This window comes from Solea senegalensis, linkage group LG2 (genome assembly GCF_019176455.1).
Source record: "Solea senegalensis isolate Sse05_10M linkage group LG2, IFAPA_SoseM_1, whole genome shotgun sequence".
Classification (NCBI taxonomy): Eukaryota; Metazoa; Chordata; class Actinopteri; order Pleuronectiformes; family Soleidae; genus Solea; species Solea senegalensis.
The window spans coordinates 26,083,639-26,329,102 of record NC_058022.1 but is presented as its reverse complement, the minus strand read 5'-3'; the positions used below and the strand labels follow the sequence as shown (position 1 = coordinate 26,329,102).

Here is a 245,464-nt window from a genome sequence, read left to right as displayed (position 1 = left end):
ATTCGTGCTGCTTTACAGATTACATTAATAAATAAAATGATGATTGATAATTACAGGAGTTTATAAAAGTGCTGAGCTGTATTGACTGAGTTAATGTGTTTTTCCAACTATTCATCTCCTTTAAGAATATGAACTTTGTTCTACAGATAATTAAAGCTGTAATAGGCAGGACTGCTCAAAAAGAATTGTTGATTGTTGAGTCTCCAGGTGATTAAATACCAATGTGTCTGTGATGGAGGCTCTCTGTTCAGATTGTTTTTTATTTTTACTCTATTATTTGTACTTCTTTTTTTAATGGAAATTGGATTTTCATTTGCATATTATAATATAAAGCATGTTGTGATTTTGTTTCTGTGAAAGGCTATATAAAGTACTTCTTGACTTACTTACAGATGCTGTAATGGCAACCTTTCCACCAAAGGGGCATGTGTGTACAGCTACTTAGTAAATCAGCCAGTAGTTAGAATGGGTTGTCTTCTTTATTCTGATGTTTTCTAACCTTTAATCTGCATGCCAACGTGTCATTTGACAAGACACTTAACCCCATATTGCTCCTTGGCAGCTGTGCCACTAGTGCTAATATATAAAATATTGCTGCTTTTAAAGTACCGGAAACATAAAGTGCCAGTCATGACTTTAAAGGAACTACAAGGCTCTGCTTTACTTGTAATTTCACTGCAGCCAAAGACCAAGCAAGATTAGTGGAAATTAGCATTATGATGCAAAAACAACCCATGACAGCAACAAACTTTCACTCCAGTCCACCAGGGGGCGGTGATATAGAAAGCTACACAGTTAAAACAATCTTTATATTAGAAATGGCCTTAGAAAATAATCTAAAGCTGTTAGAGACAGGGAGATTATCACTATATGATGAACCAACATCTGCCTTTTTGCCTTTCCTCCACTGTTGAGATAAATATTTTGATTGGTGCAGCTTTTAAGAAGCAGGGGATTGAGGATTTTCACATATGACTTCATCATTAAAGCAGCTTTGGTGAGGAACAATCACTGATGGGGATGAAGTATGGAGCAGCACACATCATATTCATTCTCTGCTGTGGAAGGTGTCTACACTTTTTCTTGTGCCTGGAATTGTTTTGACCTGTAATCCCCAAGATTATAGTGGCTAAACTGCCCGCTGTGTGTTTTCATGCTCTTTATCAACTCCTGGTATGCTAGGCTAAGAGGACGGGCGGCCTCTGGATGCCCTTAACCTGACATTCAGGGATCACAAGGGAAGCTGTGTCTCTGTGTGTGTCTGTGTGTGTACGTGCGTGCGTGTGCATGTGTGTGTGTGTGTGCAAGCACAGGCACCACCAATGCCCTTGAGGCAGAAACCAGCTCCTAGGAGGTAACAGTGGGTCAGAGGGCACAGCAATTAGGTGGCAGTTGGAACCATTAATGAGCCGATATAACACTTACACTATTATTGATATAGACTGTGGACTATAGGTTAGAAATAACCTCTGGACAACTTTTTGTCCACATCACATTTATATTATGCTGACAAATAATTGCTTCTCGAGTTTTAGGTCTCTTTTAAGTAATGCAAAAACTGGACATAAAAATTACACTTGGGGTGTAAACAATGTTGACTATTAATATCGTAATATATACTGTTTTAATTTTTAATGCAGTATAAATATGTATATATTCACCAGGGGTTGTAAGATAATAAATAAAAGTTCATGACATCATATTGTATCAATTATTTGATACTCTGTATCAATATAGAAATATTATTATTATTATTGTGTGTTGTGTTGTTAAAGGCTATCGGCGATTTGAGTCTCTCGCCCTCCATCCACACCTCTCACAAAGAAAACTGTATATTTATTCTATTTTTTTCCTTAAATAGACTATTTTTGGGGACAACCTATTGCCCTGTTTATAGTATATATCGCAAAATATTGTATGGTCACCCCTGTATTCAACCCTGTATATTATGTAACACACATAATAATGGATGAAAATAATAAATAAAAATCAGTGAACCTCAAATACGATGCCTTGCGTTGAGAAAGGCTCCATCAACTCTTTGCCCCTTCTTCAGGCAACATGTCTCCTGAATTCACATTAGGATTTTTTTTCCCCCTCCTTTTTTCCAAGTTTCAGGAGGTTTCACCTGTGAGCCGAGCCCACCTTGAGTAGTTTGATTCGCCTCTCTGTGCCTCCAAGCCAGGCTGTGAACTTTCAAAGTCTGTGAGTAAAGCTGCAGTGAAAACTCAGAGAGGGGGAATTTAAAGCCTGCAAGCTCAGGAGCTCTGTGGTTGAAAGGGAGCGGCTCTTTTAGCCAGGGATATTTAGAAACCACAGAAAGACGGGGTAGTAATGGGGATAGAAAACCCCACCTATGTGAGGAAAGGAAGGACTACTATGATAGCTCAGAGTGGTTGCACAACAGTGACATGCACTGTTATTGGGGAACCCAGTCTCTTCATTGAAACATCATCAAACCCAACCGTGTGTGTGGTCGCTGAGGTGAAATTACGTGGGCGACGCACCACCTTCAACTCCACAGTTGGACGATAAGGCTCTTCCTGCTGTTTCTGCACCTCTCGAACCCACAAGTGAGGGATAAGCGAGAACACGGCAGCGCTCCTCAGGAGTAACAGAGGCCATTTTGTCAAGTCGCTGAGTGACTGACAGGAGCTGACGATAAAGGGAGAGGGGAGCGGCGTTGAAGGATAGTGGCCTCGGTGATGGAGTGCTCATGGGGAAGAGTAGCTATTGAATCCTCTTTTTAATCTGTCTGTCAAGGTTATTGAAAGTGCTGTCTTCGTTATTACATGCCAGCCTTGGACTTGGAGGGGCCATAAGTATGAGGACACACCCTGTTCTGTTGGGCAGATAAACAAGCTGTAAGCAAATGCAAAGGAAAACTAGACAGATGTACAACACAAATATGCTTTGAACCGGAGGGGAGTTTGACATTGTCAAAGTTGTAATAAAATATGCTAAAACGAGCCTGAATGGAAGCAATAAAAGGGAAGATCAAAGGTATTGAATCTTTAAATGTTTAGAGGTGGATGGACCATTGATCCCATCCAGCCATGGTTTTCACATGATGAGGATTTTTGGTGCCCTCTTCATTTTTGCCCTCAGACAAACTGCGTCTGCCCCTGCTGCTGTTCCAGCTCCGGTTAGACCGAGGGGGCTCCACTCCAAACTGGACCCCTTTTTTTTCAATCGATGCTCATCAACGGGTCTGGCAATAACTTGTCAATGGGATTCTCATTAGGATTCAAGTATGCTTTTGAATAATATTGTATAGCACTGAATCACACTGACAGATGACTGGGTGAGTGGCAGTTGAGAGCTTGTCCTGAAGTGAGTTTTAATCAAAAGAGGGGACAGTGGTTGACAGAAATTGATGTGTCCGTATCAAGCCACTGATAGGGCACGATCCTTTTGTAGGATAATCTTTAGGAGTTAATCACATTATATGGAGGTTTACATAATGTGTCTTGTTTTTTCCCCTTATTCCAGAACAAAGCATATGTTGTACATGAAGCGCAAAAGCAAAACATTGTGATTATTTCTGAGACTGATTTTGACACACCCTTACTACTCACATGATGTGTGAGGCAATTAAGTGGATAAATTATAAACGCCAAAAGAATCAGGTCAAAGGAAAAACAATATAAATCAGCATCAGCTATGTACAGTATATATATGTATGTATATATGCATATATATATATATATATACATACATATATATATATATATATATATATATATATATGTATATATATATATACATATAATATCTTCTGTATATACATATATATGTAATATATATATCCTGGAAATGCTGGAAATGCTTTAATATGATAAGTCAATTATAAAGTAGATACAGAAAGCACTGTTAGTAGAGTGGTGGTGGGACATGATCCTCAGTGCTGTGAGTGCTGTTAGCCACGTTAACCTGCCAACAGCCAACGGAAGGAGGAGTCTCAACGGACTCTGGGAAAGCTGAGCTAGCACTGTCGCTACAGTGAGCCATTCATCTGCTAGAATGTTTACTGTTGGCTGCACATTGAAAATGCTTGAACAAACTGACTTTGCATACACAAAGACATATTTCAGTGGAAAACGATGATTGAAAATAATACCTGTTGTTAGCCTTTATTTCTTTTCATTTGGGTTATTCTACTGAGACTTGTTAAGCTTTAAGATCCATTTATACAAAATGTTCTTCTATCTAAACATTATCTACGCCACTGCCCTGTATACCTCTGTGCGTTTTTTGCATTGGTATGGACATTTACGCAATACCTCCTGTTGAGGGCAGTGCCGAGTAACATGCTGATATGGATCAAGGAAAGCAGTAAATACTCACATGTAAGAAGCTGAAAAATCTGAAAACTTGTTTTAATCCTTTAAAAACAAAAACCTCAAGCCGATTAATCGATGATCAAAATAGTTGTTGAATAATTTAGTAAGCGATGAATAATGGATTAATTCAGCCCCACTTGACATAAAACAAATCCTGCGTGCAGCGCAGGAATGTCCCTGGGCAAGACAAGATCTAAACACTGCTACACTGATAAACAGAGAGAGTCGTGTGAAGCTGATAAGACTTAATCAGCATTGTGTGAACCCATTCAACGATGGTTTGAATGTAATGAATATTCATTTGTATTTGACAATATTGCACACAACAGTTTTAAATATGGAAAATGAAAAGTATCTGATTAAATCATGAATAGATCATAACATTTTACAGATTATAAAAACAAACAGCAAGGTGATATGCAAGCTTTACTTTGTCTTTCATGTAGTCATTCACACTGACAGTGTCACCAAACCCTATTCTGAGTCTGTTGCTGGCCAATCAAAACCACGCGTTATGCAATATTTGCACATTATATGTAAGTATGTAGTTCCTCCCTAAACAGAAGGACATTATAAGGCATTTAATGGGGACTTTTCAAAGATGGAGTAACATATATTCAGTCCAGTAGTGAGTATTTCCAAAACTGAGGTAAAATAAACTGCAGTATCTGTCATGGTATTAAAGGTACAGGTCACCCAGTGCAACAGAGTGGCTCCTTGTGTTTCAATAGTGGTTGGGTCTTAGGTCTAGTGTTGACAACTAGCAAAATATACATCTACGTGTAGTGTTTTAAAATGATGAGTCGATATGGTGTCGGATGTCGGAAGTGGAAAGCAAACAATCACCCAAGCTACGTGAACTGCTTGACCAATCAAATGGAACTAAATGTAATTAAGATCTACTCAAGGTTAATTTGGTCAGTAATGGTATTATGTATGTATGGAATAGCTTTTTTTTCTAAATACCAGTCCATTAAATCTGTGTTATTAAACGATGATACTGATGAAGCATATACACATTAAAAGTAATTAGTGTGTTTTTCTCGAAAGAAAGTTGAGATGAAGGGTTGGATTTTAATGTTCAGTATCACTGACTGTTTCCTCATTTGTTCAGTCAGCTTCATTAGTATTATTATTATTTTCATAATTTGTTTTCCTCACATTTGTGTACTTTGGTGATTGGTCAGCGTCCACTTATTTTAGCGCCATTGAATTTACGAATAAAAGACTCGAGCGTTGGTAAGCAAGGATTGCTACTTGAAAACTGGAACCGCGCCAGGAGAAATAACCTTCCATTCTTGTATTCATTTCATTTGAAAACTTGGTCACAGATTGCCCTTAAAGAGAATAATTTTCATATGCCAGAGCATTGCTTTGTTATCCCACGCAAGGCTAGCTTCAATCAACAAAGTGGTCTGAAATTACCAAATAATCCATCAAGAGCCACTGCTTTTCAGAGAACTCTACCTTGTATCAAAGGCTTACCTTGCCTTGTATTCAAATTTCCCTGCATTATTTGGCCATTCATTTCTTCAGATATAAAGTCTCTAAAAGATATATTCTAGTGGAGCAAAATCACTTATTTACTCATGAGAAGCCAATAATTTGTGCTGTCCCTGAACCATCAATGGCTATTAAAGTCTATGAAAGGCATAACAAAAGTATATAAATACACTCTTGGTCTATTCATCTCTTTCAGCTTGTCCTGTATTCATATTATATATTTATCTGCTGTTGACTGTTTAGCGTTTGAAAGAAGAAAATGCAATTTCACACTTTGCAGTGGCCACAACTCTCTCCGTGTTTACATGCATGCATTCGTGTGCGTGTATACGAGCGCATGCATGGCGATATTTGTTTAAGAGAGAGAGTGTTGTGACCATAACATTATCAGCTACAGTTTACACCCCAGTAGCAATTAAAATGTCTGCTCGCGCCTGTGTGTGTGAACATGTATGTATGGTAGATGTGCACTGGTGTGTGTTTGTGTGTGCGCGGAGTCACAACATATGCTGGAGTCAGGGGAGAACAGTTTTCCCCAGAGAGCATTCCACACAGCCCTCCAGTCAGTGTCTCAAATTAGAGAGAGCAGCAACATAGCTGTGGCTCATCCACTTTAATAGCATTTTAACTGTTATTGGAGCTCTTATATATGAGCATTCAGTGATGCTGGTCATGCCGACGTGCCTATGAAAAGGACAGTGCCACAATAGCCTCCAACTGAACTGTGACAGGCCAATTAATGAGCCTTCATTGAGAAACAGTCATTACATAGGTCACCTAAGAAGTGTAATTAGAATGCATTGTAGATTCTTATTTTTATTAGGAGCGTTAAATTGAAAGAGGGCGCACAATCAATGGCACGTTGTTATGACGATGTAGGTTGATGGATTTGGGTGGGAAAAAAAAAAAATAAGGTGACTGTTTATGGTCGCGATGCATAAACTACGGCTCAGGCGCAAGAGTGTATTTTGCTACCACACACACACACACACACACATAAATGTCGCCCATGAGGCTTGATAGATGTGTCACAGTGGGGATGTGAATGGAGCCAATTACATTTATAATGTCAAACGTGGTGCAGAAATTAGCTTCAGTATTATTATGTGAGAGCTAATTGCAAGAAAATGCTAAAATGATTTAAATCACCAGGGCTATTTCGAGACATTAAGACATTTTGAAGATAGCTGCAGCACTAACAATTTGCGCCACCCATTTTATAATTACATTTAATAGGTTGCCTTATCAGCGCTCTAAAAGTGGATTTCGGATTATCGCAGGCCGGACCACACTAACAGAACCAAATTGTATTTTTTTGTAGTGATGAGTGTTGGCCATTCTGCTCATAGGAGAAGAGAGGAGATAATATTCCAGGGGTTAAACTCATGGATTGCCTCTTTAAAAGGTACAATGAGGCAGAATGCTACTGGCGGGGCCACGCTTTGTATTTTCAAGACGGCAGTATGGAAGGTCTACTATTGGCATTCACCACCACTTAACAACCCACCGCAATAGATTTCCTACAATATGCAAAGACACATACAGAGCATGTTGCCAAACCGTCCTCAGAATTGACCCCATCCAGCAGCACTGACCTCACCATTGTTGGCGTTCTCAGCATTCAGATTGCATGCTAATAAGGCCAGCCAATGGAGGGTAGGGGAGCCGGAGACATTCTTTATTAAGTGTACGCAACACTTGAGTTGCTGCCGCTTATTAACGCTCAGGGTACAACAGCTCAGCGGTGCGATGAATGTTGGTTTAAGCGTCACAGAATGTAAGTATTGCCCATAAAGGAAGACTGAAAAAGGTCAAAGGTATTAAATGCAGTGTTTAGGACAATCTTGATTCTTTTCTTTTGCTTAACATAAATGTTTTCCCACCAAATGCATTTCACTCACTATAGATTCATTTGAAGGACACTCACACAAGTAACACCAAGCAATTTATTATTGAATACCTGGGCAAGTCCTGGCTCCAAACTGTATGTGTCACAAGTACTCTGAACTATGACTCAGAGTCACAAAAAGAGCTACAGGTGAAAAAGAATCACCGTTACAGAAGCTGATGAATGAAGGAGACATGATCATTAAAGTGTGGGATTGTGCGTGTACATCTGAAAAGAAGCCGGAAAGGAGGGAGATGTGCATTCTGTGAGCGTAGGCCGTCAAGAGCTTTGAGCGCAGCACGTGGAAGCCCTATCCACAGGTGTACAATCAACAACATGAGCAATGAGCTCTTTATCCTAAGACCACATCATCTGTGGGGCAGCCATGCAGACCCAGAGTGCCACACGGAGCTTAGCAGCAGATTATGGTCTGAGTCTTACGAAGGAGGAAAATGTATCATTCAAAAAGCAGCATTTCCTATTGGTGAATGATGACTACACCATGCCTTAACCTCCGGTTATTCAATGATTCATACTTTTACCTCCAGCTGATGTGTGTGTGTGTGTTTTTTTTGTCACTTTATGGCAGAATGTGTCACCAACTCCATGGGTTAAAGTCTCTGCCTCATAATACACAGATGTGTTTTATCTGCAAGGCAAGGTTTTCTGTTGAAAACAATAATTCAAGCCTCCAGTGAATTCTTTGTTTCATAATGGAGGAAAATGTTATTTTTTAAAAAAAAAAAAAAACTAAAATAATATATAGTGTTTAGAATTAATTTCCAGAACATTATGAAACCAACCTTAGGGGTCATTCAACTTAGTGTTTCGGTGGAAGAGGGTAGCAGGGAACTGTGCGGTGAAAGCCAGAGCCGGTGATGAGTTGGCCTTGATTTGAGAGTGCTGGTAATCAAGCTCTGTGTGCAGTTAATTCTATGTTCCATTATGTGCTTACATGCATAGGCACACAGCAAAAATGATTGTGCTCTCTGTCTCTTTCTCACTCACACACACAAACACACACAAACACACACACACACACAGGTTTGGGCCACTATCCTTTAAAGGACTCAGCATTCATTTGGTCAGCCTAAACAAAGCATTATCTTTAACCTTGACCATAAGCAGTTAACCCTAGCCTTAACCTAAACACAATTCAAATCTTACCTCAGCTCCTCAGAAATGAGGTTCTGCATCATTAGGACCAGGTTTTGGTCTCCATAAGGTCTACCGGTCCTGACAAGGTCAGTGTTTATGCCAGGAAAAAGTCCTATAAGGTGGTGACAATATAAAAAATACAAGACACACACACACCAAACAGACAGAGCTCTATATGTGAAGCATCTCTGTCTCTCTGCTTCACTGTGAGTCATTAGCCATTCCAGACGCAGGGTGATCAGCAGAGCCAGCCTGGCCTGAGACAATTAGAGACCCCAGAGGTGGCTGCACATCACAATGAGCCCTGCGGCCATGATTAAAACATCAGCCACTCACTATGCAACACTGACGGGAGCAGAGAGAAAAGGGGGGAAAGAGATCACAAAAAAAGATGAAGGGATTGAGAGTTTAGTTCTATCAGCTCCCTATGTTCCTGATTAAAGGAGGGGTTTGTTCATCATTTTATGAGCTGGAAAAAGTCATCAAATGGGGGGGATGGGCTTCGAGTATTCTTTATTGAACATCCGTAGTGCTTTTTCTTTTTTTCTTCTTTTTTTTACCACCACACACACAGCATTCAAATGCTGGGTGTGGTTCATTTAAACGTCCCATATTATTTCACCTGAAGCGATAGTGAAGTCATTGCTAATTTCCACATAAAAAAAAAAAAAACGCTCAAAGCAGCAGACGCTCTTGTGTAAGACTACAGCGGGCAGTGGATTACACCTCCTCTGCAATGTTGCGTTCTCCTTTTGACATTTGTGACTTTGATATGAATCTCAGCAAAGGCAGATTTAGATAACAAATCCCTCAAGTCCTTCAATGAGCCAAGGTGCATACTATTCAAAAACGCTTACAGGGACAGTCATACTGGAGCGGCACTTGAAATAGGACCTGAGCTTTGAAGTAACAAAAAACATAGTTACAAAAGCAAGTCAAACTATATTTAATGCAAGTCACTGAAGATCTCAGGTCCCTTTTAAAGGCCCACATGAGTGTGGCCTTTAGACTTGCGGCTGATTCACGGTCATTAATCTAAAAGCCTGAGTTTTGCATTTTATGTCACTCATCTATCATAATTCAAAATAAAAAGCCAAAGGCTGGGGTTATTGAGATTATTTCTGCTGAAGTGTGACTAATGTAAACATTTCAACAGAAAAGTAAGCGTAAGATTTCCAAGTTAGTCTGAAGAAATGGCTGTAAAACACAATTCCAACTACAGAGACAAGGGGGAACGGAAAACAAACCTGGCATGTTGTCACAACCACTGCTTCATATTACTTAGTAATTATAACAGTGATTTGGTCCAGCAGAGCTGTAATTTATTGCGGTGTCCTTTGTTTGTTTAATTTCCTTAATGAAGAACACATGATGCAAATAAAGTGCATTAAACCATTAGTCACTGCTCCTCTTCATTTGGCTACAGGATACTAGCACGTTTGGCTTGAAAATCATGTTTAAAAGACACTTCAACAATTAAACACTGCATTTCAATTAAGTCTGGGTGTCTGTGAGAAAATAATGAAAACTGGATGCAACACTTTATAGGATGTTTTGGACCCTCCTTGAATGCTGAGTCAAGTCTGAGATGGAGGCTTTCTACTTGGAATTAAGTAGATTTTTATTACAGTGATATTATGTACATGAATTATTTAATGTTGATTATGCGGTTGTAGTAACAAAACAATTGTTTAGTTTGACATTTGATAACTAAATCCCACATCAGACACTGAATTCTAATAGTGTTGCTCAAACATGCATAATGCTCCAACAAGAAACTCCTGAATTTCAACCTCTGACTGCACATGATTAAAGCAGCTGGAGCTCACACTTATAATACCCGGTCCTGTCAGGGAAAGGAAAAAAAACAACCAATTCACTGCTATTCCCACTGTGATCTGGCCTCGTATCCCCCCAGTCCTGCCTGGGCCAACCCTCATCTCCCCCCTGACTCGTCCTCCGACTGCTCCGTGTCCCCTCAAGTGCCTCACTGTCCTCTGATCTGGAGAGACACCACCACTTACCCAAGGTAGCAGTCCTCCCAGAGAAGGTTGAGACCATCCCTGAGTCCCCGTGGTGTGCAACCCCTGTGTCCCTCTGTTCTTATGGTTCAGTCACCACTGAGCAAAGCCACATGGGAGCTCCACTCCGGCGCCTGCATGACCCACAGTGGTCCCAAAGAAACTCCCTGCACACCCACTCTGCAGTTTTAGGTTCTTTTGTGGCACCATACACTGTATATCAACACGGACATAGTCTTCTTTTTTGAAAAGAGACGCTCAGCAAGTAAGAAGGAAGTAGCAGTTAGTCACTAGGGGGCGACTCCACTTGCTGCAAAACTCAATTTTAGGTCTGTTGGAAGAAAAAAAAGGCGATTTTTCTTAAATTTTGTACATTATTGTGCCATTTTGAAGAAGCTAGTCTGAAATATTAAATAGTAATAAATAGTAAGTAAGTAAATATTTCTCAGACATCTAATGGCTTCACTTTTCAATACACCAAAGCAAGAAAGACAAATAAGTGACACATAATTAAACAAAAGTTTGCTGGTTTACCCTGAATGAAAGGGGGAAATAACGCTTGTCGAATGTAATATTGAATCTAATGTGTCTGAGCTGTGGCTGCTGACGCTGTCTCGTTGCATTTGAGATGTTGCCGCATCTCTTCCCGTCCTGACACATGCTATAACGGCTAATTAAATGTGATAGCTGGTATTATTCAATTCGGAAACAGTCGTACCTCAAAGACCAAAGAAAATTACAAAATTGATTTGATGACAGCTAAATTGCAAGAGAAGGCCTTGATTTAACCAGCAAATGTAAATGAGTCCAATTTAGAGTCGTGTAATGCGGCCCGTAGAACGCGGCAGAGAATGATCAGGCTGGCCAGTCACAGATATTAAAATGAATTATATCTAATCGGAATTTTAGTCACGCTACATTAACGAATAGAAAGTTATTAACATTTCAAGAGCGCAGGGGAGGGGAAAAAAAAGCTTTTGCCTGCAAAATTAACAGTGGCTGATCTGACCTGTGAGCTTGCAGATGTGAACACTGTAATGACAGCATAATGGCATATTTACATTTAAAACCACACCGGCTAATATTCTGATCCAGAATTAGACATTAAGTCAAGGAATATTTGGTTCTGAGCATTTCTCTGATTTCCGCAGTCGCAGTCTAACTTTTCATTTCCTTCACTATTTCCACCTAATGTACTTGTTTTAACTTCCCCCTACTTGTCACTACTGTCTTTGGTGTGGTTGTAGTACAGTATGTCTTTAATCTCGCATGTTACCGTAAAGTGCCAACTCCCACAGCCTCCCTGTTGTTTCATCTCGATTTATTTCCTTCATCTGTTCATTAGTATATATCTATAGAAATATTGTGCCTCCACCTGTGTTTTGTCTTTGTCTCCGTCTCTCATGACGTGCCCAGCCTAACATTAGGCTAGAAGGCCACTCGTGACAGCTATTTCATCTCGGATGACAGAGTTTTGTATTGTAAGTGTTTTACTTTTATTTTAATTTTCTTTGCTCACCAATACCACTTCAATCTCCTTAGCGACTTCAAATCATCCGCAAGTTCAAGGGCTGCAGAGAACACAGAAGTACGCTCAAAGATGCTGCTTTTGAGAGTTTTGATACCTGCCAGGTTCTGCTAATTTTCAAAGTACAGTGAGTCTCCATCATGAAACAGCGTCCAACAGTCAGCCAAGGACAGCGAAGCATTCAAAGACGTTTCATCACTTATCACATACCAACTGAGCCATTAGTATTCACAACTTATTTAAAGTTTCATGGACATCACACAAGATGATTGGGATGAACTCAAAGCGTAGTCAATCCTTAATAAAGGCGTCAAGAATTTTTCAAAGTTTGTTTTCATGACCGGGGGTTATTCAAATTCAGTACTTCACTAGGTGAGGAGAACAGTTTATATGCACACAATGTGATTATGTGTCTTTAGCTCTCTCTCTCCGTGTGAGTGTGTGTGTGTGTGCGTTTGAGTGTTTTGTCTACGTGTGTTATTGTTTTTGGGTTTCGCCGGAGTTGGGCTGACCTCTGGCTCCACACGTTCAGCGCCAGACATCACTGCGCCTCTCCAGCTCTCCTCATTTCCACTCCTCCGCTTGTCTGCAACGCTCTGTTCATCCGCAGCAAGCAATGAAATTTTTACATGGGACAGGCTGCCTTTTTTATAATTTAGTGCAGAACGGGGAGAAGCAGGAACTGATAGCTTGTTACATACATACATACATATATATATATATATATATATATATATATATATATATATATATATATATATACACAAATATATATATATATATATATATATACACATACACACACAAATATATATATATATACATAAATTCAGATCTGAGGAGAGCTTAGTTAGCGTGTGTGTGTGTCAGCATCAAACTATAAAATGTTCCCTTTTGCAAAATGGTATTTGAGGTAAACATGAAGACAGTTCCTTTAAGGTTGACACGCTTAGCTTTTGACATTCAAATGGTGCGTGTGTTTCAGTGTGTGTGTGTGTGTGTGAACAAAAAAAAACAACAACAACAAAGAAGGTCTTGGGCTCCGACATCCAGCGTACAGACCTTCCTCTCAGCCCGCCATCTGCTCTCCAGGTCATCAGACCTCCCTCCCATCGCTGCAAGCTTCGTAACTGTTTCACTATGCACTGCACTATGTCTGCAGCGCTGAAAGACCCAGCTCTGATTTTCTGCTCACAAAACTTTCCCCTAACAGTCCAAAACACTAAATGTAGTGAAGGAAATTCTATCCTCCGCCTTTTTTCAAACTCTTACATGCACAAACACTGACCTTGGAAGGAAGAATTTGATAGTTCCTATTTTTCACCCAAAACGATAGAAACTGAATTCCCCTCCTACCACTACATCTTCCCCCGTCTCTCTAACTGGAAACACTGGACATGAAATTACATTCATTCTGTCCTGGCGTACGATTAATTACAAAAACAGTCAGTTCCGATTGGAAATGCCTTACTTTTGCACAACATCACACCTCTCAGTATCTCTTCATCCATATCATTTCTCACTTTCAGATGATGCACTAACATGCAGGTTGAGTGAGGGTCAACACACGGCCTGGACACATCACTCTGTCAGGTTCTGCCATGGACCTCGGTGCACTGAAGAAAACCACACTTGCATAAAAAAAGAAGAAGCTGTAAGGCATTATTGTTGTGCCTCACTCCCCAGTGAGCGATTTGAGATTTGGAACAGAGAGAATTATTATATTCTGAGGAGAAATTCTGTTCATTGATTTTGTGGCAACCCTGTGCCAGTTTGAGCATCGTGTACAGAGAATGTTGAGCGTGCACGGACCAACGGAAAGAGACCGAGTGAGTTTGTCTGAGATGGCTTAAGCAAGAGTTTGTGGAAGTTAAATGAGTACAATTGTGTGGGAGGGTGATTATGGTAAGTTAATATGGATTGTGTTACAGAGCACTGAATTGATTTTTGTTGTCTTAAACAAAAATTATATAATTTCCCTGAATGACATCAGGACAAAGACCTCCAATTACTCTCTTTATAAATGCAACACATAAAGCTCATTAGAATGCCATTATTTTTGCAGAAAGTAGTCATGAGCCAAATGCTTTGCCAAGCTGAAAATATCTGCTGCGAGTGCAGCTAAAGCTTAAAGATATGAAATCACTTTGGATGCTTGACTCCCATCTTTATAAGAATAAACCCTATATTGTAAATAAAAAGTGACCATATCTGAGGTTTTACAGAAACAGAGCTGACAACTGAATAAAACCCAGCACCTCACTGATGTATTTGTGATGTATCACAACACAAAAACGTGGCTGTGAGTCTATTTCTGGCTGCAGTGTTCCAGGATTTGTCAGCTCTGTTGCTCAGGTGATAAATGCACAGACAGAAAAGCACAGCTTGTGTCAAATGATTTGCTATTTTGTTCGCAAAGTCTACAGCCTGCAACGAAAAAAAGCTCCACGCAACTGCCTCCATGACTCAGAATATCCAAGCTTCCACATGAGATGTGAGGAGTCGAAATGTATTTAAGGACATCCTGCAGTCGATAAGAAAAACGAAACTGAGCAATTTAATTGTTTTCTTGATGCTCACAGCTGAAGGCGGCACAGAAAACTCACCAATAATATCCTTTTTTATCGCCTTGCTGAGTTTAACATCATAGGCTGGATGTCAAAATTGACAAGTCTTCCAGTTTGAAAAGTGAAGCCCAGGAGGTGGGATGGAAGTTGCAGTTGGCCACCAGGGGGCGACTCTGCTGGATGCTAAAATAACATAGTTTGGATGGAAGTCTTAGGGGGAGAGGGGGGAAGCTATTTCTCACTTGATTTGTCACGTCAGTAAATAGGGTTGCAAAAAAAAAAAAATGTCGAAGGTGTGAATTTCCAGTTGCAAACACAAGAGGAATTAGTTTCGCGTTCCCTTATGATTTACAACCCATGTACAACATAGCATGTAGCATGTTGTAGTTACTGTATATGATTAGACTCCCTGTAATGGTGGGATGAAAGTGTGCAGAGAAAAAGAGCATGCGCATGTGTGTTTTACGTGTGTGAACATGCGTACCTGTGTGCACACTGGAGACCGAGGTGAGCCGCAGAGCACATATGCTGTACAGCATATATATATATGTATATATATATATATATATATATATATATATATACATATACATACATATATACATATACATACATATATATATATATACACGTGTGTGTGTGTGTGAGCTTGTGTGTTTATGTGTTGTGGTGTCCAAACGGAGGTGTCTGGTCTGCAGCTACATCCGTTACCATCCTGTGCAAAAAAAAATGAACAGTTTGTCTCCCCCACCACTTTACAAATGAAATCAGTGCTGTGAGGCGGTGGATTAATATCATAAGGAAGGCCAGAGTGGGCCATTAGAGCGGTGTAATGTTGCTCCCGGGCCTTGTGATGGATGGGCATCGGCGCTACGGCCCTATTTGCACACAGTCACCTCTGTGGTGGTCGCCATTAGCAGGACATGGGAGGTAAGGACTAAAGGATAGTGCTAAGGTGCTTGGACCATGGTTTTATTAGAGAGGTGTCAGTGTGTATTTTGTTGTACCTGCACATGAGAGTAAATGAGTGTGTGTGGCATGTGCTTTCTGCAATTATGAGTGTGTGTGTGTGTGTGTGTGTGATTTCTGTGCGCGCATGCTCCGACTCCTCAGCAGACAGATGTTGCGCTCCCCACCCTCCACTCTATCTAACATGTCTGTCTCTCTCAGTGGACGGCGGTAGTAGGCAGCAAACGCACTCAGTGTAATTAAGACAAATTAGCCCGGGTGGCAGCTTGTGATAGCAGCAACATATGTTGGGAGGTTTGTGTACAGAGGAATACAATCAAAATCATCATTAGCAAATCACTTATCACAAACACAATCACACTTTCACTGTTGGAGCTCTTGTGGATTAATATCAGTCCTTGAGTCCTGAGTACATTATTTATCTCATTCCCTCTTCCTTTCATTGTGTTGGTTTTTGTCGTTGTTGGTTTTTTGCCATTTGTTCCTTCTCTCTTTGTTTTTCTTGGCTTTTTTTTTTAAGTTTCCTTCCATCTCTGCGCCTCGCTGCACCGCTCTCCGTGCCAACAGATTTGTGGGTGCTTCATTTCAGAGGCAGACAAAAGGGGCTTCATGATCTTTGTTGGCTGAATTGACAAATGCCACAATACTGTATCGAGAGCTTAACTATGATGCATCGTTATATGTATGGCTTACAATTTATCTGCATCGTTTGGTCTATAAAATGTGTAATTTTTTTTTTTCCCTAAACCTTAAAATGATGACGTTCTCTAATATCTTTTTTGTCCACAAACCAAAAGATTTAAGAGAAGATTTAAACTCAGAGAGCTTGTTATCAAAATAATGAGAAATATAGTGGTCCTATTGGCTGTTTCACTGGTCCATTCAGTGTTCAGATTGCAACTCCAGCACTGGCAACAACTGCCTATTCTGCAAGAAAGCTTAAAAAAAAAAAAAAATAAATAAATAAAAAAATCAGGCAATAAAATACACGTCAGTATCAGCAGAGAACTTCAGAGATGGAGTGATTGCCTCGGGTCAACTGTCACATATGAAACAAGTGCGTCTGTTCATGCTCATCTGATGAGGGGCTCAGGACAGAGACGTGGAATCCCAAAACAAAAGTCTTAGAAATGAGATGCCCTCATCTTTGGTCATGGTATCAGCTGTTGCTGTTCTACATTAAAACTAAGTTGGTTGAAAACTTTGTCTCTGGTTGATATTAATGTTTCCAAAAGGCAAATTTCAATTGAAAACCTAGTGAAAGTCATTGAATATGCACATGAATCAACCTAATTTCCACATTGGTACGAGACAAAAAGGATGCTTTGATTTCTCTGAATTTATTTTTCTCATTCACTCCCCCGATCACTTCCTCTTTTTTTTTTGCTCTTGTCGTTTTTTAATACTCTTTCTCTCTTTGTTTCCTTCGTCATGTTCCCTCCCCTTCCTTTCCATCTCTCTGTCTTGCTCTGTCGCTCTCCATGTCATTTCTCTTCTCCTCACTTTTCTCTCCATCTCCCTCAACATTTCAAAAGAATGAATTACTTTGGGCTGTCACTTGGCCCTGGCCAAGAATTCATTTTTGTGGGTCAAGTGTTTCAAACTGTCATCTTTGACAGGAACCATCTCATACAGTAACTACACGGATGGACCTTGACTTGAAGTGCTTTCGGGTTTTTTTTCCTCTCCTCTCTTCATATGCATGCTAAAAAGATCTCAGGCTATTGTTGGTACAAAAAGGAGAAAGGATGGAGAGATGGGAGAGATAGAGAGAGATGGAGAGCCATAGCCATGAAAAGGGTGGCAATACAGAGATCAATACTGGATTAATTCAACTCAACCACATACAAAGTTATATGAGGAGGGAAAATATCAAGCGCTCGAGTCTGGCACTGAAACGCTCCAGGGAGAAGACAAAAGAAGTCACTTGACACAACAGCAGTGCTGCAACATTCAGCTATGCCAAGGTTTTAACACAACTGATTCATTAAAGCAAAGGATAGTGCATTAAAAAATAGTCACTCAGTGCTTGTGATGAGGTAAAGTGAAAAAAAACAGGCAGTGTGTGTGTCTGTGTGTGTGTGTGTGTGTAGGGAACAGCAGGGCTTCAATGGCACTGGACTTGAGCAGACAATCTATTTACAGTGTGCTCAAGGGAGCTTATAAACAAATGTTGAGTAATTTCAGCCAGGAGTAATTACCCTTGCCGTTGACAAGGAGAGTGTGTTAGCACTCCCCTTCACCCTCGGCCCTGTCCAGAAGGCTTCCAGCTTGTGTGCAAACACACATAATCATGCACACGTGCGCATGCCGTGGACGTACACATCCACACAGAGGAGCGCGTCCTCACGTATGTGCAATTTTGTCACATTTATGCCACACATTTCCAAGTGAGTTACACTTACAATACTCTGCTACCAGTGAGGTTTGTTCAAGGAGAAGGGTTCATGTTCAGGTAACAAAAACGCAATTGTCGGTAAAAATTCAGGTGATCAGAAACGTATTGAAGTATGCATTTAAATAATATATTGAACGTGAAATGAAAAATGTGTCTAAGGATTTATGTGATGGGTAAAGGTGGATTAACTGATCATTTTCATACAGCAAAATTATTATTACTAAAATGATTTTCTTTTTCTTTTTTTTGTCTGGCTCAAGGAAGGCTCCAATCACTGTGCATAACTCTTCAAAAGTTCAGAAGCTCTGGGCAATTGTGAATGACTCAAACCCAAAGTTGCTGCGTAAAATAGACACAAACCATCTGTCAGAGCTGCTTTGATTATTTGGGCTCACAGATATTTGGTGGTCAGCTTCAGAATGCCATGGTAACCATTCTACCTTATAGCAGACTACAGCATCACATAGGACATAATCACCCTCCTAGAATACGTACAGACTCATTGACATCTCAAAAAAAAAGATACTGTGATGATTAAAGGCTATTTAAATTATACATTTTAATGGTGTAAATGTGGATTTCCTGCATTTGTGGGATTAAAACTCTTCTCCCTTTCATTTAAATTGATTACCAATACCTTGAAAAGCATGTTGCCTTTGAGGAAAAGTAAAAGACGGGGGGGGGGTTTGTGTGAGCCATGAACAACTCCCTGCCCTTCATTAGGATTCTATGAGCACAGTCATCAGGCCAACAGATCCTGCTATCGAATAAAAAGACCCCAAGCAATCAAAGTCACATTCATTGCTCTATTGTTTTACATTTTAATCATTTGCAAGACTTAATTACAGGATTGAAATGTAACTAACGAACAAGCAAATTAATTTTCACCTCAACCTTTGAAAGGCAGGCAGGCCAGATACAGGCTTTATCCCATCTGATCGATTATGATCTCTTGGCTCAAACCGAATAGATTCCCATGCAAATTTAGCTGGATCAATGCACGTTCCTGTGCAATCAATCAAACAGCTTTTCCAGACCTTCCAGAGACAATTGTATGATTAAGAGATGAGATGATACCGACTGGAGAAATAACACCGGATCAGAATAGATTATATTGGATCAAAACAAAGGAGGCTTGAGCAGGAAACTATGTGTTAGAATAAAAGAAACGGCATCTCAAGACAGAGACACGAGTGTGAGAGCAAAGCTACTTCTCAGCACTTTAAATTCCAAATAATGGAGCTTTAAAAGCCACAGCTGAGGCCTTTTTTCTCCCCCGTCCCTGTCTCTGTTCTGCCTGCCTTTGATTCCCAGTGAGCAGCGAGGGGAAGGATGTGAGGGAGGTGACCGCGTCCCTTGGCAACTGGGAGTCACATGTATTTTGGTGTCGAAACTATTAAATAGCAAAAGGGAGGTGTTGTGTGGGACATGCCAGTGCTTTCTGATATAGGGACAAGTCTGTATTTCTCTGCCATCAAAGTGCAGGACACATTTTCTCAAAATGAACTGTATCAGCGTATGTTTTAAACTTGCCTTTTTGCCTAAGAATATGATAAGACACCACACCAATTCATGCACTGTTTGCACGGTTTGAGATACACACTCTTGACTGGACATTAAGATTTAAAAGGCAAATATGCAAATCCATCAAAAACCATAAATTGCAACTGTTTCCTTCATGAAAGAGAGGAACTACAAAATCAATTTGCTGATTTCATTCATGCTCATTAATGCGTTATTTGAAATAAAATTTGATGGTGCTACATTTAGTGAAAAACTACAATAGGCGAGTATGAATGGATACTTACATAAAACAATTTGTGAACAGCCATTTTAAAGCCTTCAGTTTTACAATTTAACCTGCGTCATAATGTTTTTGGTAACCAGAAGAGGCTATTTTTGGATCTTGGATGAGAGGGTAAGAAGGGGGAAAAGTGAAGGGCAGTCACACTATAACCACACCCCAAAACATACCTTACTATATCCTCTATTTCAATCTAAATTGGACCAAAATATTGACATCATATTTTGGTTTAAGAGGACGGTGAATGGTTTTTGTTCTCCACCAGTTCCAAAGTAAAAATATCAGAGTCAGAGTTAGAATTATCTGCAGTGTTCACCAGAAAGTCACTGTAGTGATAAACAAATCCCATTTTTAACATTTCCAATGTCAAACTCCTGTGTTCCACAAAATGAACATCATTTCTGTTCCTCCTGCACTCAAACACTGTACATGATTCTATACAATATACAATGTACTCTCCTTTGTCCTTTTTTTGACTAACTTATTTTCCCCAGCTGATATGATATGCTGGGAGGGTAGTGGGCTATGCTAAGTGCCATTGTGTTGCTTTGGCTGCTGACTGCAGGAAGTTGTGCTTGGCGTGAGGCCCAGAGCAAGGTGAGGACAAACACTCACTGACACCCACAATTGTACAGACGTGTATCTGCTACATATACACATCAGTATATTGTGTGTGTGTGTGTGTGTGCTGTGGACAAGTGTGGGCATGTGTTTAGGTGTGTGTGGAGGTCTACCTTTCATCCATGCTGAGGTGTGGAAAGGATTCATTTTGCACAAGCTCCTTAATTCTACTTCTCTCCTTCCTTAATTCATTTGTGCTCCAGATTCACTTGGCTGCTGGGATAACCTGCGAATGATAATGAAGAGAAAAAAGATAGAATGAGGCAGAAAGAGGAAGGGGGGGGGGCATGAAAACATCATAGCACACAGCTCCTTCGCCCAGCTTCTCTTTGAATGTGTTCAGGATGGATTTAGGGCTTTTCAGCGAGTCTTTTAAGAGAAGATGGATCTTATTAGAGCTGATTGCTAGTCATGGGCTGTTCCTGACGCAGGAACCAACCTCACTAAACCTTTTCAAGGATGCACAGGGACTGTAGCATGGATAGGGTTGGAGTTTTATTCCCTTTTATCAAAGAAAAAAATCCAGTATTGACTCTGCTCATCAAACCCGAATCATTCAAATGGCCTTATTCCCTCTAATGTACTATTTTAGATTTATTTGAAGGGATTTTCATTTATACATCTAGTAAAGTAACCAATTAATATACTCAGTCTCCACAAAGATCATATATGACAGCAACTACTTAACCACTGAGGCTAGGAAGCGTGTGTTATGGCAAATAAATACAAGGAACAGTAATTGTAGAAGACTGCTTTAATTAAATCTGTGATCTGTGGCATAAAAACATCTATTTACCAGCTACATGTACAAACACTCATCTTCCATAATGCTACATACACCAGTTAGCCATAGCAGTAAAACCAGTAGAATGTTGACATGCAGATTTTTTGAATACTCAGCTGTCTGCTCAGCTTTTAAATTAAATTGAAATACTTAATTAGCCTTTAATTTGTTAGTTTATGTTTGGACACCAGTGCATTCTGAAAATAAACACTGACTATGATGACTCTATGATGAGTTCAGGTAATTTAGTTAAACAACATGGGACAGTAAGGCTTACAGTGGACTGGGGCAGGAAATCAGGCAGTGAATGGGAAGCCAGGGAGAGTCCAACCACAAATGTGGGGGGGGGGGAGAAAAAAGAACAAGAAACTCAGAAAGACAGAACCTGGGAAGGAAATCACTGCGGTACAAATACACTGAAGCCTGATTAGCTAACAAGACACAGACGCAACACAATCATACAAAGGATGCAATGCTGAAATAGGAAAACAAGACACTGTGCGTACATATTGTACACACAATGAACGTCATTGAGATGAATAGAGTAACTTTAAATAGGTTTTGCCAAAAAAAGAGCCATTTATGTGTCATTGCTATTGCTACATATTCACCGATCTTGAAGAACATCCTCAGACGTTATTCCTTTACTTTCCAGCACTACATACAACTGTGCCATGGCATTTTGACAGCAAGTAAAGCTCAGGTGTACATAATCAAGTTAATGATGGCTGAGTTCCATTTAGCTCTTTCAGTTTCAGAGTATGCTGGTTCACTGTCACACTGTCATCATTAATATAATCACTAACACCTGTGCTTGTCAAAATGGCTGCTGTGGAATATGCTAGGATATGCTTCTTTTTTTTTTTTTTAGACCATGTGACATGTAACATTTGTATATTATATACAGAAGTTTTGACAAATTGTTTCAAAGGTGTCAGAGCAACATTAAAGCGATAGAGTTAACAAATCACACACGTGTGTGTGTAAGATGTCCGCTAAGCAGCAGGCTTTTGACAGTTTGACCACACGTCACACAAAATGTACAAAAGAAACATGATCCTGGAGACTTTTATTCATCATTTTAACAATAAACCATTCTTTTCTATCATAATGTGATGCCACATCACCTTGAATTTCCTGGCTGAGCCTAATTGAGCTGTATTCATGTGTTGGTTAAATAAATGTTCAGAATGGGTTCAATTACTTCTCTGTAACTAATTGATCTTGCCTGAAACAATGGCACCAATTGAGTAGTCCCAGCAGGACACGGGTCTCCCCTCCAGGAGACCAAAGGCAAATGCTGCTGCTAATTGAAATTATTTCGATTAATATGGAGCTTAATCGAGGCTAACTATGCAGCATCACAGTGGGTCATGCAGTCAGAGCGGTTGTTTTTTTTTCCCTGTTCTCTTATGTCTCCTTTTTTGTTTTGACACAGAACCTCAGTGTTTTGACAATCTCGCCCTCTTCAATACACAAAGCAACAACTCATCCTGCGGAGAAGAACGAGCAGACACTGGGGGAAAAAAAGGAGCTTGGAGCGCTGGCGATCGATAAACAGAGTCGTAGCTGTGATTTATTTACCGCTGTGTGTTATGTAGAGGCAAGAGGCGGGAGAAGAAAAGCCTTCTGATATGGCCACAGGCAGCCGACATAATGGGGCCCTCTCAATCTTCAGTGAGTGGCTCGTTGGATTGTCAGGCAGGTTTCCGCCGCTGTTCAAAGGCGCGATCCGATCAAACCCGGGAGACGCAGGTGACCAGACAGATGATTACTCACTGTAAACGATCCAGGAGGTTGAAAAAGACAAATAACTACAGCAGATATTGATGACTCAATGGACTTGGTGACAGACGATTCCATTTGTGTCTAGATGAAGTGTTGACTGTCTTCGGTCAAATACAATAAAGGGCTCTTATTGAGCATAAAAACCATGTTTAATGTCATTAAATCCAACTTGAGCTCCTCCACCACCTAGAAGCTTACACATATTATCTGGCAGCCTTCTACAGTACCAACATGTGAGAAAGGAGCCATGGAGACAGTGGGGGATGGGGATGTGAGTTGTGTTGTTGTTGGAGGTGGTGGTGCTGAGGAGGGGAGGAGGTGGCGGAAAGGCATGGATGAACATGTGGAGATGCTGAGAAAAAAAAAAAAAAGTCGGAGGCAATCATTTCTGGCAGAGAGGTGGTGGTCAGTTTGAGCATTGTTTTTTTTCTATATTTTCTTTTTGTAATTTCAGACAGTTTGGACGTGGCCAATAACAGTGCACAGACTGCTGATGTCATCACATTTTGACAAACTTCTCAATCTAGAGTGACCTTCGTGGTGCTCTCTTTCTCTCCCTCTCTCTCTCTCTCGTTCCCTCTCTCTCTGTTTCCCTGCATCTACTATCCTCCCACCTTATCTCTGAGCAGAAGCTGCCAGTAGCAGCTGATGTTAGGATTTATTACAGGGATTTGATGATGAGATCCAGGAGTACCATATACATAATGGCCAGCTTTTATACAGTAATATGGGCTGTGAAACAAAAACAAATGTATTTTAAGAATGAAGGTGGAAATCAGTCCTAAGTCCAGTAAAGAGTTACATTTACCAGTAAACTGCTTGTACTTTTTATAACACTGTGAAATATTATCTTTCAATACACTTATTTGACAAACTCCACTTACTAGATGGATCTTTTATTGCTCAATAAGCCACAAGTCACGTCATAATAATTCACATGTGTACATTTATATGAAAAAACACATGTCTGAGTGCAACCAATTTACTTCATCACTGCTCTTTCTATATAATCAAATCATTGTGTTTCCCTGGGATCGGAAGATAATTTCTGATTCTGATGCATATTAGTTATTTGTATACATCAAGCAGCTGTGTGCCTGAGCGTTCATGCACTTTTGGCCTTGAAGCCAAGTTGTGGCTTGTGAAATGATGCAGTCCACTAAAGTAATTTAATAATAATTAAAACAGAAAAATAAGTAAACTTGACCTTTAAATGGTGTTGTCAAAAATACAACAGAATGTCTTCAAGCAAATGTGGCTTTAAATTACACATGGGACATTATTAAAATAATAAATGTAGACAGCACTTTTAACATAGCACAATAAATGTTATCCGTTAACAATTACACTCCTTAATACTCATATTGGTAATTTAACATGTAATGCACATGAAAAGAGTGACAATTACCTACAACTGCACCTGCACAGTAGTGCTGCTAGCAACATGCTATGCTAAGTAGAAGTTCACTTCCACTACAACTTAATTCCAATGTCAAACTTATTGCAACAGCTAATATCTTCTACTCTGCAGGTTTGTATAACATTTAAAATACAAATACATTATTAACCATGCGTAAACCTATGTTCTTACCTGTAAAAGGGGTGATAGAAAAAAAAGACACGCACACGATGTGACTCTGATTGATCCACTATGACAACAGACGAGCAGAAGCCACACCCCCACACGCAGGCTGAACCAGACATCAATAGTTGAAAACCGATCTGTATTTAAACCATACTAGTTTCCAAAACTAACAGGAACAAAAGAAATCACATCAAAATCGCAAAGTGAATTCTCCAAAACATTATAGAACACATTTTAAACACAGTTGAGCTATTTGATAATTATCTGAACCGCTTCTTCATGGCAGGCTATAGTAATGGATCACTGATGATCTCAATCTGCAAATTATAATCACTCTTCATCTTGTATTATGTCCTTAAGAAATTATAATAATTATATTATAAATTTGTATTATTATTTATTATATTTTTTATTATAATTAAATTATTAATACTAATGTATGTTTATATAAAAAAAAAAGTACTCAAGGCAAGGGCCATTCTGTACAGAGGCTGCCATATTTCTATTACAGCCTGGATGGACAAGAAACACAAGGAGACCTGACACGTGAAAGTTACTGTAGTTCCTTGACGTGCATGGGAAAGGCAGGGCAGAGGTGTCCTTTGTTACCATCTGCAGTCTCAACATTATTACACACTTTACCTTAAAATATCAGTGCATGTTAGTGAGCAGTGTTTTAGAAAAGCACCTTTGCAAATATTTCCGATGTATGAACATGTAAACCAGCATCGGCAACCTGTGGATGAACCCAGGGCCAAAACTCAACCCATCAGTCAGGGCCTGTCATCTCCAACCTCCTAACCCCTCCCTTCGGTCTTGCAGCAAGTCTCTCCCCTTTCCATTCCACTCCTGTTCCCATCCTCCCCCTCTGCTGGAGGCCTTGGCCCTGGGGCCCACCTGACTGACAGCTGTTGATTTGGATCTCTCCATCACACGCCAGATAAAAGAGGGATTCAGGACTTATTCGTGCTTCTCCCAGCGCTCCATTCCTCCCACCAATCCCTGCCGCAAACGCAATTCCCGGCCACTGAACTTCAACAGGGCCTCCTAATGAAGTCATTCCCAGCACACATGATTGGGTGAGATTGCAACAACCACCTTACCACCACCACCATCTCCGCTGCTGCTGCTACAATCCCCTCTCTCCCTGCCCAGGTCTCCCATCCCCCAACTCCATTGAGTGTACTCATGTGGAAACAGCAAGTGGTTGTGTGCATTTTCTGTGTGCATTGACTCCCACCCTCCCTGCGTGTGTGGGTGTGTGTGTGTTTGTTCAATTGCGACACGTGTGATATGCGTGTGCGTGTGTGTGTGTGTGTGTGTGTGTGTGTTCTTAACTAAGCCAACACTGCCTGACTGGCTACTAATTGGATGTCTCCATCTGCAGTTTTACACTACAGTATGTGGCATTATAGCAGAGAGAAAATCACACAGGAAACTTCACCTCCAACACGTTCGCAGCGTGGAGAAAATAGAACAAGTGCAGCATCGAGGGATTTTCCTCATAGTGAAGTCAAAAAATATCACATGACGATCAGATGACGCTGTCAGAGCAGTGTGTGCTGTGATCAAATCAATCAGAGAGGCAGATATCTTCATTTCAACCTGTCCATCACTGTCTAAAAAGATGAAAGACTTTGATCTGAGTAATGATCTGAGAAAAACGATCGACAGCTAATGAATCTCTCTTAACGTCACCCACAAAAAACACGTCTCCCCGGTTTAAAAAAAGAGATTGGTCCCTTGCACAGCCTAATGCACATCACAGTCCCTGATAGTTCACTCAGCGACACCTCCTCAGGAGAAATCCTCCAGAGACAACCTTGCTGGCTGTCAGTCGGTCGGTCTGCCACTCAGCGCTAACACGACAGCCCGTTCCCAAGTGCCCGGGAACACTACACAAGCACCGCCAATTTGACAACACACACACACAAAAAGGCAAGAGAGTGTTTCTGAAGGTACTCGTCTGGGCTTGTTTTAATTTTTCAGCCAAGGGGAGGTGGGCACTGGAGTGAGGATGACTCCCTGTTAGTGACAGGGCTGTGCGATCAAATGGATCTGAGTTTTGGCGGCGCTGAATTTTGATGATGGCTCAGTAGCCTTGCGAAAGAAACACTGGACTGATAAGAGCCAGCTGTTGAACTTGAATAACTATCTGATCTCAAATATTTACTCATACCTCGCAAAATAAGACAGACATGCCCAAATAAATGACTGTGCTATTGTGTGACACCTTTCTCTCTTCCTTTACGGCCATGCACTACGTTTTCAGTTTGATTTTTTTTGTGTGTGAAATCCCAGTTTATTCCTGTTGTAATTTAGAGTCTTTGATATGTGTCAATTAATAAGCTCAGAAACGCATAATTTGCATGACAATAAATGCAAAGCATTATCAATATGCCAACATCATGCATTATTAAAGATGAACACCATTAACATAATAATATATTAGCATAATCAAGAGTTCCATTTGCATGGGTGATGTTCTCGTGAACCATGCGGGAACTCCAGACATCAGCAAAAGGTGAAGCCAATTCAGTGTGACGTCCTCATCTCGAGCCAGTTTGGAACCGAGTGTGAAAAACTCACAAGAACAGGTCGCACTGAGCAGTGTTATTTTTAATTTAATGGACGGGGTGCTGACATAGTGGTAATACGATGTATTATTGTTTAAAGTACAACAGTAAAGACAGTATAGATAAAACATGGTTCCACCTAATGCAGCTCCAAGACAGGTTACTGAATACCAGCACAAACATGTTTCAGTGTACTTACTGTGTACAGAAACTGAATAAGGTGATTTACAATCAGTATGTGCATCCATCTTAATTTTCAATTCCATATGACTGTTAAATGAATATGCTGTGATCACCTGTTAAAGCTAGTTGACACTGTGTTGTTTTGATGTACACAGACCTGCACTGCTTTAAGTAAAACAAAAAAAAGAAAGAAAGAAGAAATTGCTTAACCCTTGGAACACAGAGCATTTAGGCTGCATTTTTCCTTTACTATGTTAAAACGTATAAACAGAGGCTATAAGAATGTGCAATATAGTGTCTTATATCCTTTTTTTAAGTTCAAAGTTCACTTGGCTCGTCTATTTTGTGACTCCTGTGCAATTTCAAAAAACCAAAAACAACTATAAATACATATTTATATAGAAATTAATCATAACTTTGACTCAAAAACACAAAAAATGCGTTCCGTAAAGCCTGAAGATGTGACCTATAAACACACCGCCTGGATGTCCATGTAAGGAGTTGTGTATTATTCCCACGGGTTAGTTCTGCGTGATCGCTAAGTGTTAAGTATTGTTAAGTAACAATTTTCGGCTAATATTAGTTAATGCTAGTGAATATTTTTGTGGTAGTTATCTTAATTGACTTCATGGCCTTTGTCAACATGAGCGACTGATACAATATTAGCCACATCCATACATTTAAGACCAGGTATTGGTCTCCATGGGAATTGAGAACTAATGGACCTGACAAGGCACCAGTAAAACACACCATGTCAGTATTAAGGATAAATAAAAAAAACTAAATCATAATAATGAAAGTATACATTTATGCAAGCAGACTTATGGGTCGTATTTGATTTCTGCCAAAAAAACAACAACTTCCTGTATTGTTGCCCTCCCTGGACACATGTCAACAATGTGATTGGAAATAGACAATGATTGATTTTACTTGTACGTTACAATACATGCTTATCACTTTTGGATTTTTAGCATGAAATCAGAAAGGTATTAGTTTTCGAGTTCTATTCAAAGTGAAGCAATGTGCCCCTGATAAAACAAAGCAAAGGCACTTAGCATGTGTTCTCCTAGTTAAGATTCCCTCTCAGCAGTAATACAATGTTTCTGAGTGTCTGCTGGAAAACAAGTGGAAGGTCAAGAACACGAACAATGGATGTTGATTCCAATTATGTGTGAAGCATTGAACAAGATGCGCTAATGATGGCGTTGTCGGGAGGGAAAAAAGGTGTTTATGTGCTACTCTCCCAAAGCCCGTGGAACAGTTTATTAAGCAAAGGCTTTATTTCCATAAAGGCTGATAAGACTTCAAATGATTCTCTGAAAAACAGTCCTGGCATCAGCACAGCAAAGAAGCGTGTGTATTTATCTCTCCCGACGCTGGGAGACAATCAAGACAAAGATGATAGCACATTTTGAAATGCAGCACAGAGACATAATGAGATTGCAGCTACTTCAGGAACAAAACCAGACAAAATGCTTTTTTTTCCCATAAATGGCTCCTTGTTTTATTCACTCACACCAAAAAAAAAGGCCATCATTTTCAATTAATGAAGCAGGGAATTGAGTCCGAGGTCCTGCGGGATATGGATTAACCATGATGGCTTGAGGGCCCAATCTCACACTGAGTCTGTGCTGTGGTCTGCGTGCAGGAATTTCTCATTCAAGGCCTCGACCAGCCCCCTCCACCGTTCACCGCCGCCTCCTACAATTCATCCATCTATTCCTCATCCGAAGGTGAGTTGCTTTAGTGCAGGCCGCTATTAGTGGTGGGGGAGATAAAACTGTAAGTGTTGCTCCCAATTAGTGCATCAGTGACCGCTTTGTGCCTCTTCCACGGCGAGGCCTGCGAGGAGGGAGGGAGGGAGGGAGGGGGGGAGGAGGGGCTGCGCCGGGTGAAAGATTGGAGGAGGGATGACAGGAAAGGAGAGAATGGCATGGAGATGGCTTTGAGAAGGAATAAAAGAAGGGATTGCTGGATGAAAAGATGAAACAAGAAAAGTGAGTTGTGATGAAAAATTGAAATGGGGGTTGTTTAAAGAACAGCTTAAACATTCATTTTGAGTGGCGAGACAGCTCCTATTAACATTTAACAGCGTTTGTGCAACTTGGTGTGGAGGTTAGGATGCAAATGAGGAGGAATTAAAACTGGCCAGAGGTTTGTCATTGATGGATTGCAGTCTGGCGGTACTCACCACTTCCTAGTGTCCATCACAGACGATTACTGTATAATTAAACCTTATTTCTGGACTCTCTGGTGCATAATTACTTGTGTGGGAATGTAACCATCATCTAAAAGCTCCGGCAAAATGCTTTAGCATTTAGTCTGGCAGACTGCAGTCATTTCACAGTCCGGTGATAGATAGTGCCACATGATGATCGGCAAAAGAACAGTCACTTTTAATAAGAGGTGGAAAAAAAATATTAGGTGACAGTGTGCTGATTATAGGAAAATTAGGCTTTCAAGTGGTAAAGTCCTTTGTGTTATTTGCATAATTTATTCCAGCTTTACCCCCTCTTCGACCACCTTTGCTTTTTTTTGCGAGCTGTGGGCAATTTCCTCTCATATTTGAATAGATTGCACATTTAAGACTACTTCAGGAAAAAAAAAATTATCACTTAGCATATTTTAATTGTCGTGCAAAAGAGTGAGCAGAGGTGTGAGGCAAAGCTTATGGAAGGAGAGCCCTTTAAAGTGAAGGGGACACAGCAGTGTTGTGGCAGATAACCCCGAGGTTCACCATTGCCTTGTACACACCTTTTCACACAAGCATTCAAACGATTGAATTGGTAATAAACAGGATTTTTACCGAGAATCACAATTTAGATTAAAACTTGCCGCTCACTTTATCAACGATATGTTTTCCACATCATTTAAACAAAGACCAGGTACAGTGTTTTTGTTGGTAGGCTATTTACACAAGGGTTTGACTCTGCAATATTCGTGAACATTAAAGTAAGAGAAGTGGAGCAAAAATACTCCCAATATGTTCACGAAAGCTGTAACAGAATCTGTTAAGCAGCGTTTCTTTTGACAGTAAATTATAAATAATTTCAGATCATAACTACAGCATGAGTGGAAAAATAAAGCGAGCGGCAGCGCTACGATGGACACTAACCCGCTGTGAAGTGTTGGAGTTTTCACAGATAATTATAGAGGCTATGCAACAGCTTCCCACACCTCACCACCAGATACTGTACTGGATATAATGATAGCTTGGAATTGTAGCGGGCAAATGCACATCAATTTCATTAAGCGTACTCACATAATCCAAATTCTTTGTGATGGAGAGAGATAATTAATGCTTTAATGTTTTGGTCTTGCCACTCTTACCACAGCAAGAGAAATGAATTGTTACATTTTAATGAGAGAAGCGACAGCGCAGGCTTCCTGCGCAACACGGATGATTTTATAATTGCACACAAGGGTGACTAACTCAAGGCTCATTAAAGCGATTTTTCAGCTGGGCTGTTTTTTTTGGGGGGGGGCAGGAAAATACATTTATTTTCCTGTTTAACTGATAAATAAAGTCTGTTATTAATCGTTTTTTTTTTTAATGTAAACGTGTGCCTTAATGCGACCGACATAAAAAAAAAATGAGATGCACAAGATGAAATTTCCCAAGAAAACGTCTTTAATGAATCGTTCGTTGCTGCTTGTACCTCAGATTACATGAAAATACATTTAAGTCGACTGCAAGTATGGCAACATATTCACACATATAAACAAGTGGTGCATTTGTATTGTATGTATAGGTATGTACAACAGAAACACGTTACACTCTGGTTTAAAGTTGTGCAAGTGTGTTATATATACTAACAATTTATAAAATTCAACACACTAAATAAGAAAAAAAAAAAGAAAGAAGAGTGTGCCCACGTATATACACATTCACACACGCACGACAACAGTAGTTCACGAAATATTAAAGCAAATGTATTGGATTATACATCTCCAGGTCACCTTCAAGATGACCTCAACTTTTTTTCTTCCTCACATCATCACTTTGTCTTTGTGACATCAGGATGTGTGTGTTTATGTGTATCTGTGTGTGTGTGTGTGTTTTGCCTATAGACACACAGTAACACGCGCTCATGCACACGAGACTATGCTGCAGCCTGTGGTTGCACCATCAGCTAAATGTTTATAAGTACAGTCGTCTGAGGTAGACTGCGCAAAACTTTATGGTGTTATTCTCTCCCCTTTCTTTTACCCCCACCCTCCCAATGTATTTTTTTTATTTTTTTTATTTTACAAATGTCTGACATTTGGAAAAGATGTAAATCAAATACCACGCGTGTTTTGTAGCCATGAGGTAGAAATGCTGCAAAGAACTCTAGCGTCCACATGGGGAAAGGTTTACCGAACAAAACAAAAGAAAGAAAAAAAAAAACAACAAAGGCTAGATTGTTACAACCACGTAGAAGAAAGACTTAAAAGAAGGAGCACAAAACATGACAGACAAGCGTAGCATTGGCCAGTGTGTTTGGTGTGGTATTGATGTGGAGAGCAGGGTGTGAGAGAGAATGTGTGTGCTGATGTTGTGTGCTCTGAAGTGCATTAGTCAGTTTTTCTGTCTGAAGGGACTCTCTCTCTCTCTCTCTCTCTCTCCAGAGGATTTGCTGACAGAAGGAATTCTAGTACAGATTGTTTTGAGGGTGGTTTTCTGACGGACCACTCTGCTTTCCCCATTGTGCTGCCGCCACATTGCCTGGCTGTCTTTCCTTTCCGTCAGTTTTGCTGATGCTCAGCAGAACCTCCTTCCACCACCCACCTACACACACATACTGTACGCAACTCTTGTGTGGACATCATCATCATTATTATTATTGTTATTATTCAAAAAGCGAGCATGTACAATAAAAACGTTGAAACTGCGTCAGATAAACAAAATCTCCTTCCAAAGAAAGCAAGTGCTGTCAAGTGAGACATTACAAGAAAAACAATATCACACACAAACAAATTATTTAGTGCACGTATGATAAATACCTCCATGGGGACAAAATACATTCCAATGCAATACAATGGGTGACAGCGTGGGCCAAACTTCCCAACTCATGTTACAAAGCCTTCCAGTAAAATAGAAAAGTCAAATGCACCTAATATAGATTATGTGCTTCATGACGTCTGTGTAAATATGGAAAAAAAAAAGAAAAAAATCACTGACAATTAAGTTACAGGTCTACCCTAAAAATGAACGGTGCTATATGTTTTTGATAAACTTTGGATAACTTTTCTTTTAAAACCCATTTTCAGATGTGGCCTGATTAAAACCATTGTGGTAACTGGGTATAAATCCCTTGGATGGACAATCACATGGTACAGATAATAGTATAATAATAACATAATGACTGTGATACAGAAATGATGGTCAGCGAAAATTGCTATTATCAAACAAACCTCCGGCAAAAACAGCAATTAAAGCTTGATTTAGTATTTTCCACACTTGTAAAATGATAGACATCGAAGGCATGTACTGGATGAATGTCTGATTTAAATTACAGGAGTGGTGTCCTTTTCAATAGCTTATCCAATTCAAGTGCAGCAAATCAGCATCAAGGCAACTGTGCAATACCCATACTGCCATATGAATCCAAATTAAATTCCACTTCTGGAATAAACTCTGTTTGTTGTGTAGTTGAACACAACACATTGTGATTATTGTATCTAATACAGCATTTCTGACTGAAATCCACTGTGATAAACCTGACAAAATGATATCAAGACACATTTTTAATTCCAGACCCACACACAGTAAATTGTGCTTGATATTACTGTGATTGATTTGAATAGCTTGACATTTTAGGGACTATTCCTTGACTATTTACCTTCTTGCTGAATGAAAGATTGATGAGAAGGTGGATGCCACTCTGATAGATATGTCCTTTCAATATCTATGTAAGGTTTCAACCACAAGTATTTAACTTGTTATTTGTACTCTTCAGTTTTGGTTAAGATATAAAAAAAAAACCATAAAACATGACTGTCAGAGATGCCAGTAAGTAGAATTTGTAAAGCCAGTTTTCTTTTTTTCATGGTGTTTTCAAATGGGACTTGTGAAATCATGTTCACGACATCGGAATTTAAGACCAAGACATGTTTGATGTTCAAATAGTTAGGGTTATGAGAAGACTGTTGCTAAGCAACAGCAACATAGACATAGTAAAAAAAACAAGTCATGTAAGTAATGAAGACGGAAGAAAGATTGGTCAATGGGGAAAACAAATTCGACAATGCCAAACATTAAATGACTGAAATGAACAATTCAGAAAACATGCAACTGAGGGGATGCTCTTCTTGTAAACATTGTAAACCCTATCCCATTTGAAAGCACCATTAAGATGAGCTAACTGGCTGCTAGCGCTAACTGCGTATTTAGTGTGCAGACACAAAGGTTGTCTCTCATGTAACACTAGATAAGAGAGCAAACATTTTTCTAAAACTATTCCTTTAATTAATCTGGGTTTTAATCTGTTTTGAGCATCAAGTTTACCAACATGACTTTAGCAAAACAATTTGAGGTCTTTTGCGCAGAAGTTAGCCAACTAATGGAACCGCCAGGAAGCATAACCATATAACCTAGATTCCATAATATAAACATTGTTGATTATATTTGTTTGAATAAATATACAACTCCCAACACCCCCAAAACCTGCCCTTCTCACAAAACCCCCAACAAAGCTGGTCAACACTGTTTAAACGTTTTAAGAGCAAACAAAACAAGGTTCAGCACGGGTCGACAAAAAAACAAAACAAAACCAGGTGACAAAAACACCTGCTGGGAGGAAAAAAGTAAAGAAATAAGGTTTTGTATTCTCACTATGGATGATATCGCATCAATCCAGAACATGTCTAGTACATTCATTGTCATCTCTTTGCTATTCATCCTAGCCAGCTGAGGTACACCTAACGCTGCTTTGCTAGACATAAACTGCCAAACCACCTCGGATTCCTCTCTCAGATCTTAGTGCTTTTCGTCAAGATATCTTCAGGTACTGTACAATTCACAAACGCTTTCCTGAGTTTTGTTTGTTACGTTTGTTTGTTTTGCAGACAAAGGATCAGGAGAGATGAGCGTAAGTACGAGCCCAGGCTACTGTCGCTCTGATGCATTACTGCTTTTTTTTTAGCAAGACAATTAATGATGACGATTGACCACCCGGAATGGCGACCGTCAATCTCTGTTGTTCAGACTCGTTGCTGAAGTTTTAAAGCTCTTAATTATCAACAGCTCATGCTATGAATGTAGATTGTGAGGCAAATAACAAAAAAAAAAAAAGGAAAAGGAAAGCACCGCTTCAGGCACTTGGATAGCCAAACAAACAAAATCCCAATGAACAAGAAAATAACGATATATACACAGACACTGGGGCATCTTTTGTATGGAGCCAACTTGCTGGCAATGTGTAAACAATGCCTCCCTTTCTGGTGTGTCAAGCATTCAAATTAAACCTCTTGCTCATTAATCCCAAAACTGCCAGTTGTCTCATCAAACCAAGTCTCTTGGAGCATCTCGGCACTGCTTGTGAGAACTCGGTGGACTTGTGTTGGCCTTCTTGCATGCCTTTCCCTCCAGCACAATGCTTCTGCCCTGAGGAAGGAATTGTGGATGTCTAGTTTTCTCAAGGGCGGATTCTGTCTTCACTGGCTGCAGCCAAACATTTTGTTCCACTCAGTGTATGTGTCAATCTCTTTCTGCGATATACTGGGCTGGAATTTACAAAAGACACTCTCAAAGTCCTGGTAAGTGAGAGGTCTGATCTGTCCCCTGGGCATCATACCTGTCATGTCCATGCCCTGTGCAGAGATGTGTAACAGACCCACGAGGGCCTCCTGGCAGAGTCTGGTCAGATCCAGTCCAGAGAAACCCTCTGTACGCTGGACCAGCAGTGCCAGCTCCTCTTCGCTCAAGCAGTATTTGTGTTGAGATTGGGCCAAGAGCTGGTTCACGATGAAGTGTCTGGCTGCACTATCTGGCAGGGGCACAAGGACCCTCCGAGCAAAATACCTGCGCAGGCCTTCATCCATGTCCTGCGGTCTGCTTGTTGAGCAAACCACCAACACTTGGTTGCCTCCATCTTCGCCAGAGCCCATGAGAAGGGAGTCCAACTGGGCGAGTAGCTCTCCTTTCAGTCGATTGATAGGACTTTCTTCACTGAGGTGAGCAGACAACAGCATGTCAACCTCACTAATGAACAGTACTGAGGGCTGCCGGCAGCGGGCCACCAGGAAGGATGCTCTGATAATTTTCTCACCCTCGGCCAGCCACTTGGTGGCCAATGTGGAACCACTGAGCTGCAGAAATGGTGCCCCCAGCTGGCTGGCCAGGCAGCGACCCAGCAACGTCCTGCCACTGCCCCGAGGGCCAAACAGCAACACGCAACGTGGGGTTGGTCCTAAACTGCTGAACATGTCCGGGCGAAGGATGGGCCACAGAATCTCCTCCTTCAGGGTTGCCTTGGCCATTTCAAGACCTGCAATATCACTCCAATCCACTGGGGGGCCCTGTTGAACAATTTCAGAGGTAACCATGTCCAGAAGGTGAGGGTCGCTTGTTTTTAGCTGCTCTTCTGCAGGTCGGGAGGACGTGGATGAGTTGGTTCCAGGTGCGGAGTGGGAGAGGTGGAGACGGTGATCATCAGCATTTTGCTCACTAAGGGAGGGAGAAGTAAAGTTGGCAAGGGAGTCTGCTGAGCGGGAACCCCCTAAGGTGGAGGTGACAAAGGCTGGTGGAGTGAGTGGTCCACCTGTTGTCTGGCTGCTGTACTTCCTCTGTTGCTGCTCTGAAGCCATTGTGGTCTGTTTTTGAGGATTAAAGGGTAAAGATGACTTTTCAGCACTTCTATCAAAGCCAACACCACCGGCGCTGTTAGAACCCCCGTTTGCACTGGTGCTGTCTGCTATCCTGTACATGGGGCTCTCAGCTGAGCTTCGAGCCTGACCATAGGCAAAGTTACCATAAGAGGAGTCTATCTCTCCTTGGCCTGTCATGTAGAAGGCTTTCCTCTTCAGTGAGTTGGAGGAGCTACCATTGAGAGGGGTTGGGGCAATTGGGGTTAGATTGTGGCTCTGGTATGGGTATCCAGGTAAAGCAGAGGAGGGAGGAAGTGGTGTAGGTGCAGCAATGCCTGAGGGCAGGTATGAGGACGGAGGGGGTGCTCCCCCAGGGCTGTATCCAGGCCCGACTGAGCTCTGAGCTGGGTAGCCTGCTGGGGGGTAATTATAACTAGACAAGTTAGGTGAGCCTCCATTGTAAGCTGGGACTAATGTGGGGTGGGAAGGTGGTGGAGGAGGTGGCTGTAGGAGTCCAGAACTGTGTAGTGGAGAGGGAAGAGCAGGGGTAGGGGCAGACTGGGAGCTGTAACTACTGTGTAAGTAGGAGCCACTGTACGGCGGGCCATATTCCTGAGAGGGAGGCATGGACGAGGAATGCAGGGCAGTGGCAGTGTGGCTCCCACAGCTGCTGGAGTAGCTGGGCTCACTCAGGGTGCTGGAGGCGAGGCCAGGGGAGCTGCACATGCCAGACACCACCTCTGAAGCTGCTGCTACCCCTCCTTTTCTGACTGAAACCCCCTCTGGGATGCAGCTCATTGGGTAAACACCATCCTGCCATGGCTCTGATTCACCTTTACGCCCGTTCATCACTCCGGGGGCCTCGGCATAAGAGCCAGGCATCTCGAGAATACCAGAATACTTCTCCGCATACTTCTTGAGCAGGTTGGAGGCGGTGAGGGCTGAAATGTCATCGTTTGCCCAGGCATACTGGTAGGTGGTGGAGCGCTGCAGGTGGCCAGGTACCGCCCTGTAGGCCTCAGCCTTGTGTGCTGGTGAGCGTGTGGTGGAGGAAATGTCGAAATGTTGTTCGGCCCACTGGCTGTGCTCGGGGGTCCACTGCATCTTTAAGCCTGTGAGAACAAAAGCCAGAGACATGTTAATACTTTAATACTAAGAAAAAAATAAATAAATAATCATAGGAACAATAATTATATGACAGCACCTCCAAATTGGCTGTGATGGAGGTTGATCATTAAATGTGATGTTCATCTCGGGACTTGATTGGTGTGATATTTTAATATTGTAGCTGGGAATGCTAAGTCAGTTTGTCCAACTATTGCTTGTCTCTTGGTTATCTTTCTATCCATCTATCGATCGATCTATATAATTTTAACATGTGATACTTGTGTCAGTTTATTTAATTCAGAAAGAGAAGAGAATGTGCATTGGCAGGTATAATGCAGTAGAGAGGGAAGGTGTGACGGCTGGTTACTGCAGTCTGATGCACCCTGGCCAGACCAATAAGACAGAGGCATTGAGGGTCAGTCTATAATCCCCGGCTCATCTGAGGTGGCTGGAGATGGGTTTGAAAATGCACCTCGCCATATGCCACAAAGCAACACACCCACACACAGGCTTGCACACACACACACACTTGCACATCCACCCCCCATCTGCTCACGGTGCTTTCATCATACATACACACACTCAGAAAACACACAAACCCCTACTCAGACACACAGGAGTTAAAAAAAAAAACTATCTATGCCTGCACTCGAGCGTGATGACGAGCACACGCGCACACACACACCAGCTCACATCCACTGACCCAGACGGACAAACACAGGCACGCACACAGGAGCTGCAGCGAGCTATGAATTACAACACATTGTGTCTCAAGCTTAGTTCCTGTCTGCACAGCTCCACCTTGACCTCCTCTCTCTACCATTCTCTTTACCTTTCTGTCTGCATCTCTTCTTCATGCCTCCCCGCTGCCTTGTCTTCCCTCCCATTGCCTCCTCTTTGCTTTTTTTGGTCATCCATTTTCCACCTCCCCTCCTGCTAGATCCTTCTTTATTTCTCCTCACCCCCCCTTTTATTTTTACTCCATCCCTTTCGACATATATCTCTTCTTTTCATTCCCTTTCTGTGCTTTCTTTGCAGCCACCCCTCTTTTTATTTACTCCCTCTGTGCTTGCTTCACCTCCTCCCCTCCCTCCCTCCTTTCTTGCTCCATCTCATCTCAGACACACTCACCTGGCTCTCCCCTTTATTGCCTCAGGAGGCTGGAGAGCCACTGTTTCCTTTAATCCCAGCCAATGCCATCTGCAAACACTGACAGTCACACAGCGACTCCATCGTTGTCTCACTATCAAAGCTGTGGTATCAAAGCTATCAAAGGCTGGACGGGGCGTAATCACAGCAGCTGCACGGCACATTGAACCCCATTTGATTTGACTTAGTGCACACAAATAAAGGATAATATCGGTGTCATTTAGGCTGCTTCCTCCGACTTATTGACTGGCAGTGGATGCATGTAGAGATCCACAGTTGGGGGTCTAGTGAGCAATGCCTCCTTCAGATTATGTGTGCTTTGGTGTTGGTGCGAGTAATGCAGGCCTGCACAAAACATCCATTCATGGAACAGCAAATCCATTTACGCTCCTGGAAACACAGACATGCACAAAAAAATAAAAGCACAAACACACACACGTTCACACTGTCTTGCTCCCTTTTCCAAGGCCCTGTGTTTGTTTGGTAACAGCACGGAGAGGGAGAGGGGAATCCCCAGACTCCTATTTCCTCTCTGATTCTCCTCTCCAGCCATCTCTCGGCAGACGCCAGTGGCTAATTAGCAGAATGGCGATCTGCTAATTGTGTTAATTTACAACATTTTAGCCGAGGGGAGTCTAGCAGGGGCTGGCACGCCTGTCACCCTCCCAGTGTTGCGAGCAGGGGACGCCTCAGACAAAGAGCTGAGTGGAGGGAAGTTTTGCATTAGCTGGGAGGCTGCTTTAAAATTGAGAATATATTGTGGGGGAATAAAAGGGCAGTATTTCAAGGAGAAAACCACAAAGTCAGTAAAAGGTTACAAAAGAAGAGAAAACGAGGCTTTGGGCCAAATACAGATTCCACAAAAAAAAACTCTCCAAAGCAGCAAGATTTATAGGACGGCATATTGTTGGGAGGTGCACAAACACAATACAGTCACGTAATATTAGTAACAAATTGGAGATAAGCTGACATTTATTTAGACCTTAGGTTTAGTTTCTTATCATCATTTTAAAAGAAATTATGTAGGTATTCGTAATACAATATAAAGGAATTATAAAAAAAAATATTTTTGTATAAACAGGGGTCTGTGTGGTTGTTTGCCATCACAACTCAGTTCTTCATCTGTTGTATACTGTCCTTTTGATGTGAACAATGGTGCTTTGATATTGCACATGAAACCTCTATTATTTCTAAATCAGCTCTTCAACTTCACTCGATCATATAGACCTAAGTAAAGCACCTGGGTAAAGGGACGACACAAAGCCACAGACCAAAGCTGTGGCCAAAGCTCTCATCTGGATTCATTCATGTCTTCAGCGGACACCTCCTCCACCTTCTCACGTCTCAATCCAGAGCTCTTTTAGCAGTTTCTTGTCTTGAAGGTTTACGGGTCGCACTGAGTCATTTAGAAAAGGGGCGATGCGTAATCTTTCCATTCACTAACCTAATTATTGACCCCCACCAGCAATCAGGGAATTAAAACAATGTGTCAAGCACTTGACCTTCTCCAATACTGATATTATCATAAAAAGCCATTTTTATAGTGCGGACTCTGCTGTCTGATGGACAGAAGTGGAATTTTACAGGACCAGGATGCTAAAATAATGTAAAAAATTACTTATTTCATGACCTGAACTGGGATACCTTGACAAAGAGAGTCATCATAAATCTCAGCCACCAATCAATTAAGTGATTTAGCAATGACCCTGCATCCCAGTGACTTAATTGTCCAGTATTTTACTACCATACAATATTATAATACTAGAGATTATGGGACATCTCCAGTATTATAATATTGCTTTGTTCAAGAGACTTTCCAATACTTCTAGAACTTCAAAAAAAATAAGGTCAAATACAAAGGGAAAATATTGCTTCAGTATTTTTGCTTGGTATATTGTAATATGTGGTAAACTGTAACGTGTCGATTGTATTTGTGACATTTTGACAATAAAGGTTTCTATATAAGGCAGACATTTTATGATGCATCAGGTTAAAGAATCACTTATGTTAATGACAATGACATTTCTCATGGGTGGAACAATGAGCTGAATAAAGGTGTCGAATTAAATGTGAGACAAATGTAAAAACGTGAACCTTTATGGAGGTTGCTGTCATCGATAGAGAATGGTATTAATAGTGGCCGGTCTTGATAAATGTGTGTCACAATCAATTAAATGCACAGTGGGTCTCCATGTGTCAGAATATACAGTAAATCATTTGAGAGGGCTTTGTCACTGAATCACTGTTTTTTTTAACACATATTGATACATTGTATAATAACACAAATACAATGATTTGTGAGACTATAAAGAAGCTGCTGGATGAACCTCAAACTCGTGAAATGAGGTTGATTCCAAGACAAATATGAGTTGATTTAACACATACAAAAGGCTGCTGGCGAGGGATAAAGAGACATAATCAAGAGAATAATCATGGACAAGAACAGAGACCAAGCCTTGCGAATAACACGCACTTTCCTGCCATAGTTTGACACTCCATCAAACTCTATATGTCCTCTATTTTAAGAAACATGAATCTTTCTAATTCCATCATTAATAAAGATAACATATATAAAAGAGTGTGTCAGCCTCCATCAGGGCTTTCATCTCTTCCATAATGAGGTTAATGCAGAGACGCAGTGATTACCACTGCAATGCAAATGAAGGCCAAATGATAACTTGCACTATTTAAATAAGGTAATAGCGATTACTCCACGTTATTCAAATGAGGACAGATGCTTTGAACTGAATGCTTTGAACTTGCTGCTCCTGTTCCAGAACATATGGAGGAGGACTGACTTTGGGATCATCCTGGCTGGAAACTTTAATTTAGTGTGATGTAAACCACGAACAATGAGCAAAGTCACTTCATGTGGTGGTGCAGATGTGCAGTTAACAGGTGGAAATATCAATGTATCTTGATGTACAATGTCTGAAATGCCTTAAAAGTCCCTGAAAAGTCCCTGAAAAGTCCCTGAAAGGTCCTTGAGTTTATTGAAAAAGAGAAAGAAAAATTTACTTGATCACTCTATTCTTATTTTGATGTTAATAAAATAATCAATGGCTTCAATGCCAGCTATTCATTCAAATACATTTCAGGCCATTTTCCTTTTTGAACTACTGTATGAAAAACAAAATCTACACAAGTGTGTTTTGGTTGCAAAAGCCTTTTTCACTGGGTTACAGGATATTGTGCACGATGACAACACATTTAAAAGCTGTACAAAATTCCCTTAAGATGAGGTGAATATTTTTCTACCATTTCAATTTCTTTATAACATCTTGCTGAATGTTATATGTTATGGTATGTACTATATATTTATTTATTATTTTGTACAAAAACAGCTTTGCAAAAACCATAATCACTTTAGAACATTTTTTAATACAAATATTAATTGGTAAAAAGCTGCATGCAGCATTGCCACCTCACAGCTGCCTCCCTGCCAGCAGGTGGCCATAATCATGCCCTCAGTTTACATGTGCGGACGTGTTCTGGCTGGGTCTCTTATCTCACGCGTGAAATTTTGTGCAAGCACACACCCTTTGTCTTGGGCTGTGTCATGTTTCCACCAAGTTTCGTGAAATTTGGTGCAGATTTCAGCTTTGTCCTACTGGATTTCACCTTTCGGAGCGCCACTGAGCCATTTTGTACCACTTTTACACTTCAAAATAAATCACTAGGACTGTAATTGGTGTGCTAGACACCTTTTTTTTAAGTCAATTATATGCAACATTAACAATTTTCCCCATTGACAATTATACTGATAATGGAAATTCACCACGATCAAATGATTGTGACTGGTCCCTTGTGACGGCACGCTTAGTCTCAGCGGCTCTGATCAACCCTTTCCATCTGACCTTGCAATTTCGTTGTGTAATGACAATAAAGATCCTATATGTATATATGTATTTTTATTAGGATGTGTGATAAAAGTCATATATCATCCAATTCCCTGGCAGCAAGGCAGCAGGATGTTTGATTTTTTTTTTTTGCTATGTCCACAGTGGGGTTTAAGGCCTGGGGGAAATTTGCAGAGGCATTTGATGGACTCAGGCAGTAAAGTGTGTGACTGCACTGGAAGACAGTGGAAGAGGGATCATGAAACAACATTCAACAAAAATCTGCTCCGCTTTCTGAAGTGTTAAGTCTGCCAGCAGCACTTTGTTTTCTGTTTTTTTTTTTCTCTCCTTCAGCATAAAGAAGTGTAATCATTCTCATTACACTCGACGTCCATCTGCATCAACAGAGCTGCCTGTTACTGAGTGTGTGTATGTGCGGTAAACAGCTCTTTAGAGAGAGCTAATGAGCTCTTTTAAGTCTGTCCGCTGTGTGATTCTGCAAGCGGGGTGTCAGAGCAAACTGCCCATTTTGGTAACGTCATAATTAAGCTGTGTGAGTGTGGGGAAGAGATGCCGGCTCACATGTTGATGCTGACATGTAAAACACACACACACACACAATCTGAGATGAGACGTACAAACGTGCGTGCGGCCTGTTTTTTCTTTCCAATATAAACAGACACTTTAGCCCTTCAGAAACAAACTACCATGTCGATTTCATTTAAAAAAAATAATAATAATGATTTCCAGTCTCTTCATAAGAGGACGGACTTGCATGACAAGCGATAACTTCATCAAGACAGACCTGTTTTCAAACACCACCGGGGAAATCTAATCAGCCAGTTATTCAAATCCTTATCAAATACACCAGAGGGCATCTTTTAAACCCTGAATTGCTGCATGCGTGTGTGTGTGCATGGAAAGCCTAAATACGCCCATGTGTATGCAGCCATTGTTTTATTGGGTGTGTGAATTCTCATGCACGCAGGCCTTGTGTGTGTTTAACAACCTCTGGACCACCTTGTTAATGAGTCCAGCACACTGTGACTAAGCCACAGGCTACGCTGTATTGGCACACAACCTACAGTAGAGTGTCAAATAATGTGATTAGGTCCTCCAAAAGGCAATTAATTATGAAATTAGTCATGAGCTGGTGTCACATGCACACACGCATAACACATACATGTATGCACACACACATGACACAGGCTCTGTAACATGTCCCCTTTACCTATTTAAGTCCATAGAAATCTGAATTTTTATACAAAGTAACACATCGTTGCATTTTGCCCCCCTTTTAAAGACGTCGTCAGCTTTACTGTCTTTGTCTTTTATAATTTTCGGCAAACACTAACGTACAGGGACAACAAAACAATAATTGACATGATCCCATGCTGCTACGTCTTTCATAAAAGGCCCTTTGCGCAGCAGCCATTTTGACGGGTCACAGTCGGAAAAACACAGGTGTAATTAATGAAGGCTGAGTCCCATTTAGTTTCCTCGGTTTCCTGTTCTGAACAGTGCCATCGTTAGTGCGACCACTAACACTTTTGGAATGCTAACGTGTCAAAGTGGCTGCTGTGTACAAAGGCCATTCTTTTGATTCAGAGACCCGTAGTGGTAGAATTTACATACGCTGCCTTTAAAGCAACAAGTGACAAAGGCTAAGAATTAAAAATAAATTGCTGTTCACTTGAAGACATTGTGATTTGAATCAAAACTACATCAAAAATAAATAAAAAGACAAATGTGTTTCAACAGGTGAATTAAATTTCTCTTTCACCCCGTGTCACAAGCAGCAAAACTGTCCACCACAGCACCACTCTCCCTCTGAAAACTTCCAACAAGCCCAAATCCACGTCTTTGAAGCCTTCAATTCAGTCGCAGCTTACCATTACAAGGACTCGCCTGTCGACAAAAACAACAACAACAACAACAACAGATAAGGGAGTAAACAGAGGGAGTTCAAAGTCTAGACGGCGAGCAGTGACCGGGAGAGATGAGCTGTCACTAACTCAAAGACAGTCAGGAGGAGGGAGGGAGGGTGCTGTAAAAAATGACAGCTCAGAGCTGTGAAATAAAGATATTTGACAAATGACAGCGTCTTTAAGAAAAAAAAAAAAAAAATCAAATATTCATTGTAATCTGTGATCTCTGACCTTGTGACAAGTTTCCGCAGCTACCGCCATCAAACTTTGAAATCTGTGCGGAGCAGATTTGGAGTAAAAACAACCAAGACACTTGGCTTGGAGAAACTGGCTTCATCGTGGAACAGAAATATTCAGGCTTTTTTTTAAATATTAGGCTATATTTAATGATGAATCTAAATTTAGCACACAGAAGGAGCCATACTTAACCGTGATAAATCTCCTGCTACATTCCAGAGGCATATCATGGTCACCCCAGCGCAGCAGTATCACATCTTCTTTAGAGCTGTATAAATTGACACTGTCTAAATTTCCTTTTACTAGACAGACTATTGAATGGGTGGGTTAAATGGGTAGGGCGCAGTTAAACAAATGCTCCGGATCAAGGAAATTGTGCGTGGCTTCTTTTGTCATTCAGAGAGGAAATTGAGAGATATTCGGCGGGGGCTCGGCGCTGCTAACACACGGCATTCATCTATAATGCACTCGGCCTGTCCGTCAGCTACTCCATTTCCTGTGACTAGCGCAGCGTGCCTAATCACCCGGCTCGACGCGGGGTTCCTTCCTCAAAGACAGCCCAGCATACACACAGCAATGCACACACACACACACAGAGGCAAGATACATACAGGATACACCAACTTGGACAGAAGCATCAGACCTGCTGAGGCAAACAGATTATTCTTATCTGGTGAACAAAACATCTGTACAGGCTCTGAGCACCACTGTGCTCCAACAGTGTCACAACCCTCACAGCATCTGCACATCTCTTTCATCAATTTGAAAGGAAAACCTTTCACGGGCGGACAAAGATCCACGTACACACAACCGGGGGGGGGTTGAGTCATGTGTGATCAGCTGATTTTAGAATACATTACACAATGAAGCTACTGTGGTTTTTGCACTTGTGTAATTGTTTATTATTTTAATTATCATCATAATAATAATTATTGTTTAAAAAAAATGTTGTGCATCGGCTGCACTCAAATCTCTGGTAAACTGGTATTTTATTTCTAACCTATAAATGATGTAAAAGCAATTAAATAACTTCATGAAACACATCATAATGCATATATATATAAAATTTATATAAATATCAAAATTGTTAAATAGGATAAAGGAGATATGGCTAGAAGCCAGCACCCAAACTCTGATATCTAACGCAACTGCTACCACAGCAAATATTCAAAAACACTGACACTGAATACAGTCAAATCTCAAATTTCCTCTTTTAAAAATATCACAAACAAGCCCCCAAATGTTACTTCACTCTAAAGTCCAGGAGAGGTGCGGAGTTATCATGTGGGAGTGGATGCACTTGTGGAAAATCAGCATTGGTGGGTCCCCAATGCACACACACACACACACACACACACACACAGAAATGTCACCAATATCACCTAGCACGTAAAAATAGTGTAGGTAAATGTCCTGAAGCCCAATCTGTCACTGTTAGCAGTACATGTGTGCAAAAAGCCTAACTCAGTAACAAGGAAAACGCCTTGTTAGACTCACATCCTTCAGTATGAGTTTACGTGAAGACAAACTGCCTGCAGTCTTTGTCTGGTGACAGCAGAAACAGTCATATTCACACTCAGGCGGCTGCTGCTGCAGGATCTTTCAGCGCGCCCTGGAGGTTAACTTGGGGCCACACACTATCAATACTCCTCTGACGCCCAGATCCATACCTGTGAACCACAACCACTTTGTTTACCTGTGTGCTCAGTAATTAAAATAGATTTCTGAGAGGGGGCCTAATCCTTTTAGAAATGACATTGATCCGGCAACCAGTGCAAGAGAACTGTGGTGAAATTCAGTTTTTTTTTCCCCCACCCCTCCCTGACACTCTTTCAACACAAGCCGCATCGACGCCACTTCCCCCCTCGATTGAAACTTTGCAAAGTCCTCGACATGAAGGACGTCATTTAGGGGGAGGTGAGGAGGAGGGCGCGCAGTAGCGAGGTGGCAGGTGGAGATAATAGAAAGGAAGCCTCTAACCCCGACTAAAGCTGTCCGTCTTCGTAAATAAAATGAGATAATTATTGAGTGAGCAACATTATACGACAACGACGCACTCTTTCTTCTGCCCCCCTCCTGCAGGCGCAGTTGTAAATCTCAACAAACACGGTGCTTTTGGACATTAAGTGCTCACTAAGCACAGTGGATGCATCATATTTCAAGAGCAGGCGTTGTGTGGGTGAGGAGCTGGGGAAAATGGAGTGTAATGGTTATCCATTATCTTATACGGCCACGGCGGCGATGATCATTTTCAAGTGACTCATTTCTGGAAGTACCTATCTATTGGCCACTTCGAGAGAAGACTTTGATGGCTAATCCAAAACAACTATTCAGAGGTCATTTACTGTGGCGGCACGGAGACACTCTGCACAAGAGAACGCTCCAGCCTCACTCATTATTCAAATACAAACCTCAGGACGATCCACATCACAAACAGCCACGCTGCAGAGTGGGCGATTACCTACACGGCAAACTCTGGTCCAGAGTGGAAATATTAACAATGCATCAGAAGATAAATATATCACAATCCACGTAAGAGTTTGACAGCTCACAAGAGACATTTGTCACGGGAATAAATAGTAATATACTGGAGTTTCTGAATACATCAACAAATACCACTTGTTGAAAGAAAAGCTCAGCAGCCAATAATTTACATTGAACTTTGATTTTATTCAGTCATATGACTTTATTCAGCCAGGATGAATGTATTTTTAGAAGAGTAGGTGGCATGTTTGTTTGTGTGTGGTCTCGGCTCCACATGAATGCTTACTTAACACCACACTGATTTCCCCTCAGCAGTTAGACAAAAACCAGCCGATGCTCAATGATGCAGCACCGTGTTTGTTGCCGCCAGGCGCTCTGTTTGTGTGTGTGTGTGTGTGTGTGTGTGTTACCACTGGCACACAGACAGCGCAGCAGTGACTGCTGAAGTGTCACCATCTGTGGGCGCATCTACTGTCTGTCTGTCTGCACCAGGCTCTGTTTGCAGATCCTGTATGGGTTTACAGTGTGTGTGTGTGTGAGTAATTGTATTTGTTACCTCTTTAGGACCTTTTCTGGCATAAATGCTGACCTTATCGGGACCAGTATTCCTCATGGAGACCAAAACCTGGTCCTACTGACGCACAACCTCATTTCTGAGGAACTGTTTAAGTTAAGGGTAAAGATTTTAATTGTGCTTAGGTTAAGGTGAAGGGTCAGGCATTAACTCTTTATGGATGAAGGGAATGCAATGCAGGGTCCCAAGAAGAATAGATGTGTGTGTGTGTTTGTTTCATTACCAGGGTTACTATTTAAAAAAATACGGATTTTAAAGCATGTACAACTCTTAAAAAATATATTTTTTTGCACTTGGCAAGCAACTAGGATTAGACATTAGTGCACGCCGTGAGTGGCACACATGCAGGTTGCGTGTGTGTGTGTGTGCGTGTGGATTACTGAAGAAGCCCTGGCTGGGATAACCTCTACCCCCAGCCTGTGAACTTGCAGCACCCTTTATGGTGCATGTTTGAAGTGTCAAATCCTGCACACTTCATATAGATTCTGGAAAGATCTGCCAACAGTTGCCTTCTTCCCCACTGTGTCCCAGAAAAAGGGAAAATAAAAGGGAAGCAGAATGAGTCGCTTTCAAAAAAAAAAAGTGCCTTTCTAGTCACTCGCTTTTATGTGCATTTTCAATTTGTGCATACCAACACCTGCATGTAAATGCTGAAAATTAATAAATCAAAGCACAAGAAGGCTTTTATGCTTGGCCGAGGTAGGAATAAAGAGTAAATATACTGTAGCTATACTGATGCTTTAATGCATAAACAAACATAAATGCCTGATTTCCATGACATTTGAGTGCTCCTTCACCCACATCGTCTCAATTTTCTATGCAATTGTTTGCCTAGGAGATATTCACGTAACAGTAAGTTATTTATTTTATGGATATGCCTATATATTTAGTTAGCTTAGCACAAAACCTGGAGAGTAACTCAACTATTGATAAAAGCTAAATTATTTGGGGGAAACATCTAAATTGTGATGTATACATTTTTTTAATTAATTTAATTTACATTAAAAATTATAAAATTATTTATTAATAAGAATGGAAGATAGAAAGAACGACAAAGAGGATATCAAACAGGATGTGTAAGAGGTGAATGGGAAGTCCACTAAGTTAAGAGTGAACTGCAAAGAGCTGCATGTCATGCTCTTATACACAGCTGCTTTACTTCCATTTGAACCTGCATGTAGCGTAAAATCTGAGGTGTGCACGCATGCACATTCCAGCAGGTGCACGCGGACATGCGTAAGGCGGAGAAGCCTGCTGCACGTGCGTCTGTAAATCCACTGTGGAACTCGCATTATGCAGGAATTCACACAGGTTGTCTAAACAGTCAAACAGTGGATCAATACACCCATCGATCGGTGGCATTGAGACTGAACTGGTCGTGTCGAGGGGGCAAGAGATTCTCACTAGAGCTCTGTGCAAGCTGTTGGTGGTAGAGCATACACAGTGCTCACATACACACATACTGTGTAAGTGTATATATCTATGTATATACAGTATATATATATATATTTATATATATATGTATATGTGTATATATACATATAAGCAGGGACATACATTTGTGCTGCTTTCTTTCTCCACTTATATCTGCCTCTATCAACTTGAACAGAAACACTGGGTTACATGTGGGAAAAAAAGAACAAAAAAAACACCACCAAACCAGCATTCATCTCACAGGAGCAGATTCAGGTCCTGTCTCTGCAAGTGAGAGCAGTCTGCCAGCAGTTTGTCTCAAAGTGAGGGCATCCAGTCAGCTTCAGCCGCTGCATATCAAGCTGGCCGCCGCCGCCGATGCGTCTCCTTGCGCTCAACTGACACAGTCGATAGCCCTGCATTATTCATAGGGACGGAAGAGATGGCCTCTCGCTGAGGGCTGGATTTCAACAGTCCCTCTCTTTACTGGGGCTGGCAGACGCGTGACACCTTCAACAACTGTTTATCGTCAGCAAAAAAATGACAACGTGAGGCACGAGGAGAAGGGCAGGTAACTTGAAAGGGCAGGCTCCACGGGTGGGGGTGGGGGATTAAACTTGCAAACAAATCCGAAGACAAATTTGCAGGTTTTAAATGAGACCGCATGTTTGACAGTTTGTAGACAAACTCCCTGTCACAGACAAGTAAACAGCGGTAAAAACAATATTAAACACATATTATGACTCTCTTGTCAGCTCCTCTTGTTTTCTATCAAGTCAATAAACACGGATCACAAAGTTAACATGACAACCTGATGCGTGTCTTTGCACTAATAAAAGCAAATCATAATTTTAAATGTGGCTCATCCGTGTTGGCTGATTTCCATTACACAGACTTATGACATCAATTAGTTAAAGTGCGTCCATTCAAAATAGAAAAAGAAAGAAAGAAAGAAAACAGGCAGTTATTTTGGAGTAAATCAAACAAGACGCAGAGAGAACCAGAGGCAATACAACACGTCAGGCTGCTTGATATCAGATCTCAGAGGAGAAATTTGATGGGCACCGATGAGCAGAAGGCATCTCAGGAGAATTGGACAGAGGAGAGATTTAATGTGATCATAGGGGACGCTCATCTTTCAGGGAACGGGGTAATAATGAGCAATCAATAACGTCCTTAACAGAGTTAGAGCGAGTGGCTGACAGCAGATGTAAGGCTGCGGCTAACAGGCTACGTCTGATCTCACATTACCACCTTGGATGAGGCTTTAACACACATGTACTCACACACACACAGAGAGTACGCACACACACACAAACGCCAGCATATGGACCAACACACACCGACATATGGACACACACTTGCTCTCGGTCTTTTGGCTTTCTGTGTGCCTGTTTTTCTCCATCACACACACACACACACACACACACACACACACACTCCTCAGGTGACATCCACCAGTGTTGTGTCATCGTCTATCGATCAATAGCTGTAATCACATTCACGGGCGATGAACATGGTAGGACGCTCGGCGCCGTGTGAACACAACCTTCTCACTTTATCAAGCGGCTACTGATTTCACAGGTTTGAATGACAACCACAGCTGACAGATTTAATCAGATCTGCTTGCGAGAGCATAAATAAACACACTCTTTACATGACTGAGGGCCCGAGAAGAATCTGCAAAAGTTTTGTATCGTATCCGCTTTTTTCCCACATAACTAACATTTTTGGAAGCCCTGAAACGCAACCCTAGATTTTTCCTCTATACAACCAATATGCAACCTTGGTAAAAATGTCATTATTTTATCGTAGCCCTAGTTTGGGAGTTCTTAAAGCTTGTTCTTGAAACATCATTTGGGCAGGACTGTTCTTCTTGTGTGGTGTCTGACAACTCTCATGTGATTGGCCAGAAATTTGATGTGGGTGTGCTTAATGCGGAAATGTTGTCATTCACAGGGAGTTCTGCACTTGAGCTTCTCGTGAAGTATGAAATGTCCTGGCCAGAACTATCTTTGTTATTGTTCCTGTCACCTTGAGAAAAAGAACAAAATTCTCTGTTCTTGCTGAGTATGTATTGGCCTTTATACACATGCTCCATGTCTTCTTGTCCATTTAAGGCGTATTTATGTGGCACTGTAACATACCACATACAGGCCTGGCATATATACTACAACATTTGGAGTCATTTTGGCGAAGTTTGTTTGTATGAAAACCTTTTAAGAACAAAGAAAACAAAGTCCCTAAAATTGAGGTGTCAAACTTACAATCAATTTCCTGTGGCCCGCCACTTAATATCAAGTTATAATTACTTATTTATGTGTTTTTTTTGTTAATGGATTCATTTTGCATCATAAATATGTTTATATTGTTATCTTCTTATCCTTCCAAACATTTTTTTGAAATTCTGTGAAACATCATTATAAATCATTATTTCTATATAGCACATAATCGCCCACCCCGACTGAACAGCAGTTGTTTTTTCTCAAAAAGTTGCACTTTTTCTCCACTTGACCGGCTCCCTACTGACCAAACTAGACACTCAATGGCTCAGAGCAGTAATGTCTGTGTTCTCTGCCTGTCTGCTTGTTATGGTTTAGAATCCCATGGGTCTGTGTATAACATTATGACTATGAATAATTGGGCCGCTATGTATCTTTAACATCATGGATTGAAAAGGGAAGAAAGGATAATGCCCATGTTAAAGCTCCCATTTAAAGGATTTTTATCGCCAGTAATAACTAAACTAAATAAACTCTTTCTCAGACAATTCATAAATACAGAAAATTTAAATACCCACAAATGAGACAAAAAGAAGGAAGCACTTCAGGTGCTAATCAGAGTTTCGCTTTATCCCCCAGGATCCACTCCTGGGCAGCGAGTAAACATTATTTCATGTTCTCACCAGTGAATTTAATCCATAACACTATTGGATGTCCTAAAGTTTTAACTAGGGATGAGCTGATACTGGTCAAAATCACTGGATCGGATATCGGACAGATAAAAAATTCAAAAATCCTACATATTGCATACATCACTATGCACAGACTGTAAAAATGTAAATAAAAATCAGGAATAGCATTTTAGCTGTGTCATCTTGTGGGCAGTTTATTTCCTCTATATGGGAGAATAATATTTGCTATACAGTTAGATAATTATATAATTGAAAAAGTGATTGTATCAGACTGATATTTTTAAAAGATACCTGCATCAGACACGTAAAAGTGGTATCGTGCCATCCCTAGTTTTAAACACGTCTTGCACAAATGATCCTTTTCATTGTCTTTTTGATACCAGTAGACATAACCTCCACTCATCATCTACACCAGCATTTTTGCTTTTTAAGCGTAATCTATCACATCCTCAATGCGCCTACTGTGAGGAGCAAAAAGAAAGTGCTGTCTTCACCGCTCTGCATTTCCCCTCCAGTTCAGTCTGATCTAGAGTGAGAGGAAACCATGACCTTGGTAACAGTGTGGATGCATGTGTTTGGTTGCGTGTTGGCAGCTTCATCATCTGCTTTCACATATTTTTCCGGGCAGCATTTCTCACAGCAGTAGCAGCAGTTCGAAAGTCTTGTTTTCACTCTCCCACTAAATAAATAATTACAGCTTTATTAGTGTGGGCCGTAGCTCTAGGCCAGAGGGAAACACAGCATCTGTACTCGTTTGTCACCTGGAAAAAAAAAAAAGCAGAAGACAAAAAGATAGACAAGTTTTAGGAAGAACATTTCCTATTGAGGCAAACGGGACTCTTTGCTTGTTTCCCTCTCTGAGTCCACACAGTTTGAGAGAAAACTAGCTGTGATTGGTCCACAACATGATAAATACGAGCAGGATGAGCACAGGCAGGCAGAAAGAGAGACGAGCGAAACGGATGCAACGCAGCGGGGAGAAAAGGGCGTGAAGTATTTAGTGTTGTGATAAGGAGCGACTGGGCTGTTGTGCTGGGAGGAGAATGTCATTCCACCATGGAGAGTCCCAGGAGGGAGATGAGTCAAGGCTGAGGCAGTACTGCGGCCAAAATAACGGCCTGGGATCAAGGCCTTGATATTTTTATAATGGAAACTTGTGGAAACTTTTGTTTTTAATAGTAAGTCCTTGCCTCAACAAAACATTCCTTCATGCTGAGCTATGGTTTCCTCACTTTCTCATCTCCTCATTTGTTTCCTTTGCTTCAATAGTCATAAATTATGGTAATTGTATGTATTTTTAGTTACATTACTTTGGATTAAAAGTGCTACACAAATAAACACTCACTGATTGACTGACTACAGTCGCACTTTTAGTTATATACCTTGAAAAAAAAAAACATTCTATAGAACACATATGCAATACTCCATATAGACTCCTATGGAGCACCTTACACTTTTAATTCATCAAAACTTTATAAATCTCTTTACAAAAACCTCGTTCCCTGCTCCTCGGCCCTGGAGTGACTGACAAACTGACAGTAAATCTACCTACATTCCTGTTTTGTAAGCAATACCATGCTATTGCAGATGCTCCAGCCCTTGTCAACAACTTGTTCCAACACCTGACCACATGCGTCCGAGGGCTTCAGTGTCTCCTAGCAACAGTGAAACGTTACGGCGCTGTGAGCAAGTCTGAGACCACAGCACAGATTTCTACACCGTGTCATGTCTAATGGCTTGCTGTCCAGCTGAAATGCTGTCATTTTAAGTTTTATTACTTCCTATACACCAGGGGAAGATTGTGTGCTTATTCTGCACACGTTGGCCACAGATTACTCTGTGGGTATCTGAGCTGACGCCACCTCCCTGGGCTTAATCATGGATTTAACAGTGCCACTCATCAGGTTGTTAGTTGCGCTGCAGCTCTCAGACGTGGCTACGGGCCTCTTATCTTATCAGTCAATCGGCAGCGGCACGCAGGAAATGAGACACACAACACTGATACTGCCAACAACATTCATCTGTCAAGATACACTGGCTCAATTACCATACTGTAGCGCAAAACAAGATGCACAGCACTGCGGAGAAGTGGATAAATGACACGTTACAGGAACAAAGTCATTAGCTGCGTCCATATAGGGAATCCAAAAGCTTGGCGGAAAGATGTTTCTTTTTTTTTTTTTTGGCATATCCGTGTGGGAAAAATATGGAAGTGGGAAACTTCTTGCTGCTCAGACATGAATCTGCCTTTTCCTAACCATGAGTGTGTGTGTGTGTGTGTTTGCTTTTGATGCAGCCCCTTGAATTACTGCACATGTTTGCTGCTTGGGTGGAGGGTGTATATGAAGAGGACGGAGACAGAAACAGTATGAGAAACAGATTCACGGAGAGAGAAACAAAAGACTACGACAAACACATAGGGCGAGAGAAACAGAGAGAGGAAAAGAGAGAGATAAGGCTGCTGTATGCTGTGTGTGTGTGTGTGTGTGTGTGCGGACTGCATCTCAAGGGATCACTTACTCAGTATAGACACAGTACTGGAGGACAGAGCACAACAAGGGTTCATTGGCCAAAATCTCTCCTCTTTACACACACATACACAGAAACAATCCCTCCAAGCAATATTCCTGTAAGCACCCGTCCACTGAGGATAACCGCATTGACTGAAGAGGAAGGAGTGGAAGAGTCTGATAGAATGAGGGGAGGAAGGAGAAAATAAAACGGAGGGATCAGGATGAAGCAGGAGGAGGAGGAGGAGTGTCCACCTGGCTGGTGTCCAGGGGAATTAAACAGTCTGTTTACCATCTCAGTGCCTCAGGAGCGCCATGTTAGCCTAATGGCACGGACATGAAGCCAATTGATTTGTGGACCAATAGACTTGTCCCACTGCACGGGCAGATTACCTAGATCAGTGGCTCCGCATCAAGTAGACACCGCTTCTCGTTCGCGCCCCACAGGCAGCGGAATGTAAACAGGATTTAATGTGTGTCCGCGGGTGTGTGGGCAAGCATGCACACATACATGTATATAATGGAACAAGTGGGCTGATTTCTGCCTGTTTGAGTTACTTAACATATTCTTGCTGTCAGGTGAGATCTTTGTTGGGAGTCATTTATCCTGTAAAGATCATCATCACCTCTGAGGGGCTGTCTCTGTATGTCTATGAGGGGGCGGGAGGCTTGGATTTACTGTGCAATTGCAAGGTATATTGCATGAAAAGTGCTATAATAATTAAGTATGAATATGAATTCAAATGTGGACACAATGTGCCTGATTTTATCTTTTATTTTGTTTTACATCCATGCAACTTCATTTTCATTCGAAAACAATGTTGTTAGAAAACAGTCCATATCCACATCAGCATTTCAACTTTCACTGTCATTTAGGTAGAAATTGAAAGGGAAATTAAGTTTAACAGAGCTTTATGTTCGCAGTTGATAACTGAGTTGTGGCTGGAGATGGAGGAAGTAAATGCAGGTGACTGTTTTCAAAAGAGTAAAGGGCAGCCCTGAAGTTTTCAAACTAATGGGTAGTGTGGACCGCAAGTGTATCCGGAAGAGAATGTATACATTATTCAATGAAAAATGTAGTTGTATGGATGTAGACTTTGCAATACCATGCGTAGATAGATTGCTGATTTGTAGAGACGTGTTTTGGATTTGAGTAAGGGAATAAACTGCTGCCACTTCAGGCTCATTTAAGCGCAGGTTTTGTCTGCTTGGTAACGACTGGCGGGACGGAAGTCATGTCCAAGTTTTTGGCCGCTAAATGTGAACAGGCCCTTAACGATCCCATAATATCTACAACAATGCACTCGCATGTGGTGTGTAATCTCCAGGAGAAAGCGCTTTCTCACCTTCTGGTTCCTTCCTCTGCCCCCTTTATGAGACGGCTTAAAACTTTCCTCTCTGATTACGCTTATAGTTACGGCCGGTTCAAACTCGCCTTGAACCATCCCCGAGTTATTATGCTCTGGGCCCGGTTTGCTGCAGGACTTCCCATGGTGCACTGAGCTCCGCTCGCCTCTCCATCTGTACGTTGTCTGTCCATCTGTCTGTTCATATCCCATTAATACATGTTACTTCGCAATCCACTCCTTTAGTTCTGTGCTTTCTTGTCTTTTTCCATCCCGTTAAGTTCTGGCTGTATTTTTAGAGTCTGGATGAGTCACCATGACAGATACAGATATTATTATTATTATTAGTTTTTTGTGTATGGGAATTGCATTCTTCCTCTCGCTCTCTATCTCTTTCTCTCTCCATCAGCCCACCCTGTCACTAAGTGCTTGCTCATGGTGCAATGTTGAGTCTCTGTAAATACTATTGAAAATACTACAGTCTGCCCTGACATACGTTCGCTTATGATTTGGTGCTATATAAATAAAATGGATTTGACTTATATTTGACAGTCAGCTTTGGGTGGACTCGTAATGTTACAGTAGGATCGCCGTACTTACAAACTGAAAGAAATATAGAAAAATTGATCAAGGACAAATACTATTTGATAGAAATATTACATTAGATATGCCTTTACTAAAAATAATCACAATTTTGAATGTTTTCATATTAAAGCTACAAGGTTTTGTCCATCTCAGAGACCGATTTGAGCTTTAAAAGTGTAAAAACTAAAAGATTAGTTTCCTTTGTTGCTAAAAAGGAGACAAGAAATATAAAGACGCCTAACAATACATAAAGTCTTACAGCATTATATCTATATAGAAGCATTGTCCAGTGCAGTTGGTGCCATACATTTACAGTATAAATAGTGCGTATTATCCCTGCATTTGAAAAAAAAGAGGCTTTCTGAAGGACAATGAAAGACCACACACACTTGATACAATAGTTGCCCACATGTACAGCCGTGGAGTGAGAATAATTCCACATTTTCCACACTTTTCACTCATGTCAGTGTCCCAGTTGATAAGCATGAAAATCCATTTATCTACAAAGGAACTGTACGCTCCATATTGGACAATGTCTCTTTCATGGTCCCTTGCCGGTCCTTTCCCCCTGTCCACAAAGCCACCCGACTGACTCCAGCACGTCTGTAATGGGCCACATTCATTTGATATCGACACATCAAGGAGAGAGATTGCCGTGCATCAGGAGAGACGCGGAGCTGCTTCACACAAACAGCAATATGCTCTGAATATAAGAGAACAATGGATACAAGGCAGACGCAGTTAGCCCCCCCAAAACAAGAAAAACCTCCAATGGACGAAGTGAAGGCCTCGATATATACAGTAAACCTTTCATGACAGGAAAAATGACAAGGTTGTTATCATAAAAGAACGACAAATGTGGGTTTTCTATGGCAGATGCTGATCTTTTTCTTGTCTTTTCTTTTTGTTTTATTTTTTGGATGATTTTTTTTTGTCGGGGAAAAAAGCAATAACTCAATAATAATATATATATTTCATTTTCCTTCAGGTTCAGTCCACAGGATATAATGTTACTGCACAAACACTTTTTCTGGACATTGGTTTCTTTAACTTTCACTCATTTTATAGGGATAAAATATTACATAATGCCATGACTTAAATTAACTATTGCATTTTGAGTCTGCACTGCAAAACTAAACTTAGTCAAATTCCATTTTAAGTGAAAAAGTAAAGGTTTTGTGACTAAGTAGGATTCATACAGTCTTTGAAATCAAAAATATGACTATACCTTATTAATTATTACTAATTAATAATTACTATACCTAATTAATTCTATAATGATCAATTAATTAAACACAATGGCAAATAAGCTTCTGATTAATTGGCCCAACCTTTTAATTGGTCTACCTCTGATTATCATTCAGTCTCTCCCTCCTTTTCAGTGATGTTGTGTGAGCAGGAGAACGCCTCACAGATGGAGATCCAGAATTAGGCCTCGGAGGATGAGGTGGAGGAGTCGTCAGATTACAAATCTGAAGGTGGGGAAGGAGGAGGATTACACATGCGGACCTGGTTGTAGCCCGAATCATGCAGCTCACAGCTCGGCTGACTGTGTTGTCAAATTTAGTCCAATGGATTACGCAGTGGTCAGAGCACTGATACACTGCACTGAGGGAAATGTTTCAAAGAAAAACAGCTCTCCTGGATATTGTTATCAAAACACACTTCCACCACTGAGAGGGTCAATGTTATTCATTGCTCATCTAATCCATATTTGTGTAAATGAGGTGCACAGAGCTTTACAACACAAAAACCTTTGAGACACAGTGGTATTAACAGAGATGCTACGTCTTAACCACCCTCTGGCTAATGCAGCTAATGAATGAGAAAGTGCTAGCAGGCTAACGGCTCTAATTCTCCTTCACAGGCTATCATGTTGCAGCCCGGAGACAGATCAATACCATTTGCTCAACACACAGGAGGCCTGGGAATCTATAAAAGGGCTTTTATTGAGTAATTAAACACCCATTACTGTCCCTCGCAGCCAAACAATAAATTTGATCAGCCTCTCAGGCACAGATCCAGCCGTGATTAATACTCAGTGCATGCATGACATAAAAGACCACAATGACATTTTACTAAGTCCTGTCTTAGGCCCTTTGACAGCGCAGGGGACAAATGTGAAGGTACGTATATAGTAGCTTCTTCAAGGTTGTTTAGAGTGGATGGACATTAACAGAGCTCAGTGTGCAGAGAATGGGATTCTGGGAAACCTCAGAAACAGCACAATATTAGCCTCGGGCCAGTTTAAGATGAAATCCCACCAAGTACCTGCTGTCCTGAGACTGCCATGTCAAACAACACATCCTGCTTTACGTTAAAGACACAAAGTCTAATGGCAATGATGAGCTTAGTCTGTAACCCTAATAGGCTGAAAGAACAGTAAAGACACTACCACTACCTGTCACTAATATCATTCGTAATGAAATAGAATTAAATCAGTGAAATGCATTGGTAACAGTTCAGGGTAGTGTAGCTTCTAATTTATAATAACAAAAAAAAAAACATCATCATCACCCCAAAAAAGTTGCAAATCAGTCGACATTTATATAATTATCAAACTGAAGAGGGTTTTGCTCAGTTGCAACCAGTTAATTGTGGTTTTCAAACTTCTCTATTTACAAAAAAGTACATGAGAAAATGTGTGGAAATATTCACAGCAAGGAAATGGCTCAAAGTGTGTTTGCATAAACCCGTGTGTTTGTTAAATAAACACCATATACTAAATGTACTGTATGACATACAAACACTTTAACTTTGCATCACTATTCCACTCTTGCAAATATAATATCTGACTGACACCTTCATAGAAAATAACATGAGCATTGACAAATGCCTCAATCCTTTAACAACTACACTTCATCATGCCACACTTGTACTCGTTGTTCCTTTACTATTCACCCTTTTCAGAAAAGCTGAATACCCCCCACACCTCCCACCCCAACCCAATTTCCCAGTGTCCTTTTCTACACTTGCACAATTCAGAAACCTGCTACAATCCCATCCTTGTTGGGGAATATTTAGCGTTGTTGAGCCAACAATATGGCATCTGGGTGATTCTGCTAAATATGAATGGCCCATTCACGGGGCTCAATGGAGTCGCTTGGCAATGGCCCTCCTTCCCCTCCTTTCTCCATGCTCAAAACAATATTCAGCGCAGCAGTCTTGGCACTTTTCCCTGAAATCAACAAAAGAGGAACTCGAAGCTGTCCCTAAAACCCTCACAGCATTAAGCCTCTGTGAGATGCAAGTACTTGGCACAAGCAAAGCGATTTTACGACAATGGGCAAATCATACAGTGCTTTGTGAGATTTAGGGGATACAATAGCACTCCGTTTCCAAAGCACACATTAGTAAGCATGTCATCGGGACCCCCTGGGGGATTTGAGCAGCCTAGAGGATTGTGCGGTGAAGAGGATAAATATATGTTACTGGGCAAGAAGATGGAGCGCTGCCAATGCCTCCCTCCTTCACACAGCAGCACACTGTGGATCATGAGTGTGTGGAATGCATTAATAGAATAATCTTCTGAACACACAAACTAACCCACAAACTGAACCCATTTGGCTTGTTAAGCATATACATTGCAGTGCATCCAAAATCAATTTACAACCATTTAACAGAGCTCAAGGGGCGCTGATGAGGGGAGACAAAAAAATGAGCTCCTGCCATGAAAGTAAAACAATAATAACAACAACAAAAAAAAAAACAAAAAAATAACAAACAACACTTGTTATAAATGTGCGGCGCTTGCAGCCATGCTGACCTCTGAGTGCTAAACAAAACAACAACGGACAAGCAGACACCCACTCAAAAGTCAATACCATGCGTGCCTCCTCTTCCTCTTGTATGGTTAATGCATGATGCCAGGTAGGGGAGACAGACGGAGAGTAGGATCTCATTATACGCCGCATGCTATCATTAGTTATCTACCACATGTGTCCATCCTGCCAAGCCAACGGACTTGTACAAGCAACATCCTAACGCTTCCTGCCTGCTTCCACTGAGGAAAGTTGGCCAACATACACACACATACACACAGACACACACAAGCGCGCGCTGTAACATAAGCAGACATAATCACAGCTCGTCGTACTCCTCTGCTCCTGAGACACTTCTCTCAGTTCTAAATGATCGTAAAACTGTCTCCGCGTTTAAGACTGTTGCAGTTTTCCGACACTGGATTGGACAAACATCAATAATTGTGGTCGGAAAATAACAATTATTTTAGCCGCAGCTTCAATTCACGGTTTGTTACAGCAAGTGTGTGCGCAGAATGTAGGCCGTCACATGTGTCACTGAAACGCAGTTCAAAGTTGACGCACAATAGGCAATAACAACAATAATGTAATATAATTTCCGCCGATATCAGTATAACAAAGGTTCTGCATGCATTGTGCAAACACACTTGGAGACAGAACAGATAATTGCTGTGAATGTTTTGCCTCTGATCTGCAGAAGGTTTCTGTGTTTAATAAGTCGTTTTCTGCCTTTTCAGAAGCTTAAAACCACCGCTAACTGCTTTCTTCTACTTTCTTTAAGGAGCAAAACTCCATCTCCAATTATCTGAGATCTTATCATAAGTGTTATCAATGTACACTTGATTCAAAATGTTTTCCTGTCACCCAGCCCTTATTAATAGCACAGTTATTTTATTTATTATTGACTTATTCATGAATTTGAGAAGGGACAAACTGTAAAGTGACAGGTGCTAAAGTGCGCATTGTGTTGCACAAAGATTTTTAAACAGTTTTGAATCATTATTGTACTTAAATTAGTATGGAACTGCACATGCATACATTGCCAGAATTCACCACTATGAATTAAACAATAATGAATTCATTGTAAAAAAAACAAATAAACCAACAACAAACGCACAAATGCTATGCAATCATGTAATAAACGGCAACAAATAATTAGCTGTAGTCTCTTAATCGATGCTGTAAGGTTTGAAGCTGTTGAGCAACAGCAGGTGTTTTTTGGTTTTTTTTTTTTTCTCTTGCTTTCAGTTTGTGTCCGTCTCCCAGAGGCCACAGGCGGCTTCAGTGATGCTGTGCCACACGCCCAGCCACTCAACAGCCTTTGTGTCCATCCTCTGGCAGCTTGCCAGACAAACACACACACACACCCACACACGCACACGCACACACACACACACACATATACAAACACACAAAGTCTGCCTCATACCCAATGAGCCATTGTTCATTAACGCGCACGCACACCTTTGCGGTCTTGCAGACACAGAAGTGTCCCCGACTTACTCGTCCAAAGATGCCTCACTAATCAAGACATTCAACCTCAGCTGCAGACGGGAGGTGGAGGTGGAGGTGGTGGGACTAGAGGGAGGGGGCAGAGGTAGAGGGTGGTTTGAGGTGGGGTGGAGTGGGACCAGCAGCAGCAGACGCAGCAGACGGCCACAAAATCAGATCATCCAGCCAGAGCCGGCATGAGAGAGAAGAGCAGCGGCAACAGCAAGAGAAAGAGAGATTACGTTAGATCCTTCCTGTCTTAAACCTGTCATTTTCTTTATCCCCTGTAAAAAGAAAAACGGCCTCTTGTTGTCCATAATCTTTCATCACCCGGCCAAATGAGTGTTGATCTCCTCCACACATCAACGCACAATTTAACTGAAGACTTCCAGGGCAATAACCTAATTAAAGAAAGTGTCGTCTCATTTGAAAATGGTTAAGCAAATGTCAACTCGGGTCTAATTTGTGTGGAATTTTTCCAAAAAAAATTTATGTTGTTTTTTTTTTTTTTTTAAATAACTCCTTGGCATATTGAACACTTCAACACACTGACTGTTTTAATATGTGCCAGAGAATCCGGGCCATGGCCGGTGGAGATCGCCGCCAAAAACTAAACGGAGACGAGCAAGGTCTACTTAAAATTCAAGGAAATGGGGCAGTGGCTCGCTAAGGAGGTTAAGAGAATGAGGAGAGAAAAACTGCAGCTTTGATTTGATTAAAACCTACGACAATGATGCAAAAACTTCACACATTTTGAAAGAGATTTCATAGTTAAGTGTGATGGAGGAGTTTTGGCTTAGAAGGTTTGATCTAGTCTAGACCTGAGGTTAACCAGGAGCATCTTATTTTAATTCCCTAATTTCTTTTAATCTAAAGTCAATGCATTTAAAATGAATCTTCTTAGATTTATTTTTCAGTTGATTAACAATCATGTCTTGACAACTGGTCACAGTAAACACAGTCGAACAGCTTGTTTCATTTAAAAGGACTGTGCGGATAAAAGAGCAGAGTGTGTGTAAAAAATATAATGTGAGAATGCTCTGAGTTTTGTACAGTTTGTACAGTTTTTAATGTTTATTTTACACCGACATTGCACTGGTACTGTTCAACAGAGTGTGAATGCACAATGGCAATAAAAGTATTTTCCTCTGAGGTATGACAGGTAACTAAATAGTTAGCTGTGAGTCAGTCTGGTGTGGATCCTTCTCACCTTAACTACACCCATCAGAGTTTGACTAGATAATAACCAGTCAGCACTGGGAGCAGCAGCTGAATGGATATACCATATTATGTTTGAGGAAAGACGCTCAATGGTAACAACAAAAAAAAAATACAGCAACTGTCAGTCACAAAACCCCCCGAAACCCTGTTTAAAAGAAGAAATGGAGCCAGTGTGCCAGTGTAAAAGGAGAGGAGGGGGAGAGAAGGATGAGGAGGAGGACTGAGTGGATCATGGTGTCAAGGATTTGAGGAATTGGCGTCCGCACATCTACGGAGAAATGCGTCTCGGGCAGCGGCGCAACCGACAGCTGCCTGCCGTCTCTGGGAGAGGAACTTAGATCTGCGAGGAGGGGCTGTCAGCGAGCGTGCTGGGAAACACACAAAAGACTACACAACATTTAGCTGACACACACACACAAACAGCACCAGCACTGTCTACTGGGACAGAGAGAGAAAAAGAGAGAGAGATGGAGGGGAAATAAGTGGACAAAGAGTGAAATAGATGAGCGAGCAAGGAGACAAGACAGGCTGACGCACTGTCGAGCAAACGTGGAGGAAAGAAGTGCTGGTGATGTGGAGGGAGGGAGGGAGGGAGGGAGGAGGGAGGGAAGAAGGAGAAATAGAGAGAGTGAAACAGACAGACAGGTCCGAGAGGGATTTGTTCTATTTGCATGCGCCAGGCTCCCATGGGGTCCAGCTCCGCCCGGCAAGCCGAGAGCACAAAAGATAACACTTAACATATTTGCTAAAAGATGACAACCCAGCCTGGATCTCGTTTGAAGAGGCCCTTTGTCAGGACAAGCAGACAGGAGAAATCCACTGATATGGACGTGGCAGAGAGACACCGACACATCGTTCTCTCTCACACACTCTCTCGCTGTGTGTGTCTAAAAAGCACAATATTTCCACACGTCGCTTTACATCTGGCAGAAGTCCCACGGGGCGGGCCGGGGATTGCACACCGGTGGCTCCGGGACGGTAAAACAGCTTTTAATGGTAAACATTACAGACTGATAGAAAGTGTCAGGATAATTTATTTATATGGTCCCGCAGGGAGTCGCTCCACCAGCCTTGGAGCACACCAGCTCTCTCTATTCATTTGAGGGAAAAGTCCATATTTAGATAAATAAAGGAAGAGTAAAGGGGTGCCTATGTGTAAAGCACTTTTTCTTCTCTTCCTATTATCCGTCCTCTCTCTCTCTCTCTTTTTTCCGCTGTCCCTATTAGCTGTATCGGGGGGCTGCCAGAGATGTGAGGCGATACGTTATGTGTATAATGAGGGGGATTATTGCTACTGTCACTGCAACACGTGCAGACAGAGGAGGCACAGGGACGGATCTTAAGCCGAGGACTGTAGCAAACAAATAGACTTAGAGGACTAAACAAACCGCTGAGTATCTACATTATTTACATTGCACACAACACCACACGTGCAATGTTATGCCTCTATCTCTCACTTGAACGCACACACTTGTCATGCTAAACTGGAAAGCTAATTCATTCTCTCTCTTTTTTTCTAGTAAAACAAAAGCAAACAAACTTATAAAACACTCATTTGTTCAAATTCTGCAAAATACAAATCACACAGAAATCAATGAATTGTTTGAAAATTTCAATCAGACTTTGAGTCAGAAAAAAAAATCAAATGTGGAATTCTATGTGCTTTATATTTAAATAAATAAAAACACACATGTGAGGCCAGTGTGATATGAAGTCCTCGCGACACAATTTACATCACAGCTGGAGATTGAGATATCAACACACACACACACACACACACACACACGCTCACACACACCTGTACATACATGTACAAGAGAGTAAATGTAGATGCTGGACTCACACACACACAAATTTACACACGAGTGCACGAGCAGCACAGGACATGGAGCTAATAACTGTGTGTGTGTGTGTGCGGCAGAGAGTCAAAAAATCAATAGTTAAAGGTTGAGTCCTCACTAATAACTGCTACGGAAACATAGAACATGCAGTTGTGACACCTGAGCCTCGGTGTGTGTGTGTGTGTGTGCGTGTAGCCTACAGCCGCGCTCGTGAATGTGCTCATTTGTTAGAAAACCAATCCTCTGCACCTGTAACAGGTCAGGATGGCTGTTTTCATTTCCGACTATGTGAACGGGAAAGGACGTTCTCCTGAAACTACAAACTCACACGGATCATTTAGTAAAACACACCTGAGGTATAATTCCACGGCAGGTTGTGTTCACGTTGTGTCTTTAAAGCTGCCTTTGTTACGACACAATAGACTCATATGATCATAATAATTAATTTCAGTTAAATATAAACATATTCAAGAAATAAGATTAAACAAAATTAATTTGATAAATATGAATTTTGATTTTAAAATAATGGAGGCCTTGTTCACTGGGACTCCCCGTCCACAAATATTTGCAATATTATGCATCAAACTAAAAGCTGCACTCTTTAAAAAGTTAAATTACAACTCATCAGGTATTTAGTTTTTTATACACAACAGCATTTCAATTAAAGCTGCATGTGAAGCCAAATCAAATATATAACACATTATATATTGTTAACAAGTGTGACTTGTGTGTTTACCGTGGCTGCATTAGTGTGACACAAGCACGAAGTACAAAGTTGAAAAATAAACAAAAACCTAACATAATTCTCTGCAATTATCCTGCAGGATAATGTCAATTCTTAACACCTGAATGGTGTTTTTCTGCAGATAAATACACAAGTATTCCTCCAGCTCCAAAAGCTCATCAGGGCATCATCTTTTTTTTCACAATACATGAGAGTAAAATTTGATGGGAAAAAATGACCTACCATAGACGCTGCTGCTGCTGCTGATCATGTCGTGCTGGAAGAGGGAGAAGAAGAGGAGATGAGAGCATTGGAATTAATTTTGTGGAGAGAAAAAACCAAACCAAAAAAACAAAAAACTGATTCTCCTTTGAATAAAAAGAGAAATAATCTTTTACATTACAAAACACTTTCTACTGTTATTCTACAATTGTCTTTTCTCTCTTTGCTTTCTGGGGTCCTTGCACTGCTCGGATTTCAAGTCGTGTGAAAGGTGGGCAACTCAATAGGAGAGGCGTCTATAACCTACATGCATCTCATTAGAAAGTGGAGAACGGGATGACAGGCAGTGGTTAGAGGAAGGAGGGAGGGAGGGAGGGAGGGGGAGAGGTGAAGAGGGGGATACAGAGCAAAAAAAGAAATAAATCAACTTGCGCATGATTGTCCTGATGGAGAGTAGAGTTAATCTACATTTTCCTCAAAAAAAATAATCCAGATTATTCTTACTCGGTGTTTATTTTCAAATAACCAGAGTGCTGTTTGATAAACAGACATGCTGTGACACTGTATCCGCTCGCGCACAGCAGGGCAACTTGTTGTAACCGTATCGCAGCAAAAGAGGCAGCAGCAGCCTGAGAAAAGGCTGTGTGCGCGCAAGTTGTGTAATTCTCCCTCTCGACACTAATAATAATGAGAGCTACACACACACACACACACACACAGTGGACCCACAGCGCAGCTCTGCGTGTCCGCTCCTCTGCGTTTACAACCGTGGCGCAGGTGCGCTCCTTAAAACAATCACATTACAGGACGCAAATAAAACAAACTCGCAGGTGAATTCATGCACAGTTTGCAATTAAGGAAACTTGTAAAAAATAAAAAAAATAAAGAACCGAAGTGCACATGCATTCATCCGGGAGAGTCTCGCCTCCTGCAGACGCGCTGTCTGCTCTGACCACTGTGCTGTCTAACTGCAGACGCAGCAGATCCACGGACCATCCGTCCTCCACTCCGAGTCCTCACCTGTTTTTCTGGCGACGAGTCGGAGTCTCGCGTGGCGCGTTAGGGTCGCATGGATCCCGGGTCTGAAGTGCTGCAGGAGAACTGGGCACCGAGGTTAAACCGGACTGCGTGCGAGCTGAAACCATCCCAAGTTAACGCAGGAAACACTGACCACAGCTACTGCCATGTTGGAATTTCACCAGCCCCGAACAGCTGCTTCTCAGACTGACCAGTGCGCACCCCACTGCGCATGCGTGTAATGGAAAAAAAAGAGGGTGAGAGGAAGGGAAAAAAATCCCTCAATTCCAATTATTCCCAAAAGCGTATTATATTATGGAGAAGTGCGCAAATAGAGTCGGAATGGAGAAAGAGTGTGGAAGGAGGAGAAATTAACAAAACATAACTGATAATCCATTCATTTTTATATGAATTAAGGAATTGAAAGTACTTTCTTAAATCCAAATTCATTATCAGTTTATTCAATGCAGACTCCACTCATTAAAGCTGAAAACAACGTGTTTTATACACAGAAAAGTCAGGCGATCCATGTTATCATGTGACAATTAAAAGCACTCACATAAAGTTTATCAAGATAAGTTTCTGTTATAATAATGCTTTCCAGCTCGCCAACGTACAGTCCTAGTGATTTATTCTCAAGTGCAACAAGGTGGTAGACAGTATTGTTCCTGTCATTCCACAAGCTCACACTTTAGGATTTAATTGAAAAGGTACAGTGTCTAAGAATTAGTGACATCTAGTGGTGAGACTGTAGATTGTGATAAATGTCGGATTCCTCCACTCACTCCACTATTTCCCACAAGCCACAGGAAACTACAGTTGGGATGTTCAGTACTGAATTCAAACCATCGACCAGTCATTGACATTTGGGGTCAATATATTGCGGTCCACCCTACCTCACCCCACTTGTGTGGCTGCAGTTTGGACACCCACTGACATAGAAGAGGACGTGGGACCAAGTCTATTCACCCGCCTCCCCGTCTGCCCGGAAAATGTGGCTGCAAAGCACACGCCGCGTATCTCCCAGTGATAATTATAGCAGCGATATGGAATTAGCAATTGAAGCCCTAATTAGAATAAAAATGTCCCAGTTAGCATGTTATCAAAGCATCAGTGGGGGAAAGCAGGTCTGAGCAAGACATCAAAGATCACTTCATTGTTGCTAATCTGACACACACACACACAGAGAGAGAGAGAGAGAGAGAGAGAGAGAGAGAGAGAGAGAGACTACAAGTTGATGCTGGAAATATTCCTTAATATAGTCAAACATAACCTGAGGTGTGTGTGAAATGTAAATGAAAAGAAGAAGAATGCTATTTGAAAGGAGGAAAGGTAAATTCTCTCTCTCTCTCTCTCTCTCTCTCACACACACATACACACACACACACACAAAGGGTCAGCTGTGCAGCCAGCACAGTCTGCACACACTAACATGCTGTCCTTGAATCACCACCAGTGAGCAGCATATGCAGAGACTGTTTCCTTCCTCCACCTGCTCGTCTTCCCAGTCTTTGTTTACCGGCTGCAGCACATTATATACACACACGCACACACACACACACACACACACACACACACACACACACACACACACACACTTGTGCAGGCCCGAGCTACAACTTCCCTTGAATTGTCTGTAATCAATTGACTAAACAAAAATGTTTTAATTAATTTATTTGTTGTATTATTTTTTACTTATTTTATAATTCCATTGACTCACTAAATTTGTCAAGCCTGCAGTGTGCAAGGCAATCAAGGATTTGTCCGCATAATTAAAATGGACTGAAAACTCAAATAATTGCTGTGTGTGGTCGCTTTATGACGGATCATCGTCTTTGTTATGCAGCACTAATTATTAGTTAGTGATTATAAACTCCATAAATGCTCGTCTTTAATGTTTAAGTGAGGAAAACAGGGCTTTGTCTGATATAATGGTGTGCACTTACATTACCCAGCGTTGCTTTTTCCTCCTCTCTCATTTACATACTAACGGCAAAGGTATAATTCAAGTGTGTTGAATATGCAGTGTTTCTATAAAAGGCCTCGCACACTGGTATGGAGAATCTTGTGTATAGAACACTTTCAGATTTAATTCTATCACACATTTTCTGATTTGTGATTGCCACAGAAACTGTGTGTGTGTGTGTGTGTGTGTGTGTGTGGTAAAGAAGATTTAACGGTAACATAAATCTAAATAGATTTTAACTCATTAGCCATTGGAGAGGTAATGATGTAAGTCTGCCACTAATGAGCTTAAGCTCTTAATTGAATAGGAGGGGGGTAGAGGAATGCACACACACACACACACATATGCACACTACACACCATGGACACCCACACACAACCCTCAGTTCACAAAAGGATGTTCACACAAAGACGCACACACCTACAAACACAATCCCGCCTCCTGTGTTGTTGTGGGGAGTGTTTTTTTTTTCTTCCCGTCTCTCTTTGGGGTCATTGTGGGGGTGGGGGAGTCGAAGTCACATAACCAGCTAAATTTCGACTCCACTGCCTGCAAAGTTCAGCGTCGGCCTCCGTCACTTCAACACTGCTCTTGTTTTCAAGCATTCATTTCCCTTCAATGCACACATTCAAAATAAACAGAAACAATTAAATGAATTAAAATAAAAGGAAACGTGATTCTGTGTTCTCGAACATGTGACACACACACATGAATAAAAATGTGTTTTTTGAAACAATAAGCGCTTAATCAAAGGGCCCCTTGAACGTCTACACTAATCAAACCGCCTTGTCCATACTTTACAGTATGAGGGGGAAATATGCGACAAAGCCCACTGCTTTGAAGTCACCTCTTCCAGACACATTTCATACTTTTATTCATCTCTTCCTAATAATTATCAGCACTTAACCGGCCATGTCTGTGTAGACGTGAAAATGTCAAAATCAATTTGAGCAAAGACGAGCGCTTATATGATAAAATGTCCACATTTTACAGCCTGTGCGATACATTTAGAATAGGCCACATTCCCTGGGTAATACGCGCTGTGGAAATGATAATATCCAATGTCTTACAGTGTCTTCTATCAAGTGATACAAACAAAAACCCACCAGTGAATAGGGGGACAATCTCAAAGCAGGTGGGAATCCAGTGGGAAGAGGATTAGATTAACGTCCCCATGTTGCTTTAGATCAGACCTAAGAGTGTTGGGACCTATTTTAAATTCTGAAAATCCTCTATGCCCTAAATTATTTATTATGTTGTTCATAAACAAAGGCCAAAAACAACATTTTAAAATCTGCAAATCTGTGATGAATTAATTTTTCTTCCAGGAAAATGTACCTTACCTTGAAAAAAGTGAAATTCATATAACTAATAGTTGGAGCTTTGCCGACTTTTTATCTGTTTTTAAGGAGTTTATTCAAGATTTACTTGTATTTTGTGAAGGTTGTTTTTTCTAAGGAGGATACAAAACCATACATGACCATCAATGATTTGTAAAAATCTGTCAATGTGAATGTCACAATTTGCAAATGAACCATTTTTAATACTTAATGGTTATTAGAAGCTTAATGACGGGGCCACACGATTAGTGTAGTGGTTAGCTCTCTTGCCTTTGCAGCAAGAAAAAGACCCAGGTTCAAGCCCTGGTTGGAACAAGGGCCTTTGCGTGGGTTTTCTCCAGAATGAGTCTTCATTGCTATTGAGCATAAGTTTCTAAATTTGGCAATAAAGATTATGTGATTTACTATAAGCTCCACTGGGTTTGAGTGCAACACAGCCAATGCCATACACACATACCTGAGAGCATAAAGAACTTACACACATACAATCACAATAACTCACTCACTCTGTTACTGTCTCTTGCTCTCTCCCTCATTCTCCCTGACACACACACACACACACACACACACACACACACACATATATAGTGAGTGCCTGGCCAGCTTGCCTCTGAGCCCCACACTCTCACGCAGGCACTCATGCGGCTCAGCGGCTGTGACTTTGACAAATAACCAGGAAGTCCTGGTGTTGGCTTAAAAACTCCAACTTGTTCAGTTGCAATTCTGCATTTGTCCTGCTTTAATGGCTGTGGAAGTGGCTTTGGAGGTAATCTGTCAGTGATTGATTAGAGCCCGGGCCAAATCCCCTTCGCTGAACGCATTGGTAGGCTGCAGGCCCGTCTGCTGCTGTGTGAGCCACAGAGAGGCACAGAGATAGTGGAAGACACAGATCACTGTAACAGACTTATTCCATGTGGTTGTACACGTATATAGGCCTCCACAAACACAAGAGCTTGTCCATGTCTATTACAAATAAATGGATATATAATGGATCAATTACAAATAAAAGAATCCAGCTTGTACTGGTCATGTTTTTGACTTTCATTGTCTCATCAGGCCCTTTAGCTGTTTTCAGACATGAACCAGGACACTGTCTGGAATGCTGGGAAGACACATTTGTCCCAGATTGCTGTATATACCATTAACTCAAGAAAACATTATCGTGCTAACAACAGTAGGAGAACTTCAGAACAGACAGGTGAGGGCTAGCGCCACGCACAAGACAGGACACTTGCCCACTCGGGTAGATTTCTCTGCTTTGTTCACACATGAGCTCACTCAGACATTATCCAGAACTTTGACTTTACTTTGACTCTACTGAGCAGTAGTAAGAGTAGTGAGTAGTGAGATTTAAAGGCCATGTGAGGTCATTTCTTGTTTAGCAGACTTCTGAAAAAGCAGTTCTATTACAGTTGGTTATAGTTGGTTCCAGTGTGACAGCTAGTATCATCCAATTTTAGTGGTGGCTGGTGACATTTTATTTTGGGGGAGCGCAATAACCAAGTCAGTTTTTCACATGGGCTGTGGTTGTGGTTGATCATGCCTGATACCATTATTTTAAAAGATTCTCTTAAATGAAACTAAAAATACAGGACAAAAAGTTTTTGTCCTGTATTTTCAGGCATTTGAATTTTGCCTTCTCTATCACTGCATTGTTCGCATAGCATGTTCCATATGTATCCTTGTCTGTTTGTGTATATTATTATTATTAGTGTTCAGAGAAATGTTTTAAGTCTGTATTACCTGTATGAATCCATGCTTGTTTGGTGTCCACCATCTGAAAGAGGAGGCAGGTAAAACAAAACATGGCACTGGTCTGAGTGCAACCAGTTAGCCAGTCCTTCTTCTCAAACCAGCTCCTGTCTTTCGTTAGCTGTTTTATGGCGACGTTCGGCTGGTCGGGTCCGAGTTATAGAAGCCGAAGCTTTCCTTCTATGAAACGACTTATTTTGCAGCGAGAGAACGTTGTTTGTACTTCTTTTTCCATGATGAAATCGGCAATTAAGCGCTGGTAAAGTTAGCACAACTTACAGAGAAGCGAGCGGAGGCATTTCCGTTTCCGCCGGCACTGGCGGAAACGGAAACTCAGGATGCTGAACGTCACAACGATATTCAGGCTGCTGATTGGACAATATTATTAAGACTTTGACTGCAAAATAAACAATTTTTTCTCGTGTGGCTCAAGAAGGGCAGTGCACTGTCGTCAACTATGGGCCAGCTGCCCCTGCCAATTTGTAGGTAATATTTTTTTTAATTATTTTATTAATCCCCTTAGGGAAATTATTCCTCTGCATTTGACCCATCCTAGAATTAGGAGCAGTGGGCTGCCACACTGAGTAGCACCCAGGGAGCATTGGGGGTTGGGTACCTTGCTCAGGGGTACCCCATTTGAACCGACGACCCTCCGGTTACAAGCCAAGTTCCCTTTCCACTTGGTCATGGGCTGCCCAACATAGACCAACAGATGGATTGCATTTAGGTCAAGATTTAAGCATGTATGTTTTAAGGAGTGGAGTGGCTGAGTGGTTAAGACTGGTACCCTGTGTGTGAAAGACATTATGGTTGCAAGTTTGACTCCACCCTTGGCTGAATGTACTCAATTCCAATGTAAGTTTCTTTGGATGAAAGTGTCTGGTAAATGTAATGTAATTTTAAATAGCATGCATACAATTGTTGGGATTCCTTTAGCAAACATTTTCTTTCTCAGAAAAGGCCTTTGTTTATCTATTCAAAGATAATAGGTATTACAAACACAGCAGTTTATTGTCAGAAACATTAACTCTTGCCACAGACGTTACACACCGAATGTGAAAACAAAGGTCCCTGTATTTTGAGAAACAATGGTTTAGTTCGTCAGTGTCACATTATGAATTATAATGAACTGTAGTGTCTCTGTGCCACACGGTTGGTGTAGTGGTTAGCACTCTTGCCTTTGCAGCAAGAAGACCTGGTCGGACCAAGGGTCTTTCTGCATGGAGTATGCATGCTCTATCCGTGAGTGCGTGGGGTTTCTTCCCACAGTTCCAAAGACATGCAGATTTGGGGATTAGGCAAATTGGACACTCTAAATCAGACGAGTCAAATGTACGGCCCGTGGGCCAGAACTGGCCAACCAGAAGGCCCAATCAGGCCCACAAGATGAATTAAAAAGTAGTAAACTACTGTTGTAGATACCTGTGATCTGTAAGTTGCAATGCACATGTGTAAATGGTGAACTTAAGCATAACGTTTTCAGGTTTTTCATTATGTTTTGTGAAAGGATTCATTAAAACAAAGGGGAAAACATTGGAGTTCTTGTTGTTTATAGGTTATTATGCTATTATTTTACTCGTCCGGCCAACTTGAGATCAGACTGCTCTGTATGTGGCCCCTGACTTACAATGAGTGTGACCCCCCTGCTCTAAAATGACCCTAGGTGTGACAGTGGCATGTGGAGGATAAAGCGGTACAAGATGGATGTATGGATGTAGTGTCTCTGCACTGTAAAACTGTTCTAGTTCTATAGGACATATATCAGAACCTGCAGTGTCTCACTGCAGCTAAAATCCATATTACCCTTTATTTTACAAAAAAAAAGGTGTTAATGGCTGTGCACATTTAATCAATGCTTGTATTTCACATGCTGTAAATGAATTAGTCCACTGATGATTACATTTCCAATGATGTAATCACTTTTATGCAGCATGGGTCTATGATGACTACATTTGAATTCACTTGTAGAATAAATGAAGCTGGTAGTTGTGTTTTCATGAACACAAGTGACTAATAACTAATCAAAGGACACCTGAACAGCAAAGCAATTAATGCAATTCAATGTAAATGTGCGTACAAGTGGACACTTGTGTGCAATGTTCATGCTGCAAAGTTGTCAAGACTGACCATGAAAATGAAAGTAATTGGTGCTAAACAGTGTTTACAATGTTCCGCAGAATTACTGTCCCTGGTATAATCAGTCAACTCATTTCAGACGCACTAAAAATGTTCCATTTCTCTTTCGTCTCCTTTGTAATCAAAGCTGAACATATCCTTTTGCCAAACATGTGGAGGCTCTGACCATGAAAATGTTCAGCATGAATCTTAATATTGCTTAAGTGATAATTATTCTGCTCGCCTCAAACCTGACTAACAAAATGGAATTCAATCAGAGCCGGCACATAATGACAGTCATTATGAAAATAATGAATAAAAAAGTAATAATGACATCCCTATCTGAATTCAGACCTCTTTTTCTCACACATCTCCATGGTGATCAGGTTTTTTTTTTTTATTTATTTATTTATTTTTTTCTAACCCTACATTCTGGTTGGCCCATGGCCGCTTCAGTCACACTGTTTATGGTAAACCAGGCGTTGTGTGTGCTAGCACTGTGCTTGGACTCATTTAATTAACCACTTGAGAGGTGTAGCCGAGTCTGCGGCAGTCCACCGTTGTCTCCTGCAGTGGTGAGTGCAGGGTTATTGTTGCTGACCAGTCCATCTCTCAGCGGCTCCCTGCATCTCTCGCTGCTGCTTCTTTGAAATGAGACGAATCTCACTCTGGACAAAAACATGCCTTTCAGCGACTAATGTGAATCAACGCCCGAAAATCAAGAACGGCATAATTATGAGGAAAACATCTCACCGGGGTTGTGGAGGAGCAGATTACACATGCTGAGATTAAATGATAAATCACTGGCTGCTCTGCTCCATTAAAGCCTCCGAGTCAAATGCAATAAACTGCAATGAAAAATGCCTATTTAACTTTACATTATGCCAATGTAAATCATTACAACTAGATTTTAAATGACTAATTATTCACAAAGTAAAGTCTGCTTTCGCTGCGATTATGGCAGTTATTTCGAAGTGTGTGATTTCACCTGGATGAAGCATGAAAGGTGATTTCTGTGTGTGCTGTAGTTTGTTTCGTGTGGGCATTTCTTTCTAAGCTCCCCACTCGGCAGAAGTGTGTGCGCTGGACCATGTCCTTGAGGTTTACTCTTTTGATTCAATAGCGCTCCACATGGATGGACTCAATCAGATACCTCAAACCCAGTGAAGGGTGATGTTCAATGGAGCTGAAGTTACACTACAGCAGCAGCTCCTTAGAGAAAAGACAGCCATGGCTCTCAGATTATGTTTACATGGAAAGACACTCATTTTTCAGCTTTTGTAAACCAGCGACAACCTGATTGTATGTACTGTATGTAAACAAAGTCCCCCAGACTTGTTGATAGGAGGCAAAATGGTTAAATTGTTCAATTGTACAGAAACATTTCATGTTTGGGATCAAGTAGTGTTTTGTGCTCGTCTGTAGAATCAAGGTTCAAAATAAGACACAAACTTTTCTACTATTAAATGAAATCCACTTTTATGCAAATTATTCAAATGTATAAGTCAAACAGTAGATGCGCATCGGATGTATCACATCATTACGACTGCATATAGCTTTAAAAAACAGGATCTGATGGCTGTCAGAGAGTACAGCTGCAGTAATCTGTACACATCGTTCCAGGATGCTGTCCTGTCTCTGCTGGCAATCACAAGCACTTCCTGAACAATAACTGTGAAGGTCTGGCCAAAGAACTTGAAATGGCCAATAGGTTTCTGGCTGTAGAAGCCATTACTCCTTGAATACCTTGAGGATAATGAAACTGGGACAGGGGAGAGAAGAGATGGGGAAAGTGTGCGGTTGGGGTGCAATGAGCCATCGCAAATTTCTGTTTGAACCCATAACACTGTGGCCATGTGACAAATGATAGCAAACACAGAGCCCGAGCCACTCGTAGAAGATTACAGTCAGCTGAGTTTCAACTAAAACCCAACAAAGGTGCTTTTTCGCTCCCTTTTCTTCTAGATTCACACTTTAGCTGTTCATGTTACGCTTATTTAACGCACGGCCGCTGACAGGCACCTATTTGTATTTTTGCAACAACCTTTGTGTTCAAGTAATATGAAGGGGACTGTTTGATATTTTTGGGAAATGTGCTTATTTGTCTATTAATAACAATTAGCATGAAGGGAAATGTTTAAAATTAGATGGTTAGCAGGGGGGAACAGGTTACCATTGCTTACAATGTACATATTAATAGATGCTGCGGCAGTAATGGGAATTTAAGGGATGAACCAAGCTCCTACTGTATGTTCCTAGTGTCCTATGTTACAGCGGCTTTACGTCTCAGGGTCCTGTGTTCTAAGGGTTCTATGTTCCCAGAACCCTATGCTATGACAGGCCTATGTTTGCTAACGCATTATACCTCAAAATGTCGAATTATCCTTCAGGGAACTTATTACATGCTTGGAGTTTTAAATCACCAAATGTCAAGTGTTAGTTTTCCTTATAAGCATAGGGATTTAGGGGATGAGGATGTGGCTCTAAGGAAAAGCTAGACCTGTGCACTGTAAGATTCACTCGAAGAGTAAGTATAAGGAAAGTCACAAGAGGCTTTTTCATTGTCAGGGTAAGTAATCTCTCACTAAATATGGCTTAAAAGTTTCTGTCATACCATATCACAGTAAAAATCCATTTTCTCTGAACAAGCAAATACATTTTCTTGCACTTTCAGCATGAAGGGCTACCCAGACAATTTCTGATGTGAGTCACATGTCAGCTTCTACCAGCTCGATCTCAGAAATGAACATTGGCTGGGAACAGGACTTCCTGATTGGTCATTTTGAAGCAAGAGAAGTGCGTCTGCATGTCCTGACCTCTGCCCGTTGTTTCTTCATACTCTGCTGTATAACAAGACCATCACACAGCAACGGCGGGAGACAGGTCTCAGCTGCTCGCACTCTTATCAGAATGGGCTGTGCGGAGTGAGACGCCTCAAGGAAGTATCAGTAAACAACGCTATAGGGTTCCAGTTGCTATACGCTCAGACGCTCATGCAAAATTCAGCACTTTGTAGACTGAGATGGAGCCAAGGCAGAAAGCAGGGGTTATGTTTTAACTGGTGAACCTTCAGAAGCTCCACTATTTCCCCTCTAATTCTGAAGGAAATGTTTGCAAATACGACCTGAGTTTGCAAAACAGCAATATTAATTTGCCACATTTACGCACAAAGACGTTTAAACAGCTGTTGCGATTGCGGAGCTCCAGCTCCAACCAGTTATCTCTAAAACACTGTCTTCCTCTGGAGTCCTTTAATGGTGCGATCGCCCTTAACTCCGCTGTAAATCTCTCCCCAACAGCTTATGGTTCAAATTAATGGCCCTGCCATAAGTGTTTGAATTTCATGAATTGTAATAATACTTACATCACAAGACACATGAAGTCATGTCTCCCGCTCTACAGTGGAGATATGATACATTTTAGAGGGACGCACAAAGTGGTCCCCTGGTAGGGTAGTGATGTATTCTAATAGACTGTGCTGGCCAACCCCCGGGTGCAGATATTCATGATTCATATTTGAAGGCAGCAGAACATTTAAATGGGACATTAAGTGGCGAAGAAGATTAAAACACTGTTGGCTTTGTGGAATATCTGGGACGTTCGCCTGTTGAGTATTATGCCTTTTATTTCCTTCTTTTTTTTTTTGCCCCTGTAGACTATAATAAATCTGAAAGAGATTTAAATTAGCATCTCCCTTTATGTATGGAAATATACATTAGAATTATAATACAAATGTTCTTTTGCAGATGTTTTGTGATTATGGCATGATTCACAGCTGAAAAAAAACAACAATTCTTTAGAACAGTGTTTCCCAAACTTACTCTATGAGGACCCACGTTTTAAAGATGGCAAACTATTGTGACCTAAATAAAAATACAAATAATTATCGTGACGAGGGCACATTTGTGCATGATGTAGTAACTCATTTACAGCCATGTTAGTAAATAAAATTGTGACATTATAAAGCAACATTTTATTGCAGTAACTGCATTGCTAGATCTTTAACGACTCAACTTTGGCATTATGGCAATTTGTACGGTGCCGATAAAATTAGAAGACAGACAGATGCATCCTTGTCTGTCATTAGCTCTATCTATAGCCATTATTATTATTATTATACTGTAGGTGCATGTTGTGTGTCTGTAAGAGTGTGTGTGTGTATGTGATGGAGCAGGAGGACAGGCTTGATGATCGCATGTCTCCCGGTGGCTGCGTGGAGCCAGCCAGCCGTAGCAGGACTGCCATAACCACCGGTTGAGCTCTGTCAGGGAGATGACCCGCTCCCTATTCAACAAGACCTGCCACCCTGACAGACATACAGACCGACGGGCAGACAGACATACAGTGTGACAGACAGAGAGACAAAAGACACAGCATTTGAATATTTTAACTCCCGGCTGATTCTGTTAACTCACTGCCTCTCACCGAACTGCTGAAAACAGGAAAAAGCCGTAGGTGTAATTGGACTGCAGCAGCACAGGTCAGGAGTCAATGATCTTATTTGAGGGCTAACACCATTTAAGACTAATTTGAGACTATGTGTTATTGTGCCTTTAACTAAGTTTCTAACCTGATCTGTACAGAGGTTCACTGTGCTTTTAAAAAGAGACCCGGTGCCCTGCAAAAGGCCATCTAATGGTTTTTCAAACCCACAGTATTACTTTAATGTACCGTAGATCAAAGGATAAGGGGGAGAAAAAAAATATGTGCGCTGAGATGATTTTAGTTTTTCCTTTATAAGAAGTCCATTTGGCTTCTCACTGTCATAAATAATTATACTGCAGATCAAAGTTGTAGCTTTACAAAAGATTAAAAGGCACTTCAGTAAAAATCAAAGCACATCTATTGTGCATTTTAGCTCGAACATGCTGTATTTTAAATTATTGGGATTGATGACTGTGTTGTGTCCAAATAAGGCATGCGCAAAAATGTCAAACAAACCTATTTTGTCATTACATTTGAAACTGTGGATCTTTAATGTGAATTCTCAGCGTTTCCATCGACATATTTTATGCACATTTTGGATTTCGCTCATACAAAAACCTGAATGGAAACGACAGAAAGTCATTTTAAAAAAAGGGAACGTTTTTTTTATCCTTGATGGAGGTGTAAAAGTGAATCGATAAATACAACTGAATAAAAGCAGACGTGACTGATTTCCACATTTCACTGCACTGGAAATAACAGCAGGAGCGGCAAACCCGACACTGCAGGCAAAAGGAGGAATGTGTGGACTGATGAGGAGACGGCAACACTTTTCAACTTAGTGTAAGAAGCAAACATTTCTATAATAATTAACTAAAGCAGCAATGAAATTCCACCATATATCAGATGCTACTGGCGATCTTTATTGTTATCCCTCTGTGGTGACTTCTTCTTAGTCTAACTTTAAGGGATTTTGCCTAATCTTTTTTTGCGGTACACTGTAATGGAACCCTAGCTCATGTTAACTGGGATTCTCATTAAAGACCAGGCGCTCCCGTGTATGTTCACGTTGTTGTGTATCCTGACACTGTTGCTTCAGTGTAACTGTAGTGAAACTGTGTGCATGAGTGAGTTCGTTTTTGTCATCGGTGTTTGTGTGTAACTAGCGAGGTCAGGACCCCGGCTGGAGGCCCGTCCCTGGAGAGCTCGCCTCCAGCGTGGCCAGCTAATACTACAAACAATTAAAAACCACTGCTGCCTACCCCCAGGGCGCCGGGCTTTATCCCGCTCAGGTTGGCGAGATCGCTGCTTTGCGCCGCACAAGACTCCAAACTAAACCGTCAGTATCTGGTCTATAACGATGCCGGGCGAACACTGAAGATGGAGAGGCAGAATCGATATGGCTACAGCCTGTGGACCAGTGTGGAGACAGAGGCCTATTATTAGGACGTCCTTTCTTTACCACCTGAGCCACTTACACACTTATGGTAGTCACACACACTCAAACACACAAACACACACACTGTACATTTATCGCTTTCTTGGTCAAAAGAGCTTGCATTTGAGAAAGAATAATGCTTTGGGGTGTGTTATTTATTTTAATCTCCAGAGTTATTACTGCAGACAAGCCTCATTTTCTAGCAGCACTCCCAAATATCTACAGTGCTAAATGCAACACAGTCTTCCAGTTTGCAGGTAAGAAGTAAGAATAAACTGTATAATGCAAATAATACATTGCAAATATAATTATAATTTGAATGGAAGTCTGTGGGAATTGTAATAAAATATGTAATAAATTATGCCATGTCCACCATTATTGTGTGAACTTTATGGCAACACGTAGAACAACAGTGTCTGAGAGCTCTGTTTGAGTCATATAAAGGTAATTTGATTGGCTAACGCCTGTGTTGGTATATTTGCATATTGGTCGACACTCACAACGATGCTGGGGAAGATGGACAATTCTAAACTTTTGCCCACAATGCAATTTGCCAACACTTGACACTGATTTGTTCAAAGTGAATGCATTCTGGTTGACACCGCCACAACATACGTTTTTGATGAGACTGGGTTGCAAACATGCTCCCTCCCTCTCTCTCTCTCCCTCTGCTGCTTTGAATTCACTTGAATAGAAACAAGACTGCTGCAAAATTAATCACAACTCTGAGAACCAACAAATAATTCACACTCATGGTCCCATCTGATGCAATGATGTATCGTGGGTGCGCTACAGAGCGGGCCCTCGTCTTCAGGGCAACGTCGGGATTTGCATTTCATAGTGGACGCAGTTAGCGTACCAGTCGGCCGGTAAAGATAACCAGTCAGCCAACCAGTTATCTCCCTGGGCATATGCTGTGTCCACTGCTCCAGAGCCACACTGTCAAAGCCATTGTGAATCCTAATGATCACAGTGCATCCTATCCACTCAACACACACACACACACACACGCACACACACAGGCACACGCTAACCTACACACACTCCCCAGTCTTCGCTCCAGGGGTCCTGACAAAACAGGAGACGGCGGGGACTTGTCAGAAGACAGCGCTGCCGGTGCTCTCCACCTGCTCACTGATTCTTACGCCTGGAGGAGCCTGAAGGCACTGCCATCACACACCCTCCCTGTCCATGCATGGCGCACACTCACACACACACACACACACAAATCAATAGACACACACATGCCCACACACTTGCGGACACACATAGATGCACAGGGCGCATATACGCGCCGGTCTTCCTCGTCTCCTTCCTACTTACCTCCCACCTCTTTTCTTCTTAGCACCCTTTCCCTCCATATCCTGTGCCCCCGCCTCACCTCACCCTCTTCCAAGCGCTGAGCGTATGAAAAACAAAATACACACACACACAGCCTCACCTGTCAGGTAACATCAGAGAAGGGGAGAGTTGAAGAGACGTGACAGCATGCTGAAGGAATGGTGTGCCAGGGACACAGACCTCACCCCGTTCAACTCTGCTGTGCTGAAACACAACAAGCTCCAGCCTCTCACCTTTGTAAAGGATCAGGTATGTTTGAGTGGAGAGTGCTGGAGAAGCTCCAACAGTCAGAGCAGGGGAGACATGCTGAGGAGAGGAACTAATATATCAGAGAACAGAGACGGAGTTCTGATAATCAATAAGGCACCGGGAGGAAGTTGGAGAGGAGGAAACAAAGACAGAAAGAAGGAAAAGGAAGCACAGGGTAGGGAGGGCCAGCACACGCAGCCCAAAGGCCTTTTCGGTATCCATCAAATTCAACAAGTTGGCCTGAGAGCTTGCAGCTGCTGTATGTGGTGAACCATTTACACAGCGAGGTCCAGCATGTCAGGAGCAACAGCAGCAGCAGCCTGGCAGACACTCTGCTATGAAGGAAAATATCCACTATGAAAAAAGTCAAAAGATTGTTATAAATCCACTTTCTTACTTTACTTTTTCACTTTGGTCAATTTCTGGTATGCCTTTATTTTATTTTTTAGACAGGAAAAGGTGCCAAATAGGAGACATGCCGTTACATTGAGCCATCAGAAGCAAAGAGCAAAGGACTATTTAAAGTGTCCGTTGTCATCATTATGGTACAGATACAGCTGACCCTGTTTACTGACTGCTTTATTTAAAGGTCGAGGGTGTGAGAATTTGTGACATCTAATGTTTAATGGACATGAACTACAGTGGCCTTCACATACCAGAAAGGATCCCAATGCAAACTCTGGCTGGTTTGGTTTGGAAAACCGTAATCTTCTAAAATCAATTTTTTATTTCAAAGTGACTATAAATTTACACACACACACACACACACACATTATTTCTGCCAGTAAACCCTCTTAAATGTCACACACTGGACTTAATAAGTTCCCCAGTGACATAAAGTATATTAAGGGATATTACAATGCCTAGACATTCATAAACATGACTAAAGTTGTAATATTGACATAAATGTACTCCAGATACAAAAGCTCAGGCATCACACACCAGCGTTCCAATTTTTTTTTTTTTCTACTCCCAGAAACGGGCCAATCAGAGTGAAGCAAGCTGTCTGGGATGGAGGAAGGAGAGGGCGGTCTTCAAGAGCCTTGAGCTAATAGTGCCCGTTTCACTCAGAGGTTGAGCTTGAGAGGTTGCATAACAGGCTTGAAATAAATAACGACTTCTTAAAAAAAAGAAAGAAAGAAAAGTGATTCATGCAAAGTTACGGTCGTGGAGACTTCGAATAAAAACATATTGAGCTGGAAATGAGCACAGAGATCCCCTCTAAGATGTAAAATCTAAACACAGCAGAGAATAACTAAATTCTGTAAAAAAAAAAAAAAGAAATATGGCAAAGATAACAAATTACACACAACTCTCAGCCATTGGAATGCTCAGTCGTGAAAATGAAATCAAAGTTAAAATCACATTAAAGACTCCACACGGAATGTTAAATAAGATAAGAGTCGCAGACCTGTCAATAGTAACAGTAAAAGACTTGTCATTGACCCTGCGTCAGGCTGGTGACATGCAGGGATTTTCCTGCCTCCTGCAGAAAATATGCTGACACAGACCTCAGCCTCCTGTGATCCTAGAATACACGCAGTATCTACTGACGAGTCAACTTTTCCTTAGCTCCTGAATGTTACATGCAAACAGTGTACAGTCGTCAGTACAAAATAATGTGACATGCAAAACTCAATGTATTCAAGCCAGGAGAATGAATTAGTAATATGTGTGCATGTCCTGGCCTTGGGAAAACATCCCCGCTTTATAATTAAGCCACTGGCAGTCTCCAGCGAACCTTAGCGCAAACCTCTGCGTCTCCCCCACTGGTTCGAGGGGAATGTTAAAAGCGTTGCAACTAATTGGTTCCCCTGCCTCCTGTTTGTCATGAGAATGACACAACAATCAACTGCCTCCATCAAGTGCTCCGGAATTGGGAAGGGAAACAACAGCCCGGTTGTGTCGCGTCACACCGAATGGAGTGGCTGTCAGTCGAGGCATTAGTGAAGACTGATGTCACGCATTAGTCGCGTCCGTCCGTCGTCCGCCGCTGTGTGTTTGAGCCACAGCAGCCAAACTTGTCCAATTATCATGAAGCAAAATTGATCCTAACTTCTTTGTTTACACTCCCTGCGAGGAATTAACTTCTCACACTCGGCGAATGCCTCCATTGTCTAATCTCATTATATCATTTACTTTAAGGGAGCCCTCCAGCATATATATTCAAGAACAGCTCTCCAATGCAGATTTGAGAGGCTATTTGCAAGTCAGAGAAAGCTACTCCAGCAATAACGACCACGCTCTAGTGTTAGTTATCCTCAGTATCCACAAGAGCCATTTTCATGACAGGGTGGTGAATGATTTTCTCTTCATCAGGAAGAAGAGGATCTTCTAAAAACAGTCTCTTTTTTTCCCCCCCCCCCTGCATCTTCCACGTGCACCCACCCATCCACCTCGAGAGATGGTGCTGGCTGAAGAGCCCTCTTAATGCTCTCAAAACTTACATCATGCATTGTTTCACTGCCCGCTGTGTTTTGCAGGCTCTTGGCCCATTCGGGTGCTGGATTGAGTGTGTGTAGGTTAGTGGGTGGGAAACAGAAGTGGGTTCTCTGCAAGGGGCACTGGATGCAGAAATTCCTAATAGGACGTAATTGAAAATCAGCACTTAGAAGCCGCTGGCTGGTGTTTTCCTGATGTGCCGTGAAGTGCCACTGCAATCATGTGCTACACGCTGCTGTGCTCAACATGCAAGTCCAAGGGCCGGGGCATCGTATGTATTTCAATAGATATTCGTCATACAGTATGTGGGATTTCTCTTGCAGGCTGAACTTTGTGTCGCTGTTGGATAGAGCGCAGCAGCCTTGAGAAGTTTTACTGAAATGTGACAAATTTCAATGAGCAGGCTGGGTGATGTGAAGTGGATGGCTCACTGAAAGAGCCTCAGCCTTAGTATTCCTGATCTTTCTCTATCTGTCTTTCTCCCACTGCTTGTGTCCGCCACTCTCGGAACAAACTCTTCTTTGTTGCCTTTGGATACTTCCCACCCTCGGATAGATTTGACCAATTGTTATTAAAGTGTTTAGCAGATGCTTCATGCGAGACGAGTCCTTGTTCCATTTAATACAATTTGAAAGGCAAAGAATAAACCCTTAAGAATATATTGAGCATGAGGTATGATCACCTCACTGAAGGACATGCCGACGGGAGAATGGAGACATGGTCAGAGAATTGTGCAGAGTGGCAAAATAACACTGCTATTTGCTTCCATTGTGTTGTTCGAGGATACAAAATCTATTTTTACAGGGAGGACGTAGCCTTGGCAATGGAAACAACTTGATTAAAGAAGAGGAAACCAAACAGAGAGTAAAAGACATAGACAGGAGCGGCACAGGCAGAGGTTACATGATCCAGTTCTGATAATCCACACATTTAAATGGTTCGACGGCAACAGAGCTGAAATTCTATAGCTGCCCGCCGCACTCAATCAGCCACAATATCTTGCCCCAGCACACAGAAGCTGTTCCGGAGCCGCTTAGCACCAGGATAATGATCAGATTAAAAGCTTTCGACTGGTGAGGCTTGGACTAACGCCAGGTGATGGGAGCAATTTGCTGCCCAATCAACACAGGACACAGGAGGGAGAAGTGCTCCATTGGCTCCCGACGACAGCGGGGAGGGGTTGTGAGGGCGAGGAGAGACGGTTGGAAGCCTCCAACCTCAAAAAGCAGCTGGTGATTCAACAGTTCCTCATGTCAGATTCCATTACACACCCTTCCTCCTTTCTCCCTCCCCCATCTGTCTGTCCTTCTCTCCACCTACAGATCATTTATCCGTCCACATCTTATCTTCTCCTTCTACTCAAGTTCTTTTCTCGTCTTCGCCACTATTACTCACCAAAAATGACACGCTCAGCAGAAGGCCAAGGTTTTCGCTGATTATTTCTGTGACTACATGTATACTACGCCTGTCGTCCACTCTGCTACTGGCCTTTTCGAGCTCTTTAAAACCAATGACCCACATTCACTTCCTGATTGGTTCCGATCAGCCAAGATTGGACTACACTAAACTAAAAGTAAGAATGCAGATTATCTCTGAAACACAGATTACATTAAAATTGAAATTAAAATGTAGTTGTATGTAGCCTGTATTTGGTTTCAGCCATACACACACACACACACACACAAACAAGCCAGGGAAGCACTCTCAGAGATGGAGGGAGATGCCTTTGTCAGGGAGAGAAAGACATGAGTGGGCCAGCATGCTAATCATCGATCGGATGATTAAGGCAGATGAGGAGGGCTTTTTCCCTCAGTGAAAGATCTGATTGTCGGTTTCCTCCAGCCTGGTGTCCAGGGAGCACGCCGGCGGCAGAGGCTCAGGATCAATACACTCAATCGCAGCTGAGAGGGGCAGCGTCAGTCACGCTGTGCCAGACTATTAGAGCCAAGTAGGCAAACAGTGAATAACTCCATGCTTCCCTATACTCCCACCTCATACCACAGGGGGAAGCGAGGAACTGGCCAGGCTGGCTGGAGGGAATGTGTGTCTGTGGTAAGTGTGTGCACTTGTCACACCTGCCTCTGGTTTGGTTAAAGGAGTAGTTTGACAGCTTGTGGATTATCCCTCCTCACTTACTTGCTGAAGATTTAATTCTGCATGCACCCCTTTTTAGGTTTTATAAAAAAAAGAATAGATTAAAACGTGCATTTCAGCTCCATATCTGAAGTAATCTGCATCCACGTTACCATGGAAACTTAAAGTATATGTGATGTGATTGAGTATATCAGTGCCCTGCGTTGTAGTCCACTTCCTGCATTTGGCTCACCACAAACGAAACAGACTTTCAGAGCAAACAAACTAGGATTGGAACTGGAAAGGCTAGGAAAAGAAAATACTGCTAATGAGACTTTTTCTTTCCTATACTTAACCTTACCACCATGCTCCCTCTTTATTCTCAAGTCCAAAAGAACATAACATAACAAAAGAACATAACAAATCAGTGTGATCTTTGTTAAAGTCAGAAAACCACACGTGCAGCCATCAACGACGCTCATGTTCATCTCTTTCCTTGAACATCATGTGCATGGACGGTAAAAACACATCCTGTGTCCCTATTGACAACGTCAACCAATGCGGCAGGGTTGGAAAAAGACCTGTTAGCAACGTAAGAAAGGAGAAAAGGGAGGATGCCACTTCTCAGACAGCTGTGTCCCTGACAGACAATAGATGGCCCAGGTCCATCCATATCTATCTATCTATCTATCTATCTATCTATCTATCTATCTATCTATCTATCTATCTCTCTCTCTCTCTCTCTCTATCTAACTATCTAGCTACCTATCTCTCTCTCTCTCTCTCTCTCTCTCTATCTATCTATCTATCTATCTGTATCTCCAATCAACCAATACCTACCTACACTGAAAAAAGAAAACAATGGACGTTTTATAATATAATATATTATTATTATAATGGTAAACATAATAATAATAATGATACTTTTAAGTTATATGAAATCATCTCCATATCACTTGGCACCAACTTGAATGAATTTGTGTTACCAATTGAAATATTTATTTTTTACTCTTTTGTTACCTACTGCTCTATTTTCTCATCTATTCACCAGCTTTTTTTTTTTTTTTATTATTATTTTAGAAATTCACTATGATCTCTTCAGTGGAGCCTGCTTTTGAATAGAGTGTTTGCAGCGTTCTTCTCTAATCTACACCTTTGAAAAAAAATCCAAAAAAAAAAAAAATCACAGGCAACCTTGTCAGGCAGCAGCGTGGAGATGCAAAGAGAAATTGGAGGAACGGCCTTGCTACAGGACCATTCTGAATATGTTAACAGCGCTGCTTCCCTTGAACTGTCACAACTTAAAAATCCGCCGTGTTAAGAGCTTCACATGCAGGCAGCCATGAATATCTGCACATATCCAAAGACTTGGCCACAGAGGCTCTTAAAAAGCACTTGTTGTAATACATGACCAATTTCCCAGCAGCAAGTGTAGGAGAGCATTAACATCTCCTCAGCCTGGTTCGGTTTTAATGCGATGGAGATGTTATTAGAGCCATCACAGGCCCAAATGAATGACCAGTGGAAGCACCGCAGCAGGAGAGAGAGAGAGAGAGAGCAGGAGAGGGGGGGGACACACACTGACCTTCGCCTTACCAAGGACAAGGACACTTGTGCTCATAAAAAGGGGAGGTCCGATTGTTCACACCAGCCATGTCTTCCATGTTCATCCTAACGCCCAGTGAAATGGCTTGTACGTATGTCCCAGAATTTTCTGGATCTGTAGATCGTGAAGTGCCGCCGAGTTTCCGATGATGTTGTATTCCTGCCGTCTCCGGCACTAATCTATGATAATCTATGTGGATTCTGGGCGCCATGAAAACAGAAGGTATCGGTATCTCTCAGAGAATACTCGACACGTCACCTCATTACCTTGCATTATATCAGTCCGCCTGTCTCAAGCATAACGTTACAGAACAAGGCGCTCCAGATTACGTAGTCCTCGATATTCAGGAATATACAGAATGTAATATTTCTATAATTGTAGACCATACGTGACACTGTTTCAGTTTACAATCACCTAGTCGGTGTGAAACTAATTCAGCACTCACATATTCAATGACCAGTGACATTTGACAAATTTGTTTGCATTCCACTGGCTACAATTTGCTGCCCCGCACTGTCGCGGTGAACCGTCCTCACTGTGACAAGAGCTGCTCTCGTCTTTTAACACTTCCGCTCCTGCTCCCTGCGCCTTTGAAGTATAATTATTTCCCTGTAATTAGAAGCGAATCATGCTTAGTAAACACAAAAACACGCTCTCTTCAGATTAATAAGTCGGGGAGTCGCTTTGAATGGGCTTTTGGCTCCGCTCCAGCTCAGGCATGACTCTCATTGTGCGGCGGCTCCCCGCCCTGATGATGAACTGACCACTGACTAGCACTTGCAGAGGGGGAGAGTGAGGATACAGCGGAGAAGAAACACAAGCCTATTGTTCCAACACAAAACATGTTGTTCTTTGTCGTCCGCCATTAATAATACATCGCCCCCCCCAAAAAAAAATCTGTAGGTCAAATCCAGCAGAATTAGGCATGAAGGCACCGAACAGAACATGTGACATAACTTTTTTTGTGTGCGGTGAGACTTCACGTCTGTGCCACATTTAGGATCTTTGATGATGATTTTTTTGATTTGAAGGTAATTCTTGTTTAAAAATTAGAAAACAGAACAGGCCTTTGGTGCAATTTGTTTTAAAATACGTATTCGGTAAAAAAAAAAAAAGTCAGTCAGCTGCGTGATTTACCGAATCTCAACAGCGTCTCATTTCACATCAAATCATTTGAAGATGAATTAAGATTACAAGAAATCCACAACCTTTTCCTAACACTATCAAACCGAAAAAGATAAAACACTCTAATATTTACTCGCCAGTTTCAGCAGCAGGGGTGGTATGGGGGTGTCGCTCGCCCGGCAACTAATTACTTAAGCAGTTGTCAAAGGTTTGAAGCTCGCTCTTGAATTCCAATGAACACTGTCCATGGACAGCGGTGGTTTTGCATATATTATGAATATTTCAGCTTCTCCCAGTAACCTTGGTGTCGTTTGGCAGATAGGGGCTGGCAGAGAGCCATTTAAAAGCTTCTCTGTTGCAGAAGGGAGGAGACAGGGTATTAAGCTTTATCTATACTTGACATTTCCAAGCATTTGTAATTAATTCATATAGAAAAATCCAACCCCCCCCCACCCCCACTTCCCTTGCCCCCCACTTTCTCTTAATGACCGGCTCTGAAAAGTCCATCGCAAAAAGGTAACCACAATTGTTTCTGCGAAAGGACACGAGGCGCGAACCAAAGTGTCGCCTCGCTGAAACTCACAAAACCAAAACGCACGGAGAGACTTCCACACATGGCGCCACATCACGAGGTGTTCTGGTGCTACCGTTTGCGTATGCTGTTCAGGATTCAAGGTGTGAGCTGCGGCGCTGCCGGGCCCCCGAATACAATCACTGAGGTTTGAGACTCGGGATGTGAATAAAGATGCACATGTTAATGTTAAAGAAAGTGAAATGTGAGCAGCGCAGCCAGATGGACAAAACTATAGACTGTCTGCATGTCACAACTAGCTGGCCGGCAGCCAAACACACAGGTGTGTGTTTGTGTGTGTGTGTGTCGGTAAGTGAGTCTGTGTGTATAATCTCTTATTCATGTGACACAAAGACTCCAGCCTCTATACTATTTGTACAATCCTCAGCAACTGTAGGGGCACATTATGAATTGGTTCTACTTTTCCTCCGCTACGGCACACTTTTATTTAATATTCTTTCTTTTTGTATTGATTGAAAAAGAAAACGGCGACAAAAAGACTCTTTGGAGCGCTGAACAATTTTCCCCTTCTGTCTTTCTCGGCCTCCACTCCAAAAGCTTCCATTCATGTCAAACCAGCAGATGTTTAAGTCAGGAGCTAAATTACAGTGAACGCCCGTAGGTCAGAAACACGCTTCTAAAGTTGCTTTGTACTGACTTACATTTGTAGAAATGAAGTGTGTGATACCTTTGTAATTTAATCAGAAGAAACATTCACGATTTACACTGAACCCGATGATGCCCAACTTACATAACAGCAAAAGGGCTGCAGTTGTGTCTTTGCTCTAAATTCTTTACCACAACTTTAAATAAGCCTATGGGATTCAGATCCACAACTGCTCGGACACAATGAGTAGATGAAACACAAAAAACTGTAGTGTACGTTTAAACCACATTGGCGATTCAATAACTACCATTTCCTGCATTTCCCTTGATAGTGGGTTAGCTTTTCAGTCAATCTGATACTCAGCCTCTTTGCTCGAGGTGATGTCAATCCACTGAGATGACCACGCAAGTGTAAAGACTTCAATCTGCCTCATCTAATGCCAAAACCATCCACACTATTGTGAGAGAGAGTGAGGGGTGTGGGGGTAGAGAGAGACAGTGTGTGTGTGTGTGTGTGTGTGTGTGACTGTGCAAGAGCTTGCCAACTGGGATTAGGGGAATGTGAATCAGTGAGGGACCACCGCGGTGGTATCCAGTCGTTTTGAGAGTGTGCCCCCCCACCCAGCCCCACACCACCTTCCAACTCACACACACGTGCACATGTACACCACGGAGCCCCCACCCCCCGCGCTCTCTTTCACAACCCTACACCCGCCCAGCCCCCGACACCCCCCCACCCTTGTCCCTTGTTTCTGCCTCAAGCTTTATCACTTCCTAGTTTACTTCTGCCTGAGCGCGGAGCAGCTCTCTCTCCAATTTAGTGAGTGGCAGGGAAGATCTGGACTGACACTGCACTGATTCACTGAAGTGTGTGTGTGTGTGTGTGTGGAAGACAAATGGCAAAGAGAGAGGGAAACAAAACACAGTTAATAAAATTAAAGTTGTATGAGTTGCAGACATGGTCGGTGTTGACATAAACATGTTTGCCGGTGGACTCTGGGGAAAAAAGAAGAGGGTCAATAAATAAAGTCCATGCCAACTATGAAACTATGTGCAACAAACTCAACTTTGCATCACTTTGTAAACTGCTCACTCTCTGGCACCAAAGTCCATCCATCCATCCATCCTCTACCGCTTTATCCTCCACAGCAGGGTCACGGGGGAGATGTGCCAATCTCAGCTGACATCGGGCGATAAACAAACAACCACCCACTCTCAAAAACACACCTATGGTCAATTTAGACGATCCAATTTACCTAATCCCCAAATTGCATGTTTTTGGACTGTGGGAGGAAGCTGGAGCACCCGGAGAAAACCCCATACACACACATGGGGAGAACATGCAAACTCCCTTGTTCTGAATGCTGGGTTTTGGTGCAGGGGGGATTTGACAGTACTGTTACTGCTAACTGTGCGTCAGCGCCTCCACCTCAAACCGCACTTGAAAAAAGACTGAACTATCATTTAAGTGTGAATATGTGTGTCTGGTGGTGGTGGTGGTGGTGGGGGGGGACGACGACGACAGTGTCTTGATTTCACCTCTGTCATCTTTCCAAAATAATCGGCAACTGCTGCCACATGACCTGTGTGTGTCGTTCCTGATTAATAACCAATTCATGTGTGAGAACAAGCAGACAAAGAGAGGCTTTAAAGGAAAGGGCCCCATCATATCCTCCATCAGCCGCGATGTCATATCTCTAAAACCCTCTCTTTTTATAGTGCAGACTGCTGTTTGCACAGGGGCTGCTTCGGTGTAAAGCGCCTATGTGTGAAAAGCTATAGCTCTCTATGAGAAGGCCAGCGCTGAGTCTTCAGGGTGCCATCCTGTGGCAACATCAGAAGAAATGTCAAAGATTTTGAAGGCTTGGTTAAATACGACTGGATTTCTTTGCCTTAAACCTTCAATGACATTTTTGGCTGTCGGAAAGGTCAGCATGCAGCTCCTGTGAAATGCTGAGCTCTTTTGGGGTGAACTTCAATACAGGATAATAAATCCCTCTCTCTTTTTTTTCCCCTTCCTTATTTTCGGCACCGGCTACATCACAATAGCCCGTCAACAAGTAGGAAAACATAAGATTTGATGAATATATCTGTGTGCTGCGTCTCGTGTGATAAATCTCTCCATCCTGAAGCGATTCTATTTATTTCTTGCTGACTTTCAACATACAACTCTATAAAATATCTGCAAGCTCGTTAAAAAAAAAAGTTAAAGCTATGTTTCAAAATGAATTTCATTTAAACACAGAGTAATATGAATGCGCCTCACCTTGGAGGGTAAGCGCGGTGTTCCTTTATCAAACTCGACACTTCATTTGTTATGAAATTTGTCTGGCTTGTGCCAAAAAAATTACGAGTTTTAGAATTCATTTTCAGGTGAATTTGCTAAGAGTTTGTGTATTAACATTCCACCCACAGAATTTGCAGTTTGGTATCCTTCACAATCATAATAAAAGAAAAGATGTCAGTCTTGGCCAGAGGCTGCGGGCAAGCTTTTGTAAGCTCATTCAATTAAATAAATGTGACAGCATACTCATGAGTAATGCATATGAAAATGTCTTATGTAGGTGGGTGGGGGAAAAAAAAAATCAGAAATAGAGGCAAATACAAAAAGTGAAACTAAGAGTGAAACATGGAGTTTCTGAGTTGTTATGGAAGTTTAAGCAGGAGCTCCAGGTGGAGGCGAAACACAAATACACTGGAAGAAGCTGTTGCCAGCTAGTGGATTGGCGGTGCAATTGCAAAGCTACTATATTTCCCGTAATAATCCCTTTGCTGTCACGAGATAACTAGGCTAGTTGTCTTGTGATAATGAGGTAAATGAATGTGTTATCTTTGGATTATAATAATTAGCACTGCCACTTGTAAACAGGTCCTATCCAGCACATCTGTGTGTTCATAATCAGGCTCAATACATTGACCGCAAGACCTGATATAAATAACATGCATAAAATGAAGTTATAATTCATTTACAGTACCAATATCTGCTTTACCTAATCCAATTAATATTAGGTATTTCAGAAATTGCTGTAAAATAGTCTTAAATGTTATATTATGCACAACTGTGCACTATTCCAGTGAATAAGGTTGAGATATTTTGCTATTTGTATAGAGTGGGTATAGAAAAGGTTTGGGGAAAACTGGCTTATAAGGTAAATCCAGTAAAAGGAACTCTAATTCATATAATCTCCACTTGTGCGTGAAAGAATACTGGTGAAAGAGCAGCGCGGAGACACCTTTACACAAAGATGTAATTAAAATATTGATCACAGTAACTGGTATTGGTTTTCAGTCACTTTTCATTAGCTGCTGTTGTTTTCACTGTGGTGACCCGAGTCACTTTCACTGAAAAAGAACATTACCGCTGTATTGTGATCGGTCAGTACAGTGCACCGGCATTATGTGGAAGCATAATTATAACAGTGAAAGAAGAATGTGCCACAGAACACAAGTCATTAAAACATTAAGCCACGACTTACCCTCATATGTCACAGTGTACTTGAACGGCCCTGCTGTAAGTTTACCCCTTGCTTTACCAGAGGGTTTTGCACTCCTCCATCCACAGTGATGCACAATTACTCCCTCAATATGATGCCACACAAAGACGATTTGGAGAGATGGAGAATCTGATGAAAAGCATTGAACAGGAATTAAATCATGTTTTCCACACCATAGGTTCAGAAAATGGTGCTTGAGACACTGGAGAGCCCAGCGGCAGATTCCAATCTGTGAGCTGAAATTGGAAATGAACAGCAGTCCCGTCTCCATTCTGACAGCCTTGTGTCAATAAAAGTCAGTCTCCCTCCATTGCTTCACCATCACTGACCACAAAAGAGACTTTTGTCAGTTGCAGTCAGAGCCGCAGACAGCTAATATCGCACTAATATGCAGAAAAGGGTGATTGCCCTGATAACAATGCGAGATTTTAACCGTTAATGTTGGCACACACACATAGAAAAGGTAAACATTAACCATTTTAACATTTAAAGCATCCACCTGTGCCCATAAGTGCCATATTATACGGCGGTGATTTGGTCGTTTGCTGCTTCCACAGTGAACAGCACACGCCAGCGCCCTGTGCAGAGAAGATCATATAATGTGATTTATAGTTCTGGAGTGAATTATGGAAACACTGACCTTCCTTTTACATCCCATCAAACAGATAACTGGCCAGTAAGTTGCTGTTATGATAGGAAGAGGGGGGAAGAGCTCCGTCATGCCTGTTTACATGTTCTGTTGCAGGCGAACGGTAAAAAAGGACGAGATTCATATCGGACGTTGCCTTTGATGAATGAATGAAGGTCTGGTTGTTGGCAGTGGAGTTGAAACTCCCCGCTTCGGCCTTGGTCGCATGAGACGCCATTAATGGTCATATCTACTGTTTTCCTTTTCCAGCAAAATGTCATGACAACACCATCGTCAAGATTTTTTTTTTTTAGGCTCCTTCATCTACCCCACCTTTGTTTGCACTTTCTATTTGCATATCAAAGAAATCCCACCGGGACCTGCTTTGCATATTTACATCTGATTAGTAACTTTAAATGAACATGTCAAAAATGGTCGAGTTTTCCTTTTAGAATGTGCGAGGACTACCTCGCTTGTATAATTAGTGCCAGCACATGTAACATAACCAAAAACACAAAACAAGCTGATTTCAAACGGCACAAGAGGCACCTTTTATACTACCTTTCATGAGGCGTACTCAAATATTCTTGTCTGACCTTGGACCTCAGAGCCTGCTAAATGATAAATCCCTTGGAATGATAAAGACAAAGAAAAAAAAGAAAAAGAAACGTGCTGTATGTTTGTGGTAATATTTCTTTGCAATGACATTAGGTCTCGTAAATTCCATCAGTTTGCTTCTGATGAGAATATTTTTAGATGTACGGAGGAAGAGTTTGAAAAGAGAACGGCTGGGTTCAAGGTCACTGAGTTCCGTGACAAAAACAATCTGTCTGCTTACCGTCATACAGTTCAAAGTCGCAATAGGGTAAAGTGATATTCTGTCTTCTTACCTGACAGCAGCGTATGTCTCAATGCTGACATGTTATTCCTCTCATTCCAGAGAGCACAAGTGAGATCTAAAACCAAATTTAAACATTTTCTCTTTTTTGTGTGTGTTTTGTTTTGTCACATGTGGGAGGGACAGACTCGAGGGCCCGTGCCTTCTTATTTCCACCAAGTTGAAACTTGACATGTTTGACAATCTCTATCTATGCGGGGCCCCTCCTGGGAATTTTCTAAAACAGTCGGTACTTTTACACGATATCTGGAAAGCAACGAAATATTGCGTTAGTCTGACTGAAACTGTACATTTATAACATGCAAGTCTGACTGAATTGGTACTAAATTGAACCCACACACACACACAGGTAATGCAATTGGGAGTTGAATTACAACTGTATGTATTTGTTTAGTCGGTCCAGAGTCGGACTCGAGCTAGCCTGGGGGCTCTGCGCAGGCACCCCAGATCCCACACACTGTGTGTTTTCCAAAGTTTGCCCCTGGTGGGCCCTAAAGGCACTGCCGTTTATTGTCTCGCCCCTAATGAATACACATGAAACAATCAAAAACGATATATGTATTTTTACACGTAGATGAATCCAAAGTTTAGAATTGTTGTTATTTCCAGATATGTTCTGCCTGTGAAATAAATTATATTTATAGAAATACTGGCTCCATTCGTCTTGTGTGATGATCAGGGACGTGATTTAAAGAAGAATTTTCTGAATTTGAATTGGACCAGGGCATTCTTAAGACCGGGAATGGCCGCTGTAGAAGGATGCTAAAAAATGAACTAACTATGTGATTATTAATTGGAGTCTATTTTGATTCAGTATTCCACACTGCATATCGTCACAGGTCCTCAGTGGGATTGTGTCTGCATATAGCAATGTGTTTGGGGCAAAGTCTGGAAGGCTGTGCCGTTTGGAGTGCAGCTCGCTACCCGCACATCGGCATACCAATGAGCGGGGTTAAAAAGGCACGGCTCCTCGCGGAGACACCGTTCCTCCAGCAGACCCAATCCGCCGAGTCTCCGCGGACCTATTTCCAAAAGCTGCTCCTAATGTGGGCCTGTGTCAATCACCCCCACCAACACCCCATCCGCCCCCCCACCCCCCAGTCCATATGAAATAGTCATACATTAGGAACCAGGGGACAGAACCTCGCTGTCTATGAGTCCTCATGTATTCTAATCCTATTCAAAAGCGATGGGTAGTTAAGCGAAAGACAGTTGCCGGTTGCTACATTTGGGTCTTCAAAGAGTTGAGCCTCGACACGCGAGCATCTGTCTGTCTTTTGTCTCTGTGCGTTTGTTTATGAAGAGTCACACTGTGCAGGCAAGGAGAGGCTTTCACAGAGGAAGTGTTGTTCTGTCAGCAGGTGGACGGGGGGCTAGATATTGGATCTTGCCGTGACATGTTTATGTGACAACATCTCTTGACAGCTTTGACACTCCATAGACAAACAGCTTCAAAAGAGCTGGCTGTATACCCAGTCAAAAAAAAATAAAAAAAATGCAGGGATACCTTTTTGCTGCCAAATGTACCCTAAGTTGATGGACTAAATGTTTGTATTTTGCAGACATGAGGAAAAACTAGATTTGCATGGTTGCGAAATATTGGTTGTAAGTGTAAAATGAAAATCAATACATTTAAAGAGACGTGTTTTTGTCTGTCCCTCCACACTAACGACATGAGGGACTGGGTGAAAATGAAGCAGAAATTGACGGTCTATCAACCCATCAACTATTTTCTAAAGACAACAAGGTGAGCCGATAAGACTGTTGGTCTTTTCCGGGGACCCGTTCATATAACTGCAAAGAAAAGTAAAGACGATGTTCTATTCAGATTTATTGCCGCCGGGAGACTCATAACTCTACAGCTAAGGCATTATCCCGCTGTAAGGAGTCGTACTGTGGTGCCATGGAGGCGGCCGGCACCGTGTTCCTCCATGATCAAGGATCCAATCTCCACTGGGGTCAGAGTACATCGAGCTTCCATGCCTGGTCCAATAGCACCATGCTTTCCTGAGTGCAGCCCATGCTGGGCCGGAGGTATAGTGGCATGTCCACAGGACATGAGAACGGATGAGTAAACCACAGGGATCTGAGTGGATTTACTCTCCTGCCAGCATCCTTTTTGGTCAACAGTGGGACTATTGTATTGGCTTGATATGTTTTAAGCAATAGGGGAAACAAAAAAGACAGAAAAATGATGATGCTCAAAGATGGAAGGGGAACAAGGACAGGTCTTTTTTTTTTTTTCAAAAAAAGTGGTTTATCACAAAGAAGCGAATAAGCCAAGATAGAAAAAAAAGAACCGAAGGCCATGAAACTAAAACTTTAAAGTATAGTTTTGGGCTCGCTCTTACCGATGTACATCTAATCTCCTGAACTAATTGGAAATATATGAAAAGAAGTTGATAACCCAATTAATTGTGAACATAGACAGCTATGCAGAGAATGTGGATTTCTTTTAAAAAGATTAATTTATGAAGTGTTGAAGGCTATTCCTTAGTGAATATCATTCTCCGCTGAAAATTACCAGAACATGTGGATAAAATGTATTAATTTGTTCACATGTATTGTTCCCACCTGAAATTAAGTTTTAGAGCACTGACAATGAAAATAATGCATCGCATTGGCGTTAATTTATCGCGTCACCTTGTGACAAATCTGCCTCTATACCAGAAGCTTTGAGAATTGATTTGTTGGATAAAGAGGAAGGGTCACGGGAAGACGGTAAAATGTTTTCTTTGAAGGCGCCGCTTTGAAAAGTTGCTTCTTTATGATGCACAAACCTGAGAAACAGTTGCTTCAGCGGTAATGAACAGTTTAGATGCCTGTTTGTGCCCGCTGCTACTGCATATCACGGCATACAGAGAAGAAGCATGCAGCTCTGACTACCTCACCTTTATGTGCTTATTGAGACGCCGTTTATTACCAATTCAGTGGTTCAACTTTACTTTACTGTCAAAAAAGCCTTAAACTGCACATAGTGAGAATAGTTTGTAAAGTAATATCTGATATGATCCGTAAATCTGAAATTTCAGCTATTTTTATTTAGAAAACATATAGAAGCAGGGACATTTTAACTGAGTCCATGTTGCACAATAGTTTGTAAACACTCAGGTGGTATGAACAACTTTGATAAGTGATGTCATGTTATTGGACACAAACAAATGGTACTAAAGCATTTATTGTCAGACAAGGTTTCCTCATTTTTTTCATTATTCTAAGATGTGTTGCTTTCGCAGGAGGTTTTAAAATATTTCATTTTTTTCATTCAGAATTTCACTTCATATTCCTCAAAATCTCCGTAAATTTAGCACATTCTTAAAGAAACCAGTTACATATAAACACTTGACTATCACATGACTGAGCCACAAGTCCTTTTTCACACAGACCACAGTTGCTATATAGCATGAAGGCCAGTGAAGGAATTTATCATTACTGTGTGAAGCCTGACAGTATGTGTGCTTTTAAAATTAATGACAGAAGCACTCTGACTTTTAGTCCGTCTAAAATTTTCATTAAATTTCATTATTCATCTGTCTCTGTGGCCCTGAATTAATAAAGTCCAGGTATCATATCATGAATTCATATTACATTTGAGATGGACAGTCCGTCTCACCCTTCACAATATAACAAAAACATACAATTAAAACTAAGTCCAAAGCTGTTTCTTCAGGACAAAACTTACTTTAGTCATTGCCTTGGAAACAGATTGTGAAGACAAAGGAGACAGGGCTGCTGCCACACACACACACACACACACACAGTGTTTTGTAGACGGTGAAACCAGTTGTTCTAACATATATCATTACATATCAACTGCATGAAAAAAACATCTCTTTTTACAGACACTGACAAATACATGTATCATTCATGTGCTATAACAAATCACTTTGTAAACCACTCAAGGAGAGAGAGAGTTTGTCAGCTGTGACTCAGCTAAATTGTTGATTTAGGGTCTTTTGGTGTTGAAGATAGAGCACTTTGACAAACATACTCTTTAGAAGTAGATTTTACTCGATAAGATAAGTGTCTAAAATCTAGTTTTCCTTCCTTCCCTGTTGGCATCCATGTTTTCAGCGAGAGCGAGAGCCCAGGTCTCAGGCTGGTTCATGGAAACGACTTCAAGATTAGTTAAGCTGATAATCGTTTTAAGCTTTTTTTTTAAGTGTGCGTATTCTTAAAGGGCTTTCAAATGTTTCTCTCTGCTTTATAGCACACTGAAGACATCACACACAATTTGTGCTGAGGTCCATATACAGTACCGCTCAGTGTAATTGCCAGCAGGGAAGAGCAGAATCTGAATCTGGCATATTCCTGCTGTGTAGGGTTCATGTTTGTTTACCCCGCGTGCGATGGCGTTCAGGTTACAGCTACCTCGAGGCCCTTGAAAGAACTAGAGCTAGAAGGCAGCGTGAACACCTGTTAATAGCACTGGCCTTTACTTTGAAAATCTCTTTAAAGTAAGAATCTCTACCATAGCAACATTCCTCTCCATAGAAGCACTACCTTTCAGTGCAGCTCTCTCAGGCTGTGAACTTCCCACCTCAACCTCATTGTAGCAGAGACGCACGTTGAAATTAAATAATATAGACATGTTGCGTGTTTGTGTGTATGCAACACAGCGCAACAATTCACAAGCTAAGGAATGCAACATGCTGATAGCTTCTGAAAAAGGCAGGAAGGAGGGATATAGAGACTATTAGCTCAGATTGAATTTAAGGCAAAAATCAGGAAACATCTCCTCAGACTTCAGGTGAGAAAAGTCATTAACTACATTCAAAGAAAGTCTTTTATCTTTTCCCCCTGGTAGTAAACTGCTTTAGTGCTCCCGCTGGCCCCACAATGGATTCCTGCCAAATCTTTCCTTCCCATGTCTCCTTTACGGTTTCTGGTTTTAAAGGTGCAGTGTGTTAGAATTAAGGATATCTAATGTGAGACTTCAAATAGTAAAAAATGCACATACTAGTACATATTAATAGAGTGCAAAAAACTAATGAAATTTAAGTTATTATACGTATCACAATCTTTTCTTTATATTGAAGTCAGAATTCTGTAAAATTAAAACATGCATTTACTAGATTATTTGCTGCAAAAGGAAACTGGGTTAGGATTAGGTGTAAAAGGAAATGCTGTGGTGTCCAAATGTGATTCTGTACAATACTGATCACATCTTTAGGATTTAACACTTGTTTTAATTGCAGATTGAAATTCCCTTATTATTATACTTACTATTCTATTAAAAGTGCAACTATATTTAAGTGTGTGTTCATTTCAAATGAAAACTTGTTTCATAATTTGTGGAATTATGTTTTCTAAGAGTTATGCGTGTTGCCGAGGAAAGAACCACATGCTCCATAAAGATGATGGAGACAAATGTGGCTAATTGTCACATAACCTCAAATTGGGGGCAAGACAGTGCCTAAATAATGGCGGCTAATTGGCCTCATATTGTGCTCGTATGATGGGTTTGAAATGAATGAGTCAGGATCCATTCTGGCGTAATGTGAAAGCCGCGACACTGGTTCACACCGCAGACATTCAAGGTCGAGGTTCTCCAAATGAAGGGGGTGACGGAGGAGTGAAGAGATTTAAAGTAAAGGAGCTGAGTCAATGGGTGGCCCGGGGGTGCAGATTTGATTCCATATACATGTAGCCTTGAATGTCTTTTTTTTTCTGCATTGAAAGCCTTTTTCCCTCAAAAATATATTCATTTTTGTCACCCACTTTAATGACACAACCAACCTGGAGAAATTGCAGTCGCAAATTATTCATTGTAATCCTCCATATGAGGGGACTAATGCCTCTAATTGGGCTTTTATGACTTACAAACTGTATCTTCCTCCCTTTTTAAATTTTTTTTTCCCCCTCTGGCGTTTGTTTTTCTTCCTTCCCGCCATGGTGTGGAGTGACATTGAGCCTCTCCCTGTCGGGGTGCTCTCTTGTCTCACTCCAGTGCACATTTTTGCTGTCCCCTCTCCTCCCCCAGACAATGAGCTTTTGACTGAATACATTATCCGAGCTGTTGTTCTGTTTGTTGTTGTTTTAGCATCCAAGAAAAGACATGAATTATTAATGACGACAGACAAAAAAGAAAGAGGAGAATATAAAAACTACTTTTTTTTTGTTGGGGGACGGGGGGAGGGGGGGTGCTGTCAGGTGCTGCGGCTCCATCAAGAGGCCTGTGACTAAGACCATTAAATGTAACACTTTATAAGACAGCCTGGGATTTAGAGTGTAAATATCACTGGATGCATCATATACCAATAAAAGGTTTACCAGTTACTACTGGTGGAGAACAACAACACTACAAGAGTGTCACAGCTGACAAAATGGAAATATTTTGTAAAATGCTTCCTCCTGTGTAAGTAAATGCAACAGTCCACACACCGTCTAACTGTACAGTCAACAAAAGATGTCTGTGATCCACTTCAATATGTCAGATTATTACGTGGCTTAACAACATAGCATGGCAGAGTCTACAATCTGTACTTCACCTGTGTGAAGCGGTTTGTCTTTGTTCACTCATGGGTTCACCTCAAAACCAAGGCAGGGATTCAGATTTGCAGGAACCACGTGTAAAACTCTTCAATTTTAAGGATTTAGCAACAGTGTACAACATGGAAAAAATGCTTCTCGCTACACTACAGTGACAATGAATCTCACCTACAGCAGTAAAGTTCTTCACCCTTACTACATCAAGTTTTTTTTTTTTTTTAATTAAGTGCAGTTGCAGAATAATACCTAGGAAATTAGAGGGTATATTCATTACATATATGGAGCACATGGTGTTGCTCTATTGGTTCAAATCATTTCTCAACCATGTCTTCTTCATGATTAAAAAGAAAGGATATACTTTCTGACCACACGTGAAAGCACAATCAATTTCTATTAATTAGTGCAAATGAACTAGTTTGAAACAGTGGCAGCCTCAGTATGAACCAATTTCTTATCTCCTTCAACCATAAACTAACTACAAACAATATGCTGTACTGTAGTTTAAGCTTCTACGGACAAAAACATTTAAAATCCATGAAAAAACACAAACGTCAACGCAATTATTTGCCCCAATATACGAGTGACTTTGGTTCAGAACCATGGACAGCACTATTTTGTGTATGTGCATTGTATGTGCATGCAGACAGTAGAAGCAGATTGATATGAACTCTCATCTTAGATCACTTAAATTAATATTAATATTAATAGTTGCTCAATACATCAGCTCCCCAAAATGTGTTGCTATCCTGCACTGCTCTGTATATCCCATACATTTAGGATTTAAAGCATATGATCTGTTCTGTTTCTTTTTCCTCTGAAATCCCCAATTATTCAACATATTCATGTTTCATTCAATTTACCTCCATTTGAAAACCAGCACTTTCTTCAAATGCCTGAGCCACACTTTGAAATTAAACTATAATTAGTGTGCTGTGTTGTGAAGTGTCACCGCAGTAAATATGAGTTTAGCTGGATAAAGTAGAGATGAACTTTGAGCGTGGCCAGAGTTTAACATTCAGAAAATATGGGGTGCAAATTAGTCCCGCTATCTTGGGAGTGAAAAATAAATCCACTAAATAACAAGTAAATAGTAATTTATCATACAATGTAATTACAGACAAAACAATAAAAGAAGCTGCAACAACTGAAAAAAAATCATCGTTGACTGTGGGTTTAATTATCATAGTTAAAGACAATGCATTTGTAAGGCCGATGGTGATATCACTGCTGTGAAGCAGGGATCATGGTGCCCCCTCTTGGTCAAAGACTTGCACTGCACTGTCATTCAAAGCTTCATTTGAAGCCTCCCAGAGTTCTCAGAGAGATTACTTCCCCACCGCTGCGATCATTACAGTGATTAGATATGAGCATCTGAGTCAGAAATAAACAAGGGTCAGCACATGTGCTGTTCTGCATCACACTGCTCATTTGCTCTGTGGTATAGAATCCTATACATGAAGCGGAGGTTTTGATCAAACCGACAGGCAGCAGTGACAAATTAAGTGCAGTGATTGTGTCAGTTTGTCATTGCATTGAATCAAATATGTCGACAATTCATCACAGAGAAAACCAGCCACCCTCTCAGGACTCAGTGATGAGGCATGAATGAAGAAAAATGACAGAGAGATGGGGTACGTCCACAATCTGTCACAGAGCAACACAGGCGGTGTTTCACCAAACTAAACACTGCTTCTGCTTTTCTTCCCAGCTGCTGATTCCACACTGAATGCTCATTATCATTCACTGTCCTGTGAATGATCACCTCAAAGGCTTCAGCATAAAACTGCAGCATGTAAGTTTAGAAACGATCAAATGGGACTGAAGGGACAGGTGGGGACAAGAAGTCAACAACTGGGTTTTCTGAGCAGTAGAAATGTAAATCCACTTCCTGTGTGCAGACACAGCTATCACTGAGAAATGCAGAGAAAGACGTGTGACAGGCAAACTTCTCTCGATTTACATATTTATGGTTAAAACGATCTGCATGGGAGGGTTTTGTCGCCTATTGATTGGCATTCAGAGCAGCCACTTGTGCTGAATGGAGTGTACAGCTAATGACAAAGCATGATGACACACCTAAACATAGAAGACAGCCTAATCTCTATTGTGGAGGACGTCTCGCCAAGGCTATAACTGTAGTGACGGCTTAAGAGGAAGCTGGGAGTGATGTTTCTGAGGGAGGACATTTCCGGAGGGAGGCTGTATAAAGCATGTTTGAACTCATGTGGCGCTGCTGAGGAGGTCGACACTGAAGAAACGCAGACTCATCTCCACACTTGATGTTGTGGAGTTGACGCATCTGAATATCAGAAAATAAATGGCATACAGCGCTTTGATTGAATGCAACTTAGGATACTTGCCCAAGGATGAGTCATCATAAATCTCAATGCGGATTCAACCGTTAATAACAACCTCTAAATTCTGACAAAAACAAAACACTGGAAAAACTGCCCTTTTATATTATTAGGTTGTATAGGGTCGCATTTCAAGCAACACATACAGGATTAAAGCACTAAACTGTTTGATGTCTTGGGGGGTTTAATCAGCATCGGGTAAACTGATTTGACAATGGACAATTGACAATAGAATTTTGTTTGTATTTAAAAGTTTGAAGATTTGAACACTGTGCAGCTCGTGTTTAGTTATCTATTTTTTCTCCAGCTGTTTGTATTTTTAGCACCTCTTTAAATCCTTCTTCCCTAAACCCGAGGAGAGGGGGACCTTCCCGTTTGGAGTTTAAAGGATCAAAGAGGAGGTAAATATCATTTCCATAACATTTGAACCAGTTAACCACAGCACAATGCAGAGAAACACCACTGTAAGCGCCTGACAATGCCAATGAGGCAGGAACTCTGTGATTTGCCTCTCTGCCAAAGAGGATGGAAACGAGTGCAAACATAGTGGAGGTGAGAGGTCAACTGTGCTCTCCCTGCATCACTTTCCAAGAAGCCCCTCAAGCAGTGGGGATGTTTTAGGCAGCCGTGCCTCACTTTGGGGAGGGTGGTGGTGGTGGAGCGGGAGGCCTGATGGATGCCATTCCCAAGGTGAGTGGAAAGAATAGCATTAAGCCGCACCACACTGCTCGGGGGAGGACTACATTGCTTTTGGTGATTCATCTATTGATTATTTCTGGCCAAGCATGGAGGTGCCATGTAAACACACATATATTAGCAGCGTTCTGCTCTGCAATGCACATGTGCACCTCTAACACACATGCAGACACAGAGGACTGCAACGAAGCACGCCTCAGGCCTGCACTTACTGTTTTATAATCAGATTCTAACTTCTGCCAGCTCGTGGGCATCTTCACACCACAAGGCAGATCTTTCTGATGGATAAATAAATAGAGATGAATGAAGAGATGAAGGAATAAATAAATGATTAATGCATATTACCACTATTTGTGTGGGCCAGCTATTGTGTTATTGATTTGAGTGTGTGTAGGCTTCAGTATGTGGGCCAAAGTCACATTGTTATTCGGTGGTGTACAAAATGAGAAAATGTGTTTTTAGCAGAGCACTAAACAGTAAATGAGATATCTAAACACTAATAATATCCACTGATACATTTTGTTAAAGGATAGCTTGTTTTTTTTTTCCTTATAAAGTGGAGATACTTGTAGACAAGACAACCTTAATGATTTACTGTGAACAAGGAAAGCAAAACAATGAATCAAGGCCAAAATGAAACACAAATGTATGTTTCCACCGCTTTAAGACCATGCAGTCCCTTGGCACTCAATTTCATAAACATATTCCTACATGTATCACCACAACAGCACCAAAGCAGTGTTTAAACATGGAAGAATAGCTGGTAAACTGCTGAAAAAACTCCACACTTAGAATGTTATTGATTTTTTTTACTGGGCAACAACACATTCTCTCTGCTGTCCACTTTCACAGCAAAACAGTGTGTAAATCATGTTATGGTTCTCCCAATTCACTGAAGGCTGCAACACGGAAAGTACCTCACACAATCCCACTTCAATTTATTTAAATGTTTAATCATCCAAAAAGGTTTTTACAAATGTTTGGACTACTACTCGGCTTCCCACTGAACCTCGAGGGTTCCACATGTCTGGATCAAACTTCCAGAGAAGTGCAAGACTGCTGCGATTCTAAGTTCTTTGAATTCAAATCCTTTTTTATCAATCAGTCAGTGAAATTTAATTTCTATAGTCCATGTTCAACGGTCATAATTACCCTCATGTATGTAAGTGTAAGGAAAAACTACAAAATAAAAGCAGTTCCGCAGTTTTTTTTAAATGCATTGCACTGTTATTTGTATTATTGTTTTGTTTATTTGTTTTATCACTTTCTTTATTTCTATAGTCTCCTTTCTTTGTATTGTCCCGCATAGTTTTGTTATTGCCCTGCTGTTAAAATGTGATCTAAATAAACCTGCTTTGCCTCAGTGACCCTGAACTGTGGTTCAAATTCTTGGCATCAAATGACAAAAAAAAAAGAGCAAACATGACTCATATTTGGTAGTTTTCTGGTGATGATCAAAAGAGTGAGTAATCTGTTGGAAATATACATACAGTGAAGGAGGGAAGATGGTGTCACTCGATCTGTTAACAGAAGTGCAGAGCTCTGGAAAATGACAACGTTCTGCTGAAGTGAAGTGAAGTGAGCTGCATAGTCGGGGGAAAAAAACATTTTCTTATGAATACATATTAACTCATGAAATTAGTCCAGGTTTATGCAACGGATACATTTTGATATTTGTGTATATGTATGAGATTGAATATACACATACATATATATGTATATATATATATATACACACATATATACACACACACATATATGTATGTATGTATACATATATATATATATATATATATATATATATATATATATATATATATATATATACACACACATATATATGTATAAAATTGCATTACAAACACTTTACATTTTCAGATATGAACAAAACAAAAATACAGACGGTGTAGTTGTTGACAGTGTGTGTTTGTTCAGGTGTGGGATTCACTGAGCGATCACTCATTCACGCCACGGCCTCCTCATTAATTTGAACCAGAACGAGGCTCATCATGTGACTCATGTCCGCCAGGTTTTCAAACACCCTGTTTGTTCGTGTCACTCTTGCACCTTGTCTCCTGAGACGATGGATCAACAAACCCTCTTTGTGTCTGACGCCTGTTATTGTTCAAAAGGTCTGTTGGCACGGGGAGTATTTAAGCCCACGTTCTGGATCATAAATGTACATGACAGAGTAGCATTTCGTGTTACACTGCATTATAAATCCAGCTTTCTTGTGTCTGCATAATCATGAACGCTGCTGCTCAGGTTGAAATCCAACCTTTCACTGCTCAAAAGGATAATGCCAGAGTTGTCACTTTCATTGGATATCATTGCTTTAGGCAGGAAAAGAGTGTCACTCTCTAACATGTGTGCGTTGCTCTTTCCACAGACTTTTTTGAAACATTAGATGTGCCTCTCCCTTAGGGGCGGTAATGGCATTCTCCATGACAACGGCGGTGTCACACGGCTGTGCCCTTGAGGGCCGGGTGCACCCTCTGGGGGGAGCGCCGCAGAAACACGACAGGGTCAACGGTCACCTCCCATCATCCACCAGCAACTCGTCCTCCTCTCTCGCTTGCTCACTCCCTCTCTGCCTCCCTATCCCTCTCAGGTGAAGCAAGGAATGTTAGAGACAGAGTGAGAGAGTCTTGAAGCGAGCCCACTCAGTCCAGGCCTGGCAAACAAGGAGCTTTAGCCACAGGCAGTTCTGGCTAGGTCTCTACTTCACATCGTTCCTTGCTGTTCCTCCAAGGCCATGGCTGGATCAATACATATAGTAGATTCTTTTGGCACCCAAGTATAGCTATGCAGTATTGCCCTGAGGTGTGGGTCCATTAAAGACATTACAGTGTGTGCATGTGAGCAAAGTGGACTGAGTTTATTCAGGAAGGTGTTGAAGTGCTTGGCATAAAACTGTTGCTTCCAACAAGGATTTTGTTTTTATATATTTATACAAGTATATTATATTTTTAGGAAATGAAGGAAATTCTAATGTTGCCATTTTTTTATTACATTATTGGTGAAATGTCCATCAAATGGTCAGAGATTCTTCATAGAGACGGCATTCAGGAAAATCAATAAAAAAAAAACACCTTTTTTTAAATGTGTTAAATGCAGTGTCTAATAATTTAATGTATGGCTCAAAATGTCTGATATTATTTATTTTTAAACAATATTAAGTTTGTCACTAAAGATACATCGACCAGAATTTGGACTTCACAAAAAAAATCCTCATTTAAAAACAATGCTCTTCTGCCACCTGGTGACCAAAACGCAAAATAGTCTCAAAATAGACTTGACTTAAACTACAGTACATTCTTCATGTGTGGAAGCATAAAAAATAAATACTACATCCTGAGGGGAAAAAAATAAACGTCTGCACAAACACAGAAAAAGCCAATAATGGCAATTACATCATTGCTTTTGTTTTCCACGCATGAAAAAAGCAGCTCTGCCGTCAGAGCTGTGTCCGCCTTGGCACATCTTGAAGGAATGTTTAAAAGGAAATAAAGAAAAAAAACAGGACACACTCAGTTCAACAACGCGTGTCCTGTACATTTGGCCATCTCCACAACAGAAAAGGTTTATGTTCAACCTGTGAACAGTACGTCCAAAATAAAACAATTACAAATCTGTGTCTTGGGACAAAAATTAAAAGCATGGAAAAGTCTGTGTCCTTGTAAGAAAATGGGTGAAGTCGTTCTTACTTCTTAAATCTTTGGAAGGTCAGTTGCTGATTGTGGCGTAATTGGTCAGCTGGGAATCCTTCACTTTAAGATGTGTGAAGAAGCCCGTCAGGCACCTGCAGCAGAGGAGAGTCAGAATACAAATATATTTGTCACATCGTTCCTCCACAGGCAAGATTTACAAGGACTATGACACCGTCATGGTCAGTCAGACATCGGACATTCATAAGCACTTCGCTCTGTATTTAATCTACAACTGAAAATACTTCCATAATCAGTGTGATGCATACAAGTGACCTGTGCTGTGTGCTCCCTGTACTGAGAAACAGCCATAACCGAAGATGACACGTAGACTCTTTATAAAAAGGCTCATGTTACGTGGAGACTTTCCAATGGAAACCCCTCAGTATAAATTGGCATTTTTATGCAGGAGAGTTTGCATTATTTGGGTTAATCCAAACCAAATATTGCACACTAAAGTAAAAAAAAAATATTTCACCTCACTATGGAAGCAGCAGCGGGTCAACAACTCCTTTGTGCCTCGACACAAAAATGCTGATTTTCTCAATAGACGTTGGTGTCACAACGGAGAAAATGGTGAACATATTTTCAGTGGGTAAAGCTTACAAGAATTTTTATAAGGTCAACCTTTCTTTAAGTGGCTAATAGCTTGGTTTTTTTTCTGTCATCCCCAGTCAGTCATGTTTGTGCTGAACTTGCATCTGCCCACTTCCAGGAAGCAGCTGAGCACAGTCCCTTAAAAACACTGACTATTTATGTACCTCATACAACTCCACTATGAAAATCTCAAACTATCCCTATGATCTCTATTAAGAGAATATTTCATTTTAGTGCAAGTAGTTTTTCAATGTTCACATCCTCCTTGAAAGCTTTGACTGGTGTAACTTGTGTAGGATGTGTGAGCCCCACTATGATTAGGCCTTCACACTTACCAAACTGATATGTAGACCTTGGTGCTGAGGGAAGTGTACTGTGTGGATCAGCGGGGGCTGGTGGGTCCACAGCTTTCCCATGACTCAGGAGGCGAGACCTTTGCACAGCTAATGCCACCGCCTGTGCAAATCTGGACGAAGCTGTGCTCCACTTGGCCATGGGCCGTGGTGCCGCTGACGGCTGCTTACACAGGGCTGAGTTGGACTCATCTTGATCATCCTCACTGAATGCATCATTGTAGGTAGGACTTGAAGGTTGGGGAGAATGCAGCAGAGAAGTGGAGCTATCTTCTTGCTCTTCTGTGACTTCATTAAAGAAGACAGGTGGAGGAGGGGGAGGGAACGCGTCGTCCTCCAATTCGTCTTCTTGCACCACTTCCTTCACTATTGGCTCATCAGTAGGAGAGCCCCTCTGGTCCACTTCTGTGCCTTCAGACCACCTACTGGGGCTTTGGAGGCTCTCACACTGATCTTCTGAGTTGATGTGACCATAACAGGCGAGTTTCTCATCACTGCAGCCCGACTGTTCAGCTACTGTCTCATCTTCTTCAACTTTCTGTTCTTTACCGTTTCCTACGACCTCAGAAAGAGGTGTCAATGTACGATCCTGACTGTCCAAACCATGTGGAGGTGGTGGGGACTCTGACCTGTTAGAAGTCTGGATTTCCTGACCAGAGAGTTCCTCAGTAACTAGAGGTGTTTCAGTATCTGATCTATGAGAAGAACATAAATCTTCCACAGGCCTTGTTTGACTATTCTCAACCTCAGGAGGAGCTTCACAACCAGGGTTATTTTCTACCATTACCTGACATTTTTCAGAAGCACTCAGAGTATGTTCTGGTTCATCAAACTTCTGTTTGTTTAAGGGAACCACTTTGAAAGTGGTCATCCCCCTCCTCTGTAGAGGATCCTCCCACTCTGGCTCAGTAGGGAGCTTAGATGTAAGAACTGACTCTAGTTCAGAGAAGAAAAGCCCATTATCTGGACATTTCTGAGTCACGGACATAAAGGAGGAGGCGGTGTATAATTTTGGGAGGGTGGCAGCATTCCTGAAACGCTTGACCAGTGTTCCCTTGGAAACAGAGGACGTCAGGACTTTGGCAAGAGCACAACGGGCATCAGCGAAGTCTCTCCCGCGAAATGAAGGCAGGTGTGGGTCGAATGATGGACGTGAGAAGTATGACGATGAAAAGGTTTGAGATGAATTTGGTGATGAAGATGAGGAGACTGAATGATTTATGGAGTCTGACTCATCACTTTCTCTCTGTTCCTCCAAAGTGTTCAGAGTGTCTACAGTCCCTAGAGAGACAGGAAAGACTTAGCAATGCAAATTAAGGCTCTGCAAAATAAACACATAAAATGCATCTTTTATTTATTTATTTATTTTACTCTTTAAAAAAAACAAAAAACAATACTATGTTCAATATCCTGAACATAAAACAAAGAGCTATATTAAGATTTGTTTTAGTCAAAAGTATAAAATATTTATGATTAGTAGAAGAAATATATAGAAAACAAACTCATTATAACAATATACATGATGTGTTATTATATAATATAAACATGGTTATTTAAAAAACACATTATCATTTTACAAGTGTGTCTGGAAAAACCAAAACTACTCATAAAAGACAAATGAGAGGATTCATTTATCAAAGTGATATTGATGTGGCTTCTTGTTTGAATTTAAGGCCTGGCAATTATTCAACAAATTACTTAAATGAAAAGAGTAATAGACTAAAAGGATTTGACACACAAAAGGAAATAAAAAGAATATTACAGAACTTCCACGAAAAGTAACAGGAAGAATAAGAGGACGAATGAGTGGCAATTGAACGAAGCACACAGTGACACATCCATGAAAGCCACTAAGATGGGAAGGAGCAGGAGGAGAACGGAGAGGAGGAATAGGATGATGGAAGGAGGAGAGGAAAAGGAGACAGCAGCAGCAGCAGGAGGAGGAGGAGCAGGAGCTCTCAATCACCTCCATCAGGGAACACAGAGTCTGTAAGCAGGGAGGAGAGAAAGCTTAGCTTTAGGGCAGTGATCCTTGTGTTTCAGGCATCCCTTCACAGTTATGACCCTGTACCTCTTTTAAATAACGTCTCACACTAAAGCGAACAGTGGCCAATCAGAGCAAAACTCTCACCGTCACAGTCTCACACGGAAGTTTGATTGTGAACTTTCACACACCCAGATTATACTTGTGTAGGAGGACAAGGAGTGAGTTTTAATGATCATCGACTCGTGGCTGGGAGTTGTTTATTCAGTCCGGACTTAACCACCTACTCAGCAGTATGTTTCGCTATCACAGCTAAAATAAAAACGAGGGAGGGACCCAAGACACCAACACTGTGGAAGGCAATTTAGTCTGATAATTACAACATGGTCTGAAAAGACAAGTCTACTATTTCAGTTAAAAGCTACGCCGGCCATTTGCAAAACCATGTATTCCTCACATAATTACAGTTACTCTAATAACGGAGTCACCGTTGTCCATTCAAGTGTGCGAGAGCGGATCAGTATAAAGGAACCGTGCACAGAGAGAACCTGAATCCAGGCGATAAAAGAATGTAAGTCAAATTATTACAGGGAATGAAAGCTAGGACAATGGAGGATTTATCTTGGAACACGCTTAGGCCAATGTGCTCTATGGACAGGCTCTTTGGGTCAATTTAATTGCTCGGAATAGAGTTAAATGGTTTTCACTGATAAAAGCTGTGTTTTGAATTGGACTTAAAAAAAACACTTCAATTTGATGCTGTTCACTTTGACATTTTAATCTTGATTCAACTTCAATCTTGACCCCATGTAGAAGCTGGAGGGATTAGACTGATATAAGAATTGACCCATTTGTGTTCCACTGAAATACTGTAAGAGGTCACTAGGGCTCATTCTACTGGCATATGATCTCTGCTGCTATTGTAAATATATTATATCATAACACTGCCTTACCACTAGATGGCAAAATAAACAGAGTTTATCAGGATGTGCAAAATAAAATACTCAATATGGGTTCTACATTGTGAGACATACCCCTGTACCATTGTGCTTTTACTAATATATTTCACTCCATGATCAACTTGATCATAGCAAATTTCCATTTTCCAGATAATGATGAATTGGGGAAAATCAAATTCACTTTTTGAGTGTTGCGGGGGCCATTGGAGCCAATCCTAGCCAATACATATTTCAGTCATGATAATTATGACATGCACCAAATGTGATCTAATAACCCTTTTGTTTTCATCAATTCTCTTGCAAAAATATTTTACCTTTAATCTGCGTGTCCTCCAGCAGCTCCTGGGGTGAGTTTGCACATGGAGGGGGTGGTGCTCTCCTCTTAGTAGTTCTTAGGGTTGATTCTGCAGATCTCTACGGAGAAACAATGACAATCCTGGAGGTGACGCATATTTCTTTCCCCAATTCATCCCACCATCTCCATTCTACAAATGTATATTAAAGAAATCTTAGTTCCAACATGAAGATAATAGCTGCTCCAGAGATTTTCCTGCCAGCTCCCTAATATAATCTAGGGTGAATATTCAAGCTACCAAGTGAGCTCATGTCTCACAGAGATAATGTCCCACTGCATCTGTCACACCTGAATGTGACACTCTGCAGATGTTACCTTTAGGGTTGACCTGTTACCTGTGGCCCTCTAAGATGATAGGTGCTGAGGTTGTTGGGGACACTCTGTGATGCACCCATGGGCGGCTGGGGGGCTCGCCTCTTCTTGGGCATATCTGGTGGCGGGGTTATAGGAGAGGCGACATCCTGGCCCTTCACACCGACAACCATTGGTTTGTCAAGTCCAGGAGACGCAGGGACACTCACTGCTCTTTCCTACAAAGATAAGACTTTACGTGTGTCTGCAGTGTTTGGTGAGAGAGAGTTGTAGGGAGATTAAAACTCAAATATATCCACTGTAAACAAAAGCCATACCAATTCAGGTTTTTTCTTCTTTCTTCTAAATAAGCTGAGGAATCCTGCATTCTCCTTCTGTTTGTTCTCCTTATTTGGCAGATCTCCTTCATGCACAAAACATGATCAATCAATGGCATACAGTACATGAGAATAATAACAATACTGAGAATACTGGATGAATGTGTGTTTTGTGTTACCTGACTGTGCAGGTGGTGAGATGACCTCTGTTGGTGTGAAAATGACACGTATGTAAGTATGTATGCCACAGGTCATTGCAAACAACATTTTATGGGTAGTCTGCAGGAGGAGGAGGAAACTACAGTAGCCCTAATAGGTCAATACCTTGGCAACCAGACAAAAAACACACACAAATAATTTAGGAAAATACAGACACACTGCACATTCTTATGACCGCTTTTAACACATGCCACAACAAAATACATAGCAAAAACACCATCAAAGGATTAGCATGCAGACTGCGGTTAAGTTAAGGTTAAGGGTTAGGCGCAGACTGGCTATGGTGACTGTTAAGGCTTTATATATCGTGTGTAAGTAAAGTTTTACACTTGTTTGTTTTCTCATTGCATGGGTTTTAGTTTTGTTTTTCCAGAAACAAAACCAACTCTAGCTAGAAAACATAACTCAAACTTAAAATAATGGAGCATAACAATAACTGTGTTTTAAAAAAAGTAAGAACTTGAGTATATTTAAACACTCCATGTTTTCTATTTGGGAGGATTAAAAATCTTTTGGTACAGAAGCTCTGACATACCTGCTTCAGTTGTTTTAGGTTCATGCTGACCGTGCACACACTTCTTACGAGCTGTATTTTTGGCAAACACTTCTCTCAGCCCGTGTTCATTCAAGGACTTGGTCAGATCCAGAGGCTCTTCAGACTGAGAGTTTCTTAATAACACAGTTGTGTCTACTTCAAACTCGCACTTGTCACACACCACTGGCAGCAGCATCTCAAGAGGCACTCTGGGATTGACTCGCACCACGGCCTTGTGAGACTTCTTGTAGTTGATCAACAGGCGAACTGTGGCCTGCAGAAAAAAAATGTTCCATTTATTTCATGCAACTGTGGAATGAGACTTCACTTTTAATACACCAGAAAAAAAAAATATTGATTCCCAATAGTTATGGCTCACATAAGCTGTGGAACTGGCCTCCGGACAAAACAAAGGCCAGAAGTAAGCAAGTGATGGATTGATCATTGAGACATTAGGTGCTTGTTTTATTTCATTTTAATTTCTTGCAGCACTGTCTGCTCAGTTTTCACCTCCGGCATGTACGGCCTCCTGATCTTTTCCTCCACTCCTTTGGGCTTTAGCACAATCTTCTCTGCCTCAAGAGAGCCAATAGGAGAGTTGGGTTTGAAGCCAATGTTGTTCTTGTTGGGCGAGAGAACCTCGACAGTGTAGTCCGATGGATTCAGATGGTAACTCGCACAAAGGGTCACCAGTAAGTCCATCACTGGTTTACTAGAAAGAGAAAAAAGAAATAAGAGAAGAAATAACAGCAAATTATTTAAATCCTAATATCTTGTAACTTTATTAAAACTTTATTAAAACAGATTATGCTATTTGCCTTAGATCAGTGGTTCTTAAAATGGTATAAATAGGACAGGCAAAGTCACCTACGGACTTTTCACAGGAGCCAGATTCATTCCCAATAATATAATTTGCTCTCTAATCATCCTCTTCCTCACTTATACTTCAGACATTGGCATAACATAATTAGATTAAGATGGAGCAAGAGATAAGGAGACTCTAATTATTATTTAATTAAACATTATTTGGTTATTTCGGAGGATTTTCTACACATATTCCTCAGCTCCACTCCAATCACATACCCTGGTATACACAGTAAAACAGTATTTATGAATTTCCTCCAAGTACCACAAGGGGAAGCTCACGTACTACTGGTGGTACATATACCACAATTTGAGAACCATAGCCTTAAACAATGCATGGGTTTGTATGCGAAATCTAAAACTTTTCATAAAGCTTGTGTTCAAGTACATTCTTGTAAATACATCAGCTATGTCCTTTATAAGCTCCAACACATCCTTCAAGTCATGTCAAAATGTATGTATGTATAATGGCACTGCTAAATAAAAACAGTCAACCAAAGTGTTAAAGAGGATTAAAATACAAAAAAAATGTATTACAATTTTTCAGAACAAAGACAAAGATAAACATTTAGAAAATCAAAACATGGCACATTAGCAGATGAAATCAAGGGCTTCAAAGTCAAGTCCCCAAATAAGGAAAGTTCTGTTTCCGTGTAGATAAAGCCTGAGGTTAATGTGACATTTTTTTCCAATTGCCAGAAAAGGAATAAAAACAATTAATTTTCATTAACTTTATTTTTATTTCATCATGAGTGGGTCACTGTAACTTTATGTCTTACCTTCCATGCACAGTGGCATTCTTCTCTATTCCTCCCGGCAGAACCACAGAAAAGGAGTGGTCTCTCTCTAGTGGGTTCCCCTGTTCATCCATCTCAAGGGAAGTCCGTGGTCGCCCAAGATCTGATGCTGACCAGTGTCACAAAAACCTACAAAGAGATAAAGATCACATACTGTATAATCACAGATGTCCAAAGCTGAGGAAATGTTGCTGTGTCCCCAACTTCAGACAGATGTGAGCTTTATAAGACATAATTGCAATCACTGCATGTCTTTAAGCTGATCTCTGCAAATACACATTCATTTATATCATTCACCATTAAGCTGCAGCTTCAGGTTATTCTCATTAATAGTCAATCTGCTGAAGAATTTGATACAAAATGTCAGAAAATGGTGTTAAAGAAGATAAGATTTACTGATCCTGATCCTGCACTGGGGGACTTCACTTGTTACAGCAGCAAAAACTTACAGTAGGTAAACAATGATAAGAGCAAAGAGAAATGGACAATAATATCCATAACTTAGTTGCACAGATTCATTTAAAGTCAGACGACCAATTAACTCGACTAATTTTTGCCCTTTTTTGAAATGATCAGCATTCAAACCTCTACACCAGGGGTGTCAAACTCATTTCTGTTCAGGGGCCACATACAGACAATTTGATCTCAAGGGGGCCGGACCAGTAAAAATAGTAAAATAATAGAATAATAACCTATGAACAACAAGAACTCCTTGGTTTTTTCTCATTTGTTTTACATTTAATGAAGGATAATTTTACAAAACATGACATATTTAGCATAAACATATTTCTTGAGAAATATAAGTGCTATTTCAACAATATCATGCCTAAATTTACTATTTACACAGCACACTGGATCTATAAAGGCACAAACATTTGGTCACGGGTATCTGGAGCATTTGACATTACGTTTAGATTAGTGTGAAATTTTAACAAATTCATCCTGTGGGCTGGATTGGACCCTATGGCGGGCCGGTTCTGGCCCCCAGGCCGTATGTTTGACACCCCTGCTCTACACTGTGTGGTTGAGGGAAAAACATATTTCCTACATCTGACATGAAATCAGATTTTTTTTTTATCACAAATGACATTAATAAATGATCATATACGTTAATATTTCATCTATAGCTCACATATTCACATTGTTAAATGTGCTTTACTTGGATGGCTTTAGTATGTGTTCATTTGTAGTTCAGTGTTTTTATCACATGCTGTTAGTGCTGGTGCCCGACGGAACGCTGCTTTCTTTCAGTTCAAGACTACAATGTCAACTCATAAAATAAAGAGATTAAACAAAAGATAATAAAAAGGTAAATAAAAGGTATTACCTGAAAAGCGAGTTCCTCGAACGAGTAACACGTGACCATCCTAATTAACAACAGCCCCAGCTGTAAACAATAAAGTGCCCAGATTGACGTTGAAAAAACAAATATCTACCCTTTTCCACAGAAAACTACGACGCAAATTCGCTACAATGACAACAACACTGTCAAAACCGAGGGACACTTACCTTATCTCATCAATTATCTCGTTAACTGCTCTCTCTGTCCTCACCTAGAACTTTTTGTTGTTCTTTTCCATCGCTCAGGAGCAGCTGCCGGACTCGGGAGCGTGCCAACTACACAGCTGTGCGTGCGTGCGCGTTCATGTGCGTATGCAAGTGCACGTGTGCCAAGAGATTAGTTCCCAAGTTATAGTTCGAATATGTTTTAAATCATGTATTCTATATTTCTAAATATGTATTTATTGTTTGTCTTATGCATTATTGCATCTTCATATTTATTGAATGTATTTATAAAGTTCAAATGTATCTTATTATATTATGTTATAATGTTATATTGAGGCCACACAAGTCAAACAAATGCTGCATGTCTGATCCATGCTGTAAATCCACGCAGGACAGGATCCATTCAGTTCCTGTTTATCCTCAGCCATGTTGTTAGTAATGCTGAGTTCCAAATAAGCTTACACTCTTCCTCGAGTCACAGGGATTAATGCTTTAAAAGGCTGCAGCTCTCCATGCTCTCAGATACGTAAACACGTTAGGGATTTTATGAGTATGGCTTATAGTATCCACCTGTTTACTGTTATATAGTGAGCGACACTTACCTGTATCCATAAGTCCTTCCCATTCTCCTTTAGCTCTCTCTTCTCCTCTGTTAGTATTGTTGGTGCTGAAAGGACAGAGTTTCTCTCTCTCTCTCTCTGTCTTCAAATCCCCTGTTCAACAGAGTGACCACACCTACAGGCCCAGCCCAGTCATGTGACATCACTTTGCATGTCTGTGTTTGCCTGTGCTGTGTGTGTGTGAATGTACAGTATGCTTTGTGGGTGGTGGTGGTGGAGAGGAGGAGTGACATGAACATTGTTGTAACCTGATGAAGCTGTTTTTTACGGTTTACATTTGTGAAAAGGCCTTTCATCCACATAAGCCTATCTGACTCAATTACTACAGATCAACAACACTGTACAGTATGCGGGCGTACCAAACAGTGCTGTGTTTTTTTACTTTATCCCCTTTAGAAAATCCATCAATAGATCATTTTTTGTTAAAAGGGTGCTTCAGATCTGTCAAATCTCTCCTGACAGAATTCAGAATGGTCAGAACTGACCTTTCACTTCAGCATGAGGCTGTTTGTGCGCCAACAGAAAGTCACACTCCCTTCCTCACACTGTCTTCCCTGTGTCACTATTTGTCTTCCCGTCGTCTTGTGTAACAAGTTCATGTCAGTGCTCGCAGTGCTCTCTCCCTCTAACTGAGGCAACTTGAGGGACGAGTGTGGACTAAAAACTAACATTAATTCAAATAGCTAAATGTCTCCTTCTTTGAAATGCATTGTCGAGGTTGCTTGAAGTTTCTTGCACATGTGTCCTTGGATATCAAAATGTTAGATGTACTTATTTGCTGTAATTATTTAATCCAGAACTAGTATCCTTTAAGTACAGAGGGGTGTTACACATGCAGTACCTGTGTTTCCATGTTAATGTGCTGGCATTAAGGTTTACAGCTCTGTAGATTTGTAAGATTACTTTTGTGTAACATGCAAACTCCCACCACTCCCTTCTATTTTTACATGACAGGATTTATTTACAGGACTTTGATTCGGAGAAGGACTTCCTGGCTTTTACGTGTCAAGATAATCTGCCATGAACTCCCTCACTGTCACAATGTTTTCAATGAGTCACAGGAAGCTAAAATAATGTCAACCAGAAGACATTGACGGCTGCAGTGTCACACAAAGCTCTTGATTTGTCCACATAATATACAGTAGGTGAGCCGTAACAGGCAGATAAGTGGGAGTTTTAATCAAATGAAGAGAAGGGAACACATGTCCACACCCCAGCTGTAATCTTGTAATCTCATTGTGAAGTCTGTCAGTGGAGGCTGAGTGGGCCTCTGCAGTAGCTGGTTACAGTAAACACAGCACTGTGTGGCTGTCAAGGTTAATGAACTTCTTTAGATGACGGGAACCCTGTTAGTCACACCATCCATTCTTTTACACCGCATCATCACTTATTTTGTGAAATGGAGAAGGGCCAGGGAGCACACATCCATTTTTTTTATGTAATAACAATAATAATAATAAGGAAAACAAACAAATAAATACAACTGTTTCATAAATGCAGTGATCATGTATCCTTTATCTGTAATATTGTTCCATAGAAAACACCTTATTCACCTTTCGTTTACATAATGTTACTGTTTTTTCACCAATTTTAATTCTCTGGGTTCTGTTATTCTGTTCACAACATGGATGACTATGGGTCCAATTTTAATTTAATTTAATTTCATTTAATTTCATTTTATTTCATTTAATTTCATTTAATTTGTATTTTAGGTTAGCTACACCCATCCTCCCAGTAATCTTTTTGTTCATGACATAACCATAATATATATAAAGGTTCTCCTCAGTACCCACATCCTCCCCAACATAAACATGTATATTGTACATTGCACTGAACTCCACTGTCAGATAAACCGGTAGAAGGTGTGGTGGTTGCGTGAATCTGATTTTCCTGTCAAAGGAAATCAAAAATGGTAACAGTGTGATTTCATTTCCCAGTGTTATCCTGTCCTCAACATTCATGTGTAGATTCTATTCTTAATTGATTACGTAAACTCGGGAAGTTTTGTTTTCCAAATATATGATAACAAGCATTCCACAGGAGCTAATCTGGGTCTTCCTTTGCAGCAAGATATACAGGCTAATTCTGGTATAGTCTGAACTAGGCTCCCAAATTCATCACCGTGCTGCTAATGAAACATGAAGCAAAGTCACAGAGAGCTGCCAAGGACAACTGTGAACTCACTCTGGGATAATGTGCTGTATATAACTAAGGAAACACCATTTACTGTTTATGGAAACACATTTATTTTTTATGTGTATTTCCTCAAATGTTATATAATGACTGTTAATTTGCATTGTTTAATTCTTTAATGCATACTTGTATTAAATCTCTGCATTTATGGCGGCTGTTAAACAAACAGGTTAGTGAAAGGCACTCAAATTGCATTGACCTACAAACACACAACACATGAAATGTCTCCTCGTCTATGCACAAAATAACTAAAGAATACACTTCAGACACTATAAATCAACTTTTACCCCTGGAACACTATTGAGAAAAAGATTTTTACTCATAATAGATCTAATATTATCATCTGTGATTTGAAATATACATATTTTTCTCCTTACAAGAAAGACAGCTAATGCTTTGATCAGATACTCTCGATGGTCTGGATTGGTCAGCTTGTTGATAAAGGATGATTTAAAGGGATTGTTAGAAAGACCCTTTAAATGGCTGGATGATGCAGTGACAAATGTATAGTGATGATGGAAAGATTAATCAAAAATGTACCCCTTACCCTAACCTTAATCATAACAACTAAATGTCTAACCCTAACAATCCCCCCAGCAGTGTTTTCCAATCCTTGTCCTCTGGGACCCCTGCATGTTTTAGATGTTGCCCTGCTACAAAACACCTGATTCAAATGAATAGGTCGTTATCAGGCTTTTGCAGCGTTCGATGGAACTGCCTGCACCAATGACGTGCCTGCCTCTGCTAACTGTGAACCATTTTCCTTTTTTACCCACCCCTTCAAATCAGATAAATATGCAAATTATAAAATATATCATGCTTTTGAAAATATTAGTAGCTGAACAAGAAGGGAACCAACTTTTTGACGTTAAAACAACAATAAAATACACAGAAATAGAAAATTAAGATGACTGAAGTATGCACACTATTCAAACAAATCTACTTAATATGCACAAGTATTATGTGTTGTTGTGTAATTTATGGATCTATGGGTTGAGTGTAACTTCGCCATGTGTCCAGCAGGTGGCATCATTTCACAAAAAACTCCTCCTAAATACACACGTGCACATGAGCATGCAATGTGAACCTGCTCCCACCTCTATATTAACATGACAAAAAATAAAAAAAATTATAAAAAAATATATAAAAGTTTGCACCTTTTTGAGGCAGTATATTGTTGTAATTTGACTATATATGCTCTGTTAAAGTTTGCACATTTGACAAAAATAGTCTTGATTATTATTTTAAATGCAGTAAGGTCATTTAACTTTAGTTTTTTCTAAAAAATGACAAAATGATTTATATAATATGAATTGTATCCCCTTAATTAAATAGTTCACACTTGTTGTCTAGAGGAAACCACTGAACCACTGTATTATTGATAGTGGCTTGCACAGATTTTGAAAGGCAGGGGCAAAAATTAAAAGGGTACCCACTGCCAGGCCCCAGTAGTTCACTTAAGGCCAAAGGCCCCAGGTCCCACTGGGGATTTGATTTCATATGGACCTCCACACATTATTGTTTCAAGTTTTGTAACAATGTTTGTCACCTTTAGAAGTGTTGTGTCTTTGAAGATATGCAAGAAAGCCTTCATGTTAGGGATGCACAATATTGGACTATTTGCAGATATCCAATGTGCCGATCTATCGGGAGTGCTTGGGACGAAAACCAATAACAATATATATGTACAGTATATCCTTTTGCCCAACTGCAGGGGTTATCTAGTTTCTTCTGTAGTAAATATTAACATCATATTGTTTCCCACTCATGTCACAGTTGATATGGATATAGAATATCTTTATTGTGCAAAATAAAATAAGCATATAAAAAAGAATAGCTGTAGGGGCAAAAATGTGGCAGCTATTTCACCATACTATTTCTTTGGCGGGTATATTTCAGTGTTCAACATTTTCAATGCTCTCCACGTGACGGACAGAATGTAACTGTGTGCTTTCTGCAGATGTAATTCTTGCATTTCACACAAGAGGTACTTGTTTTACTGTCACCTCGGGTGGGACAGACCTGGCATCTTTTCCGTTTCTTTACACCCGTGTCCACTGGATCCATTGCAGATTGGTTGGATGACATGACCTGGACCTTTTCAATGACAGATGCAGCTGCTGGGGGTCGAGCTGGCCTGGCTCGCCTCTGGATCTTGGGAGTGCTTTGCCGAGTTCTTCCAGGAAAATCCGACGTCGGTACAACTTGCCGGCATTCCATTGCTGGTTGATTTCAGTCCACAGGACATAGGCATTGTGAACAGACACATCAACAGTGTTGTAGAAAATCAGTCTTGCGCTGGCAGCTGTATGTTGCTGTGACTTTGTCCAGATTGTCAACTCCTCCTTTGGTGGAGTTGTAGTCCAGGATCATTTGGCTTCAATTTCTAATACAAGCCTCCCCTCCAAGTAATTTTCTCTATTGGTGGGAAATCTTGTAGGACCGGGAGTCATTTTGATGACATTGGAAGATGACAGTCTACCTCGGCTTTGGTGTGGTGATGTTGACAATTTTATATTACCATCTTTAGATGCCCATGTCCCCTCTGTGGAGGATGATTGCTGCATTCCTTGGCTTTCATCCGATGGAGACACAACGGCAGGCTCATCCTCTGAATCCTCCTCATCGTCGGAAAATTGACAATCTGGATCATCAATTACATTGTCCTCGGTCTCTGAAATCTCTTCCTCTGCATCACTATCCCAGTTTAGTCTTCGACAAGGGCAAGGGAGAGAAAGTCCCTCCTCGACACACACCTGGGTCTCTGGCAGTCAAAATAAAGTACATCAAAGAGGCATGTTTGTTTTGGATTTGTACAGAAATGACCCGCAACATCATCTTTGTATGTATGTACTCTGCACATACATTCCACTACACATCACACTGTCCAGCTTTTACACACCAGTTCATGACCCTAGATGAGGAGAAGTCACAAAATTTCATGGAGGAAAAGAAAGGATAACCCGTACTTTTGGTCAACACCGAACGGAAACCGAAATGGGTCAAATTGACCCTTAACATAATACAAGGATTAAAGTCAGTATCTGCCGATATTGTGCTGATTATATCATCCCTACTTGATATGTTATTGATTATTGATATCCCAATGAGCCCTTTGATAGACTGGTGAACTGTCCAGGGTGTACCTCGCCTATCGCCAGCTGAATTTGGCAATGTGGTAGAAGATGGATGGATGGATGGATGGAGACTGATTATTGATGTACTAGAATTATTATGGTTTTTTTTAAATAAAACCCAAACAAGTGCAGTATTTAAATATTGGATGCTATTTTCTACCATGTGACATGTATCTGCCAAACTGGTAATATTAAGTATATGTATACATGAAATATTTAATCAAGGCAAATTAAATATATGTGTGTGTAAATTCCCCAGTTGAGGGACCAATGCAGAATGATCTAATATGGGAGACAGCAACAACAGGTTGCTGTCTCCCTTTAACCCCTGTGACTTTGGCATTATCTGGCAGCATCAGCATCAGCAGCAACATCAGTGTACATCCAGGCCATGTTGTCACAGAGTCACAGACAGTCACCGCTTTAAGAACATTATTCATTTTTTTCCCCCAGCCTGTGATGCCTAACGAACCGGAAGCGCGGATTGATTTCTCCACCGCAAGCAACAGCGACTGATAGAGAGGAGAGAAGGAAAGAAGAAGAAGAAGAAAAGCAATAAATGAAAACAAAAGCAGCGCTTATAGAAAAATTATCCCCCGACGAGGCAAACATAGGCAGCTGACGTGATTTGCGATCAAATCAAGGATTATTCTCCACGAAATGGGATCTACCTTCAAGGTCCCCACCTGCTGGGCACCGTAATGGTGGTGAGTATCCAGATCTGTGGAGAAGCTTCTCTCAGCCTTTTTAACGTGACTATCTGAATATATTAATATGTAGGTGTTGGCTGAGGCAAACAACTATGGCGCTTTGGAGATAATTGACGCAATTATCCCGCAATTGATTTTTGCTACCATAGCTATTATTATACATATATTTAATTTGATATTCCTCCGCTCATCGCGACAAAAGTGTAACATCCCAATATTCACTGTTCGACATTTTGTTTTAACTAAGTGTACGGTGTAACGTAACACATTGGTATTGTTGTACTACATTTGTACACAATGTCTGAGTACGTGCTTGTTTTTTCCCTTTAAAAAACACACACATGAACACCCGTGTCGTCGTGACAAATTAAAAAAACACGTTTAAAATGTTAGCATATCTTCTCCGTAACCGGAGAGGAGAAGGGTTAGCTACACGATACAAATTCGGTTTGAAACGCAAATTATTCCTTATTTAAAGTGTGCGGTGCTTAAAAGAATGACTCGACACAAATGCACTTCATGAATAAATCACCGGCTGAAGTGACAAGAGGGAAAAAACAAAGGTCTACTTCTATTTTTGGTGAAGCAGTTGCTGCCTGTGTAGGTGACTGATTAGAAGCATCTGGTGAGGGGAACGCCCAGACTCAATGAGCCCCTGTCACAGCTTTAACCAATACACCTTTCTGATTTTCATATTTTGTTCCTCATTGTGGCTCTCACAAGGTTCAGTATTTTCATTTTATGGAAGAAAGCGGGGAAAAACAGCTGGTTGTATTTGCTCGCAGCTATTTGAGCCACAGTCCAGGGAGGGTGGCTCTCCGCCCGGGCACCAGGTGATTGGGCCCCGCTGATATGTGGATGTGGATGAGTGTCTCCTGTTGGAGGTTATTCGGTCGTGTATGTGTGCGTACGTGCCGTCGCCACCCTGCTTAGTGTTTGCTCCCGAGGGTCGTGCTGCTTCTGGCGTGTCTGGAGGAGGATATTTGCAGGGAACAAGGTCTCGTCTGTGGTAAATGTAACGCAAAGTGTCTGTTTCTGGATATGACGCGGAAACATCATCATCATGGCGACAGCAGCTCCGGCCACATCGGCTCGGTTTGAAACCGCGACAATCCAGGTATCGTCTTCGGTCCCGGTTCTTTCACCTTTTTATAATTTAATGTCAGTCTTTTATCTGCAAAATAATCAGACTACTGTCTGTTATAGCGCTTTATTTTCAGGCAGATGGTGAACAAGTGCTTCAACTTCGCAATCAACTCGCTACAGAGGTCGTTTGTGTTATAATTGCAGCTAAACAACTGCTAAAACATTTATCATATTTTTTCCTGTCACATTGGTCTCCATTTGTTGACTGAGGCGGTGCATGTTGTCGAGCTCAGTTTTAAGCACCATGGACAGCAACATGGGACTGTCCTCACCGTGATAGCTGACGTCCATGGGAAATCTGAGCAGCTGAGATTTAACTGAGCAAAAAAAGCTTATCAGAGAGAAGACACACCGTTTTGTCCTCGAGGTTTTGTTTGTTTCCCTGAAGCAGCTGCTCTGAAACATCTGTCTATGGAAGCAGTGAGATAGTGTTTCACTTCAGGGAACTTAAAGGAGCCATTACTGTTGTGGAGATGAGAACTTGTTTGGCTTTTAGACTATAATCACATATTCACATAAATGTTTAATAGTTTATTGTCATTGTAACTGGTCCTCTGTGCCGTATTTGTCACATTTTAATGGGTTTATTTCTAGGTGAAACTGAATCAAAGCTTCACTCATCTGTATAGACTTTTTAGTTCAGCCTTTTGACATTTACTATTTCTTTGAGCCACGGTGGTGCATAATTTTTAAATATGTGAGCAATTGCAGGGTGCTACAGACACCAGCTTTTTCCGTCTTTCTCAGCATTAATCTATTTGTCGGGACACAAGGAGCAAAATGTGTTTCTGAAACAAACTACAGAACCAAGTTTTAATGGCAAAACAGTGTCAATCTTTCATTTCGGTGCTAGTTTAGACATGAAAACAATATGAATCTATCATTCAATTGCTAACTAGATACTAGATTGAGAGATTGATGACATAGAGGTTCCATGTCCATCAGAGGGGTTACTCTTTTGTGATCATTACAATGAAGATTGAGAAGGATAACTCGCAATGTTCCAAATGTTTTAGATTCATAGCAATACTTTGATTGTGCAGAAAATGCTTGAAAACCACAGATAAACCCTTGAAATGTTGATCTGTTTTGGGTGTGTAGAGATACTGCTCATTGTCTGTGGTGTCTCTTGAATCGGATCACTAATTAATACCATGATTCATGACTGCAGAAAAGTGTGCTTCTCTCAAGTGTTTTCCTTTCAGTCGCATTATATGTGACTCCAGGCATGACCATGCTGACAGTGGAGCTCAGAGGTGGGTCCCGATGTTAGACCTATGGGGGTGGAGGTTTGATAGGGCTTTCACAACCCCCACCATGCAGTACCTCTTGCTAGCAAAGCTGTCAGGCTCACAACACAGGTTTGGAACACAGATTGATGTGTTTTACATTCTTATGTGTGATTATTCTACATATTTCTATGACCCATGAACCTCAAAAGCAGCAATCGAAGCGAAAATAAAAAAAATAAAAAGTTGATCTCCAATGGACTCTAAACACTAGATTGACATTTTGAGAAATATGCTTAATTACCTTCTTGCTGAGACTTACACAAAGATGACTGATGCCACTCTCATTACTTTGTTGAGTATAAAACCAGAGCCTGTAGGCAGTTTGCATTGATTAGAGTAAAGACAGTAACTGGAGGAGATGGCTGGCCTGATTGAGTGAGGGTAACACAATAAGACAAGTAATGTTTCCAGTCTCAATGCTTAGCACACAAGTTGTTGGCAACATGTTTATATTTGCATCACAGTAGAGAAGATCATTCCAGATCAGTGGAATCTAGGAGGCTTTTTCTGTTCACAGCCTGCTTTACATCAGCAGTTGAAGTTGTGTGGTGGCACTGTTGGACCTGTGGATCATACCTAAGCAGTACCATGCTTTGTGCTATTCACGGTGTTTCTGAACCTGCTCTTGATTTGCTTGTTACTCAGGCTAGACATAGATTGTCTCTACCTCTGGCTTTTAAAATGGAAAAAAGTATATTGTTGAGACAGCCTGTTTTTCTCCATCTCCATTTGTGAAAAAAAGCTAAAATGTGGACTATATAAAGGAGACTTTTTGAGATTCTGCCAGAGGGGCGGCTCCTGTTTTCTGGGTTGCTACAATGTCCCAGGAGGAACAATCTGGCCCCCCGTGAGACTGCAGAGAAGGAGAGGCACCAAGGATTTGGTGATAATGGCTCACCAGGGTTTTTGGGGAAGATCTTGTTTGTGTGCCTTCCAGCTATTTCCTGTGAGAACAAGGTCTACCTCTGGGTGTGTAGAGTAGTACAAGAGATGGTTGACAGGAGTGAATCTGTTATTGCTGATGATGGGCACAGGGTAACAACAAAAACAACTAGTGTTTCAATAACACTTCATTAAATAGTTTTTCTAATTCAAGATCACCCACTAATTATGTGTGCACTAAGTAAATCTTCCTTCTGTTTGAAACAATATGCAGCAATAGACTACAAGAAAGGAATAAATAAATGTGCCTGTCTTTGAGATGTTGTCCATCTCTGTTGTTGCTGGCTTTTTCCCTATGAATCAGCTTGAAGGCGTGTCGTCGATGTCAGACACCATATTTACCGTCTCTCTAAAGCCACCACCCTCACTGCCCACAGGCCAGCATGATGCTTTTTTTTTTTTTTTCTTAACATTGAACAGTCTTCAGTGTGACGTTTCAGACGCAAAAATATAGCCTGTCAGTATATCAGCTTTTTGATTTGTCCACACTGTGACTGTGATGTGAATCCTAGTCATCACTCATTGGTTATGAAACATCAGAGGCCAGCTGGAAACGTCACACTATTGTGTTATATTGAACTGCACTCAAATTGGTATTAGTCACTCCATGAACCATTTGCATGCGAACTGTGCAGTCTTTTATGTGTGTTTCTCCTCAAGCCTTTCAAAGGCAGCTCTCTTTTACCGTCTTACTGTCTTTCTGCTTGTGTGATAAGGCTCCTGAATGAAAAAAATGCCATTGTCATACGAGAAAGTCGTTGGTCCTGGTCGTTTATGGGTCTCACATTTGTACCTGTTTTTGTAAACATGATAGGAGTTTATGTCATTCTATTGTCTGATTAAGTGCTGTTTATGTAAACATGTCAATGGTAAATGGACAAGGTCCTGGACCTGAGAACATTGCTCCAACAGGTCAGACTGAAAGGTTGCTGCGGCATGTTAAAAGCAGATATATTACATTTCTTAGCTAAGTTTAATACATTTATTGTAAATGTGATTTTAAAATGAGATTCCTTTTATGTCAGTTAAATAGATTGTTTCCATCCGTTTTGCATTGGTTTGGATCACTGTAATCATGAAAGCAGCATGGGCGCAAACAGTCATTCTGTTTGTGGACCCTTTTCAGAATGTATGCATTAGGCTGTGGAATTCAATTTTTTTATCAATGAGAAAGTTAATTAAAAAGTGTGATGCAATGGGGGGCCGGGCTCTTGCATGCCCATCAAAGTCATTGATTATTGCTTCAGTGACCTCTTTTCATTTCTGTGCTGTTTTGCACCAGTGATCCCACTTCCTGTCATGCATAAGTTCTTATTTACAGAAAGGACAGCCTCAATTATAACAGCTTGATGAAATAAACAAATTGTAATTTGTAATCATACTGTGCAGCCAGGAGTTTCTCTTCTGTCTATTTTTCACAGGGAAAATGTATCATTTCCGGTTACAGCCCTAGTTTGTAAAAATCACTTTTAATTCTGTCTCAAACTACATATTTTTGTGAAGTTACACAACTTGGCTCGTAAAATAAAGCAATTAAGCATGTTTCTCAAGTTGCATCTTTCTCTCTTACAGCTAGAAAGACATTACATCTCTACTTGAGTAATGACACACTGTTATTATTGTATATTTATCATGCTTCTAGCCTGGTCCAGGAAGATAAGTTGACTTCCAAAGGTGAACGTAGCCAGTATTTCCAGAAGCCTGTCCCTGACCCCTGGCCCTTTCACTTTTGTCACCACAGCTCTCTGCCACAGCTGAGCCCTTTGCTACCCTCTGAAGAAGCAGGATGACAAAATGGCACAGCTGCTTGTACCGCCCGGACCTGACAGCTTCCACCCCTTCGTCCCCGAGTCACTGGCCGCCATCGAAAGGTGCATCGCCGAGGAGGAGGCCCGGAGACCACGGTCGGAGCGTCGCAGCGACAGCGATGATGAAAATGGGCCGAAGCCCAACAGTGACCTTGAGGCGGGGAAATCTCTGCCCTTCATTTATGGGGACATCCCTCCCAAACTGGTGTCCACCCCTCTGGAGGACTTGGACACCTTCTACAGCAGTCAGAAGGTCAGTTCCAGAGCTAATATTGAAGGAATTGTTTCCTACAGATTAACATGTGGATGAAAATCTTTAGGATAATGTTCCTGACTGTGCTTTCCTTAGCACTATTTTATCATATATTGTATTGTTTTGTATAGGGTGTTGTTTATATTTGCAGGAATCTGGCTAAATGATACGTATTGTATCATATATGTAGGTGTGACAATCAACTTTTTATGATATACTGTATTAGGATACTACAAGCAAGGCAATGTTATTATTATTATTATTATTGTTATTATTATTATTATTATTCATAATAATAATAATAATAAATATATATATATTACATATTGATACAGCACTTCAAGGAATCAGTATCAGTTTTTTTTTCACCCTATAATGTATCTATAATGTATATTCTTATTTAGCTTTCAATTAACATGTCAGCTGTAGAGCCTAGTTTTATATTTTCATTTATTTTGTTTGTAGCTTTTACGCTAAGCTAACTAACTGCTTAATCCACTTCCATAACTTGAGGACTTAGCACGGCAGCGGTTAAGATGTAGAACCAAATTTAACATGAATGTGCTGAGCAAAGTCAAAGCCTTTAAAGCATTGAAAGCCATATGAGGTGCTAAATGCTAAAAAGCTAGTCTGTTTTGCCATTTGACCAACAGTTTAAACACGGACTCATCCGGCTCACAGCTTAGTCTTCTTTTCACTTGTGCATGTGTGATAATAATCATAGCAGCAGCCTTGATGAATAGAAGAGCAGATGTGTAATTTGTACAAAAAGCTTCTCCAGCAGTTTTTTTAGATTTCCACTGGATGCTGCATCACTTTTATCTAATAAAATCATGTAACTAGGGACAACAGGATGTTTTGTATGAAAGATTTTAATTGTTTTTGTCTTGTTTCTCTTTCAGACCTTCATAGTATTGAATCGCGGGAAGACAATCTTCCGTTTCAATGCCACCCCTGCCTTGTACATCTTAAACCCCTTCAACCCCCTAAGAAGAATAGCTATCAGAGTTTTAGTACACTCATATCCTTTCAGAGTTTTCTATGGTTGCAGCTTGATTTGGATTAATGGGTTTAATCAGACAAAAGAAGGATGTAAATGAGCTGCTTTTGAAGACTAAATGCAATGACTGCTTTAGACATTAATCAGGCTTTACATCAGTTTCAAAAGATGCAGGATTTTCTTTTATTAAGGTGTCAGATTTGATGATCTATGAATGGTTCATGTCATGTCTATGTTTTAGGATTTATGCCAAGAAACTTCATTTGAGTTTGAATACATTCCTTAACCTATATTTTACGATGTTCAGCATGTTGATCATGTTCACCATCCTGACCAACTGTGCTTTCATGACCCTAAGTAATCCCCCAGAATGGGCCAAGAATGTAGAGTAAGTTGTCTTTTGTTTATTTTCTCTCATTTCTGTTAAGAAAAATGATTGTTCTTTGATTACACGGTACATTAGATTAAGGGTTAGGGTTACTCAGTCAAATGATCATTAAAATACTGTTCATTGGAAGTGAAACCCCAATGAATATCCAATGTTGTTTGGTTTTCAGGTACTAATGTTTGCTATGTATCGCAGTATTTATAAATTCAATTTTAAAGTCGGAGTAAAATTGTATGGTAAAATACAAAAGACTAAATTGATAAATATTGTACATTTTGTCACTTGCACAGCACCAATGGCATGACATCTCTAAGAATCCACATTTATCCAGAAATAACATGCATCATTCCATAAATAAAACGGCGTGTGACAATGTGACAAGCACTCAGAGGGTCGTAGTATAACTAATGATGACAAATAGATGACAAAGAAGGATACTCGGTGTTGTGCTGGATGTGGCTAAGTGCACCACCAGTGTTGCCAAGCAACATATTCTTGCATTCCATTATGGAGTAATACATAATCTAGTATAGTTCTGGAACCACAAGTTGATACCAAGACGAAAATCTTATGCAAGTACAGATGATATATATTGGTGCAGTCAAGCAAACTGAAGCACAGAGCAGCTGCCTGACGTAGAGTACTGTACACTGCAGTATTTTCAGAAGATAATGTAATAATCACAAACCTCATTGAGAAAATCTATGACGAATTTGATTCGAGAAAGCGGGAATCAGGATGAGTTGAAGATGCAATACTGCACTATGAACGGTAAATGTGCCACTTTGCCTCTGAGCAACAGTGTGTTTTAATTTCCTTTCTTCCTGTGTTTACCAGATACACATTCACAGGGATCTATACCTTCGAGTCCCTTATAAAAATCCTGGCAAGGGGCTTCTGTGTGGGGAAGTTCACTTTCCTCCGGGACCCATGGAACTGGCTGGATTTCAGTGTTATCCTCATGGCGTAAGTATTATGACAAGCATAGTTAGGATCATCTCAACATGATGTGGCGTAGATTAACAGGCCAAATGCTTTTTATGCTAATCAGCCGGGCAGCTCATTAAATTGCAGTAAACGTGAGAATTTCAGACCGATGAGAGTCCGTAGCTTATTAATGATTATTGGCGCATGTTTTGAGAGCATGGCCAGAAAGTACAACTCATCTCTGCAGTGGATGTGAGTGTCTACAACATGAAATATGTTGGCCCAGATTTGTTCTATGCCTCAGTGACTCAGGCTTTTGTCTTGAAACGAAATATAGCCTTCAGCAGGAAGGTGCACAGTGAATTTGAGTTGAGTTTGTGATCACAGTGTTATATTACTCAGTGATCGCACACAATGTCAAAATGATGCTATTGTAATGTGACTGATGATGCTTTTGTGAGAGGTGGTTTTATTTCTCAGATGTTTGTGTGTGCGCGCGTTTAATGGCTCTGTGCCTGTGCAATTCTGTGTAGTAACTGTGCATTTGATCCTGCAGGTATATAACAGAGTTTGTAAACCTAGGCAATGTTTCAGCTCTGCGCACATTCAGAGTATTGCGAGCTTTGAAAACTATCTCAGTTATACCAGGTAAGGCCGCCTGCGCCTGCTGCCAGCACTCCTGCCATGTGTCCTCTGTGCGTGACCGTTTGCCGTTCCTTCCTCTGCCCCTTCCTCCCACCCCCACCCCTCCCACCACCCTTTTGTCTTGTCACGCCATGTGTGTGGGTGCCTGTTTGGTGTGTGTGTGTGTGTGTGTGTGTATGTATGTATGTATGCGTGTGTGTATCCTGCACCCTTCCAAAAATTCCCTGCTACCCAATACCCCACCCTGCCCCACCTCTTCCCCTCCCTTCCCTTACAGATATGTCACAGAGTTTGTGGACCTGGGCAATGTCTCAGCACTACGAACCTTCAGGGTTCTACGAGCCCTGAAAACTATTTCAGTCATCCCAGGTGAGAGAGCCATCGAGGTCCATAGGGTTAATGAAATGCTAACGGCTAACTGGCATTTCGCTAACATCCAAGCCAACCCCTTTGCCCCCCCAGCTCATCTCACTTTAGCTAAGCCTATGACACCAGTCGCCGTTCCTCATGCTGCCTTCGTCCCAAAGCCAGTAAAAGCTGGAATCTGGCTCCAATCTGCACAGATTGACAGGATTCTTAGCTTTTAGACACATCCTTTAAGGCAGAATTCTTTATGGCTGAAATCTATTCTTGCCTTGGGAGCCTCACGCGTAGATTTTGTGCACTATTTCTTTTTCCTTTTTGCATGAGACATTGCAAAAGCAGATTTTCTGGTGGCAAGCACTTGTGTGTGTAGGGTTCCTCCTCTCTGTGTTTTCCTGTGCATGACTTGTTCAATGTTGTGTGTTTCTTTGGAGAAATTGTGATATGGTCAGTGGGGGCTGTAATGTGGCACACACTAACACCATTGACATCACAAACTAACATAAGGTCACAGGTAAACCATTCAGGCAAACTCTCACTGGCTCTTTGTGTGAAGACAATTTTGGTCGTTCAACAAACATTTTCAGTGCAGCTGTTTAGACGTAGTTCAAACATGTAAATCAAAGTCTAGTACAAGCACAACAAGTCTTCTTCTTCCCTTAAAACAATTATATTTGTGTTTACCGTATATTTGCTGTATTCATGAAGATGGAAGAAGGTCCAGTATTTTGTTAGAAATCACGTCATAATTGGGTATAGAGCTAAAAAAATTTTCAAGCAACATTATTCTGAATGTAAAAGGTAATCGTTTCTTACAGAGAATGCAATGAGATTGTTACCACTTATGACTGTGAAATAAATCACTTAAAGTAAGCAGGTGTTTAACTGAGCCTTGCAAAAAGGCTTGGTTTGTGTGAATATTTTCAAACAACACTTTTCACGAAGCAAGCAACACTTTTTAAGAAGAACACAAAAATAAACCACAGAATCAAAATACAATCATTGCAAACAAAGATGGTATTTTCAAACAAATCAAATACAATATTATTTAATGATTAAATCAATATTTTATTTGCAATTTGGTGCATTAACCCTAACCCCTAACCCTTTTGTGGTTCATTTTTGTTTTCTCAATTCATAAAGTGTTGTTGGCTTCTTAAAATATGTTGTTTGAAAATATTGACACAAATGTAATTCCATATAGGTGCAGTGCTTTGATTGCTCTTCAAGACCAAAAAGACACCATAACCACAGCAAAGACCACAACTAACTGACCCACCATGAAACAGCAGCTCTTTCTAAACAAATCTAACATAATCTGCTTCTGGCTTATCTCCTCATATACTGTAAACATTCAGTAGGAAAGCCAGAATGTACATTTCCAAAAATGTTCCTCTGATAAGCTGTTGCTTCTGTCAACAAGTACCACTCTAGTGAAAATGGTCAGCACTTTAAAAACTTTTTTTTCAGTGCTATATACAGACTTATCCTGAGAAAGCATTTCCTCTCTCTGGTGTGGATTTCCTGTTTCCTCATGCGTCTGCATGAGAAAAATATGAGATCAGAAAATTCAGTGGTCAGGGGAATAGCAGGACTTTGTTTCCCACTGCACTTGACACTCTGGTTTATAGTTGTGTGCCAGCATGCGTAACATTAGGATGTGTCACGTTGTGTTGCTCTTTGCAACTGCACTAAAAGAGAGCTCAGTTTAACAGTTTCACAGTTATAACAGTTGGACAATTGGACATTAACACGCAAAGACATTCGAATAATTTCCCCTAAGACCACTACTGGCAGTGCCCATAGCACAATAATGGGCCTGTGATTTGTAAATCTCTCTCGTGGTTTCTCCATGACTAGCAGGATCTGCATCATCCTGGTTCCTGTATGACAGAAAGCAGTTCATACATGAGCCTCCATTGCAGATCCCCACGGCTGCTTGCTACTATTAGCTCACTAGCCTCTTCTTTGCGCTTGTGGCTGTAATAAAGAGAAACTAATGAGTCTGTGTTGTCCCACTCCCGACCCTTGCCCTTTCTATCTTTTAGGCTTGAAGACTATTGTTGGTGCCCTGATCCAGTCGGTAAAAAAGCTGTCGGACGTGATGATCCTCACTGTGTTCTGCCTCAGCGTCTTTGCCCTCATTGGCCTGCAGCTCTTCATGGGCAACCTGAGGCAGAAGTGCGTGCGCATGCCCGTTGGCAATGCCACCAACGGCAGCAACATCACCGGCAATGACACCATGCTTTTCAGCAACACCTCGATCGATATCAACACCACGTTTGTGCAGAACCCCGCGGAGAACCCCTTCAACTGGACAGAGTACATGAGTGATGAGAGTAAGCCAAGTGTGAAACTGTTGTTACACGTCTGCCAGGCCCACATAGGGGTAACTGGTGTCAAGTTAGCATCCTCCCCAGATGGCCTGAGTCACACACTAGCTACTGTGTATACAGAGATAGGTCAGGATGGTGGTGGTTGTGTAGGGGAGGTCGGGCGTGATAGGGAGTGACAGCAATGGCTGGGAGCCGGTGCTGCGCTCTCTTAACGAGGGCTGGTGGGGGAATGCGACAAATGCGGCGTATAATCGCCTCAACAATAAAACCCTCTACTTTCACCCCTCTGCATCCTTCATCATTCTCCCATAGCTCATCTGTGTGGCAGGAGCAGCCGTAAGTGGTTGAGAAGCGTGAGTCACGGACCCCCAGCAGGATATAGAGGAGACGTGCATTAGCTACATGACAAGCTGATGCCAGACAGAGAGGGAGAGAGAGAGAGACAAAGTGGTTAAACTTGCTCAGATGTGATAATTCCTGACATCATAACAGTTTCTGTGACTGAATTAGTCATTCAACAAGTTATATGATATTCCTGAGAAGGTAAAGACGCTGTGAGCGAGAATCAGTGACATATAAGGGTGAGGCTGCGGATTGTGACTCCACTCACAGCACCCTTTTCAACACATGTGAGTGCTGTGAAGGAACTACAGTGGCATTTGCGTCACAGAAAAGATGACATTGTTCTCTGTTTGCTTGATGCATATGGAATGCACATTATTTAAAGGGATTAATGACACACACTGGACCCATAACTGGCCACTTGTAACACTCACACAATAAACTAATGCTGTTGACTTTAAATCAAAGAATGAATCAGGACTTTCCTTTATACTTCACCCAATGAAAATTGTACATGGCACAATAAGCATTTTGTCTTTCTTTTCTCTCCTGTTTTGTTCATAATGCACTGCTTCACTCCTGTGATGAGGCTCTGACGTGCTGTCCCACTGTCTCCTCTCTTTTCTAGATAATTACTATTACCTCCCTGGCCGTAGAGATGCTCTGCTCTGTGGGAATGGCAGTGGCGCTGGGTAAGACTTGACATGTTTTATTTATATGGCCAATTAGATGCACCACAAAGCTGAGCATAGACTATTGGTGTTGACACTCACCACCGCACTGAGGCTTAGCAGGAAAACAAAGTGGTTAACTGTGGCTGCATCTCATTTAACATGTCTTGGCAAAATGTGTTGGCCTAAACAGGCTGTATTATATACTAAAACAGATATCAATCAAGACAGTTGGACTCATGGGAATTATCCTGCATGGTTCTAATGGCATCAGGTCACAATTAACTCTGACAGAGGAAACCCCCTTTTGTTTTGTCCTTACAAACTGACTAACTGAATTGTCACATTTATTTTATTTTAATAGTATATCTTCCAGTCACCAGTGTCGCCGCTCCAGTTGGAGCAGATCTGTGCTACATTACATACATAGCATGTCTAGCTTGACACTTTTCTGTGTTCTTATTATGTTTTCTGTCACTTGGTGCTACAACACTATATAAGGTTACCTCAGTGCAAGTTTCTTCGTTCTCTTCACGTGCCTCCTTCTACAGTCCCAAGTCCTTGAATGACCTTCAGATCAAACCTGAAATTCTTGTTCTTTTAAACACTTTTAGATGAGGAATAAAGGAAGGAGCTGTCACCTCCTAAGTGTTCACAAGCCATGTTGGCAGGAAAAGCTCCTAAAAAATGAATGGCACCAGAGCCGGTTTCAAGCTTAAGAGTCCACTCAGCACTTTAAAACCACAGAGTCTGACCAATGTATCACAGAACAGGTTGAATATACAGTATCTGACCCTTACAATACATCAGTACACATCATAGTAAAGGCATGTACAAACAGAGAAACTTAGAGAGACATACAGTAAAGTGGTGTGTTTTATTTTTGATGATTGTGTGTGGGTAAAAATAGTGTCCATGCTAACACAAATGTACACTCGTGTGTCCTGACAGGTTCTGTCCAGAAGGCTTTATATGTTTGAAAGCTGGTCGCAATCCAGATTATGGCTACACAAGCTTTGACACCTTCAGCTGGGCCTTTCTCTCCCTGTTCCGACTCATGACCCAGGACTACTGGGAAAATCTCTACCAGCAGGTGGGCAGGCCTCTTCATAGAGTCAAATTTCACAATAAAAGTCTTCATTCAAAAAGCCTTTTTTTAGACAAATTCCTAACACCAACCCTTCTCTCCTGTCCTTTCTGGACCATCAGACTTTACGTGCTGCTGGGAAACCTTACATGATCTTCTTCGTGCTGGTGATCTTCCTGGGCTCCTTTTACTTGGTCAACCTGATCTTGGCTGTGGTGGCCATGGCTTATGACGAGCAGAACCAGGCGACCATCGAGGAGGCTCAGCAGAAGGAGGAGGAGTTTCAGGCCATGCTGGAGCAGCTGAAGAGGCAGCAGGAGGAGGCACAGGCAGGAGCTTTTATTTTTGTGTCCTTTTTAAATCAAGTTACAACAAAGGTACAGGTTACGTTACATAGGAGTGGCTATCTCAGATTTCAGAAAGTGATTTTATTGAGGATTGGTTTACAGGGAAGTTGATTCAGACTGAGGACAGCAATGTTTGACCCTGCTAAAGAGAGAGGAGAGACTACACAACACATGAGTTTCTCGACATGTAACTAGGGAGTCTGTTGATTTTTAGGATTAGGCTTGAGCAGCGTTACCCAGACAACTAGACAATTCAATTCTCTGGATGACTGCTGCACTTGTGGGGGGAGTTTTTTTGTTGACTTAAAAATATATATATATATATCAAACATTACCAGATGTACACAGAGTACAAGTGAAATGTCAATGGATGATATTGTCACTGGCACTATTGTAAAATTAAAGGTTTATTTAGAAGCTCAACTTTGAGGAATAGTAATGTTACTAGACAGCCAGCCAGTTATTTTGAAGCATATGACAACAAAGCCACTCAGTCTATTTCTGTCTTGCTACACATGAAACACATGGATGAGTGCAACAAGTTCACATTCATGAGACTCCGTCTGACAAATATAAGGAATCAGAAATTATAGTCATATTAATGTTGATTGAGAAACAGTCTCAGAAAGCATTGTGTCACAGTTTCTCAAATGTGTATATATATATATATATTATCTACATTATCAACATTATCTAGTTAGAAATATACAGTATATCAAATCTTGGATTAATGATGGTCAAAAAATTATTCTAAATACCTATTTTAAGCTACTCTAAAATCATTTGATCATGTGGAACAGAATAGGTGGGATGGTTGAAAGGGTACATGACACAATGAGCTGGGAACTGATAATGGCATGTGGAAAATATGAGAAACATTCCCAAATATAACATTTTAACATTTTTATAAATGTATAAGCACCTTCACCTCATGAATATAATGCATCTTCTCTGTAGAACTAAAAACAGTATGCATGTGATATTTAATCTCAGCCTCTAATTTGATCAGTGATCATAGGAGTGTAATTACCTGCTTGTTTTGTTTATTCATTTAGCTATTTGTTTTTCCTGTTGCAGTTTTGTTTACCTGTTGACCTGTAGATGAAATTCATTGTTCAGTGTTTCTGAATGTCTGATGTCTGGATATTCCGGACACATTGATATTCAGAAATCAGGCGTCCATTTTTAGAAGGTGTCTGAGGCTTATTTGGCTCTTCATGCTGCTGCTGCTGCTCTCAGCTGCCAGGCTTTCTCCTCCGCTCCATTCCGCAGGAGCCTTTGAGACAGGCACTGGTCGCCATGACAACTGTGTTTGTGCTCCCATTGGCTGGCAGGTTGCCGCAGCAGCAGCCACGGAGAGCGGAGAGTACAGCGGGAGAGGGGGCCCCACCTCCGAGTCCTCCTCAGGGACTTCTAAGCTGAGCTCAAAAAGTGCCAAGGAGCGACGCAACAGGCGGAAGAAGAGGAAGCAGCGGGAGGAGGAAGAAGAGAGGGAAGGGCGGAAGTTCCACAAGTCTGAGTCTGAGGACAGCATCAAAAGATCCAGCTTCCGCTTTTCTATTGATGCCAATCGGCTCTCTTATGAGAAGAGATGTTCCTCCCCCAACCAGGTGAACACTTGAGTGACTCAGCAGATTCACGGATAATTGATTATATAGATATAGTTTTCAGACCCGTATTAATTTGACTTTTTTATATTAAAAAAAGTGTCAGATATGTCACAGGGTACTGTCCAAAAAACAAATTTGAATAGTTGCATTCTTGTAGCCCAAACGTTGGGTTTCCACAAGCATAGTAATTGGTACCTGGTACTTTTTTAGTACCTGCTCTGGACGAGGTTCCAAGTGAGCGTCTATGCATGCGTCACCTGACTGCCGGCCACCGATTGGTCAGAGTGCCGTCACGAGCAAGATGCCCGACACAAGAATCAAGGCGAACAATGCCGAACTGTAGATCACTTAAAAAGTCTTTACAATCCTAAAAACGATCTCCAACAATTACCAGGGAAATGTCTAAAATCTCAATATTTAACAGAGGAGCCTGGTGAAATTAGCTGCTGATCGCAAACCCAAGTATTTTAATTAACTGATTCTAATGATTCAGTCACACTGAAAACAAGTGCTTTACAAGTCACTAGTCACTCGTTTGTGTGTGTTGCGTGTAAAACAAAGTCACAGCAGTTTCATGCAGCCGTGAAGTGATGACTCCGCCCACGTTGAGTACAGTATTTTGTAGTGGAAAAGCAACCTAAAGCTGCTGAGCTGGGATTATAGGTGGAAAAGGGACTGGAGTTTATGCCCAAATGTCTGTTCAAACCAACTCACCCCTCACATCGACAACACATTACGTTTCCTCTTTTCCATCTCTTCATTCTTTCCTCTGCCTCTGTCTTCACTTCTTGCTGGAACACACCCAACACTGGCTGACCCCAGGTTTATACTGTACCTCCCTCCATTATCTAACCAAATGTTCCCCCTATTCCTTTTTTCTCTCTCTGAATCAGTCTCTCCTCAGTATTCGTGGATCCCTGCTTTCACCTCGGAGGAACAGCCGAGCGAGCCTGTTCAGCTTCCGCGGCCGGGCGCGCGACATGGGCTCCGAGAACGACTTCGCTGACGATGAGCACAGCACCTTCGAGGAGAATGACAGTCGCAGAGGCTCTCTGTTCCTGCCACGGCGCCTGGAGCGCCGCTGCAGCGCCGTCAGTCAGACGAGCCTCGGGGCGCCGCGGGTTATGTTGCCTGCCAATGGCAAAATGCACTGCGCTGTAGACTGCAACGGTGTTGTGTCACTGGTCGGTGGAACGTCTGTAACAACCTCCCCTGTAGGTCTCCTGCTGCCTGAGGTGACTTCATTATTTCATGCTTTATTTTCTCATTGACTCACCTCAAGTTTATGTCCCAACATTCCTTTAGTTGACATCACCTGTGTTTTTTCATACTACAGACATTAGTAAAAGAACTATTGAGGGCTCATAAAATGAAAATACTTGTAGGTGAAGTATATGTGTGTAAGGCCAGAATTCATATTCATATTCATATGGGTGGTGGACGCACACCTCTCTCTCTGCTTGGTTTGTTTAAATATAATATAATTATCTATCTGATATTAAAAATCTTTTTTTTCTAGGGTACAACTACAGATACAGAGCTGAAAAAACGTCGGGCAGGCTTTCGCAAGCCGTCCATGGACTATCTTGAAGAGCCCGGACCCCGACAGAGAGCCATGAGTGTGGCCAGTATCCTCACCAACACGATGGAAGGTCTGGACCAAATCATATCATTTTGGCACCTGAATATGTCATTTACGTTTTTTTTAATCTGAAGAGAATTTATCCGGAGCATCGTAACAGATTGTGTTCTTTTTCCAGAGCTGGAAGAGTCAAGACAGAAGTGCCCCCCCTGCTGGTATAGATTTGCCAACACCTGTCTGATCTGGGATTGTTGTCCGGCGTGGCTGAAAATCAAGGATGTCGTTAACATGGTGGTGATGGACCCGTTTGTGGATCTGGCGATCACAATTTGCATCGTCCTCAACACCCTCTTCATGGCCTTGGAGCATTACCCCATGACCGATGAGTTTGACACTGTCCTCTCAGTTGGAAACCTGGCAAGTATTGTGTGATTTGCTTCCAAATACTGACTGGACATGGACAGTAATTGAAAAATATTACTCAGATTACTCTATAACTCAGATTTGTGTGTGAAACCTAACTTTTGCCCCACACCCCCTCCCACCATCACACCATCATTAGGTGTTTACAGGCATCTTCACAGCAGAGATGTGTTTCAAGATCATCGCCTTGGATCCCTACTACTACTTCCAGGAGGGCTGGAACATCTTTGACGGCATCATCGTTAGTCTCAGTCTAATGGAACTTGGCTTGGCCAACGTCGAGGGCCTGTCTGTGCTTAGGTCCTTTAGATTGGTAAGAGTGCTGTCAGAGGAAAAAACTATGATCACATGATGTGTCAACTTTTTAGATGAGAAAAGTTAAAGATAAACTTCTACTGCTGGGTTAAGGCCGATTACGTGCATGTTATTAATGAGGTGATGATGTAATGAGAGCATTGTGTGCCAGGTATGAAAGGCCCCAGAGGTGTGAAGCCTTTGGGACAAAGTGTGTTTTGTTCTGCTCATCTACTAAGCTTTTTATCTGCTGCTGTACAGCGAGACTGTTCAAGGTTACAACAGTGAAATAAAAAAAGTAGGCTGGCTATTATGCTTTTAGATAAGATGTTTTATAACTTTATAACTGTAACAAAAATGAGCAGGTGAGTTGGCTGAATTTAAAATGGAACATGGGAGCAGAAGGAAACAGAAACCTTAGTTCTGTGCATGCACCTCCAAAGCTCCACAGCTTGTTGTTTCACTGGAAGTTACTGTATGTGCTGGAATTATTTCTCTCTGGATGCAGTGACTTCTTCAAATCTGTATCAAACTTATCTAGGCTTTCAGCCCTACAGCTAAGCTCAGCGAAATGTCTACCCCCCTCAATCGTTTCAAAATGCATTATTTGAACCACACTGTTACATATGTAAAAAGGCCCATTCTCAAACACATGTAACAACCTTTTCATTCTTCTTTCAAAAACAGCTTCGAGTGTTCAAACTGGCCAAGTCATGGCCTACTTTAAACATGCTGATCAAGATCATTGGTAACTCTGTGGGTGCTCTGGGGAACCTCACTCTGGTGCTGGCCATCATTGTCTTCATCTTCGCTGTGGTGGGCATGCAGCTGTTTGGCAAGAGCTACAAGGAGTGTGTGTGTAAGATCTCTGAGGACTGCGAGCTGCCACGCTGGCACATGCACGATTTCTTCCACTCCTTCCTCATCGTGTTCCGGGTGCTGTGTGGGGAGTGGATCGAGACCATGTGGGACTGCATGGAGGTGGCGGGACAGAGCATGTGCCTAATAGTCTTCATGATGGTCATGGTCATCGGAAACCTTGTGGTATGATGTCATTTTTCTTTTTTTCCCATAATAGTGAGAATATTGTAAATGGGAGTGGTTTGATGAGGTACAGTGGAATGCTCTGTGTTCACCCCTAGTGCCTAGGAGTTACCATGATCCCGGCAGACATTTGGTTACTGAATACATGGTTGGCAGCAGGGAAAAACAGATTTAAACTACTCTAAAACAAAAGGTCTACAATATGTTCTCCACATTATGTGACCTTTAGACAGTCATCTTTAGCTGGAAATAGGAATTTATAAACAGCTTACTCTACCACACCAAAGTCTATAGAGAAATTCAGCATTTTTAGCTTCTTCTGCTGCCTCATGTGGCAAGTTTGTCACTAAGTTTGTCAACTAACTCATTGTGTCTGCCAAGATGAAATCATTAATTATCTGGATTTTGGTGCAGGACAAGAGCAGTTTACAACGTCACTTAAAATGTATTAGTCTTCAGTGAGAGCAAGTGTTTTGCTCCAATGTGAGTCAATCGAATCACAATGCTTATAGTGATGTCGGCGTTGATAGTATTTATGTATATCAGTCCCTTATACAACCTTAACTAGCACTTTAAGACTTGGACAATAGTATAGTAATCATTTGTCAATTTCAATTGAGTGATAAAGTCAAACTGAATTCTGATTTTCTGTTTCTTCCCAGGTACTTAACCTCTTCCTGGCTCTCCTCCTGAGCTCGTTCAGTGCTGACAACCTGGCGGCAACTGACGACGACAGCGAGATGAACAACCTGCAGATTGCAGTGGGACGCATCCAGCGGGGTATCGCCTTCGTCAAGTCCACAGTGCGCCAGTTCCTGCGCAGCCTCTGCTTTGGCGGGGCAAGTAAGGCAACCGGCCTGGCAGAGGAGAGCAAACCCTTGGATGAGTTACACAGCAACGGCAAGGGCAACTGCATCTCCAATCACACTACAGTGGAGATCACCAAAGAACCAAGTCGGGGGTACATAACAGAGGGCAATGGACGGCCCGGAGGGGGGCTGGTGGTAGGAGTCAGAGCTGGTGGGGACACTACAGTGAAATATCCCATAGAGGAATGTGACTACATGTCATTCATTCATAACCCCAGCCTGACAGTCACAGTGCCTATTGCTGTGGGCGAGTCCGACTTTGAGAACCTCAACACGGAGGACTTCAGCAGCGATTCGTCAGACGTGGAGGGCAGCAAAGAGGTAAGAGGAGTGATTGACTGGTGTGTCTGTCAGGCTGTAGGAAACCTAGGAGTCGAGCAATGCTTTTGTTTGATTAGTTCCTTCTCAACATATTATGTGCAATAGTTAAGTGTCTGACTGAAGTCAGTTGCATAGATTTGCATAGAGAAGACAAGCAGTTTGAAAATAACCTGCTGACTCATTTGTACATGCATCATGCTGTGCAGCTGAGGGAATCTTCTGGATTTCTAAAGGCCTTTGGCAGGAGAACAAGCAACAGCCATGACAAATAATGACTAATTTGCTTTTGACCCTTGTATCAGGTTCACTTTATTCACGTGCCTGTTAGAGTGTGTACTGTATGTATGTGTGGTCAGTGTTATGTGATTGATTTGCGAGCAAATGCAGACTGTTTTGATTTATTGTTGAATGCATTAGAACGAGATAAATGAGGCAGGAAAGATCTAATCCTGCTCTATAACACTGCCAAATGTGAATCTAAATTAAATATTCCACAATTAGAAAAAAGAACTCCCCCACTGGCACATACTATAATTTTCACATCGTAATTTTGTAGTTAACTGTCTGTGGCCTCAGAGCAAATGGCAGGTGTGTTGTTGTGTGTTGCCACTGCTGACAGAGCATCGGGCCTGTGTTCCCTGGGGATGTCAGCCTGTCACTGTGGGTGTGGTGCCAATTCCCTGTGATTCAAAACAACTCTGGAGACTATTTCTAGCCATGGCGCCACATGCTACACATTTAGATCAGGCAATGCTCACTCACATTAACTGTGAACTAGGGCTGCACGATATTAAGAGAACATGGCATGTGGTGTCAAATATTGCAAATATATACATATGATTAATACCGTAGTATACAATCCTAAATTACTTTCTCCTTTAGGTTTGTTGCTGACATAGACCCAGCACACGTAGACACTGAAAACACCAACAACATGCATTATTTTGGTTTTACTGGGGAAAAAAAGCACCCCATACAACCAAAATTGTTGAAATAAATAAATAAATAAAACTGTTGTTGCAATTGTTTAACCATTTCCTATTTATGTGGTTGTTGAGTGTTCTTGGGAGAAAATGATAAATTAAGACAAAATGATTATGGTAAGGTTGTAGCACAAGAAACAATCAGCATTTATTAAAGTTCAAGCAATCTTTGTGATGATGATGGATCGTTTGTGCTATGCATAAGGAACATCTTGATATTGTGATGACTAATAATTTGATATATTGTGCAGCCCTATGCTAAACTTCACACCCTGTAACCGGGGGCAGCTCAGGTTTGTTCATTAAGTCAAATTACAAACAGTGAATATTATTTGCATATAGAGTAACCCAGTAAACATTTGGTATGTGCCTGCTGTATTAGAATGTGAGTGTTACATGTCATTTGCCAGTATAAAATGAGCATTCCATTTGTTTGTACTGCAACTGCGGTGGAACATGCGTGGAAGGAAATGTGCGTTGTTGTTGTTGTTGTTGTCTTTTGCCCTTACGGTCGAGCGGTGAAAGCAGACTTGAGGTTGTATGCTGGCTTTTGGTGTCTCTGACTTACTTTTGTTTAACCCCCCATTTGTTATTGCAGCTGTGTCACAGACGCTCTCAAGGTTTTCAGTGAGAGGAGAATTGTAAGACCACTTTATTGTACCATAGCACTAACCATGAGGACTGCCTATGCCATTTACAGACAAACAACATATGTTTTCCCATACCTTCAATGGATTGCCCATTTTCGTTCTTTGCCTGGTCTGCCCTCCGTCCCCCCAAACCCACCCTTTTGCTTTATTACCTCATACCCACCCACCACCCCCACCCCCACCTCCATACAGCAGCTCACGCAATGCTGTAAGTTTTCCCTTTACCCCCCCTTCCCCCTTCATCATTTTATCTCCAAGCATCAGGCTGTATTGCAGTTACAAACCATTAGGAATGAGCAACATCACCCTTTTTCATTGATATATGAACTCATCTAACTTTGATTTTGATTTCATTGCTTGGTTTTGACTTGTTTTTTTTTTTTTGGGACTTGAGTGCCATCCAACGCTCTGAGCTTGAGAATGAAGGAAGAGAGGAGGTGGAGGAGGACATGAGGGGAAAAAAAGCAACTAATTGGAGGAATGAAATTTGCCGTAGTTTTGACAAAATTCATTTGTGTGGTTCACAGCCCATGCATACACCCATGAAAAACCTGTACGTACTTGTTGTTTCTGTGATACTCAGATAATTGTGGAATGATGAAAGATTTGTTACAGAATTCTTTTTAAGGGAAATCATTTTTGAAATTCAAATGAATCAGTGCAGATTTAGATAACACATGGCATTTACTGATACTGAATCCTCCTCAAATATAGGATTAGTTCTACAATTACACATACACACTATTTTGGATTATTTCATCATTTAATGCCTGTGTTATCCACTTCAGTTTGACTGCAACCAGCTTAACACATAATTAGAACCAACAGAATATCCCTAATACTGATAAAAATCCTGTTAAGATTAAAAGCCTCATATAATCGTCCATGTCCAGAAGAGGTAAAATGGGTCTCTTGCTGCAGGTGAGAAAGAGGTGGGAAACACCCTTCCAAAAAACGATGCACTTGCGAGCAGCATGCTTCCATCATTCCCACGCCGTATTAGCTGGGTCCCACGGCAATCAGGGCTGCTGCACTGTCTAGGATGACATGTTCCAATCCTTCCCACATGAGGCTTCGTAACACCACGTTTGCAGACAGGAAGCCTCACCAACACCAAAATGTCTCGCACCGTGCAGATGATGTCGTAACGCACATTACTGCAAAAACAAACATGGGTTTAAGGGCTTCAGAGGAGCGGAGAGATAGAGAGAGAGAGGGAAGACAGAGCTTTATGAAGTGCATAACAGCAGCAACACTTGTCCTTACATGTGTTTTGCAAATCACTGAGCAGAAGGATGAAGATCTCTGAGTGCCACACTTAGTCCTGTATGTTTTCTAGGTATGCATGGGTGCCAATTTAGTATGTCTTTCAAATGGGATGAAAAAAAAACCAACAACACTAGACCGCATGCTGTCTTATAAACAGTGCACAGTACTGGTTTTTGCTGGTAAGCTAATGTGGTTATCCGTCTACTTCAACACAAACAGAGGGAGCTTGTACACTGCTTTCAAGGAATGGAAATATTGTGTTTTCATGTCACTGAGGAAAATGTTTAGCACTCATTGCATGGATGGACTCTAGCTCTGAGGGTGGGAGACCTTGTCAATACATTTAAGTGTTTTATTAAGGGGATAATATTTGGAGAAAAAACAACAACATTTGTGTGGATCATTTGTCAGTGGACATGAAAATACCGAACCACATGTTCTGCTTGGTACTATTTCAGGCTTGGATTGATAATGCACCAGAATACTGCATGCACTCGTCCTCAATCTGAGGTCACATCAAATGTACCCACAGTGCATGTCCATGATGTTAAGCTCCCCATGCCCTGTGTTGCCACATAATTCAATTTGAGCCTTCAAATAGACCTAATATTAAAGCCTGTAGGTACATTTGATTAATGCTGCATGTGATGATGATGATGATTCAGTGACAGTGACTTTAAGAGCCCAACTCTGTGAGCTATTACAGTGCCTAGTCTCCACACTAAGGTATACAGTTGTGGCACTGAAGTACATGAGAATGGAGAATGACAATCATAACCAGCTCAGAAGGTTGGCTCATGTAACCACTGCATTTCTGTTGTTAAACACTGCCGAGTAACTTTGTGCTCTTGTCTTCTTCCTCGCCTGTGCAGAAGCTCGATGTAGAGCCCAAGCATCTGAGCTCGTCGGAGGGCAGCACAGTCGATATTCGCCCCCCAGGAGACGGGGTCGACTCGGTGGAGCTGGAGCCAGAAGAGTCTCTGGACCCGGAGGCCTGCTTCACAGAGGGTGAGAGAGATGTGACAAGTGGGAAAGGAGGATCATGGGTAGAAAGAAAGAGGGAGGTGGGAGAGGGAATTCTTCAGAAGCACATTTCAATTTCTCCGACTAAATCCCTGTAACTGCTAAGCTCAGCACCTGTGTGTTACACTCCCTGTTGAATGACAGTGAATACAAATGTCTGTGGATGTAACCTGACATTTTATCTGACACATATCTTGTACAGTTCTGAATCTGTGAAACTCTTGAGTCATTCATGAATGTGGATTGAAGACCTTTTGTGCCAAGGATGTGTAGCATTTGCCTTATGTACTAATGTTTTTTCTACTCTACTATATGTTTGGCATTTCTTTGTATTATAACTATTTAAATGCGTTGGAAAAGGCTCAGATAAAGTTGCAGTCTCCAATACTCTCACCATGCTCTCCAGTCTGGTGCTGCCCACCTGTTTTTATGTGCATTTTCAATTTGTGTATAAACATAATTAAAGCCTGGGTCTGTGTAGAGGCAGGCTACACTTATGAACAATGCAACCAATACATCCCACCCCCTCCTGTCAACCTTCTAGTCAAAGCTCTGCTCCCGAAACACTGAAAGACCTCATTTGTAGTGGAGTGTTACATTTTCACTGCACTTATTCTGCCATTTTTTGTTAACTTGTTTCATTCCACTTCTGGCTATAATCTCTGCTCTAGCAGTTTATACCTCTTATACCTAGCTTTTTGTGAAGGCGCTCACGTGGTCTGAGTGTAAAGACTTATTGAATGCTATTTAAGAGGATAAATACAAAGTATTAGAAATGAATAATAGATATAAGTCTTTGTGCTTGGCTGAGGTGGAAAAGTTGAATGGAATAAGGCAACAAAGAGCCGTGGAAACAGATGCTGATAAATCATGACATACAAACAACATGATGGGTTAATGACTTAACTCTTACTGCTCTGAGATGTTTTAATGGCACCTGGCTAGATAATGAGCCCTGCAATTGAAAACACTCAGTGTGGACTCTCCCTGTGTCTCACTTGTCTCTCCTCTCATGTATCTGGCGGCTGCAGGCTGTGTGCGCAGGTTCCAGTGTTGCCAGATCAACGAGGAGGGCAGCCATTATAAGAGCTGGTGGACACTCAGGAAGACCTGCTTTATCATAGTGGAGCACAACTGGTTTGAGTCCTTCATCATATTCATGATCCTGCTCAGCAGCGGCGCGCTGGTAAGTTGAGGATTTTGGGTGGATGTGACTCAAAATATCCCAAATGAATTTCTTCATATTATAGATGTGGGAGATGAAATGTAAAGTTCACTGTGCTCTCAGAACATTTTTAGCCTCCTGAACTTTATTAGTCTCAACAAGCTCAAGCTGGTCTCAGGGATTCACTCCACGAACTTTGTTTTTCATGCACAAGCATAGATGGGTGACACCCATGTCATGTGTGCTTTTGCAGAATTCTCTTATTCAGACCTTTTCGTTTGTAACCATTGTAACCCTTCTCTCAAAAGGCGTTTGAGGACATTTACATTGAGCAGCGGAGAACCATCAAAACCATGCTGGAGTATGCCGATAAGGTCTTTACCTACATCTTCATTCTGGAGATGCTGCTCAAGTGGGTGGCGTACGGCTTTGTCAAGTACTTTACCAACGCCTGGTGCTGGCTCGACTTCCTCATCGTGGACGTATGTATATTAGTACATACGTTTTGATGTCAGTGTGACTTTGTAGGGAAATAAAGGTTAAGGAAGCAGCCATTCGTAAGTCCAGTCAATGAATTGTCATTAATTCAAACATAATTTAAAGCCTTTCGGGTTTGTAACCATTTAATCCTTCTTCGAACTGAAATTTAAAGATGTTTTCCTGCAGACACTTAAGCTTATCTCCTTAGCTTATTTTCTGCTTAGCACACAGTTGCACTGTTACTTGAGCAGGTTAGATAATACAAACACATCTCTGTGATGTGCATTACAGCTCAACGGCAGCACCCAGAAAAGAAACACGAGCTGAATCACCACCTCTCTGAAAAAAAGGGAACATCTCACACCTCACAGGCAGAACAGATTACAGGGATAGTGTATGCGATTACATTAGTTTCAACCAGACCTGGTACCTGAATGCATTAGGTTAGGTTTAACTACAATATAGTAGAAAATATAAACACATATGATGATATACAATTATAACAATAAATCTCTATTATCTCAATCATATCCTGAATTCTAATCCACCGTCTCTGGACCCTTTTTTGTTTTTTCATCCTTCACCCTTTCACCTCGCTCGTCTCTGACGTTATCTTCTCTCAGGTTTCCCTGGTCAGCCTGGTAGCCAATGCTCTGGGCTACTCTGAGCTTAGCGCTATCAAATCTCTGAGGACACTCCGAGCCCTCCGGCCCCTGAGGGCCCTGTCTCGGTTTGAGGGCATGAGGGTAAGGATGTGAGAAGGAATGGAGACAAGAAAAAAAAGCCCCACTTATAATAATTATTGTTTATGGGTGAGCTGAAAGTGTAATTCTTGGATTGTGTTCTCTCATAATTGCTGCTTGCCTTTGGTTGATGAGAATGTTCTGTTAAAGTACACAAGTGTAAGTGTAGTAGAACTAAGTCGACACTAATGTTTATAACCTGGATCTGTGCAAAGCAAAATATAAAATGTGAGTTCTGGTGTCATTTATTTAATCAATCTCTTGGAAAGACAACCAATAATTATATTTTAACAGTATAACATTTCATTTAGCTCCTTTCAGCTTGCCCATAATTATGGTTTACATTACTTTTATATTTAAATATACAGAGACAATTGTCTGGCCTAAGCCACACTGGATGTGAGTATCAAAAAAATGTCTTACATATCTTTAAGCACAGATTCATTGTCTATGTCTGTACCTTTTGAGAGTAATAGCACTGAAATGTCTCCGTTCAATTCAAACGCTACACATGCATCCAGGTTGGCTCAGGCCTCCGTGTCTGCTTCGCCTCTGAAAAGCTTCTCAGTATGTTTCGTAAAATGCACATTGTGCATAACGTCGGTGTCAGAAGGGCATTTACATGGTTTTAGCTGCTTTTGGGGTTCTGAGTCGTAGACTGCATGCCATTTACAACTCCTGTTAAGTAATCTTTTCCTTGCATTTCAGCACTGTACTTGTTCTATCTGCATGACTCGCTTCACACTGTGTCAATAGATGACTGTATAGTATATAGCTGTTCTCGGGCATTGTTTTCTGACATTGCTTGTGTGGTGCCTTTGACCTGTAATTGTTTTCTTTGTTGTTTGTCTTTTTTTCATTTACAGTCAAACAAAATGTTGTGACTTCATCCCGCCTCTCTAAGGTTTTTTTCTGTTTTGCTTTTTTACCTATCAAATATTACTCTTCTCATCTCTCCGCCTTCTTCTTTCCAACTGTGATGTGGTTAAATTCTCTCTGTAGACATGCATGACGATGAGAGCTTCACGTGTGCACACATATTAAACAGCTTTGAATGATGTAAGAACACTGTAAGTTGTTAAATCAGTGTTGCTCTCGCTCTTAAGCCACCAATCAAATCACTTGTCCTATTTAAGAGCAGTTAAGTGATTAGATGATTGTAATAGCCACTAATAGCCCCAAATTTAAACCGCCTGAGTTGCTAAGTTTGTTCATGTGCTTCAACCTCTCCAGGTTGTAGTGAACGCGCTGCTGGGGGCCATTCCCTCCATCATGAACGTGCTGCTGGTCTGCCTCATCTTCTGGCTCATCTTCAGCATCATGGGCGTCAACTTGTTTGCGGGGAAGTACTACTACTGCGTCAACACCACCAACGACGAGGTCTTCCCCATCAGCATCGTCAACAACAAGACCGACTGCCTGAACTTGGTTAACGACAGCGCCCGCTGGAAGAATGTCAAAATCAACTTCGACAACGTCGGGGCCGGCTATCTGGCTCTGTTGCAAGTGGTGAGTTTAAACTGTGTGGCATGAAGACAAAAGCAAGAACATCATACAGTATATGTATATATATATATATATATATATATATATATATATATATATATGTGTATTTACAGAGTTACTATTGTCAAGAAAAGATCTACAAAAGCAATGGAATTTGAAAATTGCATTTTCCAGCCCTATTAAGGGAATGATGTCTGTCCATCATAATATTATTGTATTACAGGTGCATAACATGTATGGTCATGAAACTGCGTCAGAGTTCTGTAAATAGCATCGTCATAGAAATGTATTGGTAAAATGTGTATCGACCATATAATGCCTCTCAGTTGGTAGGACTGCCTTTACCTTTGATTTCAAATGGTATAATATGTTACATTTGATGCACTTTTTTACGTTTTGACACATCAAAAATGTGATTTTTTATTCAATTAAAAGGCTTAGGTTTGTTATATTTTGTTGTCAAAAACAGACATGAGAATATGAGGCACACCCACTGTTACTCTATGAGCCACATTCAGCTAGAGCTAAACAATAAGACATTATAGTATGTCACAGCCCTGCTTTCATTAGAAATAAATAAAAACTCAGGTGATTTTTGACTCTTATTACCCAAATTGAAAATAAAATCAGTTGGAGTTATTAATATCACTGAAATAAATAATATTAAAAAGTACTTTGGAAAACAAATTACAGAGGTTTGACGTCATAATGTAATATTGAGACGCCAATGGTGACCTCAAGAGTGTGTTTTTTTTCCGTCTGCTCTTAGGCAACATTTAAAGGTTGGATGGACATAATGTACGCGGCTGTGGACTCTCGACAAGTAAGTCTCAGTGTTTTTATCAGGGTTCATGATCCGTTGTAAATTAGTTTAACTTCTTTTTTCCTACGTCAGTGGATTGAAAGATACACAATATGTAAACTCTCTTGTTCCAGTTGGAATCCCAGCCCAAATATGAAGAGAACTTGTACATGTACCTCTACTTTGTCATCTTCATCATCTTTGGCTCCTTCTTCACCCTCAACCTGTTCATTGGTGTCATCATCGACAACTTCAACCAGCAGAAGAAAAAGATAAGTTGCATTTAGTAACTCTCAGCTACCTACTCTACCTTTGGCATGTATGTACAAACCTCTTTACTTGTTGGTTTGGATCTATGCATCTGAGATAATTACCCCTCTGAGTTTAATTGCACGTGGCATCTCCAGACACAGATGACCTTAAATTGAATATCAGTAATGTTTGATGTTTAGTTCCATTCATATCTGTTGGCACAGATTTCCCATTATGGAGCCAAATGATAAAAAACATCGCACACTTTAGAGTTTAAGTCTTTCCTCTTTGTTCAGCCAGCTGATTAGATTTGTATTTGTTTTATTTCATTCAAAATGCACTTTATACAAGAATGAAACCAGGACACAACAAAGTTTTGCCATGGACTTTTATGCTATGATTCGACACTAATCTTTAAATGAATTCGATGTATTGGACTATTGATTATTGTTAGTTAGTGGAGTTCTCGCAGTAGCTCTGGCCATTGTAGATGCCAAAATATTTCACAGTAAAGATTAAATCACTTGCAAGACAAAAAAAACCCAACATGTCAGGCCATATTTAGTGCCACAGCTGTGTTAAAGAAAGAACTGAGCTACAGAATAATGATTATGTGAAGCACGGTGAGGTCCTGCCGCTGCCAAGGACTACTGAGGGGGCATGAGTCACTGTGAAACACCCTGCTTGCATATATACACACACACAAACACACGCACACACACACATACACACACACAGAGGTTTGTATAGCTATTCTTCTTAAGACACTGCTTTGACTTTTATTCTTCTAAGCGTTATCCCTAACCTTAACCCTGACCAGTTAATGCTTAATCCTAACTTTATCCTAAGCACAATTCAAATCTTAGCTCTAAACTTAATCAGCTCTTCAGAAATTAGGTACTGCCTCATTAAGACCAAGTTTTGGTTGACCTGATTTGAATGAAACGGATACAGAAAGTCCCTCAGATTGCATGTTGTTTACATCTTTCTGGAACAGCCACTCCACAAAAAAATGATAATATACTGTATATGGTTTTTGATGACTTACTATCAAACACTATCACTCTGTAGTTGTCCATACACTAGGTGTTTACTGGGTTGTCCACATTGCTTTTTAAATTGTTCCTAGTACACGGTTATAACCAAATGTTTCCGTGCCCCCTTTACTTTGGAGGTCAGGACATCTTCATGACAGAAGAGCAGAAGAAATACTACAACGCCATGAAGAAGTTGGGTTCCAAGAAACCACAGAAGCCCATACCTCGGCCCGCAGTAAGACCCTACCGACCCATCTTCTGCCATATTATCATTTCTCACTCATGGGAAAGTGGAGGTGTACGATATCACACTATTCCTTTCTCTCCTTTTCCCTTCAGAATGCGTTTCAAGGCTGCGTGTTTGACTGCATCACAAAGCAGGCCTTTGACATTGTGATCATGATCCTCATCTGCCTTAACATGGTGACCATGATGGTGGAGACGGACGATCAGACCAATGAGATGGACAATATCCTCTTTTGGATTAACCTTGTCTTCATCGTGCTCTTCACTGGAGAGTGTGTGCTGAAGATGATCTCCCTGCGTCATTATTACTTCACCATTGGCTGGAATATATTTGACTTTGTGGTGGTGATTCTGTCCATTGTAGGTACGGAGACAGCCTGTTCTATTGTTCTATTGTTTGTGTTTTGTTTGTTATTTTGCTGTTGGTTCATGTTCCCATCGCTCTTGCTGACTTCATTTTGACATATTTGTATTATATTTAGTATTCGGTTAGGCTCGATTGGTCTGTTTAGCACTTTGAAAACATCTGTTAAGAAAAGTGCGATACATATAAAGTAGATCGGTATTGTAATTATTACATGAATGTAGTTGCAGTGAAACTGTGCTTAATGTGATGTTTTTTCTTTTGCGTCCCCAGGTATGTTTTTATCTGATGTTATTGAGAGATACTTTGTGTCCCCGACACTGTTCCGAGTGATCCGTCTGGCCAGAATTGGCCGAATCCTCCGTCTCATCAAAGGTGCCAAAGGAATCCGGACGCTTCTCTTTGCCTTGATGATGTCACTCCCCGCCCTCTTCAACATTGGCCTCCTCCTCTTCCTGGTCATGTTCATCTATGCCATCTTCGGCATGTCCAACTTTGCCTACATCAAACGCGAGGCGGGAATCGACGACATGTTCAATTTCGAGACCTTTGGGAACAGTATGCTCTGTTTGTTTCAGATTACCACCTCAGGTGGGTGGGACGGACTGTTGGCGCCCATTCTGAACAAGCGGGAGCCTGACTGTGACAGCCAGATGGAGCATCCGGGCAACTCCTACAAAGGCAACTGTGGCAACCCCTCAGTGGGCATCTTCTTCTTTGTCAGCTACATCATCATCTGCTTCCTCATCGTGGTCAACATGTACATCGCCGTCATCCTGGAGAACTTCAGTGTGGCGACAGAGGAGAGTGCCGAGCCGCTGAGTGAGGACGACTTCGAGATGTTCTATGAAGTGTGGGAACGATTCGATCCAGACGCAACTCAGTTCATGGAGTACAGTAAGCTCTCCGACTTTGCAGATGCCCTCGATCCGCCATTGCGCATGCCCAAGCCTAACATGATCCAGCTCATCTCCATGGACTTGCCGATGGTGAGTGGCGAGCGCATCCACTGCCTCGACATCCTGTTTGCCTTCACCAAGCGAGTGTTGGGCGAAGGCGGCGAGATGGACGTGTTGCGCGGACAGATGGAGGAGCGCTTCATGGCCTCCAACCCCTCGAAGGTGTCTTACGAGCCCATCACCACCACCCTCCGCCGCAAACAAGAGGACATGTCGGCCGTGATCATTCAGAGAGCCTTCCGACGCTACATGATCCGTCAGGCCATGAAGAAGTCCTCCATTCTCTACAAGGAGAAGATGAAGGAGGGCATCCGTGACCCGGACAAGGACGTGATGGTCATCAGCAAGTTCCACGAGAACTCCACCTCGGAAAAAACGGACATGACGCCGTCCACCGCCTCCCCACCCTCCTACAACAGTGTGACGAAATCAGACAAGGACAAATATGAGAAAGAGAACAGGGACAAGGAAAACAAAGGGAAAGACTTGAAAGACAGAAAGAAATAGACTTTTTAAAGAAGGAACAAATCATAAGATGCATTAGAGACATGAGAGAAATTTGTTTACAGCTTCTAACATGGGTGGGTGTGGGTGTAGATACGGTAGATGTGTGCTTGTGTGTTGATTGTTCAGCGTTGAGAAATTCTGTGCCTGGTTGGCCTAACATTGGCGTGTGGTTATGTCACTGATGAATACACGGGGTGGGGGGGGGTGATCCAGCAGACACTGCCAGAGACTGAGTGGAACAGGGAAAAAGCCTCTCTGCAAAACGCTTGTGATTTTCCTAATGGTTGTTGTTACTATCTGACACACTTGAGTGTACTGTTGTCTGTAGCTAGTGCTGCTGCTACTACTATAAATCCAGTGTCTTGAACTCAAAAATCGATGTAATCACTTAAAAAACTGCATTTCTTTTCCTGTTCCGTTTCTTTCTTCTTTTTTCTTTTTTTTTCCAATGAAACGGAATGTTTTCTACTTTTGTGCGTCATTATCGCGAGAATGTGTCCACAGCTCTCACTGTATTACTGTATATCACCCAGGGCAAAGTCAATGCTGGAGAACCGCCGCAACCATCAGAAAGTGGTGGCGTGCACGGTCAGTACCAGAATGCTCTGAGGTCAACAACAAGCATCCCACTGATTTACAATGGACACATCCATTGTGTTAGTTGACGTGCCATCAGTGATTGTTCACATGTGTATTGTACTTCTCTCTGGACTGCCCTCTCACTATGTCTATAGAAAACGTCTCCAAATCCAGAGAAGTTGAATGTATGCAAGCTGAAGGAATCGGACACATTTAAAGGAAGTGTTTTGATTTTTAAAGGAATAAATTTTTTCGTTTTGTTTTTGCTTTCTTGCAGAGAACGAGATGATTAGATGTATATCAGTCTCACGTCTGGAACGTTAAATGTGAAGCTAAATTGCTAAATTCCCCCAATGCTCCCCGGGCGCCACTCAGTGTGGCAGCCCACTGCTCCTAATTCTAGGATGGGTCAAAATGCAGAGGAATACTTTCCCTAAGGGGATTAATAAAAACTAACTAAATTCAGAGGACATGAGCACAGCTGAGTGGTTCCAGGGAAACAGCCAGTATGTATAACTCCATCACTAAACAGTCCAGCTACTATCACTCATTAATATATATATTATATTTAGTTTGATTAACCCAAACTCAGTGGTCTAGTCCAGTGTTTCCTTGCTAGTTGTTACCAATATAAACTCTTTTATATTGGTAATTTTCTTATTGAACGTACTATATATATATACGTATATATAACGAAGATACATTGAATCTTGAATTTAGCACTTTGCAGATTTCCATAATGTCTTCACAACTCAGAAAAATGTTGAAAATCAGTCTAGCAGATTTCAGGAAAGTTAGAACAAAAAGCCCAGCTTTCTTGATTTAGTGAAACAAATGAGATTTTTAAGCTTTAAAAGTATCTCTGTCTTCTGGTTGCAGCTCCACGGTTATCAAACATACAAACATGAGACTGGTTCAATCTTCTCATCTGTTAAAGGTGATCGTTCACTTATTTTGAAGTGTGGTTGTATGAAGTGTTGTACTGACACACTGACTTATCAACTCCATACAGAAAAGCTGTGCTTTTTACATGAAACAGATCCACTGCTGTCTGCATCAGTACGTATCAGTATGTGTTATTTTGTGATTCTGGTGTTTGAAATCAGATTTAATTGACACAAACTTGCCAAACAAGGGAAGCAGTCGAGCAGTCGCTCCTGTGTCCCTGGGAGCTGAAAAACCACAGATTTTCTCGAAGGACTTTGGTGCAGAAGAGTGAGCAGTCTCTGACCTGAAAAGGCTAACCCTAATGGAGTCAATACCTTGTACGTCCACACTTCAGAAACTCTGAACTATCCCTTTAAGATGACGCGCACATGTGACCATGTCATCCGCTGTCTTGTTGTCTTTTCTAACGCGTCCGTTGTCCCTCCCTGTTGTCCTCCACCCCGTCTCCTCCTCTTCCTCCTCCTCCTCCCAGAGCTCGTGTAGAGAAAATATCTTAAGTAATAAAGTGTACTATAAGGAAAATGTTTCAAACTACTCTTAAAGTAGAACCCGACAATATGCTGTATTACATTTACAGGTTGTAATACGACACTTGTTTGTATGAGATTTATGTCGTTCTTGGTTTTCAATTGAGAAGCGAGTGGCTTTAATGTAGTGGTCTGGTTTGTAAATAATAATAATAATAATAATAATAATATAGCTATTTGGGCCCACAGTATGCATCACACTTACATTTACGTAAGAGCACTTTTTATCCCCACTGCTATGTAATACCCCGTGTGTACATGTAAGTGTGTTTGGAAGACAAGGCCTGAGTGTGTGTGTTTGTCTAGTGTGTGTAGGAAAGGGAGACTAAGAATGTAAGCATCTCTCTTTATGTGATTGAGTGAGTGTGTGTGTGTGTGTTTTTGTGTGTTAGTGGGTCTGCCGGTTGTTTCTGTTTTACTTGTATAAAGAAAAAAAAACATTCTTACTGTAGATACTGTATGAGTCCATTTTTCCGGTCTTGGGGTTTAATTCCCATTTTGTTTTTTGTTTTTCTTCTGCACTGTAACACACAATGAAACACACATATGGTTCCCATATCTGTATATACAAACCATGAGGCAATCAGTAGGCATCTCTCATTGCGCTTGTAGTGTTTTAGTGAACTGCATGCAGGAAGTGACTACTGTCCGCTGATATGGTAACATCATTTTCAAGCCAAAAGAATAAAGGACATATTTTTTTGTAAATGCTGGTTTATTTTCTGTTTCATTTCAAGTTTTTTCTTTTGGTTTGTTTTTAGTTTGCCAATTTGTTGAATGACCACAGTCGCCTCCGCTCGTTTCTCTGTCGCCTGAACCTGATGTGTGATTGCTTGAACCTGGCCAATCAAGTACATGTTCCATCTAACTGTGTATCAATTTGCAAAATGTGACAAGTGACTCTTTCTTTTTTTTTTTCTTCTTCTTTTGTTATAACCAAAGATGTGGCAAGAAAACGGAAAATCTAGATTTCCAAAATAAAACCGATTTTGGGAAGGGTACCTGGCATGCAGGAGGCATTTATTTTTCTCTCTAAATGGGATCAATGACATCCTGTTCTATTGAAGAAGACCTCAAACTAGCAATCGAGACCGTTATCTCCTCAGGAAGATGTTTAACTGTTGGCATAAATCAAGTAGGAAGTGGGAGTTCTTTTTACAACCAGTGGAGTCCACTGTTAACATATGGTTTCTGAGTGTGAGGTGATTGCTCAGTATATTCACTGAGATGTGTATTAGATATACGCCCACGTCTTTTAATAATCATTTTTTTCATTTTTATAATTGAAAACAACATCTGTACTTTCCTCTATTTACAACAGATATATTGACATCATTAAAGATCACTGTGTGTGACATTTAGGAGGGTTTATTTGCTAAATGTGTCTATACTTGTCATAAGCATGTTAATATAAGTGTGTAATAGCACCTAAATAAGATCTTAAAAGAAGCTTTTTATTACGTATATGATTCAAGGGCCTCGTTGTATGCGTGCTGTCATGTTTCTGCAGCAGCTGGAACGGACACAAGCCTTTCACATTTTATGGAGGAAGTACGGAGGCCCAGACATGACATACTAAACAATACTAATTATTTCCTACGAAATGGGTAAAACGTGTGGACGGAATTAATCATATGAAAAAAAATCATTTTAGGTTGGGAATGAGTTACAAAGATATTCTCCATTCTCGTTCCATGTCGTGCCAAGGTAGTTAACCCCGAAAGGATTTGTATCCCCTGCTGCAGGGCGGGGTAACGTTGCTACCCGTAAAGTAACCTGGCTCTTAATTCATTTTTTCCGTGTCATGTCTGGGGCTCAACAGACATGACATCTAATCGAGAAAAAGGAAGCAAATGGCAAAATGAGTTTTCTGGTCCATGGAGACCACCATAGTTTCCTGGAAAAGACGCTTGAGTGAAACGGAGGAGTCCTCTGTTGCAATTCTCACTGTCACCATCAGATGTCAGTGCTTGTTACACACTGTGCATGTGATATGTTATTACTTACGACCCCCTCCCGGAACCCTCATGTGGAGGATAAAGTGGTAGAAGATGGATGGATGGATTATTGCATACATAAAACTGATCATACACATGCATTATTAGATCATTCCTGTTTTCTGTCCACTCTGGTTTCCTTCCTCACAGGCCTGGAAGCTGAGAGAGAGAGAGAGAGAGAGAGAGACTACCCCCACCCAGCAGCCCTCTCCAATTGCTTTACTGCTTCTGTGCCTGCTTCTCCCTTCCTGTTGCCTGGCAACCTCACATCACAGCTCTCTTGCCTGTGATTGATCAGCAGCATCTCTACCCACAATACCTTGCTGGCAATAAAAAAAAACAGGCATTCCCTTCTCCAGCCCTCTCACAGTAGACACATTATATAAGAAAAGTGAAATACCGTCCATGTAAACGTCTAATAATGTACATTTCAGCCCTCGTTGTCGGACAAAGGACACGTGTGTTTACATTGAGTGTGCGCGTCGCGCTCAGCACCAGCTGCACAGCGTGTTTGTTGTGTGATCATGCAGTGAGCCATGAAAATGTTTCTATACATGAACAGTGCTGACCAATCAGTCACCCCTGTCTGATCTGAGCCTCATGCAAACACAGCACTGCTCTCTGGAGGCCGCATGGGGAAATCAATGCAAAGTGCAGTTTAAATGAGAGAGAGAGAGAGAGAGAGAATGACACAGCAGAACAATACAGGTGGAATATAAAACGACCCCCACAGGTTTGACGTGTGAGGGAAGATGATTAAAAAAAAAACCTCTTTAGATGATGTTTGTTGACAGGGGACAGATGTTCTGGGGAAAAACCGATGTCACAGATTGCCCTGGGGCCGAAAAACATCCCATAGACAAATTTCCTGACGTCAAGAACATAAAAAAAAGAAGAGATTTAACCCCCTCTAGATCAAAGATGACAAAGGCAAGAAAGATGAAATCAAGTTAAGTAAGTGATGCCATCTGCTGGTAGACGCAGGAAACACTCTGTGGATTGACTTATCTGCCTTTTATGAAGTCTAAGTTTTCCCTTTTCCCGACAATTTGAAAGTCAAACGATGAATTAAAACTCACAGGCGAATATACATTATGCACATGAGTTAGCATTAGTTGCACATTAACGCATAGAGTTTAGTGTAATTGACGTGGCTCAGATTTAATGGACTAACTGAAATCATGAATAAAATATTTTATATTACAACTAAATTAAACGTAGTTAGTAATAAAAGTTTACATTTTTAGCTCTGTTTTTGGTCCCTACCAACTACTGAGGGATGAATCTGGCTTCAGAGCTGCATTGGTCCAAGTGTAGAGTGTTTATCAAAGTCTTTTTGCCTCCTGTGATTAATATTGGGACTATTTTTACACAGGCAGCAATATTCTAAAATGAACTACATTAAAACAATGGTCTAAATAAGACTCGATCGTGTAAACAGCATTTTCTGATCGCTTTATTATTCTGATCTCATTGTCGACTTCTCAGTCTCATTATAACATTTGTCTGAATCAGATTATTGGCGTCCATTACTGAAGCGGTGAAAAAGAAATAGAGCAATAAAAGCATAGTAGCCATAGAAACATAATGCACACAGTTATTCCCCAAGGATCTATTGTGGGACCACTTTCATTTTCAACAATGATAACAACAACAGTAATAATAATAATAATAATTAAAGGAGGATTTTAAAAAACAACTTGATAGAACTACAGATCCTTACACATATGCTATGTCATCCTTTGTTAATATAAAAATATTGATTTAAAGCAACTTTAAAGGATGTCCAAAGCAATCCACCCAATAACTAAAACTGCATTGCTAGCACACAAAAAAGAAGAAATCCACAATTTGTGTAAACTTTATGAATGCAACTGTATTGCCAGTGACATTGTTTATCATTTTACACTTTGTGCAAGAGTTGAAACATCTCAGGTAAAATTAAGACATGCAATACAGACAGGCATTTAACGACGACTGGCGGCATGAGAATTAAGACACCAGCACGATGGGACCAGTGTAACAATACCGGCACCTCAGAACCTCACAGCTCTGTCATGGACGCCATCACAACCAGGAAACATGCAGTAATAATCAAAGACGTCATAACAAGGCAAAAAATGAAGGTTGTGTCGTCACAGACCGGCTACAGAAACACTGTTGTCTTGAGCTCTAACACTGACAAGGCCTTTCGTTGTCCAAACCAACAATACTGAAACAAACGGAGCTAAAATTAGGTCACCCTCTGTGTTTAAACTCTCTCTTTGGAAGTGCACTTTTCAAGAACAAATCAAACTTCTTGAATAAAGATTTCCAAACAACAACGGGATGAATCATCAGATGCACTCTGCACAGTGGTTGTCTGTCTTTGCACCATCCACAGACGCAGCCACAGCCTCAGACTGTGACTCACGCTCGTCTGGATTGTTCTGGGAGTCTGTGCAGTCGAGTGACCGCTGGGCGACTGGTGTGGTGCTTGTTTCACGTGTGTCTACGTGTGAGGGAGTTTGGGGCGCGAGGGACTCGGGTGTGGGGCCGGGGAACGTTCGGCAGTGGAGTTCTGTGTTCATGTCCGATTCTAATGCCGTCTCTACTGTGGGGAGCGTGGGGGTGACGGAGACACCTTCACTAAGAAAAGCAGCAGTGTCCTTCACAGAGCCGTCCATTTGATAATGCTGCATGGTGGCAGTGTTGTGGAAGGGGTTACTGAGGCGCATGAGCGCGTTGTTAGAGTAACTCAGCACCGAAGGAAGTGGAACAGAGTAGGGGGGAGGACTCGTTCCGTGTAACGAGCAATCCCAGTCTTCCTCCTCTTCCTCATCCTCATCCTCCTCCTCCTCCTCCTCCTCGTCCTCTTCCTCCTCTCCCTCCTCAGGGTCAATTGTTTCTAAGCTGTGCGTGCTGCAGTCTGACAGCCCGCTGCACATGCTACTGCCGTCCTCATCTTCCTCGTAGGCTTCGTCATCCTCTTCCTCATCCTCGTCCTCCTCCTCGTCTTCCTCCTCCTCCTCTTCTTCTTCTTCGTCTTCTTCTTCATCTAAATGTGAATCTGTGTCACCTGTGTTCTGGAGGTGCATGATGGGAATGTGCGACGGCGTGCCACTCATCAGTGGAAACTGCAGGTTCGGCTGCTGTTGCTGCTGCTGGACCAAGGAGGAGTCTCCATGGTAACCGTTGCCATTGGTTACATGCTGCTGCTGCTGCTGCTCGGGCTGCTGCTGCTGCTGCTGCTGTTGCTGCTCGTCGCGGCTCTTCTCCAGCTCCAGCTTCATGATGGTGTGCAGGAAGTGGGTCCGCACCCGGACAGGGTTGAACTCCAGGCGTCCCGTGGTGTTGCTGCAGCCGTCTTTTGTGCAGCCACACGGGAAGGACATGCGGTCCACCTGCAGACAAACAGAGTCACTCAGCACACGGGTGTGGGACAGCAGTCACAGTGGAAGGTCAACACAGCTGCCAACCAGAGCTGGTCACGCCTGAAGGGAAACTATAGGCTACACCTTTAGTTTCACATGGAGTAGATCTGAAAATGATATTTGAAATTTTTATTGACAAGTGTCGTACGATTAAAAGAAGAATTCATGTTTGATTTTAAATCCTCCTAGGCCGTGAGGATGAATTCAATAAGACATTAAAGGATTAATAGTACAGGTTTTTTGAAGTGTGGTTGTGTGAGGTTCTGACACACAATCAGCACTGACTTTGTTGGAACCAGGAGTCTGAGATGAACGCTTGCCCTTACTAAAAATATAATAATCATGAAACCTCTGCATGATACGGTATCTTTTGTTTGCTGCTTTTGTCGCAGTTTCTCCGGGACCAAGGCCGAAATCAGAAGTGATCACTGTGAGATGAGTTGTTTTCCCCATGGAAGATGGTTGACGGGACTCTTTGTTAAAAACTGACCCAGGAAATATAACATATTCATCACACACATTTCGTGCAAGTGGTTTAAACAGTTTTTAGTTGTAAGATTGCGGCTGCTACAGGCAATTAACATTCAATTATCACTGGAATACAGAGGCCTTTTGGTTTTCCTCACAGGGAAAACATAAGGAAGTATTATTTTTAGTCAATGTTTTTATTGTACAGACAGACATGAACAACACTGTAGTATTATTGATGGGCCTCACCACAGTTCCATTTACCTGGCACTTAATGCCGGCCAGGCTGCAAGCACAGGTTTCCGGGTCACATATCCCACGGCACCGGCACCCACACTCCTCTCTGGACATGCGCAGGGCGCGCAGCTCGTGCTTCTCCTCCACGTCGATGCGCCGCACCCCCGAGGCACGGAGAAGGGTGCGGCGTCTCCTCGTGGTCAGAGGCTGGAGGAAGAAATACTCGTCCACCTCTGTGTTGTCCACGTCCAGGTCGTCTTCTGAGATATCGTCCAGTGTGAGGGTGTCTGCCTCCGCGGATGACACGGTGCCGTTCTTTGTCAACTGGAAGACGAGAGGAAACAAATGTAAGTGAATACTGGACAATAAATGTAGACCTGCACCTGAAGATACCTTTAACAGGACAATTACATGCAGAGTGTGTGGTCCTGGCATGTAGAAATTGAATGTACTACCCATAAATATCTTTAAGTGAAGCCTACTGAAGGCCACCATAGTTCCTTGATTAGATCTCACACACTGGAGCTTTAAAAACACATCTATCAGCAACGCTAATGTTCACACTTGAAGGCAAATAAACTCCAAAACGACATTTGAGAATAACGAGGCCTCAGTTGGCCCACAGACTCTGAGTTTGATGGCGTTGAGCTTCTCCTCCTTCAGGTGATCCCTCAACATGTTACGGTGGCTCCTCTTCTGCTCCATGGCAAACTCCCTGAGGGTGAACCGCCTCACGCCGCTGTGACGCGGTGACATCCCCAGAGTGCTGCCGCCCTGCGTGGGCACGCTGGTGAAGCCTTGCCGGCGACTGAAGTAGTAGACGGTTACGCTCTCGAAGTGCACGTTGCGACCCCGCAGTCGCTTTGACTGCTGCTGGAGAGAAGCTGAAAATGAGACAAAGAGTTGGGTTTAGCTTAAGGTGAAACGCTATTATTGCAAAAACACTGTTGAAGTACAATGAAACACATTTATATGATCTTTTATTTACGGCCACTGTTCTTCAATCAGTTCACTTCAGTTGAACTGAAACTGGCAGCACAGACGTGCACCAATAGACAGCTGTTGGTTTACACTAAAAAATACCAAAAATACTAAATGTCATAATAAATAAAAAAATAATGTTGTTGTTGTTTGAAAAAAATAAAAAAAATAATAATAATTGTGGTAATATCAAAGTAAGAATCTCAGTGTTTGCTACAAAACCTTTTTTAATTGTGCATATGATCTAATGCTCAACAATAAAGACTAATTAAATTGAACTCAATAAAAAAATTTTTTTAAATATTGTCCACTGGAGAGTGTGTGCTGCTGCCTGGGTGTGGCTTTGGATCTCCACCCCCCACCCATCTCGTTTATCTGCCTTCCACCTGAAGCAGTTGTGAGGAAGTGACTGTCGCTGGAGCACTAAGTGCCTCAGATCTGTCATGGTGTGTTTGGACAGATTTGTTCCCTGCCTGCAGCTGATCTAACATCTAACATCTAACCATTGTTCTCCTCGGATCACCTGCTAATTCTCAGTTTATTTACCGTGCAGTGTGAGCCTTTAAAACACCAGTGTGTAGTAACCAGGCAAACACTTTGCATTACACTTGTGATTTTGCACAACAAACAGTAAAACTGTCTGTGCACATTATCCTAAAGGATCATTTTGTGCCTATTTAGGTGCTCCTTCAAGTATTAGAATTATACACACTTATTATAAAGACATTAAATAGTGCATTTGGCAGTAGGTACAGCATATGTGCTGACATGATCACTGTGACCTTACAGTTGAGCAGTCCAGAGGGAATGGGATGGTTGAGACTGTCGCTGCTGTTGCCGCTGTCGCTGCAGGAAACCTCGTCGTCGTCACACTCCTGCAGCGAGAGGTAAGGGGCCGTGCCCTCCTCGAGCTTCCTCTTCAGAATCCCGCTCATCGCGTGGGACCACGTGTCTCACCTGCACAAAAGTAAACACAAAAGAGGCTGCATGTGACCAATGGAGAGATACTTGGACGTGGGCTTCTTCAAATATTTCCATGTTTTTCCACTTTCATCTGGAGGGTTTTGTCCACAATTGTCATAGAAATTAGATTACGTGAGCTAAAATAAAATACAATTCTCTCAGTCTAGACACATGCAGCACAGTCTGATTTCATTGTTTTCCCACTCTGCAGCCACAAAATTGTATTACTGTACATATGAGAGACAAAAGAAAAGTTGTGTCACAAAATGGATTTCAAATTCAAACATTAGAGGTTGATATACATACAAATGTTATATGAATGAATGAGTGAATATTTGGAGAACTAAACACAGACAGTCATCTTGAGGTCTGGTCCCATACTGATGAGACTGGAGGAGAGATGTTCTGTAAAGCCATTACACGAGCTGACCACCAACTGAAGTACCACTCAATTATGCAGGATTTAATATAAACAAAGGAAGTGACTGTGGAACAACAACAACAACTGAATCTTGGGATAGTTATTCCACCAAAATTCAAGCAGCGCCGTGTAATAAACTCTACAATCACATTTTTGGAGATTTTTTTAAAAGTAGCAGCCCACGCTGACATGCTGCCAAAATTTTAAAGGGGATGAGTCATGAGGTTCATCCCAAAGTTGAATTGAATTGATTTACTGATTACGCGGAGACACTTAGAGACAGGTGACTCGTGTGATCGTCGGAGTTGATGAAGTTCTGCTCGCGGTCAGAAATGTGGCGTGACCCCTGCAGCTTCACTTGACTTTTGTCCTGACTTAAATGTCCAGTTTTGTTCGAAACTGTTGTGCTGACTGCTCGCCCCTGGTGGGGGATTACATCATATGCAGCAGAGCTGAATGCCGGGCCAAGCTTTTTTCCCTCTCTTGACTGGCTTTGTCTCCTTTTCTCCTTCTCTTAACTACACATATCCTGCCACGCACAGCTCCATCCTGTGCTGCATTATCTTCACGTCCGGCCCCTCGTTTCTTACCTGATTTCTCGCAGCATTGGCAATTATTTCTGCATCTGCAGCTTTGCAGGTACAGTATTTAGTCCTTCACTTCACCTCATGTTATGTCATCTCTTTAGGAGTAAAAGAGGGGGATTCATAGTAAAAGAAACACTGAACACATCACACTATATACACAGTCCTGCTTGAACTCTCCTGGACGGACCAAACCTGCATGTACAGACACACACACACACACACACACACACACATGCTCACATGTCTGCATGCATGCATGCACAGCCTCCCAAACACTGATGAGGGAAGTCTTATTGACAGATGTGAATGTGATTAAATGTCTCTCTCTCTCTCCTGTGACAGACAGACACTGACCTGTTTCCTTAACCCGTCTTTGGTTTCCAGGAAGTCCTCCACTCTTTCCTCTGCATCACACGGTGTTCACCAGCAGCGGCCAAACATCCCCATGTGTCGTGATGATGCAGTGAGCACTGCCATGATGCCTGCTCTCTCTCTCTCTCTCTCTCTCTCTCTCTCTCTCTCTCTCTCCCCCTCTCTCTCGCTCTCTCTCCAGCAGCCTCAGGCACTATTGTGCAGCACTGAGCTTCTCCTGCCTCTGTCTATCTTATGCATTCTCCCTTTGCACCCTCATCCTCTTGCTCATGCTGTCAGCTCTCTCACTGTCTGCTCATCTCCTGCTCCTCTGCACCCCCCCCTTTCTCTTTCTCTTTCTCTCGCCCTCCCTCCCTCCCTATTTTCTCTCTCTCTCTCTCTCTCCTCACAAAGACTTTTTAGCTGGATGCTGCTGCCGGCTGGAGCGCTGGAGCTTGACTGAGGTGAAGCAAGCCCTTTGAGATCAGAGAGAGAAGAGAGAGAGAGAGGGAGAGTAAGAGAGAGAGAGGATGGGGTGTACGTGAGGGGGTGGATGTGATGAGGTTGGTGGGGGTGGTGTAGATTTTCCACAATCTTTAGGAGAATTATGGACATTTTGTTGTTAAAACTGTGTGTTTCCCACCAATATGATCTTATTCCTCACACTCATATATGAGGGACAGTGTAACATGGCCCCTTGCTTTTATGAAGCTCCTTTTTTTATATATATACATGTACTGTATATAGCTAATTTGAAATTTAAATTGAGAGCAGAGCAAAAACAGATCACAGGAAAAAAAAGAGTGTATGATGGGGGGAAAAAAAATCATTTTCACTCTGCCTTTGCACAGAACTATACGAGGCAAAAAAAGAGCATAGATGTGAGAGCAGATGTAATTTTCAGACAGTGTTGGTTTGTGAAGTTTTGCGGGGGTTTTGTATATATAGGACAAAATCACATTTTTGAAAAGTCTGAGATAAATAGAGCCCATCCAAACTGAATTAAATAGTGTAGAGTGGCAAATTGAAAGTTAATTCTTATCCGTGAACAAGCAGAAACACATATAATTGCCTATTACTACTACTAATACTACCGCAGGAGCACAGTATATTGTGTCATTGATATCGTTAGAGGGCCGGTTAACGTGCCTTCTTCACAGCAGCCATTTTAATATGTTTAAGCAGGAAAGGCACAGGTGTTAGTGACTACTCTCAACGACGGCTCAGACCAGTTTTCACGTATGTGGGAACAGTGTGACAGGGAACCAGCATGCAGCCTGAAACTGAGCGTGCTCAATGGCGCGTATTTAATTATTTACACCTGAGATTTCCAAAATGGCTGCCGCGCAAGTGCTCATTTTGCGCTTATTAAAAAGTTGATCATTCAAAGCTAAGGTGTGCGGTGTTGAGTTACCTGTGTTACAACAACAGCAGTAATATCTGTGTGAACTGAGAGCTGCGTTGGAGCAGTTTCCAGGCATCTTGTCCTGTCTGTGTGTACTTCGGACTCGATTGATTGTGTGTTGGGGCAAAAAAAAGCTTCTGAGTCGTGGTGATTTTCAAAGCAGTGACGTTCATAACTGTTTACACTTGTCCTCTCCAAAGGCACGATGGAGAAAATGTCAGCGAAGCTGAGCAGACGATCCGTCGGTCTGTGCAGCGTCACTCCAAACACCTTAAAGGAATAGTTCAGTTACAGTACAGTGTGGTTGGATGAGCTGGTGACGCATGTTCAGCATACAGCTGAAGGAACCCCATTACTCATTTGACAAACCTACATTCACACTGCATTCACATTGTAATTGAAATTTGAAATTAAATGCATTTTTATCAACTGCTTTTCACATTAGGTGGCTTTTCCTTTTGGTGTGGTACAAAGTCAGGATAAAAAAAAAGACTGACAGTAAAATCATGACAACATTTTAATAGATAAATTGGTTTGTGTTGGCTGCAGAAGTCAATTTGGCAATTTCTCCTCCTCGGTCGAGGTTCGTTTTTGAGTTTTTACTATGTGTTTTGTGGCTTTTGTCACATTTCTGGTGTTAATAATGTGCATTAAAAACAAGTGCATGCTGTTGTAAAGGGACCGCAGTTTTGCCACACATTCAGTAACTATTAAAATGAGGTGAACAGAAACATACACAACCATTTCTGTCTCAAAATATGTGATAAAACCACCAAACCCCTGCCCACAAATACCCATTAACACTGTTGCTATAGCAATGCTGGACCCTGAATGTTCAGTCTTCCCATTATAGTAGTGCTGGGTTGAAAAGTAACAAAAATAAATCTATGAAGAGCCTTAGCCTTGAGTTATGTGTGCGTGTGTGTGTGTGTGAAGACATTATATTTTAGTCTTTATTTGTCAGTTTTGTGCAGCACAGAGGAACTAGGGAACAGTGTCAGTAATTATGGAAGTATTTATGTTGGATTATGCCGTAATATACATATTTAAGATGAATAGATGAACTTATTTGACTTATTTGGAAGGTGAGCGCAGTGAGATCTGCAGTGGAAAAATCCTCCCTCTTTCTGCAGTGAGCACCAGCCTCAGTGTCAGTTTAGAGGGGAATTAAAAAGTGCTGGAGCTTGTGTTCTGTCAGGGAGGTGTTTGCTGAAATGGAACTATCTATGTGTGTGTGTGTGTGTGTGTGTGTTTGTGTGTGTGTTGAATGTCCTTGACTGTGACACAAAAAGGGCAAAAAACCCATCGGGACATAAATCACAAGTGCTTGGTATGAAAATATGTGTTCAGGTGTTGCACCAGAGAACTGAACGCCAGAGAAATGAACACAGTATGATTATTTTTTATGTAAGTTCTTATACTGGCTGTTTCAGGGGGACTTTTTTTTGTTTTTTTGTAAATTTCAGTTCAGCTGTGCTTCCAAAGGCTTTGTTTTCTCCTGGCAAGGATGGAGTGTGCAATGTGCAGGAGAGATGGAGCGATCCTTCCAATCAGCTTCCATGGCAACAGGCCACAAGAGGAGAGGAGAGGAGGGGAGGGGAGAGGAGAGGAGAGGGAGGTGGGGTGTGGGGTACTCATTTAGAAAGAGGAAGAGGAGGAGGAGGAGGGGGGAGCTGGGCTGAGGCAGCTCCTGATGCTAAAGCGTGACGGGAGAGGCTGGAAGAGGTCTGCTTTTTCACAATAACAGAAAGAACACTGTGCGTGTCTGTGTGTGTACTTGTGTTTGTTACTTCATTAGAACCAGTAGAACCTGGTCCTAATGAGGCAGATCCTCATTTGTGAGGAGCTGCTTAAGTTTAAAGATTTGAATTGTGATTAGGTTATAGTTAGGGTCATTAACAGGTTATGGTTACAGGATACAGCTTTGTTTAGGCAGTCCAAATAAATGGAAACGAACGGAGAAACCTAAAAAGAATAGCCGCGCAAACCTGTGTGTTTATTGTGCTTGTAAATCAGAACAAAAGGTTTGATTGGGGAACAGCAGACATCCGAATAACAAACAGGACACACATAATTATGGCTCGGGTCTGTCAGGTTTCTGTTTATTGCATCAAACGTCATCGTTATGATGAAGTGAATTATGTGAGGTGTAAATGACACTCTAATGGGGATTCGGTCCTGTGCAGCTCCTCCCTCAGTCTGAGCTGATGTGTCTCATAAGGTCAGGAGAGGACACTGCCACCATCTGTACACACAGTATCCTGATAATGAACACAAAAACACAGAATGATACCTGTCTCCATGTCAATGCCTGTTATTTTATTTTATATATTCATGATTTTCAACAATCTCTTACGTTTCATTCCACAGTCCAAGATCCATGGTGTACCCATGGATGTGGAGGATAAAGCAATAGAAGATGGATGTATGGATAAGGTTATATTTATCACATTATTGAATTCCACATTTAATTATTATATATATAACAGGGACCTCTAAGCCAAAATGACCTGGGGGCCAGAGGACTTCTGGTCAGGAGGAGAAAAATTTAATATTTAGTGATTAGAAATAAAAAAATATATCTTGATAATCCATCATGATGTTGCAATGAAAGATATTTAGGATGGTATTGCACCCCACCTGTTTGTGTTGACATATAGTTTGCACAAAAGAATACATACACTATTTATGATTCAAAATGAATCTGTAAATAACAAAAACAGACAATAGAATTAGATAAAATAGTAATTAATAGAGGCCACAGGACATCGACTGGGGGTCTGCATGCAGCTGAGCCTTTGGGTCCCCTGAATGTACATGCATTTCAAGTCAACAGTATCAAAATAAGCCCACTGGTGGGCCTTGAGGGTATTGCAGATTTTGCTCTAAAAATGATTTTCCTCCATTTCCATTTGCCACATTCAGTATTTTATTTGTTTTGGGCAAAATGAATCTAAATTAAAAAAAATCTGTGTCTATTTTCTGTGCAAAATCACCTAAACCAACTGCTGTTTTTAGGTTCTTACCACGGTGATTTGTTACAAGGCTGTCTTCACGGTACAGTTCATAAACATGTCAGAATGGTGCCTTTTTTAAATTTACTGCAGACACTGCCACGTTGTATCTCTGGCTCTAAAGGGGGGATTGTGGTTTTATATCTGAAGGCCACAGTAGATTCTCATAGGGCGGTCAGTTTGTTGCAATCTGCAGCTTCACCATTAGATGCCACTACAATTCAACATATTGAAACTTTCAAGATAGAAAATTAGTAAATCTTACACAAAGCACTTAGATTTAAACTGTTTATTTTATTCAAAGAAATCATCCAGAAAGACGTTAAAGACGAGTCAGGACTCATAGACAGCTCAGATGAACTTGACTGAAGACATCATTAGAGTTCTATGAAGTGAGATTAAATCATCCACTGTCTGCACCGTGGTGTCAGCTTCCAGCAGAGGGAGTCGCTGTACAGTGACAGCATCCTTTCACTGTGCGGTTTTCACTCCATGTCTGAGTCATGAGCAAATGGGAACCAGTCAAGAGCCCATCGTTAATTCCCAGCCCCAGTCTGGCTCTGCTGCCAGGTCAGGGGTAATTGGTTCCCAAGGGACTCAGACGAATGGCTCAGCTGTCGAGTTGCACTGCAACCTGCAAACCTCTCTCTGTCTGTGTGTGTGTGTGTGTGTGTACAAGAGGCTGTGAGATCACAATTTATATATCAATAAAAGGCCTTTTGTGGGTTAAAAGTGGATATTAGGGTTAGAATTAGAATTGGGTTTAGATTAAGATTGGAGTAAGAGTAAACATTTAGTTGTGAGGGTTGAGGTTAAGGAAGGCATTGTGTCTTCCCCAAGAATGCTGTACAAGAATGTCTGTCTTTGTGTTGCTGACGGGAACTTGACAATAAACTTAACTTTATGTATTAAATGTATTGTATTAAATTAAATTAAATAACATCCATTTTTAAACATATATGTATATGTGTATATATATATATACATATATGTATATAGATATACATATATTATTATCTTTGTTGTTTTTCTAAATTATTATTAGTAATATAATAAGTATTGAAGAAGCCACTACATGCTTCAAATCACAGTAGATTGTGGGTCTTAAAACCATAATTAGGATGTGGTGATTACATTCCAGTGCTTATGTTGTTTTTCCTGCCAATCAGCTGCCAGTCACAGAGGAAACACATGGCTACTTAACTCACTGGCATTTGACTGCTATAGACGTCAATTCGGCCACTGCTCTATGCCAATGATAATATGCAGCTGAAGCTGTGTCTACACCGTTGAATGAAGATGGACAAGCTAAGAAGCACTGCAGAATAACTAAATCGTGGCTGTACTTGCCGACACTTTATCGCACACGTTTTAGCATTTAAGCTAGCGACGTCGTCGCTAACATGTTAGCATTTAAGCTAGCGACGTCATCGCTAACATGTTAGCATTTAAGCTAGCGACGTCATCGCTAACATGTTAGCATTTAAGCTAGCGACGTCATCGCTAACATGTTAGCATTTGGGCTAACATGTTCATTTAACTTAACTTAATTTAAGCACTTTCTTCAGAGCCTTTCAACAACAAACAGATGGATTGGCGGAAAAAAAGTGACGGGTTATGAGAATAAGTGGTTACTTCTGAGGTGACGACATCCACCAAGAAACCCAAAGCACCCTGAACCTCTTATCTGATCGGAGAGTCTGCAGGAATACCTTTCAATTTCTTCTGGGGTAAGTTTTCATCTACCTTATGATAGTGTTCTTTCAAAGTCACATACAGGGATCGAAAAATGCTCTTTTAATAATCCACTGTGCTTTTTATAATGTTATTTGGCTACACTGTTATTAGCTAGCTCAGCAGTGTTGTTTTAAAATGCAAATGATATGCACATCGAAACTTCTGTTGTATTATAAGCTGAAGCGCAACCTTTCTCAAAGTGTGTCCACATAGTGACAAGCTTTTAAAACATTTAAAATGTCAGTGTTTTCATTTCAGTGTTTCTCAAACTGCCGGCAACATATATATCTGTTGTTTTCAATATCAAATCAACTAGTAGCCTATGTAAAATCACAAAAATCTTTATTTTTATTATATATTATAATATTGTGTATATATATTAATATAATATATATTATAATGTTTGTTTTGTGGCATTGTCTGACTTGAGTGGTTTGCAACGCCGCTGACTGCAACTGTTTTGGGGCTATTTTGTGTTAGGTGGTCCTAGAGTGTTTTTTATGGGTTAAGTGTTCCTTGGTCTGAACAAGTTTGAGAAACACTGCTGTAACGGGAGCATGTGAGCATCTGCTGGCCTTGAATAATGTGTAATTGCCACACCTAACAGCTTTAGAGTTGGAGGAAGAGAGAGAGAAAGAGAGTGAGAGAGAATAAATGACACGTTAAATTATTTCTGTCTGTAGTTGCTTTTAGAAAAGACAAAAGAGACATCATTTTAGCTCTTTGAGCCATATAAGTTTGTACACAAAAATGTCATATTTACTCATGTCACTGAGAGAAATATAAGTGCGTTTGATATGACATAAATACTGTAAATATGTCGATATTATGCTGGTACAGAGATGGATGGTACTATACTACTGGTTTTAGTTTACAAAACCCAATTTCAGCCACTGTAGTCACCAACCTGAGGCCTTTAATAACGGCCTTAACTGAACCTTGGACTGATTCTGGATTAAATATCCTAATCCAGCAGTTAATTAATCTGCTCTTGATATTGCAAACAAATATTTTCACTGCTGCTGCTCAGAAGTGACTTTATGATTCCGCACCCTCATAATCAATAGAACAACACACATGAGGTCTAATCCATCCAAGTGAACTTGCATGTGTATGATGGTTTGGCTTTACTGTCACACACAGTATTTATTTACTAGCCTATATTTCTTATAATACACACACACACACACACACACACACACACACATGCTGTTGACTTACACTGTAAAGCTTTAACACCTTTAGCAAAAGGTTTTTTTCTGAAATGATGACATCATCTGTATTTGAAAAAACCCCAAAACATCATGTGTTTGTTGGTATTGAACAGCAGATGGCAGACTTTGTTAAGAGAAGAGGTGACAGTTATGAGCTGAGGATTCAGCATGGACAGCCTCATATGACATAATTTTAAATATTATTTCAGAGTGACTCTACTTAAGCAATTATTAATATAACATTGGGTTTATTTACTATTTATATTAAGACAACCATAAGCACTTTGAGAGATTGTTGAACTTAGCAGGGCTCTACGAAACTGCAGGTAATGAGATTTAATTAAGATAAATACATAAATAGATACATAGATAGATAGATAGATAGAAATAGAATGGTTAGTAAGTCACATTCAATGATGACAAATGTAGGTTGTATAGCAATAGTTAAACTTATATATTGCCCATTTAAAGCATGTCAGTCATTCAGCTTTGCAGTTTCTAAGCAGAGGAACCTTTCGCAGCATGGTTTTCGGCGATTCTTCACTTCAAGCTTTTATTTTAGTACGTTGTTCCTCATAAACCACGGCTCAATGCTGCGGCCAGCTGTGATGGGTGTGAAACAGGAGAAGACGGTGAGTGCAGTGTCTTTGCAGGAGATTGCTGTGGCTAAGAAGCAGTCAGGAGAGCAGATGGTCTCTCCGTCTGTCTGGTCTGTTAAAAAGAACACCGCAGGCAAATCCCCAAGTCAAACAAGCCAACTACATGGCCCTGGATGATCTCAGAGCTTCCACTCCAGCTTTCCACTCGTAAGCCTCTCTTCTCTTCAATAAAGAGTTTAATCCACCCAAACGTACTAGTCTGTAATTAATAGAGTTATAAAAGAGATACTTAGAGTCTCACAAAATGGAGCATAATGGTTATTACTCAGTATACGAACATAGCCACATTAGCCTTTGCTTATTAAGATTAATACCATAATAAATACAAAATAAACCTTTAAATTAAACATCTTAGCTGGTACTGTACACTGGACTTTATGAATACAGTGCTTTTTGACAACAACTCAAAAAGTTTTTCACAATCACCCATTCACTCAGTGCAACTGCTGCAAATGTCTTGTATCATTTATACAGTTTGGCAGTGGAGGAGCTAAAAATCATAACAAACTGCCTGTAATGCCTGTAACGGAGTCATATGATGGTCAAATTTTGTGTCTTTTCAGTAGCATTTAATCATCAAGGTTCCATCAACCATAGGATGAACTGCCAATGCTGCAGCTAATAAAAAAACAGTAACTTTACTGTAACCATCACAATTCTAAAGTTGCGATAACTTTTTATTGTATTAATTATTTTGACATATTTTAAATAAAATAACACAAACTCTGTTTTGCCGTCCATTGTTTTACCCAACGGGCATGTGAAACTTTTATTTCAGTCCGTTTTATGTGGGAGGCCCTTTTATGTTTTGTGCTGCAGCTTCCTTATTTATGTATTTATGTGCTTTCTTCTATGAATTTATTTTTGTCATTTCATTTGTTTACATGCTCCATTTGTTTGCTCTGGAAGTTTGGTCTTTGATTTATTCACATTCTTTCAGAAATTTTAAAAAAGCACAAGTGGTGTTTCCAAAGTACAGGTTGAAATTCACTTTGCTTTCATTTAAAAATAAAATAAATGTGTATTGTTTTTTTTTACATATAGCAGGTATTTTAGTTCCAGCAGCTTTCAAAGTAGCCCAGACAAGAAAACAGAATCCTTCATCCAACACAAAGAGAATCTGTCTCCTCCAGGACTGCATCCAGATAAGGTGTTTGAATAACACACAGGAAGTCAATAAGTGGTGAAATACAAGGAGAGTAAAATTCTGCACACAGGAGACGGACGAGGGACACAATTAATATGTAACAGTGCTACTCGACGATCACCTCAAATCATAATTCAAACGGCAAAATAAAGAGATAAGGTTTCTGTGACGTGAAACTACTCATTTCTATCCATATAAAACATCTTCACCTTAAAAGACCCACTCGTGTGTGTGCAGCACAGTGATACCACTTTACATCCCTGTCCTCTGACTCCATCAGATGACCTGTCATAATGAAGGTGAAGTAAAGCCTCAGTAACTGGAGCAGTAGCTGTAATTTGATCTGGACTGACTGCTGTCTCTGTATGAGTGCCTAGAAAGTGAGCAGGAAGTATCACTCTGTGCGTGTGTGTGTGTGTGTGTGTATGGGAAGCACAGTGAGTGGGAAATTCCAGGAATCTGTCTGGAGGTACGTACATAACCACTCCACTACTCTTATTACATGACAGTAAGACTTGATTCAGCACTTTCCACTGGTAATGAGGTGCCACATGGATCTATTCTTGTTCCATTTATATTTTCTGGTAATGAGTCCACGTCCATTATTTATAGCGTGCTGTGTTACATAATATTACTTTTGCTCGTACTACATGCTTTATCTGCTGATTTATTTTATTTATTTATCTTTCTCTTTGCTTTTTTTCTCACTTAATGATGTGACCATCTGTCTGATTTATAGGTGTTTTTTTCAGTAAATTGTCAATAAGGACAAACAATCAGAGACCAGAAAAATACACACTACTGTATAACATTAAATTGTATAGTCAACTTAGAGCCTCCAATTACCCTCAGTCCATTAAACATGGCTTTGGCCTGTGACTTAATAACTACATGGCTTTGTTATAACTGCTGAAAACAATATTAAAATCATCCTTTTTCTCTGAATAGCAATTAACAACGTCAACAAACCAAAAACCACAAGTTACTGTATGTGCAGTAAGCTTGGAGAATACAGATACAGACAGATGTTCCAGCACAATATTCAATATTATCTCACAAAACCAGAGTGAATCTTTGGGTTAAGTACTTGTAAAGTGTGATTTGTGTGTGTGTGTGTGTGTGTGTGTGTGTCTACAGTCTGGCACTGTAGACAAAGTAATTTGTTATTCCCGTCCTCTTATCTTATCGCAGGGATCATAATTTCAGTCTGTCCTCTAAATAAAAGTAATCTGGAGTCCTTGGACAGGAATTTCAACATGGGAGCAAACACAGAGAGTCGGCCACATCTTTTATTCAGTAGGAGCAGGCAGTGTTTTACCCTGGTGGATTCTGAGCAGGAAGTCTCTCTGAAGCCCCACTAGGCCTGAAATATTGTCTTGTTGTATTAAAGGAACGCTGCTCCGGCGCTTGTGTTTCGGGACGTGACGCTTGCTGTTGCATTGAATTTATAGCCCTCCACACTGTGTAGACGGTGCGTGCGTTTGTGTGCATAGCTGTTTTTGCTATGCAACGAATCAAGATGCACATCATAGAAGATCTGTTACGCTCCATTACTCTTTGCAGAACATGCCCCTTAGTGGCCTTGTATTCTCTCAAAATTGACTTTTCTGCTGCTGAAACAAAGTCCCGCAAATGTGAAGGTGATAGAAATTCAAAATGGCGTAATGCGCTAGAAAGACCATTGTGTTTTTTTATGAGTAACTGCTGTAAATCGAGTGGCTTAAGAGGACACAGGATCCAGCAGAAAGTGACACAGGTATACCTGTGGCCCTCCCTGAATAATGTATCTGCCACTGGTATAAATGGAGTGATACTGTGTCCTCCAAAGTACTATCAGATGCATATATCATGACTATTCATTCATTAAGATTGGATTATCTGGATTGCCTCTCAATTTCTCCCTCCCACTTCACTGATGTATCTATTGTGGATGTGAATGAGTATTTCAGGCTTGTGTCTCCGCTGTCGTCGTCTCAACCTGATGCTGTAATTAAGCTGTCATACTTTTTCAGCTTCCTCTGTCCGCTGCATCTACTCTCTCCTCCATCATTTGACCCTTGCTTGTCTTTCCCGGCTCATATGCGTTATAATAGGGTGAACTTTGAATTTTGTCCCTAAATAACAAAACCCAAGTCCCCAAGACTAAAAATGTAGCACAATGAAGCAACAGTCACATTTTCACAAAGAGAAGGAGAAGTTAATGTGTTCATTTCCCTTTTCTTGCCAGGATGAAGTTCAGGAAAACACTCCCTAGGAAGTGCTGGTGTGGCTGGATATTCGTCATCATGGCTGCGTGTCAGGTGAATGGGGTTCATTGTTATGGTTCGCCCTTGATTTGATCAGGAATGAGCTTTCCTGTCCACACAGAACTGGTGTTAAACAGGATGTGTGAGGCAAAAAGCTGTTAATCTGTTTCCTGAAAACCCACAGAGGTTCACTTTTGACTGGTTCAAAAGTAAAGATTCATCTATTTGAGTTGTACTTCAGTTTTAGGGGTCCCACAATCCATATGTTACAAAAAAAACATACAAAACAAAGGACATTTATTGTAATGATAATAAAAACTTATAATCAATAGCATTTATCCAGCGCTTACAACTGATATCTCAATTCTTTGAGCACTTATTCAAATTTATATAGGCCACTGTGTGTATGAGTAATTACAGGACGGGGTTAGAGTGGAAAAAAAAAAAATCGTTTTCCCTGTGAACTTTTTTCTTTTCTCCTCCTCTTTCCTCCAGCCCTTCGTTGTGCCTGCACAGCCCAGAGAGCCTGACAGACAAAGAACTTTCAGCCAGACCTCCATTCCTCAGCCTTTCACAACTCCCTCTTATTCTCCGTCACCTTCTCACCTCTCGAGGTTCACGTCTTACAACAGACTTCCCCTCCAAGCACGGGCCTGAAGGGAAGAAGGGAGGGTGAGATACAGTTTCTGGACAACAATGGAAACTCAATCTGGAAATGGAGAGGAGGTGGCGAGCACAGTGTCGGCGACCTCGGGCTTCGTTTCCTGTCGTCCCTCTGGGCCACAGGTAGAGACATCAGACGATCCAGTGTTAAGAGAGGACCTGCAGGCTGCTAAGAGGATTGAAAGGTTTGACATCCCACTTGATAGTCTGAAGAGGATGTTTGAGAAGCCGGCTGCAGCAGACACCGTGAGTACTGCCACGGTGGATTTTTACTTTCCTATTTTGATGTCAACTGTACTTTCCTGTCCAGTGACTTTCCACTTTCCTCCAGGTACACAGCTGCCTCAGGCTTTGTACTCGGTGTCACATAGGATTGGCTTTTTGCAACTTGTGTTTCAAGGCATTTCAATTTATTTTTGCCATCCTCTGAGAAAACTTACCTGTGTTATTATTATTATTGTTATTATTATTATTATTATGATTCTTGTAACCAATCATTTTTGCACTGAAACAGGCAGCAGCACATTCAGCAGGGTTACAGACAGACTAAATATCTAATATCCATGACATTTATAGAGGCATGCGATATTCTAATCATAAAATATCCATCCTGAAGAAAAATTAAATATAGAATGCTAAAGCTTCAAAAGATACCCCGTGACATTTACAGCGTTCAGTGGTGAAACAATTCATTGTTCAAACATCTCATGTCGCTCCAAGTTATTCAAAGTTGGTTTAAAACATTGCATGGGAGAGCAGCGCTGTAAGATTCTTCAAGCAATTTAGTGCGGATATTTGACACATTTAATAAAAATAAGTCCTGCAAGCACAGGTCATAATATCCACCACTTAAAGGAGTAATGTGAGACATTTGGTTTGAAGGTAATAAACCTATAGCATTTCATTTTTAGATCAGTATTGTATATTTTTGCACAATGCAAAAGATTCAGGACAAAACAACCCTCCTCCCTCTCTCTCGCTCTCTCTCTCCCTCACTGTTGCTTTAGTATGATTCATTTGTTAAAAATGTGTGGTTTTCTGTCATTTCCTTGACTCTGGTGAAAAACACAGGAGGAGCCTGGCCTCCTCTCCTGCTGCTTTGCTTTTCCATCTCGTCTGGCTTCTCTGAGAGGAAAAATCTCAGTCTGCTGGAAGTAAAGTGGATAGTTATGAGAAAACCTCCTTCACCAAATCCCTGATGAGCTGATGAGTCAAAAGATGACCTACTTTTATTCCCCCGCAATATCATATCGATGCGTCACACCATTCTGAGGACAATGAGGTCAATGATGGTGTCTGGAAACATCTCTCTTTTCAAACCTATAAAAATATAACCCTGCAGAGGCCACTTGAGCCAATGCATTATGGGTCATGTAGTTATCAGCTGTTGCAGACACTCACCAGCTGCATGTGTGCAATGCCACTGGGCTGCTGAAATTTGATACCCTGTTATTTAAGGCCTATATTGGGTTTATGGCTAAGCAGGATTATAAAAATAACCCTGTAATTGGTATGTCAGCTGCTGCTGCCGCTGCTGGAAGCAGCACCAAACTTCTCTGTCTGGCCAAAGTAGAGAGTGACGCAGAACAAGTAGAATCAAATCACATCTGGTTCCTGAGATGAAAGCTTTTCACAGATTACTGCGCTTTAATGAGCCACATCACCAAAGCACGAGATAGCATCTTTGGAGGTTTTCTTGTGCACTCTCTCTAATATTACCCTTATTTTTGTCATCACACATGTTTGGGCTTCTGTGCTATCAGCCACTGCACTCTCTGAAGATAAGAGCCCTGCTTTGGCTTTATTGTGACTCCTTTACTTTCCACAGCGTCTCACTGACCATTAGCTTTCTGCAACTTTTCCATTACTGTCATTTTCTCACACATTTCACAGGCAGGGATCACTGAGGTGTGCGACTGCATGTTACAGACTGTGATAAAGGCATTAAAGCAGCTAAAGTAAATATTGTTATAGTCCCAATGGGTAAAAAGAGGACTGTGTGTCATGTGATAAACCCACAGAGAGTCATTTCCTGCCTCTGCCAGCTTTGTGAACAATACATTTTTCACTAACCGTGCAGCTGCAAACACCACACAGTAATAAAGTTAGCAAGTAAAAGGACTGTAGCGGAACATTTAAGATCCAAAGAGCCAGATTCTGCTCGCAGGGGGTTAGTGAAGTTAGAAACTTTGAATACTAGACTTACATTTTTATGAGGCCAGACACACAACTCCAAATGAATGCTAATGTTTCTTATTATCTGTTGGCTGTAAGCAGCTGTTTGCCAGTTGCTTTCAACTTCACACCGCTGATGATCACGCGACAACGAACATGAAATTTATGTATTTAAAAAGCTTAAAAAGCTGAAACATCTATTGGATATGTTTTTTTTTTTTCGTTTTTTTCCACATAAAAAGCATTCAGGAAGTTAAAAGAAAAAGGGACGCAGAGATGAACCATCCAAGATAGCTTCTTTTGAACAATTAATTAAAATTTTGATCTCTTCTTGAAGTATGAGCTCCTTATCTGGAAATGATTGCACAGGGATGGAAAGGGAATGGTTTATGCCAGTAAACTCCCCCCTATGTACTCTTTATCTATGTTGGTTCAAGGAATGGAATATTGTTTTGTGATAAATTTAACTGTCAAGAATGTGCATCTTATTATTTTTGTATGATTTATTTTTATGGTTATGATTATTTTACTCTTTCCTTTGCTCGCTACTTGTAGGTTTGTTTTATTTGTCTTAAAATGTCTATATTTGCACACTGCTTGTGCATTTCCAATGAAAAGTCAAGACAAAGGTTAACCAATAGATCAATTATCAGTTAATAAGTGATGCATCTATTAATTATTTCAGTGTTGTTTGTGAGCAGCATAAATAGTAAAGGACTCATTTGTACCCGGATGTAGTTTATGGCCAAAGGAAGAACTCATTATTCTAGTGGTGACATGGATCCGGATACAGGATTTATTTTAAAACAATTGTTAACCTTGGACAAGATGGGAAATTGCATGACACTGATGGAAACTGAGCAGCCTTGGTGGAAGTTGGAACGCTGTGCCTATTTTCTTTAGTTGTTGTTGTTGTTGTTGTTGTTATGCAGGCTTAAGTATTACATGAAAACCTATATATACTGTCAAAACGTCAGTTTTCTAATTTGACAATGTTGTTATTGTTGGGAAATGGTTCCAATAATGGTTATGATGAAGGACAAGTGTTATAATTCCTATAATTGCTACTGAGGGCTTTGAATGTGAATGTAAACATGTGGCAGTACAGGGTGGTTATCTTGTTTTTGTTACACTGGTTTAATCCCTCTTTAATATATCACGGCATCATCCAGATTTATGCCTCTTAACTATTGTTCCTCACTTTCACATTTCACATTTGTTGTCTCCTCTTTAATATACTAAATCCTCATTTTTCAATCCCTTTGGAAGAGAGACTCATTTATTCATAATCTTTTCCAAACGACAAACTGTACAGCTGGTCACAATGCCTGTCACAAGCTGCCAGTGCAACACATGCTCCGTCTTGGAATTGTATTGCGAGTGCTTACAGTCTGTTCTTTTCCTTTCGCTGTTGTCAGTGTTAATGGAGCATATGGGCAATGTTCCCAGATTCCCAGAGAGAAAAGGGGACTAAAGCTCTGCAGCCGACTGGTTATAAAACATGACCTTGTCTTCAACTCATCCGTGAGGCTGAGTTTAATATTTGACGATGCACCATATTTTTCTTTCTTTGCCCCATTTCATTTATTTAAACGCTGCAATTTCATTGGACGGCCAGTCATAACAATGAGTGATGGATTCCCAAATGACCGCTCAGCTGTGGCCAAAATCCACTGCAGGACAGGACAGTGCTGCATCTTCAGCTATTGCACATGTGTAGTGATGCAATGATTTATCCTGAGTGCAAAGAGCGTGTTTTTCCACTTGTGTAGCCGCAGGATTCTCCCGGGACACTGGCATCTGTCTGACCTTCTGGTCAAAAGCATAGACATGTGAGATACATTAGGACGGCCCTGTTCTGCAATGTCACATGTGACCATATGGAGAATTAAAAAGAAAAAAAAAAAGAAATCCCAGAAGCTCACATGCAAACACTGATAATTAATTTATGAGAAATATGCACAAAATCAGGCACTCTATCTAGAAAACTTTTCATGATTATGATTTGGCTCATTAAATGGACTGTGCATAAATTAGCGGTTACATAACTTTAATGTTTCTAACACTCATGACCTGCTTGGCTTGCCTGTCGCTCCTGTTGCAATGGCTGCTGCAGGGCAGTAGGTGGCAGTGTAGCATCTGTGGTGTCCACCAACGTGTGTGAGGAGGACGATAAAAACATGTGCTCTTCCTCAGTTTATCACAGTAGCCTGATGTTAATTGGTGGGTTAGGCTGTCGGATTATCGGGATTTGTGGAGCTGGAAAATGATCTGATTGTGACGCGTTTAGTTCAATTAAAGCAGAGAATATCAATATTTTCGTGAGCAAACTTACTTCGTTTTCACTCTCAAACTTCACTGGTCTGTTCTCTCATAAGCTTTATTTATTTACTCTTTTTATATTATTTGTTTTCTCTCCATTTATTCCTCCTGATTTATGTTCTGTCACTAGTACTATTAGTCTCCCTCATCTTGCTTCTGATGGTGTTCGGTCTTTGTTTCTTTTGTTTTATCTGCCATAAATACAGGCGGATTGATTGATAAAGTGATAAAGAATTTAAAAGCATTTCATTATAGGGGATAAAAGAACTTAGAGATAGTAAACAGGACAGTGTTTTTATGTGGTTGGCTCATGTGTTCTCTGGCCTCTGACCAAATGGGGTGCATAAATTCATAAAGTGGCACTATATCTCTGGAATATCCCAGTGCTTTATTTTCATAACTGTCACTGACTCCAAGTCACCCTCATGTTTTTTTAATGTACGCGGCTGAATTGCCTGCAAATGATCCTCATCACTTTCCTCCTGTGACAATATTTTCTCTATAAAGCTTTCATTATATGATCTCAACAAATGGCCTGTTTTCAAAAAAGGCTGCCTTCATTGAAAAAGACACTAAGTAGAGCGACGCGTACATATTCAATGCCTTCTGATCGTTCAGGCTGTCATTTCACAGTGTGCGTCTTTATCCTGGCAGACTGACAACGTTTACACGCTCAAAGAAGCAAGAGAAAGCTGAGTTAAAGCTACAGCATTTAGAATTTAGCATCATCTATTGGGGCATAAAGAAGTGGCCTTCTGTTATTGTTAACACTCGGCTCTTGATCTAACCACAGTAGACAAGGCTCATTCTGTGGTAATGAAAACCACATCATTATTATTATTGTTACTTTATATTCCATCACTTTCAAATGATTCATTTCACCAAGTCTTACTCCTTTTTGGCTCACTTTAGGATATTTTCCAAAAAGAACGATCAATCAATAGTCACCAGTGTTCCTAAATGCACTAAACTGAATGTTGAATAAACTAAAAGCCACAACGTGCGGTGTGAGAAAATGATCCAGAGTTGATGAAGACGGCAAGGTCCTCATCAAGTCCACTGAGCTTGTAAAAATTCCATTAACTTCCACTCGGCATCTCTTTTTCATCTCACTTCTACAGATTCAAATCTTTTAATGGAGCTGGCAGCAGAGCCGTGAGTGACGCATTGCTCCTCTGCTGCGTGATGATGACTTGTTGCTGCCTTGGCTCTGAGAATAGTTGCACTATTACGTGGTTTGTCTAACCCAGCTTGGAAATCCCCTGCTTCACTTGGCTCATTCAGACAAGTCATTTGTCCACCAGTTGTTTGTTTTGTTTAAGGATACTGCAAATTGGAACATATATTAGAATGTGCGCTGCAGTGCCGTCAGGGCTTTTTGGAAGCCTGTGCATATTTACTGTAATGTATGATAATCATTTATTTTCTGAGCTGGATAATGAATATCTCATATCTCCCAGCTATGCTCTCCCCATTCAGATTGTAGTGGGGCTCAGACTGTCTTTTCTCTAACACAGCTTGACACCCACAGCACTACAACAACATATGTGTTCAACAATTAGCCAAAGACCTTGAAGGCTCACTGTTTTAATAATTTATTGTATTTACAACACTGGAGTATAAAAGTTGGCACACAAAACAACACTGAAATAAAATCTAATATTTCATATTTGTAAAAAGGTTAACAAAAATGACCTCATTCAAGGAATTGCAATATTATTATTTATTATTACGAATATTTTCATAAATTGTTACTAAACATACTGACCATATTCTAAAAATACAACGATTAACAGAGGAACTAGGTAGGCCACCTTTGACCTACATATCATAATGACATAGTGACATTTTCAATAGTCATCATACTCATTTGTTCTGGGAATATTGAAAAGAAAATCAATGTATACCACTGAGGCTATAATGTCCCATTACCCATGATAATAACATCCTGATTCAATTATTTTTTTTCCACCATGTAAGTTTATTGTGTTATCAAACGAGCACCATGCTCCCTTATACAGACGAGATAATTTGGTTTGACATTGTTTTTGCAGGTATTTTGTCCCAAAGAAATGTATTGCTTTAATTAAAAGCTAAATAACAAATAGGATGTGTCTTGGAAAGACCCACGACACAGTATTTTGTACGAATAGGAAAATATCACAGTTTATATATAATGAATTTTGAAACTGTGGCTATTTTAGATACCAAAGTAATTATCCATTATTAATGTATTATTATATCCCTCATGCTGTACAGTATGTGTGTGATTTCACAGATTAGCTGCCTCACTGTATATTTAAATAATAAAAAAATCTTCTCCTGCTCAAACATTGAATCAAAACAAAGACAGATTTTTCCATATATTACTGATTTCATAAACATATCTTTTGAATCAGGCCCCTGCACGTCTACAGTAAAAATACATCATGTTGCAATGTTACAATTTCCAACGCAACATATTAAAATGAATAATTGAAATAACAGTTATTTAAGGCTTCATTACAAACTCCAAACTCTCTTTTTATTTGTCTGTCGTTATGACCTCTCACCCACACTTTGGGAATCACTGCTCTAAAGGGTATTGAATTAATTCAGTGTGATGATTGTGCATCATAAGCTAATTCTTTTCAGGAAACACCTTGGGGAAATATTAGGAAGTAATGGAGCTGTAAAATGTAACATTGCCCCCAGCGTTCACAACAATCCATCATGCAGTTGCTTGGATATTTTATTTAAAACCTCATGGAGATGCTGAAGTGAAAAGCAGGCGCTCATTAACATCATGCTGAACAATCCCACGGGAAACATAAATGTTTTAAACCAAAAGTCATTGAGATATTTTGGTGTTGTTGACCAACACGAAGGACCAGCAAAAGCCCATGGTCACAGTTGGTTTTATATAAACTCCAGTATTCTAAGTGACATGAAGTTTATCTACCTGCATGAGCTTGTATTACACACTGATTTAATTATAGACTTAAATCCCCAGAATATCTACGAGGCATGCAGCATGTCAGCCGATGTCAGAGCCATGATTCGGTGTATATTTGGAGAGGCTGAAAACAGAGTCGGAGCACAAGCCGAGTTGGAGTCGTCATGTATAAATAGTGGTGGCGGATGATGTTGGCATTGCTTACCGAACATTATAGCACGCAGCCTGATGAAAGAGAATGAAATGTGATTTACATTCATTGAGCACAAGGCTATAGGGTGAAAGAAAGGAGTGAATAGGGGCTGTGGCAGGAAGGCGAGGAAGGTGATCGAGATTCAGAGTGGATCTGCAGGGTCGAGGGTGGGGAAAAATCTATAAGTGAGAATCAAAATGAAGAACGGGTTCATATTCATGCAGGTGAAGCGGGTCAGAGTCTGATTAACAAGTTATATTCATGTTTCAGTAATGATAAGTGTCTTCAGGCTCCTGCACCATCACTCACACTGACAGTTCTCCACAGCCTGTGATTCTCAGCCCCAGTTAAGATCTAATAATCAGGAGAATAATGACCACAATACAGAATGAACAGCTCGACACTGAATGTACTGTACAGCAGTCGTTCTCAGAGACTGGGTTGGGTTCTGCAGGAGATTTTTTCCACCTATTTGGGTTAAGTTTATGCTCATGTTTTCAATAACATGCATCAAATCAAATCAATGTATGACACAGAAATGTCTGGGTAACCCTTTACAGAAATGTCCGTAAAAGAATATTGCGCGGAAAGTCTCAGGATATTGTGAATTGAGAGTTATATTCAATACGTTAATTTGAAAAATACAGTATACAGTAGACAAAATACATAACAATTAATATTTGGATATTCAAGTTGTTTTATGTTATGGCCTGTATCTTGTGACATTGAATGTTAAGACGGATTGTAACAAATGGAGGAATCCTCTGCTCACTGTCTCCCTTTTTTTGAGCACTTCAGGGAACTACGGTGGCCTTTGCGTGCCAGAAAGGTCGTTGTTTTAAAACTCTGACTGGGCTGTCCATTCAGACTGAAATGTGGCAGCCCCTGCAAAGCGAGGCCTTTGCCTAAAGTGCACATTCAACGCTTATTCTAAACATAAAAACGATATTATTTTTATTTTAAAGCAATTACTTTTGGAAAGTGTATTAAATTTCTGCCAATAAACCCTTCTAAATGTTACAGACTGGACCTTTACACTGTGCTTCATATACAACCCACCGGCCTAGATTAATCATCTGCTAATGTCCCTGTTAGTTTTCATCAGTGCATACACGCAGGGACTTTCTGTAGCCAAGCTTCGAGACTCAATCACTGGATGTCTGTCAAAGTTTAATTTTCCTGCTGCTCACTAGATTTAGGTCAGATTTGACATTTGCAAATTGACTCAAATGGCCAGACTGTCACTCTCCTCTGCTTCAGCAGCACACAGTTGAGAGTGTTTTTTTGAAAAAGGCACTTAACCCTAGAAATGGTGGAGGATTTACACAGAATCACAATGCCGTATTTTATTTTTACGCAAACTGGGGTGAATCTCTTCAATATTATTTGCCTTTAGAGAATCGGTGACTTTGAGGACAAGTTGGTGGCTAATAAGCTAATAGTGCTCCTTTCATTTTGAACGGTCCTACTTTATTGTTATCTTTGTTTTCCCAGCAGTATTCTCCTTGCTACACTGATTCTATTAGGGCTCCATCCTTTCTGCCAAAAATTATGCTCCGCTCCATCACTCACATGTATACTCTCATTGTCTTTGATTTAAACCGTCTATTTAATTAAGAATAGGAAATAATACCTTTCTGTCCTTCCTGCAGCAAAGCTGCCCCATGAGAAGCGTTAGTTAGTCTAAAAATAGCAGCAGGGTCAGTAATAACCTCCAACCACTGCGGCGGGGAAGCTGCTCAGTGGTCAGCAGCAGACAGCTACACTTGCACCGAGAAGATCCCTCGTGTAATGTGCGAGGATCAAAGTCGTGGAATATGTGAAGGTGAACTGTCAAGAACAGTCGGTCAGTTTGAGTCTGTCAGATTTGGCGCTCAGTTGCCAGTTTTTGGGAACATGGAGCCAAGAAAAAAGTATTTGGATGTCAAATGTCTGTGACTGAAGGCCTGGGAAATCAATTTTTTTGCAGAAACGCTGACATCTTGACAGAATTGACCTTTAAGAGGACGGAGGATAGATAGTCCATAATGGAGGAACTTGTTATGATTTAGTAGAAATGGAATTTAATGTCAACTGCTGCCGTAACAATAAAGATGCTTCCTGAAGCATCTTTATCATATGCAGTACATACCACACAGTCTGTTTTTTCTTCTTCTTTTTATTATAGACGTTAACGCTGTAAGCGAGATAAAATGAAGCAGAAACCACAGCAGTGTTCATTAGTCAGAAATGGAACGGTACATTTTGACAGGACAGCACCACAAATGCCACTGAGGGAAAACTCTGACTAACTGTTGCATCATTATATCTAAAAAGACGGCTCCACACAGTCTCTCTCGCTTGCTCAAGATGAGATAAAAACACACACAAAACAACATTTTATGTGTCCAAAAAATAGCCAGGGAGCTAAATGAAGTGTAAGCTCTGACCAGAGCAGCACTGATACCTGCCATGGGTGTGTTTGTCATGACAGAGCTCCAGTATCCAAATGACTTGTTTGTCTATCATCATAAATGTGAATCATGTAGCCTTTTGGCTTTGAATCTCTGTTCATTCTGAAGTTGTTTGTTTTCTCATTTGTTTGTCCACTTTCTCTGGCCGTCTTATTATTTTGCCGTTGACAAACTGTGGCGTGACTGTCTGGGTATTGGTCACCGTCGCCTCCTCGGCCTGATAGAAAACCTCACAGCATCCTTATCACCTCCTTGCACAGTTGTCTTCTGGACATCTCAGCCGTTTCTTTCTGTGGTTCATCAGGTTTTTTTTTTGATGATTTAGACAACACCATTCTACGGTACAGTGTACTCTGTCTACCATGCCCGCATGTCTTTTGTGCTCATGTTTGTCCATGACCGCTTGAAATACTAATGTCCCTTGACATGTTTTTCTTTAGTCATATTAAAGACGTCCAACGCAGAATGCACTACATGGGACAAAAGTTGTATTGGATTGGAGAGGCAAACACTCATGGTGCAATGCAAAGAGTAGACAGAGAGATGGAGGCTGTGGAAGTGAATGTAATGACCTTCAAATGAACAGTGCTCGTGGTTGCTAAGTACAGGTGACAAGAAGGTGAAAGAAGACAAACAAATAGCAGCTCTGGTCTGTTTGTTTTTTACCTTTTTGTCTATGTTCTAACCTCAAAAAGCTTTTCTGGTGTCATGTGACCGGCAAGTAAATGTATAAAATGTGACTTCTTTTCTAAAATAGTGTTTGCCGTTTGTCTCTGCAAATCATCCCTGTGATCTGGACACTGCTGGACGCTGCTTTGCATCCTTTATTAGTGGAAACAGATGGTAACACTGTCTATTCACTGTAGTGTACAGTGGACCTTGACAGTTCTTATCACTTGGTTAATGGACCAAAGAGCAAGACTTACCAAATCCAATTAACATTCACTCCCTGTAAATGGCTGAAAGTAAAAATATGCATTCATTAAAAAAAAAGAAAAAAAAAAAAGCAGCCATGTTGTTGCTTCATGCAGTCAAGTCACGTTTTTAATGACCAGAAAACAAGTCTGAAGTCTCAAGTTTGAGAGTTTAGTGACACGAGTGCTTTAATAATGTCTCTTAAAATGATCATTTGAGGCATTTATAGGCGGAAATGAGACATAACACAGAGTGAATGTTGAATGTTGTAAAATTACTCTGGAGCCATTGCTGTTGTGTTGTGGCTCACTGAACCAAACAACTGGATTTATACTAAAAGTTTATTGTGAGTACAATTTACTTACACACGTACATTTATGATCATGGACCCCAGGCTGAAAAATCCCATAATTCCCCTCCAAAGAAGCTTGTATTATAGCCAAACACAACTTGGAAATGATATAATCATACAAGTTATATGCAGCAAGATGCATTATCTTCATTTAGCAAATACACAAGTAACTATAAATAGAGCTTTTGTATATCAGTCCATTAAGGGAACCAAAGAAAATGATGTCAAGCTTTGATGTGTGATATTATTTTGACATTCATACATTTAACACACAGCATAGTTAATATGTTTTGTTTCATATCCAATTAGTTCAAAGTATAAATGTTGCTATGGATAAAACAACCATAATTACATGATTGGAGTGATTTTCTCTGGCTTGCCAAAGCTTCTGCAGAGGCACAAAAGACATTTTAGTTCTGGTGTTTCAGCCCATGACCAGTAGCTGTAATGTGTGAAATCAGTGAAGTGCCTCTTGAATGCCAGAGTCTTTAATTACCAAAAGGATTCCACAATTACACAGAATAATGGGGTTTTATTATGGTGGGTCACAATTACAGGGGGTGACGTTGTGATTACTTAAGCTTTTCAGCCTCAGTGAAATGAAGATTGCGAGTCTCAGATTAGTAAATGGTCAAAGTGGCTTAAACACTGTTTGGTCAGACGGATTTCAATCAGAATGTGGTTTCCTCTTGTTCAACGTTGTCTTATAAACCTTGTCCACTACAAGAACGTAGCAACTAAACATTTGAACTGCTCCGATTCTACATTCAGTGAATTAGGACTAGTAATTAGTGATAATGGAAAGTAGAAGAATAGAAGAGCAAGCAGAGGAGAAAAATACCCAAATATGATTTCTGTGTCTGTTGATCCATTCAGTTTATTTCCAATCAAATGTTTTTATTTCTCTGCATGTTTAGTTTTGCAACAATACCAATATGTATGAGTTATATTTAAACCTCATGATCCCAAAGAGTGACTCTTAGTTGTTCACATGCTGTAAGTTGCTATGTTTGTTGCTATGGTATCTTAGTTACAGTTTACTTCTGCATAGTATTTTGAAATCACTAAGTCCCAGTGATTGGTTTACTGTTGATGAACCGCATGGGCAACGTCTGAGAGCAGCCACTTATGCCAACCAACACCTGAGGCAGCATTCACAGTCAGATTCACTTGTTCCAAGAGCAATAAGAGGGTGCATGTGTGTGGCCCGACTAACCGCATGTGTGAATACTCTCAATCTGTGTCCACATGATTCACATATGGACATTTTCTGTGGTATCTACATTGAATTCAGTGAGGGCTCTCGCTGATAACATGGCTGTGGTCAGGGACAGAGGGGAAAATGGATATTAGCCACTTAACGTGATCATTTTTTGCAAGAGTTAAATAAAGTTTGTGAACCAAAATCAGTGATTTTACAACAGCACACTCTAGATATAAGCAGTGAGGTATAATTTGGGAAAAAAAGTAAGTAAAAGTGGTCAGAGAATAGTCCCAAAATAAGGTTGTAAGTGTGTTTAAGAAGTACATTTCGCTGAGGTAGACAACCTTTCTCCTCCAAAATGTCACATCCAGTATTGAACCCATGGACCTTATTGATTTCGACTGCTCCTCTAACTCCACAAACTCCTGCAAAAGCAACGTGAGCAATTTCCGACCTATTTGAGACCAAAGAAGCTCAATGCTATATTATATTCAAACTCACTTTAGTCATTTTGCTGACAACAATGATCACCGCTGTAGTCTCAGGACCCCTGGTGGGTTGTGGAGGTACTGTGAGTGGGCTAGAGGAGAACACAGAGAAATTTGACTTTTGTCACTAAGCTTTAGATATTTGTTTTTGGGAATTGTTCCGTTATGGATTTAGACGTTTTATAGAGTCAAAAATTAAAGCAAATTAAACAGAATCCTAATGCCAAAAAGAAGATTACGACTAGTTCGGAATGACGATACATTTTCAGACTCTGTGTCACGAGATAACAAAACTCAACAAACACCATCCAAGTTATGTTTTTGCACCTGACATTCTCTCACCCAAATGACACATTTCCATCCGTGGGTGGAGAAAAAAATAAAACCTTTACGAATCAATTCTTGACGAACTGACTTCTGAGACTGACATTTTGGAAACTGAGGGCGACACAGGGGAGGGGAGAGGGGGAGGACAGATAGAGAACATTTGAGGAGAGAGAGGCGGACAGATCTCTGTAGAGACCTGCCATGCACCACAGCATGCCATTAAAGTCCTACATGTATACGCTGCTTGTCAGAGGATGAAAATGTCAATAGCTGATACAAGACAATCAGCGTAAATTGCAAAAGTCCCGGATCACTCTATATGCCACGGTGATGTCGCCGTCTAACAGGCACCGATGTGAAGGTGGGGGATGTCAGTGCTTTCAGTTGCCATGGTTTCACCATCATCGTGGGTCCGACTGGCCTCTTTGTGGGCGTCTGTCACACATGAAGTGGTCCCAGATGGCCTGCACTGATTTCATTAGCTGAGCTACTTTTAAGAGGTGATTTTTTTTGTTCTCTCTCTGTGGGATTATCTCTCATGACAAGCCAATGCATTTAGACAGATTTCACCAACCACTGTCCCTTATTAACTCAGTCTGTAGCTCACACACACACTCACCCTCCTTCTTCCTCTGTGGCATCCTGCGCCAAAGACAACATATGGCAGGGACTCAAAGTGAGATAGCACTTGGTTTGCATGACACGTTGTGCTCAACCACTGCTGCTGTTCATCTGCTTATTGTATCTCATAAAAATTATTATACCGTCATACTCACTTTTAATCGGCGGAAATATGTGGTAAGATAAAAATGTGGTCGTTTAAAGGGCAGCGCCACTTAAATGGACCAAACTCACACACGCACCAGTGATGGAATATCTTCATACTTTAGATAAATACATCAACAGAAATGTTCAGTCTAGCGATGACACAGAGTGTCTCATGTCATATACCTCTGGTTGTGTTAGTGAGTTTTTAATACTCAATAATCTTTAAATGAATACACTATCCTGGTGTGCCAAGCTCTTGTCCTTGACGAGCTTTGTAAAGAGATGAATTGAGTTTTGGCTGCAGAATTACTTCACATTGTCAGTTTTTCTTTGCAGAATGATTGCTTGGGGCTACAAAACAACTTGTTTTTACCGGTAACGTGATTCATTTTGGATTTTCAACGTCTGCTGGTGTCATTACCAAGTTCTGCTGTTTCTCCGCTACATCCCATTGTGTTGGCTTTGTTCAAAACAACATGTTGTATTAGAACATGATGAAAATTTTTTTTGATTTTGATAATAATAGTAATAAAACGTTCTTTTTTTGTATAGTTTTCAAAATAAGGTCATATGTTTTATCAGGATTGTTTGAAAAAATATATGCAATTAAAATTCAAATGCTCGATAGATATGTAATGTGTGCACATTCTTTTTAACCCATCTCAAATGTGAGCAAAAATAATTAGAGCAAATCAATGTATTTAAATGGGAAACGATATCTTTACGTTCAGATGAAATGACACACGGAGACAAACAATGTGTCCAATTATTTCAATGATTACCATCAGTTTGACTATAATGGAAATAACTACATTGTCGCCGTAGTGCAGTCCAAATTGACTTGAACTAATGTAGCGATGACGCTCCAATTGAAGACACTGCTACTCCCTGGTCATTTAATAACCTCCAGAACACATTCAACCTTAATGACTGTGCGTCTCTGAGTGAGTTCAGACATGATCTCAACTACTGTATCTCCCTTTTTTTCAGTCCTGGGCTTTTATATCTGCTGTGATGCAACTGAAAAATAGAAAGTGAACTAGAAAATAGAAAATGTCATTTAAAATAGGTCAGGAATTATATTTATAATTCAACAATGTTAAGTGGAAACAAGCCCACCAGAAATCCAAAGGGAGTTTAATGTCTCAATCCCCTATAATGACTTTAATTCAGAGGCATTCACTTCCGTAATTTGCTTCACTGATATTTAACCACCACATACTCACACACACACACACACTTTTCACACACTGGCCTGTAGAACATCCTCACGCTCGTTCCCTTAATCATTCCCCAAGCAAAGTAACGCCCTGATGAAGACAAAATGCTGTGTTTAACGTCAGAAGTCAAACACGGAGCACTGGGGAGCTGTGGTTAGCAGCCGGTGAGGACCGTGTGTTTCTGCTCCTCGCAGTTTACTGAGTTTCATTTGGTGTGAGTGGTGCTTCAGCAAGAGAGTGAGGATAACTGTGGTAGAAAGGGAGAGGTTATGTTTACATCCCCATTTTATCCCAGTGTGTGTGTGTGTGTGTGTAATACTGTGTAGGAGGGTATGGGGATTTGCTAAATTGGATTTCTGAGTCCAATGTTTTGTCCTTTGTTGCTTTTCTGAAATTATGTTGGGGGGGGAGGAGCCTGACAGACAGGTTTATGCTGTGTGCGTGTGCATGGAGTCGTTGCATGTTTGTTGTCGCGTTGTGTCTATGCTCAACCAGAAGCTGTCGGAAAAAGGGATGGAAAAAAAAAAAACAACCCACCATGGGGAATAAATTTGATTTGCAAATGATGAGGAACACACCTGCACATTTGCAACTACACACACACACACACACACACACCTCCACATGGGCACACACAGACAGGTGTGTTTGTTCCCCCGCAGTGATGATTTGCAACTGAACAGCTGACGTCTAAGCTAGTAATCATCCTGTGATGGGGTTTAAACCTACAACATATGTTGACGTTCTGACCATAAACTGTACATAAAAAGTGGACGTTGTCCTCTGGTTGCAAAATGAAAGCTGGTTGTGAAGCCTCGAGATTTGCATGTCAGTTCTAAAACCGGGAATCAACCAGGCTCCTGTTCGCTGTGCTTTATTGTCTATATAAATGTACTGTATGTCATGCTCAATGGAATTAGACTCAAAACTAGTGATTGATACTGTAAAGTTATCACCTGATGTTGAAAATAAAGAAAATAAAGATCATTTTCTGACTGTTAAAAGCCTGAATTCACCAAAGCCATGCAGTTCTACCTTTTTGTCACATTGCAGAAACACAAACTCTATTAAAATTCAACCAAATGCTGTTTGCACTAACTTTCTGTTCACATTGTGTTCAAGGCCATTGCTCTTTACACTCAACCATGTGACTTAACGATTGTGCTAATCTGTGTGTGTGTTTAGGTGATTTGGGCCGGTTCAACCTCTCCATTTTCCTGTTAAGGAGCACAGGTGTTTCCTCTGATAACTCTCCCTCCCCTCTCTCTCTCTCTTACCAGAATGTAGCATCCATTGACACCTCCCCATCCAAAAGAGTGATGTCCGGTAGTCAAATAGAGGCCGACGTGTCCTCAGATCAGACCATGGCTTCACCTCAGGACAACAGTCTGCGTGAGTACCTTCTTGTTTTGGGAATTGTTCCGTGAAAAGCAACGTTTCAGAAGTGACTTTTGGTTGCAACATCAGATGTGTTGCAACATTTTGTACTGCTGGCTCGCCTGTGATTGTATCATGCTTACAGCACGCTGTCAAGCTGATGACCACAGCTGCAGAGTGGTTACTGCACTTTTTTTTGGTTCCATTTGTTTTATGAGATAACCATTTGGCAGAAAACAGCTTTTAAAAACTAGATTGTACTTTGCTAGATAAGGTTGCCTCCCCCCGGCAGATTTTTAATGGGAAGCTAGACGTTTGCTAGATACTGCGCTTCCATTACTGTGATAGCAACTCTGTGGTGGCTACATTCAGTTTCTTTTCCGCTGACGCTGATAGCAATGTACATACAAGATGGAGCTTACACAGTGCAAGGTGCAAAAAACGGGTCAGTCTCTCAGGAATCTCGGTGTGAAAGACCTTGCTGAGTGTGAACGGAGGTAAAAACAAAAAGTCTATTGACTGTATACTAACATTTGTAATCAGCATGTTAAAGTGATTGCTGAAGTGTGGTTGTATGAGATTCTGGCACATGGAGCTGTGCTTGACCCTTACACTTAGCACCACCGTGTGTGTTTGTGTGCGTATGTGTGCACTCAAATTTACAAACCACAGGAAGCAAGAGCATTTTGTGAAAGTGAGGACAATTTGGGCTGGTCCTCACGTTCTGTCACACATTAAAATGGCTGTTTAGGATAAGGGGCTAGGGGATGCATCATGACGACGAGTGTCCTCACATTTGCACAAACGTGTGTGTGTGTGTGTAAGCCTTTGAGGGCCATAAACAGGAAGACTGTTGCTAACAAGAGAGCGGTAATAATTACTGCAAACTGAAATGAACTGGCAGAACATCAGAAAACAAGGTTAATGGAAGCAAAATCAAAAGCAAAATGCAATGTAATCAACCATGAAGTGGAAACAGAAAGAGGTGTTTTATTTGATTTGTACCTTTATTGGCCAGTGACAAAGAGCAAATGACAGGAAATGAAAGGATAGAGAGAGATTTGGAATAACACGAAACAGGGATCCAGAGCATAACGCAAAGTCAGGAAGGAACCTGTAACTAACCTCACATTAGAAGAAAAAAAAATGTGATTCTTGGCCACAAAATACTAATTTGTTCCCCACAAAATGTATAATGTCCATCATCCATCTTCTACCACTTTATCCTCACTTTATCCAGAGATAGTGTGATTGTGGTGGGACTTTTGTAGATCCCCTGTGATCTGTAGGTTGTCATTATACATTTTAAAAGACAGTTGTAATCTAACTGTACTTATTTAATGAAGTATTTGTACTTTCCTTACTTTGTAAAGTACACATACTTAATTACTGTACTTCATTACTACAATATTCACGTATCTGTACTTTACTTTGTTATTTATATTTCTAGCAACTTTTACTTTTTATTACTCATTAGAAGTAGAGTTTATAATTCTCTGTATTTATATTGAGCTTTTCTAGTCTTGATGAGCTGCTTTACACTACAGTTTTCACCCATTCACACGCTGCAACATGGGGATAAGTGTCTTGCTCAAGGACACATATAGACTAGCAGAGGCAGGAATTGAACTCAACCATTCAACCTACCAGTTGAAAGACAATTGATACTTAAGTACATTAAATGTCATAAACTTTAAGACTTTTACTGACTTGAACTTCTACCAAAGTAACTTTCTGGTAAGAAACTTTTACTCAATTATCCCTTTAAGCTACTTTATTCAAGACTGGTAGTGGATAAACTCAGGCATATTATTGTTGAAATTGTACTTATTTTTCTCAGGAAATTTGAGGTTTGTTCATTATTTGTTTCGTAAAAACATACCTCATTAACTCTAAAATCTCTTTATGGGTCATCATGCTATTATTTTACTGGTCCGGCCCACTTGCGATCAAATTGCTATTATTATTAATATTTTGTGCGCACAATTATTATTTTCTTTTGCATGTCATGTAAATCTGTTTTGTGGCACAAAGGAGCCACACTATTATGTACCTGTACCAATAAAAAGTATAATAGTGTTCACATACTGCAGTAAAACCTTTTTCAACCATTGAAATAATTAATAAAATCTATAATACTGTTCTGCATTCATTTATCAATCTATTTATTAAGGTAGCAACTACCCTGTATTTTGGTTGTACCTATTGCCTATTGATGTCTGAGTGCTTGGGTGTAGTGCAGGGTAGTGCTCTATTACCTCATTCTATTTCATGTCATTAAGTCATTCTGTTCTATTCTCTCTGTAGAAAGTGAGAAAGGTGTTGACAGGCCTAAAAGTGGTATCAAGGTGTGAAACACACAAATGCACACACACACACACACACTCGCTCATAAATTTGGCCATGCATGCTCACAGTCAACATATTCTTACACACACACACATGCAGGTATGTGCCGCTATTCTTCTTAGGACACTCCATGCATTTTGATTGCCTGAACTAAGCATTACATCACAAACCTTAACCATGAGCAGTGAACCCTTTAATTAACCTAACCACAATTCAAATCTTAGCCCTAAACTTAACCAGTTCCTCAGAAATATTGAGTATGCCTCATTATGACCAGGTTTTGGTCTCCATGAGGACGACTGGTCCTGACAAGGCCGGGGTTCAGCTGAGGACTACGACAACGGGCTTATTGACGATCCTCAGCGTTCCTGTTTTTCCCCCGACTGAGCGACGGCGTTTGTCTCCGCTGACAAGTTGACAGTGACAACACTGCATGATTTGTAAGGCCACATGACTGACTGTGGTGGCAGGAGGGCTTCAGGAGCTTGTTCCCTGCAAAGCCGTAATGTTTAAATAGAGCAGTGTGTAACAGCACTGTAAACACATGCAAAGCTCACTTCTAAATCTCCACACTGCTCTTTCCAAATAGGCAGCCTTGTTTATGTGAGAAAAATCCCCATTGCCTCGTGGCACACAAAATAAGTTCATATAAAAAAAAAGCAGTGTTTTTCACTCTGTTTATAATCTTAGGCCACCACAAAATGTGTTGTTTTAGCACTGCTATAATGACCATAAAATATAATTATTTCTCAATCACTTCCAGTAAAACACATCCAGGAAATATGGAAAAGATATTCAACTTTAAAAAACACATCTCTAAAAAAAACCTAGTATTCTGTGCTCTGAAAAAGGTTGATTATGTGAGGATTATTCATGAAATGCTTGAGCATTACATACACATACACATACATGTTGTATGAGTTAAACTCAACTTTCAGCCAAATGCCAATGATCACAGAACTTGACAGATATTAACAAAGGTGCTGGTGCACGGAGACTTTTGCACAGCGCTGTAGATATGCTGTTTATTTTGACTGTTTATGACTCTGTGGCTGATCAAACTAAGCCCAAGATAATTTCTCTAAGTGGAAAAGTGCTGCCAGTTGGAGGTGGATTTGCCAGTTTTTGTTTAGTTATTCTTAGAATTGCATGCCAAATGATGATATCTTTATAATTGTATTCTCAAGAAAAACAACATAGTTTTTTCTTCCTGTCAGTTTTACATTTTATTTCCTTAGCTGCTATTATCTATTATGGCTTGTAAATTGGATCTTAAGGCATGACTGATGTTGGGAAATTAAGAATTGCTCCTGTTCCAGTTCAGAAAAGCTCAACATGAAACAATCAGATGTCTGGAAATATACAGTATCTGATTGTTAATATAACTCACACCTGCGTCCACACCATTGTCAGTTCCCCCCTCTAGTGTTCAGGAGGTGAATAAGGAAACTCAGTTAGTGAAAAGAAAATGTGCAACTAACCAACAAAACTGATGTAAACACTGTTGGAGCAGTATCTCACTTTGATTTAGGGGACACGTTTTACAAACCTGCTAATGCACCTACTGTAAGTGTGCGCACAGATGCTCTTTATTGGAAAAAGTGTTTTACCATAACTATCTGCTTTTTAAAGGGAGGACTTAAGAAAACACAGCTATGATTAATTGAAGCCTATGTAAAAACCATGCAACTGGCACTGCAACTCTTTTACACCACCTAAACAATAGCATAAGTGGATTTTTTGCATAACTTAGATTCACCTGCTCCATGTGCTTCCGACACACTAATATCTAGCACTTTGTTTCTCCGGGTGACATTACTGAAACTAAACTCCACCTGCCGATTTTGTATTCCTCTCACTAACAGTGTAATCATGCCTCCTTCCACTTTGCTCTGAGCTGTGTAACCTGCACCTGTTTGCACCTGGTTTGTGCCAACATTCACAGCCACAGAAATGAAAAAAAAAAAAAAAAAGTGGCGCATCACATTTGTGTTGGGAAATGTTGCTTGTGTTTGTGGAAAATAGAGCCCTCGCTGTCTGTCATGAAAAGACAAGTTTACACCACATACAGTAATTCTAGGAAGTGCCAGTTTGTGTGTGTGTTTGGTAACAATGTGTGGCCACAACAAGCTGTTTCACCCCGGTCACCCCAGGCAGCAGTGATGTAAAGACTATGCTATTCAATAATAACAATGTCACTCAAATTAATTGAATCATTCATCTTGTATATTACGTATTACATAATCTGCTCCTCTAATTGATGGCACATACAGTAGAGGACAACAGGAAACATGGTTCATAACAGCACACAACAAAATGACAGTAACATTAACAAAGTGTATTAAATATACAATAACTGCTGGATTGAATTTGGAAGGAGATTTAACAAGTTTTTACAGAGATTGATTGGCTTTAATAAAACGCTCCACCCAGAACGTTCCTGAAATATATCAAAGTACAGGGATCGTAGTTCCTGGTGCCTGTGCTGCAAACACACATAGTTTTTTTGTTCCTGGTACTAGTTTCTGTGGCGGAAGCCTGCCTGAAACCAAAACATTAATGGTGTTTCATTACTGACGACTTACTTATCGCATTTAGCTCTTAATTTTCTGAACAATATTTAAATTTTGAACTTGTTTGGGGGGCGAGACTGAGGATATTCTCAGGCCCCTTTGTTAGGTATTCTACAGGAGTTTGTTTATTTCCCACTTAGGAACAGGAAATCCATGTGCAATTTCAGTGGGATTATCAGCAGAGTGCAGCTTCTCAACAAGCCTGATAACCAAGCTTTTCTTCAGTCGATGTGCTGCCAACGGCATCTCAGGGGGTGGGCCCCCCTAGAACACCTTGTGTTTCATGTATGAGTTCAGTAAACAGTCATGATCGCAGCTAATAATGTGGAGAGAATAGACAAACACACACACACACACACACACACACAGATGTAAGCTACAATGCTGTCTTGTGATGTCAAATAGGTTGTAGGTGGAAAAAGAGTGAATGAAAGGCCTCGGGCTGATCAGACATAAACAGAAGGTCACTGGTTTAAAAGAGGACCTTTGCCATTGCTTTAGGGCAACATATGTCCAAGAAAGACAAAGAGGGAGGACAGAAATAAACACAAATAGAAAGAAAGGGAAAGGAAAGAATAGATATCAATATGACTTATCTTTCACCGTGCATTTCTACTTCGATCACTTGAGTTTGTCTTAATCGCTGAAGGTTTCTGGCTTGAATTGTTCTCGTTTTGCATGCAATCACTTACAAATGTTGAGCAGCTTCTGTGGGCATATTTGACTCCAGAGGAAACATGAGCACATGTTTCACATACCAAGAGCTAGTCTATAAAAGTGTCTGAGAAGAAGCTTTCATTAACAGGAAGTGGTATTATTATTATCATTCCTTGAATCAGCAATCAATATTGCACACAGAGAGTCAAAGACATGTTATATGGGAATCCTGGAAGTCAGTTTTACTAAAATCTATCTATTTTCCATTAATATTGAGATATATTGGGAAATAATACTTATTTGTTTGAAGACAAGAAGATCTATGTAGGAAAAAATATAGTTATAGATGATAGAACAAACAATTGGTGACCTTAGCATAGCTTAAAAACTAGATGGATGATGAACACTATGTCTGTCAGCACAAGAGGGTCAAGCAGGCACGGGCCGAGGAAGCCGAGAGGTCAGGAACCTTGTGACTGAAGAGACAAAACAACAGCAAACAGGCAGAAGATAATCAAAAAAGTAGCAAACTACTAAAAAAATGAATGTAAATAGACTAAAAGACTAAAGAGACAAAACAACATGAATTGTATTTTAACTACTACTACTCCTGTGTAAGACAAGTGGGAAGCCTGTTACTTGTCCTGGGGAAAAGGGCCTCTCGGCAAACAGCAGCTGGGTCTGCCTGCGCTTGGCAAGAAACAGATTCACAATGGTAATTGCAAAAAAAAAAACACCTCTATTAATTTTTACATGTTTGTAAGGAATTAAATCAACAACATATGTTTTCATTTGTGAGCTATCCAAGGTGCTTTTGTGCTTTTATTTGAATAATTGTGAGTTTTTACAATGCCCGCAGCTACATATCAACAGTGCACAGGCATGCCAGTAATAATGCTCTCATCCAACTACGGACAAGAAAGCTAATAAGTCCTGTGTGTGTTCCAGAATGTTGCACAACAACAATCTGGGCATGATTATATTGATTGATGATATTATTTGTTGTGGTAACGTGACATCGGATGGTACAAGTCCTATCACTTTTACATTGTTTGTATGTATGTGTGTCTGTGTCTTCCATACAATGTCAATGTCAAGATATTTACCATTCTTACACAAGCAATAATTCCAAATGCCACACGTCTCTTCTGCTGCATGAATGACGGATGCACTGGCTGTTTTCCAGCTCACAGTGTCAGACGTCTTAGTCCATAAGACCACTGGTGACATAGGTTTAAAGGCATGTTGGCTACCTTGATACACGATGCTAAAAAAAGCCAATCCACATATACCTACCCGCTCCCCGATGTCCATCCTATTTTTTACGAAGGGGGACTTCTAAAATAAAATCAGCTGTCACTGGATCCCTGGGCCTCACTGAGCTGTAGAGTGCACTTGCTGGAGCTGGTCTCCAAGCCACACTGTCCGTCTCTGCCCTGGATTTGCTTGCTGTGTTGGGTTGAAGCTTGTCAATCAGTCCCATTTTTTTCCCTGGGGTTCCAAGGTTCTTTTCTGCTCTGTTGGAATCTATTTTTAGTTCATTTATTTATTAGTATTTTGTTTTGGTGTGAAGAACAACCTACACAGTAACAGAAGGTAAGAGACGTATATGAGCTTCTTTTTTTTTATCAGCATTTCAGGGCTGACTCTTGTATCAACATGAGCCCCACTCAGGCGCAGCTCTTTGAAAGGCTTAAGCAGAGATGGAAGGAGACAGATTGTATGTGGTGGATGACATTTTACCTCATAATAAGTCTGTTTGATGTGCCAGGCTGCTGACATGAGATGTCTTTGATGTCAAATCAGAGATAAGATGAAGGGGAGGAGCTGTATTGAGAAGAAGCGCCATAGAAACAAGATGTGCTCGTGCACTGTGTTTCCGTGAATGCACCAGGTGCATTTGTGCATTGTCATGTATGGGCTCGATCTTTTTCCTTCCGAGAGTCGGAACCAGCGGCATTGTGATGTGGAATACATTGAAAGCTTTGCAAATTGGAGACGAAATACTTAGCCAAGCTTAAGGAAGAACTCCGGGGCAATCTGCACACCATGCACAGAAGTTATTGTGATAGATTTGACAGCTCAATTATAGTGCCTGTTTTGCTTCCATCTGTAAGGTAGAAATCACCCTCTGTGGCTGACATTTCAATTAGTATAGCTTGTTTTGGCTCTCCTTTCAAACCTTGGCCATCAACTTCTTTGGTCAGAAGGTACTGAACAGAAAATTGGGTTGCTTAAAGTCTTGTGGGCAGAGAATGGGGGTGACACCTCTGGGATTAGGAGTCGGCGTCTGCTTGACTCAGATCTGCTGGCTTTGATTTAGCTGTGTGCTTGAAAGCCTTACTGCAGCTCCCTTGTAGCCTTAAATTATCTCTCTCTTTCTTGGATACATGCTCCTCACTTGTCTCTCCCCATAACACCCTGTGCCACTGTTCACCTCCTCACTTCTAACGAGCAGGCGCTGCGGTGCCTCACCTCTCAATGCTGTAGCACAGGCAGCAGCGAGGAGGCAGTGACAGGGAGGTCAATGGTCCATGTCTAGGCTCAATATAGCCAGTGAGTCGTGCATACCGGCAGCACTAGCATAACCTCCCCTGTTGGCTTTTCCCAGCCCTCCCCCCACCTCCATTACACCCCCACCTGGTGCCAACACTTGTGCCTCTGCTGGGGAATTAAAGAGATAAGAAGCTAATACTCTGAGAGGAAGAAAATAGTATCCAGTGTAAAGGGCTTAATGTGACTTTGAACAGTTCAGGATTGGGAATGACACAAGTTACCTTTTTCCACATCAATACTGCACTGTAAACAGAGATCTGGTCCTTATTGGAGTGACTGATAACCCTAATTAAACATCTGTTGGCACCAGCACTAATAACCACACATTTCAAGGTGGTGGTTTAGTTAACACAGCTTGAGGATACATACTCTTTCAACACAGATGGGTTACATTGTTTAATTGATGATAACCAGGGCCAGAGTCACCGTCTGTAGTTAGCTGTATATTGACTGGACTTGCTTGAGTTTAAACTTTGAGTTTAAACTTGATATACACTGCCAAGCAAGTGTACACTCACAGGTTGCTATTAATTCAAGTCAAGTTGGCAATTGTTTTTAAATGCATTCTACTTATGGAATCTTCCCAGTTGTCTTATAGCACATTACATGAAAATATAACAACTATAATTCTTTTAAAATGTCATCTTTATTTGTTTCATTAATTGTTTCACAGCTCTCTGTGGATTACTTGAATAGTACTGACTTTACCTTTGGCACCGCCACCCCTTCCTTTCCTTCATGTAACTTCAAAAACACAAAGAGTTAAATACATTTTGGCCATAATTTTTCAAAACTTAATAACTTTACTAAAAAATTGTCACGATAAGTAGCATTATATTAATTCATTTAATGTAAAATACTGTCATTAGAAATGACCGAGTGTGAGTGTGACTCCCTCACACGCACATGCACACTTCCTCTCCACACGTCTCCATGTTTCAGGGGAACATGACGCTGCAGACAGAGCTAGTTTATAAAAAGGCTGATGGTTTTATTTTGTTCTTCCAGTCAGCCCCCCCACCCCCCGGAGCCGGTTACCTCATCTCTGTGCTATGGCACATTTGCGTCCCTTTGCAACAATTTGCCACAGATATCCAAAGCACTTCTCTCACAGCTCACAGGCGTCAAAACCCCTCCTGTCTGTCTCTGCCTCTGTGACAGTTCCAGACCATGACCTGAACTATGATCTCTGGTGATAAAGGAGGGCATTATCCTTGTGCTTCTGTCATCATGCTGGTATTAGGTCACATTGCAGCCTCAGGTATAGGATTTCTGACCCATATTTATAGGATGTGGTGGCGGCTACTTTACAAAACCCTGTTTATTTTCAGATGCTACTGTCTCGGTCAGCCTATCTCTTTTCCTCTCTCTGTCTCTGCCTCATGGGTTATTGGTTGCACTAACATGCATCACTAGTAGAAAGCTAAAAATGAAGAACCTGGCTTTGTCTCATGGCATCTATAATAAAGCTTGGTTAAACCCATAGACTGTTGAAGAAATGGATGTGTGTTCCAATTTGAAAAGTGAAGTTAAAGGTCTCAATCACTAGTGTCAGTTCATCTTCGGTAGAACATCATGTCAAATTCATAAATTATGTTATAATTTACAGAAAAATAGACAATCAATCAATGACAGCTCATATGATTGGATGCCAGTGTGATTGACGGCTGGTATTGTCCAATGGGAGCCTGCTTTAAGGTAACATCTGTGAATTCACACTTTAACCTGATGCTGGTCGGAAATACATGGTTCTAAATTTAAACAGGAATTAAGATTAAACATTAGAGCAAAATGTATATATATATATATATATATATATATATATATATATATATATAAAATAATCAGATATACTATAAAACATTCATTAAACGTCAGTCCAAAATTCATGAAATATTCAAATAAATGATCAGCATTCAGTGACCAAACAGGGCAGTTCAGAATCAATCGATGTTCTGAATCATTTCGACAGCATTCAGTGACACTCACTTTCAGAGATTCAGGTGTTTTTTTTGCATTTGATTCTGAGCAGTTGGAGCAGAAAAGTGAAACTTTTTTTTCTATCCTGTAGCCTACAGACTTTAAGAACATAAACAGGAGCAAAGAGTTCCCTACCTACTTATCGGTCCCCAGATAAGTAGGTAGTAAACTCAAACTGGAAATCAGGATGCAGATGAAGGAGGAAACTTCCAGGAGCAGTTTGCCCCCTCCTGTTTTGCAAATCAAGTAGCCTCAGGTTTGAATTAAAGTGTTAAACTTCAACTCAACATGAAAGATTTTTGTGGATCCAGCCATAACACTTAATCCAATAAATTTCAAACAAAAAAAATCCAATATAACCTTTTTTTATCCCTTCCTTCGGCTTCTTCATCTCCACCCCCCTTTATAACTTTTCTAAATTGATATTTATTAATTTAATAACGTCACTGTCTACAGAATGATAATCATTCACTGAATGTCCATACAGAATGCCATTCAAATATAAAACTTAATTTTAAAAAAGAAAGAAAAAAGAGTGGGCAAACATTGACACTTAGCCTTCAACAGAAAATCTCTAGGTGTTGGATTTCTTCATTTTGTTGACATGGAATCAAAGTGTGGGCTGCGTCAGGTCAGGGTCAGGACATGCAGTTTACTATAACGTTACTCTAAGTGGGCGGAGAGAAGCATTCTGCGTTAGCTTGCACAACCCACCGTGAATGTATGGCATGTACTAATGCAGTAAGCACTGAATCTGACACTAATCTCCGTACTACAACAGCACCAAGGCGACCTCCATCAGATCTGCAGTATATGCGCGGACTGAAGAAGCAGCTGCCGTACGATTTCTCAAATAAGCACCTGAGGTAGAATGTATCCTGGCCTCTCTTCTCTGAGACGAAATTATACCAACAAAAAGATATGTGAGCACCTATTGCAGAAAACAAATCTAGGATTAGAATTTCAAAATGTCAAAGGGTTACAGTGTGAGCACATAATGAGAGAGAACCATTTCTATTTATGGTTGTCTTTCATCCCACAGTGTTGTTGCCTGGAGAGAGAGAACATGGCAAGTGCTAAAAGGTCCAGTGTGGGTGTATGCTTAGTTTTAACAAAGGCCTCTCTGTTGCCTAATGATGCTTTGTAGTGCAGAAAAGTCAAATGTAAAATCAATGGCTTTTTTAAATTGGTTATCCGCAGGGATGTGCCGCGCAGTGTGAAGGATCATAAAGTAGTGCTTTGCGATTGATGAGTATTATGCTTTCATTTGAGACTTTGTCGCCATATGATTCTCACTTACAAGATAAAAAACTTGGGAGATGCTTTTAAAGGCAAAAAAAGGCCTCAAAAGACACCACCTTCATGTGCTCGAAGACTAGAGTTGCATTTGCCTGTTTGAATCTCACCAGAGCCCGGGAAACATTCCAGTTTTGTGCGCGAACCCAACTTGAGCCCGATGTAATCAACGCAACCTGTGCTCTGCTAGAGTTACCCTGCCTTAAAGGCAGCTGTTACCATGGTTACTGTTTTTTTTTCTTTACTCAAAGACGTGCAAAGTAAAGAAAATGACTAGACTTGAATGCTTCAATATGCAATATAAAAACATTTGTCTAACGTTAGCGCAGCCTGAATCCATGAGGTTGTTTTGGCTCCTTAAAAAGCTGAAGCACTTCCCAAATGTTTAAGCCACGAATCTCAATCCTTAATCTTCAATTATATTCTTTCAAGAATATACAGCCCGTTATGTGACAAAGGGAGAAGTGTTTTATATCCATGACTGAGACCCACCTGCAGTACCTCCTAAGTCCACCAGTAGGCCACAGCCCACACTAAACTGTTGGCCTCGAGAATGCATGCTCTGATTTTCTTTCAATTCTTTACCTTTCTTTTATTTTCCCATGTAGTTGGTGTAACTACAGTGTAATTATGTCATCATTTAATAAATGTGTGTGTCTCTCTGAAGCAACTATATTAAAATCAATCCCATTGGTTCTGCTGGAAAGGCTCTCATCAACCTCTTCAGTGAAAGAAAACTCTCACACACGTAACCATCTTTTATCTCTGATTACAAAAAAGCCAACTGTCTGAGTCTTTTTTATGTGGCAGAAAATTAGAAGAAGATGGAACATATCAGCAGATCTCTTGAAGAGATGAAACTAACAGGCTGGATAAAGTTTGTGTGTTTGTGTGCGTGCAAAAATGAAGGGCATTCCTGTCTTGAATGTAACTCCTCTGTGGTTGTGTTTGTAGCTGCAGGCACTCCGGACAGATCCAGGTCAGGACATCCCAAGGAGAGGGCACTGAGCACTGAGGACCAGGAGCTTGAGTCGGTGTCGGTGAAAGAACGGCTGGCGATGTATCAGGCTGCCGTGTCCAAGAAAGAAACGAGCACCTCTGCTGCGGTAAGACGATAACTCCAATTTGATGTAAGCAGAGATGGAAGGGAAACAAGGTGGCCATATAACAGATCATAATCATACTTATAATCTTTCATAAGTCTGCACCTAATTGTGTGAATTATTGTGTTTCTTTACCCCAGAATGAGCCTTTTATATTTATTCAACTCTTTGGATGCTGCCATTTTGGACCATCATCTTTTTACAACAGCCCATACAGACTTCGTACATCATCCATGTAATCACAGTCCTGTGCCGTTTTCACAAAAGGGACACTTGAAAACAAAACTGAACCCGCTTTATAGCACTTACAGCACTTTATAGCCTTGAACAAACTAACAAACAGATCTTTGACTTATTTCATCAAACAGTGTAAACAGTTTTTACATTCTGTCACCAACACATTTGGTTTCCACTGGTAAACAGATTCTCTGATGAGAATCAACTCACTGTTGCAGAGCAATGGCCATATCTAAAACACAACATCTGTCTTTTTTTTTAGAAAAATCCTTATTTTAATCAGAAACAGGTAAAATGAGTCCACACCTGATGACATGACAGATTGTTCATATTTATTGTCCCATTAATCAGCTCCCAACACCTCACATTTATCTTTAATTCCCTTGATGGTCTACTACTGAACCATCCACACACTTCATCATTAGTATCATTAGTAACAATCTAATAATGTCATTTCTAATTAGGTATCACAGGGGTCATTTTAAAGTCGTTTTGAAGTTATAATTAAGTATGCTGTTTACATTGTTATATTGGTAGTCAGAAATCCATGTATTTACTACAGCACTGGTGTGAAAGTAATCAATACAAACAAAATGTAGCACATACGATAAATATTAATTGATATTTAATTCAAGTAAGCCATGTGACTTGAATGCAAAGTGTAAAATGAATCTATACATTCATTCACATTATATTGTAAACAAATTTGTTTTCCCCAAGTCAGGGTAGAGAAACGGTGCCTTACAGAGAGGTAGTCCAGAGGTAATGCACAAAACCATCAATCACTTTGTCAGTTATGTGTAAAGTAATGTCTCTTGAAACTGTGTATTTCACATTAGATTCAGATGAACCCACACAGGCAGCGCAGAAGCAGGCGCCCGTGTCTAAAATATCCCAGAATCATTAGTCATTACCAACAACAAAACAGCCGCTGCAGCTGTGAAGAGCCTGCACGCACTTTATGAACCAAACACAATTCAGATGTATGACCTGTTATTCAGCCAAGGCCAAAATGTCTGCTGTCTCCTTGTAAACTAGGACTGTCACTTTTTCTAAAAATCAAGTTCGGAGGAATATTATGTGACATATTATTCTATCGCGTTAATCGACACGCGTGAGCAGTCAGCTGCTGTGTACCTGCTGACCCCAAAAAACAAAGCCTCTCATTTTGTTGGAAAACCTTTATTGTGAATTTCTTATTATTATTGTTGTTATTATTTAAATAATCCATGTGGAGCATGTTGTTGATGAGGTCACACTGTGGCTTGTTTACAGGTGATGACCTGCCACCTTCTGGTGCCTTTTTACACAGCATGGCATAATGTATTGAGACAACAAAGGCTGTGCTTCAAAGTTACTAAGAGAATAACAGTGTACAGTGGGATAACAGCGTCATTACATAATGTTAAACTGAAATTAAAATGCATTTCTAATGAGTAAAAAGTGAATTTCGTGCTCCACAATGCAGCATAACATAGCTGTTAGTTGATCCCAGGTCTGCATGGCAACAAGCCCCTTGAGTCGGAGCTTTACAGCCATTTCAGAACACACGAGAGCCGTCGTTAACATAACACTGAACACTCTCCTCACTGCGCTAACATCACAATCAAGCGCTGCCTCGAGCGGCTTGTTGCTCTGCATGTAATTATCAGGAAAAAAACTAGCGCTGGACAAATTCAGTGGAACCCCAGTCATCTATCTATCTGTCCATCCGTCCAACTGTCCATCCGTCCATCCATCCATCCATCTATCCATCTATCCATCTATCCATCTATCCATCTATCCATCCATCCATCCAGGGCTGACGCTGTTTGCTCATCTGCATGGGAGTCTTGTGTTTTTTCCCTCATTACATCTTGCAGCTGTCGTCTGCCCATCCACACGAGTGCCATATTGTCACTCTGTCTGTCCAGTCCGTCACGCAGCTTTCCTCACTTCTTACAAATGACCGTGCCTGTCACTTATCATATGACAGGCACGGTCATATGATATATGGTATATGATATATAGATATATATATATATATATATATATATATATATGTGTGTATATGTATATATATATGTATATGCTACCAATTTGCAACAAGAAGTAGGGATTAAATGATGCTGCCCAGAATCGTCACGTGTTTTCGCCAGTGAATCCATTCCTGCAATTTCTCGTTGTTTGTTTGCCTCAGCTTAAGTTGTGTTGACAAGATGGGGAATTTTTATTTTATTGCCATTTAATCACAAAGCCAATTCTTCCCCTCACTTAAATGTTAATATAGATAACTGCATTCTTCTCGAGAGGATGCTGATATAAACAAACAAACAAAAAAGTCTCACTATCTATGTATGGAGTATGGAGCCACTTGGCTAAGATAAGATAAGCCATTTACAGAAAAATGTTTTCAGAGATTTCTGTTCACATATGATGAAGCAGCAGGAGATGTATCTGAGTCAGACAACTGCAAAACAGCAGGAGAATGTGTGAAACATCCAGGAGAGAGGTCAAGCAGGGAGCAGGACACTCGTCTACTCACTCACTGTTAATCATCCTGAACATTTCCTTTTCACATTGGCTCACTCTGACATTATCTTTGACCATGGCGCTGATGGTATGGCCAACAAATATCATCACAATTCCTTTCCAAACCAGTCAAATCTGTGTCATGATAGTTGAACATAAAATATAAAACACTTGCCAAAACATCTCCATCGTCTCGTGTAAAACCTTTAACGTGTAATATATCAAAGTTTGTTTGTTTGTCCAACATTACAGCAGTTGAAGAAAGTTATATTTCATGAAGATATATATATATATATTATTGACAGACATATGGGAGCTGCCAGGAGAAGTTCTATCAAATGAGGCTTTTGTGGACATGAAGCACAGGGTAGAGAAGTTCTGCAAAATGTCTGAAAAGAAAGCAGCGTTTGACAGTCAGGTCAGCATGAAGACAAGCAGTCGGCCCAGCTCTGTCCAGTAAAACAAACTCTGCTGACCCGCACAATCAGCAGGTAAGCACAGTTTCTTTAAATGCAGAGGAACCTATGTTTGACTCCGTTCCTACTGCCAGCAAAAGGAATTTTGTTATTTTTCTCTGCACGATGTCATGAATCGTGTCATGACCACATCTTTTCTCTCTGCAGACAAAAGCCAGATGTTAGTGGGTGCTAGTGGCTTTTAAACAGTGGAAAAAAATGCTTAATTAAACAAACCACTACGCCTCATTTTATCTGTGTGGTTTTATGGAGGTTATGCACATGAATGGTCCTCATCAGGAGCTGATGTCCACGAGAACTTCATATATGTATATGTATATATATATATATATATGTATATATATATATATATACATATATGTATACATATATATGTATATATATATGTATATATATATATATATATATATATATATATATATATATATATATATATATATATATATACATATTAGAGCTGCAACTAACGATTATTTTCATAATCGATTAATCTGTCGATTATTTTCTCGATTAATCGTTTAGTCCATAAAATATCAGAAGACCTTAAACAATGTTGATTGGTGTTGGAAATGATGATTTTCTCAAATGTCTTGTTTTGTCCACAAACCAAAATGATTGACTTTTAATGATTTCTTTGATTGACTCTTTGTTATCCTGAGCAAAGAAATTAAGTAAAGTAATATATATAATATATTATAATATAATAAAATATTCTCATTTAAGAAGCTTAAACAATCGGAAATCTTGTTTCAGTATGAAAAAAGCTCTAATATATGTGTATATATATATATATACATATATAACTGATTTTGTAGAAGCTGTTTGACCATATACATTAAAAAACAACAAAACAGCAAACTTGTAAAGCTGTAAAGTAAATCAAATATGATTAAAGTGAAGGTAACACTTTAAAAAGTCACAACTTGACTGTAGCCTCAAAATCATCATGAAGGAATTCACTTTTTATAATTTAGTGTGTGTCAAGAAAGCAAATAAGCAGCTTTCCCCCCCCCCACCATAAAATGTAAAAACTATTCAACCAAAGTGCTTCTGCCACTAATGCAGGACTCGGGATGCAAACCTCGTTCTTCATTATTGTCTGGCACTCCTTACGGTTCATCTCTTAATGTTAGCGACAAATCCAAATTAGCAGTGTGGGATTGAATTCATTGCTTGTGTCTAATGGGATTGTAATTATTCACATAATTCAAAAACAATCAGCTGGAAAAGGCCATGAGACTGTGTACTGACATGTGTATGAATGAATCTACGAATTCACTGTGTGTGTGTGTGTGGGCTCAAGTGGACATTATATGTGGCCGTTATTTTAAATGTTAGATTTCATGTCATATCCATGTAGCTGTTGTATGTTGATTAGAATATTAATAACATTCCTTCAAAATGCCACTGCCCTGGTCTGCTCTGCAGCAGTGACTTGCATTGTTCCTCCTCATTTGCATAAAAAACATGTGCGCGTGCATGTGTTCCAGGAGTAGCAAGCTTTGAAATTCCGATATATGCATATAGAGCTGTTTTCCAGCAAGTATACTGTATGCAGAAGCCCACTTATACTGTACATGTTTAAGTTGAAAAGTAATAGACAATACAAGAAGGAGATAACTGCGTGAAGGAGTCAATGTAGGTTTTTCAGCTGAGGACTGAGATTTAGACTCTTTCCATCTTTGCAAAGAAACCAGGCTTTTATGTTTTCCAGTTAAATAGAATAGTTCCTTCCAGAGCTTGATATATGGTATAAAAGGTGAATTATCTGAAAGTCATTTCTTCTCCTGTGAAAACCAGTGCAGGGGAAATAAGGGAAAAGTAAATGAATTAAAACTGTGCCAATGTGCCAATGGAATTTCAGCCTGGAATAAACAAATAATTTTCCATCTATTTCACCATTCAAGAGCTCCGTTTGGACAGTGTAGTCTCAGAGCCTAAATGAATAAATGTGATTTGATTGTCTGGTATTTGTGCTTGAATATTTGCATTATGGGATTTGATTGGCTGATGCCCTCAGAGCAAATGTGCAGCTTGTCATTCGAAGTGTGTGTGTGGGAGTGTGGAGTTAAATCACTTTTACACAAGAAACCGGTCTATAAGGGCAGCATAACAATGTTACACTGACAAATGTGATCGAGACAAACCAGGACATTCACAAGCCTGCTAAACACAGTCTCCCGTCAGAGAACAATCATTGACAGCAGAGATTGCTTTACAAGGTCAAATCAAATCCTCTAAATGAAGTCCCATGTAACGTTTTCCCATATGTGTGATATGTGCTGTAGAGTAATGTGCATTACCTGTTCTCTGCTGATAGATGATGGACGAGTCAGAGGCGTCTTCGATACCTGGCGGCCTGGCCAGTGTGAAGAGACAGTTTGAGACTCAGGAGTTTGCCTCGTCGTCCTCACAGTCCAGTGTCAGCCAATTTCATTTCCAGCAGAAATCTGTCCAGGTGGGAATGTAAACCTACTTTCTTTTTCCCTATACATTTCTTAAATGGCCACTGAATCATGTTTTGCTGAATGTTTCTCTTTTGAGATGACCAACGTTATTTTACGCGACTGTAGCCGGAACGATATTTCTACTGCAATGTGTTTATCTCATAAAAAAGACGAAAGGAAATGGTTCAACATTTTGTCAGTGATGCTCATTTGCAAATTGTGTCTGCAAAGAAAGTGGAAACAGCAAATATTAGTTTGGCTCCAACAATTAATCAGTTACCGATTCAATCCGTAGCTATATTGTAATCGTTTTTTTAATAAAAAAAAACTTTGATTTGCTCCTTTATGCCAGTAAACAGTCAGATTATCTTTTGTTTCAGACACTTCTCAGCATTTTAATTAACAATTAATTGAATCCTTCACAAAAAAATGTCTTTAATCGATGATAAAAGTATTGTTATTTGCAGCCCCAGCATTCATTCAGTTTTAGTTTATTTAAGTAGCTGTTTCCTCTTCTCGTTAAGGTAACTGTATAGGCCAAGTTTTTAATGTAGCATAATTCCTGTAATAGATTATACAATTTAAAAAAAAACAACACATTTTCTTTTTGTGCCCACATATAAAGTGAGTTTCTCAAAGCCTGACATTGAAAAGTTGCTTCTCTAGTGAATGTGACATTTCCGTAGACAATGAATTGTTAAGGAAAGCGAGCGTGACAGATGAAAAGGACATTTTTCTTTCTCCACTGGCTTTTCTCTTCATCGGCTCTGTGAGAAGTGAGAAACACATGAATGTTGCTGCATAATTTACATTCCACTCTTGCTCTTTATCGGGGAAACGTGGCTATGGCTGCAACTCTGAGAATTTCTTGTAGGTCAAATCAAAGAGGGCAACTTAAACTTTGCTCATCTAAGTGCCACCGACATGTGGTGCATGAGGTAAATGCCAGAACACGTCAGTTGTCTGGGATCCAGATCTCACTGAAGTCAGGTCAATGCTGCCCCTCCATGCTCATTCAGACAGGAAGCAGAGCTAATTCATTGAGTGCACAAGAATCTCGCTGAATAATGGATTTAACATGGATTACACTGCAATGGGAAACCACTTTCCGCTCCTCACAGGTGTCATTTCCGTGTTCAGTTTTAAAACCGGGTGTTCATCAGAAAGATATCACACTGACACTGAGTGGTTTCTGAACTATAGACCCATGTAACATTCATGTTAACAGTACAAGATACAAAATCCCCTTATTATATTTCTCTTTTATCAATTTCATATTGTGTGTTTCTCACTGGCGGAAAGGCTTAATGTGGGATTGATGTCGTTTTTGCAATATATTGCTGTTTCCCACCGACCCTGAATCCTCCTGTTGAAGAATTTAAAGTCTGTCCCTCCCCAGGAAGCAGCTCAGTAATGGAAAAGCATTTGTTACCAGCTGCACAGGGATTTTATTAATCTTTTATCACAATGTAAAAATTACTTACTCTCCTGCTGATTTTTCCAGCTCACAAGCACAGGGCCATCACACAGTGTGTGTGTGTGTGTGTGTGTGTGTGTGTGAGATTATGCTGTGTGTATAGTCATGAATACGGATTTCAGAGATTCTACATCCTCATTTATCTGTGTTGGACAGGAAATGTCAAGCTCCTCAGAGGTGACAGTGAGAAGCAGTGCCAGAGAAGTCGTCCCCACCACAACCATACTTCACAGTCAGCAAGAGGTGAGAGGTTGCCACACACACCATTTGTCACTGTCTTTCAACCATCTCCATCTCAACACTGGCATGTTGCTAATGTAGAGAGTAGCTGTGTCTCACTTCAGGTGCCAACTTTTTTATAGGAGGCAATCATTGACTGTGTATGAAAATGTACTTAGTCTTCCACGTTGAAATATGGATGGATAGTTTGCACCTGGTGTTGACAAAAGGAACTCTACTTGAATGGAAGTCTATAGGAAAAAAAGTCTACTTCTCAATTGACTGAACATCACTTCACATTTACTCTCATTGTTAGTTTCAGCTCTTCTTTCATAGAACATTCTATCAGTTTTGTAAATGATGTCACCGTTTAGTGGGTAAATAGAAGATTAAGCACCCCACATATGAGTGGACATCATTGTGATTGACATGCATTATTGTCCAAAACATGAGAGATTACCTCATCATTACCTCATCACCACTTGAGGACGCAGATTAGGAAGTCGGTCAGACAGTTTAAAGATTTGAGGAAGGTCCCAGCTATGCACATTCACTTGTTTTAATATTTTTACTTTCACATTATCAACAACGCTTATTCTCAGTGGTTAGATGTATACCAGTTGGAATTGAAAAAAATATAACTCTGCAATATCACTGTCTTAAAACTGACTGGATACAGGTTTTAGAAATATTATTATCATGGGAATAAATTGCATAATAGCATCCAGATTGAAACTTTTAATTATAAGCAGAGGCTGTTGTGTTGACAGAGTACTAATCATGTGCTACTATCTCTTGCAGGTGATCCATGATCAAAGATTCCAACAAAACAGCATGGCTGGCAGTTATGGGGATCATTACAATGAAACAGGTTGTTCTGCCTATGCTTTTTTTTTTTTTGTAATTTGCACATTTTCTTTTATCAGAGCACTGCGTTGGTCCTGTAAATTAATGATCATTCCCTCTATTGGTGAATAAGGGATGAGCTATGAAAATGAGTTGAAGCGCAGATGATTTTCCATTCATTGCATATAGTAGCAAATCTAATCAGGACAGAGTCAGAAAGGTAAAACATTGGAAAGTGGAAATTGGGCAATCACCGCTGCATGGTTTCAGAAAATGAAAACTACTCAGGATTTTAATGAAATGATTTATTTCTTTTCCTAATCCCCCTGAGCTTCCTCACTGTGAATGACTTAATGAGGCAGCCTTCTTCTTGTGTCTAATTCAGTTATGCTTGTTGGAGGAGAGGACCTACCAAAGGTTTCCACTCAGGCTTTGAAGCAACAGTATGAAAAAACTATTGAGGAAGCGGCACCAGCCAAGGAAATCAAGGTAATGATGCTGTCTGTTTGTCTAAATAGAGGGTAGTTTTGGTTTTTGATGGTGTATCAGGATGATGATGGGGGTCCCATCATGAAATCATCAAAAAGAAATTGTGCACACTATGAGTTGATGGGAAATAAATTGGAAAGGATAAAAGACTGCATGTCATTACACAGCCAAATTCTGCAGTTTTTTTCATAGCGTCAAGGGGAAAATGTAGTCTAAATCATGGTCACACATTAATATCTGCAGTTAAAGTGATCTTGTGATGCAGATTACTGCCTAACCAAAACGTCTACGTCAGACTCAAGATCTGATGAGCTTAAAGATTAGTTTCCTTTACAGCTTTATTCTGAACTTGACTCAATTATAATAATTATTTCACATTAAAAATGTAAGATAAGATAAGGTAAGATGGACATTAGGTAAGGCTTCCGTTTCTGATCATTTTATGACCCACACCTGAAAAATGACATTCATTTTTAACTTCAACACAATGTCCTTCTTTCCTCAACAAAAAAACACACCAAAGGTTGATGTCGACTTCAACCAGTTTCAGTGGGGGCCAATACACCAGTCCTCTAAAGCTTCAGCAGTGACAAGCTCTGAATCTTCCTCCGCTGTAAAGACTGCCACTGCATCATCGGTTGCATCTACTACATCAGTGGCTCATGAGGTGACAGACCATTTTCCTCCCCCACCCTCAAACCTGCTGCAGGAATCACAGAGAGTTTCAGAGTATGCTATGTCTTCCCAACCTCATGAACAAGTCTACCAACAGAAGTGCACTGGTAAAGAACAGCACTTCAAACACAAGAGCATGGCCGAAGTGAAGCGCCTCTATAAACATATTCATCCAGAGGTCCGCAAGAACCTCGAAGCGGACTACTTGAGTCAGCTGACTGAAGCCGAACAGAAGGATTTGCAAAGTGAAGAGATGGTGGGTGACGTCCAGCAGGCGTGCTACATTTTTGAAAACGACGGGAACAGTTCAAGTAGATGCTCGAGTCCTGACAGGGAGTCAGTGGAGTGGGAAGAGATCCTCAAAGGAGAAGTGCAGTCCATGCGCTGGATGTTTGAAAACAAGCCACTAGATACCATCAAAGATGAAACCCCAGATGAGGATGAGGTGAGGAATATTGCTCAGCAGGAAATTATTGCTGGCAAAGATGTCAGACACACAGCATGGATGTTTGAAACCAAGCACATGGATGCTCTAGGGACAGAGACAACTGACTCGACTGAGCAGTCAGGAAAATTGACTGATCTTGCGAGAGGAGATGTTCGCACTGCTACATGGCTTTTTGAGACTCAGCCACTCGATTACCTGAATAAGATCTACCAAGAAGATGAGCAGGAGGCAGATGCTGTTGTCACCAAAGACATCACAGGAGGGGATGTCAAAACTGCCAGGTATCTCTTTGAGACCCAGCATCTAGATTCCCTTGGCAAAACAGAAACCATTGAGGAAAGCCACTTTCTGAACCTCAAGTCTGAGCTAGAGGAGATTAAGGGGGATGTGAAAACAACCACTCGCAGGTTTGAGACACAGCCCATGTGTGTCATCAGGGGGGATTCTGGAGAGATGCTGGAGATCACCACAATTCGCAAGGAGGAGACTGAGAAGGGTGATGTGAAGACATCACGGTGGATGTTTGAAACCCAGCCTCTGGATATGATCAGCAAAGACCCTGCAAATGTAAAGCTGATATGTGGTATTTCTATGGAGGACATTCAAGGAAGTGTGAATAAAGGTAGATGGCTTTTTGAGACTAGGACTCTCGACACCATTAAGGATGAGGAATGGGAGACTTCCCGAAATCAAAGAGAAGAAATAATTGGAGCTGATGTAAGAAAACACTGCCAGGTTTTTGAAACCCAGCCCATGGATACTCTAAAGGACAACGCTAATGATCAACCTATACCCTCTGAGGACATTATAGGAGGTGATGTTCAATCAGCAAAACATCTGTTTGAAACAGTCCCCATGGAAAACTTGAAAGAACTCCTGGAAGTGGGAAAACTTAAGAAAATGGTTGCATCTGAAGAAGAAAAGGGTGATGTAAGGCATCAGAAGTGGGTCTTTGAAAGCCAGCCATTGGAGAATATAAGAGAGGAGAAAAAAGAAGTTACAAGGACTGTGAACATTGAAGAGCTTGATAAAGGAGACGTGATAAACTATAAAGAAAGATTTGAAAGTATGGATTTAAGCAAATGTGAAGGAACACAGAAAATTCAAATTGAAGGTGTCACAAGCGGTTCTGTCAAATCCAACAAAGTTCTTTTTGAATCTACTCCTATGTATGCAATGCAAGACAGCTCTGGCCATTACCATGAGGTGAGGACTGTGAGGCGTGAAGAGATTGTGAAGGGTGATGTACACAGCTGTAGATGGATGTTTGAAACACATCCTATTGATCAATTTGATGACAGCATCAATAAATTTCAGATCATTAAAGGTATATCCAAGCAGGAGATTGAGTCAGGAGACGTTAAAACAGCTCAGTGGTTGTTTGAAACTCAACCACTTGATTCCATAAAATCTTTCGGTAATTTTGAGGATGAAGAGCACAAAACTAAAGAGGAAATTGAGATAGAAAAGGGAGACGTGAAGACTTGTAGGTGGCTCTTTGAGACTCAGCCCATGGATGTCCTGTATGAAAAAGTGGAACACAATGAGTCAGATGTAAAGGAAGTGCAGAGAGGTGACGTCAAAACGTGCACTTGGCTCTTTGAGACCCAGACACTTGACAACATACGTGATCACTCTGAGTCCGAGACCGTTCTGAAAACATGCACCGTAAAACAAGACGACATCCAAGGAAAAGATGTGCGACTTGCTCGCTTCCTCTTTGAAACAGAGAATCTTGACAACATCACAGGCGAGGACAGCAGTTCTTTCAGGAGGGTCACAGAAATTGACGTCCATTCAGGCGATGTCTCGAGGATGAAATACATCTTTGAGAATCGCTCCTCAGACATCATGAGCTCCACCTCCAAGGAGACAATGCAGAGGCTGAAGACGCAGCAGGCCGAGGACATCCAGAGGGGAAATGTGGTCAGTAACACCTGGATGTTTGAGAACCAGCCAATGGATGCCATCCACGATGATGTCACAGAGGCTAGGGAGATTCGTACTGTTACCGATGTTCAGGGAGGTGATGTTGACAAAGGCCGCTTTATTTTTGAGACATACACTCTGGATCAAATTAAAGAGAAATCCAGCGAGACTGACATCTCAAAACACAGTAATATCACAAGTATCTTCAGAGATGAAATAGAAAAGGGAGACGTAAAAAATTACACTATGATGTTTGAATCTCAGCCGCTGTATGCCATCCGTGACAAGGAAGGCCATTATCATGAAGTAACTACAGTTACCAAGGAGGAAATCATGAGAGGGGATGTAGTGGGTGCCCGGTGGCTGTTTGAAACAAAGCCACTGGATTCAATTAGAGATTCCGAGGAGGTCTATGTGATTAAAGCTGTGACAGAGGAAGGTATCAACACAGGAAACGTTAACTCTGCCAGATGGAGATTTGAAACACAGCCTCTGGATGAAATTACAGAGGAAATAAAAGTCAGGTCAAAAACAGTTGCTGATATTCAAGGTGGTGATGTGAAGACAAACAAAGAGCGTTTTGAGACTGATGAAATGTCACAAAAGTACATCAGAACTGTTAGTGTGAGTGAAATCCAAAAAGGCGATGTGAGATCTGCCACATGGATGTTTGAAACACGCACAATGGATGAGATCCATGGTGAAGGAGTTGAATATGATGATTTGGAGAGAGTGACAAAGGAAGAAGTAATGAAAGGGGATGTCAAACAGTCTGTTTGGCTCTTTGAAAAGCAGCCGCTTGATAGTATCAAAGAGAGTGATGGCACAGAGCTGACAGTGACAAAGGAGGAAATCCCACAGGCCGACGTGAAGACAACAACATGGCTATTTGAGACTACTCCATTCCATGAATTCAATGAGAGCAGTGTTGAAAAAACAGAAATAATAGGTAAGAGTATCAAAGAGACACTCCATGAGCTATACTGTCAGAAAATGGTGGACTCCCAAGGCATCCTTATTGAGACAGATGAGATTGGTGATGTCCGCATGGCAAAGTATAAACTCATGAATCAGGATTGTCCACAAATCCAAAAAGAAGAGATTATCAGAGGGGATCTAAGCAATATAATGATGAACCTCCTGAACTGTAGGGAGACCACTGAAAGGGGGATAACAATTGATGAGGAGGAGCGGGGGCACATCAACACCACAGTGAAACAGCTGTTCAACCAGGAAAGGGGAATCAATGTCGAAAAAGAGGAAATTATCCATGGTGACATTCAAGAGGCCATAAACAATCTGCTCAAGAATGAAGGCTCCTCCAAGCGTGGTATTCTGATTCAAGAGGATGAGAAAGGAGATGTGAGGATGACTATCTATTCCCTGTTAAATAAAGGTGAGAGGGCTAGTATGGAGAAAGAGGATATTATTCAAGGAAATGTCAGCAGAACTCTTCACCGTCTGCTCTCCAATTCAGGCGGAGAAGACTCTAAAAGGATAAAGGTGGGGGACACAGAAAGGGGTAATGTCAGTTTTTACACCACATGCATTGAGTCGGGAGCTATGGATTACCTGACACAGCTTCAGAGTGAGTATAATGAATCCCAGGAACAAGTGGAAAAGGAGCATATCATAGGAGGTGACATTGAAGAGACTAAAATCCTGCTGCGGAAGAATCAGCAGCAGGTTGGTCGCACTGTAGCTAAGGATGACATAGTTCCTGGAGACGTAAACAGCACTGTTAAAGTCTTCATGACAGAGCCTACTGTCACCTACAAAAACCTGGAGGAAAAAGATATCGTTAAAGGTGACCTCAGTGCAGCCTTAGATTCCCTGACCCAAGCTATCAATCAGAAGGTGGTTATAGAGAAAGAGGAGGTGGTGAAGGGAGACATACCGACAACTCTAAGGTCTCTGGAGGAGGCCCAGCATCAAGCCAAAGAAATGGAAAAGCCGGAAATCGTCAGGGGAGACATCAGGAGTGCTCTCGAGTCGCTTGAGAAATCTTCAACTACTAAAACAGTTACAGTTGAAGATTTGGTGCCAGGTGACATCAAAGGGACCCTGAGATCCCTGGAGGAAGCGCAGCAAGCTGTAAAAGAACTGGAGAAAGAGGAGATTGTGAAAGGAGACATCTACACTGCCATGCAAAATTTACATGAAGCCTCAAATGATAAAAAGATTTACCAGCATCAAGTAAGCGAACAAGGTGATGTCAAAGGCACGATCCAGCTTTTGCTTGAGCCGACAATGTCTTCGAAAAGGCAGCGCAGGGGAAGCACAGAGGGAGATGTAAAAACATCTATAAAGTCTCTTTATGAAGGACAGGAGACAATGCAGGTAGAAAAAGAGGAGGTAGTAAAAGGAGATGTGCAAGGGGCAATAAAGTGTTTGATGCAACGAAAACAATATTCAAATCCAAAACGTATGTATTCCCACAAGAAAACAAAAGTGCCCATGAAAAATCCATTAACTACAAAGCAAGGGGAGCATGAATGTGTGCATGAAGCAATGTATGATAGTGCAGGAGTCAATCCAGCCCCCGCTGTGAAAAACCTCTCTCAGAGCAGTGAGTCACAGAGGCACGCGCAGAGGCACAACGAAAGCAAATCAGTAAAAACACAGGTAATAACCCAAGAGAGCCACTCAGTTACTGTAGCCAAAACAGATAATACCACAGGGGCCTCTCAGCAGAAGAACATAAAAGAACAGAAACAAAAAGCTTTGCCCCCTCAGAAAATACAAGCTCCTAAGCCTGTTATGATAAAGACTAAACAAATGACTGATAATGATCAAACAGAGACACAAGCAGCTGATGTGAAAATGATAAAGGAGACGAAAATTTCAAAGAAGATGTGCGAAACAAAGACAATCAAGCAGGTGCAGACGTCAGTGACGGAGAAAAGCGTTACCCATAGGCAAAATGTAAAGGTATCAGAACACGTCTCAACATCTCAAAAGCAGACAGAGAATAAGGCTCTCACTGAAAAAACAAACATTAAAAAGAAGAAGGATGATCAGTCTGACCTTGAAGTGAGAGGGAAGGGGATGATCAAAAAAGGAAGACCAGAAATTCATTTCCCACCTCCTCCTTCTTCCCCACCTCCACGGTCAGAGTCAGAGTTTTCCCTCCCTCCACCACCGTCGCCAGTGTCGGAGAATCCAACATTACCCTCTTCCCGACCTTTTACCATGCAGGACAGTGATCTCCCACCACCACCACCTCCACCTCCCATGGAGAGCATAAAGTCAGAGTCTGAACTTTTCCTCCCTCCTCCTCCTCCACCTCCACCTCCACCACCCTCAGTAGGTGGACAGGATATTCTCCCTCCGCCCCCCTCGCAGCAAGAGCTTTATGCGATGCCTCAGCCTCCCTCTGTAAAAGTGGGCAAACCCATCAGCAAGCCTTTATTCAAAGTGCCCACACAACCTGAAACGCAGAAGCAACCCATAAAAGTTAGGCCCAAATGGCAGAAAAACCAACCAACGCCACCACCACCACCACCACCAACACCACCAACTCAGTTGCCTCCTGATCAAGAAAAAACAGTGTCAGCCGTCCGTAAAGAAGAAGCAAAATCACAAGAAGTGAAAAAGGAAACAATCCAACGGATTGAAACAAGCAAACAAATTCAGTCTGAATCAACAGCAGTGTCAGCAACAAAAACCACAAACATCCCAGTTGTAAAACCAGTGCAAAAAGAGAAAGTCTTTGTCCCACCCATCAAACTGCCTCCTCCTCCTGAGCCTGCTCCAGCTCCCAAGGCTCGAACATTTGCCCGCAAATTTAAAACCCCTCTCATGCTTGCAGAGGAAAAGTATCGCCTACAGAAGGAGAAAGAGGACCTGGAGAGGAGTATAGTCACAACTCCGACCTCTCCACCACCTAATATGCCCTCCTCTACTGCCAGTGCTGAGCCTATGTCAGCACAGAGTACTGAGAAAACAATGGTTATGCAAGAGACAACAGAAAAGATGGAGGAAGCTAAGACAATTTCAAAAAAAGAAACATTGGCACAACTCACACCTGCAAAGAAAACCCCTTCCCAGATTCCCATGAGCAAGCCCTTGATCTCTGTGGTAAATAAGAAATCAGGCCCTGGATCTTCAAACGTGTCCTTAGAAAAAAAGCAGGTTTCAAAAGAGCATCTCTCAGAAAACATACTTGCCTCAGCTGATTCTGTAAAAAAGAATCAAACGGCATCCAAACATCAGACTGTTTCTCTTTCTCAGTCTCATCGCGTGGTCTCAAAGGCTGAAGTAGAGTCACATTCAAACGTGGTCACTTCTTCAGTACAGGAGCTCAGCACTGCCACAAGTGCTGTCCAGGAAAATCTTCAAAGCCAGGCTTCTGTCACAGTGAAAGCTAAAGATGTAAAGAATATTAATGTACCTGTGACACAGGAGGGAAAAAAGAGCCCCTCTCTACCTACTAAAATTCCAAAAGTAACTCCAGGTTTTAAGGTGAAAACCTTTAAAATACCGACAGATAAGAAAGAAGAGAAAAGTGACACTGTGGTACAAAAGGATGCAATGAAAAGTGACGTGCATTTACAGCAAGAGAAATGTTGCATATCACAGAAAAGTGAGACAAAGGTGACCCAGGAAAGCAAGCATCACACGTCAGCTAGAGTTGAGATGGAAACAGAAATGAAAGTGAAGGAAAAGAAGAGTCAGGTGACTTCGCCCGTGAAGGAAGCCGGAGTGGAGGTTCATGCGAAAAAGGCAAAGCAGGTGCACAAAAATGAGACTGAAGTGACGCTGTCACCATCTGTTACTGTGTTAATGCCTAAGGTGACAAAGATAACGTCTGCAGCAACTCATCAAGGACAAGGCCAATTATCTGTCTCCCACAGTCAGCAGAGCATGAAGGCAGAGCACGTTCAAAGGCACGAGGAGGTGGTCGTGATGGAAAACAGGGCACAGCAGAACCTGCAGAAGCAAGAGGCTGTTCAGATGCACACACGGCAGATGAAGCAACAAGCAGCAGAGACGAATAAAATCCAGATAAAGGTTGGAAATTCAAAAGGCGAGCCTAAATTTGTGTCAGTGAAAGGCGTAGGGAAAATGGCCCATACAGAAGAAGCGTGTGCTAAAGAAATCACAGATTCAGAGAAATGTAATGCTATGCAGAAGCTGCTCATTCAAATAGAGGAGCTCCAGGGTGCACCAAGCAAAATAGACACCAAAACTGTCACGACGATTATAAGCGAACTCGCCGAATGGGTGATAGGCTTGGATGAGAAAAATAATCTAAGGGAAATTGCCAAACAGCAAAGTAAGAAAAAGTTGAAGGAGATGTTGGTGTATGTGAAGAATATTGTTCAAACCAAGTTCAGATTTTTGGAGGACAACTTGAAATCTGTTGAAAAGCAGGAAGAGGAGCAACCCTCAGCAACACCGCCTGTGCTTCCAAAACCAGACAAGAGTGTATTCACCGCAAAGTTGTCAAAGACTGGTGCTAGTGTGTCTAAAACTGAGCAGAAAGTGGTCGGAGAGAAAATGTCACTTCGTGGGAGCAGAGTACATCAGGACCTGAGTGAGAAGTCTGATCACAGAGTGGCCTCTCCTTTAGCAAGCATCCGCACGCCATCACCCACTTTCATTAGTATAGAATCCAGGAGGGTGGACTCACCACTCAGAGTGACACCTTCCCCTCCGCCATACAAATCTGTCGGGACGCCTCCGCCTCCTCCTCGCAAGTCATACACGCCCACCTCTGCCTTCAACAGGGCGACACCCTCTCCAACCCTGAGCCGCTCAGAAAAGCTGATAAAACTCCGGGACACGACCTCAAAGCTCTCTCACGGCGTCACCCCACCACCTCCTGCAGCACTACCAGAGTATTTTGCTGCAGAAAGAGAGCAATCATCCCCATTTAGTGACTGGGGAACACCCATAGATGAGGAGTTGGTAGATGTAGCAGAGATGGTGGACTCCATGAAAACAGTCAGGGACAAGAAGTCTTTCTTTGAAGATGCTCAAAAAGCTGAGGTGATCAAGAGTTACATTCGGAAGGATCCCATAGATATTCCCGAACGTCTGGGACCTGATGCTGAGGAGGGCGCCGAAGCTGTGATTATAGATCTCATGAAGGAGGATCTTCCAAAAATTGACCTAACTAAACTGGTGAACAGATTTGAGTCTCCAAAACCAAAATTGTTTTCCAGGAAGGAACCCATTGTCATTTCAGAAAGGCTTGGGAGCGATACAGAGGACGCAGAGGCGGAACCACATACTCCAAAAACTGAAGAAATCCCTACGTTTAACGTCAAAGCGATAAAGGATGTGTTTGAGACAGGAGAGCACAGCTCACAGGCGGCACGAGAGCTGAGGGAACAAATAGAAAGAAGAGAACCAGAGTCGGTTTATTGCAGGCCAGCGGATCAGTCTGAAACCACATCAGTCACCGAGCAATTCTGCAGCATTGACGACACCGGAAATATAATGAGGGAGGTAAGGAGTGAGATGCATTCTGGGAGCTCTGTGACCCGTGGCAACCCTCCGTCCTATGCTGACGTGGTGAGAGGCAAGGTTCCAACAGTGGACATGCTCCCCGAGGCCTCCAGCGAGGAACTGCTCAGAAGCTTCCAGGAGTCATGGGCTGAGGGCCAAGGAGTTTTCCAGAACCTGGGATTCAGTGTCACGGAGCAAAGGACCTCGCAGATCATGACCCACCACCAGGAGACTGTCATGTCGGGTAAACTGAGCTGTGCAGCATGAGGGATGCTAAACAAGTGTGGCGGTGTGTTTAACATGCTCGGTTTGAAAAAAGCATTTTGTGGAAAGAAAAGAAGCATTAACACTGTTGCTCTGACACTGTTATTTATGTCTTGTGATTCCCTTTGATGTGTTTTGTTTGCAACGTCTCGCCCTTAATGCTCGGAGCAGCTCACAGTTAAGGCGGCAGCAGTTTGACACCTTTTAATATTCACAGGTTACACTGTTTGTCCTGTTCACTCCTGCCTCTGATGTGTGAGGCTGGCAGCGATGCAAACATATTGAATTAATATTCCTCTTGCTGTGTGATGGATGCTGTTTTGACTGTGACACAGCACAGAGCTGCTTGCAGGGAGAAGAAAACAGGAGTTTTGATGTATTTCGTTGACATGAAGTTCATTCAGATAAATAACTTTTTTTAGACATAGTCAGTGTTAAATTTGCACAGTTGTAGTTGCCAGTCTGACAAATGTGTTGTAAAGACAAGTCAATTTCTAATTCTGACAGTAATCACTATATGCAACATGTTATTTGGTTTATTTCAGTTTTTTTATTGCTGTACTATCCTTTAATACTGATTATTATTATAAGTAGTTGTAGTAATAATAGTAGTAATAGTAGTGTTATTTGTATTATCATAGCTATTTACTATAAAGATCCTCTACTGCTATAATAGCAGTTACAGGGAAAGTAGGAAATGTACATTTCAACTCAAGTTTATTAGAATTCATTATAAACTTTGCTAACTTTATCAACCTACTGCATGTGGAACTGTAATCAACATTTGCACTAATCTACATTAATTTGCATGTGGCCAAAAAATACACATTTTATTTTGCAGTGACAAAAAAAAGGATTTTTAGTTGAAAAAGCATAGCTCTAAAACACTCAGTGATGATTTTGCTGCCACAGCTAATTAGTCACCCGACTTCCATATGGCTATGTTTGTTATTAATTTACTTTAGTTATTTTCTGGTTTTGATTCAAACTCAAAAGAATATTTTCATGGAAAAAAAATATGCAAATGAAAAGTCCTTATGTCCACATTTATAATGGCAAATAACAAGACAGTGTTTGTTTTTAAAAGGACACAAATTAAAACAGCACGGATACCCACTGCTCTGATTTACATTAGCAATTAACTGAAACTAATGCAGTGTAAAACAGACCAATTCCTCATCTCTCTTATCTGTTTTATGCACTAATTTACACCAAAATTGCCTGGTTGCTTTGGGGCGAAAGTCCCTTTGAAAACAGAAAATTGTTGTTAAATAAACTGTTGCCTCCTCTTTCTTGTGCAGAAAACTCGAATTCCAGAGTCCGAACTGTGCAGGGTGTGTCGGAAGAGGGTCTACCCCATGGAGTCACTGATCGCAGACAAACAAACCTTCCATAGAAGCTGCTTTCGTTGTGAACACTGCAGAGGCAAACTGAGGTGAGGCCATCTCACAGAGCCCACAGCGTTGTTGTTTCATTTGACACTATTATTTTAACTGTCTTGTTTCTTTCCTAATAGCCTTGGCAACTATGCCTCTCTCCATGGACGGATGTACTGCAAACCACATTACAAACAACTGTTCAAGTCCAAAGGAAATTATGACGAAGGATTTGGACAGAAACCACACAAAGAACTCTGGAGTGATAAGAACCAGCAGAACTCCAACAAAAAGACAAACGTCAAATCGCCATCACCTGAAAAGAAAGTCATGGATTCCAGATATTCCGCCGTTCACAGCCCAGTAGTCACTCAGGAGTACGATATAAGCAAAACACTGGAGGAAAACAAAAAGCCCGCATGTAAGATTTCTGTAGTGTGGCCTCCACAAACAGATCAGCCAAAGAAAGCGTTCACTATAGAGGATGAATTGAAGTTGGTGAAGCCGTTGTGGCCCCCTAAGGAGGGCTCGGTTGAGGAATATGATCCCGCAAAGCCTTCGTTGAAAGAGGCTGATATTCCTGGAGCTAAAGTACAAAATGGACCCCAGGAAAATGACAAGGTGCAGGAGAGTGTCTATTTAACAGAGAATGGGGGAAAGTCTGAAGAGATTCCTGTCTCCCTTGTGGCAGTCACTGAGGACCCAGTGAGTGTTGCTCACACTCAAGAAACTAAAGAATCAAACAGCGGCCCTGAGGCCACAGCACAAGTGGCTTCCGAAATGGACTCTGAAGTGCGGCCTGGAGAGGCAGAGCGAGAACAAGGTGAAGGCAGCGATGGTGGAGCAGTGCTGGAGGAGAGTATAGGAAAGGTAGAGGAAGTGACAGTAAATGGAAACGCGGCAGGTGAGGGGGAAAAACAGGAGGAGATGGACAGAGGGGTGAACAATGCGGAGGGTTCAAAGGACACGTTAATGGATGAGAAGGTGACGGCAGAACACAACGCAAACTGCAACAACAATAATAATAATAACATTCGTCAGACACAGATTAACGAGGAAGTCCTTTTTCAAGAGCTTAGTGAGACGGAAGACAACAAACAGACGGTTGTTGACTCAGATACAACGAGAGAAACAGATTTCTTCCAGGCTGATGACTGTGAAGAATCAAAATGGATGCCAAGTGAAGTGCTGCAGTTGGCACAGAGAGATGATGCGTTTGTGCCGGCGGGTGCCAAATGTACTGAAGCCACAGACTGCTACGCAGACACTTTTTTCTTCGCAGAGACAGCCGAGGGAGCGTCTGCTCACACGGGCGAAGCCAGCAAGCCGACGACTGGCACATCAAGCTTCCTCGAGGACATCTTCGCCGTCCTAAGTACGAGCAACTCCAGCCTGCTGTCCAGTTTCACACCGAACACCGCGAGTCAATCTGCCGCGGAGACGGCGACATCGGCGTCAGCGCTGGATGACCTTTTGGATTTCGGGATGGGGGCGAGAGAAAGAGCAGATAAAACGGGAGGCGTGAGGGGAAGAGAGGAGATCGGAGGAGGAGCTTCTCTGTGGTCCGATGACGACGAGGATCTGACGGTGGAGGAGCAGATAAAGAGGAATAGATACTACGATGACGACGATGAAGATGTGAATCCAGCCCATTATTAACTTGACAGCGTTGACCACATGTAATTTCACAACAGTGTCCATGGAGAGATGAACTGAACCGCTCTGATTTAATTTAGCGTTTTCTTTTGTTTTGTACTGAGTTTTAAATCCATACTTCTGCTCCTTTATTAATATGTAGCTTTGTTTGATGCTGACTGTTTGCACCTGGTGTGCACAGAAATGGAAAGTGGACACTTTGTCCTTGGATGTCACTTACTATGCATATCACAGTTATTTGCTGACTGATTTAAACAGGCTTTTTATTCTGAAAATGTTCTGAAAGTTTTTCTTTGAACGTATGGCTGTCAGCTTTGGTTTGTGTCTGAATAAAGATGATTTTTCTCCCTTTTCCCCATTTCCCTAGTGTGAAATAAAGTTTCATGAACTCCACAACGTATGACTATTCCATCAGCACAGACACAGAGGAGGAGCTGCTAAAGCTACTTAGCTGTGTCCCCCCGTTTGTATGGCTGGCGAGTTTGATGTATAGCCTACCTAGATAACACAGTCCAGCTGAGACCTCTTTGGCGAAAGTCATATTGATTTCCCACTGATTGAGCAGGCCTGTTGTAAGGGTTACAGATTTTTCCATTAGGCTGCTTTTGTCACCTTTGACATATTTTTTCCCTCCGCTCAGTTACAGCATGAACAGACCGGGTAATTGGCTGCAAAGAGAATATACTGCAATGTTAATAACACCAGCAAAAAACAAAAAAGCTATACTCTGTTGTCAGAAAATTGATGGCTTTACAAATTCAGTGTTGCCTGTGCTAACACTTCCCTTCAGATGGGGAAAAAGGTTGTGCAGTCAATAATTCAGCATCTTTTACAGGAATGCTGTTTGGCATGTTCTTAATTAGGCTTTTCTTTTCCCTCATAATGTTTTTTTTTTGTCTTTGACAGTTGAGAGCAAATATAATTTTGTACATTTTTAATTGTAATCGCTCCTGACAAACCTACCAAACGGATGCAACAGGCAACAAATAATAAAGCATAGTAAGACTTTCATATTCATGTGAGCCACCTAGTGTGGAGGTCCATTGTCTCTAAGTGTCACCAAAGCCTTTTTCCAAGTGTCTTAAATCAATAACCGTACACCCGCATGTACATTAAGCCTCTGCAGATATTCCACATGTTCTTCATAGTGACTCTGAAGGGATTCGTTTCACACATGTAATGGTTTTCACGCAGATACATGAAACCTCAGCAGAAAAGGCAAAGCTCACCTTATGGCCCTTTTCCACTATGGTCCCGCCTTGCCTTGGCACGGCACTGCACGGTTTAGGTTGCATACGTCACGCATAGTACCTGCTCAGCACGCTTGGAACCTCACCAGGAAACTGTACCAGGTTTGCAGCTCCAAAAATATACTTGTAAAAAAGTGAGATGAAGACAACACCTCAAACCATGACATGACGCAGAGCACACACTGTTTTTTTTTGCTGTAATTGTCTTGTCACTCTGAGAGTGGAAGCTTGTGTGATATTTAAAGGATTGAGTTTGTAGGATTTAGTCATCGGAATGTCTCTCATCTCACTATGCACTTACACAAGTGTAGAAGAACCTGCAGTAGCCTTCATATAGCATAAAATTAGGAATCAGACATTTTTGTACACACAACAATTAGTGATGGTGAATTTGTCCTAACACACACAAGCTGGGCACAAGAGCACCGGCCCATCCAAAGATTGAACCAGCAACCTTTTGCTTCTGAGCTCATTTCCTTTCCTCATGGTTATAGGGCTCAGTGTTTCATGACAAGTGAAAATAAACCCACAATCAACTACTCAGGAATTGTTTGATACGATAATTGGATTACAAAGTAATCAATACATAATACGTCCAGTTACAGTACATATGGGCTGCTGTCGAAACATGGCGCAATGTGGCGGATTTTATGGAAGAAGGTTATTTATGTTGTTATGAAGGACTCATCATGATGAGGTAATGATGAGGTGATTGGATAATATTCATTTCCACCTGTGTTAACACGGGTGATTTACGTAATCTATATACCCCATAGTCCATATATAGTTTAGTGAAGTCACAGTGACCTTGAAAGTGACCATCAAATTCTAACCAGTCCATTTATTGGTCTAGTTGAGCGCTTGGAGGTGTTTTTGAGACATCATGTCCACAAAAAAAAATTGGACAGAAGGACAGAGAGACAACCTGCGGCCAAAGTGCTGGGTCAGGGCACTGAGGCGGAAACAAGTCAAAGAGTCAGTGTATTTCATTCTGTATTTTTTTTTTATTATTATTATTATTGTTGCTGTTGTTGTTCTTGAAAAGAATGACATCCTTTGTGATACGTGAAGGCCACCATAGTTCACCGAGTCCTCCCTGTGGTGCAGTGTCACCATTAGATGTCACTATTTCTCACACGCTGGACCTCAGACATCTGCTTCTTCATTTCCTTCAAAGCGCAAAATGATAGGGTTTCATTGTTGACACTTTACTTTTATAAATGATCAACACAATAAATAAATACTAATAATCAGCAACACGGTGTCACACAGCAGCATCAGCCTCCGCCTACACTCTTATTGGTTCCAACTCTCTCTCTCTCTCTCTCCCCCTCTCTCTCTCCCTCCCGCTGATTGGACAGCTCCTCTCTCCTCCGCGCTCCGCCGCCGCCTCCCCTCCATCCACTCGTGTAGGGCGCGCGGCGAGACGCAGAGTGGAGGAGGAAGCCGCGCGGTGTGGAGCCGACGGACGGGGCTTGGCGTCCACGGGGAGCAAGTTGGAGAGCAACACAGGCAAGTGGGCATATGTTGCTGTGCTGCGTGCGCGCGCGCGCGCGCGTATCCTCCCCGCAGACACGAATTGTTTGGCTCAGCGCGCACGCGGTCACCCTCAATTCCGCCGCCGACGCGCGTACGCTGCTTTGGGAAGTGGGCACAGAGTTAACAGCCTCGCCACCACCACCACCACCACCATCATCATCATCATCATGTGCAGCTGTGTGTGTGTGTGTGTGTTACTGCTGCGTTGTTGCCTTCATCTCTGCTGTGTCAGTTGATGTCGGACTTGTGGTGACTGTGGGGGGATTTAAAAACTTGACGCTGACGCTTCACTTTAACACTAAATTGTTCCCCCATTCCTCTGGCGATGCTGATTCCTGTTGTGAGCTCAGTTGGCTTAATCCGCTGTTTTATGTGCATCCCCTGGTTTAAAGAACTGTGTGTGTGTGTGTGTGTGTCTGTGTGGACTTATATTTGTGACCTCTTTTGCACCTTGTCTGGCATAAACACTGACCTTGTGAGGACCAGCCGTCCTCATGGAGGCCCAGAACTTAATGTCTGGTGAAGTTGTGGGGGCGATAAGTTTTGAAGGGTTTGACATTAATGGTAAAGGTTAGGGATGGTGCTTGTTGAGGCTGTCCAAATGAATGGAAGTAAATGCAAACCCTGTGTGTGTGTGTGTGTGTGTGTGTGTAAGTGTGTGCATAGCAGAGAAACCATATAAATCTAGATAAGCAGATGAGAGCATTGTGCACTTTGCAGACTAATATCAAGTCCCCTCATGTATCTGGCTTCTTAATCCATGTCACTTAAAATGAACCGGGGAAATCCATCATCGGCACTATGCCTGCACAAAGGGATGAGCGTGTCCTTCCTCTCTCTGTCACATCCTGTTCCATTATTCCAAGGAATCACTGGGAACAGTGGAAAGTAGAGCCAACCTCCACCTCAATGGGATATTTTTTTTATTTTTTTTTTACCTTGTATAGCCATGCGGTTAAAACAACAATCCCATGTGTGAAGAGTGTGGCCGTGCTCCTGCAAATCCACTTTGACAGCTTCTTTGAAACTGGAGTGCCACTGTTCTTGAATGAATCTTTCCCCTATGGGAAGATCCTCCTTTTTTTTTTCTTTTTTTTTTCTTTTTTTAAATATAAAAATACACCCCCTCGTTGAGGTTACAGCAGTGCTTCCTCACACAAGCCCCATTTCTTTTGTGAGCACCGTGGCTTTCAACCTGACAACAGCGCCCTGGGTTGTCGATACTGGCCAGCCTGCCAAATTCTCTCATTCAAGGCTGAGCGCTGGCGTGTGACCTGACACTGATATTGTACAAGTTTGGGGAGCTGAAGGAGGGAAGGAGGGGGACGTCCTTTAAATTCCAAGACCGTCTCACAGTCCTCGAGAAATGCGGTCAATTCATATGGTTTAATATCAATTAGCCGAAGACAAATCATAGTGGCTGCTTCGCACACACTGATGGCTTCAGTTGTGATGAACATAGCCTCAGAAATGTAGTTGGTCTCCTGGGGGAAAAAAAAAATGTTTTCTACTAGTTCATTTTTGCATGTCAGCGTTCCCTAAGTCTGCTTAAAATAAAACAGTTTGAATGTGAGTGTTTTAATGTTTCTAAAATGATGTAGTTCAATTATTTCAGGCTGAAGGAGGAAACTTGGGAGTGGTGTGAGATTTGGTGGATTTATGAGGGTAAAAATGATTTCAATGACGACATTCCGGTGTGTTTTTCTGAAAAAAACCATGTCTCGATGTGTAATGATGACATTTGGACGTGTTTTTATGGCGATGCTTTGTTGGAATGATGACACTCTGGTGTCAGGACAAGACAAGATGTTGTGATGCTATAAAAAAACAAAAAAAAAAAACAATCTTTTTCTAGCCCTACCCAGATGCCAAAACCAAACTGCAGGTTACCCACATAGTTGTCACACAATAAGGGAACATTTCTCACATACTCGCCTCATAAAAACATTCACATGCAATGATTTGTTGTCTGCAGAAATGTACTGTACACCCGCATTAGTTTGCTGCTGGAAGAACTCGCTCTGTGTCTCGACATGTCTGCACAGCCTCTATTTGATGAACTTGCTCCCAACATGATGTACAGATTTAGGGACATATACAGTGGATCACACGTAATGGGTTCATAATTCCTCATCATGCCATGTTCTGTTAGCATTTCCGGATGGATATAGCAATGGTTGTGGTTCAAGAAGTTACTGCCGCAATACTGTTAGGAGTCCCTTAGCGTTTCCTTTTTCATTGCGCCTGTAATTCCCCCCCCAAATCAATGATTTTCACTCTCCCCTTTTAAATGGCATCTAAGTTGCTGTAAATCCCGATTAAACACCTCTAATTCTTATCTCAGCTTGTATATCTATAAATGGGCTGTTTACATCTGCCGTGTGGTAAACTATTATTGACGTCCTGCGAGACGAAGCGAGCCCCTGCGTGTGCATCTAATAGTCCTGGTTTTAGCTCATTTAGCCCACGTGGGGATTAGATGGGGTTTTACATGTGAAGGCATCCACGCCGTCAGTTCTTGGCCCAATGTGACGAAGCAGATCGATCTTTTGAAATGTCCCACGCTAAATCATTTGGCGCCATTCTCACTTGGAGCGCAGAAAAGGAAGCCTTTTTGTTTTTTCTCGTTAGACTGAGACACCCCCACAGACATGAGCAGATCCTCCTAATTACATCATATTTTTGTTCTGGGGAAGTGATTGAAATTGGATTTACGGAGCTACGCTGCGTCTCTCCCAGATGAGATAAACTGCATGTGGCAGGGATGAATGTCGTCTGCAAAGAGGTCTTCAGAAAGGAGTGTTACTAACCAGCTTATTAACTCGTTCACAATTTCAGTGCACTTGCATGTGCAAGACGCGCATGCAAGTGCACTGAAATTGGCTCGCCTGTCAACCGCTGTTGGGAGAGAGGATCTGTCACTCTGGAGGTTGCTGTGTGTTACATGGCAGATTCCGTGTGTGCAGCTTGTCAAATGTCGCAGCTGTTTGGTCAGACTATTCTTGTTTTTAAGTTGTTTAGCACCACCTTTGTGTTTTTAACCCTGTAACGTCTAATTCTCTATTATAAACAATCCAACCATTGTCAAGTGAGTTTGAGTCCATCAGCTCTACGACTCTCTCTATGTGTCTCTCAAGAAAGCCGTGTTTTGTTAAAATTGCTTACATTATAATCAATTATTTAAAAAATAACAATGGGGACAGTATTGCTTTCTATTTTATTATCAGCTTGTACATTTAAAAAGCTTAATTTTTTATCTTGAGTGTTGAAGAAACTAAATTTAATTTTGGTTTCAAACGTCATTATAGGCAGATTGAGTGATGCATTTCACAAACTAGAGCTAATATTTACTCATGTCTATACTGAATATTGAACATTTGTAATATCCAGGGGTTTCATGATTCCTAATTTAATTACATTTTCCCATTTCAGTTGTCTACGTGGTGTCATGAGTGATACAATGTCCATTTGTTTGCAGTGTATTACACTAAGGCCTTATTGTCAAACTTAAATCATCAGCTTAAGCAAGCTTAAATCCAGGGTTTTGCGTGTCTGATGCTACAGACGCGGCGTTAGCGCTACTTCTACTATCGTTGAAGTTTCGCCACAATACAAAATGTGGACATGTCCCGCGCTATGCTACGCACGCATAACATAGCTTCATGACTAAAGAACATGATATGGTGACAATTATTGTTATTGTAATTATTACCTAAAATGTCAGGTTGTCATGAAACGAACATTCATTATGCCTCGGTTCAATCGCACCTCACACCTTCATACCAAAGAACAGTTGTTAGCAGCCTGCTACGTTCAGCTGCCCGCGTACGTCTGTCTGTGACTTATTAAAATGACAAACTTCATTGGAGGCAGATTATATTAACTGTAGCTAATTAAAGTTTAATTCTGTTGCAGCTAAAATTAAAAGCTGGGGGGCTCTCTGGTTAGAGTGCTCTCTCTCTCTCTCTCTCTCTCTCTCTCTCTCTCTCTCTAGCCGACATCTTTGCATTAGACAGAGATTGTGAGAGAGGAGACCACCAACATAGCACTACTGTAGCTCCTAACCATTATTGTAGCATTAGTTTTAGCCTGCGTCTATACTAAAATGACTGTCCTATCCAAATTAAGACGATTAGGTGATTTCCCACTTGTTTTTTTTTTTTTTCTATGAATCTGCTAATCACTTCGTCCGCTAATCGTGTCAAACTCTAGTTGTAGGGAAGATGAACATTTGCTGCAGGCTGACGGATCATGATGGGTTGGGTACCAAACTCTCCTTTTAATGGTACTCACCAAATTGTGAGATGGTTGTGCCAAATTGTGGTACCTGAAAATGCAAATAAGTCGAGAGAGTAAAGAAGTGTGGACTTATTTTTCTTATTTTTCTTTTAACTATTATTTTGTCCCAGAGAGACGCAGGCAATAGTATCACATTCAGTATAGCAATACTGGCACTGTTATGAATTAAAATGTGAACATCAATAGCTTTAACTGTCGGCACACTAATTTAATGGTCCCTGTGATACAAATCTAAATTCTCATTGTTTATTATTGCTTATTTTCAGGACTAAGGACAGCGCCACTGCAGCATACACTGCCTAAAATCACATTACATTGCATTACATTCATTTGGCAGCTGCTTTTATCCAAAGCGACTAACAAGTGGCAAACAGTGCCAGCCACGGCTATCAGGAGCAACTTGGGGTTAAGTATCTTGCCCAGGGACACATCGGCATGTAGACTATAGTGGACCAGTGTATCATTTGATACAGACAAACAACCAGCAGATTGTTTTTCTTACCATCCCTCTGCAGAGCTGACACCTCTTTTTTTCTTTTTTGTTTATCTAACTTCCCTGCTAAGTAATGCTTCCAGTCTTTCCCCCTGAAGTTGCTTTGTATTCCAGCTCCTTTTCTTTTGTCCATTTGTAGCTGCAGGCTGTGAACTGACGTGAATTAGGTCAGTGAAAACATTAGTTGTGTTTCTGCCTTTTCAGCAAACCGAAAGTGATTAGAGGTCCTTGTGTTATTTCAGCAGTTAGTGCCGTGTACATGTTGAGAGGTGAAACTAATAATACAACTCAGTTGGGGAATTAAAAGGCCTTTGATTGACAACTGGATTTGAATTTGATGAAACCAAGACTCAAGATTGTGAGTACACAAGTGGAGGAGAAAATGGATTTATTAGCCGCGTACGTCTGACTCAATGACTATACAAGCTAGTGAGTATGGAATCAGTTTCCTGTTGACCTTTACGTCACAGAACGACAAACGTGAATGGCGAGATGGACCGTGTTGTGGCTCTGTGTGTTTCGTACCCGCTGTACAAGTCAAGTCCGACTCCAGTCAGACTAAGCATGTACATGCAGGAGTAATCAGACTATGTATCGCATTATCCAACTCTGACTTTAATCATGCACGTAAACACACTGACTGACAGACAGCAGCACTCAGCGTTGGCTAAAATAAGGAAATAGGCCCAAATCGGGTCTGATTCTTTGTAGAAAAAGACATGTTTGTTGTTTGTATTATCCTTATACCTGTACACTTTAATGCAGGACCACATATGTCTGTATTTTAATATCCACACGTGCATTTCTATCTATACTACGAATAATCTAAGATAATGTAGTTGTTTAGTCATACAGACACACTGCTCATTAGCAGCTGGGAAAATATGCAATTACTTTTAGCGGTTTGTGTTCATCAAGCGAGTAGATATATCATTATTCGCAAATTAGTTTTCCCCCACTCTTATTAATAATGTAGTTGATTTAATCACATACTCGGGGCGGTGTCATCCTTTAAATGCTGCCCTGTTTTGGGGTCACTGGAGTTCGTCGTCTTATTTGTGAGGTCAACAAGGCCACTTCCCTCAGTGGAAATAGTAAAGTCGTACATTGTTGCCTCCCACCTGACCTTCTTTATGAATAATTAATCGGCAAATTGTTCAGTTTAATTGCGACATGAGGGAGTAAACCATGGAGGATAGCATTGCCCCGTTGTCCGTTTTTTCTCCATGTAGAATTAATGGCTTCTGTGAAACAACTCAGTCATAATTTACAATGCATTAGATTTTATTACTGTCTTGCTGCAGTGTAATTACTGACAGAAGGAGGCTGTAACTTACGACGCCGTCATCTTTTTAGAAGGTCTTTTGTTTTGTGGCATTACAGTTCTGATTCGGTTCTTTCTCCGAAGGCGTTCGCTGGTTTTGGCCTTGATGTTCTGTGACCCGTGCAGTTCCTCCACACTGGCTCCCTTTCACTGTCAGTGTGTCTCTGCGGAGACAGGTTTGGAGGGCCAGCTACATTTCATCTTTGGAGCTGAGCCCGTTGTGATCATGTCAGTGACTGATGCTTCATACTTTATTGGATCATTTGATAATCTCGTTGGACGGAGCTTAGCCTCGCGTGTCACCGCGTCTGCATACGACGCAGAGGGCGCGGATGATACATTCCAATCCAACGCCATAATGTGATCATAAGGATTTTCATATTCAACAGAATGGCACATTATGAAAAGAATCAACTTGTTATTTGTTATAGCATCCTATTCCTGAAATAATACCACACAAAAACACATGCTATATGTTACAGTGATATATTACCACAACAAGGTTGTAATACATAAAAATACTGTACCTTAACCATAACCTTTAAACCACTATGTATTTTCATTTTAGTGTATTATGCAGCACATCTGAGGCAAGGTTAAGACCTGACTGTTCATGGTTTCAGTCATGGAAATGAATAGCTTCATGCTTTCAGATAGAAAGCAGTTACTTTTTTAATGTATATAATTTCATTTCTCTGTTTGTTGCTTCCAGGAATATTATACCAAAGTAAGTGGTTATTTTCCGCTAACGCATTTGTCCTCTCTCATTCTTGTTAACTGTAAATAGAGAATGCGAACATGACTGACACCCTCTTCCTTGCTGGCGCGTTTTAGCCTGAGGAGGGTGAATTACTTACTTTTCTACTCTGATGAAATAGACGCGCTGATCGCACTGTTCGATTAAGCCGAGTTCATCTCACTGAAGTGCTGAATTGCATTTGCCAGGGTCATGGCAGCTCATCTTTTTTTTTTTAAGGACTGCAGTCACATTATGTACGGTGGATGGTAAGAGGGATGAAGGGAGAGTAGGCAGAAGCTTTGGCAGATTCATCCTGTTATCTCTTACTCTACCAGCTGTGCTCGTGTGTTGGCCGCCACTGCCTTCCCTCGTCCATGCACAACGCTCAACCATCACGGGCTGGCATGGTTTGAGTGCAGAGTTGAGGCTCCTCGCCCTGTTTTTATTTAATTGGGTTCTGATGAGGGGACTCTGTTAGTCCCGGTCAAGTAGATGATTGGATTTCCATCGTAGTGGTCAAATTGTGCGAAATATATAAAAGGGTGAGGACCCAATCTGCTGTCCTGTGCTGTTTGGCCCCAAGTGCGCAGGTTCTTTCTTTCTTTTTATTTTTTTAACATAATTCAAGAAGGTCTTTGTGTCTTCCTGCCTTATCTCTGCTGCCGTATGGATACCTCGTCATTGTGATTTTGAGCTTCTGAATTGAAAGTCAATGCGGTCTGTGTTGCTGAGCAATATTTGCACACCCTGAAATACATTTTAAACCAAAACAAAAGCATGCACTAAAATTGAGAGCATGATTTAGTTTTGGTTTACAAACAAACAAACAAACACAAATAAATAAATAAATAAAAAGGACCTTTAGAAGACATGTTGGACTACAACTGGGTGCTTTTCATTTTCACGGCAGATAATAGTCTCTGGGTGAAAGAATTATAGTGGGGTTTTTTATTTGTTTTCTGGCTCTGGCCCCTCTTCTCTCCACACTCTAATCCTCTTTACAGAAACCCTACATGCTTTCACACTGATATTCATGCAGCTAAGGGTTTTGCGATGTAGAGTCTTTTAATGAATTCATTAAAGTCTTAGAGATAACAGTCAAAATAGTTGTAATGCTCCTCTATACTGTCCTGTTTTTTATATTGATGTTGATATCCTGCTGTGTGCACGCAGGATTTCAGGATGCGTCTGCTCTCACGGAGCTCACAGTGCTCAGTGGACCCGACTAACCCGTCCCAATCGGCGTGCGTTTGACTTTGTAGGCCTAATTATAGACCGCGCTCTATCGCGCGTGCACAAACACTACGCAGAACGTCATTACTCGCGCGCTAACTAGATGCAGCACTAATTATCTGAGGTGTTTTTGACACAGTTGATGCACGTTGAAGGGTCTTAATCCTTAGAGACCTGTATGTAAATCTGACATTTGCCTCAGATTGACGTACACCAAACTGAACTTGAGCGCAGTCAGACTTAATGTTATCCTCGTCTTATCCCGGCTAGTCTTGTTAACGGTCTCTCTGGAGTCCATGAGAAGAGAAACACAGTGTATTTAAAAGACTGACAGAGCTGGATTATAAAGCTAACCTTCTGGTCTGAACAGATGTTGCCTTTCAAACAGGTAAGAGAGTGATCTTGATCTCGCCTGCCTCCTCTCCTCTTGTTGAAGTGAAGCTGCTGCAGGTTACTATATGCACTCAGCATTATGCAGTGCCGCTGCTTTTATCCTGTGTGGGACTGTAAAGAGTTTGTACATACCATGTCAGACCTCATCAAGATGCGAAGCAGCGCTTTGCTCTGGCGAAACATTTCGTCAAAGTTAAAGTGCAGTCGATATCCAGTTCTGGCCGCATCAGGGATTCACTGCCTCCAACCCACATTAAGGATTTTATCTCCACTTCTTCACATTGATATTTGCAGAAAGGGTGAATTATTCCCAGAATGTAAGAAGAGGTTCTAAAAAAAAGGGCCAAAAAAGGGGATATTGGGTAATTTTGTTTGGAAATTATATAATATCATGGACGTTTGCTCTGTCCATCTAAAAACAGGCTCTGTCAAGCAAAACTATCAGACGTGTTTGTGTGTATGCTCAAAGTATAAAGAGTAATTTAGTAGTCGTTAATTGCTGCGGCCCTATAATTGATCAGTCATTATTCAAATAGTGTACAATTTTCAGCTACTCCGCTTATTAGCTTATTTCTCTGAACACACACACACACACACAGTTGTAGATCTAATTAAGATCTTACTGTGCTCGCTCCATGACAATGAAATTAATAAAGATTTGATCTAACATCTGAATGCACTTGCGCTGTAAATAATTTAATTAGCTGTAGTGTTGTAGCCTTTGTTCCATTCAGAATCATCCTCTATATGGAGCATCATGCTTTTTGTTGAAGCTAGTTTTTGTCTCCATCTTTTCATTTGACACGTTCACAGTACAATAAAAGTCTTTGCGGTCGGCGGGCAAGTGTGCGGTCTGTTCTTTCCATTCATGGTCACCTATATGCAGTAAAAGCAGTCATGCTTTAAAAACACAAGACACCAGAGTTCTTCCACAGTTTTCTCGCACTTCTTTCTTTTCTTGCCCTGGGAAGACCCGAAACATCAAATAACATCAAGTGAAGCTGCTTGAATGATAATAGGAGAAGGCTTTATATTCAACACATACACTTCTGGCTCTTCTTCCTTTTCCAAATGCAGGTTGTGTAGAAGTACTCATGTTGTGGGATTGCCGCGCTGTGTCCTGTGCTCCTCTCATCTGTTTACGCAAAGCCACTCTCGTTTCATGTGGGATGACCTTGAGGCAATCTCAACATCTCTGAAACTCTCTGCTCATATTGACACGTGTTTTATTGCTTTTATTGTCCAACGTGCTTTAAGATTCTGCCTTGTGATTGGTCAACGCCTCCATCTTATGCTACACTGAAAGATTATCATGGAATTACGACATTTGAGTCGAAAATATCATATTGAGATTATGCGACATTATGCGATATTGTCAGGGTCAGAAGAGAGGCAGAAGAGGTGATGCACCCATCATGCCTAGCGCCTACTGTACAATCCTGTGGGGGCAGTGCCATGATCTGTCAGGTCTAGGTTCAGAACGTTATGTGCTCAAAGAATGATGTCAGCTGACTACCTGAATAGACGGAATGACCAGATTATTCCATCAAAGGATTTCAGATGACAATGCCAGGATTCATCGGCTCTTTCAAATAGTGAAAGAGTGGTTCCAGGAGCATGAGGCGTCATTTTCACACATGGATTGGCCGCCACAGGGTCCAGACCTTAACCCCATTGTGAGTCTTTGGGATGTGCTGGAGAAGGCTTTGCGCAGTGGTCCGACTCTCCCATCGTCAATACATCGTCAACAGAAATAAATCTCGACACGTTGCGGAAGCTTATCGAAACAATGCCACAGCGAATGAGTGCTTATTTTCAATGAGGAAAATCAGGAGTATTTGACATATTTTGGAGTCAACAAACTAAACACATTTTGTCATCTGAGATCCAAGATTGTTTGGCCCTAGATATCCTGAAATACTGCAGAATTTCATCATAATCGGGTTTCTTTTGGATATTGCAGCTCCCTAACTTCTTACTGTACCAGTAAGAGTGTTAAAATACTAAATGTAATATACAAAGGTCAAATCATAGACATATGTAGATTTGAAAAAAAAAAAAAAATTAAGCAAAATCTACCACAATGCAACTCAGGAGCCTGTGATTGAAAGTAAACTCATACAAACATACTCACATATTTTTCCACAGCTATATTTATATGAACTTACAAAAAGCAACTTATATATACATACATACATACATACATACATACATATGTATGTATGTATGTATGTATGTATGTATATATGTATATATATATATAAGTTGCTTTTATATATATATGTGTATATATATATATATATATATATGTGTATATATATATATATATATATATATGTATATATATATATATATATACATATATGTGTGTATATATATATATATGTATGTATATATATATATATATACACATATATATATATATACATATATGTGTGTATATATATATATATATATATATATATATAAAATATGATTTGAAAATCCAGGTACATCGTTAATATACAATTATGAATCAGTGCATTATACATTACATTACATTACATGTCATTTAGCAGACGCTTTTATCCAAAGCGACTTACAATGGAATCGAGTACAGTCAGTGAGGGCTGGAATCGAACTTGCGACCACGATGTTTTTCGCACATAGGGTACCGGTCTTAACCACTGCGCCACTCCACCCCCTTCACACATAAATACAGTGCATCAAATTGTTAAACCACCAATTCATATACATATTCATGTGTTTCTGTGCCTTTGTGTTACAATCCAGAACATCCGTTTTTTTTCAAAGGTGAATATATCATCTTCTTGTCCTGATCGTGAAGCTCTTCAGGGTTTGAATGGTTGATCTGATAAAACGTCGCCCCGGGGCTCGGGGAGATCTCAACAGCCACTTTTCATCCCTATCTTACATTTTCTTTTTTTTTCTTTAACAATCAATATTTACCTGCACTAGACACATGTTACAAAAACAAAGCAAGGCCGAGTCGATTTGAGTTATGATTAACGCAGACCACAGAGGCTCGTGTGCTTTTTCGGTCCAAGCAGTGACAAATGAAAAACTATATTGGGAGTATATCAGAGCTCTCTTGTTTTTCTCTCGCTTATTTACTGCAACAGACGTATGGTTTATTTGCTGTTTTTGCCTTGTTTTCATTGCAGCGCAGGGGTTCAGCAAAACAAAACTGAACTATTGCTCCCTTGAGCACCCAAGAAGTCACGGGGATACTCGCGAAACACGTTTGAGGAGTTTCGTGTAATCGCTTCTCGTTTATTCCAGAGCACCTCTTTAAAACTCCAGGCGAACAACACACACGCTTTGTTCTAGAAAAGCCTATAAATTGCTTGTGAACTGATCAGAATAATGAGCCACTGAGTTTTAACTGCGAACATGCTTTGCAACCGTAGACCTTAAATAAGAACGGATAGGCTCTTCTGGTTTTGAAGAGCCGCCAGGGGCCGACTCTGCTAATTGCAAATAGACCTTTTGTTAGAATGGAAGTCTTTGACGAAAATGATCTTATTTGAGAACATTGGTAAACAATCTAAAAGCTCTATTAGCCCTAATCGCCTCGGCACGGCGCGGTTAAGTTGTGTTTCCGCTAGCATGTACCTGCTTTGGCAAGGTTCTAAGCGTGCTGAGGTGCTACGTGTAACTACGAAAATGACGTCATCCATTCGAACTTGGTTAAGAAAGTTCTGCTTCAAGTACCAGTTCCAAATAGGAGGAGACAGAAGTCAGAAGCCGCCGTGAGAAATGACACGGTCTAGCCTGTGTAGCTCACCAATTCCCCTTCTTCTAATACATTCCGGCAGGCTGTACACTGAGAGCTTAAAAGCTGCCCTCCACAGATCCAAGTCCTGAGCTGAAGTCACGGCTGCACCGTCAGACCAAAAAAAAGGAAAACAAAATGTTTATGTTTATAGATCTGATACTTGCAGTTAGTGGGTCAGGTTTAGTTTAGGGAAGGGAAACGTACGTTCACCTTCAGATCTGCATCTCTGCCCTGTAGTGTTGCCTTGAGCGGAGACATAATGAAACATGCCCCAGCTGATGCATGTTCTGCTGCGATGCACACTGTCTCCCCTCTAATATGTGAACTCCATGCATTTTTCACAATGTGGTTGATTTCACTCTCCAGATGATTCTTCATATTTAATCAGCTGCAGGCACTGTGGGTTTAACGTACACGAGAGTGGCCATTAATATGCAATGTATCCACATTACAGATGTGCTGTTATACTTTGTTTATGCCCGCCACTTTCGCCGTGACTTATGGGGCAGTTTCAGTGGTGTTAATGATCTGTTCTGGCACTGTGGCGGAAAGGTCTGGCTATGTAAATGATCTTTTTCTGACAAATATTGTGATTTCATTTGCACCATTTTTTCTTGTAAGCCAAACTCCAGCTTAGTATTCACTGTGTTCCGTATTTAAAATGAGATGGAGCATTACCACGAGAGACACCACTCAATATTCTTTATTTTTATTTAGTTTTTATTCCATGTGATTCATATACCGAGGAAAGACGTTGGTCTTGCAACATTTTCAATGCCAAATGCATGA

The 245,464-nt window shown here is 41.1% G+C and overlaps 5 protein-coding genes across 12 annotated transcripts; 2 read left to right on the top strand and 3 right to left on the bottom strand.

The window, feature by feature from the left end:
• Nucleotides 1-33,651: 33,651 nt before the first annotated feature.
• Nucleotides 33,652-37,613, bottom strand: LOC122765643 (fidgetin-like). The gene has a single exon (XM_044020046.1). It carries the CDS (start codon nt 37,608-37,610, stop codon nt 35,355-35,357), a length of 2,256 nt encoding a protein of 751 aa, XP_043875981.1. The 5' UTR covers nt 37,611-37,613; the 3' UTR covers nt 33,652-35,354.
• A 68,111-nt stretch (nt 37,614-105,724) lies between these two features.
• Nucleotides 105,725-117,677, bottom strand: cobll1a (cordon-bleu WH2 repeat protein-like 1a). 3 transcript variants are annotated; one of them, XR_006359977.1, is made up of 11 exons: nt 117,588-117,677; nt 115,462-115,608; nt 114,329-114,530; nt 113,819-114,092; nt 113,244-113,270; nt 113,065-113,150; nt 112,771-112,965; nt 112,395-112,494; nt 109,120-110,418; nt 108,188-108,282; nt 105,725-106,063 (listed from the first exon to the last, which is right to left on the bottom strand). XR_006359977.1 is itself a non-coding variant. In XM_044019763.1 (11 exons), exons 3-11 carry the CDS (start codon nt 115,551-115,553, stop codon nt 108,275-108,277), a joined length of 2,283 nt encoding a protein of 760 aa, XP_043875698.1. In that variant the 5' UTR covers nt 115,554-115,608; nt 116,807-116,866; nt 116,989-117,196; the 3' UTR covers nt 107,334-108,274. The 3 variants fall into 3 exon arrangements, 2 of the variants coding, with proteins under 2 accessions (XP_043875698.1, XP_043875697.1); XM_044019763.1 differs by lacking the exons at nt 105,725-106,063; nt 117,588-117,677 and adding exons at nt 116,807-116,866; nt 116,989-117,196 and having other exon boundaries at nt 107,334-108,282; XM_044019762.1 differs by lacking the exon at nt 105,725-106,063 and having other exon boundaries at nt 107,334-108,282.
• Nucleotides 117,678-123,274: 5,597 nt separating this feature from the next.
• scn1lab (sodium channel, voltage-gated, type I like, alpha b) lies at nt 123,275-158,376 on the top strand. Of its 5 annotated transcripts, none has more exons than XM_044020033.1 (27): nt 123,275-123,642; nt 128,767-129,086; nt 129,989-130,107; nt 130,385-130,474; nt 131,312-131,440; nt 132,324-132,415; nt 134,458-134,748; nt 135,716-135,779; nt 136,710-136,851; nt 136,968-137,174; nt 138,527-138,802; nt 139,696-140,016; nt 140,322-140,454; nt 140,563-140,801; nt 140,947-141,120; nt 141,789-142,145; nt 142,808-143,335; nt 147,110-147,245; nt 148,292-148,446; nt 148,734-148,907; nt 149,529-149,651; nt 150,882-151,157; nt 151,924-151,977; nt 152,091-152,228; nt 153,376-153,480; nt 153,585-153,855; nt 154,129-158,376. In XM_044020033.1, the coding sequence occupies exons 2-27, from the start codon at nt 128,820-128,822 to the stop codon at nt 155,319-155,321; spliced, it is 6,054 nt and encodes a 2,017-aa protein (XP_043875968.1). In that variant the 5' UTR covers nt 123,275-123,642; nt 128,767-128,819; the 3' UTR covers nt 155,322-158,376. The 5 variants fall into 5 exon arrangements, with proteins under 5 accessions (XP_043875968.1, XP_043875965.1, XP_043875966.1 ...); XM_044020030.1 differs by having other exon boundaries at nt 139,696-140,037; XM_044020031.1 differs by lacking the exon at nt 132,324-132,415 and adding an exon at nt 131,958-132,049 and having other exon boundaries at nt 139,696-140,037.
• A 2,430-nt stretch (nt 158,377-160,806) lies between these two features.
• LOC122765635 (cysteine/serine-rich nuclear protein 3-like) lies at nt 160,807-167,144 on the bottom strand. Of its 2 annotated transcripts, none has more exons than XM_044020036.1 (5): nt 166,797-167,144; nt 165,259-165,428; nt 164,118-164,374; nt 163,503-163,814; nt 160,807-162,755 (listed from the first exon to the last, which is right to left on the bottom strand). In XM_044020036.1, the coding sequence occupies exons 2-5, from the start codon at nt 165,404-165,406 to the stop codon at nt 161,709-161,711; spliced, it is 1,764 nt and encodes a 587-aa protein (XP_043875971.1). In that variant the 5' UTR covers nt 165,407-165,428; nt 166,797-167,144; the 3' UTR covers nt 160,807-161,708. The 2 variants fall into 2 exon arrangements, with proteins under 2 accessions (XP_043875971.1, XP_043875972.1); XM_044020037.1 differs by having other exon boundaries at nt 163,518-163,814.
• Nucleotides 167,145-172,900: 5,756 nt separating this feature from the next.
• xirp2a (xin actin binding repeat containing 2a) lies at nt 172,901-228,179 on the top strand. Its single transcript, XM_044019015.1, has 12 exons — nt 172,901-172,942; nt 178,197-178,269; nt 178,711-179,124; nt 195,511-195,622; nt 207,973-208,124; nt 213,666-213,803; nt 215,426-215,512; nt 216,290-216,359; nt 216,720-216,823; nt 217,347-226,575; nt 227,897-228,030; nt 228,112-228,179. Exons 3-11 carry the CDS (start codon nt 178,912-178,914, stop codon nt 227,989-227,991), a joined length of 10,200 nt encoding a protein of 3,399 aa, XP_043874950.1. The 5' UTR covers nt 172,901-172,942; nt 178,197-178,269; nt 178,711-178,911; the 3' UTR covers nt 227,992-228,030; nt 228,112-228,179.
• Nucleotides 228,180-245,464: the final 17,285 nt, after the last annotated feature.

Bases quoted from the DNA above. Each gene is read 5' to 3' on its own strand.
- LOC122765643 (XM_044020046.1), bottom strand. From the start codon at position 37,610: ATGCAGTGGACCCCCGAGCACAGCCAGTGGGCCGAACAACATTTCGAC.
- cobll1a (XM_044019762.1), bottom strand. From the start codon at position 115,553: ATGGATGAACAGGGGAACCCACTAGAGAGAGACCACTCCTTTTCTGTG. The intron at 114,093-114,328 runs GTGAAAACTGAG...TTTTTTCTGCAG, and splicing joins GGAGGCCGTACATGCCGGAG to GCCACAGTTCGCCTGTTGAT. The intron at 113,151-113,243 runs GTAACACAAAAC...TTGTGCATGAAG, and splicing joins CTCACCACCTGCACAGTCAG to GAGATCTGCCAAATAAGGAG.
- scn1lab (XM_044020030.1), top strand. From the start codon at position 128,820: ATGGCACAGCTGCTTGTACCGCCCGGACCTGACAGCTTCCACCCCTTC. The intron at 140,455-140,562 runs GTCTGGACCAAA...TTCTTTTTCCAG, and splicing joins CCTCACCAACACGATGGAAG to AGCTGGAAGAGTCAAGACAG. The intron at 148,447-148,733 runs GTAAGTTGAGGA...TTCTCTCAAAAG, and splicing joins TGCTCAGCAGCGGCGCGCTG to GCGTTTGAGGACATTTACAT.
- LOC122765635 (XM_044020036.1), bottom strand. From the start codon at position 165,406: ATGAGCGGGATTCTGAAGAGGAAGCTCGAGGAGGGCACGGCCCCTTAC. The intron at 163,815-164,117 runs GTCTGTGGGCCA...CTCGTCTTCCAG, and splicing joins TCAACGCCATCAAACTCAGA to TTGACAAAGAACGGCACCGT. The intron at 162,756-163,502 runs GTGAGGCCCATC...GTTTGTCTGCAG, and splicing joins GCCAGGTAAATGGAACTGTG to GTGGACCGCATGTCCTTCCC.
- xirp2a (XM_044019015.1), top strand. From the start codon at position 178,912: ATGGAAACTCAATCTGGAAATGGAGAGGAGGTGGCGAGCACAGTGTCG. The intron at 195,623-207,972 runs GTGAGTACCTTC...TTGTGTTTGTAG, and splicing joins ACCTCAGGACAACAGTCTGC to CTGCAGGCACTCCGGACAGA. The intron at 215,513-216,289 runs GTGAGAGGTTGC...TATCTCTTGCAG, and splicing joins TACTTCACAGTCAGCAAGAG to GTGATCCATGATCAAAGATT.